This window comes from Sparus aurata, chromosome 23 (genome assembly GCF_900880675.1).
Source record: "Sparus aurata chromosome 23, fSpaAur1.1, whole genome shotgun sequence".
Taxonomy (NCBI): domain Eukaryota; kingdom Metazoa; phylum Chordata; class Actinopteri; order Spariformes; family Sparidae; genus Sparus; species Sparus aurata.
Window position 1 is genome coordinate 22,687,075 of NC_044209.1, and position 266,614 is coordinate 22,953,688.

The 266,614-nt window shown below is 42.5% G+C and overlaps 11 protein-coding genes and 13 non-coding genes across 49 annotated transcripts; 10 read left to right on the plus strand and 14 right to left on the minus strand.

Annotated features, from left to right (window-relative positions):
* Nucleotides 1-445: 445 nt before the first annotated feature.
* Nucleotides 446-7,537, plus strand: wnt9b (wingless-type MMTV integration site family, member 9B). Its single transcript, XM_030406509.1, has 4 exons — nt 446-619; nt 1,118-1,371; nt 3,216-3,481; nt 4,846-7,537. Exons 1-4 carry the CDS (start codon nt 534-536, stop codon nt 5,305-5,307), a joined length of 1,068 nt encoding a protein of 355 aa, XP_030262369.1. The 5' UTR covers nt 446-533; the 3' UTR covers nt 5,308-7,537.
* A 10,477-nt stretch (nt 7,538-18,014) lies between these two features.
* On the plus strand, nt 18,015-22,857 carry gosr2 (golgi SNAP receptor complex member 2). 4 transcript variants are annotated; one of them, XM_030406929.1, is made up of 7 exons: nt 18,015-18,214; nt 18,455-18,519; nt 19,647-19,755; nt 20,247-20,379; nt 20,871-21,011; nt 21,484-21,692; nt 22,657-22,857. In XM_030406929.1, the coding sequence occupies exons 1-6, from the start codon at nt 18,186-18,188 to the stop codon at nt 21,643-21,645; spliced, it is 639 nt and encodes a 212-aa protein (XP_030262789.1). In that variant the 5' UTR covers nt 18,015-18,185; the 3' UTR covers nt 21,646-21,692; nt 22,657-22,857. The 4 variants fall into 4 exon arrangements, with proteins under 4 accessions (XP_030262789.1, XP_030262788.1, XP_030262787.1 ...); XM_030406928.1 differs by having other exon boundaries at nt 22,660-22,857; XM_030406927.1 differs by lacking the exon at nt 22,657-22,857 and adding an exon at nt 21,938-22,364.
* Nucleotides 22,858-23,068: 211 nt separating this feature from the next.
* Nucleotides 23,069-52,612, minus strand: gpatch8 (G patch domain containing 8). Of its 15 annotated transcripts, none has more exons than XM_030406913.1 (11): nt 52,334-52,611; nt 47,939-48,016; nt 46,978-47,013; nt 43,206-43,224; nt 39,935-40,007; nt 34,514-34,555; nt 31,645-31,712; nt 29,120-29,206; nt 28,772-28,915; nt 28,490-28,620; nt 23,069-28,157 (listed from the first exon to the last, which is right to left on the minus strand). In XM_030406913.1, the coding sequence occupies exons 7-11, from the start codon at nt 31,669-31,671 to the stop codon at nt 24,290-24,292; spliced, it is 4,257 nt and encodes a 1,418-aa protein (XP_030262773.1). In that variant the 5' UTR covers nt 31,672-31,712; nt 34,514-34,555; nt 39,935-40,007; nt 43,206-43,224; nt 46,978-47,013; nt 47,939-48,016; nt 52,334-52,611; the 3' UTR covers nt 23,069-24,289. The 15 variants fall into 15 exon arrangements, with proteins under 15 accessions (XP_030262773.1, XP_030262774.1, XP_030262778.1 ...); XM_030406914.1 differs by having other exon boundaries at nt 34,514-36,068; XM_030406918.1 differs by lacking the exon at nt 46,978-47,013.
* Nucleotides 52,613-54,101: 1,489 nt separating this feature from the next.
* Nucleotides 54,102-70,646, plus strand: map3k14a (mitogen-activated protein kinase kinase kinase 14a). Of its 4 annotated transcripts, none has more exons than XM_030406924.1 (16): nt 54,102-54,120; nt 63,031-63,303; nt 63,396-63,474; nt 63,589-63,811; nt 64,158-64,547; nt 64,631-64,765; nt 64,856-64,985; nt 65,311-65,439; nt 67,822-67,926; nt 68,019-68,176; nt 68,281-68,431; nt 68,972-69,283; nt 69,368-69,477; nt 69,792-69,930; nt 70,015-70,115; nt 70,212-70,646. In XM_030406924.1, the coding sequence occupies exons 2-16, from the start codon at nt 63,045-63,047 to the stop codon at nt 70,371-70,373; spliced, it is 2,583 nt and encodes an 860-aa protein (XP_030262784.1). In that variant the 5' UTR covers nt 54,102-54,120; nt 63,031-63,044; the 3' UTR covers nt 70,374-70,646. The 4 variants fall into 4 exon arrangements, with proteins under 4 accessions (XP_030262784.1, XP_030262782.1, XP_030262781.1 ...); XM_030406922.1 differs by lacking the exon at nt 54,102-54,120 and adding an exon at nt 55,808-55,944; XM_030406921.1 differs by lacking the exon at nt 54,102-54,120 and adding an exon at nt 60,711-60,906.
* A 776-nt stretch (nt 70,647-71,422) lies between these two features.
* Nucleotides 71,423-75,175, minus strand: LOC115575848 (apoptosis regulator BAX). The gene is made up of 6 exons (XM_030408214.1): nt 74,771-75,175; nt 73,976-74,024; nt 73,722-73,880; nt 73,192-73,327; nt 72,961-73,065; nt 71,423-72,829 (listed from the first exon to the last, which is right to left on the minus strand). The coding sequence occupies exons 1-6, from the start codon at nt 74,799-74,801 to the stop codon at nt 72,731-72,733; spliced, it is 579 nt and encodes a 192-aa protein (XP_030264074.1). The 5' UTR covers nt 74,802-75,175; the 3' UTR covers nt 71,423-72,730.
* Nucleotides 75,143-77,630, plus strand: rps11 (ribosomal protein S11). The gene is made up of 5 exons (XM_030408215.1): nt 75,143-75,274; nt 75,772-75,912; nt 76,133-76,208; nt 76,882-77,011; nt 77,436-77,630. The coding sequence occupies exons 1-5, from the start codon at nt 75,260-75,262 to the stop codon at nt 77,557-77,559; spliced, it is 486 nt and encodes a 161-aa protein (XP_030264075.1). The 5' UTR covers nt 75,143-75,259; the 3' UTR covers nt 77,560-77,630.
* On the plus strand, nt 75,980-76,063 carry LOC115576461 (small nucleolar RNA SNORD35). Its single transcript, XR_003982867.1, has one exon. It is a non-coding gene; the product is annotated as a small nucleolar RNA SNORD35 (small nucleolar RNA).
* LOC115576462 (small nucleolar RNA SNORD35) lies at nt 76,677-76,759 on the plus strand. Its single transcript, XR_003982868.1, has one exon. It is a non-coding gene; the product is annotated as a small nucleolar RNA SNORD35 (small nucleolar RNA).
* On the plus strand, nt 77,250-77,330 carry LOC115576440 (small nucleolar RNA SNORD35). Its single transcript, XR_003982846.1, has one exon. It is a non-coding gene; the product is annotated as a small nucleolar RNA SNORD35 (small nucleolar RNA).
* A 21,580-nt stretch (nt 77,631-99,210) lies between the features above and the next one.
* On the minus strand, nt 99,211-99,282 carry trnac-gca (transfer RNA cysteine (anticodon GCA)). Its single transcript has one exon. It is a non-coding gene; the product is annotated as a tRNA-Cys (tRNA).
* Nucleotides 99,283-101,490: 2,208 nt separating this feature from the next.
* Nucleotides 101,491-101,562, minus strand: trnac-gca (transfer RNA cysteine (anticodon GCA)). The gene has a single exon. It is a non-coding gene; the product is annotated as a tRNA-Cys (tRNA).
* Nucleotides 101,563-101,957: 395 nt separating this feature from the next.
* trnac-gca (transfer RNA cysteine (anticodon GCA)) lies at nt 101,958-102,029 on the minus strand. Its single transcript has one exon. It is a non-coding gene; the product is annotated as a tRNA-Cys (tRNA).
* A 229-nt stretch (nt 102,030-102,258) lies between these two features.
* Nucleotides 102,259-102,330, minus strand: trnac-gca (transfer RNA cysteine (anticodon GCA)). The gene has a single exon. It is a non-coding gene; the product is annotated as a tRNA-Cys (tRNA).
* Nucleotides 102,331-102,576: 246 nt separating this feature from the next.
* Nucleotides 102,577-102,648, minus strand: trnac-gca (transfer RNA cysteine (anticodon GCA)). The gene has a single exon. It is a non-coding gene; the product is annotated as a tRNA-Cys (tRNA).
* Nucleotides 102,649-105,198: 2,550 nt separating this feature from the next.
* trnac-gca (transfer RNA cysteine (anticodon GCA)) lies at nt 105,199-105,270 on the minus strand. The gene has a single exon. It is a non-coding gene; the product is annotated as a tRNA-Cys (tRNA).
* Nucleotides 105,271-106,224: 954 nt separating this feature from the next.
* On the minus strand, nt 106,225-106,296 carry trnac-gca (transfer RNA cysteine (anticodon GCA)). Its single transcript has one exon. It is a non-coding gene; the product is annotated as a tRNA-Cys (tRNA).
* A 404-nt stretch (nt 106,297-106,700) lies between these two features.
* Nucleotides 106,701-106,772, minus strand: trnac-gca (transfer RNA cysteine (anticodon GCA)). Its single transcript has one exon. It is a non-coding gene; the product is annotated as a tRNA-Cys (tRNA).
* A 379-nt stretch (nt 106,773-107,151) lies between these two features.
* trnac-gca (transfer RNA cysteine (anticodon GCA)) lies at nt 107,152-107,223 on the minus strand. The gene has a single exon. It is a non-coding gene; the product is annotated as a tRNA-Cys (tRNA).
* Nucleotides 107,224-107,566: 343 nt separating this feature from the next.
* On the minus strand, nt 107,567-107,638 carry trnac-gca (transfer RNA cysteine (anticodon GCA)). The gene has a single exon. It is a non-coding gene; the product is annotated as a tRNA-Cys (tRNA).
* Nucleotides 107,639-113,798: 6,160 nt separating this feature from the next.
* lfng (LFNG O-fucosylpeptide 3-beta-N-acetylglucosaminyltransferase) lies at nt 113,799-120,846 on the plus strand. The gene is made up of 8 exons (XM_030408789.1): nt 113,799-114,360; nt 117,697-117,745; nt 117,922-118,024; nt 118,117-118,270; nt 118,360-118,445; nt 118,560-118,725; nt 118,831-118,916; nt 119,277-120,846. Exons 1-8 carry the CDS (start codon nt 113,953-113,955, stop codon nt 119,341-119,343), a joined length of 1,119 nt encoding a protein of 372 aa, XP_030264649.1. The 5' UTR covers nt 113,799-113,952; the 3' UTR covers nt 119,344-120,846.
* Nucleotides 120,847-129,803: 8,957 nt separating this feature from the next.
* On the minus strand, nt 129,804-155,407 carry ttyh3a (tweety family member 3a). 2 transcript variants are annotated; one of them, XM_030407148.1, is made up of 16 exons: nt 155,057-155,407; nt 154,416-154,603; nt 151,038-151,207; nt 148,936-149,047; nt 148,555-148,775; nt 147,658-147,753; nt 146,929-147,001; nt 146,267-146,342; nt 142,086-142,141; nt 141,369-141,461; nt 139,852-139,944; nt 139,071-139,207; nt 137,579-137,752; nt 136,539-136,614; nt 134,551-134,652; nt 129,804-131,986 (listed from the first exon to the last, which is right to left on the minus strand). In XM_030407148.1, exons 2-15 carry the CDS (start codon nt 154,539-154,541, stop codon nt 134,572-134,574), a joined length of 1,584 nt encoding a protein of 527 aa, XP_030263008.1. In that variant the 5' UTR covers nt 154,542-154,603; nt 155,057-155,407; the 3' UTR covers nt 129,804-131,986; nt 134,551-134,571. The 2 variants fall into 2 exon arrangements, with proteins under 2 accessions (XP_030263008.1, XP_030263009.1); XM_030407149.1 differs by lacking the exon at nt 134,551-134,652 and having other exon boundaries at nt 155,057-155,406.
* Nucleotides 155,408-156,201: 794 nt separating this feature from the next.
* Nucleotides 156,202-168,715, plus strand: snx8a (sorting nexin 8a). Of its 5 annotated transcripts, none has more exons than XM_030407151.1 (14): nt 156,202-156,290; nt 156,586-156,652; nt 157,417-157,544; nt 158,960-159,089; nt 159,862-160,052; nt 160,298-160,418; nt 161,780-161,916; nt 162,070-162,150; nt 162,241-162,401; nt 162,604-162,733; nt 162,819-162,887; nt 164,445-164,594; nt 165,228-165,377; nt 166,788-168,715. In XM_030407151.1, the coding sequence occupies exons 2-14, from the start codon at nt 156,631-156,633 to the stop codon at nt 166,866-166,868; spliced, it is 1,551 nt and encodes a 516-aa protein (XP_030263011.1). In that variant the 5' UTR covers nt 156,202-156,290; nt 156,586-156,630; the 3' UTR covers nt 166,869-168,715. The 5 variants fall into 5 exon arrangements, with proteins under 5 accessions (XP_030263011.1, XP_030263013.1, XP_030263012.1 ...); XM_030407153.1 differs by lacking the exon at nt 156,202-156,290 and adding an exon at nt 156,325-156,422; XM_030407152.1 differs by lacking the exon at nt 156,202-156,290 and having other exon boundaries at nt 156,494-156,652.
* On the minus strand, nt 168,485-173,635 carry nudt1 (nudix (nucleoside diphosphate linked moiety X)-type motif 1). The gene is made up of 4 exons (XM_030407156.1): nt 173,403-173,635; nt 173,147-173,307; nt 171,370-171,515; nt 168,485-169,086 (listed from the first exon to the last, which is right to left on the minus strand). Exons 2-4 carry the CDS (start codon nt 173,296-173,298, stop codon nt 168,914-168,916), a joined length of 471 nt encoding a protein of 156 aa, XP_030263016.1. The 5' UTR covers nt 173,299-173,307; nt 173,403-173,635; the 3' UTR covers nt 168,485-168,913.
* A 782-nt stretch (nt 173,636-174,417) lies between these two features.
* Nucleotides 174,418-177,329, plus strand: mrm2 (mitochondrial rRNA methyltransferase 2). The gene is made up of 2 exons (XM_030406591.1): nt 174,418-174,785; nt 175,999-177,329. Exons 1-2 carry the CDS (start codon nt 174,473-174,475, stop codon nt 176,430-176,432), a joined length of 747 nt encoding a protein of 248 aa, XP_030262451.1. The 5' UTR covers nt 174,418-174,472; the 3' UTR covers nt 176,433-177,329.
* Nucleotides 177,330-266,614: the final 89,285 nt, after the last annotated feature.

The following is a 266,614-nucleotide window of genomic DNA, read 5'->3' on the forward strand; positions in this document are numbered from 1 at the left end:
GACACTCCAGAGTGGATGTTTGCCGCCATTCCGGGTTAAACTTGAGGTCTGGTAGGGGGGTCACCACCACGGTGTTGACTGCTGATCAGAATGTTAGAAAATCAGTGGCTGCATAAGGAGTTGAGACAGATCATATAAAATGGGCTCCGTCTGATGTTTTGATTCCAGCCCATAACCAGGATGACTACACACCTGGACATACTGTGATGGGCATCCAGGTGCATTAGAGGTGTCTATATCACAGCAGGTACATCGAGTCATTTTGCAGCTTTGACTACCTGGGTGGCGTTGCAGTGGGAGGGAACATACAGTAACAATATTGGAGAATCCAATGAGGGTGCAGTCAGATGATGCCCCCCCCCCTCCCTCCCTTCCTCCTTTCCCAAAGGGCCCTGCCTCCCAGCTGGGCCTGGCTGCACCAGATTGAAAGTCTGTGTGCATGTGGGGCCCCTTAAAGAGGTGCGCCGACCAGACGGCACGGACTTTCTCCGTAGAAGAATCAGCGAGATGAAGAGCAGCGCCAACCCGGCACCATGCGCTCCAGGCTCCCGCGGACCGCCTGCCTACTGCGACTCATCGCGCTCTGCATCCTCCTCTCGCACTCTGCAGCTTATTTTGGGTCAGCAGATTTCATATATACGTCTCTCCAACTCATTTATTGATTGCATTAGGTGCTTTAATCCTTGGAAGGGATCGTAACTATAAGCTTTACAAACTTTAGCCAAATTACGCACGCGTAATTGGGCACAAACTATTGCGATAAATCGTTGTTGTGCTGTTAGAAACTTATTTACTTTTGCAAATTGTCATGTTGATTTTGTTGCGACATCACCAGTGGCAATTAAATGTGTATCTCAAACTAATCAATCTGAATTATTTTGACATTTTAAGGCGTTTTTACTCGATTTGTTTTCGTTTTATCCTGCATGCATATTATCACTATTCACTGTATCGGCATTAATCAGGAGAATTAAGATACAACCCCGTTTTTTAGTCAATCTACTGACAGGGAAATTAACATTTCGAGGTGGAAAGACTGAGTAAATAACGCAAAACAAACTACAACACACAAGTTCAAAATGCAACTTCATAACGTGTTTCCTCTCTCCTCTCCCAGGCTGACAGGTCGGGAGCCCTTGGTGTTTTTGCCGGGTCCGTTCTCCAATGAGCCTCCGACAGGGAAGGCCCACCTTAAGCAGTGCGAGCAGATGACTCTGACCAGGCGGCAGAAGAGGCTGTGTCGCCGGGAACCTGGTTTGGCCGAGACGCTGCGGGAGTCAGTGCGCCTCAGCCTGCTGGAGTGTCGCTATCAGTTCAGGAATGAGCGCTGGAACTGCAGTCTGGACGGCCGAGGGAGTCTTCTGAAGAGAGGTAGGTCGACCATCCAGCCTATGACTTTTTCAGTTTAGCCCTTTGTTGGGTGCTTGGTTCTGACCCGAGAACATCCAGTTACGCACTCTTTCTTATCTTTGTCTCCAACCTGAGACAGGTGCACAGCATACAACTCATCTCTGTGATGCGCAGTTTGTTTTGTATAAAGGCGTCTGTCGAGATAAGGTCTCTCTGGGCAAGACACCAAAACGGGATGATGAACAACATGAATTTAATCTTGAAACCAAGTGATTATCTACAGCAGGAGGAGTGAAGGAGGAGACATTTGTTTGTTGAAATTGTGCGTCCCTTTGGAGACAGTAATAAAACACGATTTCTTTCCAACTTTGATAAAAAAAAAAAGTAATAATAATATTGACAGTTTTCATAAAGGTTTGACACACAAGCCAAATTCAAATATATATTTTCCTTAAAAAAAATAATGTTGATTGTCATATTAAGTAGAATCAAATCAATTGTGTCAACCTCTTTTTAAAATACCATGCAGAGACTATAGTTTTTGGACTGTAAAATTTAGTTTATGATCACAAACTTTAGTGTAGTTTGGGAGATGGAGTTTTAATCAGAAGAGAAAGATCATCACTGTCTGATTATTTTTTAAATACCTTAATAAACGTCATACTGTTTTACTTTGTTTTCCTCTGAGAACAGCCTGTTCATAAAGTTTCAAAAAAATATTTCTCAGTTTATATTACTACCTCAATCACATGTAAATATTAAAATTCAGTTTTTGAATTTCTCCTCCAAAACTAGAAAGTGCCCCTTTACTTGATACCACCCTTGAGTGACCTGTTTGAATGCTTTTCCATGGCCCTAAACAACCATTGATTAGCTCCACTTGAAAAAAAAAAAAAATGTCCATACTAAATCACTAAGTCCCCTGCAGGTCTACTGTACACAGAAAACGCTTCCAGGCTTTATGCATATGGATATCAGTGTGTGGGAGAACATGAACAGGTCAGCATGGAGGTAATGAGGGAGTAGGAGAGCCCAGAAATGTGGTGCGGTGGTGAAGAGCGCTCGAGCCCTGTGGTTATTTTTATCTGGGGAAAGCGCCCATTCCCAGAGGAAAAGGGTGGCTTGATTGCCCACTTTCATCTGGGAAAATCCTTCCTAGTCAAAATAATAATTAATTGGATCAAAATATACCCTGGGTGAAGCAAATAACAGTGTGTGACCAAGAAGAAAAAAGGTCAGGAGAGGAATGATGACACGAGAAAACGTGCAGAATAATGCTGAGGTTGTGTTAAACCATGACAACGCCGTGAGCTCTTTGTAAACATCTCGGTTTTAAAGGATTACTCCGCGGCACAACGGACAGTTTGATGATTGCAAACCATCAATTAATCCCTTAAGTTATAAGTAGTTTGCACTCAGAACTCGTGTTTTTTTAATGCCACTAACAGGTCTTGCATTCAAAGCTCTTTAAAGGGGCACTACGTGGTTTTGGAGAAGATATTCTAACTCTGAATTTGAATATTTACAATATTAATGCAGTGATAATACAAACTGAGAAATATTAATATTTTCCATAACCGAAAAAAACAAGCTGTTCTCGGAGGAAAACACTGTTTGGTGCTAGAGAGGTGGCAGGGTCTGCCAAACACAACAAATTAAAACAGTATGACAGTATGAAGTATTGTGTTGTTTATTCAGTCATGAAAACAAAGAGAGTTTGTTTATTTAGATGGTTTAGGCAGAAAAAAACAATCTTCTCTTTCTGATTAGAATGTCTTCCCCAGAAACTACACACTGCCCCTTTAAATTTGTCCTCGATAAAAAACAAACCGATGTACATTTTAATCTCTCTCCACCTATCCCAGCATTCAAGGAGACTGCCTTCCTGCTGGCGGTGTCCTCTGCGGCGCTGACCCATGCGCTCGCCAAAGCGTGCAGCTCGGGCCGCATGGAGAGGTGCACGTGCGACGACTCCCCCGGCATCCAGCACCGGGAAGCGTGGCAGTGGGGGGTCTGCGGCGACAACCTGAAATACAGCACCAAGTTTCTCAAGAAGTTCCTCGGCCAGAAGAGGGTCAGCAAGGACCTGAGGGCTCAGGTCGACACCCACAACATCAACGTCGGAATTCGGGTGAGTGTGAACAAACAGACACAACAAAAGGACGGGAAGAGAAATGTGACATTGAATGTACAAAAAGCTGCCTCCCAAGCCCGGGGCGTCACAAACATCGCCTTTACCTGAGCTCAATTAGTTGGGCTGCAATTTTTTTTTTATACGACAATTACACCCCTGCCACACTCCTGCGCCATCAGACGACGCAGAATCGCAAGACAGCCAGACAAACGCCCCCTTATTTGCTGCCGTCGTCGGCCTTGGCGGATAAAACAGATGCAGAGGGTGAGGCAGTGCAGCAGGGAGACAAGACGGCTGCGGGACGGTTGGAGCCAGGTGTTCTCAGGCATGATAAAGCTTGCTGTGCGGGCCTACAGAAAATTAAAGGTCTCACGTCGGGGAGAACGATTATAACCGTGGCCTCTTTTTAATATACGAGCGAGCATTTTTTTCCACTTACTGGATCGCTGTGCTCTTCATAAATCCACCTAATGTTCATAACCGTCACTGTGGAGCTCCGAAATAGCAGGCCCCAGGGTCCTGGAGCTCACACCTAGATCGAGCCAGAGATGGTGGCGACGGGAAGGAGGGGAAAAAAAAAAAAACACAACAGGAAGAAGCGAGGGCCTTATCTCATCTCTGTTGAGCTAAATGTTTTCCTCACTTTACACCAAGAAGAGACCACGAGACGGCTCACAAAAACGTGAAGTGGTCGGACCCCCACCTCGTCTCTCAGTAATGGTGCTCTGAAGCCCCCCGAGGCGTTCATACCTGCAGAGGGAGGAACTTAGCGGAACTTTTCAACCCACAGGTCCCCTCTGGCTCCGTCTGCGTGACCTGTCTCTGGCCCCCGCCAAGACAGCGGCTCTCAGGCTGAGTGATCGCTGACCATCAAGCTCAGTGAACTATTAACCTATCACAAACAAAAAAAACACCGCTACGTATTTTTTTGGCACTTCTCGCGCCGAAAATTCTTATCAATGTTTTCCATGAGCAGGCATGTACAAAGAACAGGGTGGAGAGATTCCACTGTCTGCACCGTTTGTCACCTCCGCCTCGGGCTCTCGGAAAGGAGCAGACAGAGCTCGTTTCAACACATTGAGAAAAAAGAAAAAAAGAAAAAAAGAAATTGCAAGAGCTGTCAAAGTGAGAAATGTGAGGTAAATGAAAAACGACATGCCGAACAGTCCCCGCCAATCCATTATGTCAAAATGTTTGACTGAGGTGAGCTAAAGGCACACTCTCTGCAGACCACTACCCACCCCGCAGGAAACTGTCTCACCCTGTCCAGATAGACCTCCCAGATAAGAGGCCAGGTAATGAATCAAACTGGAAGGAACTGACATCTCTCCCTTTTTCTCTCCTCCCTCCTCTCATCCCAGGCGGTGAAGAGCGGCCTGAAAACGACCTGCAAGTGCCACGGCGTCTCCGGCTCGTGCGCCGTACGGACCTGCTGGAAGCAGCTGTCCCCCTTCCACGACACCGGGCGGCTGCTGAAGTACCGATACGACACTGCAGTGCGAGTTCTGAGCGTCACCAACGCAGCCACTGGGGAGACAGAGCTCGCCGGCCCGCGTCGACATGGCCAGAGCCTGCGCACTACTGATCTAGTCTTCCTCGAAGAGTCCCCCAGCTTCTGCAGACCCTCCCGCTACTCCCCTGGTACAGGCGGCCGGTCGTGTGCCAAAGACACCAGCTGTCAGAGTCTGTGCTGCGGACGTGGCTACAACACGGCCATGCGCCTCACCAGCCTGTCCTGCCACTGCCAGGTACGCTGGTGCTGCCACGTGGAGTGTCAGACGTGCGTGAGAGAGGAGGAGGTGTACACGTGCAAGAACGCATAACACGCGCCGAGATAGGAGAGATGTAGGCACAGACGTGACTGAACTATAAGCGCCTACAGACATTTCACTGAGGGATCCCCACATCAGAGCATGCATTCACAGATCTGAACTCTGACCCGCATGTTATCTGGACCTTCACACGGCGGCCATTTTCCTCTGACGTCACGCTCAGGGTGGGAGTCCTTGTTTGGATTAAAAGTCATTAAAAGGTAGGGAGTCTGACAGATCGTGATCATTTCACCCTCTTCCCAAAATGATCAGCGACTGGAAGCGAATAAAAAGTGTAAATCTGGAAGGCTATCGAGCCGCATTTCAAGGTTAAACAGCACACTCGGTGACATTCGCTAACCTGAGCATCAAACCACGTCCAAGGTGTCGTTATCGTTTGACTACATTCACTTCCAGGCTTAAATAAATGTTCTTAAGGTGTGATTAAGATATTTTGCGTTTTTCCTATCTTGTCGTGAATGGTGCGCTCAATGAAATATGGTCTGATTGAAATAAGGTCAATGAAATAAGTCCGTATTTCAACGTAGAACTTCGTATGTGATAACCCATTAGCTTTAGGGAGACGACAGCTAACGTTAGCATTTAACCACCTGCCAGCAAACATTGATAGTTTTACGCCATATGAGTGGAAAGGCGTAAATTAATTATAGAATGTCAACGGGCATCTTGGACACATTTATCTAAGCCTGGGAGTGAAACACACCGGATGTAATCAAACAGTGACGTTAGCGGTGGTTGGACACTGACGTTAGCGAATGGGTTATCAAACATGTTTTACCTTGAAATATGGCCCAATGCCCCTCCAGATTTAAACTAGCCATAGCCTTGTCAGATACTGATCAATTGGGAAGAGATGAAATGATAAGGAGTTGTCAGATGACCACTCCAAAACGTGGAACACATCAGCACGACATCTGAGTTTCCCATCCTGAGCGAGATGACAGGAAAATTGTCTTCCATGCCAATATGGTCTATAAACGTGTATTACATTGCTGTTTATTTGCTACTCATCGCCGATTTCATATGCAGCGGCTTACTGTAGGTGAGGCTGTTTTTCTAACTCTGCTTCTCTCTCGCTGGATGCACTGAAACGCTGCTCTTCTGGGAAGAAGGGGAAACAAGCTCTTAAAAAAAAAAAGAAAAACTGGTACTGGACCGGATATCACCAGCAGTACGACGTCTGCAGGGGAGCTCTGACAGTGACTTTGTTGTATTTATTGTATCGGTCATCTTGTCTGTTGTACTGCTGCTTCATACTTTATCTGTCTTGTAAACGAGTGTCGCCACGGAGGCTAAAAAACGGCCTTAAAAGGAATCCACCTGTCTGTCTGTCTGTCTGTCTGTCTCTCTGTCTGCTGTGTTACGGTTCATTTCTGGTTATAAAGCACTTAAGCTGCTCTTCGCTTACACACGATGCAAAGCGCATAATCCATCGTAGAAGGTAGAGGAGGTGTTCACGTTTAAATAGAATCACTGGAGGCCGCCGATATACGTCGTGACCAGACGCATTGCTGTGTAAAGACACAAGCTGGGTTTCAGTTGCTCTTATGGAAATGTCTATGGAAAACACGCAGCCTAATGTGTGCTTGACAGAACAAAGGGAAATACCCAGGGTAACAGCGAGGGAAACACCAGAACACTGTCTTTGAACAAGCAAAGAATGGAAAACACTTAATTTCTTGACATGCCAGCCCTCCTCTTGTTTTCCCTCTATTTAAAGAAGCACACACTACGCTACACTTTCATGTTTCAAATGGCCTTTGAAGTGAGCTAATCGTGCTCCTTACATCCCCCCAGATTGCTAATCAAAGAAAATCACCATGTTTAGTCTCTTATGTGTCCATGTGTGCGGGTCAAAAGTGCACAACGGGACCCAAAAGGTTCCTTTTGTTGGCCAGTTTGAGCTTTGTATATATATATATATATATATATATATATATATATATATGAATATAACTCATGTCAGGGTTCCAGCAGTGTGACAACGTGGAATCATAACTTTCTACCTCACTTCATCTTTCTGGCAAATATCCGTTTTAAGATTTGCGAGCTATGCAGAGCGACAGTAAAGATCCTATTTTAGATTTGTGTACAGTTCTTTTGAATTTGGTAATATATGTCTCCATATTTCAAAAGTTATTGTTGTTTTTTTTCCAATCTTGCTGCATTACATTCCTATTTAAAAAATAAATAAGGTTAATAAATGGAAGTACGTTTGTAATCGCTGTGTGTTTGTTGTGTCTTGTTCACTTGCCTCAGGCGGTCGCCCTCAATCTCACACACACACACACACACACACACACACACACACACACACACACACTCACTCCACACGCAACAGGGAAGGGAGTGCGATACACCTGCCTGAAGCTCCCTGCATCTATCGAGCAAAAACCACTTCCTGTTGATTCGCCCTGCCCTCCTTTTCATCTGAAAAGGACTGCGGTCTCGCTGCATCACCCTCAACCGCCAAGTTATAGGCGAGGGGCGGGTGGCTTGAGGTCACGCTTACAGGTGTTGTGCCTCCAGCCAGTGCACCAACCGCGATGACAATCATAATGACGACGATGATGATGAAGAAGATGATGACTGCTGTCTTGCACGGCATTTGACCCCTAATTCACCATCAGAAAGTAACATTTGGCCGCCCCAGGATGACGATGAGAGCCGTTTATGTGCTATTATCCATGAATCATAACTTTCTAAGTCGTTCGCGCGGCATCAGTGAGCCTACAGCGCACAGAGGGGCCATTGTACGAGGCACTTATATTGTGTGCGCCGGTGCTTTTGATGTCGCTCTCTAATTACTGTGATTACACATTATTATTCCTTATTAGAACATCAACCAGAGAGCCCAAGTATTGCAGTGAATTATGTGAGACAATTTTAAAAATTACTGAGTTTTTATGACCTTAAACATCACATTAAAGGACGAACACTGTATGGGATTATCGGGGTAAATTATCTCTCGTTGTGATGAGCACACTTGAATACCTCGGGGGGGCAAGAATCGCCAATTTGATGTAACTTATTAGAAAAAAACGGCACTCAGTGGAGCTCATACTTCTGTCGAGGCCCAACAGTCCCCCTTTTGTACTCACGCATAGATACAAGTTGTCTTAATATGATTTTTTTTTTCATCAAGATCCAGGCACATCTAAACTGAATGGGGTCTATCCTGTGCTGAGATACATCCTCCACCCAAGATTGATGGAAATCTGTTGAGTAGTTTTTTGCGTAATCATACAAACGAACGGACACAAGTGCAACTATAAGATTGTGCAAATGACCCCAAATTCTGACGACATGACGAAGAGTGCATAAGGTTTTCTCGTGTAAAAAGATAAATCATCAGCATCCGCAGCAATAAAACATGTTTGCCGAAACCCTTTTTTTCTTTCTCTCTACATCTATCCTGGGTTTGGCGATTGTGTTATTGTTTCATATTCCTAAAATGCAGCAATCATTGTTAAAAAACCATCTGGAACGTCGCTTTCATTGGTTGCTGTCGCGTTCCAGCTCAGGAAGTACGGCTGTCATCATCCAGGTTTTAAATCATGACAACATCAAACATGTTCAATATTATCGGGGCGGCCTCGACGTGTGTGTGAGCAGTCTAGGAGGCTCAAGACCAGCTCTGTAAACCCTCACTTTAACCAGACCGTCCGTGCCGAACACCATGTTTTGAATAGGCGGTAGTTTGATTAAAGGAAATAAAAAGAATTTTCAAAAAACAAGACAAAACTGTGGACTGACTGGGAAATAAATTGTCACAAAGCTGAAAACAAGGCTGTTCCTGAGATCCACGCAACAATATGTTTTTTTGTCTATCGAACAACAGCATCACGTTGCCAATATAAACCTTTGTTTGTATCCTTTGCCTCAGAATTAATTTCCCTTCTTGGACAACAAAGTCAATAACTTCACTTCAGTGACACGTAAATGCGTCAGCTGTCTCTCTGATGTCCGAGGTCAAGTAAGTTCACACGTTGCGACTACTGACTCACTATATTAACTCGTCGCATTATAATATCGCGGATCAATATTTAACCTCACTCAACATGAACGCTGTGCGTTTAAAAAAAAAGAAGCCTGGTTCGTCTCGGCAGAGCTGTGGGATGGAGGAGCGAGACAGGAGAGAGTGGAGTGTGTCGCGGGGAGCAGGGTGGACCGGGGTTGAGATATTGAGGGACATAAAGGAAAAAGATGAGGATGGAAGGATGAGAAGGGATAGTTTGTGGCCCCAGGAGGCCTATCCCCTGCTGCTGCTGTTGTTGTTTTATAATGAACTCCTAAAGCCTTCATTTCCCTCACTACCCTGAGCGGAGGGGGTGCAGCGATGGGGGCTGCTGAGTCCACAGCCGGATTCGCACGCACAAGCCCCGAGGGTGGCTGCTTTGAGCAGGGTGGGGGGTTAGCCGGAGCAGGGGTGCAGTGTGCAGTGAGCTCCTGTGTGTGTGTGTGTGTTTGTGTGTGTGAGACAGTCCTGACAGCAGACAGGTGAGGGCAGAGAGGCTTTTTTGCATATGCGTGTGTGCATACCTGCCATGTGCACACCTGTGGTCACTTCAGCAGGAGTGATATGTGAATGTTTGTAGTCAGGCTCTCCTGTGCGGGTGTGGGCTACAGTCGGCCGGCTGCGTTCTGGAGCTTCCCTCCGTCACCCTGACACACTGAATGACACAGATAATGTAGGGTGGCGCTGGCGGTAACACAATCTCTTGTGTCTGCGTCGGCCTGGTTCAGGTAAAGGTTACTACGGGCCGTGCTCTGAAAGGTGAAGATGAATTAGCGCGCCAGGGTTGAGACATTTTTTTTTTTTCCTTCAGATATGTATTATATTTGTGTTGCTTGGCAGAAAAGATATTATCCAAAGCAGCGTTCATAGCTTTCAGGTTTATACATCACTCATTTGTAAGAACAGTAGATGTTAACTGAAGCGTGGACAGCTCGGTAGCAGTTTGCTCAAGGACACAAAGTGCCGCCGCGTCCTGTAATCGGAACCTCCGAGCCCCAGGTCAAACATCTCAACCCCTGCAAGACTTCCGCCTCCGAAGAGAAGGTGCTCAGATAGCATCAGTGCTCAGCCCTAATCCCCCACACCCCGACATGGCACGGAGAGCAAATTAAATGATGAAGAGGATGAGGATGAGGGGAGCAATGGAGGAAAAAAAAAAAAAAAAGAGGGAAGAGAAAGAGAGGGAGACGGAGAGAGTTGTGAATACGGCATGGGGTAGGAATTTGGAATGTGAAATGACTAATGCAATTGCTCAACCCACAACAAGAACATGCACTGCCTAGAGCTACGACAAGGCTGAGTGCATACCTCTATGGGGGGGCCGAGCTCAGAGGTGGATGGGTGGACGGGGATGGTGGCTGATGAGACGCACGGGTGTAGAGAAGGTGTGTGTACATGTGTGACGGTCAATTGAGCAGCAGCAGCAGCAGCAGCAGCAGCAGGTTTGAAATTGCGGATTTCACACCTGAGGACAGAGGAGAAGAAGATCAGAGCATGAATAGTAATAAACTTTAGTAAAAAATCTCAACATTTAGGCCGACATTCTTCTAGAATTAAGTAAACTGTATTGGCCAGTAAAGTAGATTAAAGGATAAGTTCACCTAAAAATCGATGGAACGTAAGTTTCAACGTCCACAAAACATTTCTGGAGCTTCACAGCAAAACAGCATTCTTCTAAACAACTGAAGTAGATGGGGACTTGTTTTAAAATGTTAAAAATTCAGGGTAATCCAAGGATCCGGAAGCCCTGAGACCACCAAACTGATTTGAAAATCTTCGCCGTTGCTGCTAAGCTAAACTGTTAGCGTGCACATCGTCTGAAGTGGGTGTACGTGCTCAACTGCATGTCAAGGGTGTAAATAATATCTTTTCATAACAATTTGGGATCTTGAGGCTTCTGGAGATATGGATTACTATTATTTGGAACCATGTTGTGTTTTTGTTTTTGGTTGTTTTTTTAGTTTTTTTTAAAAATGGTTTTATGCTAACGACTGTATTTTCATAGTTTGTGTGAACTTACCACGAGGTCAAAATGTTCATTTGTCCACAACTGAAAACATCACAATATTCCTATCATCATCAGCTGTACTTTGTGCGTAGTGCTAATTAGGAAATGTTAGCATTCTAACATACTATACGAAGCTGGTGAACAGCGCAAAAGTTAGCCTCAGTGTGTTAGCATGCTGACTTTTAGTATTTAAGGCAAGGCTTTCAGTCTTCACTGTGTCTCAGTTTTACATACCAAATATACCAATATGTATGTATGTATGTTGTAGGTGGACAAACTACAAAACCTTGTGAACTGTTGATTATCAAACGTAAGCTTGCTAAGACGTAAAACTAAGATGGTGAAGATGCACCTGCTTAACATTAGCATGTTAGCTTTGTCAATGTGAACATGCTAGCATGTTGACGTTAACATTTAGCTCAAAGCACAGTTGTGCCTCAGTACAGCCTCAAATGGCTGGCAACTTATTTTTGAGTCTTTTTGACTACTTTCTGACAATTTAGGGATCATATAATGAATAAATTAATCGAAAAAGTAAAAACAGATAGGCCACCTGCAAAACCTCAGTACGTTAGCAGACTGACTCTTTAATCTTCATTGTGTCTCAGTCACACAGACTGAAAAAAATATATGTTTTTTTGTGGAAAACTATAAAACTTTCCAGAGCTGCTGACTGTTAATTAGCAAACGTTGGCAGGCGAACAGGTGAAACTGAGATGGTGAATGTGGCGATCATTACACCTGCTAAATATCATGTTAGCTTTGTCGTTGTGAGCATGCTGACATTAGCATTTAGCTCAAGTACAGCCCCAAACATGGCCCTCGACTTTCAGTCTTGTTTGTTATTTTCTAACAATTTACTATTTTATCAAATAATTCAGTTAATCAAAAAAAATTAAACGACAGACAGATGACGACCCTCGCTAGCTTGGTTTGTTAAACAGTAGTCTATAAAATGAACATGCTCGATAGTTATCTTTAACAAACAAAAGACAAAAACAGAAAATGGTTTAAACGGCTGAGTTCTTGAGGAAGTGGATCACTGCAACAGCAACACAAAGCTTATCACAGGAGACAGTGTTTGTGATTTGTGTTCACACAGCAGATACGCCCTGCAAATGTCTCCTGGTATCCCCCCTGACCAGTCCACTGTGAGTCCCCCCACTGGGAATCTCCGGGGGGGAGGTTGTTCCCATGCTGCCTCGCTGAAGCACCTGCAGTACTAACAGCGGGGTCTACGCTGCAGCGGCCGTGATAGGGCCTGATAAGATCTCATCCACCTTCATAACTGACTCCCCATGCTGGATATATAGTGCTTCTCTGCCTTTCTACCAGCTGCAAACACACCCACACTGACCTCCATTACAACCGAAACAAAACTTTCCCAGAGAAACGCCGTGCGGTGGAGAAAAACACAGATAAAGAGCAGAGCTATGTGTCCTCTCAGACAGCAACATCTCTAAGAAATAAGTCTGGAATGTCTTCTGTGATTATTTTTGTCATTTCTGCAGCTACACAATTAAACTGTCTGCTGGCTTTGTGTCCTCAAGTGCTCTCACTCATTAAATCATCACTGTCATTAAAGGATTCAAATTCACAATAACGTGCCTTCAAATCCTTTTTATTATTTGAGCACTGGGAACTGCACGCTGACTAGCTGACACGTCCGACTTGATCATGATTGGAGTGTGGTTTGAGAGTGGGTGCAGTCTGTGGGTAGGAAGCTGTCAGGCGGGGGGGAAGCCCAGCGTAGGGCTGTTTGTGTTCCCGTCATCCAACCGCAGGGGTGGACAGCATCTCTCACCTCGAGAGGTCTGGGTGTCACAGGTGGTGTGGCCACAGGGCTGAGTGCGTCTGAGTGTCTGACAGCTGTTTGATCGCTCGATGCTCTTTGAGGTCAGACAAAATAAAGCAGGGAAGCAGAACAAGAGAGTGAAACACTGAGGCCGGCTGCCTTCTCTCATTGGGAAAGGCATAAAGCAAATATGGCTGAAAAGAGCGCTGCAGGGGTGTGTTTAGAAACTTTTGATTTGGGGTAATACTGAGGCATAGACTCAATGACAAGAGGCACATTTGGGGAAACTGGAAAAAGTGTGTTCAACGCATTGTCAATGGTCTAATTATTAACATTTATGGTTTTTTAATTATTTTGAGTCTCTTTGCATCAATTTAGCTTCTTTTCAGGGCCAATTTGCATCCCTTTGTAGCTGTTTTGTGGCACACTGTGGGTGTTTTGCATCTTTCTACAAACATTTTGCGTCCATTTGTATTTCTGTTGTGTCTCTTTTTGTTGGCATCGCATCTGTTCTGGGCCAATTTGCAAATGAGGTCATTTTGAGTTTCTTTGTGTTCCTAATTCATCTTTCCACAGCCATTTTGCATCCCTTTGCAGTTGTTTTGCATCCCGTGTCATTTTGTGCCTCTTTGTGGTTTCTTTTTGAGTCTCTTTCTCTTAATTTTCATCTTTTGACGGCCATTTTGCATCACTGTGCAGTCATTTTACATCTCTTCTAGGTCATTTTGAATCTTTATACAGTCGTTTGGATTGGTTTGTGGAAATTCTGCATGCTGTGACAGCCATTTTGCATCCCTTTGTAGTTGTTTCGCAGTCATTTGCTGAGATTTTGCTACTTTTGATAGCCATGTGCATCCCTTAGTAGAGATGTTGCTTCATTTGACTGCCATTTGACTTCTCTTTGTAGTTGTTTTGTATTCATTTGTATTTATTTAACTTTTGAGTCTCTCTAGAGTTGTTTTGCATCCCTTTTTGGTCATTTTTCGAGGATCGAACACTCACAGGTCAGCTACCCCTCACCTTTTCCCTCTGGTGGGGTTGGGGCTGGGGACTGTGCCACCCCTGGCTCCGCCTCTGAACCCCTTTCCCACCAGGACCCATCGAGACACGGGGGAGGCTGTGAGTTTCTCCTGTCATCTCTGACAGGCCCTCATTTGCTTTCATTCAGCATCTCATCACTGCTTCAAAGACGAGTGGCTCATCCCCCTCAGGGGGAGTGAGAAGATCAGCGTGCCTCCAAAAAATGACTGGTATCCAAAAATTGTTGACCCAAGGCGATTTTGCTCCTCATAATTGGCTTCTTCACTCTGTCTGTCTTGGGCAATCATTGGAGAGTTATGGTGTATTATATTGCCTGGAAAACATCATTAAGTGTGTTGTGTAGAAGTGACTCAACCACATGTCATTTTCTCTTGATGAACAAAACAGTGTTGTTGAGGGTGGTGGTGGCAGAGTACACGGAGTGCTTTCTTCCTCTTCCAAACAAAAACTCTGAGGCCATGTTGTCTCACCGGGACAGGGAGACTGATCCAGTGTTGAATTGTGTTTGGTTCCAGCTGGACCCCCCAAAGGAGAAAAGGAAATAGCATTCTTCGACGATCCAGTGAAGCGGCCACACACACACACACACACACACACACACACACACACACACACACACACACACACACACACGTACACTTTCTTTTTAAAATCTCTGCTCGCATAAATCTCTTTCTAACAGTAACACAATCCTCTTGATGTCTTAAAACTCTAGTGATAAAAAAATACCTGCATTTCTTCATTTGGATCCAGGTCTACATTGAAATACATGTTAAGTCAGACAATTATGCTATACATATATATGTAAGAACCCCAGTGGTTGAATGTGATTCTGTAAATGTACTTAAGTAAAACACTTAAGTACATTGTTGAAGCGGTTGTAATTTAATTGAGTATTAAATTTAATGATCTTTTATACATCTCAGAGGAAATGTTACACTTTCTGCAATACGTTAATTCATCAGCTACATTTACTAGTTGTTCTTCAGATCAATATTTTATATATACATTCTGCATCTTTTGACAGTTATTTTGCATCCCTCCATGGTTGTTTTGTTTACGTTTGTGGTTCTTTTGATGTTCTTATCGCTCTTTGTGGTCACTTTGAGTTAATGTTGCATCTTTTCTGAGCAACTTTATGTTTCTTTTTGCATTGTTTTGTGTTACATTGTGGAAGTTTTGCAGTTTTTTGTATCTTTTGACAGATATTTTGCATCCCTATGTACTTGTTTTGTTTTTGTATATGGTTCTTTGGCAGCTCTTCTTGGTCAATTTGCACTTTGTGGTCATTTATTGTGTCCATTTTTTTCTGGGCTGTTTTATGTCACTTTTTAAGTGTTTTGTGTTACTTTGCCTTTCTTCTTGGTCTTTCGTACCAACTTTCTGATCATTTAAAGTCGTTTAAGGGCCATTTTATATCTATTTGTGTATGTTTTGCATCTCAATAAGGGAAACTCTCCCTTGACAATATTAAAATAGTGCTCAAATGGTAAATAATCAATCACAACATTCCAATAATTAAATGTAATAAGCCTACATGATAATTATAACACTGTGAATGGGGCCACCATTTACTTTTGATACCAAAGGAACATTATCCAAAGTGAGATTTTAAATAGACGACTTCTTAATAGAGTATTTTAACAGTGTGGTATCTCTACTTACTTAAAAAAAAGATCTGATTTATTTTCCACCTCTGTATAGCACTAATTCAAAATCGTTTCGAGCAGACAGATCCATAACTTTAGTTTAAAGCCTAAATGTGCATTAAACGAGAGCAGCGACTGCATCAAACTACGTGTTATCTCTGGGTCAGTCGGAGTGGCGTGATCGTGCTCCACACCTGGAGTCTGGATTCCAGTTTGTGCCCGTGGTGCTCAGGTGTGGAGGAACACCAGTAAGCTCATCTCATCCTTTCCTCAGGGCTGAAAGATAAACGACAGACAGGGAGAACCCCACGACCTTGACAAAGAAAGAGAGAGAGAGAGAGAGAAAGAGAGAGAGGTAAATGTGTCTCATGTACTGTTTAGAAATGGTCTGAGGGGGGGGCCTTATTTCTGCCTTTCCGTACATCTTCTCCATTCTGCGCAACAGTTAAAGCCGTGCACATCCAACCACTGCCCTGGGGATGTGTTATGACAACCGAGAACGGTGAACAGCGAGAGCAAGAAGTGGCATGAACAGATCTCAAGGCAACTGACACGTGGGGGTGGGTGAAAAGGACCTCTGTTGAGAAGTGTCTTGCCTGAAGATACAACCATCAACTCAAGTACCATCAGGCAGCCGCGGAAAAACTGTCTGGGCCGATTTCTGATTGCCGTGCTGAATGAGGTAAACAAACAAACGGGAGCTTGTAACAGCTCACTGCACTTATTAGGTCAAAGGATGCTCGGGCTTGCTTCGCTCGCTCTTGCTCTGATTGATTCCCATACCCCCCCCCTCCCAGTTTGGTAGACGGTGCTGGGATGGAGGGTTGGATCAAGGTGATTGAGTTGTGGTTTTGTTAAGGTGCCAGGCAGCGCCCCGGGAAGATTTCTCTAACACTAAATCACCAAGAGACTGTTGTGAAATCCTCACGGTTCGTTCTGGGAAATACAATCGAGCCACTTTCACACAGTGCTCCTTGACAGGGAACTTCACAAACAACCTGTCTCCTTCCTCAGACGTCCTCTCCGAAGAGTTTGATATCATTAGTTTTGGTGTCTCTGACTGACCCCAGGCGAGAGGGCGGCCTCTGGACGGACAGACAGGAATATTCTGACACCTATCTGTGGAAAAACAGGATAGCCTAATTAGACTGAATCAGGCTGAGCTGACAAAAGGTAGCCTCGGGACACTTTCACAGTCTTTCCTGTCACATGTCTACATGTCAACAGATTATGCTATTTGCTCTCAGAGCTCGTCCCGGTGAGGGGAAAGGATCTCTGCCGTCACACCTGTCAGCTATTAAGTTTAAGAGAATATCAAATATAATGGAAAATACAGCCTGTGGGGTAGATTTGAATGTGGGAAGTTTAGGAACAATTGAATTTCCTGAACTGAAATGATGACTTGGGATGCAGGATTCTGTGTCTGCATGCCATTTAGTGCCAACATTTAGTGTCATGTTTCATCTTAAAGGTGCAGTATATAGTTTGGGAGAAGGACTTTGTATTATTGTGTTTTCACATTTTTTGTATGCCTAAACAAACAAAATAAACAAAATATCTGTGTTTTCATGACTGAACCAGCTGAATAAACAAACTGACCTTAGAAGAGCATTTTATTCTGTTTTACTTTGTTTATATTTGGCGGACCCTGCCACCTTTCTACCTTCAAACAGTGTTCTGGGGACCTTACTTTCCTCTTTATTCCTGTATGGGCAAAAAAAATAAATACTTTTAGCATATACCTAAATAAATAAATACATAATTTCCCAGTCTGGGATCATTAAAGTAATTCTATACCTCACAGTACTGTAAATATCAAAACTCTGGGTTGTAATTTCTTATCCAAAACTACATAGTGCCCCTTTAATCATGTACAACAGGATTTAGGATTATAAAACCAAGTTAAAAGATGCATATGAGGTTTCTCACCTGCTGGTCTGCTACTTGACACTAGGTGGTGTTTCTTCAGCTTTTTGATGAAAGCTCGTTAACTGAGAAAATATTGTGATCCAACCAGAACACTGATTATGATTTTTGCCCTTATAACTGCCTTTACCTCACAAAAATTACATATAAACAGGCGTTACCGGAAATAAACCTCAAATACAGATCTCATTTATATTTTTCATTGTCGAAAAAAAGAGACGGAGTGAGCCCTCTTCCTTTTTCGCCCCTCTCACGCTGACGTCGCAGCACTTCCGCTTTCCTATTTCCGTACACAAACACTCGGCTGATGACGTGTACGCTCTACCACCGTTAGCTAGCTAGCTAGCTTAGCCAGCTGTCAGAATTAGGGTGTTGTAAAAAAGTAACGAGACAAAGCGGAGGGAGACTAAACAACCCAACAAATCGCGGAAGATGGAGACTCTTTACCATCAGACGAACAAGTGAGTGTGTCTGTTTCTACGGAAACTGTGAAGACTCTCAGCTAACGTTAGCTAACTAAGCTAATAATAGTTACCTGCGATTTAACTTTAGCTGTAACTGTAACAGCATGGTGGGATTATCGGTCATTAAAATGTCACTAAATGGTTCGTTTGTGTTTGTAGACGTCAAAAAATGCCAGGTTATATTTTAAATGATGTGTCGGTTCCTATCAATTAACGTTATGTTTGTTTCTGGATTAGACAAATCCAGGAGGTGCAGTCTCTTATGGGCAATCTGGAGAGGACGGATCGTCAGTCAGTACACTGTGAGTTTGTCATCGGTGTCTCCCACTGTTCTGTGTCGGAGTTTAACTATAAGCTCATTTTCCTTTGAATGGTTTCATTCAGTAAAGACTTGTTATGGCTGCTCGCATATAATGACAGGAGTGGGAAGGGGGGCGGTGGTGTCTCCCCGCCTGGTTGATTGTTCTCTGTGCTGGGCCAGGCTGGTGCCAGGACAGGAAGAATCAGGGTGGGTGCAGTGACAGAAGCTGGGAGGGCTTCTTCGAGATAATGGTGGGAGCCAGGCAGCAGACAACCTCCCCACCCCCAGGTTATGATGTCAGCGTGTGTTCTTACACACAGGAGGATGTAGCAAACTAAACCTTTATGTTGGTTAATGAGGGAGAGTCACTCTACTGATAAATGCTAGAGCCCAGCTCCTGCTTGATTTTTGGAGCTGATGCCCAGAAAAGATGTGATTATCAAACACTTCACATCAAAGATATGAAACGGAGGCAGGATGTTTTAGAATTTAAAAGTAAACTTTATTGTCAAAAGTAGAGCAGTGAGCTGTGATTGTAGAGTACTGTCCTCAAAACATCTTTTCTTCTTTAATCGTTAAACAGCTTTCATCTTTGGACATATCGGAAAACACATCCAGGGATGCTGACATATCTGTGATGGGCGAACATCAATTGATAAATGCCTGGGCAAAAGTGACCAGAGCAGTAACACAACATTGTCCAATGTTAGTATTAGCTGTGTGTTCCAGTGGACAGCTAACCCGGGGCTAGTAGAAGTGCCGTGTGAATGGTATCGTCCTGGGCTCAGGTTAATCCTGGGTTAACAGTCTGTGTGTGACAAGGGGCTAATTTATCCCAGGGTCAACTCTTAGCCAAGGGCCAAAGATGTGTAGTCCGAAACGCCCTTATTAAAACTTTCATCTCTGGTACCTAAAGAATTGCAGCTGTGCAGCCGATTTGGATATCTGATAATATTTGGATTAATTGTGCAGCTCCAGTAATTTCAAACAAACGTATGACATTTAAGAAGGGTAAAGTTTTACCTAATCATTTGGAATGGATCCAAAAGGAAAATCTGATGTAATGTTTTCCTACAATTATACCAATTGAATCATGTCTCGTTTGTATTCCCTCTCTCATCATTCAAGTGTTGGAGAATGAACTGCAGGCGAGAACCGACCAGATCTTCACTCATCTAGAACGTCTCGAGATCCTGGCGAGCAAGGAACCGCCAAACCGCCGGCAGAACGCCAAATTGTGAGTCTGGATTCCCCTCGTCGGACGGTGACCCTAAAGCGTGAGAGCTGGCAGGGTGAACCGTATCTCATAAAGGCTCTGGGAGGGTGGAGAAGACGAGGCAGGCAGCCGCGTCCTGCCCTGTGGCGACGCGGCTCTATGAAAACATTTCATCAGAAGCCCCGTCATCGCCTGCATTCCTGCTGCATTGGGCAAAGATTCATTTCCGAGCTGGGTAAACAGGCCTTAGGCGACACGGCAGCCATCCCATCCCACAGCACCCCTCTGATCTCTGGGGGGGGGGCTCCAGTGGGGGCTGAGTGATGTAAAGGAGATGGGGAGACTGTGAGATTTGAGGGAAAGGAAATATCTTCATCAGCCAGAACAATTATGAATAGTTAGATCTATGCGTAAGATGAGGTGAGGGAGCACCTGTAAAAATGGCGAGAGAGCGTTTGTCCACTTTTATAACGAGCTTTAATCGACTCACTGTATTCTTTGCTTTCCCTCAGGCGAGTGGATCAGCTAAAGTACGATGTCCAGCACCTTCGGACCGCCCTGCAAAACTTCCAGCACCGACGCTACGACAGAGAGGCCCAGGAGAGAGAGAGGGAGGAGCTCATGAGCCGTACCTTCACGACCAACGTATGACAGACGATATTGTATCGTTATCGCAATATGAGAATATACGACGTCTGAGATTTTTGATATCGTGGTATAGAAGAGAGGCAAAGTCCCAACCCTTCCAGTGAGCCCCTCGGGACAAAACCACTTGATGAGTTTGATGACACACTGCAACTTTCTTTATTTTAAAAATGATGTTTTTAATAGGAAAAAAACATTGTGTGTAATTCATGGCGTCCCAATCGAGGTATTTGCTCAAAAGTATAAGGATATTTGATTTTGTTGTATTATTTAAGGACCATGTCGTTGAGCCTGAAGTCAGATCTGTTGCAACCAAGCTCAGGCTGGTGTTGGTGGAGTTAGTTATTTATTTGGGTTTTAATCCAACACCAAGAGGTCCAAGTCAAGTCTCGGGTCGTTAAAAAGCTGATAGTGTTCTGCTCCCTCAGTGTTACACTCAAATGGTCTCCAGCTGAATGACCTGGATTTTAATGCTCGTTCTTGTTCGACAGGACGCAGATACCTCCATCCCCATAGATGAGACTCTTCAGTTAAACTCCAACTTGCACAACGCACACAGAGGCATGGACGACCTCCTGGGCAGCGGCAGCAGCATCCTCAACGGCCTCAGAGATCAAAGATCTACACTGAAGGTGAGAGCACGTGATTGTAGAGAAGAAAAGTCAACCACCACAGAGAAAAACCTTCACTTTGTATTTTTTTAGGATAAATTAACTAGTAAAGAATTTTCAGGTTAAAAATTAAGTTTCCTGACCCAGTTTCTGGTCTCCACAGTGATCACAATAGTCTCATTGTTAGTGTGCATATGCTCAGTTAAGAGGGTGAGTCTGTGTTTCCAGGGAGGAGATGGTCTTCCTGGTTTTGCTTCAGGCCTCCTCTTATCAGGGCGTGTCTGTTGATCGGCACATGTAGCCCGGTTGTCTAGCCATGGGAAACTTCTGACGGAGCGGCGCGTCAGGCAGGGTGTTGGCAACTCCCAAAATCAGATGAATTAGTGTGGATAATTGCATTGTTGTCATGTAATGCCCGAGTTTTCCCAAAACAATGTGCACGTGAAGGCCGCGACCAGTGCTGCTGACACGGCTCTGTTTGGGCTCCACACAGGGGACCCACAAGAAGATGCTGGACGTGGCCAACATGTTAGGGCTGTCGAACACGGTGATGAGGCTGATAGAGAGACGAGCCACCCAGGACAAGTTCATCATGATCGGAGGCATGCTGCTGACCTGCGTCTTCATGTTCCTGGTGATCAGATACCTGGGCTGACCACCTTCGATCCATCCACCCACCGACCCACCCACTCATCCACATCGGTGGGTCTCTTTGATCAGTCGCGGACATTTTTCTGCAGCACACCATCATCCCTCATGATATGAAGAGTGGCAGAATTTTTAACATCAGATTTAAGTGATTTTTCTTTTTATAAATGGTGCCATTAGTTTGTTTTCCACAGATGTAAATGGTTGAAGAAGACCTTAATTACAGACAGTATTTTATTCCACTTGAAGCTCCGACAGAGCGTTGAACTTTCTGATCGTAGGTCTGCTCCTTTCCTCAGATCGCTGCCACTCATCCGTGATCTAATCAGAACCACTCGGAAACTGTAAATCCCTCTTATGACTGTACCCAAATGGCTTTTTAAAGTACTTGTACAAACTGATCTTTGCTTTTGCCTCCAGTGAAAACCTGTTTGTTTCGCTCGTTCATCTGTCAGTAATGTGTCGTCAGCGTCATTCTGCCTTTATAAGCATTGTTTATAGAGAAATAGACAATCTACTGTGCAAATACTCATTAAAATTAGTTTAGGTTTTGCGTAGCTGATTTTACTCACCCGATACAAACAGGATGGCAATAAGGATCTGTTCAGAAAACCAACGGAAGCAGCAGTTATTTTGTAATTGTTCTTTCTCTTGGATTTATGCTTTGGTCGAGTCTCACTATGTGAGTGACTTCATTCTCTTAATAAATTAAAACATGTTCATTTCCTTGGTATATCTTCATCAAATGACTCTGCTGAGCAACAAAGTTCAGTTCTAATGTTTTGAAGAGCTTTCCCTTTCTGTTAGCAGCTAGCTCCCCTTTTGATTAATTTTTATGGATTTGCTGCTCTCACAAGTCTGTTCAAGGAAACTAGGGCACCATCTAGTGTTTGATATTCAACAGTGACCTCTGCAGGGATTGCTTGACTTTTCCCAGTCAACTGAAGTGATGCTGATGTTTATTCCCTCCGCCAAGGAGGTTATGTTTTTCATTTGTGTCTGTTGGTTGGTTTGTCAGCAGGGTTACACAAAAACAACTGAACACATTTCCACAAAACTTGGATGCAGGATGCGTCTCAGCCCAGAAGAGCGACTCGGAACTTTTGGTGCAGATTTGGATAAAGGGACGGATCAGGATGTTTTTCTCACAGTCAACATTTTTGTGAATTTCTCAGGGATCATTGCATTGGTCATTATATAAAACAAAAAGTGACACCATCTAATGGCTTCTTTTGTCCAACCAAAAGGAAAAGCAAATTCTAACATTTAAGAAGCTGGAACTGAAAATGTTTAACTTTTTCACTAGAATTAATTTTCTTTCCATCGCCATAACCGTTGCAGCTCTACTGGAGACTGCAGATTACTCAGAAGATTTTAATGTTTACATGTGAATTTCTATGACCCAACATATGAAAGGAAAAAAAAAGACATGAACTCAAGATTTTATTTGCTGAAACAGTAAGTTTTTAAAAAATACAGAGTTGCTACTGTTTGACAGATCACTATTCTTTTGCCATCCCGGCCCATCTCAGCCGGGGAATTTAGAAACAACCTTGATAAAATACATACACGTATCCACCTTCCTTCCACCCTTGTAGTTCTGCGTTTTTTCAATGCCTGTCTTAAACCTCTAGAATGTTAATAGGTTAATCTACAGCAGTTTTATTTACAAAATTACACAAAAAGCAAAAACACAGCCCTCCTTATGAAGAGCATTTTGGAAAATAATTTAAAAACAGAAAAATACAATTATTGCAGTATACTACAATCTTATTGTTACATGATGCAAGCGCATCATCTCGATGTACAGATTTCAGTGCAATTCATTCAGGCATACCCTCACCACAGGTAACATTAACTTTGCCTCAGAGCAATGGGGTGTAAAGACCCCTACATCACATCTCCCCTCGCTAACAGAGGGGGCTCCTATGTGACAATGTCATACCGATTTGGGACACCACAGCTGTAATTTTACATGGTCATCATTGGTGGGATTCTTCACATTACACACTGATATATGTACAAGGTACTGCATTACAAAATATTTGAGACCAAGGATCCAATAGAGGGTGAGTAGTCATATGAGAACATAAAGAGTATCAGTAATTATGAAACAGTTTGTCTCTGAAGGTTACTTTATGGAAACGAAGAGCGATGCCACTTTCTTTTCCAGACACGATTCTGCTTTTAGTTTCAGCCATTCTGTCTCTTTGGCTGCCAAAATGAGCAAAACATAAAAAACCGTGAGAAGAATAACATTTTTAAGTTGAAAAACAAAAAAACACCTCCAGTGGTTTCTTTGACTCATCATTCAAAAACAAATGGGCGGTGGAATATAAACCAATGTCTTGAGGAAGTCTGTAAATCTACACCCTGTTTTAAAAATTCAGGTCAAAACACAGAAAAAAAAAAAACCCTCACATGAGCCAGAACAAAATGTTAGTGTCAGATTTGACTCTCACACAGGCAGCACCACTTTGTGGCTACAACTTACTGCACTGTGTAGGCCAGTAAAATGGTGGTTTAATGACAGCTTCCCGTCTCGCTGCCTGCAAAGACGTCATCTGGAAACCCTAAACCAAGCTGGTCAGGTTAAGCCTTCCCTCCAGTGGTTGGGTGCTGAGACTTTACTCCTCCACTTGTATCATCACTCAAGAGCCGTGGTTAGGTGGGTGCTGGAGGTCCTGTCCTGAGAAGATTGGGTGTAGCAGTGGGTGGAGTTGGAGAGCTGCTGCTGTGGCAGCCTGTGACGGTCGAGGTGTAAAGAGTGTGGGGTAGAGGGCGTGTGGTACGTGGTGGAGGGCTAAGGGGGTGTGGTGAAGTGCAGAAGCTGGGATGATGTGTATAGGCTGACCAGAAAGGAAGGCTGTCGGGTGGGCAGGAATCAGCCCAGCGTGTCCGAGCGAGTGTCCCAGAGAGTGACCAAGAGAGTGGCCCAGAGGAGACAGAGAGATGGGGGTAAGGTGGTGCTGGGGAATGTGGTGTACCTGGGCCAACTGGGCATGTGCAGGGTGTGGGTGGTGTGCATGTGCTGGGTGGATGCCCATGGCTGCAGCAGCGGCAGCGTGGTGCTGCAGAATGGCGTGCTGCACTGTGGTGATGGACGTGCCGGAGGCTACAGACACAGTGGGCTGCTGAATGTGGATCTGCTGCAGTGCTGGAGGAGGTGGAGCTGGGGCCAAGTTGGCAGCTGCTGCAGCGGCGGCTGCTGCTGCAGCAGCAGAGGGAAATGTCTTCACCTGTTTGGCCAGAAGCTGCTGCTGGATGTGCTGCTGGGCAGCCTGCTGCAGTTTGCTGTATTTCTCCATCTCCTCTGGTGTGAACGTGATGGGCTGACTCTCCAGAGGAGCCAGTCCGTCCTCCTCCGCCTCCATGCCCTCTTCCTCCAGGGTGGGTGGTGGGTAAGCAGGGTAGGCATGCATCTGAGGCTGCTGCTGCTGCATTTCTGGCATGAGGGACTCCATCATGGGGTTCTGTGATGGGTCCTGTCCTGTTTCGGCTTGGTATTGGGGCAACATCATGGAAGGCTCCTGTTCAAACAAAGGCCGGGGCTCTTGGTGCACCTGGGCTTCTATGGCGGGCTGCTGAGTCTCCTCTGGCACCACTGTGCTCTGTGGGGCCTCCTCCACCTTCTGAACCGGTGGAGCTGGAGGTGGTGGTGGAGGGGGGAACTCCCTGATAGGCTCTACCAGGATAACCTCTGCCTCAGCCTCAGAGCCCTTCCCTGCTCCGGATTTCTCTCCCTCATCAGGTCTCGTTAGTGGGATCACTGGTTTCTTTCCGGCCTGCAGCTTACCAAAGAGTGGCAGCATGGCTTTGCTTCCCAGGGTTGGGGGTAGTTTGGGACCAAAGTAACCCTGTGGGGGGTCCTTAATCTTAAGCCCAGACTTTGTTCCTGTGGCAGAGTCATCAGAGCTCTTTTTAGACTGAACCTTCTCCAGCAGCTGGCGTGCAGTCAGGCTGTTTTTCTGTTCCCCTGCATCTCGGGAGCTCCCTGGTCTCAATGCCTGCGAACTGGATGAATGTGAGTTGCGGTTAAGGCCTCGTGATGAAGATGAACGTGGAGACTGGGAGCGGTAGATGCGAGAGCGGTTGAAGTCTCTGCGGCGTGTGTCACTGTCCGCTCGACTCCTGGCACCTCGTCGGCGAGGAGAGCCTTTGGTGGAGCTGGAGGAGCGGCTGGCGGAGCTGTGGCTGCGGCTGTAGCTGCGCCTCCAGGATCTGGCACTGGTGCTGCGGCTCCAGCTACTAGAGCTTCTTGAGCTGCTCCTGTGGTGCCGCCGGTGCCTCTTCCTACGACTGTAGCTGCGTGAACGTGAGCGGGAGTCTTCTGAGGAGGACGAGGAGTACTGATGTCTCCTGGATCGTCTACGACCTCGGCTTCCTCTCCGCTCATACTCTGAGTCTGATGAACGTTTACGCCTCCGTCTGCGACCCTCGGTGCTGTAATCACTGTAGCTGTCCGAGTAGCTGTGGCTGCGGTGGCTGTAGGCGCTGCTGCCTGCTGAGGAGCGCTCAGAGCTGCTGGAGTATGAGTGACTACGGGAGTTTTGGCCGCGATGGCGTCGCCGACTGCTGCCCCGTCTCTCCCCCCGTCTCGATGAACGGCTGCAGGACCGCCCTGATTCCTCACTATGGTGTCGGCGTTGTTCCCGAGGACTTGACCTATGATGACGTGACCGCTGTGTCTTAGTGCCTCCTTCGTCTTCGCTCTCACTGCTGGGAGGTCGACCAGGACCAGGACTCTTTTGGGCTGAGGTGGAGCAGGAGGCACTTTGAGGTGCACTGGAGTCAGTCTTTTGTCTCTTGGTGCCGCTGTGCTCCTCTGAGGAGTTGGTCTTGTCAGTCCCTTTTCCGGCTCCTCCTTCCTCTGCTCCTGACTTGCAAGGCACTTCCTTCGTAGCACGCTTCCTCTTGCCCGTTTCTGTTCCTGTATTTCCTGTCGCTGCTCCTCCGGAAGTTGTCAGCTGAACAGAGGAAGCAACAGTTTTATCTTCTGACTTTGGTTTTGCCTTTTCCTTCTCATCACCTGTTGCCTCGTCTTGATCCGGAGCTTTATTTTTGCTCTTCTTCCGTTTGTGTTTTTTCTTCTTTTTAGGCTTCTCTTGCGTTGCCTCAGTTTCTCCCCCTGCGTCCTCTTTTGCACCTTTTTCTTTTCCTTTGCGTTTTGAGTGCTTCGAAGACTTCTTATGCTTCTTCTTTTTCTTTTTTTTCTTGGCACTACTGCCACCAGTTGCCAGTTTTTGCTCATCACCTTCTGTTTGACCAGTCTCTCCCTTCATCACTGCCTTGTCTTTGTCAGTGCTGGTCCCAGGTTTGGTAGTTGTGTCTACTTCAGCTGTGGGGGCAGCTGCCTCTTGCCCCTTGTCATCCGACTCTTCACAGGGCTTCGGGGACTTTGTTGCTTTCCCTCCACGCACTCCTTTGTTGCGGGACAGCTTGAAGTCAAAATAGAGAGGATTACAGCTGTAAGACAGAGATGGTTGAGCTTTTGTAAATTCGAGGAGCTCAGAGGGCCACTGCAGGGTCGTGCTCTCATCTTTGCTCAGAACTGGGAAGAAGGGACCTGTGGGGATTTTAGGACCCGAGTTTGTATCTAGAGTTTCCTGTACGCTCTCTGCTTTTTGTGTAGGTGAAGTGGGTACCACGGGAGCTGAGTCAGCAGCACATGTAGGGACATCCTCCGTCTTCACTTTAGGTGATGGAGGGGTTGTCTCTGTGTCAGGGGGGGACGTGACAGTTTGTTCTTTCTCAGTCTTGCACTCTGTAACGTCGGGCTCTGTCTGTTCAGTACTATCTTCAACCTTTTCCTCCTCCTGCGCCCCTTCCCCGTCTTCCTCTTCTTTGCTCGGACACTGATCAGTGGCCTTCATAAACAGCAAAAATTGGAAATGAGGCTTTACCCGACAGTGGGCTGGAGGTATATAGTGATAATACTCAGGCTCCTGTCCAGCATATCCTTCCTCTTTTTTCATCATCATCTTCAGTTTGTTGAGAGTGGAGGCTAGAGAGGCTCCATCATCATGTTGCTGAGCCTCTTCTGTCACTGCCACAACACTTTCTACTTCACCACCTCCACCACCTCCACCTCCACCATCTCCACCTCCTCCTCCATCACCTCCCTTAGGGCTATCTGTGCTGCAGCCAGATGTCTCGTCTTGCCCTCCAACCTTCTCTCCCTCCTGGCCCTCCTCCTCCTCCATAGCTTCCTCTCCGTGATCAGCAAACACCGCTGCTGCTGTCTCAAGCTTTACTGGGGCTTTCTTGGCGAAAGAGAAGGACACGCTGACTTTGGACGCATTGCTAGCGGTCGGGGAGGAGGAGGGGTTCTTCCCCAAAGAGAAGCTGATGGTCGGGCCTGGTTTTGGGGAGCCTGGTCCTGCTCTTTCTGTAGGTGAATCTTCCTGGGTATTGTCTGTCATCATTGTGTTTTCAGGTGTTATGATGTCGCCTTCTTCTACCTTCTCTCCATCCACGGCAACTGTGGTAGGTTTGAACATTGGCCCACTTCCTGGAGTACTGAAACATAAAAGCATTATATTGTGATGTAAATGTTTCTGACAGAAGTGACAGTTGAACAGAATTATCACATGCTTGTTTTTGTTTGTCTATCATTACAAAGGGCTCGACAGGTTCCTGCAAGTCTTCAGTGTCAGGATTTAATTATATCATCTTAAAAGAGGCTGGGAAATATGCACTCCAGACAAGACAAACATGTTTTTAGGATGTGGTCTTTTTCCGGCCTAACAGGTTGCACAACAATCCCTTAACACACAGACATGCAATTGTACTAGCAACAGCATAAGTTTGAAATCCAGCCAGCAGAGGGCACTCGGGGCATAAACTCTTACCGGTCTTGTTGTTTCCTCTGCTCAGCCAGCTCATGCAATCTGCGCAGCATCTTTTCCTGCTTCTTTCCACCTTTCCGGGAACGTGAGGACACATTGCGAGCAAACTCTCTCTGCTTCAGCTCTTTAAGCCTCTGCAACACACAAAAGCAAAACGATGACACGCCAGGAAAGAACAAAACACGTCAGGATCTCCTCTCATGCAGTTAAAAAGACAGACGCTTCTCTCGTGTTTTAACACAAAACAGATCTCCATCATGAGTGCAAATTGGAAATTACAAGTACCTGCTTGTGAGCGTGGTCATAAGAGTTAATGTGGTTGTCAAACTCCTGGTGTTTGGTATACTGTTTGTCACATAGCTCACAGTAGAAATTGGCTCTCAGGTCCTCCAGAGCCTTTGCAATTGCTTTCTCCTTTTCCATCTGGTCCTGTTGTTAATGAGAAACACACGGGAGAATGAGTGACTGAATCTTAGACTGTGTTCAAGGAGTACAAGACAACACTTGATAACAGTAACTAGAGTCTTCTATTTCCCTGCAAACAAGCATTTACCACAGCAGTCCTGCTACTCGGGCTACAGGGGACAGAACCAACACAAATAATCAGAGACACACAAAACTGAAGGACATCACCTTGTATTTTTGTCGCAGTTCCTCTGTGTCCTCTTTCTCCACTTCGAGCACTCTTCTCTTCTCTGTGGCATCCTCTGCATAGTCCAGCTACGAGCACAGATGCAGCAGTTACAGTTACAGCACTCACACAAAACAAAAACACCCCTGAATCAACGAGAGCATTTCAGATTCATCTTACAGGCCACAAGCTGTTATGCTGTTGGCACATATGGGCTACCGGGGTTGTGATTGGTCAGTTTGTTATTGCTTACGTTTTCTTCTATATGATTCAGATGGTAACAGATTGTTTCAATCCAACTAAAATCTCATTAGTCAGCCCTTTATGGAGTCTAAAATAATGTCCACACAAAAAATTGTCTTTGGCGAAATATCTGAAAACTATGCGTAAACTGACTTTTTACTGGTATTCCATCGAATAGTGCAAACTTAGGAGCCACCATCGTGAAAAGTAAAAGGAATGGAATCACGTTTCACTTTTGGCTTCTGATTTTTACTCAAAAGGAGATCACAAGACACATGATTTACAGAGGAGGTATGTACACTGTAGCTGACAAGTTTAATTCAGTTATACTTTAATACTAAAGTCATCATGGATTGTACCAGCATATCCGTGTGGAGGTAACCAGCCTCCTGAAGGCAGATGTATGACATGCAGCCATAATTGTGGAGGTCAAATGCAAACTACTACAGGAGCTGACGCTTTTATGTTATCAGTGGCATTCAGCAGGCAGCAGATTTGAAGTCCAAGCGTCTCACTAACTTGTGTTACCGTCTCTTCTATCATTTTTTAAACTACAATTAAAGCGTATATGCTTTTTTTTTTTTAAAACATTGGTAACTCAGTTTATTTTCATATTGCTAGCTGACAAGTTGGCTTTTCTTTTTATTCCTTGTGTGCCTTCTTCAACATCACAAACATGCTGTACAGCAAAACAGTAAAACATTACAGTTGTTAAAAATCTTTTTTCCAACTCAACATTGACCAAATGAGGCTGGAGTGCTCCTTAAACAAAAAAAAAACAAAAAAAAAGACTTAGGATCACTCTCAGGCTAAAGCATTCACTAGAGCGAAAACAAGCCCATACCATGAGTCTTTCTTTGCTGACCGATTTGCATTGGCACCTATTCATTCATTCAGCTAATGTCCTCCTGGCATCCACTGCACTCAGATTTGCCTGTCAGACTGCCAGTTGGTAAAGCTTGATTGATAACTTTAGAGAATGTTTTCACTGCCGCTGAGCTTTACATGAGTCTTGCAGGATCTTGGCACTGTGCATGATGCTCTTTGGCTCATGTAACGATTTTCTGCCGTGGAAATGTATTTGAAGCACCCAATGATTCTTCGACAGACGCTGTGGATGTCAGCACTGAGTGTTGGACAGATTTTTAAATAAAATTCTATAAGCTTCACCCTTTTGTTATCTGTCTTTGTGCCAAGTGGCCCATAACTTTGCAGCTGAACTGCTGTTGGACAGAGTTTTTTCCCACTGAGCAAAACAAAACTCGCACTTCATCACAGGGTTTCAAAATGAGTTTACATATGACAAAATAACCTGCTCTATTTATTTGTTAGCTGATGTTATCTGTTGATATTGGCCCCAAAGATATATTGTACAGATTTATATGTTGTCAAATATGTGGCACTAAGAAACCTTTTATTAAAAGAGATTATTATGCAGAGATGCTTGGAATAATTTATAATTATTCGATTCCCAGTAAAGTTTGTTGTATTTAGTGCACTGATGTTGAAGTTTGTTAAACTGTAAAATATGCAGCTTACGTGTCTGATAACCACATTTGAGGGATCATTGCAAAAAATGATTGCCTAGTGCACTGATATTGGATTATTTCAGTCCCTAATATTGGCACTGGCACACAGAGATCCAGTATTCCCGTCAGACTCTTGGTCTATATCTGTATCATGCTGAGGGCCACTGAGATCTCGAATATTAGCTTCTTGACCACTGGCTGTTATGACATTTCATCACTTTGTTCTAAATTTATATTTAGTTATAGCAGCAATGGTTGTTGTTCAAGTTCTTTCGCTCCATTTCAGCAAAAAAATGAAACAAAATCTTACTGTCAAAATTTAGAATAACCCATGATGAAATAAAACTAAGGACAGTTTACTCAGGTTTTGTACAAAGTACTTTACTTGAATATTTCCTTTTTTTCATCTACTTGACACTTTCAATCCATTACATTTATTTGCTAACTTCTTACTAGATTTTTTGCAGACTAATATCATTCAGTGTTGATAGACACTGAGTGAGACCACAGACAGAGAGGATGCTGCACCAGAGCCAAAGCATTGCATTGTTAAATTAATGTATTTTTATCTGCAATCGGACACAAAAAGAATGCATACTGATAAAAGGAAAAAAGTGAAGCAGATAACTCATCTCTCTCTAACATGTTGGGCCACAGAACGAAACTAGAACATTTAAAAACAGCCTGAAGCTTTCCACTGTGTCCCCATTAAGACCATAAATTAGAGATAGGAATTAAAATGAACATCAGCCTACCTCCATCTCCATCCGTCCCATCCCCATGACATCATACTTGAGGATGATGGGCACAGGGTCGGTGCGTCCTGAGGGAGAAGAGACAGAGAGAGGACTCGGTGAGTTTTTGAGACTGTGACGGAGGGCCAGCTCGGAGACAGCCTGCTTTTAGAGCATAGGGTGCTGGGGTTAGAGAATTTTTGCCTTGAAGTGCAAAGAGACCAGAAAGCTACAGTGAACCAAACACCAGCCATTCTCACAGCTTACTGCAGCCACCAAGTATAGATCACTTTATCTTATCTAGCCTTCCTGTTACATTTGATCTGGCTGCTGATTTCCATTTTAAGATGAGTCAAATTAGCTGCAATTTATGTATATCTGGAGATTTATATGAAGTCAAGGGCATCAAGGTTGTTCAGCACTAAATCTTATTAGACAAAGACTGTCAGCTTTAAGCAAATCTGTTTCCATATCTTTTCAGTGTATTTGAGGCACCCACCACCCCTCCCTCCACTCGCTCTTTGCTGCAGTCCTGTTAAACCAGAATGCCAAGTTTATCAAGGACGCTACAGCTTGAGGGGATGTGTGGTGGTGTGTGTGTGAAGGGAGTTGCAACAGGCCTGCGCAGCTGCTGCCACTGCGACATCCTCCATGAGGGGAACAAAAAGCCTCCCAATATTATCTAAGGCCAATTGCATCATCAGTTTCTGAAATATCTGCAGGCTGGCTGACCCTGCAAGCCCCTTCCACTGTCCTGAGGTCCAAATCTGTTCCCTTGTCCCAGGCCCCCTTCCTCATAATGACACGGAGTTGAAAGATTATTTTCCTCTGTCTACTTAAGCTACGTTATGTAAGCTGTGAAAAGAGCTAGATCGGAAGGAAATTAACTGTAGAAAAATAAACAAACCAAAGACAACCAAAAAAAAAACAAAAAACAGAATGAAACATTAAAGATATAAAATATATAAAAATCAAAACTACTTTGGAGATTGACACAGAATTGCTTAATCCACTCATAATCAGCCAAACAAAGCAGAGAGAAAGACAAGAGTAAAAAATTAAAAAAGGACACAAGCACTGAACTACAGCAGAGTGACGTCACAGGCCAGGTATCGCCATGGTGACAGTGCAAGGGATGGGGATACTTACCTGGTGAAACATGGGTATGGGTAGGAGGAGAAGGAAGGGGAGGACAGACAGACAGATAGATAGACAGGGGAATCTCAACACAAAAGGCATAAAAAGAATTTGGACTAGTCTGCTGCTCCTGTTGCCAGCCAGATACAATAATCAATCTTACTGATAGTGATTATCAATTAAGTTTGGTTTCAGTTTTTTTCCTCCCACATATGTCAAAGTTAGTTTGTTTTCATGAATCAAGCTTTTACGTATACCATTGGGCATATGGAATAACTACAAGCACTTGGCTTGAAAATGTATAATAAATGCTTCTTTGTAGGTTCTTACAAATTTGACTAAAAATAAAAAATACTGTGCATTTTCCACTGTCCTACCAAAGTAACACTTTGAACCAGGAGGAGCCCCGAAATAACATGTGTAATGTGCTAATAATGTCATAACTTATTACTTCCAAAAGGTGTAATTTGTAGAATATGGCCAGAACTCAAGGTAGCTCCAAAAACAGCAGGAAGAGTAACCAACAAGTGCTGCTCTTTGCTGGCTATCTTTAGCTGTAGCTAGCTACAGTTGATGACTGTGCTAGCCATGAAACCAGTAGCTCTCGAGTTCGTCTAGACAGGGACCTCAGATCAAAGGGGAAGTCACAACGGGCAATTGGGCCCAAATCAACTGGATTTGGCTGCCTGACAACAAACTGGGATTGAACAGCCTCAAGAGACCGACTGAGGTCAGTTTGACAACCGGGGTAAAGTAAGGAGGTGATTTACAGTGGCTCTGACCGAAACAGGGACAACAAGACATCTTCCACAACACAGTGCATAGACATTTTTGACATAACTTCAAAACTGTTGTTTCTTCACACTAACTGTTGTTAGTTCATTAATGTTTTAAAGTAATATTCTGGCCATATCTTACACATTACTCCTTTTAACAGGGCTTCTTCCAGGCACATTCTTACTTTTCTGGACAGAGGAAGGTTTTGTTAATATCTGTTATTACTCTAGTAATTTAGTCATCACAGCCCAATGACATATTAATTCTGAAATCATAAATGCATGGGCATTGGAAAATATGAAGGCCTGCCTGGACTCTCAGTCCCACTGCAGTGTCTGGCAGCTGGGTGGGCTTTTAGCTAAAAACCCAAACTACGATTGGATGATTGTGGAAGCCTTATTCCACCAAGGCAGTGAGAGGTGAGCACTGATTGTGCGATAACTACATCATAAGACTATCTTCTGACAGACATGTGTGTTCATGTTCTTTGCCTAACAGCGGTAGAGAAGTGAAACCTAAAAAAAAAGAGAGGGAGTTCTGTTGGAGTCTGTTAGCCAGCCACTGCAGTGAAACGTCTGAATGGAGTTACAAGCAAGGCCCAGAATTAGAGATTAATGAACAATTACAATCATCCCAAACTATCACCAATCTTTAAAACACAGTGACAAAACTTCCACATTACCCATTCCAGTGGAAAAGAAAGGGACCAGACAAAAACAATGTGCATCTAAATCACGGGGTGTGAATCACAAGGTTTTAAAAAAACTGAAAACAAACAAAATGACAATGTTCTAAGAGTAATACATATGCATGATAAAATACAAGCAGCAGAATGAGGACTAATACAGAGAGAATTGAAAAGCCTATGTAGCATTGGTGCTCTGATGAGAGGAAAACAAAAAAAATGGGAGAAATCAAAACAAAGTAAAAAAAATAAAAATAAAACAATTCAATTGGGGGATAAAATAACATTTACCACTAAGTTTACCATCAGCACAACATGGGCAGGATCAAATCGCTGTAAAAAAGAAACACCAATTGGTTAAGCAGGAAGATTGAGGCACATAGAGAAGGGAGGGTGGGGTTGGGAGTGTGGTTGTGGGGTTTAGGGGGGGAAGATTACCAGAGGGGCATCGGTGTGTCACCCCCCCTCCCCAGCCCCCTCATCCCTTCACTCAGGGCTAGATGCTTACAGGGATTTATTCTCACCACGCTCTCCCAACCACTCGTCCAAGTCCCCAGGCCCCTAGCCTGGCGTCACCTTGCTCTCTCAACCAGAATATGCCCTTTAAGGTACCAACTACCACCCCTTACAAAGGACGCCAAAAGTCCCATATCCCCATAAAAACCCAGCAACCCTTCCCTCTTTACCTTCGTCAAAAACCCCATCAGGTAAGAGCTTTTGGAGGAGCTGTACTGGGTGAGGGAATGGTCAAACATCTTCTTTTGGAGCACCTATGTCTCAAATATCATGTCTGAGATGATAGATGCCTCTAGGGACGACCACCATTTTCCCCCTTTGAGCTTTTTCGCCTCGCAGACGCTTGTCAGCCCAGTTAGCAAATCTCCCCGAGATTCTCTCATTTCCTCGCTAGCTTACAGCCAGCAAGCTTTGTTTTTGGGATGTGCTTGACCCCGGAAATAAGTGAACACATGACACATGTACAAATGTACCTGAGGAAAGAGCCAGCAAGGCTTTGAGCAGTGCTTAGAGCGGGTTCTGCGTTGCTGTGTAGCAGCAGTTTTACCAAAGTACACTAAAAAATGTGAACTGTGCGCCCATCTGGAGTGTTACATTTCACTCTATCGTGTGAAAGTAGTAGTTCAGCGTGTTACCTCCAACACTGCTTAAAGCCCCAGGTGAGTGTGACAGTTTGAGGCAGGCAGGTGTGCACCTCTGGGACAAACATGCTGTGCAGGAGGGGCAAAGAAACAGGGGGAGGACGGGAGCGTGTAACCATGGGGACAGAGACATTCGGGGTATAGAAGGGTGGTGAGGTTTTCCCTGTAAGTTGACTCTATGGCCCGGTAAGTAACAGACACACTCACACATCTCAGTCCCACATAATGACCACACACATACACAAAAGTTTCACAGGTTTGGAGGTAGAAACAGGCAAACAAGCAGAGGGGGGAAAACTTGTCTACTTGGCAAGCCATTCAAATTCTGAGCCGTGGTTACAGCCAATCAGATACCCGAGAGCAGCAACGGAAACTCAAAGAGGAAAAAAAAAATCTAACATACGTGTAGATGATGATTCTAAGGGATGTGATGGAATCATGGCTTCCTAAATCTATCTTGATTTCAAATGGATTTTGGTTCTTTGTTCAAATCGAAGCACTTTACACTTGTGCAGATTGAAATAAAGGTTTAGTGATTATGAAGCAAAGAGGAGGAAGCTGACAGAGGCCATTAGCCTACGGTACACTGTAAAAGGGGTGTTACATTTAGGTCAACTGCAGAGTGGGAGAAAGAAAACACACCCACACACACACATACTGACATACAGAGGGGATCCAACAAACCTTACCTAAAAAGGGGCAAAAAGGACAAAAGAAGAATAAGAACAAAGTCAATACAGTGAAAAACTTAAAAAGGGGACACAATTCTTTCACTTCAAAAATTCAAAAACCTTCGACTCTGGCAAGGAGGACAGGACAGGAGAGGAAGATTATGATTGTCCAGCAGACTTCAATGAAATACAAGGGTGCAATTGTGCTCTCAGTCTACCCTTAAGTGCCTTAGCAAATTTCAATGGAGACGGTTGGCTCCAATGCCGGGCCATTAATTCCTACACAACAACTGGACACACTTTGCCGCAGTCTCATCTGCCCACAAAGCAGGATGCTTACATAACCACACATCAGTGATGCCAGCGGCAAAAACAAGAGCACAGTCAGCCCCTGCAACTTGTTCTCTCCTCCACACAAAGCACAAATCCTTATCACATCAAATAGATTGCTATTCAGCTGTTCAAGGCCGGATGGAAATAAACAATGATGAACACCAAACGCTACGCTCAAAAATTACTGCTGTGCTGTTGCTTTGCATTCACTTGTCAACCTGCCAAGAATGAAGTGGCTTCCTGGTCTGCTCTGGTCCCTGTCCACAGTCAGGCTGAGAATACCTATGAGACAACACGGGGGAACCAAGGCCATATATGTACATGAACAAGAGTGGCTAGAGCAGCCACAACGCAGCTCAACAGCCAGTCGTCACATCCGTGTGTTATCTAAAGCATAAATGTCAAACAATGACTTATCACGGCTATTCAATCAGATGCAAATCTATGCGTAGATGAAAATCAACAAGTGATTAACAGCAATACCTCCACACTGACGCACCTTTTAATTGTGAAAATGACTTTGATACAAACAACAAAATAGAAGATAAAGGGGATATATTTCTTCTCCCTCCAGACTGACTTTTAACACTGGTTGCACTGGAGCACTTGACTTTTAACATTTTGGAACATTTTCTACACTTTTTATTTATTTTCAAAAATAGAGCACATTGATCAAGAAAGCACATTAACCTCATGTTTAAGAAGTGCTGATGCTTGAAAAACTTGAGAAACTCACAATAAATCAAACTCTTGAAATATGTCTATTGGCTTATATTTTTTCAAAAGCAACTGTCTACACACTCAGTTTGTGTTTGTTAAAAAATATCTGTATGCATTTTTTTAAGCTGACCTGCATCAGTACAACCAATGAAAATGTTTAGTCACACCCGACAGAATTTTTTGGCACGTGTGACCAAAAAAAAGTTGCACCCCAGAGCCTAGTTTCTCTGTTGAGTCTCAGCAGGCTAAACCTTTCATTTCATCAAAGTCACCTCCAAAATGAACATGTCTACACTACTATGCATTTCAGTTTCGTCATGCACAAATTTAATTCTCTTTGTCCGATGGCAGACAACTGAAAATCTACTTTCCAGAACCTTAAACACAAGGAAGGCAATTATGTGACAATGCTGCCTACAAATTCAATAAAGCAGCAATATTCTAAACTTTTACTGCTATCGACTCACTAACTTTGTCTCTTTATGTTCACATCTAAAGCCATAACCTACATGTAGTTTGGGCGCGGGCTGGAGACTCCATTTCGCAGTCCTGTTTCTCATTAAAATGCTGACACTGAGCCCGTGTTACTGCTGAGTTTACAGGGAGAGCCACGCACTTGAGTAAGAGTTGCAACAAAGACAGATGAAGTGGACGGAAATGACTACGTGACAGTTATAGAAATGAAACTGGTAGATCTGTTTAGGATAGAGAAGAACATGGAGGAGACAAACCAAAATGCCAGAAATGATGAAAAACAAGCTCCATTCACAGCAGACTGCGAAGACTCATTGGCCTGCCAGTGATGACATCACTCACAGACAATGCTATACATCATCCTCTTTGGAGAGTGCAGAGAAGGGTGAGGCTTTGAAAGAGAGCTGAAGTTAAAAGACAGATAATAAAGATACTGATGAGGAAAAGGGGTGAAGAGACAGGAAGAGGCTCACTGGAAACATGCCAGGGCTCTGCACCACTGCCTCTCAGCCAATGAGTCCATGAGCACAGCAGGGTTGAGCTAATGAGGTGCTGATGTTAGCCAAGACCAACCCACACACTCGACTGTGTTCAGCCCGCTCCCTCTTACAGCAAGTCAATATCAACTAGGCCATCCAATTACAGATGTCTCCAGAAAGTAAACCTCCTTAATGCAGCTTTCTAGTTGAAAGCTTTCTACATCCTGCAGAATTAATTCAATGAGCTGGGCTTAAAGAGCCTCTTCGTGATACAGCTTTTCCTACACTCAAGAGACAACCATATTTAATCACAATATATATTAAAAAAAACTTGTAGCGCACATATTTTCAGAGGAGTGAATATTATGCAGACTACACACTGACATAGTAGAACCTTAAAGTGGAGTTCTAGTATTTTCTAAATCTGGGCCCTATATTTACACTTTTTGTTGTTTGAATCATTCATACCTAAAGTCTTGCAATCGATCCTTTGGGGCACCTCCAAGCTTCAAAGCTACATCCACTTAATAACATCCAAAATAACAACCTCAGCCTGCCAGTAGCAGAAACAAGTACTTTAAGTCTCTGACAACGGTACCGAAACAATTCCTGTGGAGATGGACCTTTTTGTTAAATGATGAGATCCATTATGTAACTAGAAACAAAAAGGTCTTGCTAAAGCACAGTTCATTTTGAAATCTTGCAAGGTGAGTTGTTACAGTTGTTGCCTCAACTTGATTGTCAAAATCAGTTTAGAAGTCAGAAATGATTATAAATTCCAGTAAGTAAACTTCAAACTCCTCCCCCCCAACTCTGACTCACAACTCCACCTTGTACTGCAACAACTCACGTCTCACTAGATTTCGGAACAACACTACTCCTTAAGTGAGACCTGGTTACAAAATGGATCTAATTATGTAACAACAAAGGAAAATTGTAATGGAACTGGAGAATCTGAGTTCCGCCCGCGCTAAGGCTGAGGTGATCTCTGGACAGATTTCAAAACTTTTGGTCATTATTTGTCATTTCAACACTCAAATGTGTAAATATATGGCCCATATTAATAAAAGACTCAAATACATGCCTTCTAGTGCAAACTGGTTTTGGATTCGGTCCAATTTCACTGGTACAGAGGCCTGAAACTGTAAATACAACTGGTCCAGACAAGGCCTAAGAGGGTCATTTGCCTGTTAATTCATGCACTATACATTCCAGCAAGAGGCAGCCATGTTGGATAGAGTTCTGGCTAACATGTTTGTGTTTCCAAAATCAACCATGTGCTCTTAGTTAGCACTCCTGCATCACTGCCCCGAATGAAAATAAATGTTTCAAAAGAGAAACAATATTTTGCTCCTGTAGGCAAGATATAAACCTGATCAGAAGATGTTTGTTTTTAACCAGGGGTTCAAAGAGAGATCTTACGTGCTTGCACAGCAGCAATCCAAAGACCATAACTCCTGTCTTAAACAACTGGATGTGAACAAAACTGACCAATTACACTGTAATTTTGAAAGGGAAGAACACCATTTTAATCTGAGCTGCTGTTAACTAAATGCAACACTGAAGACAAATAAACACTTCACTTCCACCTCCCAACCCCCAGAATCCCTGCCCTCATACTTTCCAAAGCCTTGGGAACATACTCCTCCCTCTTCATGCTGCGGGAACAACTGGAATTATGTTTGTTTATATAAAAATCCAATTAACCCAGCAACACACACAAAGGGAGAGATCAGCGAAAGAATGTAAAGAGAAAAGAAAATTTGCTGATAGAAAAAAAAAAAACCTGGAAAAGTGAGGGGAAAGAAAATGACAGGGTAGTGGCTCAGTACCACCAGCATACATTGAACGTAGGTGTACAGAAGAGTGAGTCCTTACCCTGCATAGTTTTGCCAAGGCCTTGCCCCAACTTCCAGCCATGTTTCTGGAGCAGCCGGTGCCCGATGTTATCCTAGCAGAGAGAAGAGAGGAGAAAAAAACCAAAAATATTCCAATAATAAGAGAAGCTTTTCCCCGTGGGCACTGGTCAAAAAACAGACAGACAAACAAACAAACAAAATAAAAATAAAACAATCAGATCACACTATCATCATCAGCACAACCACCACCACCATCACCATCATCATTTTTTGTCATCCACATCACCTACAGCGTGTAACTTCAGTGTCTTCCAGCACAAGGAGTGGTAAGGTTGGTTGGGGGGTGGGAGAAGGGGAGATAGAGGGTGGGAGACTGAGAGGAAGGGTAGGTTTTCCACTATGTTGAATACATAAGGCTATATGCAGCCCATAAACTACAGGATATCCTCCTACAGTGGGAGTTTAAAAACCTTTTTTTTTTTTTTATGATCATTTTTTTTTTTTTTTTAAAAAGGCAAAATTGGGCATGAGCATTTCTGTTTTTTTGGATGATAAAGATACACATCAAGTCACATCCACTAACTGAGAAGTTAAGAGGAGAAGGAAGGAAGGAGAGGGAAATATATGTATCACACGCATACATATATGAACCACTACAGAGCAAGATCTTAGTACACAAAGAAAAGTGACACAAAACAGGTATGGAAATCTTGCATTAACAAAACAAGACCAGAATCTCCAAGCTTGCTGTGATTCCGTAACCATGACAAAGGGGAGCACCATGAAACATATGCAGCTGTCACAAAAAAATATAGCAAGAGGAAGAGACAGAAGTGGAGCTAGTGGGCCTTGGATTACCATTACAAGGCCCAGTGTGGACAGAATATGCACGTGTGAGGGGGATATGTGGGTGTGCAGGTGAAGAGAGGGAGACATTGTGTGCATGTAGCCCCGTTAGAGACAGTAGAAATAGCTATTGTGCATGTTTTTGGACACCTCCAGCATCTCTGGTTTGTTATCAACAGTTTGGTCCGAACCACACCATTGCTTTTTAAAAACGTGGCACACATTGCAAACCTTTAATTCAATAATTCTTGGAAATATCATTAATATATCTCAATATTTTAAAAATGCCTCAAAAGCACTTCATAATTGCTATGAAAGGATGACCAGATCAAATATTACAATATTGATTAGGGCTACACAATAGAACGGTTTAGCATTGACATTGTAATGTGCGTGTGCATGATGGCTACATAGTAGTTACAGTTACGACATAATAAAGGCATTTACAGCAAGCTAAGCCAAGGCTCAACTAGTCTGCTGCTGGCCAGTTTGGGCAAAAAACTGACACCCATAGAATGGTAAATGTAGTATCATCTCGTCCTGAAGTGGAAAAGTCTGCATATTAACTTCATATTTGATTTGTTAACATCCACTGAAGTTAGACATGATTTTAGTGTTAGTTAAATAAATACCCATTTTGGTCCGGTGGGAGCCAGAAGGGTATTCAAGTGACATTCAATTCAAACCTAATATGGACAAGATCAGGCAACTGATAATGAATCATAGAGGTTTTGAGAGGAGTGCAAGAACATACACAACAGGAATTCCTAGCACACTCTAGGGCAAATGTGCATGTCTCAGACCATTATATCACTAGTATGGGTCAGCAAGAAAACAAAAACATTAAGTGAAATGCAAGACCGTCCCACCAATACACACTACAGTACATCCTCAAGCACAAATAAACAGGAGACAATGAGATTTCTTAATAAGCAGTGTTGTTCTGTTGTGATTATAACTATTCCAAGCTTGTCTAACATTCACCAGAGTGCTGCATTCTACCAAAAAAAAACATACAAACCAAACAAAAAGGATATTTATAATCACAAAGAGATTTACATCAACTTTCACAAACAGAAAGTGAAGGGGTTGGAACAAAACAGCATGCAGCTTTTTGTTAAAGAGTTTTAACAAAAAGGATCGTCGGTGTTAGTAGCGCACTGTGAATGGTACACATACAGAGGGGTGGGGCGGGCTGGGGTGGATGGCGGGGTTAACAAAACTCAAGATGTGTTAGTATCAGGTGGATCAGGCACAAAGAGGAAGGTGATGGCTCAACAGGGCTCAATTAGTTCTCTTTGACAAAAAAAGAGGAGGTCGGGGACAGAGCAGGCTGAGCCATGATGGAGGTGAATCTCTAGGGTGGTGGAGGTGAGCTTGGCTTGTATGGGTTAGTGCATGTGAAGGGGAGTGGTAATCACACACAGCACACACTGCACCTCCGCCCACGAAGGTCTTATTTGGGATAATTGGTTTTTGTTTTGTTTTGTATTTCAGAGCAAACTGTTGCCTTCCTTTGCCCTACTTAATATTTACAATTATGATGGCTGGAATAAATACTACATCCAAAACATCTGGCTGATGTTTGCCTCTAATACCCGAGGGAGAGGCTGAACCGCTTCACTTCCTGTTTCTGTTTTCCCTCCATTTCATGCATGTATGCACTGTGCTTACTCTCTGTGACTGTTGGTTACCTTCCGCTGTGGGATAAGATAAGACAGGAATTTGTGCTGGGTCTCACATGAACTGGAGACAGCCTGTACTGCTTGTATCATAACTAGAAACTATAAGGCTACATTAACATGCTATCACTGTGTATTAGATGTCCCCGCTTGGCAGCTCCTGGACATGTTATGAGATATACAGAATTAGAGGCTGTGCGTCTGATAGAGTATGTTGCCTCCTCCCCGGTGGATAAAATGTCCCCCGACTTCACTGTGCAGGAAAACACTGCAGAATTTGCTGCAGTGAGCGCCTCCCCTCCAACCGACATTGGGTATGCTTCTGTCCCTTACTGCAGTATTATGGTGCAGTAACACTCTACACGTGAACATTTATATTGATTTGGGGGATTAGCTGATCTATGAGGCTTGGAGCAGGGAGGGAAATAAGAACTAAACTCGCTGAATCCTCAGCCTCTAGACAATCCCTGTTCGCTGTATTTTTTTATCAAATAAAACAAATCTGACAATGTGCCTATCTATTTCAATAAAGCTAAATTAAAAACAAGGGCAGGTTGGATGAGGCACCAGTCGCAACTGCTGACACTGATAGAGAGATTAGTTCAAAATGGGCTCAGCAAAGGTTAGAGGGCGGAGGTGAGGCGCAGACTGCGTGTTGAACAACAGATGAGTGCACCAAAAGAATAGACAGACAGACGGATGAAAGCAACGACGGCGAGTCCAACAGCAGTGCAAGTGGAGTGAAGGCATTTCCATACGAACCTGGCTTTAAAATACTGGGCTGTCAAAAAAACAGTCACACGTGACACAACGTAAGAAACCGGCCAAACGCTTTCAACTGCAAATTCTGCTAGCTTCTCTAGTTTCTTTAAAAAATGCAAATCTCTCTCTGCTTTTAAACAAACATAATACTGTATACAAACAGAAAAGGTAGGCATGTCAATAAATCCACCAACTGACTGTTAATACAGGAGAAAGAAAAATAGAAAATGTTATCCAAACAAAAGAGATCTACAAAAGGGGGGGTGTTTTGTTTAAAAGTGTGCACTGTGCTGTCATCGGCACAGTGCATGGCAAAAGATGTGGGTCAGGGAAGTGATATGCAGGGGACCCCACCTAGAGACCTCAGAGGATTTAGGATTTTTTTTTGCTTCTGTCTATGCAGCTATTTATGTGTGTACAATATGGGAGTGTTTGCGTGCTCCTGTCTGGGCATAAGAATTTGTGTAACACAGAACAGGCATATTTGTCCATGTAAACCACATATTTTATTTAATTTTCCAAGGGATGACCGCTCTCAACAACAGATCTGAGATCTGAAAAGACAACTGAGACAGGCCCTTTAGGGATCTGTCTTCCAAAAAGTGAAGTGTGCTGTTGCAGTTACTCATCTTCCTCTCTCGTGTCCCTGCGGAATGTCTTTTGGCAAGTGCTAATAGTGGACTGACAGGACCTGCTGTCTGCTGCTCCTCATAAACTCATGCAGCTAGGTTGTATCTGGTGCTCTGTACATTCCTGGTCAGTAACAACTATTGCAGGTGTGCCTAAATGGAAACAACTGTCTCAGCGCACCAAGAGCCAAACGAATAACGCAGAAGGCTCCGACTTCCCAGTAAATGGAGGCAAGTGTGGGGATTAAAGATTTCAATCAACTAAGTGAGGGGAATATGACAGAAGCAGAGTCCAATTAAGATAAGTGTGTATATGTAATAAAACATATACTTACCGTAATTCTGAAGCCCCAGTTCATCAACTGAAAGTTTATCATCGTGCAGTTAAGTTAAAAACACTAAAGGCCAAGGTTTGAGGGCTCTCCAACGACTAAACACAGACTTAAACACTTGCATCTCACTGAGTTTGAAGTAAGGCGATGGGATTTGTTTACAGGCAAATGCTTTGGTTATTTTTTGGTTCAGTTTAATGTTTTTTCTCTTACTCTGTTGCCGACATAAAAGAAAAATATTCAGGGGGACCCCAGCAATGACCACAAACATCTCTGCTGCTCACGGATTTAAGACTGATGCTAAAAAAAGCATGTGTTGTAAAAAAAGTGGGTCAGGTTTTTAAAAGGACTGGGTTTGACCTTTTCCTTGTGCTCCTCTTTGCCACCAAATAGGTGTCAAAAGTCACACAGTTAACAGTGTCAAACACCTGTGTGAAACGTTTGGCTTTAAAGCAAAAGGTTACACAACAGCTCATACATTATACCCAAAGTTTTCTTGGCCGTTTCACTTAATGTTACCCAATTCTTTCTGAGCTCCAGTATCTGTATTACAGATTATTAGTGAAGACTAAACCTTGGATAAAAGGAAATATACAACAAACTGTTTACCAACAAATCTTCCTGTGGCCTGTGAACATGTGTTTCTTAGATTTCCAGCGTGTGTGTGTGGTTTCTGTGGCTCTGAGGCTGCCCGCTGCATATCGCTCTGGGACAGGGTCAGGTAAGGGAAGGAGGGTAGGTTTGAGGGACTGGAAGGGGGGGGGGGGGGGCAGGAGACGTGGGAGGAAATGAGTCTGGGAGGAAAATCGTAGTAGTGATTAGGACAGAGTGTTGAGAGAAAATAGTACTGAATGCTACCAAGTTAACACATGCAATGCAAAAACAATGTTAGAGAGAAAAAGAGCAAAGACCAAAGGGGGAAGACAGAAGAGAAAAAAGATCCCAATAAAGTACCACAGACCTCTAGCTGCCTATAGATCACACACAATAAGTGGCAGGGGAGGGGCTCCGAGCAGCTGGGCCGAAGCACTCAGTGAGATGTAACACAGGTGGACAACTGCCAGAAATCGTACCACCTTAGAGATTTGCACTGTGGATGCAGGGGCAGACCTGTGTGCCTAACAACAAACTGCAGGTTAGTCTATGTGTTTTAACATCTAATGTGACATTTTCGTTATCCTTCTAAGTGATCATGTCTGTCTTAGATCTGTTTTGAAGCTTCTTCTGATGCTGTGAGGCATTTAGCTCATATGTTCGTACATTTTCAAACAGGTACTGTGTCATCTGGATTATGAAAAAGCACCTGATGTAACGACAAGTGTCACCAAATCCTCTAAAATAATCTTCAGCACTTTTTATGATTACCTGTATGTGGATAAAAGAGTCTGCCACCTTCTTCTTTGGGCATGCAATTTCCAAAAGGAACATGTCAGTGTGCAAGTATAATCATAAGCGAGTAAGTGACAGGACAGCGCCACTGATGTGTGAAGAACTTTGTGATGCTGCAGCGCGGCCCTCAGCGCCCCTCCAAAAATAATAGCGCAGGAGCGAAAAAGAGCCACTCAAGCCAGGTGAGCAGGCCACCTCTCTCCCTTTGTTTTCTCCCTCTCCACCACCCACACACCGTGGGATGTTTGTGTGTGCCTGTGAGGAAGCAGGTCATACATTAAAATCTATAAAAATTAAGTAATTTTAATGCTCGTGGTTCACTCGATTACAACACACAGTGTGATTATGTAAATTATGTTTTTCCAACGAATATGACAACCGTTTCTCCTGCTGCTGCTTAAATCTTAACACAGGGCCAGGTAACATTCATTTAATGCCTACAGCTCTCTTCAATTAAAAATATAGTAGATTTTTGTTAAATGCAAGCAGTGTTTAGCCTAGAGCCTGACCGATATATGGTTGGCCGATACTGGCCTATCGTAGATGGGTATCTAAGTATATGTTTGTTGATATTAAATTATATGAAACTGTTTTTTTTTTTGTTTTTTTTAAGAGATTATAGTGCAGAAAAATAAGGCTTGGGGTCATTTTTAATGAGGAAAAGCTCAGTTCACTGATGTTATTTAAAACAAAGAAGTTTATGTTAAACTCTAATTCATCCTTTCCATGTTACAAAGGTCTGAAAACCACATTCAAGAGATCGTTGCAAAAATGTTTGAAATGCTTCGAATTCTTCTTAACAAGCTACTATTTGGGTTGTTATACTGTTAAACTTTAATAGAAGAAAAACAAGCTTTTTATTTTACAAGGTAATTATTAATTAACTAGTGACCATTTACATGCCTGACAACTAATTAAGGATGCACGTTATGCCCGTTTGTTATACACCAATGCGCGATGCATCTGTTACAGGCTGGAAAAACAACAACTGCAGCATTTTTTTGATCTCTACCTGGTTGCTGATCCTGTAAGATTGGCTCACAAAGCACATCCATAACGTGGAGGAGAGGTAACCCGACACTGTGTGTACGCAGGGGAGTTTGGGCCTGCTCACCACAGTGCTTCAGAGACAAGAAGAGGGGGATGAAGGGAGTGGGAAAGACAGAAAGAAGAGAGCTGCCTGCGCTATTATCTATGTGCCTCTTCAGCGAAAAATGCAGTCCCAGTTGCACAAGCACCATGCCAGCACAGAATGACAGAGGGTACTGTACACCGAATCACTGTGTAGTAGGGAGGGAGCGAGAGAGGTAGAGAGAGAATAGATGTAGAGTGTGACAGTAGTGAAACAGAGAGAGACAGTCAGAGAAGCGTTACAAGGACCCTAAAGATAGGAGTAAGAAAGCAGAGCGTGCAAATACAAACCGGGTCATTGCTGCTTAGCTAATAGGGGCCAATTCGCTGCAGGAGAGAAATGTCGAACACCCCAAGTTGTGTACAATAAGATAACTGTCCTATAGACACAAACACTATACACTAACACATAAATTCTAAAGCTACATAGAAACACACTCACTCAAACACAAATGTAGCCATTCACACCATCTAATGTGCACTCTCTTGCTTGCTAAATGGAGTGGAATAAGCACTGCACACTTTTAATTAACAAATGAGCCACTGCAAATGCAAAGGATAAATAAGTGATTGTCTAATCTACCTAATTTGGCCGTTTTATATCCAAGTCTGCCCTGCAACATTAGTTTATTCTGTTTTTCTCATTTCAAAAAGGCTTTCAGTTCCCTTGTGAATACATTTGAAAAAACAGGGACAGGTTGAAAAGATCACATAAATATATCAAACCTGCAGTGCTCTATAGCAACCTCACTCAAAGCAGATATATCCAGTATCCACAATAAAAAATATGGGCATAATTAAATATGGAATATGTACTGAATGACTAAAAAAAAACATAATGGCCATTAGTGGCAGTGCTTTATCCACCCCATGCTTTCAGAGTCATCTCATCTCATAGTGCGAAGATGACTAACAATGACTAATGGGATACTGATACAAAAAATCAAACGTTTATCTGTAAGCTCTACATAAAACAGGAAGATCTAGCATATACATCATCATTTTAACTGTCACACAGGAAATGGAGTAGGCAGAGGACATGGGAAGTGGGAGGGACTTAAAGGGATATTAATGGACATGAGACAAGTGACTCTACAGGTTAGGTGGCAAAAAGGGTGTTCAAGAAAACACTGGATGTATCTACATGGACAGAATGGATGGAGTAAAAAAGGTGTGGTTCTTATTTCTCCCTGGACCAATCATCCACTCTCACAGCTGGTCCAATGGTGCGGGATGATAGATGCAGCCTTACCGATTCGATGGGCTTGTCCAGGGACGCCTGCTCCAGCTCCAACTGGCCCTCTTCATACTGGTCAAAGTGATTCCCACCCTGGAGTGACACACATTTTAAAGCTCATTTTAGAAATGTATAACAGTGTAATAGACATTTCTCACCATTTCCTGACATTTTATGGAGCACACAAATGATTGAATAATTAGCAGATTAACATATGACAAACAGTTATCATTAGTCGAAGCCCTTATCAGTAGCAGTTAAATGTTTGAGGGAAAATCCATTATGAAACTCTAGTTGATTTCATGGGAACAAGAAGACAATGCATTTCCATTTCTGTTTTCAAAACAATGAGACAGTACTGTGTAAGGAGGTGCGCCTACTGCCTGCCAATCACACTGAATAATAGTCAATCACATTGAATAATATTAATAACACAATTGGAAAAACATTCCAGCAGTTATATTACCCACAGCACAATGAGCATTATCATCAAGAAGCAAACCCAGGTCTATAACGCAACCATCGCTGGGCTGACTATACTTCGCAAAAACCATTTATGATGAAAAAGTTTTTGTCGCCCAATAGATAGATACCTAGACGTGTGTTTTACCATGCCGTATTTTGACCAAAATCATTACAATACAAGCTTTCATGTTAGCACTGAAAGCCCCACTCTGGTGAACATCGGCATTTTCATTGCAAATTTTTCAGAGTCACTTCCTGACACTGTTGACAAGCCAAGCTGTTTGCGAAATATCTTCTGACAAAGCTTCATGAACCAGAGAGAGACAGGTACGCTATCATGCAGTATATGTGACTGTGTTTGCCCCTTTGTTACCCATTATCCCCTCATAACCCATCCCATTATATCTTACATCACAGCTTCAAATGTACAAGTTCATTCAACCATGATTGACTTGATTTCCGTCTCTTTATTTCTTAGTTCACTGCTGGAAAAAAATTAACAAGCCTTCCTCCTTAGGTTACTTACTGTCTGAATTTGAAGCATAGCATTTACTTACAAATTAAGTATAAAGAGTATTCATGTTTAAGTCTGTGCCCTGGTTGGGATAGACAGTGAGTAATGGGCTTGGTACCCCGACCAAAAGGATTGTGTTTATAGAGCGGTTTCTGCTCTGAGACAGATGGCTTCCTCTCTTTAGCAGCAGAGGAGAGAAGAAGGTCATGTTTGTGAGTCCGTTTTCCTCCTGACCTTCAAAGCAAGCAGAAAACTGAAAGGTCCGAAAATAGTCCATAGTATTTCATTATTTACTAGTTGCTTGCAGCTTCTAGCAACAGGACATGTGTAGACAGCGAAATCGAATGTAACTACACACAAAATATACACAACATACTCACAGGTTTTATTTCATCTTTTTATATATTGGAGGAACGGAACATGCACAGCAATATATTTACTTTCGCTTTCTATCACTGCAGACTTATTACATTGGTGAATTACTGAAAACATTCCTCAGACCACAGCTACAGAATTATGCAGCAAATGTTGCTGTGAAAAGACAATGTAAACATGGGCTGGTCCTTGCAAGAGGCTTTACCCTCCACACCCTCTAGGGGAATCTGGTTTTGCAGCGATAAGCAACTGCTCAAATCAGCCCATAATAATGAGGTGATTTGATGCCACACTGGCAGTCATTAATTCCAATGAAACAGGACCCTCATCAGCATGAGTGAAGCTGGGGATTATGAAAAGGGGAGATGCAGAGGAAGAGCAAACGACTTATTTATGAACAAATCGATGACTACTACCCCCCACTCCCATCTCTCCTCCATCCACCTGACACTCTGCTTAGACCACTTAATGTGCCATCAGCACAGCGTCTTCCCACCACAATGGCTTCTATTATTCCCTGCTGCTTGCTTCCTCATCACTCTGACTTTAGTACACAAAAACACCACAGCAATGCTGTGTAGCAATGATCTTCACTTTGTCCTCTGATGCACATTATCAGAGTAAATTTCCATTTGTTCTGCAACAGTGAAATGGATGCTTCACACGCCCTGCATCAGGAAATAAGAGAGCTTTTACAGGCTAGCTTTGTGTACATTCATAAATTGCCTGCCATGTTTCTGCGACTGAGGTTTAACCACATGCTAAAGCTTCAACAACAATGTTAATCAATGAAGCAGACAGAGCTGTTGGACTGGTTGTACTGTAGATAGAGGTAGACCATCTGTGGGTGTTTCCTGCGCTGTGTTGCTTGGCAGCAGGCTTCAGTCCATGGAGTCACAGAGAAACTTTCTGAATACTGCGCATATGAATGCCTTCAGCAGATCTCACACACAGTGCTCTACTGTGCTGAGCCAGAGCTGCTCTCAACAGACTCATTCAGACCACACAGCAATTCACCTCACTAACAAAATAGCAGAATACTGAGTTCCCACTGGACACCAACACAGTGGGCAGACGGGAAAAAAACAAGAGTAGTTTCACAAACTGTTCCTTATACACATGCTTAAACTTGTAGCCGGTTTCGAGTCACGCTTGTCTGGCAATTTACCTATTTCGCCACATCTGTGCTACAACAGAGAGCTGACTGCTTCTAAAACAAACAGCTCTGAAACCAAGCCAGATCCCCACTGGTTCTGTTGTCCTTGTTCAAAAACACTTCGATATTTTTAATGGGCCGTAACTGACGGAACAAAATGCTGTCAGCACACTGTGAGGAAGAGCTGCTGTGTTAGTTCTGTTTAGGTTATTTAACCAAGCCCTTTCTCTGACCCTGAACATCACTGTTGATACAGCAATTCTCCATTTCCTTCACAAATCACTGCAGGGAAAAAAAATAATAAAAAAATTAAAAAAATCACACAAGGTCATAAACAGGAGAAAAACCTGCAATGTGTTTCATATGGGCATGACATTTTTATACTGTACCGCAAGGATCTTCACAATCACATAATGTCAAGGTTATACGTTTGTACAGTTAAACATGTTGTGTGAAAAGAAGATTTCTGGGGTTAAGGTTTTGAAACATTTGGACAATGACACCAACGCAAAACAGCCACCGATATAATTGAAAAATTCTCGACTCAAGTTTGAGGTTAGTAAACTACTCCAAAATACTGTAATGCAACTGAGAAGGCAGTTATGCAGCCATGTCAACATGTGGCGCAGAACAACACCAAGTAACATCTTTCACTTGTTTCACAATTTGTTAGATTGGCCATTGACATTTATGTCAAAGAATTAAAAACTTGTTCAGTGGCTTAATAAGACGGATAGGGTACCACAGTATGAAAGATGCCGGATGAAGCAGGGAGATTATAATGCCATCTCAGGGATTCAATGAAAATACCGGTGATGAATGACTTATGAAAAACTACAAATATGGATTAAGAAGTGTTTGTCGTCTCGTCTGTTATGCTGTGTTTGGCTTTTACTGGGTGCGGTCTTAGATCACAGATAGACAACTGAAAAGCAAACAAGTCATACATGGGTCGTGAAATTCCGCAGCTCAGTTCAAGTATTAGTGTAAATCCACAACCTAGAAAATGTCATGTCATGCACATTAAATTATAAATGTGCAGTAAGGAGGTATTTATTAGTATAATTGATCAAATTCTTCACACAAGAAAATCAAAACAAATCCCCTTGTGTTTTCATCCTACTGTTTTCCATTACAGAATATGTTTCCACTCGCTTTATATAAACAAATATAATAAAACAAGAAAACGGCAATGAAATGGTGCCATTTTAACAAAAGCAAAAAAACACACAAGTATTGCAGTTTAATTAGAAAACAATCAGCAAAAGAGCGGACAAGGACACCTGTTTATCTTAAATCCACCCCACACGTCTTTCCCAAACGCATTAAATATGAGAGATAATTTCACGTAGTTTCATTAATAATTGGACCAACAGAAAGCTGACAAGAAGTAGGTCATTCATCTTGCTAACTAGCTGCGGTTGTTGTAGTCTAGGTGTCAAAATGATACAGCCATTTCTTGCTAACGCTAATATTGCCCAACGTGCGTACAAGTTAGCTGTCTGCTAGCTAGCTACCCATCGTTAGCATATGTCGATTAATAACCAGTCTACCCAAGGTCACTAACAAGCTAGTTGGACGTTAACATGTATTTTGTCGTAGCATAGTTAAGAAGGTCACGTATATGCATGGTGGTACAGTGCAGAGTCAACTGTAGCAGGCAGCCAAACCCCGAGACGTAGGGGAAGTTAAATTCAAAAGAGCCGCAGTGCACTAGACGTATCCACTAGCGGTAGCTTAGCTAGCTTGCAGTGCTAGCAGGCGTCATGTAGACCGAAATGCACGGCGCCGTTTCAAAGTAATTATCAGCCGCCCGTCACGTTTCCTTCCGTCTTCGTGCGCCTAAACATCCAGACGAGCTAAAATATCTGCAAAGTGACAATCGTCTGACTTGCATTACCTGGAAATCACGCTCTTCGTTGAACCTAGAAAATCTGTCGGCCATTTTCTGAACGCAGCAGCAGCTTCTGTGCTCGCTCCGTCTGTGTCCGACAGAAGCGCGCTGTAGAGACGATGTGCACTCCGCAGATCCGCTGTCTGTCAATTGACCTTTCACAACAATACCCACCAGGATGTCACTCTGGGAATGAATTGAAGCTGCATTACTACTGCGACGATGATTGTTTATTTGCATGCATTCTTTATATATATGTGCATATTTCGCTCCACACAAAGGTTTGTTTACAGAAATGGGTGTAAACATAACTGGATTACACACTGACTGGGCAGAGCAGGCTACTGCCCAGGGGCCCCAGACCCCTGGGGGGGGTTTTTTCGAGATTTGCACCAATACAGTAAAATATCTGCTGATGCTGGTCCTGCATTATGAGGTAATTGTGTGTTGTGTTTAAAATATAATTTAAAGATATTTATAATTTACTCAATGCTCCAGATTATTTTCTTTACTATGGATGCATGATGTATTTCATAGGGGTGGTTAATCGGCCCAATTTCCCGATTCGAATCCGATTATTGAAGTCTCAATTCGATTACAAATCGATTTTCGATTATTAACGATTATCGATTCGATTTTCAATTATGAAGGATTATTGATCTTTCATTTAACATCAGTCAGCTGCTGAATTATTTTACTTATCTTGGGAGTAACACCTCACAGCACCTTTAATATTGTACAGTGTAACTGTAATATCAAAATTATTATTTTTTGATTTGTTTTAAATGTAGTGTTTCACTGTTTAAAGAAAGCTGCCAAGTTCAGCAGCCGGACTCATGTTAGAAGCATTGTTTGTGACGAGAACCAGGGCGTGTTTCTCTATACCCCACTCGTCTGCCATTGCTTTGAGAAACTCACACATATTTGTGCTTGTGTGGCTATCATCCATAGCTTTCGTCTGAAGTACGTAGGACATTAGCTTCCATTAACTGCTGACATAATGAGCTGTAACGGTCACATATGAGACTGTAGCTCTGGATGTCCAGGCATTGCAGGTTATTGCTACCCTGTGAGCAGAGTTGAGGGACACTTGCACGGAAAGGTTTGTCTCCTTGTAAAGATTTGGAATCGATTTAAGCTCCGGGATGGAATAACATATCTTGGCTCCAGACTGTGGACCATGTAGCGGAAGCCAGTAAGAGGAGGACTCCAGCAAAAATATTATTTATTTTTTTTAATCGATTTTTGGAAATTTCATAATCGAATCATAATCATCAATATTATAATCGCGATTAATCAATAATCGATTTTTTTCACCACCCCTAGTATGTCATACTGATACATTATCAGTTGAATATATGGATATATATGGAATTACAGCCTGAGATACGGTAAATTGTGGTTTGCGAAAAAACTGGTTTGACAGACGAGAAGAAGGAGAAAAAGAACAGGAAGTGCAACATGCAGTTATCGCGAAGTCAAAGAGTTGCGCAGTGTAGACTAGAGAGCCAAACATGTCATAAGCGGTGTGGACGTTTTCAGAGGAAGGGAACACAACTGCAAAGGGAGTACCGAAAACCTGGGAGACAGGTAACCCATTATTCTAGTTTTTTTTTTCTTTATGTATTTGATATTATTTCTTGAGAGGACCATGTATAATAGTAAATGTTGTTTTTGATATGTGTCTGTGTCTCTGATCATGAGATGAAGCTCATGTCTGTTGTCTTCTTAAAGGGCACTTGACAGAATTCATATAATCCACAGTGGATGGAAAGTGGGCCATGGAGTTAATGGTAACTATGATACCAGTTGGGTGTCTGAGGTGGTTGGGAATGTTTTATTGATTGTTCACATGATTGCAGCACAATGAGTGAGTTTGTTGTTCATCAGGTGCTCTCACATACCTCCAGGCTAAATGAGTTCAAATGTGCCAAATCAAATCAGAGGCCACATTTTACTGTCTCGATGAGTTGGAGGGCCAGTCCATTGGCTTTGATGGTATGAGTATGATCAAATTAATCCCATTAGAATCCGATGGAGATCTATAAATAGACCTATATGTTGTATATGTCCCCACTTAGAACATGGTCATCTTCAAACTATGCATAACATTTCCACACAGCATGATTGTATGTGTAGGAGACAAAATGTTGCCTTTTATGGTATCTGCCCCGACAGTAATAAGAGTAGAACCTGTTGTTTACCATATTCCATATTGATGTCCTTTGCTCAGATGCTGTCTGTTTTGCCAAGGAGTCATTTTCAGTCTGCTGACATGAAAAAGCTCAGATTTCCTGTTTTCGTATTGTCTTGCTCCAAACAAATACTTGTCTGGAGAAGACTGCAGAGTGAAATCCGCTCATCTGCCTGTTTCGTTTAAACCAAATAGCTCCATTGTTTGCTCCGAGAGTCTCTTGGCTTTTGTTCACACATGTGTGTTGAGTCACGAGAAGAAAATATCCAGGGATTTTACTCGGTATTAAAAAGGGGAAATTAGCAGATCATCAGTATATTTTTTGGGCTCAACTGACGCATGACACACAACCTCGGCACAATTCCAGATGCTGGTGGTTGAATGGCTACAGTATGTCCAGATTGATGTAAGAAACACAGATCTATATATATATATATCCAGTGGTCTTGACACTGTGTCTTCAAAACTGATGGACGAACTGAACAAAAGCAGTTTTGCTGCCATGTTCTTTGTTTTTTGTTCAGATTTTGGACAGATCCAATAAAAAAAACTCCATAAATACTTATAATGGTAACATAATAAGCCTTCATCAAAAGTTGTACAGGAGTGAATGGGAATGCTACATGTTATTGTTCCACACCTTAACATTTCAAAATCACATGGATATGAGGACCACTGCCAATCTCAACAAATAACTGACATGTTTGTAAATGTGTGGAGTATGAAAGAAACTAATACTTCGTCTTTTTTATTGCATTTCATACCAGTATAATCATCTTAGATTGCACATTTTGCAGCCTATAAAACGATATGTAAATAAGAGTATCATAATGATAATACTGATGCTTGTATTGACGCAGAAATGCCTTAGTCAGTAGTTTATGACGCCATCTTGTGGTGAATCTTGGTTAATACAAATAACCCCGATTAAAAATAAGGTATATAACTATATAATATACATTGAATATTATATTATCTTTACAGCTTTATAAAACTTTTGGGACTGTCTAGCCTTATTGATTGTGAGGAAGTACAGGGAAGTCAACATCATTTACAGTGTTGTTGCTTGAAAAGTCATCTGAGTCTTCACAACACCATTTCCTCCTCCTCTCTGCTTCTTCAGGAACTGATCTCAGAACAGGCACATACAGGAAGTACACACGTCAGCTTCAAATTAAAAGCGTAACGGTCACTTACAAATGTAAACATATCACTAGAGCGCAAGCAGCAATAAGAAATACATTCAAAACAATCAAAGAATAATAAAAGAAATGCCAAGCCGCTTTTGTATGAGCGAATTTTGAACATAATCACTGTAAAATAAGTGAACATAACATTTGCTTTTTGAAATTAACAACCGGAAGTTAGCTAGTTAGACACCGATCTCATCGCGATCGGCCGACGCCTACTAATTGGAAGCTCGGTAAGTTAAGATTCTACTGTATAATTATCAATAAATTACATTGTTTAAATAGTGACACTGTTTTCAGACCACCGTGAGCGTATTCTTCTCTCTTTAAAGACAACGATTTTGTTCTCATAAAGTTCAGCATCTCAACGAAAGGCAGAAACATGTCGGTCTGATTTTTAGCTAATGTGAAATGTCGGTGAATGTGGCCAGAAGGAAGTTATTATTGTAACTTACAACACTGAGAGCGCGTACAGGCCCGCGAAGAACAACGCTAGCGGGAAATGTGTGCTATATTTTAACGGTTGTATACGGTCAGCTTGTGACAAAGGTTAGAATAATCCAAACTGGTCACAATAACAGGCTGCCGTTACAGTAACTTTGGCTGTACAGGTCACCAAACTTTTTCAAGACCGCACATAACGCCTGCATGAGCCAGATGTGGATGATTACAACAACTGTTGTTCTGCAGCTGCTGCATCCCTTTTAAAAAAAGAAAAAAGAATATACATACTCATAAGATCATATAAGAAGCACACAAGTGAATAAAAGTAACGTTACATTCACTGCAAATAAAAGCAAGAAAAAGGAGTGATTTATCACTTGTGTCCAATTTGGACATACTTGCTAGCATCAGCTCCATTTGGGCTGTTTGATGAATTAAACATTAAGCCGTTTGCAGCTCATATCTGTCACATTTCTTTGTTAACATTAATCACCCATGACAGGTACTATATGTTTGATCCAAGTTCTGTTGTTTCTCACATGCTGTACAAATACAAACCGGACCATTGTTGGCCCAGAGTCGCACTCCTGGCCTGCATTTAGAGCTAAACAGCACTGGCCTGGGTCCATCCACGAATGGGAAACCTATGGTGTCCTGTCAGTGCAAATTTGCTTTCCCCTCTCCTGTGCAAATAAGGAAGAACGTGCAGAGAATTAAGCACATTGTATGAAACATGTTCACTACAGACAATGTTGGGCATCGCACTTGTACACTTATACATTGTAGAGGAGATCACGACATAACTATATTAGACTACAGTACAGTTTGAAATAGCATTAGATACATAAAATTCATGCCAGATTTTTAGTTGTACATGCTCATTTTGTATTGTACTGTAGTGCTACTGCTTTGAATTTCACCATGGCCGGTCCATGTGTTCAGTTATCAACCGTTTTGATCCTTTTCTATGTGTAAAAAATGCAATTTTAGCAGAAATTGGGCATGCAGCATATGATTCTTCTCAGGCAGCAGATTATAGGTCTGCGCGAAATGGCCTCGCAATAATAACATGATATTTTTATATTATCGTGGCAATACACAATAACTAATCTCCTCAGAAGCACTTCTCAAATGCAAGGGCTGGGTGACTGACAACATCAAATATCACAATATTTTTAACCGAATACCTTGATATTGATATCTCAGCAATACTGTAGGATCGACAACTACTACAGCAACTTAGAAAAAATATTAACACAATGAGATTTTTGATAAATAATCATCAGTAATGTGGATATAATCACTGATTTGGTAAAGGCAAGTATTTAGTAGGAATATTACATCACTTTACTGCAAAGCAGCCTTTAAAACCAGGAAAAGACGTATATGCGACAATGTGTAGTGTTATATCACGATTATTAAAATTAATGGATTCTTCAAGTCATCTTTTTATCTGTAAACTGCCCCCAAAAATTACATTAAGTTGCCCAAAGTTCAAGGTGATCCCAAAGATATTCAGTTTACAATGATAAAAAACAAAAAAATGAAGCTTGAACGACAGTAATAAAACTGAGGTCATATTGACTCCTACATTTCCTTACCTAATCCACACTCGACAAGGGAAATAATCATTTTCAATTACCTACAATTAATGTATGGAAACATCCTCAGTTGAATGGAATGAAATGTGCAGAAAATGGAGGGCTCCACAAAACTGCTGCGCTTTGCTGTTTAGTGGCCTATGTTTTGTTATTTAAAAGGGAAGGGAAAAAGGGAAGTTAGAAGAGACACAGAGGTGTGACTGAACACTGTGAGTACAACTTGTAGTCATATCCTGCATATGGTTTCTGAACTGCTCTGGACACATGTTAGTCCAGGACTGAGACATTTTCCTAAGAAGCAGCGTTCCTTAAGGAATGCTTGGATGTGTGAGTGTGTGTGTATGTGCGTGTGAGTGGGTGTGCGTGTGTGTGTGTGTGTGTATATCCGTGGGAGACTTCAGGTTGAGTCCCTTTTCACTGTCCTTACTAAAGGCTTTGGAATTTCATTAATCTGTGTGGGTGTACAGCAGAAGTCGGCTCAATATAGCCACTGACTGCAGTATGTGCAGCTAAGCTCAGGATTTCTCTGCAAAAGTAGATGTGTACCAGTTCATATTTATGATGCAAGTTCTTGTGTGAAAGTTTATTACCTGTACAGTCTGATGTAATCCGGTGCAACAGCCTGTAATAACTCCTATCTCTTTGAATCTCATGTATTCAGTTCCTGTTGACACTGAGCGAGAGAGCTGTGGGTTTAGCTTGGTGGTAAAGTTGAAGGCAGTAGTTAATGGTTGCATTGTATCGCATTCAGAACTGAAACAATTAATTAATAGATCAGTAAATCAGCAGCTAATTAAATGGCTGGATTCTGATGATCAATTAAGGGTCCAATTTTTTTTTTTGGTTTCATCCATTGGTTCCAGTTTAAATTGTGAACACTTGCTACTTTGTTTTGTATCATTGTATACTGATTATCTCTTAGTTTTGGTCAGTCAGAAAAAATAAACAATTTCTAAGCATTTTTACGAGGGCATTTTTTAAAAACAAACCATTTTCTGAAATTTTATCTTCCAAGCTAGAGCTGCAATCATTATGCAAATCATTATTTCCAGTATTGGGTTAATATAACTATAATTACTTGATTAATTGGTTAGTCTCTACCTTAGAGTGACCGAAAATAATTTCCCTCAGCCTAATGTTGGTTAGACAATGTAGGTTGTCTACACGCTGCTCAAATGCTAAAGCATACTGCAGTGTTCAGGACGGAAGTAGTAGCGTAAGGGCACAAAGACTGAGACATATTTTTTTTTACTGTTTACAGACAACTTTCTATTTTGTTGTTTGAGTCGAGCAAGACAAAAGTAATTATTTATTTTCTCAACACTTTAATGGTGTCTTTAATAACTAAAGTTGAAGAAACATCCTTTTGATTGGTGATTAGAATCGGTTAATACTGCTTCCAGCAAACAGTTATCAGTGGTGGGCCCAGAAAATCCTGACTGGATAAAACATAAAATGATGAAGTGACTATCAAAATAGTTTTATTCATTTTCTGTACTGGCTAATCTTTTCAGGTTTTAACTGAGAGGATAATAAATAATGAATAGAATCGTCTCTGTTGCCTCCCTAATGGAATTATCTCAGTTTAATGTGCTGTATCTTTTGATGAAGTTAAAGATATGACGTCTTTTCATTCCTGTGTTCAGCCATGTTGAATGTTGCTGCTGATACTCCCTCTCCAGGTCTTTTTATCTGCTGATTTAAATTGAATCACTCCTGTCAGAAAATAGAAACGTATCAAACTTAGCATTTTCAGAGTTTCCTGCAATCTTAACTTGCAATGAGGAAAACTTTATAACAACATTTTAATGCACAGACCTTCATCGGGTTATTAACCTGGTTATTAACCTAATGAAGAAGTGTTGTTATTTTATTTTTCCTGACTGCAAGTGAAGATGACAGTGTGCGGGAGTTTTCTGTCTGAATTTTGTCAATCTTCAGTCTTCTCCTATGCACCTGTTGATCCACAGGTGTGCAAAAGTTTTGCTCTCTGAAACTTGCCTAAACAAATTTACGAAGTTAGAAGTTTTCAGTCAGTCAGAGGCTAAAGAAAAGCCCAAATTAAACCCTAACTGCTCATGACAATGTCCACAATCCTGATCCTAAACAGTTTCTCTTTGGTATTGTTGTCATGACTGCTAACTAAACATTTACGCTCATGAAGCATGAGCAACTTGCACTTTAGCTTTTTTTTTTTTTTTCATGGTTTATGGCGGAGCCTCTCAAGTGGTATTCTGAATTTCCTGTGTTCTGTCTTGGTTTATAAATGAGTAAGTTGTTTTGCCGCTGAAAAGAAAAGCAAGTGAGATAATTTCAGATAGAAGAGAACACCTCACAATTAAAGTGACAGCTCACGCATTTTCTCCAAATTCTCTCTGTGGCTTATATTTTCCGTGCAGCCGTCATAGTGTCAGACAGCAAACTGTCACTTTTTAACAGACTCAAGAAAACTCTGTTGTTGTTGATGTGAAGAGTGTGTGGACGGATGACATGACATGTGACTTATATATACATCAGCTGCTACAGGGTTTGTTCATCAGAGCACATGAAAGGTCACAAAACTCTTTACATTTTTATTAAGTATTGTGGTTGTGTGTAGAAGGTCAACCTCTCAGTGACATCATGCACACAGAATTGTGACTGTTCTGTAGTGTGTTTTTACTTCATTAGCAAACATCTATTCCTCCACATTCTGGTTTTAATTTGACTTTGAAGCGGTTATGGTTCGTTTAGACTATTAATTCTACTTGGAATAAAAGACAGAGAGCTCATGTTCTGCTTTTGTCAGTCCATAGTTCACGGTTGATCATCAAGAACATTGCCAAACATGTTATCCTTTAATCTAGTCAAAGGGAAGCAAGTTAGCCAGCCCTGTTGGAGGGAGAGGAGGGAGGGAGGGAGAGGAGGGAGGGGGGTGCGTATGGGGAAGTGGAGATTCATTTCCCATAAGTCATTGTCAGCCAGCTCCTCCCCCGGATGGCTGAGAGCCAGCAACAAGCAGAGCGGAGAGCCTCAGTCGAGACTTTACCGAGAATCCGATCATGAAGGACGAGGCAGGCAAACACAGCACCTTGTTTTACTAATGTAGATGTCAGGTTGTTCAGAGCGGATACACGGGAGAGAGAGAGAAGCTCAGACTGGCATCTGTCGGTACGTCTACACGCCCCTCAGCCTCTCACACACACAGAGTTGTTTTTGTGGTTGTGTTTATTGCAGTGGGTTTTTTCTCTATTTCCTTTCCACGTAAATTCATCGGGGTGTGGTGTTGCGCCGTGCTCTCAGCACCGGTGCAGCGTCTTAAGAAGGAAGTGACAGTTGAATTGCTTTGTTCTAGAAAGTCTTGCAGTGCATGAAGTCGGCACACAAGGTAAAGACGTTACTAAACTTTAACAGCTTTCATTCAAGTTTGATGTCACTTTTTTTCTGAAGTATTACTTGTGTTAAGGAGCAAGAATGCGCAAAAATAACTGGCCATATGTTTTGGCAGCTGTGCGTTTGTTTTTAAAGACTTCTGTCTAGAATGTCCATATGTAAATGTGCAGAAAGAGTCAAAAGCTAAGTGACAGGAAGAAGCTGCTGTTAACTGTAAAGGACACACTGATGCAACATGCTGCAACTGTAGTCCCAGTTCTCAAGTTGCCTTGTGCTTTTAAAACTGTTTTTAATGCAAATAATAAGTGCTGAGATGAAAGTAGTAACTCTGAGCGTGCGGATTTCACAATTATACATGTTTTGATGATCGTAACCTCCAAGCCATTGGCAGTCAGTCACGCTAATCTTTATTGGAAATTCGGCCCGACCATGCCTAATGCGCCGCAGTTGACTTCCTCTGCGTGAAAGTTCTTGCTTTTAACGACACAGTTGCAACTGCCAAAACAAGGCCAGGGTTGAGTTTCCTGTCTCATCTGCCCACCGCAAACTTTCAGAGTTTCACTTTGTTTCAGATCAAGTGATCATCATGATCCTGTTATCACAAAGACAAAGTCAAGCATATTTAACAAGCTTTAAAGAAGCAGATTAATTTGTACATAATCCCAGTACAAAGCCTGTGATTGTTGCATGTAGGTGTGCGCATATTTCTGCGGTCAAGGTTTGACAAAAGTTCTACTTCTGCTTTACTTGATTACAACTGGGGATCCTGCAAATAACAAAAGGAACAAAACAAACATGTAACCTAAGAATAAAATGGAATCACATAAGTAAAAGTTGGTTTAAATGTGAAAATAAGGAATGTATTTGTTTGACAGTCTGTCAATCTTTTTAATTATTGGAACCATCACTCACACATAGCAGATAGTAAAAAGTCCTTTGTTACATTATGGGGAAGCAAGCTCAAACTTAACATTTATAAAGGTCAGTTCCTAGTGATGATGAGCCATTCGATTTACTCGACATGATGCATTCACACCATGTTGGAGTTTGACTAAATCCAGTTTTTGATGTAATGATTAATTGAAAGAGCATTTTACATTTATCGGTTCCCGCTTCACAAGGATTTGGTGGATTTCCTGCCATATATTAGTCAGCTTAATATGTTTCGACTGATGGCTAAACCAAAACACAACATTCAAAGATGCTTTTTTAATGTCCCACTTTGGCTGTGGGCATTTTTATAGACAGAACGATTTAAGGTGGGGATGGCGATTTTGGAGCAAATGACACTCAACAGTCAACTGTCTTTTTCCAGAATCACCTCCCCCACCTTTAATTGAGAGTCGGCAGAGTAATTGTAGCCCCCTTGTAAACTGCAACAGGGTGTTGTCAGTTAATCAAATACTGGACGAAAATATTTGATCAGTTTATGGGTTTCCTGAAAAATTACCAAGATTTCATGAAATAGCCACAAAGAGGCTCTGGGGTATATGATTGGATATTATCACAGATATTACTTATTTGTAGAGCCCAACCAGGATATCAGTTGGTTGATGATAATGTCCTTTTACGGGTAAATAGGTATCGGAATATTTGTTGTCCGTTTGCGCCAATATAAGAATTAGATTATAATGCAGAAAAAGATGCCTGGTGTAATGAAATTAAATTCCTAGTGAAGTTTACCTTTTCAGTCCACCAGTCATTTCAGACAGTTAAAATATCATATCCTGCCTTCATTACATACCTTTGTCAGAGTTATTGGCTGTTTATTGGCTTATATATGAATATCAGAATTATTTCCTATCAGCCTCAAAAATCAAATATTAGTCGGGCTCTTCTATTTGACATTAATGTTAATACTGTAGAGAAATCCGTTGCTTACGATGTTCCCTCTCTCCCCAGATCCAGCAGATGAAATGGCGGTGCGGCAAAGGATCTTTAACTCAACATTACCCTTCTCCGGCTCCTCCAAGGCCGAGCTGAAGGGGTCATTGCCACCTTGCTCGACTGCGGACCAGGAGAAGGAGGAGGAGGAGGAGGAGGAGGGCAAGGATAGCAAAATGGGCTACACAGCCTGTCCCTACAACCCTACAATGATGAAGTACATGACCCATGGGACTGCAGAGCAAGTGGGAGAACTGCCACCAAAGACCTCATCAGTCATTGCCCAAGAATGTAAATATATCTTTTTGGTATATTATTTTGACAATAAATCAAATAAATGTGTGTCGACTGGGATTTTAACATTAACACTGTGCTCTCCTCAGGTGAAACCCAGGACTTACAAAAGTTTAGTCCATCTGATGTGAAGCCTTCCTTCGTCCCCTACCCTAACTGCCTCACCAGGTATGACATGGCAATAGTGCTGCTGCATTTCACACCTCATTTACATTTAGAGAGGCGTCTCATATGTTTAATCTCATATCTGGAATTAACATTGTTGCCATACATCTGCTTCAGTCTTTCCTCAGAACAAAACAACGTGGCGTGCCCGACCACAGCCTCCATCCAGGAGCCGAGCAGCTCCTCAGCTCAGCTCACCCCAAGAAAGAAGACCAGGAAGAAACAGAAGCGCAAAGGGAAGAAAAAACAGGAGAACAAGAAGGAGAAGCAGCGACAGAGACATCGAATGCCTTCTGGTGTCCCTGAACAGGAGAGTGGAAGTTCTCTGGTTCAGATCCTGGTATGAACTCTCACTATTTTTCACATCTCATTGACTTTTGAATATACAAAAGTGCCATTCAGAAGTAGGTTGGTGCATTGCATACTCTTTTACTTACAAAAGCACTCAGCATGCTTGCAGTCTTCCTTATGAATCATCTCTAAGGATAGATTGCCACATACTTTGGCAACCGGAGGCTCGACCTCTTGACTTTTCCATGCAAACATTAGCCTTCCTGTTCTGTGGAAGTGATTCACTACATTTAGACAAAGCTGCCCCTCATGGCCTTGAGCATTCAGCCACTGAGCAAACACACCTGGGAATGTAAACAAAATGTAGTCTGATGGTTTTTGTTTGTCTCCTGTAGGTGGAGTCGTCTCTTGGAGGGAGAAGCAACCTCAGCACTTCTTGCTGTAGCAGCATAGTGAGCTCAGAAGAGCGGGACAGAGGGCCTTCTCTCTACAGCCGTCCGATCTACAACACAGGCTCCAGCTGCTCTCCTCTGCCCTGGAGGGACGGCGTTTGCGAGCACCTCTCCAGTGTCTATTCCTATCAGCAGGTCAGCGACTCAGACAGCGTCAGTAGTGTGGGAGACTGTTCGCTGGCCCTCGCTGGTCTCAGTGGTAGCGTCAGTCAAGGGGACCCGTGCTTCGCAGGGCCCTTTTTTAAAGATGTGGAGAGGGAGGTCCGAGAAGAGGAAGATGAGCTCTCAGCGTCCGATTCTGACACCAACGAGGGACTATTTTTCTTCAATGAAGTACGTTGTGCTTTAGTCTACCTCCCGTCTTCTGTCTTGGTTTAACTGTGGTGCTGCTGAACTAACTGGTGTCTCTTTTTCAGAAATTCCACATTGTGGACTCCGAGTACAAGGAAGGGAGGGAGTATGTCCTCAAAGAGTTTGTCAAGGAAGGCTCCTATGGTGAAGTACACATTGCTCAAGATGTCAACACAGGCTTCAGATTTGCGGTCAAAAAGGTAAGGCAGAGCATATTGCTCTCTGTTTTTTTCCACTGCCGGGTTTCAAAGTGTGCTCTGATTGCTCACTGTTTTTTTCCATCCTCACAGATCGCCCTGAAGAGGTTCAGCAGTGAGGAGGTGGGTGCGTGGAGTACCCTCAGATCTCCTCGTGTGGTGGAACTCTTTGGAGTGGTCAGAGAGGGCCCTAACGTTGTCCTCTTCATGGACCACAAATCTGGTAAACAAGCCTCATTTCTGACTGTGGTTGGAAACTTTTGAGTGAAATGCGATGAATTAAGTGCACAGCACATGCACAGTAGGTGTAACCTGAGGATAATGAACTACAGAAATATGGATGCAATTAGTGTCAAGATGTGGAAGTGGGTGGTTAGGATGCCAGAAATTACTGCTGACCTCCAAATTACAGGTGGAGATGCCTGCCTGATAAATGTAATTACATATCTCACCGTTTGTCTTTGTCATCGCATTCCAGGCCATAATTGAAGGGATGAATGTCAACAAGATACAGTCTTATCCTGATCTGACCTTATCTATTATTTCAGGCTCTCTGGGCCAGCTAATAGCGGAGCGTGGGCGGCTGCCAGAGGACCTAAGTCTCCACTACCATTCCCAAGTCTTAGCAGCGCTGGAGTACCTAGTGAAGAAAAAAGTGGCGCATCTAGACATTAAAGGTAGGTCAAACACATTTTTTCCCCCCCATATGATTACAACAGTTAAATTAATGTTCAGGTTAAAGACTTCAAATATTGAAATGCCGTTTATTATGCTAGCTAAATCATTTAAAGGCCAGTCATTGAAAAAGGCCAACATACTACGACTATGAGATCTTCATCAGGGCTCTTAGCAACATCATGTGGCCTGACCTACATGGTAGCAACAAGGGGGAATACATGAATAAAAAAAATAAAATGATAATGATGATAGTACATTTCACCTCCCTTCCCAGAGAGCTCAATAGTATATATATTGTTTCTTTCTTTCTCCTTTTTTATTTTTTTAAAATTCATTTTTATGTATTTATTGATTGTTTGATTTCTTTTTTCGGACTCACTATAATCTATTTAACTTTTTTTTTCCATATTCCTTTTTTGGCTGCCTTTAAACTGCTCTCCCTTGTTGTTCCCCGACACACACAAATTCACACACAGGAACTCCACACAGACTGCCACAAAAATCCTCCAACTTATAGCGCCATCATCCAGTACTTGTTTCTGTTTTTCTGATGTCACCATTCTCTGTATTCAGTGTCGTTTGTCCTCCCATAATGAGCTTATTCTGTCACGTGTCCTAATACGCCGAGTTGTGTCTGGTTTTGTCTCACTTGTTAGGTCTCGCTTCACTAAATAAAGGCAAATAAAGGGAGAACCCATACAAAAAAAAAATATCTTACTACAGAAAACAGAAGTTGTTAAAAAGTCACAATGCAAATGACGATGACACGAAGAAAACTCATTTGAATGCTTGAATGTGAAACCACAAAACTACTGATTGAAAACTAAATTGAACTTTAAACTGACGTCATCACTGCAATGCATCGCTTTTTTGAAGACATACAAACATAAAAAGACACACTGGGGTATTTATCTTTAAATTGGTGCTGAACACACACACTTCAACCTCAAATGAGCTATCGTCATTAGTTTATCCACAAAAATAGAGCAGAAAAAAATGATTATGTTCCTTGTCGATTAATATGTCGATTCTTTTCATGGTTAATAATTTGGTCCACAAATGTCTTGTTTTGTCCACAGCCCAAAAATATTCCGTTTACTGTCATAGAGGAGTAAACAAACCAGAACACTTTCACATTTAAGAAACTTGATTGAGGGAATAGATAACCAAAAAAACTGAATAAATCTGTGACTAGTAATCGATTAATTGTTGCGTCTCTACAGCAGAAGCAAAGTAAGAAGCCCTTTAAACACGTAGGTGAGAACAAAATGTTCATCTCTTCGTTGTCATGTGCAGATATTCCCTCTTGTTCGTTACGTCAATATTTGTTTTATACGGTCCACTGCTTCTAGGATGACGAATTATCTAAAATATGAATGTAAATGTTCAGACTAAAAAAAGTAACTGCAGTGGGTTAGGGCTAGTTATCACACCAAACGCAGACATCATATATTGGCATCGGCCCCTAACAGCACTTTCAAGATGAATTTCAGTAGAAGTAATTGTTCAGATCAAAGTGGCTCAACACTAATATCAGTAAAACTGGATGTGTCAGCTTGACTTTTACTTGTTGTCATACCTAGTGGAAAACAAAAACACAGAGAGAGAGTAAAGGCAGATTTCTAATTAGTTCTCATCAGAGGACTTTGTGCAGCTGTTGTGTGGAACACAAGTGTCATAGATACAGTCTTGATCTGATCCTCGGCACCTGTGTTGTGAAACCAGACTACCACATAGAAGGGCTGGGAATTTCCCACAGTGTGACTCACCGCCGCTCTTTTGAAACGGCGCATGTGCACAGAATCAGGAGAGCACGAAAGAAAAAAGGAAGAACGAAACAGAGAGGGGGGGATGGGACGGACGGGGAGCAGGAAGTAGTCAGAGAGAGAAGAACAGACAGACACGTAAAGACAGAAAGCAGAAGGTGAAAATAAAGTGGAAAGAAGTGTAGAAAAGAAGAAAAGAGAAAAACAGAAAGGGAACAAAGGGTGAGGGAAAAAAAAAAAAACAGACTTAAGCTGGAGGACGGACAAACAGCTTTATTGTCCTCTTGCTGCTCAGGCGCCACCTGGTGTCTGTAATGCCTCCAGAAAAGCAAGGCAGTAACACCAAACGTCTTTATCTGTTGCCCGTTTGTAACCAGACTCCACATTCATTCCACATTAAAGTGTTTTCTACAGCAGCTGTCCCTCGGTGACCTCACATATTCCTCTTATTCTGCCCCATTTGTCTGTGTTCCGTCTGTGCAGCTGCCCTGTTTCTAATTATGTCATCCAAAAACTGAGCTACACAAGTCATGGAAACCAGCAAAGTGCCATTGAGTTCACTGAGCAGTGCCAAGATTAATGCGGCGGATTACTGACTGTGTTTGTTTCACTCAGCTGACAACGTGTTGCTGTCGGAGGACGGTAGAGACACCTTCCTGTGTGACTTCGGGCACGCAGAGAGACTTGACAGTCAGGGACAGAGTCTGAGTGGGTCCAAAGGTAAATACTGTAAAACGTTTCACTTAAGAAGATGAGTAATTTATCCACTTCCATATCTTAATTAGTTGTTTTCTCAATGTAATTTAATACAGATCTCAAGGGCTCGGAAACCCACATGGCCCCAGAGATTGTTAAAGGGGAACCCCGCGGAGCCAAAGCAGATGTGTGGAGCAGCTGCTGTATGTTACTGCACATGCTCAATGGGTGTCAACCTTGGACAAGATACTACACCTGCAGACTTTACCTGAAGGTATATTTAACAGCGACTCTTCACCTTGCTATTTCAGTGCAGATGTTCAGTACGCTTTTCACAGGACTCAAGTCAGAATTTGACTAAGTTTGTGATATTCACAGATTGCTAACGAGCGTCCGCCTCTGAGAGAGATCCCACCTGACTGCAACCCGCTCACAGCTGAAGTTATTAAGGCGGGACTTCAGAAGGATCCAGCCAAGAGAGTGTCAGCATCAGAACTCAAAGAAAAAGCTGCCAGAGCTCTGAAAGAAGGTAACTATACCGTACATTTTAACCTGTAAATGTTTTTGGTATTACCTTTTTTCAGCCCAGAGTAGAGTCTGCAGGCATTCGTTAAAGGCTGAGTAGAGTGTCACAGGAAGAGTCATTAAACCTAGAGATAGGTTAGCATTTTTGCGCTTCTGGTTCTCTCGTCTTTAAATCAATGTCTTTTAATGGGTTAGGGTTTGATGGCTTAAACAAGGTCACCAAACTCTCACAAATGTTCACGCAATTTGTTATTAAAAAAGGCGGTTGATAACAGGTAGCTAACTGAGACTAGAGAGGTTGTCGGGGACATTAAATGTAATTAAACTGAACATGGAGACTCATCTACATCTTTTAAATTCCCATAGGCTTTTTGTCAAGGTTTCCATGGCACTGCTAACTTCTAGGTTAGCCCCCAAAATACATCAGAAGTCTGTATGTGCCCTGAGAGGAAAAACTGAGGGCAAATAAACTGCTCATCTCCTTGATTGGAGATTAAGATTGATCCTTACGGTGTGTAAAGACTTCACGTTTGTCTGCTTGCAGTGGGAGGACTCACCAGCCTAGTGAAGGGACCCTACACCGAGCCCCTGTATTTTGCCGACAAACCTCCTGACTCCCCACTCATCAATAGCAGCACTGACTGTGAGGATGAGGAGGAGCATCAAGAGTCTGTGGAGAAAGTGATCACAGCCGGGAGGAAGACAAAGAAACTGGGTGATGACGATGAAGAAAAGGAGGCTGAGTCAAAGCGAGGCTCGCTTTTCTGTCCACAAACGCTGATTTCTGAGCCGAACCATAAGAGGGGCAACAAGATCACCACAGTGCCTGAACTTGAGCTACGTAAACTGGAGCGAGGTGAGGTTTCTCTCAGTTTCCTGCTTTTTTTGTGTGTGCGTAGACTATTGGAACTCTTCTCATTGTTTTCCCGCTTGTCTGTAGATTTCTACCTGAGCAGTCTGTCCCAGCTTCACTCGGCTGAGATGCAGGAGCAGCTGTTGTCTTGTCTCAGCAGTGACCCGTATACCAACTGGGAACCGTGGGACAAAAAGGTAACAGGCAGACTAGAATGTTAATTTTCTAATTTAACCTAATATAAAAGAGTTTCCCTAGACAAAAAAAAGGTTTTACTGTCAAACATTCCACTAGCAATCACACACTTTAGGTGCCTCAAAGTAATGCAATAAGAAGAGATTAATTGGGAGCGTATGGCAATATTTTTTGACAGCGTCCAGTAAAAGTTGTCCAAATACTCCAAAATTGGGTCCATTTAAACACAGTCTCATTGATGTTTACCCACCTTGGCTGTTAGCATTAACTGACCCACTGTTTGGCTTGTGTTCCTCTTTTCAACCCGTTATTCCAGGACTCTGGCCGCTGGTCCATGAGCCCAGCAGACGACTTGAGCTCTGGTGTCTTCTCCTACAACAGTCAGCCAGATGTGCAGCTTTTCAGTGTGGATTTGCTGAGTCACACACAGCTACCACCTCCCTGCTGTTTTGAAGGTGAGATAAAACATCAGCATCTCTTTTCATTTAAACGTTAAAACGTGAAACCGGCTTTTAAAATGTTAAATCATGTCGCTCCAGGGGTGGATGTCTGCATCAGAGACTTCAACAGGAGGAGCATCCGCATCAGAGAGACACGCCGGGTGAAGGTTGGCCACATCGCCACTGGAATCAGTGATCAGGTGAGGGCTAGCAGCCTCACACACATTTCATGTCAGGCTCTTTCAACATTTGTAAAGATTACATATGTTTAATGTCTCCGTGTGTCTCCTTTTTAGATCTCTGAAAGGGTTTTCACCTTGGAGACCCAGCAGGGCCAGCATGTCGCTCATGATGACGAGGTGCAGGAGTCCGGTCTGGAGCTCTGCTGTGTTCCTGCTCCTGACTACAACCAAGCCTGGAGGTGGAGGATCAGAGACGGAGTGCTGGAGACGAGATAGAGGCCCCAGCTCTCTCCTCACATCAGCCGCAGCCTCATCTTAACTGTTTTACATGTGGCCTTCTGTGGAATTGTCTCAGTGTGCTTTCATGAGGTGTTTAAAGAAATCAGATGAAACTGCCTTTTAGCCAACAGTGTTGTTGTGGTGTTGCTTCTGGTCTCTAAAGTGCTTCTTATTGTCAAAGCACTGAATTTTTGACCACTGTGATGTTTACATGTTGCACCTTTTCTTGTTGCTTGTTTACATTGAGTCATTAAATGGTTACTGAAGCTACGTGTGTGATACATTATTGATCCATAATACCATAGTGATTAAGTAGTTTACAATCCCAGAGTGACTGTGACTTCAGTTACTTATCCTGGGTTTTATTTTGTCTCTGGAATAGAAAGTTATTGGACTATAAGCTGACATTTCTGGGTTATAAATGTTGTTTTAGCACTATTGTGTGTACAACAGCCTAAAACTAAAACCACACCCACCATAAAAATACAACTTTGCATAAAAACGCACCTCCTTAAAATCCCATTTTTATACAGTAGGATTTGCTCCAATTCTTTAACAAAATGCCACATTAGCATATTAACATGCTCACAAGATGTATACTAACATGCTGATGTTTACATGCATTGTCATAAGTTTTGCAAATAAGTGAGAAATAAGGGACAAGCTGAAGTTTGGACCCGATGATGGTGCTGTTGCAAACCATAAAACAGTGGCTGAAAAGTTTCAGGAAACTAAAAAGTCAACCTCAAGGTAATGCTACCAAAAGTTTTAGAGGATCACACAAATATGGGGAACATGATATGAAAATATGTATCAAATCTTATGGCAATCTAATTAGTTAATTGTTGGGATATTCCAGTTTTTCTGAACCAAAGTGTTTCCAGCACTGGCAAAGAAATATTAGCATATAGTGAACCTTGCAACCTCTAGGGGCCTAGCAAGGTAAACGGTTTGCTTATCAGATTAATATTTCATGTTGGTAACACAGTAAGACTATTGAAACATCCTCTTTCTTACATTATATAGACACAAATCCACAGCCACAGTAAGAGGTAAAAGATTTATTCTCAATATTACAGCTTACAAAGTCACTGCAAAAAGATTTTCAGGGAGACTGGAAACTAATTTAAACTTTACAAAGGCAATAGAAAAACAGTGAAAATTTGAGATTATCAAAGTGATCCTGTAAAAAAAAAAAAAAAAAAACCACATGAAAAACCCACCAAGGCACTGACAAACGAAGGAAAATGTATAAAAAGCCATCTACTGCGTAGAGAGGATTGCAGTCTGAATTACTCACGTAGAAATACAGTACTTTGAACATGTTTGAAGTGAGGTAAGCATCTGTGAGCAATCCAGTGCTTTCTGTGTCTGCAGTGCAACACCTTCTTTTGACCACAGGGCATGTTATTTCATGACATGTGGCTCCATTACAACATATACAAAAATAGTCAGGTTTTTTTTTTTTTTTTTTTTTAATTCAGCTGGAGCCACATTATGGTCACAATGCTGGTCGAAATGCCCCCAAGGCAGCATATGATTCATTGTTGAATGAGATAAGAATTTTGATTTAGTTGCTGGGATCAGGTGATGATTCATATAGCATGTAAACATAACTTTGTACACAGGTCCCTGCTGTGGCAAGTTGATAGTCCACTGAAAAAAGGTCGAACTGTGCACTTAAGGGGAGAAAATATTTAAAATAGCTCGCGCCTAAATATAATCGGAGGTGTACTTTCTTTTAAATGCTATTTAGAAATGAAGGAATGTGACCACCCTCCAGCCCGTTCATTGCCAGCAGATCATTACAGATTTACAGCAGTGAACACTCACAAATACATATGATGATGGAATCTCTAGCATACAGACACCGTGATGAAGTGGATGGACAGAGTGGGAAGATCGGAAAAGCAGTCTGAGTGGAACAAAACATAAAAACGACAACAAAAATAATGCAGAAAAAGGAAACTTCCAAAATGTTCAGTCCATATATCTTTTTTTATGGCAGAGGACAGAATGCAGTGACTCTTTTTATATGTACCAAGTAAAAAATAAATTACTTAAAATGCATTCTCTGTTCAAGTCTAGCAAACTCTCCACCACCAGATTGCATGTTATCATGCACCGCTTACTTCCTCTCTGGCAAAGGGATCATGGGTACGGCGTTAGCGCATTCAGTCCAACTCCCAGTCTTTGAGAGCGAAAGGGAGGCAGAAACGAAGAGTGGCTCCTCGCGTCCAAATACATGTTTTCAGCTCCTTCACTGTGCACGAACTTATATCAGTTGCTCTTGTTCAAGTTTCCCTCAGGCGTAGCTCCTCCAATCTTTGATGTGTCTGCTCTTCACAAACCCCTCACAACTTGCGAATGACGAGAACAGTGGTGAGAACACCGGCCAAGAAAACACCCACCGTCTGCCACGTGGGTGTGCCAAAGTGGGAACGAATACCCTCCTAAAAAAAAAAACAAACATTAACAACAAACCATATATGAGCATGTGTCACACGAGCAATCAGCAGCAGATGCCAATAAGACAATGACTAATAAATTATGTTTGAACTGCGTTTGATAGCAAGCTCCTTACCCAACCACCTTGCTCCCTGATCCAGTTGATCAAATGTTCCCGGAGATAGTCCATGGTCCAGTTGATGATTGTTCTGATGATGTCAGGAACTTGGGTCAAAAGAGCCTGAGAAAAGAGTGAATGACAGATGATTCAGACTTTGTTAATTAATCCCAATACAGTAATAAAGCTTTGTCTCACTTTGTTTTATTTTTACAAGTCGGTGAAGTACAACAGGGGAGCCTAACTCACTTTGATGACGAGTCGGCAGGCAAAGTAGAACAGTGCCACCACCCTGCCCCAGTTGAACTTCCCATCTGAGAAGATCTCAAGGGCAACTTTCATAAACACATCTTTTGTGGGACTGAGTGCCGAGTTGTTTATCATCCTGGGGAAAACAGCAGTTAGAAATTAGGGACAAGCTAATGCTATAACGCAAAATGCAGATGGAGGGCTGACAGTGAATTATGATACAAAGTGATACAGAAGATTTTTGGTGATACATAGGAAGCTGAGATTATGCTCATTTGTGCAGTGGCTACTACTTCGCTAACAGTATCCATACTTTGTTACGTCAAAGTCAGTGTTTTTTTTTCTTCTTTCTTTTGCTTGAGCTTTTACCCTTTTAGCAACAACAATACGCAGCAATAATAACCAACTTCTCTTCATCTTATCCATTCTGCCTTTCACTTCCGTCCTCTGTTTGAATTTCACAAGTCAGCAAATAACCTAGTCATAATTCCCTGGATCTGGATTAAACTGACACATGAACAGCTACTCACCTTTGGAGCTCTACATTGCCATCCAGCTCATCTCCAATCTGCTGCAGGCACATGGCAAGCTTCTTGTGGTTCGGGTCACACAGTTCTCCTCCACCCAGCTGAGCCCTGGTCACTGTGGTTTTGCTGTCTCCATGTCGCTGAACCCGCTCGTATATGAAACTACAGGAGACATAGACAGATAACAGCGGCTGTGATCTTACTGCCGGATTCAATACTGAGTTAAACTTAAGTTGATAAGTATGGCGTGTACTCACTCTTTCAACAAAACAGCTCCTACTTCCAGTATCTGATCTTTAGAATTTCCTGAAAGACAAAGGTCAGGGTCATATTAGACCAATGGTGAAACAAAGTTTTACAACCAGTCGCCTCAGATTAGAAATAAATTGAGTGTAGGATCGAAGAGATCAGAAGTACAAGAGTTCGTGCTAGAAAAACTGTTTACTTTCACTTTAAAAACGAATCTAAAGCCTTGCTTAAATTAGGCTTAAATTAGCCAAACTCAAATGATAAAACATTATATTATTGATTATTTGTCGGTTGTTGTCTGATATGTATTCGTGTGTATTCTTAAATACGTTGTGTTTATATGTAAAGAATACCTTTTGAGAGACATTTGTGGTGTACAAAGACAGCACATAGAAAGACTGTTGTTTGTTAGCCGAGTTAATTAGGCTCAACTAATTTGCCGAAGTTAGTCAGTATTGTGTCTACATGTTACTGGACTTCTATTTTGGACCTTTTGGAGGTGAAACAATGCCCCTCTTTCTAAGTTTTGTTTTTGTTTAAACATATTTGCTAACTCATCCTTGTATCTAGGCAGCTAACCGAGCTAACGTATCTATGAAAACGCAAGTAAGTGCTAACAGCTAACGTTTAGATCAGCTATCTTGCTAACCTCAGTTCAGCTATCTTATCTTCATGCAGGCAGACCAACAAGCTGCAACCACATAACATGCGATATCGTCAGAATATACATATGTCTTCCACAGTGTTAACGACGCTGTCAAAGTCAACTTAAATGCAGCTATAACATTGCTGATGCTAGCTACCTTGGTCGCCTTCTCCCTGGTGTGATGCCATCTTGTTGTCTTGTTAAGATTGTTCGTACTTCCGCACAATCATGTGACAATTTTTTTTATTTGTTTGTGTAAACCGCAGCCGAAGGCGCCTCACGGTTTTCAGACGCGCTGCTCTTCATCAAGCCTGATGGGGCTGTTGTGCTGCTGCTGTGCTAACGTTGCGTTAAATAAGAGGAGGTGACATCATCCACTGTGCACTATATTTTATAGTTCAGCGTGACGCACACAGCGCGCACAGACCACGTTTTCAGCGCGCTCGAACTACAAATAAACAATTAAAAATGTTATATTTACGCTATTAACTGCGTATAACCATCAATAATGTTAACGAAACAATAAAAACACATGTGTTGATTTATTTTTAGAGCCTCGCCTTTTCTTTGACGTCATTTCCCGTTTCTCGCCGTCTTCCGTTCGTCGCGCGCACTATCAGGCCTCTTTACGACTCGGCTGGCAAAGATGGCGGATGCACAAGTACGTTCAGGAAAACGGCGTGGTGAATTTAAATCGATAATTTTACATTTTAACGAACACATTTACCTGATTATATTACATTTGTGCCTTCATATAGCCTTTACACACGTCCTTGTGCGATTTCAAACCACTTTCAGGCATTTATTTCTGCCATTTGTTGTTGCCGTTCTGTATACCCTCGTGCAACGTTGAGCTAGCCGGGAGGCTAACTCGGATAGCCTAGCTTGCTACCACTTAACTCTAAAGTAGCAGAGCCGTTCTTTGTACATACTGCAAGCAGCATCGATTCGCATAAAAAAAATAAATAACCCTACAATTTATCTTAACGCTATGTATTCTAAGTGTAAGGCAGCCGTAGTCCTTCATTAGAGGAAGTACATCTTAGCTCCTGAGGCCGGGCAGCGTTAACTTATGCTAGTGGTTGTAAGTGCAGGGGAAGTGTGGATGGCGAAGCCGACGTACTCGCTGTGTTAACTTGCCGATTTCTTCTTCCACAGACCGAGCGGGCTTACCAGAAACAGCCCACCATCTTCCAGAACAAGAAGCGTGTTCTGGTCGCTGATGGTGGCAAGGAGGTCAAGGAAAAGCTCCCCCGTTACCACAAAAGTGTCGGGCTGGGCTTCAAAACCCCAAGAGAGGTAACTGGAATGGGCAAATACTCCAAACTAATGTAGACAAAAATGAAGCTTCTCAGTTTTTGTTTGCTGCAAATGATGTCTTTCTCACGATGGTCTTCCAAGCCTGCTAGGTTTTGACGATAATGCCTTTTGGCAATGCTGATGCAGTCGAGTTGTAAAAATAACACGTTTTCTTAGTAAGTTATTGTATAACACTAACAATGCTTTGTGTTTTCTCCAGGCTATTGACGGCACTTACATTGACAAGAAATGCCCCTTCACTGGAAATGTCTCCATCCGTGGCCGTATCCTCTCCGGTAAGATTCACACTCAACTAAGACATCAGCCTGTCAGCTCTGGTTTGGGATGCCGAAATGGTGTTAATCTGTTGGTTTGCATTCATTTATGCATCACTTGGCTGTATCATAACAAAGACTCTCAAAGTGGTAATAAACACTCAAAAGTGCACATGGTGTGCAGTATTTGGGGTAAATATTTTACATGTAATCCAGATATATAATTTTATAGTTCAACATACAATTCTGCGTTAGTTTAAGAAAATGCAATGTTTTTATTTGGTTCAGGTAAGAGAAGTCTAGAAAATTGGTGTAAATGTGTGAGTACTGATGTCTCAGTAGTTCTGTTAAGGACAAGATAAGCAATATCTGAATGCAAATCAAAAAACCACTTAACGCAACCCAAACCAGAACAGACACTTTATAGGCTCACTTGCCACGACGTAACCACAAACTCCGTATTGACTTTATATTCTCTTGTCACTGTCCTGCAAATGATGTTTTCTCACGATGGTCTTCCAAACCCTCTGGGTTCTGACGATAATGCCTAATGGCAACACTGATGTAATGGAGTGACAATATTATTCAAAACAAAAGAACATTGCTATTTTTTAAGCTATATATTTATGTGATTGAGTCTTAATTGCATTGTTAATAGAAACGGTTGAAATTTTATTTTCTGTGCTGTCTCCAGGTGTGGTGACCAAAATGAAGATGCAGAGGACCATCGTTATCAGACGCGACTACCTGCATTATATCCGCAAGTACAACCGTTTTGAGAAGAGGCACAAGAACATCTCTGTCCACCTGTCACCCTGCTTCAGGTACTAAACCGCTCACCAGCTATCAGTTCACGGTTCCTGCAGTTGTAGCAATCATGGAAAAACATATGCAAAGTCTGAAAATGGGGCAGCAATTTGTTTCCCCCTCAGGCAAGTTTGATATCTGGTTTTATTTTAATAGTGAAATTGAAAGGCATACCCAGAATTGATGCACTTGTTCTGTTATGTCTAAATATCATGACACTTGATATGATCTCGCTAAGAAAATGTAACAATTTGCTGCAAATGATGTCTTTCTCACGATGGTCTTCCAAGCTTAAGCTCTGACGACAATGCCTTTGGCAAACACTGATGCAGCCTAGCTTTACACTCTACTCAAATGTAGTTAAAACACTTTTTTATATATTGTGGTCAAAGTTACCTCAACCACCAGTTTGATATCTGTCCTGATTGTGTTTTTTTGCAGAGATGTCACAGTTGGCGACATTGTGACCGTCGGAGAGTGCCGACCACTCAGCAAGACTGTGAGGTTCAACGTCCTCAAAGTGACAAAGGCCGCTGGAGCCAAGAAGCAGTTCCAGAAGTTTTAGATGTGACTTTGAGCAGGAAGGCTGATGTTGGCTAACTTGTGTCACTGTCAATAAAGAAAATCTTGTTTAAATTTCTGCTGTTTGTCTCATCACCCCCCTTGGATTTTTAACTAAATAATATATACAACATTTCTACTCCCTCTTTTATTTGCAGATGTATTCAGTTATACATTTTACATAGTAAAATGGATAAGGTGTCACACTGCATATGATCAGCAGGTGTGACATTGAAGGTCCCCTCCTGAAATGGAAGGAAAATCTGCCTTAAATATAATTTTTGATATCAAATTAAAATCTTACCTTAAAGGTCCTATTACAGTTTTTTTGTCATTCCCAACTTGTTAGATACAGACTCTAGTGAAGACAACTGATGGGACCCATCAATCCCAAAGTTTAAGTTGGGAATGAGAAATGAACTTTATTGCATGTGGAATCTTTTTAAAGGACAGTAATACCTGCTCTGAACAATTAAAGCTTGAAATGGCCAGCTAAGCAGGACAAAACACTTTAAATATTGCATGTTGGGCCCAACGATGATCAGTAAGGAATATGCATCTAAAGACTTTCTGGAAGGTAATGGTGTGCCATTCTCTAACTGAAAGAAATAGGCAAGCCATTCTCAACTGAAATGTATTTACTTAAAATGAAATCAACATGACAATAGTGATGTGGCAGCTGGACAGAATTACTAATGTTTTTCTGCTCCTTGAATGGCCTTGTCAGCCTCAAGCATTCACCAGACCACACTATTGAAGTGATTCCCAGTTTAACACAAAAAGTCCAAGTACAACAAGCAGGCTCAAGACATGACTGGTGGATACAGTGATGCTCGGAGAGGTTCCTCACACATCTTCCTGAAGAAATTGTTTGATCCCTCTCTCTGTTTTACACATGACACATATTGGGAAATCTGAGAGTTTTGATGTGCTTTTCAGATTAGATTAGACCAAAATATGCAGAAAATGACCAGTAACAAGGTTGTAGGGGTCTAGATTAAATCAGCAGTTCCCTCACCATATAAATCCCCAAATCATCAGGATCTGCTACTGGTCATATGACAAAGATGTGGAACTGAACATGTACAAGATATTCAGTGAACAGTGATTTAGAAATGACATTGAGGTGACTGGAGTGGACAAGAAATCTGAAAGAACCAGATGTACATACAGTGTAAGATGCCAAACTACACATACATACTTGCATACATACATACATACATATATATTTATATGTATAAATAGAGAGTCTGTGTTTGTTGAGTTCCTTGATCCTTACAACTCATCTAGCTGTTATAAAGACATTGTCACACGTACACATTTTTATGCTTTATCAGTACCACAGCGCCTCCCAGTGTTTCACAAGGTCACAATATTTTTGATCCAATAAAATAAATGTGTCCAGCAGATGGCGACAGATGACTGTTTGATGCTTGGAGACAGTTCAGGACACTGGGTCAGGTCTTAGGTTGAGTATAGTGCACTGGTTCAAAGTAACTGAGTACATCTACTTAAGTTCTGTACTTGTGTACAATTTTGAGGCACTTTTGCTTTAATTGAGTTGCTACTTTATAGTTCTCCACTACAATTCAGATACAAGTACTGTACTTTGACTCTGCTACATTTATTTGATAACCTTAGTTACTTTGTCGTTTCACATTAATAATATAAAATCTGTCAAATAAGCCCCATTTTATAATAAAATACATATTTTTCTGGAATGGGCGATTCTTCTTAATCAGCATGTTTACGGGATTGATCACTGTCATCCAATTGGCTTCAGCGTCAGTGTGATGACGCCGGAGCATTGACAAGATCTGACCTCCTTCTTTTGTACATTTCCAGCCGTGGTGATGCTCAACAGTGTCTGAGATCTGCACCCTCAACAGGCTCGGATCAGCTGAGTCATTTGCATTTGTCCTTATTTCTGCTCTAGAAGATGACAGCATCTCTGTATGGGAATCAGTAAATCTCCCCCCCCCCTTCCTCCATCCTCCATGTTGCACTCAGCCTGGCCTTCTGTCTGCTAAGTGCCACATTATTAACATAATGATGCTGGAGATGTTTATTCTCTAATGCCCCAGTGAATGTGGACCATATGGCGGTGACGTGAGGAGGGGAAAGTGCTCCGTGTGAGCTCAGCCGTGAAAGCAGTTCCATCGTGATCATTAGCAGAGTTTTGAAATAACCAAACATTTTCCTCAATTACAGTTTTCCTTTTCTGTTTCTGTTGTACTAACAACAATCCCAGCGCTCCCCCCACCATGCTACAATATTTACCTAAACAGCAGAGTCTCAGCTTCTAACCACAAATTGTCCTCTTTTGTAGCGGGGCTTTCCCAGCTCCTTCTCTCCATGGGCGCAGACACTACAGGAGGGTGGGACGGCCTCAGGATGGGCTCTGAATAACAGCCCCTCTCATGAGCAGACACCCCGGGGAGCAAGGCCTCCCAGCAGGCCACCCGGCCCACATGAGTGCGTACATGCTCCCACAGAGTGTTTGTCTGAGGGCAGAGGTTCTGATCTCTCAAAAAGTCTGAGCAACCATAATAAACCCGGAGTTGAACCGTGATGAATATGTGCTGTCAGAGAAGCATGTTAGTGTAGCTGCTGGTTATCTGTTGATCTATGTATGTTTAACTTAATCAAGATGAGAAAGTCCAGATAAACACATTTTATAGAACTGGTATACAGTCTTTAACTTTATATTTTCATTTACACACAGAGAATTATGGTGCAAAAAAGTTACGTAAGATTTAGATTTTCAGTGTGTCGACAGTGAAGAGGAACATTATAATAAAATAAATTGCTCAAGTAAATCTTCACTGTTGTGACACAGTTGGATCGTTCAGACCATCCTGCAAGCCACAGGAATTTCATTATACTGTTTATGACCCCTCCAATTTGTTCCAATTCAAATAAAAATCAGCTTCTGGGTTAAACATAGATAATATAGATAGAATATAGTTTTTTTCTCTCTTTCTTTCTTGTTTTTTGTCGACGATTTTTTGCTGGTTTTATCCAAACAGCACACTCCAGTGTTGAGGACTGAAACTGCCCAAATCAAACATAAATAAAGAAATAAATGGCTCAGGTGATAAATACATATTCCATTAAATGCATACAAAAAACCCCCCCAAAAAACCCCAAAACCCCCCCACTTGATAATCACCATATAAAATGTGACATAGATTGATATTTCTTTTTTTGATCTTAATGTCACTGTTATTTTATTTAATGCTTTTATTTATTTTTCTGTTCTTTTAAAAAATTTTTTTTTTACCATTATATGTATTAATGTAATTTATACATAAAAACATTTACATCATTTAATTTAGAAATGTATATATTTATTTAAATATTTATTATTATATTTTCTTATTATCTTGTAAAACGAAAAGGGAAATAAATAAATAAATACATGAATAAATATGCAAATAAATGCATTAAAAAATGACAAACTAATTAAATTAAATGGAAAATTTAATGAAAAAGTAAATAAACAGGTACAGTTCTTCTTCATTCTCTATGGGGGGCTGAAACTACCTAAATAAAATAAATAAATAAATGGCTCAATAATAACTTTGTTTTACCATTTTATTTACGAATTTGTTCATTTTTTAAAAATTAATTTAAGGCACGAGAATACAAAAAAGTCAATGCAGGAATAAATATGAATAAAAAAAAAAAGAATAACTTCAAACTTTGAAAGGAAAATTAAGTGACGAAGTAAATGAATAGGGTATTAATATGAAGGTCAGCAAATCAAAACAGAAATATCAATTTATGTCACATTTTATAAATTAAGTAATGCCTACATTGTCAGTAAGGTTTTTGTTGCATTTAATGGCATTTGATTTATCAGTTAAATTATTCATGTATTTGTTTTTAATTTTTGCAGATTCAGTCCTCCATATGTCAAATCTTGAAAGATGAAATCATGTCACTCTCCAGGTGGTGATGTGAGTTTCAGTGATGGAGAAGCCCTCTCATGTTTCTGCTTTATAACTCTCAATTTTCCATTTGGAGCCATCACCAAAAGGTGGAGGTGAACTAGTGATTTAACAGATTTAGTGCTCCGTCCGTCACAGGCTGACGACCGGCCCAGGTCGGCCCGGTCAGAGGTGGACCTCTGAGTCTGTAAAGAGAGTAAGAAATGCAGTAAACACATTTTTATAGAAACTCCTGGATGGATGTGTGCGCTTTGTGTGTGGCTGCAGACACACTCAGTCTTTTTGAACTGTCTCACTTCACATTCCTCCACTCTGCCAACATGTTTACCCAGTGTCACGGAGCATGCTTGCAGTCGTGCTTACTTGTGTATCTAATGGCAGGGATGTTAGCTCAGAGGGTCGACCCAATGAGGGTAATGGCCACTATGAAAACAGAGGCCTTCTGGTGGCCCAGCAGGAGGCGTGGGCATGACGGAGGAGGAGGAGGAGGATGGGGGGGGGTGGTCGTATAGTCCCATGCTGGACGGTCGTTCTGGGTCGTTTGGAGGCTGTCAGCAGCTCCCCAACTGCTCTCCAGCAGAAGCAGCGGCGGAGGACCTGATGGGCCGAACAGATGGAGGTTAAATGCAGAAGAGCCTGAGCTGTAACAGATAAAGCCCTTCATCCTCTGGTCTGTTGGAACAGATGTGTATTTTAAGACTTTTTAAAATGTGCATATGTGCATTCATTATCTACCCCATTGGTCTTTCCATTACTGTGTATCAACTTATAGTCTGAAATTAAATGAACAGACTGATGACTGACTGGTGGTGGAAGCTCTCAGTATCACAGTATGGAAAGGTAAAAAAAAACACCAGGGTTGTAAAACGAAACAGAGTTTAGTCCCTTAATGCAACACAACTGGAAAGAGAAAGGAAAACAAGTGATTTTAAATGAAGTAGACAGAAGCTTCCCTGTAGTCTGGTGCTACGACAGCGGACACTTCTGTATCTTTTGCCAGATGGCAGCAGGGTGAGCCGACTGTGGCTGGGGTGGGTGTTGACCAATCTTTAATACCTTCGAGGCGTATTCTCATGCCAAACAGACTCTCTTCTTCCTATTTTTTACCCTTCAATATGATACGCAGCCATTAAACCCATCATCACTATCCAGCGTCTCACTGCTGGGACGCACAACAGGAACACTGTGGGCTCCGCTTCGGGTCAGCGCAGGGTCACTCTCCACATCTGGACGTGTCATCATCCCCCCAGATCCGCACAAAGACAGCCAATGTCCATCCGCCAAAAGACGGACTGCAGCCAGACAACATCCTCTTATAAAATATGTGGCATTACGTTCAGTTGCAAACAAATGATGGCGTGTACGGGCCTGCAAACATGTTAAATGTGGTATTGTGGAGGCCGACTGTCGGGGTTTTCGGTGTTTGAAGAGAGTGAAAGTCGATCTGGCGGATAATAAGCGCGTCAGGATCTATTGCTGTCAGGTTAGAGGTTCTGGTCACAGTGATCAGTGTCTGGTATCTGCACCGGGAGCTTCTTAACTGATTTTAAGTGATTTACCAGATGTGGCTCTTCACTCACACACACCTTTAGTCTCATCAGAACTGCAGAGTTTGCCCCTGATGGCATGTCTATCAGCACATCGATTATTTACACTTCTGACTTTTATTTCCACCTGATTGAAAACAATCTGACGTGTGGAGTTTTGAACCTGCAGAGCTCCACGTTCAAGAGTATCAGTGACCCAACCCTGATTGATTGTCGCTCACCTGTCCCGTCTGGTAAGCCGAGAGCCACGGAACACATCCGTCGGCCCCTAATTCAATATTCTCATGTTCAGCCGTGTTCACGCCTGCCTGTCAGACAGACTGTGTGTCTGGCATGCGTGAGCATTAGTGGGCATCTCCAGTTTTACGCCACGTTGTCAGATCAAAGTGTGCTGCTGGCGCTGACGGGTCACAGGACGGCGTGTTGCGTGCAGGCAGCGCTCTCGGGTCATGTGTGAACCATCCAGCATGGCTGTCATCGGAGCATCCCTGGGGTGTGCTCTCGCTGACTGATGGCCTTCACGCTGGAGCCCCGAATCCTACAGTCCAGAAAACAGGCGGATCTGGACTGCAGTGCTGTGTGACGGTGCCAGAGGGCTTATAGGCACGCAGATGGAATATATTCATGTCCACAGAAATGCTCTGTTTTGGCTACAAAAGCATAACTTGACATTTTAAAGCGCAACAGATGAAGCAGACCCCCTCCGCACATGTAACACGGCATAAATACAAGGCTCTCTATTGTAATGACTCTAATATGCAAATATTTTAAATTTCCCCATGAACTGAGACAAGATGTCTCCTGCTTCAGTCTGTTTTCAGTGTTTGAGCACCGTAGGTTTCAAGTTTCTACATCACATTTGTTTATGCCGCATATTTGACCAGGATTAGCTTCCAAACAGGAGTCTAAGTTTCTTCACAACACAATGTCATACCGATTCTTTGGACAACAATACGATAGTTCGCCACTATTTGATTTCAAGTCAGTTCAACTCAGGGGCCTCCGAATGATATGAGACGAAATCATCTGCCAATTTAACAGTTATAGAAGATATTGTACAGTTTTTTCAGCCCACCATTGTTGAACCAGAGCTGCTAATATTATTGCTGTTGCAAGAGCAGCAAGTTAGTGACCTGCTGAATGAGATGCCGTGTTTTTCTGTTGACCGTCTTTTCTCCAAAATCCAAAATATTTCCACGCTTCTGATTTGTTTCTGAAAGGGGGAGCACAGATCGCAGATTTTTAGTGAACACTGTCAAACTCTACACATAAATCTTCTTCACACTGAAGCTAAAAAAAAAAAGTGGATTGGAACTTTAATGGAGTCAGAAAACAACAAAGAAGTACAACACAACTACCGGAAGTTTCGGTCCTTTGTCCACCAGATTTTCTTGCATTCTTTGAGCTTCTGTTTGAGACTGTAACAAAGGAACTGTAAAGTGTAACACTTCTCTCCGTGAAAGGTAACAGGAGAAACTCAAAGCAACGCCCCACAGCAACAGTTTGCGCTGCTATTGAGCGGCTCCTCTCCAGCGGGAGGAATTCACCCCGGCAGATGGCGGGGCCGAGGCCCCCGAGGCCCCAGGCAATGCTACACCCTGGGACCCGGATACCTAATCGTGCCCTGTTGAGCCTCTCACCTGCTGCTCCGCCGCTCACAATGTTATCTCATCTCCCTGACCCATTGTGGCTCCCATCAGTGATAATGACAGTGGAGAGACCCACGCAGCGCCGGAGCAGAGGCTCGCTCTCCCCGGAGAGAGGCAGGATCATGGGAAACCTCGGAGTAATCGATCTCTCCATCTCGCCTCCTCTGGTGGATCTCGTTTCTTATCACGACCTGCGGACAGCTTGTGTTTAAGGCTTTGATTTTCAGCGTGGCTATTAGAGTTTCTTTTTTTTTTTTTTTTTAAGTAGGTGGGGTTGATCACTTTAACTCTTTCATATGTTGTGCTGAGAGATGATGCAACTCTAGTGCTCTTAAGAGGGAATATTTGTCTCAGACAGCAGAGCACAGCAGCGTTATGAACAATCTGACATGATGAAAAAGACATTTCATTTGTGTTTTGATGTTCTGTTGTTAAATCTCCGAAGTGTAATTTCACAACGGGACAACATTTCCACTCTGAGCTCATAAACTATCCAGACCATGGATTTTGGTCTCGGGTAACCACGCTTGGTTGCATTTTGAAAACCCAGTTCTCGCAACCTTCCTAACCAAACCACAGTGTGGTGAGGAGTCTTGTTGTTGTTTTGTCCTCCTTTTTGTTCTTGCCCTCCACTGTTTTAATTTTCGCTCAGTCATTTTCCCTGAGAAAACACCATGCAGTTCCTGCGTGACCTCGGTTCCCAGCGTCTCAGTGAGACACTGTCACAGTGGCCCAGTTCTCACTGAGCTCCGGTGGATCCTTAATGAGACTTTCATTGCTTCAGCTCCTCATCAGGCCGCATTATGGAGTCAATGAAAATGATCTGCTTTGTCAGAAATAATTGGGATTACCCATTCTGTGAAGCATTTTCACAGCAAATTACTCTCGATACTGATGAAAACGTGAAACTACGAGATGAAATGTTCCGCTTCAGGTAAACGTTCTAGATACTGACAAAAAAATGATTTTAGTGTTGCGGCTCCCGTTGACTTTCCCAATTTTATGGGACCGAGTGGCTTATCTTATGGTAGTCAAACGAGTCACGTGGTTTGTGACACTCAAAAAAACGATCCACCGTTTTACAGCTTCTTTTTTCACATGTATGTAAGAATATAAGAATATTTTTGGGCCACATCCCCCTCTGATATGACACAACACAATTTTATAGCTGGGCAGTCGGGACATTTTTGGCCTCAGAACGCCACTGAGCAGCTTCCATAGGAATGAGCGGGGCTGCACCTCCAACGCTGTGTCCAGATTTTAATGTAATGACCTTGGCCTAGCCTTGTGGAAGACTCCAGTCATGTGCCATCTAGTTCCATTATATTCAAGACAAGGCAGAAATCTCTACGGCTGAAATCTCCAAACAAAACAATAGTGCTGCAGATAAAAGGCACAATGTGAATTCTAGCGCCCTTTATGAACAGAAGTGAAACTTAAGTTGCTGGTGCCAGTTCTCTCTGCTTGTATGCTTTAGCCCCACAGCCCTGACGATCAAGTCAAATGAGGATGCATTTCCAAATTCTTTTGAGAAGGAAGTGACGGGAGTGTCACAATGATCTGTTTCATTACCAGTTTCTTTATGAGGCGAAAAATGAGGATGTTCTGCTGCTGAAGAGAGAACAAGGGGGATCAAATGGAGTGATCACACCCGATCACTGTGTGCGCGACTCAAACTGCTCTCTCTTTGTAAGGCCACAAGCCTTACAATCAACATGTGACCAGGATAAAGGAAATTCTTTACATCTCAGACAATGCAAAGAGAAACTGTGTGTTTGGTTCTCACACAAGATTTCTCACAGATTTGACCTCGTTTAACATCAACGGTCAGGTTACTGTAACTGTTTGCTGTAAGGAGGACGCATCGAGTGAAACATGCTCAAATCTCATAGAGGTTGACAGCAGACGTTTGGTTTCGATATACATTGTGATGCAGGAAATCTGGAAGATATTTTATGTTTCTCCAGCTTGGCAGAACAACAAACTGTGAACCAAACATGCGTAATGATAAAAATCTGCCCCTAATCATGAGATTCTAGATGTTTTTCAGTTTGTACAAGGCTCAGATGTCTGTTGGACCAGATTTATAGAACAAAGACTGTTGTTGTTGGTGAATCCTGGAACTTTTTCGCTGACAGGATGAGGGGAACACCACAGACACAACGTTTGATCTTTAGCTTTATATAACAATAGTGACATGAGAAAGCTCACAATTCACCGTCCAGAGAATATTTCCCTATGATGGCATTTAAACTTTTAATTTAGATCTCTTAAATGTCAAAATAGGAGAAAGTTGCACTTTTAAAGACAGCATATGTGATTTTTCTGTTGGAGGTGTTTTCTTATCCTTAAAGCAAGAAAATGGAGAGCTCCATGCTAAGACCAAGATACTGCTACTCCCTAATGTAAAGCAGCTAATAGGACTGCTAACGTTAGCTGCATGACTAAGAGAGCAAGCGGTGAAAGTCTGACAGCAGCTAAACTCCATAAACCACCGTGGGATGGATGGATGTGATTAAAAATGATTAAAAAAAAAGCATTTATCATTTCAGCTCAACTTTTTTTTAAGGAACTGATCTCCATTAAAAGTCAGACAACAAGAACATGAGCAGACTCATCTAAATGGTGCCTTTGTGTGAAAAATGGAAATGAAGATGTCCATTCATACAGAGATCACGACCTCCGTGTCCTCGGTGGAAGTTATGGCCTGGGCTGACATACCTCCTCTGCAGGCAAAACAAATTCGGGGCAGGGACCCCCTCCCTGAGAAACGGAGGAGACGTTTCACTGCGACACAGCTGATAACCTCGTGCCGTTGTGTGCCTGGCCGCCTGAACATCTCTGTTTCACCTCCATATGTAAAACACGATGGAGATAAGAGCAATCCCAAACAATCTTCAGAAGGAAAAACAAACGGGACATTTTTCTTCCACTTAAAGCAAACAGCGAACCTCCTTATCTTAAGATAGATTGCATCTGTGAGACCACCAGAATTCAAAGAGAGGAAAGTCTGATGTTTGTGCCTCTGGGAACGAAATGGCATTTTGTAACTTGTATGAAAATATACTTTTATGTTTAAAGACTTAATGGAGCCTAAATGCAGCCATTTATAGAAAAGGCTAATGGCCAGTTTTCTACATCATGAATCAAATCATCAGTCACTTAAGGCTAATTCAAATGGAACAGCGTCATATTGTTGTGTTGTGATTTGAATCTTTTCAGTGTGACACACTGTCATTTTTATTTGCGTCCCACAAAGCAGGCATTGTCCAAATTGGGTGTCTCTGGAAAGAAAGAAAGCATCGTGACCATGGAGTGTCGGCCGAGGGCGACGGGGTGAGACGGGAAATTTATTTGGCATTTTTCCCCCTTTATTAGATTTTTACGACAAAGTGACAACTCAGATTTTTCCCTGGAGCACAAAGTGGTTTATGTTGGAACAGAGACGTTCTACTATTGTAGAGACAGATCACTCTGATCATTTTGAATGTGGAAATCTGCGACGCCAAAGATGGCGCATATCCCGCCCCTTTCACCAACAGCCAATCACCTGCGTTATCACAGCCGAACCGGGAAAATTATAGCCCAATCATGTTGTTTCACCAGCGCATGCGCACAAGTAGTTTTTACGACAGCGAGAACGTCTCTAGAAAAACGGACTTTCGGACACTACTCCGGTGCCGTGTCCGAAAGTCCGTTTTTCTTTCTGCCGTTGAGCTCATTATATAGTGCACTATGTTGGACTCACTATGTAGTGACTACGGAGTAGGGAATGAGTGGGTGATTTCAGACACAGCCCCAGAGCACAGCAGCCGGCACAGATTCAGCCGTACGATGGACGTCAGTGTCGTAAATCCGCGCGCATGCGCAGTGGAGTTCTCCCTGTAGGAAAAGCGCGTTTTAAACATCATTTCTAGGGTAAAGTCGATGTTTTTTGGTTTTTTTGTGTATCGTATTTCACTGGCGAGCATGTCTGTATGTTTTTTCCGTCCTGCTATCACGTTAAATGGTGGATTTGACCATGCCTCCATTCATTTAGATAGGGGTCTGGTCTCTTTGGGCTTTTCAGGGACTTAAAGTGTTTACTTGGAATTTTAGTTGAAAACATTAAAAACTGAACTACAATTATCAACAGAATGTGAGTAAATAGCAGTTTTGACGTTATGATGTCTTTGTAATGTGTTCTGCTGCAGTTGGCATGATAACTGGCTAGCCCCAGCCAATCCCGGTCCCAGAGCGCCCAGTTTTAAACACTAGCTTCAGGGCTAACTGGGCTAACTAGCTATAGGCAGCTACAGTTAGCAGCAGTTACTTTGGCAAGAGGGTCCTCCGTATATATTTAAATACACAGGAAGTGATTCATCGATGGAGCACAGGTGAGGAGCAAGAAAGGGCGGGGAAAACAGACAAAGGGAGGAAGTAGAGAGTGAAACATGACAAATGAGGATATAATTACAAAATAAAACAGGAAATCAATGAACCAAAAAAACCCCCCAGAACCATGACAGTGATGCCTGCTTTCATCGCCACAGGCAGAAATGTTCACGACGAGGTAATGTTCTAAAGTTTTGTTCACATTTTGTTTGCGTCGACTTCATTCCTCACTCTCTGACGTATCATCGGTCCTTTCTTGTGTTTCCTCTTAAGTTAAAGTGACAGGTGACCACATGAAACACAGTTATCTTGAGCAAAATTATGGATTTCCCTGTGTTATAACAGAAGATACAAAAGCCAACAAAGGGCCTGCGGAACATATCACTCCTTTGATTTGCTTGATTTCACAGCTGTTTGATATTCTGGCATGAACCTGTTTCAAAGTTTCGTGTTCTTTTTTGAGCAATGCTAATCGCTGTAATCGCAGCCTGACCACCGGCTCTGTTCGAGGCACAGATGTGATTTTCAGTGACAGTCCTGTTACATAATCCGACCTACTGTCCAAACAGAATTTGTGTTTCATTCCAGTAATGACAATAAATTGCCTCAGTGTCAGTCAGAGGAGGATTCCCCTTCATCAAACGCATCTTTGTGGTTAATCCAAGAGCTACATCCTGCACTTCATCAATAACAACAGAATCAATTTGTTTGCTTTCCAGTTATCAAGTGGAAAAAAGTGACTCTGTTAACGACACACACAACAAAAAAAACAGAAAAGAAAATTAGCCCTACTCCGCATCCCAACGTGGTGGCCCCAACATAAACAGAGATCTGTGGAGCTGGGGTAAACTTCCTCTGCTTGCACTGGTGCACTCACTTCCTGAGGGGACGAGCGTTGCATCAGATCGAGTGCCGATCTCCATAAAGGCTGGAAGTGTTTCGCTCTGCTGGCAAATGAGCCAACCAAGCAAATTCAAGCCACATGCTAAACTCTGGTCTCCATGCCCTCATGTTACTGTATTTAAAAAAAAAGTGAGTGTATATCAAAAAAAAAAATCTCAGAGATTTTGTTGCAGATAGCCAGTTGTCTAAATATTTACCATGCTCACAACATGCCTCTAGCTCTGTGTGTCCAGTGCTCTGAAAAGGATCGCCATGAAATTTGCAGCGGATATTCAAGGTCAATAAAAGATCAATTCTAACAACTTTGAAGGCACAGTGAGAACTATTTGGAGCTTCTAGCAGGACGAAATGTTCTCTTAAGGACCTCAATGTGTGCTAGAAGGATTGGAACAAGAATCTTGTAAAAACATTCACGGTTCCAAGACGATGTTCTGACTAATGACTTTGGAGATCTGCTGATTTTTCCACAAGCCTCAGTCATCCTTTATTCTCAGTGCTAACTAGCAAACGTTAGCATGCGAACACGCTGAACTAAGATTGTGAATGAGATAAGATGCTGCATTCAGCTCTGCACCACTGGGACAAAAATTTTTAAAAATGTGTAAAACCTGTTTGATTAGACCGGAGAGCTAAGCAGTATGGAAAAAAATTAATCAAAAATATGCATTTTTCATCTCACCTGTGGAGCTATTTATGCATGCATATTTCTTTTTGGTGTGAGTTGAAGAGTTTTGGAGATACCAGCCGTTTTCTTTTAATATAAGGGATCTAGATGGCACTCGGCTTGTGGTGCTCAAACCGCCTACAGGAAATACATTTGAAAAACTCAACAGTAAAGAATCTTTCCAGAAATCATGACCCAGTTACTCAAAATAATCCACCGAGCTTGTTGCGAGCAGTTTGGTGCTCTATATCACTGCATCTACTCGTGGACGAAAAACTTGCTGATGTGACAGTTCCGCTGGCGAGGACGATCGTGTCCACATCCTGCGCTGTCACGGGCATGACCTCCTCGTCCTGCATGTCGGTACTGTGTGCTGGTTTATTTTTGGCTGAAAGAAAATACTCAAGGTCTGTGGATTATCTTTAATAGCGGTGTCATGATATCCGGGAAGAGACTGTTGTGTTTTTAAAATGTATTTTGGCACTTTGAGCACCACAAGCAGAGTGCCATCTAGTTCCATTATAACTAAGAAAAGGCAGATGTCATCAACTCACATGAAAATCACTACAGGTAAGCGGAAAAAAATACAGATTTTTGATTTTGGGGTGAACTGTCCCTTTAAACACTGCCATCTTGGGAAATGTTCACACTATCACAAGATAAACTTTCTTTGAGTTTTGTCTGCCGCGCTGTTTGCTTAAATTAAAGCAGCCAGTGACTCGACTTCCCACAACTTTTCTGTGTTCGGACGACTTTCCTCTCCTCAGCGCTGAGATGTTTTCTGAGAAACATGCCCGTTACTTTATTGTTATGGGGAAAGTGGATTATCTAGCTGTTTTCCACTAATTCAGTGTGTTCGACAGCTTATTTTTGATTTCCTGCTCCATGACTGCAGATTAATATCTCGGGGTGGCAGCAGCCCAACTGCAACAAACCCCTCTCGACAACGAGGGTCCCTAACCTCGGCACCCTGAGAAACACTGCAGCCGGCCTGAGAAGGCATAGCGGCGCATAATTTGAGACGTGATTGTTGAACAGTAGATATGTGTGAGTTTGAGTGGCCTGAGGGGAGTCCCACCCATGGAGACTGGAGAGGAAACTGTGCAGATGGAGGTCAGAGTTGGGCTGCTCACATCCTACTCTCTGTTTGTCCTGTTATTCCAATCTCCGCCAACACGCAGGCGGGATCTGAGATAATGTTCAGGGAATCTTCTCAAAAAGCCCTTTTCTTTTTAAAGCTCCGCTCCACGGGAGGATTTTACAGCCGACACGACCGCGAACGCATGAAACGACACGGAGGAAGCCTCAGGATTTAAATAAGCAGCTGTAAAATGTGGTCGAAGGGGTAGACTCGCCTTTAAATCTCACGAAAGCCACATAAAACGGTATAATTAGACAGGATTCTTAATCTTGACTGCCATTTGTCATCTACAAAGCACCCCAGAAACAACATTACAGCACTACTTGGCAAGTGTAACGTCCTCAGAGGCTTTTGAAGAGCCTCCAAGTGACGTCCATCGCTTTCCATACACGATGTCCCTCTGTGATTTCTTCGCAGGATCTGTATTATGTTATTTCCAGGCTGCCGCTGGATTTGGCTCGCGGAAGATAAAGTTGGCCGGTGGCGTGTTTTTCATGGCATCGACCATCCGCAGATGTTATATATATCTGAGCAGATATCAAATAACGGTGCCTACATGGGAGTCAGAAGAAGAGTAGCTGAAAACTGTATATGGAGACAGGTCGCACGCTGATTGGTAGAGAACAATAACGCCATCATGTGTTATTTTGAGCCTTAGGTATTTTGGTGATGTTACAGGAAAAAAATAACCAGGACAGTGTTCGACTACAAAGGCAGCATCACAATGAGGACTCTTCCTGGAGATGTGACTGCGTCCCGGTCAGGGCGAGCCACGCCAGGCCGACTTGAGAGCGATGAAGCAGCGGCGATGACCTGGGAAATCAGGATCCTTTCCGTCAATACTGCAGAGACAAAGAGATGTCAGAGGACGATGACCCTTTCCTGCTAATCAGAGGGGAGAATCGAAGAGAGGAAAGGACTCCTCCCTGCACCTCTGCTCAGGCAGCGATGAGGTTTCCATGTTTGTGTTGGCCCGTGGAGGTACGACAGTACCTGTATCCTCTCTGGCAGAAGACAGGGGAGCTTATCTCTTGGCTTCGTGAAGAGGAAGTCAAAAAAGTCAAGTTTGTTTATCATCTCCAACATTTTGAGTGAATTTCCCTCCTATCTGTGGATTTTGTTTAGGCTCACGGTGCTCAATACCTGCCACCGTATAATGGGACATGTAATAACGTAGTTTCCTCTCACATTGTTTCGCCCACATTCCTGTCTAATATAATCCATAAACAAAGTTCTTGTAAACCACAGCTGACCGACACTAACACAGGCAGTCCAGCCCCGAGTCTACCTGTCTCCGTGTGAGTTACCCTCCTGAGTGTTGCCTTTCAAACCGTGGCAGCAGCTTGTTGGTTCGCTGGTGGAGACTGAAATATCTACAGGATACAGGATGGATTGTACAGACACTCACGCTCCCCAAAGAATGACGCCTGCTGTCTCTGTTGATCATCTGACGTCCTCTGGAGCCAGAACTTGGGTTGAAGCGACGTCTATTGACAGCTATTGGATGCATAAAGTTGCATTGTATTATTAACTTTGGATTAATGCTTTGCACCCAGTTGCATTCACAGGCGTCTCACAGGTGCGCTTTGTGTCGATTGCCAAATGGGAACTTGTTGCACCAAGATGGTAAACATTATTACTTATCAAATATGGATTCACGGGCGTACTTGAAGGGTGATCGATTAAATACGGGGGATAGAGCTGCACGTCGTCGGACAGGCATTAATTGCGTTTGCACTCACTTGTAAAAATGAGAAGCGACATTAATTGTTGAGTAAAGAATGACAAAGAATGAAGTTCAAGCCAGTAGATTTCATGGCGCATAAGGAAACAAAAAGAGCCTTAAAATGAGTGAATTCAGCATTTTCGAGAACATTCTTCCGAATCCTTTGATGGATTCGGTGACATGATGCGAAGCTCTTTGTGAAGTCCCCTTCAGATCCCCTCAACAATAGCTCCACTCTGAGGAGACCTTTTCAAACATTATGGCCGACCCATTGGCTGGAGATGCATATCTAAGTATGATCTGACCCGTGCTTTCTTCCTGCCGACTGAAGTTCAAGATTCGTCCAGAGCCCTGACTCCCTTTTTCTTTTCATCCGGCGGGATCATGTCGGCCGTGGGCTGTGACCCCGGTAATGTTATACAAATGTCATGCATCATGGGACTGGCAGCACCCCCCCTCCCCGTAAGAGGCGAGCGTTCGGCCTGCGAGCATTGTCGCAGAGAGGGGGCTCTTTGTGGAGACCTCTGGCAGGACGAACAATGGTGTTTTTACGGACGAGGTCAGCGAGAAGAAAAAACGCAATATTTTCGGCTCCTAAACTCGTGTTAAAAGCGCTCCTGCTGATCATTTTATGTAAAAGCCATTTCTTCCTTTTTAGAGGAACAGCGTTTCTGGTGTCGCAGTGTACTCTAGTTTATTAATTGTAGCTCCGTAACAGTTTGCACATTCATCACACGTCCTTTGCGGCCGTTCATTCTGTGAGCTTTGATGTTCAAGATCGGATGATGAAACGTTTTTGTGTATAAAATTTGGGCGGTAAACTTTCTTGGCGGTGATGTGTTATCATAAGGCGACATATAATCCTGCCGAGGGAGGATTCAACCTGCAGTGTACTGAATAAAAAACCTTGCTTCATGTCTGCCTGACAGTTTGTTGCAATAAGGATGTGACCAGCTATCCTTAAGCCAGCTGAATTCAAAGGTTTACTGCCCGTTTAGTGCACGCTGAGATAACCCCGACGCAGCCGGGGCTTTTTGATCAAAGACACGAGCAGAGAGTCGCGCTCCTCCGCAGTCGTCACCTCAAAGGAAATGACTCACGGTCCGGCTACGGTAAACATTCAGGACAACAAGCTGTGCTTTTTATCTCCGTCTTATTTCTGCTGCTCCCTGTGGCCTCGAAGCTCCGCGGCTGAAAAACCGTCCCCAGACATTAAAGCGTCTTATTATAGTCGTTGTTTATCGGCTGGAGATTTAGCATTGTGTTTGTGTGATCTGCAGAAAAATATGGAAAACAATGGGGAGCGAGGAATGATGGGAATGATGCACAAATATGGTTCTACAGATGTTTAAGTATAGTGTTGACCATCCATGTGTACCAGAAGTGACTCTCTGCCTTGTCAGACCATTGTGGTGGTTACATGAGAGATTTTCTGCAAAAGTAGACCTTTATGTGATTTATTAAAGATCCTCAATAACATTTTTTTTTTTTTTGTAAATGGACTTTTACATAGTGAATTTATTGTTTTCAGGGCATTTAAAGAATATTTTCAGTTTGGTTAAGTTTAGGCAGTTAAACTACCTGGTTAGATTTAGGAAAGAATCACGGTTTTAGTTTGAAATAAGTGAACATTTAGTTTTAATCTAACATGAGTCAGGAATACTAATGATGATGAAAAAAAATAAAAGTAATCATCTCTGTTTGAAGTTACAATAGAGGAGACACCCAATACGAGCAGATAACAATGCACATGAGGTACACAACACTCAGGGCGTTGGGTGCTGCCCCCAGGCAGAATCCAGGGAGTCGCACCTGGGGACAGCAACCAGGGAAAACAATGCCTCTTCCTGTTTTGGTTGTGCAATGGGGAAAACACTTCCTCCGTGCTGTAATTTGACCTTCGTTTATCTGTGAAAAATTGAGCCTGGTGCCAATTATTTTGAGAAATGTTCGATAGTTTCATTTCATTTGGCTTCAAGCCACGTTATCTCTTTGGTGCCAAGGCTAACAGCTAACAGACATCTGAAATATGACAACGAGCCCAAACAAGATTCTCTCTCTTTTTTATATATATATCTTTTTATATATATATGATATTGAGCTGAGAAATAACTAGCTGTCAAATAAATATAGTGGAGTAAAACTACAAAGTATCATTGGATGAAAAACTAGAGTACCTCAAAATAAGAGTAAATTTACTTCTATTCCACCACTGTTGCACACAAAGTAGAGTTGAATATGATATCTAGATTTCATGAAAACTAACTGCTTGTTTGTTTGTCTTCCTGTTTACCTCATTCTGATCTCATTCCCAGGTCAAATTCAGCTGTAAATGTTCTTGTTGAAACTGAACCAGATTCTGGAGTTTTCTGCTACCAGAAGCAGAATAAAGCCCTGTTCTGTCTCTGATCTCGGAGCCTAAAGTCATATTTTATGTCTTGGTGAAAGACGGCTTAGTGATGCAGCCCGCTGCCATGGAAACCAGCGCTGTCTGTTGTGTTGCCTGTGTTAGAGATCCGCCCTCATGCCCTGACCCCTTCCCTCTGTGGCGGCACACTTTCCCCGGGGGATTCCACATACAACATCTGCCCTGTCCTCCAACCCCCCGACCCACCCACTCCAAAAGGGCTTCTGGTCGGGCTTTTCTCAATAAAGGCCGTCCACACACACCTGCTGAGAGGGTCAGAGGTCAGCATCCAGGCAGGGGACACACTATCCAGCCTGAAGTGCATTCTCATACAACATGGCACAGGAGAAGATTCTCACACTTACTGGGCAACAAACAAAAAATTAAGTATTTTATTGGCTCTCCTAGAACATTACATCAGCTCCTCAGAACACTTTCCTTTTTTTTCATTTTTCCCAAGTAGGAGCGTCTGGCAGCTCCGTCACGTGACTGCCGAATGTGTGGACAGAAGGAGAGGGAGTTCCCTGCGGTGTCTGTTCGGGCTCGCAGCGCTGCCTGCTGCCTCACCAGGCCCTAAAGGAATCACCCGGCCCTCATCAATCTGCCTCCGCATTCCACAATAGCTGACAAAGGGACTCCACTCTCTCCGCGGCAGATGGCTTCGCCTCGGGCAGTCTACGCCAAGCTCCCATTGTGTAGACCCCGGGGTTTGATGCAGGGACCTTTGCTCCCCCTCCCCTCGGTGTCACATACGGATACGAGGGTGCAGAAGTTGAATTAAACCGCTCTGCGTTTGGGTGAAATCAACAAAATATTTTATATGTGTGTTGCTGGGGAAATTTAAGGTTGATGTGAAATCCAGAGTGTAGGTAGATGGAAGGAGAGGTTCGTGCTGGGACAGTTAGCCGCGATCTCCCTGGATTATCCCGATTCCCACAGGAATACAGGAGGTGAGCGTCTGTTTTCTGTGGTTGTCTGCAACCAGGAAACATTGAGGCAAAATAGAGTAAATTTGATGGAAGACAAAAAAAAAAACAACCTTTGAGGCAAGGGGTGAAGCAGTAAACCCTGAACCAGAATCACCAGCATCGTCGCCAGTTGATATGTTTCCTCATCAAAAACAGAGAAAATGCATTTAAATAACATTAACTCAGGGATAATTTTCGCTACATTTTTTCGGGAAATCTTGCACTTTTTTACTCTGCTTTTCTAGATTCACACCTTGCATACAAAACTCTGCATCTCGCCAAGTTTATTTTCTATAATTAAGTCCTAAAAGTCAAACCATTTCATACAAAGTAGTGTAAATCAGCTTAAAATGTATCAACTAATCAGCTTTTGTAAATCGAACTAATGGAAAAAATGATAAAAACCGACATTAAGACACATGAAAATGGCAATTCTCCATAATAGATACTTTTTTCATTTGATTAATTCAATACATTTGACTGATAATACTTCTACTTAAGGGGGAGAAACTACAAGAGAAAACATTATTTGAGTTAAATTTTGAGATTTGAGGCTATTTTGCTTCCAACCAGTGGCATTTCTAGGGTCTTTTGGGCCCCAGGGCAAAAATTCCCAGTGGGCCCTCCAACCACCAGCTTTCATACTCATCACATTATATTCAGGAAAATCCAGAAACCTTTTTTTATTTTATTTATTTCCACTGTTCACATTAGTAGAATTTGAAAAACAAGAAAAACAAGAACAAAACCAATTACTGAAATTCAACATTCAGCATTGACTTGGCGATTGCTCAGCTTTATCCAGCCTCCTGCTGTAGTTTCTCCCCCAGATAAAGTCGCACTGAGGAGGTTTCTGTGGGATGTAAAGGTGCACTTTGGTTAAAGGTCTTGTAACAATTTTATGGCCTCTTCTCCGCGGCACTTCCCTCCAAGAAAGAAATTGGAGGGAAGTGAAGTCGCTCTTTATGATGTGGCATTCCTCCTCGAACGTGCTCCCTAAAAGCTCGCAGCAGCTTTGACCGACTCCATTCAGCAATTAACACAAAGCTGCCTCTCCATTAGAGAGCACGCAGCCCGACTCTCCGGGCTTTTTGTGCGGGAGCGGGCTGCGTTTAACACATCTGTTGTCTCCCATGTCTGAGCAACCCACACACAGGTCCGTTCACAGTGATCCTTTTATTCGGCCCTGAAAGGACCTATAGGGGCTCCTGATAGATGGCCTTCATTCCAATGAAAATGGCAAGCCGGATAATGAGAAGAATGGCGAGCCACCACTCCAGCACACCCCCTGGTCCGAGCCCCTAAACATCCCTTTAAAAAGGCTCCTCTTAAACAGCCCGATGCTGAGTCGAATCATGTTGAAAGGAGAAACCATGTTTTATTTCCCGCTTCTTAAGCTGGTGCTGTTTCCATTAACGTCTAAACAATCTGAAATATTAAGAAAAGAAACTTATGTCTGAAACATTCCGGTCGAAGGGAGGAGGAACGGTCTCCTCATTGGTCCGCACACATCTGATGTTTTTGTTCGGTGCTATTTTTTTTTTCTCTCTCTAGTTAATGTCATGTATGATATGATTCAGTCACTAAGTCTAGCTTCATTACACCTCCATGTTTTTGTATTTGCTGTGTTTCTCCTCAGGTTTTTATGAGCAAAATGAAAATATACCTTGAAACAGGTGGATGCAAATGTAACTAGGTTAAAGATGATTTCGACTAAATCAAAATGGTCACAGGTTGATCTCAATGGTCACAAATACACAGTAGATAATGCTCCTATGACACGTTTGATGCTTTTGGTTCAAGCTTTTCATTGGACACGTCTGAAGAGTTTTTAAGCCCCAAACATCACACATAGAGGTAATAATGCTGCATTCACGTGCCTCTCAGATTGGCTCCATTTCCCGAGTTAGGAAGTCGTTCTCCAGATCTCTGTGTGTTCATGTGTCGTGTTTTTTTTTTGTATGTTAGCATTTCCAGTAGTTGCAAGTGCAAAGGAAACAATAGCATGACCACAGAATAGATTTATTTGTTATATGTTTCTTAACCCCCTTGAAAAAAGAGCGGATAAAAGCGGTAACATGCCCGCGACCCTCACGGAAAAAGCGGAAGAAAACTAAATGAAACGAGCTTCATTTTCTGAAAATGTTTTACTCCTGCACAGGCAGATTTAACCTGTGGACCTTTTTATTGTTCACTCTACTGATGGGCTTCGTACATCAGTGCAGAGTTTCAGCATGTCTTTCTTTAATTCATCCATTTTCACAGTGATACAGCTCAATGATTTATAGGCATTTCAGTAAATATTTGATCCCTGTTGAGGGTCAGGGGGCATCTGGAATTGAACCAGAGACCTCTTGATCTGCAGTCAAATGCTCTACCACTGAGCTATACCCCCTGAGAATGTTACTGAAGTAAAGGAACTTCAGGAAGTGACAAACTTTACAGAAAGTAGTATATTGCTGACATTTATTTTGATGACAATCAGAGTTGGGAAGTCGTTCTCCAGATCTCTGTCTGTTCATGTGTCATGTGTTTTTTTTTTTGGTATTTTAACATTTCCAGTAGTTTCAAGTGCAAAGGAAACAATACAGCGACCACAAAATAGATTAATTTGTTATACGTTTCGTACCATCAACACAATGTTTACTTTCGTCTACCATGTTTCATCGTCATGTGGCGTCAAACTGTCAGCGCAATCGGCAAACTAAGTGTTGAATCTTTACGTTTCTTCAGGTTCAATTTGAAATGTTCTGTTCTTTTGACCTGGTGAGGTTAACACCCAAAAAACACTTGGTTAAAGTGAGGTTAAGTTCGTGTTTGTCGTGAAATACCAGCTTGTGTCGCCACAAACATGGCTGGAAATTGTTCTGAGGTCTCCTTAAAAACATCCAGTGGTTTCACACTTACAAATGTTGAAACGCCATCTCGGACTGTGGTCGCTGGCATGGCTATTGTCTGCCATCATCACCTCCACCTCCAAGTATGGAAGTCAGGTCAGAAGCAGGTGATGCGAACATGATATTAATGATAACATGGCCTTGGCATTATAGGTTATCCCCATTCTATAGTATTTTTTTAATCCTATGTGCAAAACCCAAATTTGATCAACTCAACTCTCGTTTTTTGAACTTCTACTATCATAACTTTAAGCACGTTCCTAAAACACGGAGGCCTTTGTGTTGGCCAGGGTTTTGTGTTGGGGGGGGGGGGTCAGAGGATGTTTACCGCAGCTCTTCAGCATCAGTGATCAGGACAGCACATGGATGGAAAGACAATAGACAAAACAATGTCCTATTTAAAGATGGGTCACTGCTATTTATAAAGCCGTGAAGAGGCCAGAAGGAGGTGGGACGGAACACGGAGACAACATTTGTCTGGTTCATTCTTGTGCGTCCACTGCGACGCACAGTCTCCAGATATATTTCGAATAAATTAGATTTTCAGTTGATTTCATGACATTCATCAGCCTGTATGTCAGCCCAGTGTGTCTCTCACTAATGACCAGTAAAGCTGCTATCAGAGTGAATCCAGATACCCGGAGGTCTCGTCCATTTATCACACTAAGCTCTTATTTTGACATCTGTAAGAGGCCCAGTGGAGCTCGTTACATCAGTTGAAAACACAGATAAGTTCAGTCTGTCAAAACAGCTGCAGAGGGCATTACTCTGCAGGGTATCTCTGATATCAGCCGCGGCGGAGGCTGCGTCTGTTATCTGGAGGACGATGCCGACACACAGGAGCTTGTTAATTTTCTGGTGGTGTGCCGTCATGAGCGCATCCTGCGTGCTCTTCAGACATCTTGCCTCGTCATTGTCTATCTGCTCGTGAGATCCCCCTTTAAATCAAAATAGACACTTGTGGCCGGACACAATGGGCGGCATTGTCCCCCCCTGAAAGGAGAGCATGTGCTTTGCTAATGCCGCACTCGCAGCAGCCAACCTCCGGGACAACTTCTACATTCAGCCTTTGATTAAGGAGCACAGTTATGCATGGATGACTTCCTCCAAGGTGCCTGGAGGTTGTGGGAAAGGGCCAGTGAGTAAGTGTGGCCTCAATCGGGGGGCCGGGCCTGCCTCGCTGAAAGAACTTTACCGAGTCCAGCTGAGCGAGAGAGGGCTCACTGTAGATCACATGACCAAGACCGTCTGACTGTGATGGGACACACGTGTGTGGGCTCAGACTAAGACTTTTGGAGCATCTCAAGGCATATTAAGATTATGCTGCAGGGTTTAAAGCACATCTATAAACAAAGTGGTGGTTTGGATAAATGTAAGATCACTTTTAGTATTTTAAGCCAGCACTAGGCTTTGAAGATCGTTTTCATTGTTTGTTCAAAGTTCAAACATTCAGAAAATGGTTCTTTCTTTCTACGTTACATATGGTGATAACATGACTGCTAGGAGAGACCGTTCGTGGCGGCAATTTAACATTTGTAAGGACAGTACATGTGGATATTTTTGTAATTTTTATTTTTATCAGTTACACTACAGTGAGCAACCCATCAAGTCTTTACCAGCACATAGTTTTTTTCCTGTACACATGCACACAGATTGAGGGTCTTTTCCTGTTTCTGATGAAGTCAGTTCTGTGAAACTAAAGATTGAGGGGGCATCCGGATTTGAACCGGAGACCTCTTGATCTGCAGTCAAATGCTCTACCACTGAGCTATACCCCCTCCTTCAACACAGCAGGAAAAAGCAGTTTGCATACATCCATGATATCTATAATATGCATCAAAACACATACTCATATACATTATAAGTGTAGGTATGATGGTGGATGGCAGCTCGGTGAGACGGCTGCCGTGCAAAAGATGACGTTTCAACATTTGTAAGAATTCACAGCTTGTTGCGACAGAAGGAGATAAGCAAATAGCCTCATTTTCGGAAAATGTTTTACTCTGGCACAAAAATGCAGATTTTCCCTGTAGACCTTTTAATGGTTCACTCTACTGATGGGCTTCATACATCACTGCAGTGTTTCAACATGTCTTTCTTTAATTCATCCATTTTCACAGTGATACAATATAGTATAGTGGTTTCTGTAAATATTTGATCCCTGTTGAGGAGCAGGGGGCATCTAGAATTGAACCAGAGACCTCTTGATCTGCAGTCAAATGCTCTACCACTGAGCTATACCCCCTGTGAATAGTAAAGAAGTAAAGGAACTTAGAAATTAGTATATTGCTGAGATTTATTATGATGATTGGGTTGCATTAATATCAAAATGTAATTTTTTTTTAATTACTCATTCCTAAGACATCTCCTGTTTTTTTTTTCCAACATGTACATAATCATTTGATGACTTACTTCCTTTAGGACCTTCATGAGATTTCCTTTCAGATTATATCTTATGCATGAATGTACTGAACAGCGGGCATCTGGAATTGAACCAGAGACCTCTTGATCTGCAGTCAAATGCTCTACCACTGAGCTACAACCCCAGAGAAGCTGAAGGACTGCTGGTTGAAGAAGGATTGTTCACAGGGAGCAGGTTGAGTTGAAATGTAACTCTGGACATTTTCACTGTGGCTGTAGATTTTAGCAAATCTGTGAAGAAAGTAATGAGCTAACAGATGGCGTTGGTGTGAGAGGCCAGTGTCGCAGAAGGCCCTGGGACACTTGTAGCACGTCTTTAATGTACATTCAGGACAATTTCAGTTTTGGATATATAATACCTGCTAAAGGCAAGGGGGCATCTGGATTTGAACCGGAGAGCTCTTGATCTGCAGTCTAATGCTCTACCACTGAGCTATACCCCCACATGAAAACATGTTTTTGTTGCCTGGTCATTGTCACATGACCAACATTCTCTCCTGATAAGAAATTCACACATAATAATATATGTAATATGAAACATGAAATGTTGCCATTTAACATATCAGTGCTTTGCAGAAACGTTCAGTGCCAACATGTTATCATCTGCCAGCAGGCTTGACACTGGAGGTTAAAGTTTGATGATTGGCTGCCAGAGTTAAGAATAAACACATTCATGAATGAAGGAGGATTATGATGACCTTCTTCTTCCAAAAAAAAAACAATACAGTCATCATAAAGCTCCACACTGGGGCTGTGTCAGGGCAGGTCTGGTCCTGGAGGGTTGATCCGGGGTCAGGCCTGTTTGGGCCCAGACTGATCTCAGGACATCTGTGGAGTCTGCGTGAGCGCTCGGACACAGACGACCTCCTATTAAACAGTGTGATTAGTGTGGCGCCCGTATGGAAGCCTGGGAGGGTGACGGGTCGGCTGCCTTCTGAGGGAGATTAATACAAGAGCGCAGGCAGGGAGGAGCACCTGTCATCCGTCTACTCAAAGACAGGCCTAGCGGGAGATCTAACAAGTAACTATGTTTGAAGTGCAGGGCGACCGCAGGGACCCTCGGTTCTATCTCGTGAGGAACGGCGAAAGAAAGCAGCGGCGTTCAGCTTGAATGTGTCCGAGAGTGAATGCAGTTTGGCGCGAACCTTACACCCTTCATGTAATTTTTCCAGATATCTGTAACGTGATCTCTTCTATCCCGGGTCAGGCAAACGCAGCATTGAGGGCCTAGCCTAACCTGCTCCTGTCATGGATGTCTCCCATGGGAAATCACAAAGCTTGTAAGCAGCGCTAATGCTACAGTTTCCCACGGATACTACAGGGGCTAAACAGGGCTGATACTCTCCGAGAGGTCAGCGACGAATCATGTTTCTGACGCCGGGGTGCAGATATTCGCTCGGTGTGAACAGGCTGGAAGATTTACATTCAATGAGAGCCTGATTTTGTACATTTACAGTTTGAAATTTTGTCAAAAAAAAAAAAAAAAGCGGCAACATGCTTAATCCCTGCTCCTTTCACAAGCTCCTGACAGTAGAACAAGGCCTCCGCTAATCCATTTAATATGAGAGGATCAGACCGGTTGGACCCACCACAAGGGATAAACTGCTGCTCTGCGGGGTGGAAGCTGCTCTGGAGCCGCGCCAGAACTGGTGCCAGGAAATAATCCCGGTATCAAAATGAGCGGATTCCCTCAGCTGACCAGGTCGGACGGTCTGGGAAGAAGGTGCGTGTTTACATGCACGTCTGAAACTACGGGTTAAAATACGCCATGTGGCGACCCCTGCTTAGCCTCGATAGCCTTTAATCCCGCTATCCTTTAATATTGTCATTTAACGCCTGTTTTAATTGCAATTAACGGATCACGGAAATACATAGCAGCTTTCAGAGATAAAAAGAAATAAAAAAAAATGGCAACATCTGCATTCATAAACCAAAAAGGACAGGAAAAACATCTGCTCTGAGTTCTTTTATTCTTACTGTCGCATGTTCAATCACTTAACAGAATGTCTTTGATAATTAGTGACTGTTTACCACATTATCTCTCGCTGTTTTCAAGTAATAAACTCTCCTTCACTCACATCTGTGTTTCATTGTCATGCCTCCTTAATTCGTCAGGCCTCCCCTGTTGCTGTATATCACCCTGCTCCCCGTGGAGCTCCCTCTCAGTAAACAATAAGCTCCTATTGAACTTTGCCACAAAAACATGAACAGAAATCCAAATGAGTCACAAAAACAACAAGTAAAAGGTTGAAAAAAGAGGGCGCAATTAACCTCGATCCTCTGAAAATGATTAATCCCGCTGGTTGCTAATGGACAGACATTAAAAATCCTAAACAGATACAGATGGAGGGAGTTGCAGACATGATTGACCTTGAGTATTTTAAACCGTCCGTCATTGTTCACGGGATCAGAGGAGAACATTGTGTTAAAGCTTCTCGGAAAAATTCAGGCCTCTCCTGACGGGGGATGTCTGCAGTGGTTGTGTGTTTCGGGATGCCACAAAGCCCAGAGGAGCGGGAAGTGAGGAGGTTTCTAAACAGATCCAGTGACAGGACGCTCTGAAGTGAGAGACCCAGCTATATGCAGCAATAAATTATGCTTTTTTTATCTTTTAATGATCAAGATAGTACAAAATGCTTTAAGATTAATAAAAGTTTAAATTAACTTTCCTTGTTTGCTTTTAAAACTGCTGCTTGAATTGTGCACAACCGGAAGAACTGTAGTCGAATCTGCCACTGAGCTACATCCCGTCATGGTAGCAGTGTTTTAGCATCAGATGCACATGAGGGGAGTTGCAGGAGTTTAAACTCTGGACACTCCGACGCAGAGTTTAATAGCCTGGAAATCCCCTCCAGCTAGTTAGAACTGAAGAAGCTGCTTCAAGAACACACGTAAAGTCTGATACAGTGCTTCATTGACATGAAGTGATTATCCAGTGATGTCTGTATACTTTACAAAGATGTCAAAGTTTTGGTACAGATCAGTCTCTGTTAAGGGGGCATCCGGATTTGAACCGGAGACCTCTTGATCTGCAGTAAAATGCTCTACCACTGAGCTATACCCCCTCGTCAAAAAAAGCAAGGAAAGAAGTTTGAGTACTACCATAATTTAAAAAATGTGTCATAGCAAATACATATGTAGATATGGTTGTGGTATACAGCTTAGTGAGACGGCTGCTGAGCAAAAGATGACCGTTCAAGTTGGCGTTTCCACATTTGCGAGCACAGAGACCCTGGATGTTCTTGACCAGCCGTTGGGAGAATTCACAGCTTGCTGCGACGGAACGAGATAAAACTCTTTGCTTCTTTTCTGAAAATGTTTGACTCCTGCACAAAAAGAGGGCTTTTTTTTCCAAAGGGAGCTGCATACATCACCGCTTTTTAAGTGTTTCAGCATTTTATCAGCATGTCCATCTTTAATCCATCCATTATTTTCTTGCATATGTTCACATTAATACAGTTCACTGGTTTGTTCCCATTGTCTGCTTTCCTATTATGTGATTTCTATAAGGCTTTCGATCTTGTTGGGGGTGAGGGGGCATCGGGATTTAAACCAGGGACCTCTTTATCCGCAGTCTACCACTGAGTTATACCCCCTTAAGAGTTAAAAACACTAAGGGAAGCAAATGACCCATTGGTACATGAACACATCGGGACATTTTCCAGCTGTGTTTTTGGCACAAAAAAACACATACTTTTGTTAAGACGTTGGGACAATCGGCAGCTGAAAACTTTTTTTTTTATACATTTCTTTTTACTAATTTCAGCTGTTAATGTGTCGAACAAAAGCCGGTGAGCAAAAACTGATCTTTTCCCAGCACAAGACAAGTGGTTTCTGTGTCTAAACGTAACTAGACCACACAACTCGTCAACTGTATGAGCATAACTGGATTTATTGTAATTGAACAGTATGTGGCTCTTCATTCATTCATTCATACACATGCTTCTTGTATATTTTCACAACAATGCTGCTTCTAATTAATTTTGCTTATGGAGTTCATCCCTGTGAATCTAAAGGGAAGGGGGCATCCGGAATTGAACCAGAGACCTCTTGATCTGCAGTCAAATGCTCTACCACTGAGCTATACCCCCTCATGATATTCTACAGGAGAAGAAGAGAGAGAACTTTCATAATTTCTATAACTCACATCAGAGCACATAGTTGGATATGAGCTCGGGGGTGTTGGTGGTACACAGCTGCCAAATAAAAGACATGGTGTTTCAACATTTGTATGTTTGAGATCACTGGATATTTTTAACTTAGACTTTGGGACAATTTCCAGCTGTGTTTGTGGCGACTGATAAGGTGAGAGAACCCATGAGGTTCTTCTAACGCTGTGACTGAACGTGACCAGTACAGCATGGTTGGAGTTGGAGCATTTCAGCATGCATATTCTTAACTCATCCACTGTTTAGTTGCATATTTCACAACAGTGCAGCTCAATTATTCTGGCATATCAATAGTTTCCAATTCATGTCGGTGACTCTAAAGGTGAAGGGGGCATCCGGATTTGAACCGGAGACCTCTTGATCTGCAGTCAAATGCTCTACCACTGAGCTATACCCCCACAAAATGTGCTGATAGTAAAGGAAGTAATAATATCACCGCCAAATATGATAAGTTTGCGTCTGTCATAGATGGTGAGATGAGCTTTGTAAGCATGAAAAAACTGGATACTTTTAACATGACCTCAGGACAATTTACAGCTGTGACAGATCCAGATAAGCCAAAACATGATGTAATAACATGACGGCAACCAATTGGCATTTGTGCCTAAAGCCGGCCAGACGACACAACTTATCAACTGTACGAGCCTCAGTGGGTTTCAGTACTTTCACAGCGTGTGCATCTTTAATTCATGCACTTATTTCTTGTATATTTTCACAACAATGCAGGTTAACAACTCTTGCTTATGGATTCTTTTCATCCTTGTGGATCTAAAGGTAAGGGGGCATCCGGAATTGAACCAGAGACCTCTTGATCTGCAGTCAAATGCTCTACCACTGAGCTATACCCCCTGTACAACAGGTGACCGTACAGGAAGTTCACAACTGACTCTGTTTAGGAGAGAGAACTGATATTTAACAGAGGTCAGTTTTATCCACATGGGGAATTTAAGAAGTGGTGATCTTTATTTTATTTCAGACAGTTGGTGAATATTCAACATAATAAACTCTTGGGATTGTACATTTGATGTGTCAAATTGATTTCAGATATTTCAGCTGAAGTACGGAATAGTGTAAGAGCTGCCCAGTGAGAGAGCACTGCTCCAGAAGGGCTTCCAAGTGTGTAATGACACTGAAGGAGCAATTGTGTATTTCAGAATGAAGCATTTTTGTTCACTTCCCCCTACTAAAGGTCAGAGGGCATCTGGAATTGAACCGGAGACCTCTTGATCTGCAGTCAAATGCTCTACCACTGAGCTACACCCCCTCATTTCGACAAGCGAAAAAATTAAGTTAAATAAGGAACAGATCCTCCACAGAAACCAGTTTTATCCAAAAAGGGATGTAAAGAGCTGGTGATCGTCCTTTTGTGCTTAACTTCTTTATTTCAGACAATCATTTCCATTGCGGTTGTTACCACTAACCCCTAAAATGTCTGCAGCCATTCAGATCTCCTTCGGGACGAAAAAAAAAAAGAGAAATTACACAATGCGTGCGACACCCACATAACACTCCGTGAGTGAAACCTCAGCAGTTTCCCACCGGAGCCGGAGCTCCGCTCTGCCTGCCGTCCCGTGAGAGTCTGACACATCAGACTGCCCTGTCATTTTCACAGTATCAGATCCCACAGCCCTATTCTTCCACCATAATACACACACACAAACACAGATCATATCTCTGCACCTCTTCACGTTTCACAACATAAAGCCCGGCCTGTAACTCTGGTTAGAAAAGACACAACACGCAGCCACTCTCCCCCATCGTATGTTTGGGGTTGTGAGGCCGTAGAGACCAGACTAGACTCGAGTCCTCCTAATTTAATATGTCGATCATTTGATGTTCCCAGAACAACAAGAGCCGGCACAAAGAGAGAGTGCTGGGAAGCATTAGGCTGACGGAGTGGAAGTAGGGCAGACCAGGGGGTGACGAGCAGGTCTGAACAGTTATGCAAATGGCTTGTGTACGCCTGGTTATGGAGAAGAGAGTGAAAAAGGGGAACAATTATGACGGGAGGAGGGGGGCGCTTTAAAATAGGACATCAACCACCGAGTTTCCTGTTTTCATTGGATCTGCAGAGTCGTGTTTTTTTCTCCTCGGCAGCGGAGATTGTCCCTCGCCTCAGAGTGCCGAGCTCGTTTATTTAGCCAAGAAATTTAGAGTAAACTTCGTTGCTACTGATACATCCTCTGACAAATTCGAGAGTCGGCCGACTCCCACATGGTTGTTTTACATTTAGAACAAACTCTTTACGTGTCATGTCCTATGACAACAGAGGAAAACAAAGTCGTACTACAGTAAATGTAAAAAGTAGTTTAAAGTTATATTTGCATGTATGTATATTAACTGTATACTACAAGAATTGACCAATCCAAAGTCCCGCCCCCCCACTTAGTTACTGCTGCTGGGTTGGACAGGCCTGACAAAAAGAAACATGGCGACGCTGGTCCCGTTAAGCCTGATGCCACAGTGATTATTTGATCATTTCTAGCAGTCAGATGATATAGCATCAACCCCAACAGCACACATATACCTCGCGGACTTTGGCAAGAATCTCACGGCAAGATGTTGACCAAGTACCTCGGACTGAGTACTGATTATGCGCAGTGCCTCGCCAATGGCTCACACATTTCATGCATCTTGATGAGAAGAGGGGCACAACAAACTATTTAAAGCACCTCAATGGCTCCTGTGTCTCCTCTTTGTCTGCTTTGACCTCCCATTGTGCGTCCCAGCAAGGTATCTATGCAGCCGGCGCAGACAAAAAGACACTGTGCACTGGTCGGGCAAAAAAATGATCGTTTAACCCGACACAAGGGGCCTTTTCATAGGCTGATTTTGGGACATGCAACCATCGACCTCCTGGCCCTTAAATTTACATTCTGATATGGGAATAACTCAAAGTTGTCAACAGCTTTTAGAGGTCCCTTGAGCTCAGTGAGCGCTTGGTGGAAATATAAACCTGAGGGGTCTCCAGTGAATATCTAGTTTCCAGCAACAATATGTGGTTTTGTACAGTGTGGAGAGACGTCCGTGCTGTTGTGAAACAAAGACAAATATCCATCTGACTTAACAAGGCTGCCGTTTCTGACCCGATGATCTTTATGGCTCCAGTTATTGAATGGAGGAAAATTATGTTCGACATGTCCGGGCATGCCAGGATGCAACCTGACACTCCTAAGGCTCCTGGTTGATCATTTACAGTTGGAGATTCAGGTCTGCATTCATTCAGCTTGGAGAGTTTTTAAGCAAACCAAAAGCAGGATTTTGCTCTCAGCTTGTTTCCACGCAGCTCTGTGTGTACGTGAATCAGCCCCAAGTCCATTCAGTCATATGGGATTCCTACAGTCTCTGTCTGATGTGTTTTGGGGCATTGTTTCCTTTACCTCAGCTAAGATGATAATCGTATTCCCTGTTTTCTCGGTTTGTTGCGTTCACCTGAAGGAGCTCGATCCAGGCCGATGGGAACTCTCCCTGCAGATCAATAAGGGCGGGTCATATTTATTTGTCTCTGGAAGCAGACGAAGCGTTCTCAGCCGCGGTCCTCGGAGAGCTTCCTCTAAAGTTGCACGCGGAGGGGGAAACCGAAGCCGAGTTCTGAGGAGGACGCCCGGTTCCCCCGGCTCTCACTTCTGGTGTGACCTGTAATCCCATCAGAGCTAGTGTGTCCATACTGGGAAAATAAACAGAGCTGGAGAGTGATCCCGCCGCCCAGCTCCCACTGATCTTCACAGGGTAGAGCCATTTATACGTAATTATAGCTCTTGTTTACATGTAGGCTCAGGCATTTAATACGAGACACTCAGGAAGAATCCATCATGTTTGACTGACAACAAATAAACAAGGCGTCTGATGAGTTTTAACTCTAAAACAATGAATGCTGGGAAGTCTAACATGCTCATCTTGTTTTTTTAGAGACTTAGACCATTTTTACACCAAAAGCAGCGCATATGCGTTTTTTTTATGTGAGTAAACCAATAAAAATAGGTAATTAACTTCTTTCCCCTCGCCAGCCGTTAAGTCTGTGACAATATTTTACGGCAGTTTCTATTTTCTACTTTTTATTTCAGCCACTCTTCCAAATTCAATCCCGACTGAACAACGTCTGAGTTGCTAAAACTTCGGAAACGACCTTCAGTTCAACAATCATGAACCACCTTCACACCAAAAAGATATATTGTCATATGTACATATTTGCGAGTGCTATTAGTTTGGATAAACCTGCTATAAAAAAAAGCAATTGAGTCCTTTTGCACAGCTTTCGGAAGTTGAAGAAAACGTTATGATTTTTACATGTCAGATGTTTTTTTCTCCGGAGCGAAGGAGTGCGCAAGAAGATGTGCAGAACCCGAGGCCAGTGATAACGTTTTTGGAAGTTACTTTTTTTATATGCTGTACTTCAGTCTCTCTTTCAAACTCAACACCAAAAGACCAATGTTGCTTGAACGGGGGCGAATAGAACACGGTTTGCAGGCCAGCGTCCTTAACTTCAAAAAATGAGCGTTTCCAGCCAGATGTCACGTCTCCATCAAAGGAAAGTGACGAAGCTGGAACTGATAAACATGAAAAAAAAGTCATGTTACCCAGGAACGAATGCCGATTCTTCCATTTCCAACAGAAGACGAAAGCCATACGTCAATTAGTGTTAGTGGCTTTTTCTGACCGATGTGCCCGGGGTGTTTACTTAATGAGTTGCATGGACTCAACTCGACATTTGAAGTTGAAATGACCTACGTAGTTACATCAAGTATGTTCCTGCACTATGATTTTACAGTGCAGTTCACATGCTTTTTACATTTGGGAAGGTTGCCCTGAAACATTCATGTCACCCTACGGAGGCATGAGATATGGAAATACGTTGTCAGTTTCGATATATTCGTTTCGTTTGTTATAGTTTCGGATAATATTTTTGTCTCTGTGACACCTGTTGAACAAAAACAGCCACAACACAATGAAACAATTACGATCAAACACAGCAAAGTGCTTCAACGTCACCAACAAGTCGTCACAAGGATTAGCTGGACAGAGCTACACTTGAGTGAACACAGGATCTCTGGGCATTAGTTAAAATGAATGAGCACTGAAGAGAAAAATGTCCTTGAGAATATGATCCAAGAGAGTTTAGTTTGCGGGAGGTCTCAGACTCGTCCTCCGCAGCAGCATCTCAGATCGGAATATGACAGACTGGAATTCAGCGGACACATGTTTGAATCAGCGACTAATAAACAAGAGCTTCAAACGCTCCGAGGAACCATCCGGAGGAATGTCAGACGGACTGGAAATATAAAAATAAAAAGCCAAAGATGTGGCTTTGAGTTAATGTCTTCCATGCTGCGTTGGATCCATATGCGGGGTATCGAGTTGTAGCTGGTTGTGCACATGTGTTTCCACTCTGTCGTGTATCAAAGAACGAAGAGACACTTGATGTTTTCTTCTGGACGGTCGGGGCGCTCTTTACCTGCCATGTATCGTATATAATCAGCTTTGTATAGCTAGGATCTATAAATAGCAGATCCCCCAACATGCTGATACCATCAGCGGTGAAATCAAGCCCACTGCGGTGTTTATTTGTGGGTTTGTGGCCGCTGTGGTGAGGAAGTGGGCTTGTCTGAAGAAACTGGGTTTAATCTCACTGGTATTCAGAAGTAGTGTTTGTCGGAGGAGGAGGAGGAGGAGGAGGAGGAGGGGGGGAGCACAAGATGAAGTGGAGCTGTGTTCAAAAGGGACAAGAAAGTGTTTTTCTATCGGTGTCAGCGGAGCGAGCAAAAGGCTGAAGCGAGGGGGAGGTCGGAGCTAATACGGCTGCAGAACTTTTAACAACCAACATTGTTTCCACGAGTCCAAAGGAGCAAAAGAGAGTTTCCGAGGTGGGACGAATGCCCCGCAAGCCCGGCAGAAAGAGGCGGATGATCGGAGAAGAATGGGGGCCACAGAGACGGCCCCCTCTGCCTGGTTTCTGCTGCTTGCTTTTTAGACGCCTTTTCTGTGCACACTTTTTAAAAGGTGAATAAAAGAGCTTGTCAGGGGCGACAAAGCAGAGAGGTAACTCATGTCCCGCGTGCCAGAGCTAAAACAAAGAAACACCTGCGGTGGAAAACGAGTTTCTCTCTCGTCAAACAGCTCTCCGACTGGTCCAACTGCAAGTGAAGACAGAGGAGTTAAAGGATAAGTTCATGCAAAAATGAAAATGTCTCTCTTTATCTGCTCACTATCAAGCTGATGGAGAGTCGGTGAAGATTCAAAGTCCCCGAAACATTTCTGGAGCTTCGCAGCGATTCTCCTAAACAACCAGTGTTGGGGTACCACGCTACGAACTAAAATGTAACAGTAATATATTACTTTAAGCAGTAACAGAGTAATATAATCACATTTTTATGTAATATATTACAAGTCCCCATCTAGTTCAGTTGTTTAGGAGAACGCTGTTTTGCTGTGAAGCTCCAGGAAACGTTTTGCGTGTTATGAATCTTCACCGGACTTTCCATCAGCACGAGGGTGAGAAGACAATGATTCATTTTGAGGAAACTGCTCCTTTAACTCCTCTGTCTTTACTTGTACTTGCAATAGTCATCAAAATCTTTGATGGGAAAGGCAAACCTTATTTCCACTGCAGGTGTTTAATTCTTTCTAATCCTCGGGTTGCTTTCGTGGACTTTCGACATGAGGTGAGAAGATAAAGAATTCATTATTTGGGTGAATGTTTCCTTGAACTAGAGGCCAGACCTTGTAAATGTGGGGCGTGACTCAGACTTTGCCTCAAACAACGTTGACTTTTTTGGGAGTTTATCACAAAGGTGACCTCACACAAAATCTGGAGTGAGACTGTGTTTTCAGCTGCCTTTGTACAAAACAGAGCGATCTAACCTCACACTGTGGTTGTTGTTAAAATTCCCTCAGGTTATATTTAACCAGACATTCGTTTGATTCCCAACCGTCTAAATCTGGTAGGTTCCTGCGAGTCGGGGGGGCCCTCATTGTGGCTCCACCAGCTGCGCGTCGTCCCAGCCTGTCTTTCGGTGAGCGCCCCGGCAGCAGACGGCACTCGGTTTGCGAGAGCCAGAATTTGAATAACAAGTGTTCAGGAATGGGCCAACTGTTTAGAGTCCTCACAAGGTCAGCGAGGAACAATAGGGGCTGTTTTTTTTTTTTTTTTTTTTTCAGCTGTGTCCCAAACGGCTTCACAGGTTCCCACAGCAAACGTGGATCTCAGAGTGTGTTTGTGATGCAGGTGCGGCTTTAACACACCTTTACCTGCCGTTTTGTTTCCCTTGAGTCAATCTTTTACTCACACTATCTCTATGAGCCGAGCTGAACTAGTCACGGAGAGTTGTGACCACGCCTCTTTGCCGCGTCACTGGCCGGCATGCTGCGTTCAAGGACCTCCCATGAGGCGTGGCCAGCACGGAAGCTTATAAATGCCCCTTCTTTTCTATTCATCCATATGTGATTGAGCCATGCACCCAGACGGACGAGTCGCTTAAAAGAAAAAAAAAAAAAGCACCATATGGACTTTGCTTTGGAGTTTCGTCGCGCCGCTTCATAGTTTTTAGTCTTTTTTTTTTGTTTTTGTTTTTGGGTTTAATCATGTTGAAGAATAATGGAAAGAAGGCAGCCATCACTGTAGCCAGCACAGCCTGCGTCTGCCTGCTGCTGCTGCTGGTCGCCGTGCAGCAGCAGCAGCATCACCGCGCTCAGCTGGACGCGGAGCCGAGCGCGGAGCAGGACGCAGGGACGCGCGCTCTGCTCCGGGAGAAGGAGGAGGAGGAGGACGCGCCGGCGAAGAGCGGCTTCTCCGCCTACTTCACCAAGCTGACCCGGGGCCGCAGGGAGGTGGAGAGGCCCGCGCGCTCCCCCGCGTCCTCCGCCGACCCGCCCCCGGCCGAGGACATCGGCGCGGGTGACATCTTCATCGCCGTGAAGACCACCAAGAAGTTCCACCAGTCCAGGCTGAACCTGCTGCTGGACACGTGGATCTCCAGAAACATGCAGCAGGTAAAGGACCAGTGCAAACAATTCAATTCTTGAGATCAGTCATGCATTTGTGCGCAGGGAACCGTTGATCTGAGGGAATGGTGAGGAGGTGATGTGTGTTCCATGGCTGCATTGTTTTCCCCCCCTGACTCACTGCTGAGTTCCTCCAGCTCTGTCACTTTTTATTCTCCTCTGAGTGATGTCCCTGAGAAACGGAGGGGAGCAGTTTCAGCTCTCACTCTTCTCCCTCCCCTCTCTCTCCCCACTCTCTATTATCCCTCCTCCTCTTTGGGTGTCCCTGTGAATGCCCCCGGTGCAATGGATGCTTCACAGCACCAAGCTCCAGCGCTGTCCCCCTTCCAGGACTAACAAAGCGTCTTTCTGAAGGGGGAAGAAAAGCTTTCCCAGCCCCTTGTCTCCCCTCTCTCCATGGGAACGTGGGAGCCGAGTCTGGGTCAAGCTTTGCTGGAGGGATGGGAAAACCGGGGGGCTTCGTTAAGGGGATGCTTTGGGTGGGGACAAAGGGGTGCATCTATAGGCAAGTTTGCGCCGGGAAGCGAGCTGCACAAAGACACGCTCGGCTGTAGTCAAAGTGATTTTATCCTGCACCCAGAGGCGTCGCATGTGCTTCTTTCTGAAGTCTTTTTAATTTGCCTCGGGCGCTGTCACACACAAGGTTCCCTCTCTCTTATCTGGTGCACCTCTGAAGTTTCCTCTCTCAGGAAGGATAATCCCAGGCTGTCAGTCAGAGGCAGATCAGACAGAGTCACCTGCAACATCTGCTCACGCCGCACAGGTTGATGTTAGCTAGTTAACCCATCCCGACAGAGCCAACAGCAGGGCTCGCGGGCTGGGAGGCAGCTGGCGGGGGTGGCTGCGTGGACAAAAAAAAAAGAAGGACAGACTGAGCCCACAATGCAAGAGGGAGTTCCTGCAGGAAAGGGTGACAGGTGGTCAGGAGAGGGTAACAAAGGACGGCCTTAATGCCAGCCATATGATGCTCCCGGGTTCCCACAATGTACATATGGCGCATCCTCGGTGTTCAGGTTTGATTCTCACGCTCAGCTGACGAAACATCTGCTGAGTTTGGAGTCGCTTTTAAAAGCACAGGGGAGAAAAAAGCATTGCCCCTGCGAAGACTTTGGGATTTCTCGCCGCTGCTTGTGAGATTCCCTTCTCCCGTATGCAGATGGAGCTGCTGCTATCTGCTGCTGTTTACATCAGAAGAGGGAGGGAAGATTATCTCAGTGATAGCCGTGTTGACACAATAGTGCCTGTGGCCTTCTTAATCTTTGAGCCCATTCAGAGAGTAAACAGCATTTATATGAAAAGATCCCCTCTGTGGCGAGAACCAAACAGGCAGACCCAAGTCATTTTATAACTTTTTTTTTTTTTTTTTTTTCTAAATCCAGCACCTCTTCCCCCTACAGCAGAGCTTCAGAAAACGAAATTGTCCGCGTCGTTCCAGAGCGTCGATCGGCCACAAATTGATCTCTGAATCTGGCAAGTAGCAGCTGCTTCCACCAGAGCGTGAATTCATTTTGCAGCTGGCACCTCCATCTTCATGGTGTGCCATGCATTCCTCTCTTAAGAGTATGATAATTAGCCAGCAACCCAACAAAGAGCGCTTTTAGCGTTGTAGGAGAAAACACTTGGCCGAGTGGTCGAGTTAATCAGAAGGATTCAGGAGCCTGCTCTGTGCCTGCTCTTCATCTTTTACTGTCGGCGCTGCGGCCACTCGAGCACTCTGATGTCCAAATCATTTGTCCTGATAGAAAAATGCTTTGAATTTCTTGGACAGAAGGGGGAAGTGTTTGATGGAGGGAGGGGAGCGATGCCCTTCCTTCCCGTGGAGCTGGAGACAGCCAGCCAGGCACCACGTTCGGCTCAGACAGGGCCGTGCCAGGCCTTCCTGTGGTCAGGAGCTCAGCCCCCCCTCCACCTCCTCCACCCTGTCCCCTCTTATCTCTGCCTCCAACTCTTTCTTTCTTTTTCGGTCGGAATTAGTATTCACCGAAAGTAACTGTTCTTTTAAGTTTCAGTTAAGAAACAAAGGCGGACTTTCCCGGGAGGTTTCTCTTTAGTTAACTCCTGCAGCTGTATGCAAATGCTGGCAAACATATTTCGAATTTACCCAGTGGAGACTTTACCCAGCATGAAAACTCACAGCATTGTTCTATTCAAGAGGCTCTGGTTGGAGGGGAGGAGGGAGGAGGGGGGGGGGCAGGATAGAGGGTGAAGTGGGGGTGAATGGCCACACATGGTTTTCGATTTACTAATCAGCAGTGAGACCCCCCTCCTCCTCCACCTCCTCCACCTCCTCCTCCTCCTCTCTCCTCCCTCCCTCTGTCAGTGCCCTGGCAGCTCTGGCAGCTGCCTCGGTGATTAGGCTGTCTATTCAACGGGCTTTAAAGCAAACAGCGCCCGCCTCTGATCCCTTCACCAGCGAAAACCACCACCCTTCCTTAAACAAATACAAGCATCGAGCTACATCTGCTGGGAGTTTGCTCCACAAATAAAAAGTTAGAAAGAATGAAAAGCATAAAAAAAAAAGTGGGCCCGGGAGCAACCGTGGTGAACTTCTGTCAGTGAGGGCTGAGAGCCCACGACCTGGCGTGTAGAGACACGTGGCGCTGATAAGGTCGCGTGATGCTCGGCAGGTGCTGCCTCACCTGAGGTGAAGAGTAAACAGACCACTGGCGGTTACAAAGCTCAGCGCCGGCGGCCTTTTCATCGTCACCATTCAGCAGCTCGCACCTGCTCGCTCTAATCTGCCCCCGCTCCTTTTGAAAGTGTGTTTTCCCGTCTCTTTGTTGTTAACTCCTTTTTATGAGTAGCTGCTACATTTAACAGGCGCCTGCAGGCTCGTGGTTCAATCCTTGAGTCTGTCAGTCATACGGCAGCGAGCACACACAGAGGATTGTGTTGCTTGGTTTGTCAGACCTGTTTGCTGCTGTTGAAGCCCGGCAGCAGGTCCAGCAGAGCGATGGGGGCTCAGCCGGGGGATGGGGCGCATGAATGGGGTGTGCGTGGGGGCGGACAGTCTGCCTCCTGCTTTGTTCTATGTCTGGGATGCTTCGGGACGGCTGCATAGTTGCCATGGAGAGAGTGAAACGCGGGACAAAAGGGCTTTATTAGAGCCGGGGGTTGTTTAACTCGACGTGTTTTCCACTGCATAAAGGACACGTCGATTGATGCTAATCGCACCGGGCTGGATGCGAGGGGAGGAAGGACTTTGGACGTCACTGTTGAGTGCGATCGTGTGATCGCGCCATGTGATCGCCCAAAGTCGTCTTGATTTTATGGATTTACAGAGCAAGCGCACTCATCTGTGTTGTCTCTTTGTTTTGTCCGCAGACGTACATCTTCACAGACGGAGAGGACGAGGAGCTGAAAAAGAAAATTGGTGAGTTTCATGAGGGGGGTTTCACGTCGGGGAACAGAGAGGCGCTTTGAGAAGCCGCATCAGATGTTCCTAAAAGATGATGAAAATTCTGCTTTGAGCTTTTTTTTCCCCCTTCTGTAAAGCACACAGAGCCTCCACTGACGGTGCTAAATATATTTCTTTTATCGTCGCCACAGGGAGTCATGCAATCAACACCAACTGCTCTGCAGCTCACAGCCGACAAGCTCTGTCTTGCAAGATGGCGGTGGAATACGACAAGTTCATTGAGTCGGGGAAAAAGTAAGAATCACAGACGCTTGATTTTTATTTATTTTGAATGCTGATTTCTTCATTAGTCTGGAGCTAATGAGTCCTCTGTGTCTGCTGCGTAGGTGGTTCTGTCACGTCGACGACGACAACTACGTGAATGTTCGGACTCTGGTGAAGCTCCTGTCCCAGTACCCTCACACCCAGGACATGTACCTCGGTAAACCCAGCCTGGACCGGCCCATCGAGGCCACAGAGAGGCTGGGCGACAATAAGATGGTACGCGGAAGATTCTTACCTTTGGTGTCAGATCATTTACTCTTGTTAGATCATCTTGTGTTGACAAACTTTATTCCGTGTCCTTATAGAAACCAGTCAACTTCTGGTTCGCGACCGGAGGGGCAGGCTTCTGTGTGAGCCGGGGCCTGGCGCTGAAGATGAGCCCGTGGGCCAGGTGAGCAATGGCAGAACATGGGAGATGTACTGGTTTGCTTTTCAAAATAAAAGCGCGCTCAGTCTCAAGAATAAGCAGCTCTTAACCAGATGTGTATTATTTCGTCACCTCCAGCGGTGGTCACTTCATGAACACGGCAGAGAAGATCCGCCTGCCCGACGACTGCACCATTGGCTACATCATCGAGTCGGTTCTGGGGGTTCCTCTGACCCGCAGCAACCTGTTTCACTCCCACCTGGAGAACCTGCAACAGGTGTCAAGATCTGAGATTCACAAGCAGGTGATTGGCTCGTCTCTTTATCCACAGGATGAAGTCATGAATCGGGTGTTTTTTTTTTGTTTTTTTGCGGTGATGCTCATATCCTGTCTGTGTTTTGTCCTCCAGATCACTCTCAGTTATGGGATGTTTGAAAACAAGAGCAACATCATCAATCTGAAAGGGGCTTTTCCTGTGGAGGAGGATCCATCAAGGTGAGAGACCGCTCTGTGTTTAAAGGGCAACTCCACCAGTTTTTACACGTCAAAGTCTGTTTTACAGGCGAAGAAAAGTAGCATAAAGCATTTTGTGTCTTCCTTTTCAAAACCTGCTGCCTACGTCACCCACAATGCAACTTGGCCAATGAGTGACATCACAGGGGGGAATTTATCAGATTACATGCAGCTTCTTCTGGGGCCACAAAAGGCTTTATACTACTTTCTTCACATACTCAGCAGTTCTCCACAAGACGTGTAAACTTAAAAAATAAAATTGGCGGAGTGACCCTTTAATGAAGTCTTTATCTCAGTTTTAAGACTTTTCAGCAAATCTAACTGGAACTCTCTGTCTTCCAGGTTCAAGTCTGTGCACTGTCTCCTGTACCCAGACACCCCCTGGTGTCCCCCCCAGGTTGCCTTCTAGGGCGACCGCTCCTTTCTCATCCTCGTCCCCGTCCTGCCTCGGTATCTGAAAGGCTCGTGGGGACCAGTGTTTGGTATCAGACCGCGCCGCTGCTGTATTTGCAGTCGTCTGCGGTCTTTAATAGTTTTACTGGGCTGCTGTGCGGCCCGCCTTGGGACTATATTCCTTCCCGTTCCGGAGCCCGGACCTCGTCTCCGGCTCTTGGCAGGAAGTAGCTTTCAGCGTTAAGCTTTGCAGGCAATCAGTTGAGCTTTGCGATGTATATGTTGCTTGTAAATGTATCTGCAATTCTCATAGAATGTATTGTCATATATTCAAGCCTTTTTTGCCAGCTTTTACATTAACATTCATTTTGTTTTTCTCGCTATTTTAAAAAGACGGTCTTCGTTCGTAGGCTTTTCTCACATTATAATTGCCGATTTTTTTTTTTTCTTGTTTCCCTCCGATGACTCCGGACAAACGCTCTAATATGAAGATTGTTGTTGTGCTTTTGAGTTAACAGTGTTATTTTTCCTCCCACAAAGCTGAGCTGGCAGTAGGCAGATCTCCAAATGCATCTGAAGTATATCAGGACGAAGCACTTTTTGATCATTCTTTTAGCGAACTGACCTAATTTACGTCCTTTAATGACATGCTTCAGATTTGTGTCCAAGCTTAACGAAAAAAAAGTAATGAATAACCCCTCAAAATCTCAGTATCTATTCAAGTTTTATGTATTTAATAAGACTCCTTGCATTTGTCACAATCAGGGAAGAATAACGAGTGGAAGAGATTTTGATTTGGGGGAGGGGGTTGCAATCAGCTTTGAAAAATGTATTTTTTTTTTTTTTTTTTTTTTTATATAATTGCACAGCTGAGTTTCAAAACGAGCTGGTATTTGCTCCTGGAAAGACGCTCACCTCACGAGGCTCGACGGCCGGCGAATTTAGCGACTTTTGTCTCGGATGTAAGCCAGTTGGCATCTAAAATAATAACCACATGTGTAATCTGAGCCACAGTCTATAATAGTTTGCACAAAAAGACTGATGTGCCTCCTGTTATTATAAAAACTCATGTTCTTTATTTACACACAACACACCGGCTGCTAACTGTCGAGGCCTGTGAGGTGAGAACTTGACGAGAGCAACGTCAGTGTTTTCCACATGGAGGCGTCTATTCCCTCTGTGTCCTCTCTCACCCATATTGGGTGACGCTGTACATCTTGATGACAGTATTGTGTACTGTGTTTAAATTAGTAGCGACGGTATAATGTGTAGAATGTAATTTTGTGGTTTACATACGCTTTTAATGACCTGGACATGTTTTTTTTTGTATTGTACTGCTTTGAACTGTGTTACATGACTGTGGTGTTTTGTTATTCTCCAGTATCTGGAGGGTCTGAGCAGTTCATTCCCAATACTGGCTTCTCAGGGATTATGAGCTGATCCTGGTATTAACTACCATGGGACCCACGGTGGGACCTAAAAACTTTGAATAAAAGTGCATAACCACTGAGAAACATTACACGCTTTGTCATGTTTTTTATTTGCCTGTCTTCTGCGTACCTTTTCATACTGCAAATAAGTACTTTTTTTTAACCTATTAAGTGATAAGTGACACTGCACAACCAGATTACATGTTGTAAAAAGGTACCCAAGAGTCATACTGGAGTCAAAGTCCAATTATTGTGTTAAAAAAAAAGTATATCAAAAGTTATTTACTAGCAATAAATGTACTTTAGTACGTTAAGTACACATATAAGTTGATTATAATTATGCGTTTGTACACACTGTGTAGTATACTATGAGGAAACCAGTTATTTGATTAGATACTCAGCATTGTTTTCTGTTTTTTAACCAGTGTTGTTATTATTATTTCTAATTAATAGATTAATAAAATGATTTGGCTCTTAGGTAGCATGTAATCTGCAAAGTACTCAGTAAGTTAAGTTATGAAATACATTTAGCAGGCTGAAAAAGTACAATATTTGCCTCCGAAATGTAGTGGAATGGAAGTATACATTAGCAGAAAATGGAAACACTCAAATATTAAACTTTTTTTTTAAAGTTACTGGTAACTTACTTCACTGCATGTCAGTGGGAGTTATAGTACCTTTTACTTTGAAACTTGTACAAAGGTTTTAGTTACTACTAGTTACCTTTCCTACAATAACACAGCCACATTTGCTAAATGTGAGGCTACAGCCAGCAGCCATGGCGGCTAAGTTAGCTTAGCATGAGGACTGTAAAGAGGGGAAACAGCTTCTTCCAAAAGTGACAAAATCCATAAACAAGCACCTCTTAAGTTCAGTAATTAATACATCATATATAGTCAAAAACAGTAAAGTGTAAAATCAACAGTTAGCAGTTTACACTCTTCTGTTCTGATGCTGTAAAACACAGAATAGTTGTCATTTTTCTAATTGCTTTCCTAAATTCCATTTTAAAAGAAGATGTTATTAGTCTGAAAGCATGCTGGCTGAACTCTAACAGACCCAGAGCTGAAGATCCATCACCAAAGCCTCGCATGGGAGACAAATTACTCGGAGCAAACATCCCCACCACAAACCATAATCACAGCTTTGCCTTGCAGAGATGTATAGTGGGAAAAACGGCGAGTCTTTTATGTGTCTAAATCTCATGTTCGAAACACACATCAGTCATCTGCGCCCTCTTTCTTCCCCCGGTTCACTCGAAAAAATGTTTCCAATTAATCTGTACAGTAGTTTCAAATCACACGCGGTATGAAATAGCACGAGCGGAGCAGTTTGATTGGAAGCTTTAACCGTTTTTATTTCAGCCTCGGCCAGACTGCTAACAAGAGGAAGAGACAGATCCCTCCTTTGGCACTGCACCCATGGGAAAAGAGGGCATGTGGCTTAAGCATAAAACTCTTGTATTATTAAATTGGCAAGCTGTGAAAGTGCAAACAGTAATCGGATCAGCAGCAGTTTGATCTTCTCCTACAACGGAGGAAGGTTTTTACACAAATAAATCATTAGAGTGTTGGTGTAATCTGCCTCTTCTAGAGCTTAAACGCTCAGAACTGTCTCTCGTATGTAACATTTTTTAAAGTCGTAACCAAAGAGACACTATCGGATCATTCAAAGGTAACAGAGCATCGCAGTGAGGGGAAATAAAGGAGGCGTGTGAGATTTGAATTTGCCTATAGGCATTTCCTCCAGCTTTATTTGTAATCCTCACGCATCGGTGATTCCTTAAACATACCAGCCCGTCACATCTGTGAGGCAACGTCGAATGAATGGCAGATTTTTCCTCTGTTTATCATTCCTTAATGTTTGCTGTTGCAATTATGTCTGTTCCCATACAGCAGCTGCAGAACAATAAATACAGTCAGACAGAAGTGTACGCTGTTAGAATTTCAATTTACACCCCCGAGGCTGAGGCCAAGCATTTTTCAGAGACAGTTTGGACAGAATACAGAGAGGAGGGACCATTTGAGACACTGAGAGGGAACTCAGACCTGTTACTGACGTCCATCGTGAGTGACCGGATCATCAAAAATCACATCACTGGGACAAACGGACCTGATGTTTTTAACACAAAGAAAGAACAATCTTCAGGCATAGCATTTGCAGAATTAACAAGACAGCCAAAATAGTTACACATTTTTTGTGGGGATTTAACAGGATTTAATAAAGTTTATAAAGTTCGTCCTGATGCAACCAACCACAAGGGAGTCTGGTCTTTCTCATCTGGATGGTTGATGTTTACTGTATTCCTGAAACAAAAACAACTCAAACAACTCAACTCCTTTATAGGGAAGGTACGAATGATTTACGAATCACAAGGTTTGTTGAGTTCCTCCTCACGCAACAACTCCTAAAATCACACAGTTTGTGAGGGAGTCTGGGGATGTTGCCGTTAGTTGCTCAATGATTATATCAGTTTGAACATTGTGTTCACAAAAACATCTGTTAAAATCTTTGGCAGATGTCTTTAAATAGGAAGTCAGTAGGCCTATCATGATCGACTCAGTTGTGATGCCTGTCGCTCCGCTCGTACAGTGGAATGATGCCAGTAATGCTGTTTTGCATATGTATGCTGTGGCAACAGGTGAGAAATTACAGCAACATCAACCTCCAACTGCAGACTTCCACCACGTGTCGACCATCTAAGTGTCAGTTGTGAACTATGGCGAAATATGACTGGAGGCTGTTGCTGATTATCTTCCAGTGATAAAAGATCTCGTATCCAAAATGTCTATCATGTTCTGTTTACAAAACAGAAACGTCCCGCTTGATTTGTGTCTGTCTCAGTTTGAGTCACGCTTTACAAGAAATGCAGCCGCCTACAGATTTCCACCTCAGGGAGAAGCCAAATTAAAAACCATAGAGTGTCCTGTCTGCCATCAACATGATGACCTGACAGCCAGAACTGAAAGTTTGATGTTGTTGTGAGTCGAGCTCGCCCAGTTCTGGATAGGAAAGACGGGCGACCACCCCTGGTAGTTGTCTTATTTGTGTCATGGATGGATTACTGAACAGACCTTTCATTTATAGACCCAGAGCCCCAGGAACAGAGTCTCTGTATGTTTCTGTTGACCTTTGTTGTTGGAAAGTAAATCAAACAACCACAAAGAGACACAAAACAGCTACAAGTGACTACAAAGTGACTACAAAGAGACGCAGGCCGACTACAAAGATACACGAAACAGCTACAAACCAACTTCAAAGAGGTGCGACTCAGCTATAAACAACCACAAAACAACTTTAAAAAGACAGAAAATGACTACAGAGAAATGCACCAGACAAAATATGAAAACAAAAGGACGCCGTACAGCTGCGCAAAACAACAATATGGCGGCAAATAGACATAAAACGAAAGCAAAAAGAGAAACAAATCGATGAGACGAAATAACTAGACACAAAGTAACACAAAACAATAACAAAGAGAAACAAAACAACTGCCAGTCGAGTAAGGGATTCAGAATAAGACACACGATTTGATGCAGAATGACTAAAGATTAAGGAAAACAACTAACAAACGGTCGATGAATTACTAAAAAAGACACAAAATGATCACAGAGGCACAAAGTGACGACAAGGAGGTGCCAACTTAAATCAAAGTAACATAAAATAACTACAGAGAAATACAACATGACTACAATGATACACAGAACAACTACATGGACACCAAATCAAAATCAAAATGACAACAAAGTAACACAAATCAATTGTAAAAAGACACAAAATGACAACAGAGAGACTCATATCAGCAAAAACAACATGCAAAATAAGATACAGAACGACGACAAAGTGACACAAGATAATTATAACAATAAAAAACGACTGAAAGAAGACACAAATAAGATGCACAATGACGAAAACTGGCACAAAGTGACCACAGAGAGACACAAAGCAGTTGTGAGGAAACGCAAAATAATCCGCAATGACAACAAAGTGACACAAAACAATTACATATAGACAACAGAGACCAGATGACAAAAAATGCACAAAATATACAAAATGACTAGAGAGCGACATGAAACTTCATCAAAAAGAAACTTCAGAGACACAAAGTGACGCACAACCTCAACTAAGTTACATAAAACGACAACAGACAAAAAAACACAGAGAAACACAAAACAAGTACAAGGAGATGCAAAAAAAAGATGCAAAATGACTCAAAACTAAAAAAATACTCAAAAGAACTATCAAAGAGACACACAATGATCACAAAGAACATGCTCAATGTGTCATTTATATGTAATAAAGTATAAGAACATGTTCAAATTCTGGTGATTTGAGGCCTCACAGCTCTTGACAGTGACATCATGTGAGCCCGTCTGAAGGTGACAGGAAACACCGGTGCTTCTTATAAACTCTGTTAACAGTTGAACCCTGCTGATTGAAACACAAACACGTGGGTGTGCTTTCTTGCACCTCTCATCAGCGCTCTGGGTGGAATATGTGAAGTTTCACAGCTCTGTAAAGTCGCTCTCTTTGTGTTCGTCCGGCTTAGAAAACAAAACGGTGGCTCTGGCTGTCAGTGAAATGAAAACCCCCCCCTTTGAGTGGGAGGTGAGGAGCTTGAGTAATCTGGTGAAGTCTGGACGGCTGCCACGGAGGAACATTCCTCAGAGTGCAGAGGATTACAGAGACGCTGGCCACTCACACATTGTCTTCATGGCCGGCCTCTGCTATATCAGTCAGTCTCCAATTAACAGCCCGCATTGTCTGCAGGATTAGCAGCGGCGGGACAAGTCCCACCGGCCCGCAGAGAGATCTCACAGCAACTGGCCCAGACGTTAATCCTGCTCAACATGTGCTCTACAGGCACACCAAGTGAATGTTTACGATAATCCAGGTATCACATATCCGCGCTGGAGAGCGACTTGAACTTCATAGTAAGGAGCACTTGAGTGGAGGAGCTGAGGAATGTGGAGCCTGAGTGGCGAAAGCTGACCAGGAGGCTTTTTTTTTTTTTTTTTTTCTCTTCTCAGTTGTTTTGCAGGAAATTCATGATTTTCATATTAAAAAGTCAGTTGATCCTGTCAGACTGGGCACAAAAGTCTTTGAGTTTTTGGATTCATTTTAACCTTCAAGTGTTTGAATTTTTGGCAGAATGTCAAAATTGTAAATTCTGCTTGTTTAAATTTCTTTGTTTTAACCAGAATCATGAGATCAACCACAGATCTAACTCCTTACTGTTGTATAATGACTAAACTACATATTTTTTCACTTTTTGTGAAGATATTTCTGTTATATTGTCCTCACGCTACAACGCTGTTTTTCCGCGAAGCTCCAAAAATGTTTTGCGGAAGATGACTGAATTTTTCACTTTTGGGTGAACTGATCCTTTAAACTCGCTGCTAACTCCCTCCAAAAACACTTTAAAAGACCCCGTATCTGCTAACAGTGACATAAAGCACATTTTAAACCATTTATCAAACATTTATATGCTTCAAATGAGTGAAACATACAATGGTTTTGTACTTTCTAAGTGACACAAATGAACCTTTATTTGAACTTTTTTGTCGGTAAAAGGTCAAAGTGTCAAACTGACTGAAGTGTTTATAGTTTAGACAGCAATATAAAATGTATTAAATGAAGGTCATTTGCATCAAGGTGGAATAAATGAGTCATGATGCTTGACAGAAATGCAAATCAGGATGCAAATGCTGCTGGAGAACCTCAGGCAGCTGTCACTCATCACTGTTATCATAGCAAAGTGACCTTAAGGGACAAAAAATGAAACATGGAGGTTTTAACGCAGCCATTTGCTTTAAAATAACAGGGGCGGGGGGGAAAGTTCGTGCAGCGTCGCAGCGAGCAGGAGGATAACCGGACAGCTCCATAAATCCTCCACCGGGTCCTACGTGCTGCCTCTGACTGGTCCGGGCGACGAGCACAAAGGAGGAGGTGAGGTGTGAATAACGCGAGCAGTGACTCCCGGGACACAGCTGCCTCCCTGTGAGCACCCCGGGCCAACAAAGAAGACAAACCAGGCACCCTGTCTCCTCCACTCCCTCTCCCTCCCTCCTTCCCTCCCTCCCTCCTCAGCATGGCAGCACACAAAGCAGCAGCGTTTCCCTCCAGAAGGGAGACATGGAGCTGCTCACGTCCACACCTGCCTCACCTGACCTGTGATGAACCAGATGTGACCTATTGGGAGACGAGAGAACTAAAACAGAGCTGCTTTATACAGTGCATTCTTTTATCATGTTTTACAGTAAAAAAGACAAGAAAAGTAGGGTCATTGTGTCACTGAATATTGATTTTGGTGCCAGACTGTGGTGACAGCTGTATTGAAGTCTATGGAGGAACACACTAAAACCCAACATATCTACTTTCGTACGACTTCCGATGAAGAACTCCCTCCAGAAAATAGAAGAAAACTCTTCGCAGCGTAGAATAACCACAGGTTTTTATGACCCTTCTTTCACAGAACCAGGAGGGCCATGCGATGATCTTTTCCTAACCCCGATCAAGTGTTTTATTTTTGAGCAGACCACAAGCGCCGAACATCAATACACCTAAAGTTGCAGGCATAATGTAAACGCTCGACTGAAAGGTAAATTCCCCAGCGTTTATTCCAGTGGTTGGGTTGTGACTGTCCACTGTGAGACTCTCGTTTGTTGGTATAAACGAAACGATTGGAATCACACGGTAGTCACAAAGCCGAGAGCATCATCTAAATATTTATGGCACGCTGTTTGTGGAAAAGGCCGGTGAGTAAACCAAATGCAGATGTGATTTATATCTGCTCAGTCTGACTCATCGTTTGTTTGCGGGTACCGAGACCAAGAACTTCATCTGGACAACAAAAGTCAGAACCCGCGAGGTCTCAATTAAAAAAATGAAGAGGCAGTGACGTTTCCGGCCTCATTAAACGGACGCTTTTTTATAATGGGAGTCTGGTGCAGGCCGAGCTCCCTCGTGTCTCTCCTGGCCGTCATGCAGCTGCCTGGCAGTGAGGAGGAGGAGAGCCGTGGTCCGACCACCTGGCAGAGAGCCGGGCCAGACTCAGGAAGTGTCTGTGTGTGTGTGTGTGTGTGTGTGTGTGTGTGTGTGTGTGTGTGTGTGTGTGTCCTCCCCTCCCCTCCCTCTCCATTCAGCTCCTCACCTCAAAGCATTAGTAATGCATTCCTCCAGAGCAGCAACAAGCAGGGTAATTCAATTTCCTCGACAGTGAGACCGTGTGAAATTTCATTTGCATCTCTGGGTCTGTGTGTTAGACGGGGTTGTAAAAAAAACCAACCCCCCCCCCCAAAAAAAACCCCTCTCTTCTGCCTCCATCGCACTTTGTTTACTGCTTTGTTTAGCTCGGCCCTCACAAATAAACAGCAGGGAACCCGCCGGGATGCTGTAATCTCTGGATTCATCTTTTGAGACAGAAAATACCCTGAAAGATTAAAGAGAAAAATGTTGGATTTGGAGCCAAAAACCTGATGGATTTTGGATTTTTTAGCCCTCTGTTTGTAGGTTTTACCCAAAAGACTCAAGTTTAGTGAAACATTTAAAGCCCGAACAATAAAAACAGATCAAACTGTTAAGAGTCAGGGGATAAAAACTGCGTGTTTTTAAAGACAAAGGAAGTGGACTCCATCTATCTTATATAACGTAATCCATTTCATCCCCCAGACTTCCTCACGAGACATCAGTGTTTGGGGGGGCGACAGCAGCTGGCTGGCGGTATGAAGGAAGTTGACAGAACCAGACTGGTGGCCCGGTGCTGACACTGACCCCTCGCCTGCTGTCGGCCCAGAGAGGTCACCAACACAAAACTGCCTTTCTGCTCCGCTCAGAGTCGTCTGCACGCCCGCCTGAGGTCCGTCTGTGCACCGCAAGACCGGTAAATACCAACATACACGTCTCAGGGAGAAACAGCACCACCGCCACCAACAGGAATCCATTTCTCCTCTCTGGTCTTTGTCCTTCCATTATCTGACTTGGTTTGTGTCACATGGTCACATCTCTGACCATCAGTGCACTTGTGGATAATGTAGCCATTGTGTGGCCTGACATGTCCATGAGCACCTTTCCTGTGATCTGGTATTCTGTTTTCTATACTCAGTTATTTCTAAAATGTCCCTGTGAGTACTTGAAAAACTTGATTTTAAGCATTTTATGTACTCTAATGTTAACTTTATGTTTTATGATTTTTCATTGGATCGTATTCTTCATCTGTTGTCACCTCTCTATTTTTTCAAAGGACACATTCACCCAAAAGTGAAAATTCAGTCATTATTTACTGAGACCAATGTTGATGCTGTTGTAGTCCACAAAACATTTCTGGAGCTTCACAGCAGAAAAAACAACACAGCATTCTCCTAAACAACTGAGGTAGATGGGGACTTGGCTTAAAATGTAAAAAAAACTGAAACAATGCTGCGACAGTGAAGTTTTTGGCCTCAAAATGGTTTAAATAACATTCATTTTTAAATCAAGTTGGCGTCTCAAGGCTTCCAGAGACTTGGATGAAACCTTACGAGCTGTTTGGAGCCAATTAATGTTTTATTTCAGCTGTTTTAAACCAAGTTCTCATCCACTTCAGCTGTTTAGAAGAATGCTGCTACGCTGTAGCTCCAATATGTTTTGTGAACAATTTCACCCAACTTTCCATCTGCATGGGGTTGGGTGCAGAAGATTTTCATTTTGGGGTGAACTGCTCCTTAAACGATTACCGTCAAGTCAGTTTTCTTCTCCATCTTATTTCATATATTCATTCATTCAGTTGTTTTTTGTGAAGCACTTGGATGCAATGTCTTGGTTGCTGCATTTCTTAATTTCTTATTAATCACGTGTATTTGTTTTTATCATTTCATATTTTGTATTGTTCCATTTGTCAAGAGTTGTAGTTTCTGTGTTTTACTTGTCAACACAATCAAACAGTGTTAATAAAAGGTGAAGATGACCCGTTCAGCTCGGCATCAGCAGGCTGGTGTGAGCAGAGAGCTGCGGTGGAGTTCTGCTGCTCTCTGGTGTCTGCTGCAAGAAATCCACAGAGCAGCTGCTCTACAGTTAAGGTTGGTTTAATTTTAAAACACAGCATTCAAGCTCAATATAACCACAGGTTTAACATGTACACATTTTAGAGACTGCAAAAATGATGTAGAAAGTAAAAAAAAAATACATCTACAGTGATTTTTTCCAGAAAAGAAAAGAAAAAAAACTCAATGAAAATTTAAAATCTATTTACTGTATTCACATTAATGAAGCAACACATTGTGCTTGCTATAGATTCTAAGATGAAATAATAAAAAAAAAACAACAAAGAGCAAATCAAATAAAAAATCATTTAAAAAAAAGAAAAAAGCCTTTTAAGAAATTAAAAACGAAAGGTCAATTTCAGCCGATTTTTTTCATCTTTTTGTAAATGTTTATCATCTGTACAGCGGCCTCGCGTTACAAACAACAAAGAGAATATGACTTCTACCCTAGAACAGAAAGATTGCGTCGGCGTGATAATGTTTTACAGCGCGTAAAGGATGTGAAAAAGTCAGGCTCATTGTCTCGTTTGACTGCGCGGGCGACCAGGAGTCGTCGACTGTACAAACTGGCCTCGAGTAAAGACATTGAAAAAAAGATATTCACATAGTAAAAGAGTTGTGCTTCACTTGTTGGCACAAAAAGCACGGGGGGCTAAAAAGCACATCTAGGAGACAAACATTTCACTCCACGGTTTTGAAGGATCGTCATGCTTCAACAGGAACGTCGGCAGAATTCCTCTTTTATCACAGAGCGAGCGGAGTCGTCGCAGTCCCGTCACAGCATCCACTCACTCTTACTACCGTTGTTTAAAAATGCTAAAACACATTTGTGAGACACTGCATCGCCAATGCATCATGTTTCATATGCATACTTTTTCAACATACGCTTGTATTAAGATTTCTTGCTGGAATAATCAATCAATGGAGGAATTTCTGCTGCATTTGGTCGAGAAGATTCAAGAAAGGATGTGCGTGTGTGTGTGTGTGTGTGTGTGTGTGTGGACAATTCCCACTTCTGTTCAGGGAGATGAAGCTCTACATCTCGACGGGGAACGTGGAGAGACTAACAAGCGGTCCGGTGAAGAGGCAAATTATCGTTAAAAGCACTAGTCTGTCCTCCTCTGCCTCCACATCATCTTCAAAGAGCTGTAAAAACAACGTTTCTGCTCCAGTAGTATAAAATCTTCAAGCTCATGACGGTTCAATTCTTTTTTCGTTTCCTCTCATCCCGCTGATCTTTGTCCTCGTCAAATCCTCTGAGAGCATGTGCCTGAATTTATCTTCACAGCTTCATAAGTGTGGAATAGTGGCTCGTCAATGTTTTTTTTTTCTTTTTTAAAAAAAAGCCACAGGAAGTAAAAGTGTCCCAAGAAGGAAACAAAAAATGTAAAATAAAAATCAGTTTCAGACCTGTAAGATGTGCAACTGCGCAGGAAAACTGGTCCCAAACATTAGATAAAAAAAAAACACAACAACATCAACTGGAGTATAATGTAAATCTTAACTGGTTGCATTTCAAGTCCCACAGGCAGAAAATAAAACCTGAAGAGTTGTTTGTGCTGTGACATTAATCTATTCTACAGTTTGACACCTACGCTGACTGTGAGAAACAACGCTTCAGAAAACAGCCGATTCCTCTCGTGTTTGTATGTAAGGCATTTTCTCTGAATCTCCCACAGCGATGAGATGAGAGAGCAGTACGGTACTTTACAAAGTAAAACAACGACCAGTGGTTTTCAGTGTTAGTCTGTGAGCACTTCCGGAGTCCTCAACACTGCAATGCCTTGTTCGGTGTACATGTCGTGGGTGCGTTCGTGTGTAGAGTAACTTTAAAAAAAAACACAAAACGTGTGGAGTGTAAAAGTCAGTCCAGGCTCGAGTTTTTACATGAATCCCCAGCACCTGTGATGAATCTTGCAGTCGAGGATTGTGGGTATTTAGAGAAAAAGCATGCCCCGATGTCCGGATGAGATGAGTTGATGACCTGCGGGACGTTTTGCTTCAACCAGCCAGCGAAAGCACATTTGTTTTTGTTTTTTTTCCCATTTTAAGTCAAGTGACATGTCAGAGGAAGAGCAGAGGAAGGTGAAGAAACGACTGATGGACTGGATGAGCGCTCGGTGGGGTCCAGTGTGGTCTACTGCGCAGGAGGGTTGTTGGGATCGGGTCGGCTGTTGGCCAGGTACTTGGCCCGCATGCTGGAGGTGTACTGCGGAAGAGAAACACAGAATGACACACAGAAGAACACATGAATCCCGACTTCACTGTTCAAAGCAAAAACAACTCAACTAAAAAAAAAAAAAAAGGGTTAAAGAGCTCCCCCTCTCTTACTTCAAAACAAATTCCCTGTAGGATTCTCTCAGCATGGAATAAAAATATAAATGTTGGCATATCAAACAGATTCAAAGGCTCGGCGCTTTGTTGAGTCGGATGAAAAAAACTCCTTTTAACCAAAAACATCAAAAGCAGCTGCGCATTCAATTCAGTTCATTTATCAGATCAGAGAAAATCCTACAGATTACCTTCCAAACTATTTGCTCCAGAGTGCTGGAAAACTAAAGGGGTCGTAAATTATTTAACTACAGAGAGAACATGACAGAAACAGCTACAGAGGACGAGGACATCATGGAACAAGGAGTTGTTTAAATATACACCGATTTCAGAGGCACTTCTTTCACCATTTGCTGTTAAAGGAGCATTCTGGTATTTTTAAACCTGGGCCCTATATTTATATGTTTTGGTATGTAAATAATTCATTGTTTGGGATTTGGTGCATTAGATCACCTCAGCCAGCAGTTGGGACCGGCTGCAGTGGTTGCAATGCGATCCTTTAGGGCATCTCTGAAGTCAAATAGCTTGTAACAGTGCTTGTTCTTGCCACCGTATTTGTTTGGATATGTTCCGACTGCAGGAAAATCTGGTTTTCTTACTCAAATCAGAGTGTCTGCACTGTTATTTGTAAGTGATTAGATTGGATTACTGTGGTATTGACGTAGGAGTCAATCACTACGTACGACACATGAGATCCATCGTCTTGCTTTCCAGACAATCATGCTATCAAGTTGTTCAAAGTGTCGTCTGACTCTGGATTTCATGTCTTCCTTGTGTGTCGCATTAAAATCCAGACAACAGACACTGTTAAGAAAGTCCAGATGAAATTCTTTTTATGGGATTTCAAACAGCCTCCAAATGTGGTTTGCATCTGATTTGCAAAAATTCCATTTCATGTGCTATTTTGCTTTCCAGACTTACTAAGATAAATCTGGATGCAATCTGGATATGCCAAAGATCAAATGTTGGCTGGCAGGCTGAACATAGCCTCAGTGTCTGACAACATTACAGGAACATCAGTGACGAACCTTGTTGTAGATTCTTTTTTTAATTCCAGGGCATGTCTTGCCCTGGATTCTCAGCAGAGGTGAGCTGATGCAGAACGATGACATTGGGAATGTGAGTCAGACTTTATATCCAAAGTCAAGGCTGAATATTCAGCAAGTCTTTAGGGAGACAATCTAGACGAGGCAACAGCTGGTTTGTTTCTGGTTGTTGCCTCATTTAGCTTCTCGAAATCAGCTAAATATTCAACTGTGACTTTTGGACATGAAGTCTTGCTGGCGATTCAACTCCGAACTCCTGTCTCCAACTCTGACTCGTGTTTCCACTGTCTCCTTTCCGCAACAACTTAACTCGCAAGCTTTCAGAGCGAGACTTCTGGTTACATCATCTGACAAAAATGTCTCTCTCGGGAATCCTTTCCGTAACGTTGTCAAAGCTTTCGCACTCGGAGCTGCCCCAGTGGAGTACGTTGCAGTTGCGAGCCGAGGCGATCTAGTGGGCCGATTCAGAAACTTTTGCTGATGATCATTTACACTCCTAAATATGTAAACATGGAACCCTGGTTTAAAAATCACGTATTTTCCCTTTCACCATTGCTGCACATCGGCATATCCAATCATTCATAAACATTTAGGATGCACCCATGCATTTTGTAACACAGGCGATACAAGCACAAAAAGGCTGCAATGCAAACTCATACAGAAACATTTAGTTGATCTGGATGTTTTTCAGGCTCACTGTATATTTCTACATGTTGTGATCAACCTTCAGAGCCTCTCATACGGGCTCGACGGAACAACAGACTTACCTTGGATGTTAAAGAATAAAATGTTGCATTAGTGTATATTAGAAGGGAACAGAATGTTTGTTGGTGTGAGTTTACCGACTCCAGATTTTGAGTTTAGAAAACAAATTCAGCTAATGTGTGTTGCTCTCTTTGTAGATATATCACCTACGTGCTGCGTTTACATGTCTACATGACAAGTGGGAAAAAAAAATGTGACCTCCCTGTGCCACACACCAAATAACTGAATCCTAAACACCCCTAAATATTTGACCCCTAACCCCCCATGAGGTCAACCTCAAACCAACGAATCAAGACAAAGCAGATCTACATCATCAGTGAAAAAGTGTAACAGCTTCTTAATCTGACTCGTAGGTCCCAGTGAGCCCCCGGGTTCACATGTTCCTCCCAGTATATCTGTGGTGCAGAGGGGGTCAGGGAACATGCAGCCCAGGGCCACAGGAAACAAACATCGGGTGAGACACCAGGTGGGACACTAGCAAGAGTCAGGACACAGGGGAAGTGGTGGGGGGAGGAGGGGGTCCAGCAGCCCTGGTGGGACCTTTAATAGAGGGTGAGTAGAGCTGGGAGATTGGGAGGTGGTACAGAGGAGGAACAGGCCAGCAGGTGGAGGAGGCGGGCATGTTTTGTACCTGTTAGGATAGCAGATGAGGTTACCAAAACGATCTTGAACTCGCCGAAGGCTTTAACTGCCAGCTCTGACCGCTGTTACTGTCGGCGGCAGTCAAATACAACTGTATGGATCCGCAGAAACAAAAAAAAAACAAAAACAAAAAAACGACAAGAAGAGAGTATAGAGAAGATACACAAAGCAGCGTCTAGGTCCGGGGCAGACACACAAGACACCAGGGAGGGCAGGAGCTCTGTTAGAGGTTCAGGCTAGGGGGGCCGGAGGGAATGATGGAGGCTTGTCCCAAATACATGTAAAGTCTCAACCTCTGAAAACGTCGAAATTTCCAAAAAGTTCTCGCTCACAGCAATAAGATCAAAAACACTTTGAAAGAAAACAAAGAATCCCGCACATCATTTGTGGCCCCTTTACTAACCATTTATAGGCTCTCACCAGGGAAAAAGCACACAGACCACCAGAAACACCCAAAGTAAACATACAGTACATAATAGTTTTCAAATATGAAAATAAAGGACACTGAGCTCTTTTTCCTGGGCAAGACTCTATTATTTCTGTCTGTCTGTAAGACCTTTGCTGGCAAAAAAACATTATCAATCAAAAGAAAAAGTGATTGTCAGTGTGCAGGATTATCCATTTTCTTTCCACCTTGACCACATCTCTGCCATATAAAGATACGTTTCATGTCAGGTGAGAGCCTGACACTATTTCGATGCATGTAGGGAAATCAATTTTTGTTTTACATCCCTGTCAATAGCAAAGGTCATCAAAACTGCTGCCAAAGCTGGAAGAGATCAGCCTGTCTGTGTTTAGCTCATGGAAACAAGAGGTCTATAAGACGAATACTGGCTCTGAAGTACTTTAAAGGATAAGTTCAACCCCGAATGTAAATCCAATTTCAATTACTATCTACTTGTCCCCATGCCGATGGAAAGTCTGGTGAGGTCCACAAAGCCTTTCTGAAGCTAAGAAACGACAGAAGGAAAACATAAAATGGCTCCACACAGTTCTTCTGGTGTAACCCAAGCCTCCAGAAGCCCTGAGAAAAGTGATTTTTAAAAGATTATATTTACTCCCACGTCGAGCTTGTGCACCCACTTCAGACAGAATGCGTTATAATGCTTTTATCTTCGAAGCTGCAGTGATGTTTTTCACTTATTTTCAAACCAATTTGGGCTTTCAGGGCTTGGATAACAGCAGATGAACAGTATGGAGCCATTTTATGTTTTTTAGCAGCTGTGCCAATCTACTTCAGTTGTTCAGGAGAACGCTGTAACTCGGTTGGCTTTCAAGCTCCAGAAATGTTTGGTGGACTTTGAAACTTCTGGTTCGACGGTGAGTAGACCATGACTGAATTTTCATTTTTGGAAGGACGTATTTTTAATATGTTTGCTCTTCTTATGATTTACAGTGATACATAACAGCAAATGGGGCACGGTGTTGCTAAATAGGCTGTTACAACGCAGTGACTTTCCCTGGAAACCAAGAACCTTTGAGGAACTAAACCTGTGTTTCAACCAGACAGACAGGAGGCTACGGTGGAGTGAGCTGTGAACAAGGCGAGTGAAGGTGAGTAATAAACAATTTACAAATAACTTTCTTTGAAACAGAAACAAATTACAGCCAAACACAGCTCAGATTATTCAGAGTTTCCAGCCTCCGTTTCCTCCTCTGCCTTTCTACTTTTGATTCATTCATCACATCAAACTCAAACATTAAAGTCACTCAACAATAAACAGGACGACTGTGTGCCTGTGTTTCAAACACTGACGCCGTTCTTTAATCCGTCACGAGTCTAATTAGCCAAATTTTCACGCTTCTGCAGACGAGTTGGAAGCAGCAAAGTTGAATTCCTGAGTTTAGTTCCTCTGGTTCCTGGACCGCTTTGGTCTCGAAGGGCTAACGGCCAGTCCCCACACAAAAAGCAAATGCCGAATGAGCCAGAGGTGTTCCTATAGCGCTCGTGTTTTGTACAGGAAATGCAACACTTACCGAGGGGGGAGGAGACTCTCGTCCTATCAGAGGCGTGTTTTCACAGCGAGAGTTCTGAAAGTTGGCGTTCTGAGCCCTGGTGAGTAAAAGGCAAGGAGAGGCAAGTTTATCTATATAGCGCCATTCAGTCACCATTTAAAGTGATTTACACAGCATAGAAAATACACTGAACAATAAAACAAGAGTAAGCGAATAAAAAAGAGAGAACAAGACAGATTTAAAGGAGGTCGTGAATGTAATTATCTGAAAGCCACAGTGAACAGTAATGTTTTAAGCCCTGATTAAATGAGTTTTATTAGACCTCAGGTATTAATAAAGCTTCTGATAAGTCAGTGAGCAACCCTGGATGCTCTGTGGTATACAAGTTTACCATGAGATCTATTCAGGCCTGAGGCCATTTAGTCTTTAATATGACAAGTAGTCATCATTCTAAAGTCCATCCTTTGACACACAGGAAGCCAGTGCCGTGATTTAAACACTGGTGTAATGTGCTCCATCTTCTTGGTGTTAAACATAAAGAGGAGATCAAATGAAACAATAAACTGTATATATGAAGCCGGCTTTGGCCTTACCAACGCTTTACGAAACAAGGGGTCCCCCTCCCCCAGTGTCTCTAACATTCAGCTTCACTCATGAGGCAGAGAGCGTTGTGTTTCGTCACAGCTGGAGAGCAACAGCTGCATTTTTCTGGAAACTGCATTACTTTCTATAGGAGGGCTTAGCTCCTCTCTGAGGGAATAAAAACTGGCTCCCGAGTACATGCGGTATCTAATGTCAGGCGCGCTGTGAACAACCCAGGCCACGTTATGAGAATAAATCATCCAACACTTGTGCCTCTCACTTAGTGCAGCTTTCTTTACACATTTCAGAGGTGGGAAGTAACAAAGACAGATACTTTGTTACTGTACTTAAATAGATTGTTCAGGTATCTGTACTTTACTTGAGTTGAATTATTACTTTACTTGAGTAAAGGCATTTAATCAGTACTTCTTTCACCAGTCTTTTTTTTAGACATGTATCTGTAGGACTGAATGACTTACATGTACTCAGTGACTGGTGCGTTGCTGACGGTGTGGGCTGCAGCAGGGATGGAGGTCTCGCTGCCGTAGCTGCTGCCACAGCTGTACAGGCTGGGCATGTGGACCCGGTACAGGTTATCGTGGTTTTGCCTTCCCCCGTGGCTCAGAGACTCGTCCTCACTGTCATCATCGCTCCTGCAAACATCACATAACACTGTAACACCACCACCACCACCACCAGAGGGACCCCCCGTCCCATCTGACTGACAACAAAGCAGCAGAGAAGCTGCCATGTGGCCACATTCTGTGTTTATTCTCAGTCACATTTTGAATCACTTTCCTCACTGCCTGAGGGGGAAACAGAATTCTGATGAATTCTGCGCTGTGCGAAGAAAAGATGATGCAGTTTTTCACAAAGCCGTTAAAAATAGCCTCATGCAATCGGTTCAGTCTCTGCAGGAGATAAATAGCATAATAAAAGCATCCATTCACGCTGCCAAATAAAATCGGTAGCCTTTCTCTACACAAAGAATGCAATTCCACTTGATTCTTTTCTAACAAAGAAGCTCGAAAGTGTTAGTGGGATAACAATAATTTTCCAAACATGGTGTGTCAAAACAGCAACAGTGACATGACCTCATGGAGCTCGTCTCCCCCTAGTGTTCATCTCACAAGCTGTTTCCTGCACGTTCAATCCATGAGATCATTGAATTTCATTCAGAGCAACTTTCAAGACATGTATTTATCTCAGAATACATATCAGAGGATAGGAGGTCATATTTCTTTAATAAATTAATGATAACACTCTAGATATGCTGACCTTGAATTTTAATCATAAACTTTTTTTATTATAGATCACTATGACAGTAAAACAACATCCACGCATAGGGATCACTAGGACAACAGCCTGGTAGCGTGTAAGCCTTTGCTTTACAGCAGGAAGCTCCAGCTGAGATCAAACTGATAAACATGCCCCCCAATGGTTAGGAGGGATCAGCTAATTATGTGGTGCAGCTGAGCTGACGGCTGTGTCTGAGAAACCACTTTCCCCCGTTAGCTGTCCTGCAAACCTGATCTGCTGCCGATAGGACAAAGTAATCAGAGTAATTTCACCCGTCAGCTGCAGAAAAAGACACCAGCTCTGGCGGCAGTGGTGGTTATGATAGATTTAGGCCAACTCGGCACAATTAGGGGGGATAGCGGGAAGCAATCTATTTGAGGAAGCAGCTGGAGCCTTCTGGACAACTCCCAGTGGTAAACAGCAAGACTTTGAACTCAAACACAAAAACAATCATGTTTCCGTATCTGTGTAGATTTATCTGAAATTACTTTGTGTGCTTCCCTCCCATGTCGCGTAAAAACAAGTGCTGTAGATGCTATAAAATCATAATTAATTGATAGGCCTATCCTCGTGAATTATTTCTCACTGTATACGCACAGTCCTGCATACAAACTCGGCTTAAAAGCTTTTGGTTCCTATGTTGGGTTGATGGGTGAATATGCAGCCTCTTACCTCTTGGCGTGCCAGGTGTGAGGGACACTGCAGACGATTGAGCTGAACATGAGAGCAGTGACGAAGGAGAAGAACACGAGGTAGATGAGGCCTTCCAGTCCGTCATAACACATTCCTGTCATGGCCTGGACGTAGTCCTGCACAAAAGGGGGAGACAACATTTTATTTAGAGCAGGTAGTATTATATCAGAGTCTCAAACATTTAACAAGGAGGGAAGAGCAGAAATGTCTGAATGTGAATTTTAAGGGGCTCTTTTAAAGGCATCCGCTGCGACCCTCCATTTAATCTAGGTCAAACCAATGAGCTCAGAGTTGGCAAACTAGCAGGAAGTCGGTGTATTTTTACCCCATGTTCGCTTCGCAACATCATGATTGAAAATCTTCATTCTGTATGCTCTGCACAGCAGTAACACTGTTTGTATTCTGCTTTCATTTTCAGGAAATAATAAGCTTTGGCACAAGGGAAGCCAGAGCAGAAAGTGCTCCACTTGCACGTGTGCACTTAGAATTTGGAAGCCGCTGAGGAACAATCCTCCAAAGCGCTGCGATAGCCAAGTACTTGTCATTCAGGCAACTTCATAAATGGAGGATAGCCAGCATCAATTGGACAAGAAGTCGCATACAGGAAGACAAATGTTATTTATGGTGACAGGTGTAGTCAGCTGCACAAGCATAAAAGAGGGCTTTGCTTTATGCAACTAAGCTGCACTACAAAGATGTCACAATAAATCAGTCTCCATCAGACATGGAGCAACTCCACAGTCTTCTCCTCCCTGCTCACCATGTGCAGGCTGCGACAGTCCACCAGAGCGGTGAGCTGATGTAGACTGATCTCTGTGGTGTTCAGGATCCCCTGGATCTCTTCCAAACTTCCCTGGAAATGAAAGAGGAAAACAATGTTGAAACAGGCTTAACTTGACATCCAACTTTGGCACCCATGACCAACCACAACAAAGCCACTTGCAAACAAACTGACTATTATTTTCATTGTATACAAATGCAACTAAGTGTTTCCTATGGTTGAAGGTGTAATTAATAAAGTATTTGCCAGAATTCACGCCCTTATAATATAGGGGGCAGCATATCACCAAAGTAACCCACATGTTTACTAGCTATCCTTGGCTGTGGCTATTGACCGCTTGCTAAACAGCTCATGGCTCAGTTAGCTGTGGAGCCAGTTGTTGCCTGGACCAATTATTTGCAGCTGCTCCGACCAGAACAATGAATTCTGGGACAACGAGACACGGCAGACAGGGACGTGAGAGGTGTGTCGCTGGAGAGGAACGCAAGAGAGTCGGACATTAGCAGCGATAGAAGAGAGAAACTAAAATTGAGAACAAAGTGGTCTGGGTATTTTATTTCTCGACAATTTGTGAGTTTATTTCGTTCATTTACTATGCTAAAAACTGGCATTTGTGCCTCTTGTAGCACAAAGTGGTATAACGAGACAGGACAGGCTGGGGCTAGCTGGTTAGCTTGCAGCAATACTGTACGTACACGTCTTCGAAATGGCAACAACACTGATGTTTCTTCAAAGACAAACTAAACTAAAATTACTAAAATTCTGGCAATATCTCACAAATTGCTCCTTCAGACAGTGTAAATATTATTATTATTATTGATAACATTCGCAAAAAGGAAGCAAACTGCAGTTTTGTGATTAACTGATTAAGTCACTGATTATACATTCCATGCACACAAGGATGCATCTTTCATCAATATTCAACAGTACACAGCAGGTCCAGCTGAAAAAGCAGATTTTAATGTATGATACATTTTAATTTCCTGTTTCCCTTCTTCCTCCAGTTCTCATTACAGCTCAGACGGAAAATGCGTCTGATTGCCCGATAGAGGCGTTTCCACCACCTCAGCACATTTCTCTGTGTGGCTATGTGAAGTGAAATATGCCCCTCTCTATTCCCAATGTCAGCTCTCATTTGTGCCTCTGTCAACACAGTGTAAGGACCAGCGCCAGACAATGCCACAGTGTTGTATTGACAAGGGCCAGTGAAAGCCTAATGTGGTAAAAATGGACATAATGCAGGTCCCAGGTGGGCTGTCAGCAGATCTTTATGTGGACAGGTGCACTTCACTTCTCTGCAGGTCGGTCGTTTTGGTCCCTTTCACTGGGATATTCTGTCATCACAAATAATACAATAGTGCAGGACCGCTTGTGGCCTGGAGGTAGGGGGTGTTTATGTTAGCAGCTACCCTGTTATGTAATGTACTGTAATGTTCTGTAATGTAATGTAATGTACTGTAAAGAGTGCGTTTGTGTCGACGGGGCTGGAAACATACCTTGGTTTGTTTATACTCTCCAGTGGCAGAGCGCAGCAGTTCCGACACGTCATCCTGCATCTCCACTAATGCTTTGTGGCTCCCAGAAAGCTTCTGAAATAAAAGTATGAATACTGTAGCAGCCCAGCACATCTCAAAAGCATTTCCATTTTCTGAATCATTACAGAGGGGCTTTGGTGGCCCCCTCTTTGTATTCACGCAGACATCTGGTGCTTGCAAGCTGACAGCTTATAGATGAGAGCTAAAAGGATTACATACTTTATATAGCGTCCTTTTCTTTATAGTCGTACTAACAATAGATGCCTGGACTTCAGTAGCACTCACAAGTTTTGATTTATTCATGTGGTTGGCAGGACTACCTGCATGTAGTCCATTAAAGCAAACTATAGATTCACAATAAAAAGTGGCATTCTGCTTCTCTAAGCTTCCAGCGTGCGTGCCTTCAAAACAGACACACAGGAAAAGCCGCTCTGCATCGGTTTTCCTGCCGGCAGAAAGGGAGGTATTGTACTACTGCATGAAAAAAGTCATTCCATGAGGCAATGGGATTGACTCATTATACCCACTTAAATTCCCACCAATTACAATGTCATACATCAAACTAGTGAGCTAGAAGTCAGACATCTTTTTGGTATTCATCTCAAGGACAGATGATTTGATTTAACATGTTACAACCTCAAACATGCGAAAACAAATCTAGTTATATATGCAACAAACCTGCTGGAAGGGGTTGGTTTGTTCCACACTGCAACTAAGGTAGTACTGCAGGATGTCTGTGAAGAGAAGGACAGAATGTGTTAGCAGAGCTACATAAGTTCCCATGCAGGGCTGCAACAGGAACACACAAACTGATTCTGTTATTAGGGAGTAAAATACTGTATGTGGCTGTCAAACACTGGAGGCAGGATGTGGGAAGTTTAACTATAAACTTTGTCTAAATGACATCACTGCATCAATTACCCAAAATCCATCGCTCTATAAAAGGAGTTGCTGATTCCTTTTTTCTGTAGTGCAGCTGACTGAGACATTCTCCATGTGTGTATTCAAATGAAAGACACCCACTCAAAGAGCCGAGCTCACGAAACATGAAGTTTGTTCACCCCGCAAAATCGCAACTACATCATGATTTTGTTCGAGGCCGGGCGAGTTTTGTCTTCGCCATTTCCCTGGCAAGAAATCCTAAATTCCATGACATATATACACAGGATATGTCATTTCTATTGTGCGAGGTCTCTTTATCAAATGAAAACAAAAGACTTTGGCGTGTGAGAGTGTTGTGTGGGGGAGGGGGGCACAGCCAGACCTTCTGGCGGAATAAACACCTGAACACAGTGGATTCTGCTCTGATCTGGAGAAGTTTATGATTGGAGAAAAGTTTAGAGATTACTTCTACATTTTTGGAATTTTGGATTTATCCTGACTCCTGTTTATCAGCATGACTGCAGCAGGCGGCAGCATGTTCTGCAATGTTGACTGCTGACAGGAGCTGGAGGGAAATATACTTTACATCATGTTACAGAGAGGAGAGGGGAAAGAAAAGAGACAGAACCGTAACTCACAGATACAAACAACCTCTGTGTGTCCTTGCTGCTTGCTATTTTACGGCTAATGTGTTGTAATCTGGCTATTACATGAGTAATGCGTATAAACACAAATGATCCAGTGGTCAAACTCAACCCTCTAAAGAACCACCATTGCTGATAAAAATCTATCTTGACAGGACTCGGGCATGGTTTGTCTCTTGACGTTGGTCATCTCTTATTTCACATCGCATTGAGTGCTTTAGTCATCACTGTTTCCGTCTGGGAAAGAGCCCAAAACGCCACGCAACAAACTGATGCAGAGATATTTTCGGTTTTCTAGTTCTGTCTTGTCGTGTTCCCTGCTGCCCTGTTAAAGCTTCACTGCTTTTGTAACAGTGCACACGCTGAGCTAATCCTGAGCTCTGAGCTCGCGAAATGTTCCAAAAGAATAAAGTTCACACGTGCTGTAATAATAGTATAATGAATGTGTTTTTCCTTCGATGCAGCAGCAGCAAACTAGGGGCTTAGGTATAACCCGTCTTACTGCACAAAGACGGTTACATCATCTCCGGAGTTATTGTTAAAATAACATGACCAAACTTGTCTTCTGTTCACAGTACACCTCAAACCTAAGCAGATTGTAATTAAGATTTTGGACTTTGGCTATTACAACCCACTCTCGCTACTTTTTTCCAACTCACAGCAGTGAGTAGGAGTCGATGAGAAATCCTGAGTGACTTAAAAGCTACTGCAACATCCACAAATACAAGCTGTGAGAACACCACCGCCAACCCAACACACCGTGTAGTTAACGTCCACACTCACTGCTGTGTCAGGAGTTTGTTTCCCACACAGTTGAACAAGCTCATGGGAGGGGAGGAGGATTTCCGGTGCAGAGAAGCACATATCGAACAAGCTTCTGTCACACATACGCCCACGGACATAAATACGAGGAGGAGCAGATTTCTTAGAGTCTGACTTGTGGTAATGGAACAACGGATGCCTCATCATGGGGCTGGGTTCAGTTCTTGTGCCAAATACAGCACAAACACCTATTAATTTATCATGGATGCGCCAAGTGCAGATACTGATATTTAAAAAGGGAGAGCTCACCACAAAATCTAAAATGTATATTTTTTCTCTTACCTGCAGTAGATGGCACTTTTCTTGTGATGCTCAAAGCACCAAAAAAGAGATGACCACTATTTTCTTTCTACCTATTTACACCCACCAACTGCATCACCACACAGAAGGACACATGCATCTACTCATGGATATGAGGACTCGTGCTTGTGACAGTGCAGTAAAAAAATAATTGCCGTCCTTGCCTGACCTATAACGTTAGCTAGAAACTAGTCCATGTGTGGATGGATGCTTCCTTCTGTGCGGGGGAAGCAAAAAAAATAGTTTCTAGATGAAACTGCTCACGACAAGAGTCTGGATTATCTTGCCTTACCCCGTCATAACTTCTGTAAACTGATACTCATTGCGAGTTTTATCGCCCCATCTACTTGCCTTCGATTCTAGAGAAAACGTCTCTTCTTTAAAATAACAACATAGCCAGTTTTGATACTGCTGTCATCGTTATTGGCGTTATTTAGTTTCTGTTGTTATCTATTTCATCTTTTGTGCCAGGGAAACAAATAAATCTTAATTAAATGAAATAAGTGAACCATTCTAAAGCAGACTTGCAGACTGATGGCAGAGATGCCACGAGCCAGCAGCTCATGAATGTGCCAGCGCAAAAAAAAAAAAACATTATTGGTGAATGTGGCAGATGAATAAAGCTTCAGTTTCAATGACTTGGACGACACCAGAATATTGTTCCGTTTTACAATGAAATTGATTAACTGCGAGCCGTGGTCACAAGACTGCTTGTTTACTGGACAGAGATTTGGCAGCACATCAGCCCGCCAGGTGTAAAAAGTTTGGCAGGGTGAGGGAGGCACAACAAATCTGGTTCCAGTCCCTGCAGCTTCAGTGAAGTTACTCTCTGAGGATTTCGTTATCAAGCTGTGTCTTGTTTTCAAAGCATGAGAAACTGTGACGTCAACCAAACTGAACAAGCGAATGTTTTACAGAGACTGAGCACCTACAAACAAGCTTAGAGGAAAGAAATACTTGAATGTAGTTTTGGAAGTTTGACTTTTTTCACAGATGCAAATCATCTTTGTCACTTCTGTTATCATTTAAGTATTTTCCAAAGAAAGCGTAACAGAGAGTAACAGAGAACTGATGGCTGCAACATAACACATTTCAGACACTGACTCTCACTCTCTGTTTGGATCAACAGCATGTGTTTGATATAACTGCACAACAAGGAGAAAGCAAGGGGAGTGAAAAATGAGAACGAGGGTTGTTGAAATGATGCATGTTGGAAAAATATCTAACAGCTATCCGGGGGAGGAAAGCAATAAATCCACTGTAGTAATAACACTCTTCATTCTATCTAGAGATTTGTCTGCTGCAATCTTCAGCAGAGAGCTGGAAGAGAAAAATATACAACAACTGAGTAAGATGCTCCCTTTCCAAGGCCTACATCTGGCATCTAGCATAGACTGAATTCAATTGTCAACATATAATAAAGGCTTCTTTCATAGCTGAATAGTTAACATGTGTTAGAGGGGAAAAAATAGAACAGAAAACCCCCATACTGCATGAATCAGCCTGGAGGCAGACAGCGCTTCAGCTGCAGCATAATGCAGTTTAGTACATAGACTTTGCTCTGATAAAATCCCAGCATTTACAGCTGATGCTCTGCCTTTAGTAACTAAAATCTTGAGCAGTTCAGTAATTATCATATTTTCTAGACAACAGCAGAAAAGACAAATGGTAAAGCTGGTGTTGGGGGGAAAAAAAGCACATTTCTAAGAGTCATCTTCTATTTTTTTTTCCCCAAGGAATGAAGACAGATACAGGAAATATATGGTGCCTCTGATCCTCTTCTCCACTACTCTTATCTCCCTCATACACTCTGCTTCACACACACACACCGCACGCACACGAGGCATGATAGTTTTTTCCATTACACGCATCCCATCACGGGGACAGATTGGACAATTACCAAAAAGAGACATGTTAGAGAGGCGTCTGTCCCGCTTTAAAAGGAAACCAATTGCCCTCTTGACACTGCCACAGATGTGGCAGTAATTTTTAGAGGCTTTTTTTTTATGGTCCATGAACAAGACCAAGCCCCTGTCTTTAGAACAATGTCGTCTCACTGCTGCACTGTAATCAGCATTGAGGCCAGGAAGGGGGAGGAGGATCAGCAATTCAGTCGTCCTCTACAGATGACTAATATTCATCATTTTAAAAGGGGCAACATGTTGAAACCTCAGTACCATATGAATTGTACTCTGTGAATTTGATTCATACCTTGATTGACGACGCCATACTGGCTCGCCATTTTGGTGACATACATGTCGGGAGCAACGCAGAAGTCACTGGAAGTCTGGAAAAACAAGAAAAACAAAGCCTTTAAAATGAGTAAGAGACAGCTGAGTCTTTCAGGCGCACCACTAGATGAGAGTTATTGATCGCAGCTTTACAATGTGGCAGGCTGGCTCCATCTCAGCTGAGAGCTTTAACAGAACAACTAAATCAGCCATCGGTAAAATAGCTAATGTCCAAATTAGCCACTTTGCTCTTCTAGCCTCTGTGTTGCGTTCAATGCTTGTCATGTAAATAACAAACCCAAGCACTTAACAGGACATATAGCTCCAACACAGAAAGCAGGTTAATTCCTTAATATTTATTTTTACACTATATTTGTACTAAAAGAACGTCGGGTATCCATGATCTAATCCTTCAGGTTGTATTTCATCACACAGGTGTTCCTATTTTCCTTGTCACTCCAGGCCACTTTACAAACATCTTGACTCCTCATCTTTAATGGTTAAGAGAACTAAAATGGTTCTACAAAGGCCAAATCCTACAGTCTTTGGCTGCGCACACAGAAATCGTGTTATCCAATAATGCATAATTAACGGTGCAGTTCTACCTGGAAAACAGGATCATGCTCTGATGGAGACACTTACCGCTGAGACAGCCAACTCCAGCCCCAGGGAGAGCCAGCTGATTACCAGAGCCACCACGCCAAACAAGCACACCCTGGGGAGAGCGAGAGGTGATGAGAAAGTCAAGTACTTTTAACCTGCAGTGTTAAAGCAATACTGTATATATTCACAGCAAAAGCCCTTAATGTGTCGAGGGGGAAATGTTTAAGCTAATCAAGTTGGTCCTTTAGTGTGTGTCAAGCCTCGTCATGAATCACACTGGACCAGTTTTCTGCTCTAAGTGAAACACTGATATGATTTCCAAACACAGCTGAACTCGTTCGGAGAGAAAGATTATATACAAGCAATATTATTACAGTGATTTAACTTACTATGTCCAAATATATTAAATTAGGCTTTTATCTGCCTTTAAAAGGAAAAAAACGAGGTGGTCTGAATGAATCACTTTCTTTGGCAGACTTTATTGCATTTACTGGTATTATTCTTTGTGTCTATACCAAGCAAATTGTGTTTTCTATTACATAAGCAGAAAGCAAAAGTATGAAACCAAGTCAGTGTCATCAGGGTAAAACTGTGTGATTCTAACTGAATTGTGGGCTAATAATTAACCAGACATCAATTCATCCCGACTAAACAGTAATGACAAGGTGGTCCTGATCAGTTGAAGGCTTCATGTGCAGCTCAAATTATTTCCCCCGAGCAGCAGAGTCATTTCCCCTGAAGTGACCATGAACTCATGATGAGACTCACCCTATAAGCGTTCCCTTGGAGTTGCGAATGAGGCCGAACAGCACCAGAAGGCAGATGAGGACATCGAACAGTAGCAGGCCTATGTAGCCCAGCCACCTGTGAAGACAAATGTCATCAACAACAAATGGCCAAGAGCAGCACAGCATACCATCTCCCACAACAAAAAAGAGCCTCTTCTTAAGAGCAAGCACTAAAATACAAACTCATAAAGCAAAGGTCTTATTCTTATTCATAGGACATATGCATATTTATAATTTCAGGCATACAAGTAAGCAAACTCACTGCAGCCCAGGCAGATTTACCACGACTCTTCTACATCTTCTACCTATCAATGCAGGTCTTAGATTCTCGGAGAGCCAGCTGCCTAATGATATGCTGAACGAGTAAGACTCATTCCTTGTTGTCTGTGCTCGCATTTGCTTCCCGCTTTTAGATTCACTCAGAAAAACATTCAAAAACATTGCAGCCAACAACATCTAGGGAGTAAGCTTTCAGCTTTTGACAATGTACGAACTCAAAGATGAGTGACAGCAAACCAATGAATTCCTTTAGAGTGTGTCTACAATGAAAGTTTGTAGGCGACATTAAGGAGATGTCGCACATGAATTGTCTGAGATGCTGATATGCTCCTCACTGTGCAGCAGCAGACAATCTTTGATTATTTCATAATACTTTTTGACATGTACTCAATTCAAAACGGTGTAAAGACAACACATTTGCCGTTTTGGAAATGTATGCTTACTCTGGGTTTGATGCCAGCAACATGTTTCAAACAAGTCGGGGAACAAAAGGGGTTCATGACAGTATTCTTCACAATAATAACTATTTTGGGATTGGGGTTGGATGATTTTGTACGGCGCTCTTTTTGTTTGAATGAATGCTTGATTGCCGTCTTACCTGTACCAGTCATACAGCTCAATCGTGACGGCCAGTTCCTCCAAGGAGATGTTGGTGTTGTCCCAGAAGGGAATCTCCACCATCTGCCTGACCAGCTCATCCAGCTGGCCCTGCAGCTTTTGGACGATGGACAGGTAGTCCGCTTGCTGTGCGTACTGTCTCTCAAGCTGTTGCAGATTGTCTTCTACGGTCTGGTTCAATGAGGATGTACCGTCATATACCTAAACCGGGGTGCAAACAAGGTCATGGTGGAGTTGAGGGGAAGAAGAAGAAAGACTCACTGACTGCACAACTCTCATGGTAGGGGAAACCGGGAATGCTCATGGCAGACGGGCGATGAATTATTAAACATGCTGGTACAGTTTGTGCTCTCAGTCTTACCAGCTTCTGCACCCCAGTGATTGTGCGGTTAGCATGGCGCAGGGAATACGTCAGCCGATTCACTCCATCACAAGTCTCGCCGTTCCCATAGAAACCGACAGCAATGCCAGCGCTGAGGGGAGACAAAAGGAAGGGAGGGGAGACAGGGTGGTGAGGAGGAGGGATTAGCTAAAAAAGACACAGAGAGGAGACAGAGAAGAGAGCGAGCGAGTGGGGATAGCGAGGCGTGTGAACTCTCCATTAACCCTGTCGGTTCAGACCCCAGTCAACAGGCTCCTTTCAGCTGCGGCAGAAAGACTCCATACAGAACCATGGAAACACAGAGGAATGGACCAGCTATGCCCCAAACCCCACACTATGGCTGACAAAGGCTGTACTGAGGCAGGAGATCAGCTCTCATTTGCTCAGGTTGCAGGAAAAATGTTCTGGCAACTGCATGGGAAACAGTTGCTTTCGGATCATCGGCAAAGCCCCAATATTTATCAATTTATCAATCCTGTTTCTTTGAATATACTGGAGAGTTAAAGCTTCTCACAGGGATATTACTTTGTATTTTCTGACCTAAATAAACTCCCTTTCTGTTCTCTGAGAAGCAGTCTAAAGTAAGCACTGATATCTCCTCCGGTGTTGCAGCTGTTGGTCTTGTTGGCTGCTGACCCTCATCTGATGCCAGGGCAAATAGGATGACGATAAAGGGAATCACTCCAAGTCAAGTCAGACTAAGTCTAGCAGCCTTTAGCCAGCAGCACTCAGTGTCTCAATGAGTTTTCTCTCTTCCTGGAGGGTTGCTAATCTCTTCCTCTCACAGTCTGCAGTGTGAAAAAGGTGAACAGGGGCAGAGTCACAGCAAAAACAAAAAACAAACTCCCTGCTGAGATGTGAACCTGCGGAAACTCTTGACTGCTCTTTTAATATTGGAGGAAGCAACAAACCGCACGGAGATAAAAGACAACATAATCTCATTATCTTTAAAAGTGGTGCGGTGCAAAACAAAACAAAGCATAAATATGTATGATCTGTGCAACTGGTTCTCCTGCTTTTACTACAACCCAGTTATGCTTGGATATGAGCACACACAAATATACAGTGATTGTGATTCAGTTCTTGTACTCATCAGGTCCCTGAGCTCTTTGTGCTACTCTGAATCAGCCACGATGGCTCTCCAGTGGCCCATCACCAGGACGAGGAAAACAGGAAACAAATGCAGTGTTCAAGGATAGAAGCATGTCCAGATGGTACAGTTCTCACACAGTCTACTTCCGAAATAACAAAACATGAATTTGAAGCCAGTGTATACAGTACTCCTGTAGTCTGTGTGCTTGCAAGTACTAATGTCCTCACAGTCCCAGCAGGATTGTAGATTTTGGAGTAAGCAGAAGTTTTCATTAAAAATGACAAAAAAGCCGATAACTTACGGCTTACAAACGGCTTAACTTACAAACTCTGTTTGTTTATAAAAAATCTTTTGGGATACAGCTAAGAATGTGCTTTATTGTGATGTCTTTACAATATGATTCTGTGACTGCTCTTCACAGAATCCTCCTGGATATTGCCATGTTTATAAAAACATTAGCCACAGCCATTTTGTCTCTCTCTCTCTGTATTATCAATATCTGTTGGTGACTTTCTAAAAAAGACAATATAATACCCTTTCCATCAATGTAATAACTCAAATACTCCATAATAGCCCACACAATCCAAGTTTACATTAAGAAATAATACACAGATAAGACCCAGCTAATCTTTGTTTCTAAAAAAAGTTTCTGTCCAGACATAAAACACTGGACGGAGCTTCTGAATATCTTAACCCTGGAAAGAGTTTTCAATGACCTAAAATCACATGTATGTGCACACAAAATGTCATAACATAGAAGAGCATAACAAAACATAGAAAAACTTCCTCAGACTAGTTCTTTACCCTCTATAGATAAGAAGTGTTTTATTGTATGCAGTGCTGACAGCATAATTTACATATCTATCCAAAATTTGTAAGCTGTTCACTGTCTCTGCCCGCATGTTTATCTCTGGGTGAGTGAATGCAAAGCAGCTCACATCACCGATGTGACTGGTGAGCGCCACTCTGATCCCGTGTTTACACTGACCTGCAGACGAGTGTTGCGATGATGACACACCAGGCTGTGCAGCAGCAGTCAGCGTTGGGCTGCTCCTCATTTTTGTTCCGCCGGCAGCACAAACAAATAGAATAAATGAACAGGAACAGCAGGTCCAGGGCCAGACAGGCGAGCGCCACACCTCCCAGTAACAGGATGGACTGGTGAACAGAGAGATGGGGTTATGGAAAATTCATCGCTGATACAACTTTCACGTCAATAACAGTCGCATAATGGGCCTCCAAGTGTCCAACAGGGAGACACCACACAGTACACTGCAATCTTAATGCATGATAAATGGTGAATAAATGATTATTTAGCTGATTTGTGTGCATCAGAGGCTTTCATAAACACATTACGCTGGTTGCCGTAGGTATGTGGAAGACTTCGGTGGATACATTTTGCAGAGGTTTCCGTCAAGTAGAAGTTTTAAAATTATCATTATTATTACCATATCTGTGTAGAAAAGTTGTAAAAGCTAGAACAGTAAAAAGAAGACACAACGTGCTCGACTCACATAATGACTTGAATGTGGGGAACTGAATCCCTCTTGTAATGAGGTAGGCAAAAAGACTAATCAAGGACAGCGCTCAGATTTAACTGTTTAATACTGCCACATGGACGTTTCGGGCAAGACACCATTCATAAGCCTGTGCTGGGCAAATTCACCACCAACCTACACAGGTGTGTTAATAGGTTACCACAATCTGCACAACAGGCACATCCCAATACAGAGAGCTGCATCTTTCTCAACAAGAGCACAGGACTAACAAGATGAGAGCAGATGATGAATAAACAACACCAAAAAAGTCCACTGGGACCAATAACAACAACCGTTAGATCAGTGGAAAGCCATTTAGTGAGTTTTGATGCATCATCAAGCCTAATATTAGTATGAAAAATTATGCATTTTAGTCTTTGCTCTATAGTCTTTGCAACACAGGACATAACAACTGTCTTCATGTTTGTTCTAAATGAAAATGAAGGCTAATTTTGCGCACAGGTGGGTGGACGATGCTCTATAATCAGGAGAAAACATCTCTAAAGCAAGACGTCGCAGCTTTCTCTGCGAGTGGTAAACAAAAAGCTCTTTGATTTCAATGAAGTGCAGAACAGGCAGTTAATTTAAGCACAATAAAAAACGGCCCTAAATGTGTACTTGATCTCTTTGAGACAAATGAAAAACAACAATTTAAAGCTCTACTTTAAGCAATTAAGTACTACAATTTCAGAGTAAAAGAAGAATGACTCGATAAATACTTCCTGAAAAACTAAATAAAGCTGGTAATATGTGCTACATATTACAACTACCAACATTACACACTGGCAGAAATTCAAAGCTAGCAATAGAGGAATATACCGCCACAGTCAAACCGCTCCGCCAACAGCAGCCCTTTCCTATGTAGGTCAGACAGACGGCCTCTGTGTTCACTGTATACTCCTGAGGATTCGCGGCTGGGACAGATTTCTATCCTGCCACTTTTGTTTAGGAAGAACACGAGGTCGTTCTATTTGTTTCGGTCTCCTCAACGATGCATCACAGTGACTGACACGCCCTGATGTAGTGGTTGTCTGTCTGTTCATGGCAGCGAGAGAACTCACTTATAGAACAATTGCAGGCTCAAAGCACCGGTCTTCTTGACAACATAATATATAGTTAAACACCATTTAGTGACTGATGTTAGGAGTACAAAAAAAAAACACTGTACTGCTACTGCGTTTCACTTTAAGGGCATTTTGTGCATATCAACTGCACAAGAGGAAAGAGTGACAAATCAAAAGGCCCAGAAGGCTGCATCATCCTGACGTAGACCTGTAGTGAGACAGCTCAGCCACCTGGACAAGTTGAGTCCTCTCCTAAAGCCTGAGTGAGAGCTTTTCATTGACAATAATTACCAGCCTGTCATCATCACAGTGGGTTAATAATTACGGTTTAGTGAGTCAGCCTAATGATTACCTCTCATGTTTTGTGCGTGCTATGACACGCGTGTAAAGGGAGCGATATCATGTGCTCCAACAGTAGTATAACCTATGGATTTGAATAAAAATGTGCTTTATTCTATATATTCTATTTCCAGTGAGTATCCTTTGAAGAATGATGCCGTTTGCACTGAATTTCTTGGCTGTACACACTTGGCCCAAACACATACAGCTGCAACCATTACCCAGCCAATGAACCCTTCCTGTATCCTCCCAGGAAACGGCCCAATAATACGTCAGAGAGCTGGACAATAACAACTGTGTGTGGTACAATGATGATGCTTTTCAGCTAATGGGTTCCAGTGTAACCTCAGGTAAACAATGTATTCCTTAAAGTCCTCTTTTCCTCTTAACTAGAGAAGTCATGGATGAACTAAAGGAACCGAAAAAAACAAACACCAGGCAACATTTGACCCGTCTCATCAGGTTCATTTTTGAGCTGCTGCTGCTGATGCGTGTCTGGAACGCATCTTCCCGTTTCTTAGGAATCAAGATTCACTTCTTGATTTTTCTGAATCATCCTTCCACGGAAAAAGAGAAGCGCTGTTATCTCATGACTCCCACCCATGTCTGCCACTGCCAAATTTTACTTTTGTTAAAATTAGCCCAGTCTCTGTGAACCTTTTAAAGGAAAACCACAGCACCATAGAAGATTTGGAGGTGACACATGAATAAAATAATAAAAAAGACTTGTTTGAATTGTCTTGTTTTTAGGGGGGTGAAATTCTATCAGGACATTTGACTCGTCACACCCATGACATCATAAAATAACCCCAAAAACAGGTCAACCTCCCTCAACTTTGGACAGCGTGACATTTCCAGATGTTGGAATATCTTTGTTGAATGTTAAACCAAAAAGGTGATCACATATCCCATTTTTCTGTTATTCAAAAACACAAAAAGAAGCAAAACTTGGACCAACTGAATGGGGCTATCAGAAACCAGTAGCATCTGAATAAATGAGAGCATAGCGAAGGAAAGCTAAGAAAACCAAGTATCACTTAACCTAAATTCAGAGATTCTCTTTAATACTTCTTGTGTGTCAAATCCCCTGAGGTCAACTTAGGTGGCTTGGATCGCACAACACAAAGCCAGCTGGTTGCAGTCTGACAAAGTTCAAGCACTGGATGTAACAGCCAGACACAGGTGGTGACATGGATCCTGAGAACAGGTGCAAATAGGTCATCTGTCAATGAGAACAACTCTTAATTTGTACCTTAAATCTAAGACTGCAGAGTTTGAGAAGCACTGAAAACAATCATATGTTCCTTATTATTCTGCTCCTGAAACAAACATTATCTGTGAACGCATCTTTTTGATGCCTGGGGAATCACAACTTCTTTGGTAATGTGACACGATGCAAAAGGAGGTCAGTGGGGTATTTGTTACCTGTTGATATGTCCAGTCCTCTGGTTGGAAATCACTGCTCGTTTGCTCGAACTGAAGGTTGAAATGTGGAAGTCTGTGCAGGAGGTTCACCCACCACGGTGGAGAGTAGCTAACCACAGCTGCCATGGCGAGTAAATGTCAATGAGATCCACTCACCGGGCAGGGAAGCAAAGCGAGGATGCTCGAAACTGTAAACACAGAGCGGAGCCCACTTCAGAAAGTCTCACCGTTTCCGGGATGAAAGTGAAAAACAGAAGCGCATCTCGCAGGGTGTGAAGTTAGCGAGCTAGCCAGACATACTAGTAAAGCTGAATTATTATTATGATAAAGCCAATTAAAGTGATTCCATTCAACTTAACCAATCAATACATAATTTAAAAGCGTTTGAGACTTTATCTTTTCGCTTAAGTGTGACCACAACAACAGCTTGCTAAACTAACAACAAATTAAGCTAGTAGCTTGCTAACGTTAACTAGTAGCTGTAACCTCTGCGACCTGACGGCTTAGTTAGCTTTGTTAGCCTGTTAACCTCCCAACTTAAAGTCAACGATGCGTCTCTAGCCGGTAGCCTCCTATTCTGTCACCGTGCTCCAATTACATTTTGTTAAAATAAACAGTCGAGTTTTTAAAGCTGGTTATACCCGTGAAGTAGCTAGCGTTAACTCAGCTAGCGTTAGCCGGTTTAGCTGCTGGTTAGTTCAGTCCGCTGAGACTCTGGCAGGGAGGCGAATAACAAGAAGAAGTCTCTTTTGTTCCACTTGACATTCTGGTCTGCGGTTAGTTACATCCTGTTTTCGCTCGTCTGGTACTTCCTCACTTCATCTCCCCGCAGTCTTCCTCCACAGCATCGGCTTAAAAAACAAGCTCTTCCGAGCAAAAAGATCCATCCAGTTATCAGCGGAGTGTTGGGAGACTGGAGCCAACTAGGCGGCCGTCCACGACATCCACTCAGCTGGCAGTTTACCCGGCCCCGGCCCGCACACAGCCCACCTCGCCTCACCGGCGGAAACATGGCCCGGTAGCGCCATCCAGAGGCGCCATGTTGTAGGGCTGTGGGAGGTTCAGGGAGTGTCGGAAATATAAAAGTTAGATAGATAGTTAGATAGATAGATAGATAGATAGATAGATAGATACTTACTTTATTAATATACGACACATACAGAACCCAAATGAAGGAGTATATATAAATATAATATGTTATTAAGATAGATAGATAGATAGATAGATAGATACTTACTTCATTAATATACGACACATACAGAACACAAATGAAGGAGTATAAACAAACAAAATGTTAACAAGATTTTAAGACCAGCATACACAATATAAGGAATAAATGAAGTGAGAAGCATTGAAGTGAAAGTTGGGCCACCACAACTATCACCTCACATGCTACAGTATGTGTGAACTGAGGTAGAGTAACAGTACGGGGGTCCAATAGTGCAATAATAATCTTATACTGTTGATGATGTAAATTAAAACGCAAATTGAGATATGAATATTAGTAGAAACAAAGCAATGGTGCGTGTGCTGCATATAGAAATGAACAGGAACATTCAATATTAATAGGAGTAGAATAAGAATGCTCAAACAAAGCGATTCCCTGTCCGATCAGACAGTGCATGATACATTAAAGTGTCTGTCGAATGAGGTGATTGTTACAGCAAATTAAAAATTCCTTTACTTCACATATCTCACAGCTTGATTTCTAATCAGCATGCTCTTATTGTGGAAAGGAATGTCTTTAAGACTTGAGCAACACAAGAACATGGAATTTACGAGGGGTCCCTGGAGGCAGCGTTTGCTCGGTTAAGAAGAATGAGGAACAAAATCAAGTGAAGTTAACTTTCACAAGTGAAACAAGGAAACAAACAGGTATAAAAATAAAAAACATGTGTCTGAATATTCGGTGAAATCCAGACCTCATGATCTGGAAAAAAAAAACCCCACTAGCGCTTCTTTTCCTCTCGACACCTTTGAAAGATTTTAAAGTTTGTGCTACTTCAGGTACTGACAGTCACTTTGCTCGCAGGGCGTCTGAGGTGTCAGGTTTTTCTTTCTTTTTCTTTTTTCTTTTTTTTATGGCTCTCTCTCTCTTCATGACTTGGACTTTACCCAGCAGCTCGCTACAACTTTAAGAAATAAATGACTTGTTTTTTCTTTTCTGCAGGAAATCACATGGAGGTGCTCTTGCGCTCACATGACAGTCTGAACCATGGCTGGAGAGATCAATGAAGGTACAGTACGACAAACTTCTCACACTCCTCTCCACACAACGCGGAGGGATCGTTTCGTTATTGCTTTGCTTTTTGTGTCTTGTTTGGCGTCGCGGTGTCAAACCCGGAGAAAACTACAGCGGCGAGACGTTTTTTTATTTTTTTTATTTTTTATGAATGTGGATGTGTTTGCGTGGTGAAGTCCCGATGGGAGCTGACCAGTGAGAACTTTTTGGGTACATGAAGATCTCGTGAAGTCGCTCCATCTAAAAACCCTCCATAAGTGATTTATATTGACCGGATCTCCTGTTTTTGCCTCCCTGTGCTACAGTAACAGTGAATGTTGTTGTCAGAGATGATGCAAACCGGTTATAAAAGTTTTGATGGTTTTTTTTTTTCCACCTGCCACGTGATAAGCTGTCACTTGTGCATCGCAGTATATAGGCTATATCTATATATTATTATGACTTGATAAGCTGTACTCCTCATACTGTGAATCTCTGATAATGCTACTGAATGTTTAGTGTTGTCTTGGAAGATCTAAACTATTTTAGTACCTTTTTTTTTTTTTTTTAATGATCTGATTTGTGAGGGACAATTTGAAGTCACATGATTGGAATGAAATGAGTGACTAAGTCCCATAAAAAGGTGATAAGATCATCTAACTCAGCTGTTCGCTCTGCTCGCTGACCTGGCCTCCCTCATTGTGTGATGAAGGGGGGATGCTGCTCTTGTGGGCTGCTTGTGGACGCTGTGATGCCATGTAGGTGTTGTTCCTCTTTCAGGCTCAGTTCCTGCCTATTACAGGGAAGTGTATGAGGCCGTCCGCTGTAGGACAGATGAGAGGGTGCAGGTCGAAGTCTTCCAGCGGTTGCTCCAACGGACTGATCTCTCCAAGGCGGTTTTAGGCCAGGTGAGGGGTTCGTACTCGTACTCTTTACCTGTGCTGTGGGGAGCAGTTTGATTCAAACTCAAATTAAAAACAACATTAATTAACACTTTCACTGTTTCAGATTAAGGCTAACTGGGGGCTGAGACTTCTTCTAATCAAGTCAATAATTGACTATGTGGTATCTTTTGTGCAAATAAGTGTTCAATTCTGATAAGACAGTATGTGTTGTGACTTAATATCAGGGGGCTGCAGATAACGTAAGCCAAGATATGGCTGTGATATCAACAGGATGTCGGAAAGCTCTGTGTGGGTTTAGCAGATTGTTAAAGGGGGCTCTGTGGACCTGGAACATTTGATTATGTTAACGGACTCCATTTCTATTGTTGATATCTGTTACTGGAGCGGAGAGAAGCGCCGAGACAAACACGCGAGGACGCGCTTAAAGTCACGTCCATTGGACTGTCACGGAAAACCAGACCCGAGTCCGTCAACAAATCACCCACAGGCTTTGTTCAGGCAACTTGCAAGGGCTCAATTTTCATGTCACGTTACAATCCGCTCTCATATCGGCAATACAAAAGTGAATCATACATCAAAACTGTTACATAGAGCCCCTTTAAAGACATGTGCTTTAAAGGGTGAGTTCATCTGAAAATAAACATTCCGTCAGTATCTGTGCTGATGGAAAGTCGGGTGAAGTTTCATGGTCCGCAAAACTTTCCTGGAGCTTCGCAGCAAAACAGCGTCGCAGCTTTCTCCCAATCAGCTGAAGGAGACGGAGAAACGATCTACAAAAATGAAACAAAATGGCTGCCTATGCTCCGCCGGCTTAATCCAAGTGTCCAGAGGCCCCAAGATCCCAATTTGATTTCGAAAAGACAATATTTATGCACATACAACCACTTTGGATGGGGTGTTGTTTTAGCTTAGCAGCTACCTAAAGATTTCAGCTCTAAAGGGGAGTATTAATGACGTCTTTTCAACCAATTGGGGATCTCGGAGTCCCCATCTCCTTCAGTTGTTACAAGAATTAAAAGAATTTCAAGAATGTTGTGACACTGTTTTGCTTTGAAGGTCCATAAATGTTTAGTGGACTACGAATCTTCGCCAGACTTCCTATTGGCACGAGGGTGAAGTAGATAATGACTGATTTCTCATTTTTGGGTGAACTTTTCCTTTAAAAAAAATTTCCGTCTGTCAGATTTTCTGCCCGTACTGCCGAGGTATAGTCATATGTTACAACACATGTCTTGGGAGTATTTGAGAGCCAGCTCATAGTTCAGCAGAATGTCCCGTTTCCTGACTCTTCGGCGTATCACCGCCTTTGTGTCGAGCGAGCACTTTTCGCACAAAGGAATGCAAACCACAGTTGAAATTTAGATGCTGGACCGAGAAGCGGTGACCTTCTGACGTCATGCTGTCTCTGTCCCTCTCAGATTGCCGAGCATGTTGACTCCACAGATGGATTCCTGAGCAAGTTGTCCCTCTATAAAGCGCTCGCTCTGATCGCTCTCGCTCAGCAAGGGAAGCAGCCCAGCCCCAAACTGTTGGAGAACTGCATACAGGGTAGGTGACAGCAGAGCAGTAAAGCTTTCTGCTTAATGAGTAGCTTGATCGTAACCTCCAAATCCCAGTCATCCCTCTACTGCCGTGACGTGTCATCTGTTCAGGGCAAGTGTCACTCTTTTATTGGCTCATGTATACAAGGTTTCTCTATGACCGGTTACGACCAGGATACACCCACCTATTGTTATAAAGTGACAGTCTCTTGGGAGCATTTATATAAAAATAATTGGCACAAAATATACATTTTCTCCCATACTCTTTGTTTCTTTTACAATACAGTAAAAACCTACAATTTGATATAATTAAGCTTCATTGTTTTATTTTATTCTGGTAGAGAGGTCCGCTATGTTTCAGTGTTGCATTCTTTCACTTGTTCAACAGTGGGAAGATGATAGAGGGGAATTTTATGGTTTTCATAGAGGTAGCCATTATGCTGGCTTGACTCCATTCCCAACCTTCTGTGATTATTTAAGGCTCTCTCTGTTATTTCAGGTGTGGCCAGTACGGCAGCTTGCTGCATGCCACTTCCTCATCTGTGCAAGAACAAGTTTTCTGCGTTTGTCGCAGTGCATTACATTCAGATTCATGACCTTCTTGGAATGAACACCAGGCACAATACTGAGCCGGCTAGAGACAAATAGAGCCGGACACGTAGTAATCTGTGGTTTTAACAGCCAGCATTCCTCACTGTTAGGAAATTCATTTCAATCTAGATTTATCATTAACAAAACAAATATTAGAAGATATTCAGTGCCGGTTTTGTGCTTGACAGAGTTTCCAAAACCTCAGCTCGGGGAGCCGAGGGACTTGAGTGCGCTGAGGATGCAGCCGGCTCAGGAGGACGTACTGACGGTGTCCCAGACGCTGGACAAACTGCTGGCCCAGGACACAGTCCAGGTGGAGCTCATACCCGAGAAGAAGGGCCTGTTCCTCAAACATGTGGAGTACCAGGTCACCAGCCAGGCAAGGCACCCAATACATTGTACTCCTTTCCGATTGTTCTGTTAGAATAATTGTGTTGCAGTATTATTGTTTTACCTTTATCATATCTATACCTTTATCTATAGATCAGATTTAGATTGAACTGGATTTTAGTCACACCATGGCCTCTCCATCCATCCGCCACGACACTACATTTGGAACAGAAAACTTAATCGTGCACTCGCCCAATTTCTGATCATTTCCTTCCTCTGCTTTATGTTTTCTAGCGGTATAAAATATCCGTTTACCGACGCTACAGCGATTTTGATGTCTTCCACGAGGTTCTGATCCAGAGATATGCCTACAGAATGGTGCCGGCGCTGCCACCTAAAAGAATGTTAAAGGGAGGTGCGTTGACTCTGAACTCTGACATCCAAACAGTTCCGATTGTATTTCTTTGTTCTCTGCATTTCCTCCATCTTAGATCCACTACTATGTGCCCGTCATTTTGAGTTTATATACTTAACTGAAAGGTCGGCTGTAAATATCCAAGGGGTTCAGGTAGCTCGGGAGTTTTTACGGCTGATAAATAATAAATGTTCAATTTTAATAGAAACTGGTATTTCTGCAGGTTCTTTTGTTTCAAACACAGCCGTCCCCATTCATCAAAGTTATTGCCTGAAAGAAACAGCGAAACTAGTGATGTGTAAAATGAGGCTGTTTCAGTGCACAAGGACTTATTGTTGCTTTGGAATGATAATTAAGTCAACACACACACACACACACACACACACACACGTAGACAGTGAGGGATCCTGGCAAAACACTTGATAAGACAGTCTCTCAGTTAGAATCAAAGTACAGACTATATCGAAAAAGTTACCACACATATAAATCCAACATCCTTCCATCTGTGCTCATTTCCTCTGATATGAGTTGCACAAGATCTACTTCAATATGTGCATATGTAAGATTATTTGTTGTTTCACTAATTGGCGCTGTCAGCGAGTCTTTGCATGCTGATCTTTGAAAGCTTACTCGACCAGTTTTGGTATCGTTCTCCCGCAAAATCGCTGGAATCACAAGTTTTTGGAAAATGAAATGAAAATAGATGATGCAGAAACATCAAGAGGTATCACTTAAAGAAAATTCCATAGATTTCTTTTTCCTTGTCAAAAACCTGGTGCCTACATTACCCACAATGCAACTCAAGCACCAACGGTTCTGTCGCAGTTTCGGGTGTAATCTACCTGGAGTTGACTCAAGTGACGTCACTGGAGGCAGTTTATCTGATCTCACAGTACAGTAAGTGGGCGGAGCTTCATTGTCGATGCAGAAGTGCCTTGAACCTGCATTCTTTCTACCGACCAGCGGAGTACACCTCGACTGGTTGCAAAAAGAGGACCAATTGTATATAAGCTTATGTGAAAATGACCCCACTTCTTGAATGGGATACTATTAAAGTCTTGCCTCTTGGCAACCATCTTGGAAAACGCGCAAATCTGATAAAAAAATGCTTAAAACGTTCAGTGACTTCGCCCCAAAATAAAGTTTAAAATGCTCAGTGCAGCAATACAATTGGCCGACATATTTCCTGGTTCAGCAGACAATCGGCTTTTGGGGGGAAGAGGGCAGGATATGTGTCATAAAACCGCCAACTCGGGCATCACTGAGTTTTCTATTCATGAAGCTTTCAGTGGTTTGTCTCCCCTCTTATAACGTCTCTGATGCCATCCAATGGCTTTTGTCTCTCTGGTGTCCGTCCACAGTCTTGACCAACGTCTCTGAGCGCGAGTTCATCGAGGGCAGGAGACGCGCCCTCGGCAGATTCATCAACCTGGTGGCGCGACATCCCTTCTTCTCAGAGGACGAGCTGGTCAAGACCTTCCTCACCTTCAGCGGCTCGGTACGTGGTGCTTTCGTGACTCGCTGCTGCCTCGCTCTGTGGCTGTTGCACAATAAGCATTATCGTCATGATGACTGACAGTGAAATGCTTCCTGTTCCAGCGACTCAGTGTCTTTTTCCACTCACACACACCTCACCCCTCTTCCCACACAGGATGTCCAGACTAAGCTGCGTGACACTTACAAGAAAACGGGGGATGAGTTCATGACCAACAGAATCGCAACCCTGGCAAAGGTTTGTCACGTGAACAACGGGAAGAAAAAGCCCAAAGTATAACCACTTAACCAGGTGTTTTTTAAGAGCTGTGTTGTCTCTGTTGTGTAGGAATATCTCCCCGCCGACATCCAGGCTCAGTTCTCAACAAGCAGAGAGCTGATTAGAAATATTCACAACAGCTTCCAAAAGCTTCGGGACAGAGCCGAGAAAATGGCGGAGCGCTCGAAGGAGAATGCAACTGATCTCCTCATGTTTGGCAAAGAGCTCAGGTATTTCATTATTATGGATATAGCGTTGAAGTCCGTCCCCAGTTTCCAGAGCTTTTGGACTTCGGGAAAAAACAAATGTTAATAAGTCTCCAAATCCTCGGTGTTGTTGTGTCTCTTCATGGTTGTTACCTTGAAATGAGTTTGGCAGCTCAGACACCACAATGTTCCATCCCGCCCCTGTAATAACGCTGTTTTTCTTCAGTACGCTGGGCTCAGATGCTTCGTCTCTTCCCTCCTTGGCCTCCTCACAAAGCACCTGGGGGACCCTGCGTCAGTCTCTGAAGAGTCTGTCCGTGGAGTTCGCCGTGCTGTCTGACAAAGCTGCTCAGCAGGTACGGCCGTCAGTCCTTCATCCCCACCACCTGCTGTCCAAAAGCTGGCACCGGGTAGTGAATGTTGTTGTGCTAATGTCCTCAGGGCCGACGGGAAGAGGACGATGTTGTGGAAAAACTGAATCTTTTCCTGGATTTGCTGCAGTCGTACAGAGTGAGTCAGTTACACCTTTTGAGTTTTTCTTGAGTCCACCTTCAGGGGTCAACAACCTTTCATGACAGGTGATCTTGTTTTGCTGTTTGCATGTTTTCACGTCCAAGGCCTAATGTCACTGTGAGTGGTCTGGAGTCTTTTCTTTTCATGCTACTCTCTACTTCCACACCACAACATTTCAGGGGGAAATATTGTGCTTTATAAGTTTCTGGTTACTTTACAAATTCATTCTTGCACACAAAACACATTAGTCATTAGTCTCAATTAGTAGATTGACAGGAACTTATTTGCAACTATTTGGATAATAGTAGATAATAACAGATATTTTTCCTTTCACTTATAATAATTTGAACATATTTCTAATTATTTTGAGATTTTAGACTGTTAATGGCCTGTAATTCTGACAGCATTTCTCACCATTTTCAGAACTTTTAAACCAAACAATCAGTTGATTAGTGGAGAAAATACTCAGCAGATTAATCCACAATGAAAAAACTAATGAGTCACAGTCGCATACACAAAAAGCCCAATTGAGCTCCAATTAAATCCTCCTTTTTACATTAATGTAGAGTGTTAATAATCTTCGAAACACTTTTTTCTTGTACGTTTAGTGCATTTTCCTGATTATACTTACCTACTCTAACTAAACTAAAATTTTCAATGACAGAATTGTTGCGTTAGGATGTAAATGATCCACCTCCCTTATTAATGAATCTAACTTTATGCAGCGCTGCAAAGCAGCTTTCATCCAACAAGGCATAAAATAGAAATCTCCTGTTTTCGTCTGGAGAGACAGAATAAGATGCTGTGTGTTCAAGTTCGCACCACAAGATTTTATCCCTGATCTTCCACTCTGCTGAAGATTTTTTTGGAGATCGCTGACAAAAGGCCTCAGTTCAGAGGGAGATTGTTGGCGCTCCAGTGAATGACGGTCGTTATGTCTGAACTGTTCAGATGAGCGATGTTCTGCTGGATATCCAGCAGGATGAATATCTGGTTAAATCGCTGATGGGTCGAGCATCAAGGAGCGAGCTCCAGCCAATGACACTCCTCTCCTTTCTCCCTCTCTCTCCTCTGCTCCTCTGCCATCCACAGCAGCTCTCTGAACTCGGTCTAACCAAGCATCCATTTGTATGGAACGAGCACATAAAAGCTTTTACTGAAGTCTGTACCAGAATGTATACAGACAAACTGTGTCGACCCTGCTGAACCACAACACCAGCAGGCAGTTTTTCAGTTCAGTTCGTTTTCAGTGTATAAATAACTCTGACTGTCTTGTGTGACCTTCCGTTGCTGATCAGTCATGCAAGTCTCATGATTACAAGGCAGGAAGTACTTAGTAACTATGTTCAGGATGATGTAATAATCCATTTTGCAGTGACTAAACAAGTGGACTGGGGACTTACCACAAAATGTTAACTTCGATATATATGGTCATTTCCCGTTTTGCACAAACACCTCTCCTATCAAAGCTGTTGTGCACCACTGTTGTGTCTATAATCCGTGCCATTTTCGAGGTAATTGAGGAGAACTGCATGTGACTGCGTTTGTCTCCAGGATCTCTGCGAGCGCCACGAGAAGGGCGTCCTCCACGAGCACCAGAGAGCTCTGCACAAGTACAGCGTGATGAAGAGGCAGATGATGAGCGCCACAGTGCAGCCCAAAGAGCAGGCGTCTGTGGAGCAGCTGGAGTCACGGATTGTTCAGGTGATCCGACAGTTTCAACATCTTTAAGGCTTCAGGACTGTTTTAAGTAATTCAGTGCTCGATAAATAAAATGTTACACACTCACAACATCCACCGGGTGTGATTTAGTACCAAAATATTCTCACACTATTTCATGTTCTCCAGTTTTGAGGAGTTAGATCAGTATCCATAAGGTCTCTTTTAATTGAATTCAGACCGTTTTGCATTTTCAAGCTCTAATGCTTCAGCGCACTTCCTGTGGCAGCAACCGTCTATTGAAACACCCGCCGACGCGGGGGGCCGGCTACGATAATGTAACTGAATGAATAAGAGCAACTCTGAATGGAGCAAATCACAGTTTCAAACACGGGTGGAAACATGAGTCACGCCAGGTTCCATATCAATTAACAGCTTTTGTCGACTTGCTGTCTCCCTGCTGGTTTCATCTTGTGACCGTGGTTACTCTCAGTCAGTGTGGTGTTTGGAGTGTGTGGTTAGAAACTGAGTGAAATTGATTTCTGATCAGTTCAGCTTCAGTTTTTTGATTTTGACTGTTTAGTCAGTTGACCCCCCGTGTTACGTTATGTCAGTCGCATTATTTGTTTTTCACATTATGATCGTTTTATGATGCATTTTTTATTTTTCTGCCAACAGCAAGAAAACGCCATTCAGACGATGGAGCTGCGTAACTACTTCTCCCTGTTCTGCCTCCACCAAGAGACGCAGCTCATCTTCATCTACCTTCCCATCACATCCCACATCCTCGGGGCTTTCGTTAACTCCCAGGTCCAAGGACACCGAGAGGTGAGGGAATCATCCTTTCTGCAGTTTTTCCCCTTTGTCGCTCCGAGAGGTCAAATCAGTTTTTAAATTGGCTTCCGATGAAAGGACTAATAATGATGGATGGTATCACCGGAGGAATAATCTCCCTCACGGGAGATCGGAGCTTGTTTACAGTTCACATGAATAGATGAATCTCCCGCACAAGCCTTCGCCTATTCATTTGTTTGTACTGAAATATTTATTTTGAAAATCAAATGAAGCGAACAGGTCAGACGCCTCGATCTGAATTTAATCTTTTTCACTCAACCGCCAGTATGGAAAGGCTGGGAAATATATTCATATGTCATTATCGCGAAAATGAGACTTAGATTTAGGATATCATCATATCATGGTATGACACGAGTGTTGTCTGTGTTTTTAAAGGCTGCGTTACAGTGCAGTGATGTCATTTTCTGACTTGTTCTAATACTTTTTAGTCATTACATCCACATGTGTGATGACTATTTATCCAAAAATCCCATTGTGTTAATATTTTAAGAAAGTACAGTCATCGCAACAATATTGTGTCATTATTCATATCGAGGCATTCGCTCACAAATAAGGTGATATTTGATTTTGTCTCCCAGTCCTTACATCTCCACAGTGATTTGAAGAAGATTTCAAATATATTTAAGTTAAAATATAGCCTGAAAATATTGAGGTATTATTTCCAGGCCTTACTGCACAGCCCAACAATATGGCAACATTTCTGTGGAGCTTGATGTGATTTAACTTGAACGTTTTCTGAAAATGATTGCCTGGAAATCATAAACAATATATAGGTTTCATACGGGTGCTGAGGAGCCTTAAAAGTGCTTGGAGTTTAGTGAAAGTGCGTACTTAACCTTGTCTGAAAGTGGTCATTTCAAAGGTGAATGCAGGATTTAAATGTTTAACAACACAGAATGGCACAAGATTAGAGGTAAAAGTGGCCCATTTTATATAAGCTTCTAAATCATCAAGCTTTAATCTTTATTCCCAACATCTCGTCATATTATGTCCAGTAAGGGAGCCGGTGTCCTCAGCTCAATGTGTGTCAGTAGGTGGTAGCGAGTAAAACTTTTTAACATGTACATTTTCTTTAAAATCAAGTCTCTACATCATTTTCCTACACACTGTAACCGCATAGTTACAATTCTTTAACAACAGGCCTATTATATAGAATGCCATGTCTTCTTACAGACAGGTGACACATTTTGAAATGTTCAACTTTTTTGTTGCTTTCCTCCGGTCTGTTGCACATCTGTAGCTCCGCACAATAACATCTGATTTCATGTGGTGAAATGATCATTTTGAACAGTTCATGTATATAAATATGTCATTCTGTCAACTGCTGCTGGCAAAGCTTTAAAATGCTTACATTTGACTACGGACTTTTTGCTTCGTCACCAGATGGGGGAGGTGTGGAACGAACTCCAGCCAAAGCTCGGCTGTCTCTTCGGTGGTAATAACGGATTGAAACGTCCCATCTGAAACCTGAAAAACACAGAAGTGGAAGGGGGGGGGGAACACGGCAGCGGACGAGGATCACAAACTGGAAAAGAACTTTAAAAAATTAAGAATGCACAACCTTTCTTCATCCTATTACACAGTATACATTCCACTCAATAAGAGGATTGTTAACGTAAACGGATTCTCAACTTCTCGACTTATTTCGGGGGTTTGATCATCGACCATGTAAGTGGAAAACACGGTGGGCTCATAAATCTGCCATTTCATGCTCCGCTTGATGAGCAAATTATTTCCTTTTTTCCAAACGAAGGAGGGAAAATCTTCTAACTGTTATTTTATAAGGGAGCAGTCGGCACGTCGGCCTTGACGGATGACGGTAAACTCATGCATTCCCACTCATTTCCTGAAGCACCTGTTTATAACTTTTAACTTTTTAAGAGGTTTTATACACTAAGATAGCTGAGGAAGAGTAGCGCTGGTCAGACAGTTTGAGTTTATTAAAGGATGGGATTATTTTAAATCTCCAGTCATGACGTTTTTTTTTTGCTGAATAACTTTAGACGAATGGATTTTTGATACAGATTTGTAGTTCATAAGGACGTGTAGCAGCATACTTTACATGTTTATGGACACTTGTGCTCCTTCTCTCACTGTTATAGTATTTGCTTCTTTGCTTTTTTTCCCGCTTAAATTGTTTGAAGACTCTGTTGTATTTCATAAGCTACTTTGAAAGGCTTACACTCAGAGTACAAATACTACAAAGGGCAGAGATTTGAGATTTATTGATAAAAAACAACAACCTCTGGCACTAGTGTCAAAAATAACACTATAAGCTATTGATTTACTACCAAAGATCTATTATATAAATTCACTAAAAATACACAGCTGTGCAATAAGTCATGTAACAAGATTCCTTAGCAGTTAAAATTTAATAATCACTTACTTGGCCAAATCACCTTATAGAGTATTTTTTCACAGTTGTAGATTTAAATTTGTTTAATGATGTGTATCAGGGCGAAGAGACGGAAGCCCTGAACGGCCATGACTAAAACATAAATAAATAATGAATGATCTTGTTATTTCGAGCATTGACTTATCACAGGAAAACTGAGAAAGTAATATGTTTGACTTATGTCCCTTTTGGGCTTCCGTACATACACTTAACAGTCAAGATTCAAACATTTTCTCTGTTTTTCTCTCATAACAACTTAAAGTTGTTTTAACGTGATAATGGCATATAAAAGATGTTTTTTGAAACCTTGAGAAAATGATCTCATTATCTCAGAGAAACATTTTATTCGGTGATAATAACACAAGCTACTCATGATCTTGAGAAACCAGTAATACATTTAACACGTTATGTAAAAGCGGAGGAAAAAATATGTCTGACCCATGGCTGTTTAGGGCTTCCACGCAAAGATCGACAATATTACTACTTTTTTGATATTTGGCATGAAAACCATGATCTATATTTGTGACTGTACACATGTAGTTTATCAGAGCATAATATATAAACGGATACATATATTTTTAAAGTAAAAAAAAGGGACACTTTGCCACAGACGGGCTCATGTTTTTAAAGTTACCTCACAAATGCACCGAGCTGACTGACCGGAAAGTAAATCAGGACGTGTGCGCGTAGTTCAACTTTTATTTTACAAAGAAACTGAAACATTTGTGCATACAGTATGAACACATTTGAAAAGAAAAACAGTATCAGGAACCAGGTTGACTTGCACAGAATATGAACCCAATAAAATTATGACTGTAGATATTGTAAATATTTTATCTAAGAAATCCTTGCAGAATTGTGTAAAATCAATTATACTGAAAAATAAAAAGACAGAATGGTTTTTTCTTTCACTGTATTGATGCTGTGATTGTATCTTTTTTTAAAATCAACGTAACAGTTGTTTTAAATGTAAACAATACAGTGTACTGTACAGTTAAAAAAAGGACAAACAACAATCACTGGACACCATATAAAGATAACTTCAGCATTTAAAGAAGAAACCTGGAAGGCCGATGCTTTTAATAAATGTCCTCAGAAGCGCAGTTCCTCCCGCTCACAGTTGCTCCACTTCTTCCAGTTTGTGGCTGAGGATCACATCGTGACCCTGAAACTTAAAGTAGCCAACGAATTTCTTCTTCTGGAGCATCAGCGGGAACCAAATGATGTCATCTGCCCACATTTGGCTGAAGGGGATCTGGTGACATTCAAACCACTGAGGCCTCATTTCTAGAAAACAACAGGACATAGTTAGCAGACCTCCTGAAAAGCACACACATTTAATATCGAGACATAATAAAAGATTCCCGTTTAGATTGTGCTTTCAGAAGTCCGTCTCAAAACAGTACTCACATGTCAATATGTGCGAGTTATTGTTGGCTGCCCTGTTTTCTTTAAGCTCAACACTAATGCTGGAGATGGAGGGACAAACATTATGGCCTACAGAGTTCATCTGTGAGGCTTCAAAAGAATAAATCATAGTGTCAATCTTTTAACGTTACATCATTTTGGTGCAAAATCCCTCTTTGCTTTTTCCTACTGAGCTGCGTAACAAAAAAGAGCCAATGTCACGCTAAAAACTTGGAAAGACCTCAACGTGAAACGTCTACCTCAGACTGAAGAAGCCTCATTTTAACAAAGTAAGTGTTGCACGGCGGCACCGAAGATTACGAGCATTCTTTTCAGACCGATTAAAAAAAATGTGAACCTACCCTTTAAGTTCACTATATTGACGTGTAATTCTTTTCTGTCGAAGTAGATAAACAACTGAGAAGACTCAAGATTTTAAAAACGTATGAAAGACGTCGACCTTTCACTTCTTTTTCAAACTAAAGAGAGAACTTTGGCACAGCGGCTGGACTTCTGTCACTAAACTGTGTTTCAAAACATGTAGCGAACTTTCCTCTCCCGTGGGTGAAGTAGAAAATGTCATTTCTTAAACATCAGCGCTTGCTGAGACAGCGTGTAGAACTTTAAAGCCATACTAGTGCTGACAGCAAGTTTCAGCACCAACTTTGGCACATTTCATTCAAGCGTCTCCTCCGTTTCTCTCTCTCTCTTCCCGCCGGCTGTTTGACTCCTCTTGCCCTCCCTCAGGTCCGGTGTTAATGTCTGACTCCTCGACGAGCTGCACTTTGCTGTGCCTCCACTTCACCCTGTTGACCTTGACTAAATTCTCAGGAAGTGCAGATCACTGCAGGCCTCTGCATTCCTTCCTTTGAGGGCCTCTTCTTCCCTTTGTGAATTTACAGTCTTTTAAACTTAACTGCTGAGAGCATATTCATCGATCCCTGCCCTGAACTCCAGAGCTCTCTTTGCTCTCAGCCATGTCTGTGAAAAAGTTCCCTTATAAATGTTTCAATTATTCACTCAGTGGGATCATTATGGTCTGTTTTGTTTCATAGGTGATTTCCAAAAACATGAAGTAGACACACTGTGAACCAAAACTATTGATTTTCAGAAGGCATCGTTATCTCAGACTAGAACTCCCACACAGCCTGGACTGGCATGGAGATAAACGTGATAGGAGGTTCAAGATTTAAGGGGAACCAAAAGTAAAAAAGGGAATTTTTTTTTGCGGGATTACAGTCTGTTTTGTTCGTCAGTTAGTTGGAATCATGTACAACAAAAATAGACGTTTCTGTGAACTGCGAACAATCATAGTTCTTAGAACGCCGTTTTTTTAGGCTCCAACTAGAGAGCAGGTTCCTCTGCAGCACCACAGAACTGTGAGTTAAGTAAGTGTAGAGTGACTTGTGCATGTCAGGAGCAAGTGCTGGCAAAAACCATTTTTTTTTTTTTTTTAATTCTGCCAGCTGTGCGAACAAGTGAAAACAGAAAACAAGAGCTCGTAGAGAAAAAAGCTGGCTGGCTTACACATCTCATGGGTCCGATTTACCGCATAAAACAAAATCCAAAACAAACATCCTTAAAAAGGTGTATTGTTCCTCACTGGGCAGTTCCTCTTGGGGAGTCCCAAGAACTGCTTTATCTGAGAATGCCTTCTACTTTACTCCTTTGCTTGTGGGATGGTACTTTCCAAAAGCACAGGAAATTGTTGTAGTGGTAAAAGTCTGCAGCTGCAAACTAATCTGCTTCCCCCCCCCTCCACATCAACATGAAGCTACAGAAAAAAAAGCACATGACTGATGACTTTTTTCACGGATCTTTGACCACGACGGAAACTGAGACAACAATGGACCCAATGAAGCTTTTAGTGTCTCTGAAAAGTAGTTCTGGGTACTTTTGGTGGAAATGCAGCTTCAGTTGTTCCTCTTCACCCCCCACGTTTTTTTTGTTTTTTTTAATATCATGGTAACAAGAGACACTTCTATTTCCTAAGTCATTGTTTTAAAGCTATTTCAAGATTACGAGTTATTCACACTAAAAGATGATAGTAAATAGATAATAATAGGGTAGCTGTGTCATCCCACAGCTGTTTCACTATTAACCTATTCACATAACACCAAGGTAGAAATACGCTGGGATCAGTGTGTTGCCGTGGTAACATACCCTCTGATTCGGTCGGCTCTCCGTTATAATCGTCGGCTCTGAAAATGTGGACGTCCAGCAGCTGTGGCTCCCCGACAAACTCAAATTTGATATTTCCGACCTTCTCCAGGGCGTCCACCGTGAGGCCGCTCTCTTCCAGCAGTTCTCTGAGGAGGACATCGTCACGTGAATATTTGATAATGTGTCTTTTTAGAAATGAACTCAGAGGGCACTTCACACAGACGCTGACAGCAGGTTAAGATTGTAAAGTGTTGACACAAAGTGAGTCGACCACTTTCACCGACCGAGGCCGCTGGTAAGAGAAATATCTCCACAGATATGCAGTTTAAAGAAGCTGGAATCAGAATTTTGACTATAAATCAATTATCAAAAAAAGTATTATCAAAACTAGTTTACAGCTAGTTGATTAACTGTCGCAGCTCCACTGTCTGTAACAAGACTGATACGGCAGAACTCAATATATTTATCAGTAACACTAGAATTCAATACATGATACGATAACTGTCAATTTTCATATCACAGCATTCAATGAGGCGTATTTGTTGAAAAACTTTTGAGATTTCCAGAACTCTTTACACACACAGCAGGTCTATGCCCGACCCCGAGAGAAAACTGTCTGAGACTCGGCCTGATTGCTTTCAGAACTTCCTTCCTTTAGCTTTTAGAACAAACATCCTGCTGGTGACTGATGGTCACCCTGCTGGGAAAAACAGCATTATTTGTCGGCTTGGAAAAAATCAGCATAGACCAGCACCAAAACACAACATATGTGCTTGGAAAAAACAGCATAGACCAGCACCAAAACACAACATATGTTGTCAGTCATCAGTCATCAGCAGGATGACAAATAACATTTTTAAAAAAAGCTAATATTTAATCTTTCTTCCATCCTGAAGTACACATGTGGATTGATTTTAAATGCACAGATCTCTATCTTGTTTGAATGAATGTGTTAGAGGTGTAATGATGTCGACCATGGCATGATACTATGCAATGCAAAGCTGCGATGAGGGCTGCAGTGGTAAGCCACAGTATAACACCAAGTCATTTCAACTACAATCTGTCCATTCAGGAAGCACCAGTGATTGTGAATCAGTTTCACCTGCTTTGGTGCAAATTAAAGTAAGCAATATATGTGAAACAGTAGCAGTTTGGTACCTGAGAAATTTTAAATGGCACAGATGGTGCCAAAATGTTCCAAAAAAGGCACATTTGGAGGTTCTGCTTGAGTGCTCTGGACTAAAGCCTCTTTAATTTAGTTCTGATTCACTGTATTAGCATAACGGTTGCCAGATGTAAATTTCAGATGTTTTGCAATTGTTTGCTAGAGATTTGGAGCTGCAGCTGCATCGTTCCTCGGGGAAATTTATTCTAAAACAAAACAAAAAATCTTTCATTTATGCTGTGTGCCAATTTAAATCACTCTGACCCAGTGACATATCTACCTATACTTACACATCTGAACACATGTTTCCAGTGTTCCCTTTGTTATGAGGCCCTGAGTATTCAAATAGACCTTGTAGTTGCAGAGATGCACTCTGCTCATTACCGAGCAGAGACACAAAATAGAGGCTAATTTTGAAAAGTATTAAAATTCTGAATTTGAATTTCTCTAAAAACTACATGGTTGATGGAGAGCTTTGTTTGACATAATATTAAATTTAAAATTCCAGCTTTATTGCTTGTTTCCCTTCAGACTCTGTCAGATGTGTTGTGAACCACACACACCCCCTCAGGGCAGTGCAGCTTCACGGAGACAGCCAGGTGATGACTTTACCTCCGTGCACCTTCCTCAATTGTTTCCCCTTGTTGAACTTTGCCCCCGAAGCCGTTCCACTTCCCTGCCCCGAACCCTCTCTTCTTCATGCCGAGCAGCACTCTGCCGGGCCGGACCACCAGCACCAGGGTCAGCAGCTTGGGGCTAATCATGTCAGCGGCCTGACAGGAAGAGATGAGATACAACTTTACAAACACAATGTCAACACCGACCCGACCGAACTTTAGAAACACAGCACCGTGAGCGACTACCTCACCTGTTCAGCGTCTGCTCTGTTACTGTGCCTGCACGTGACCCGGTAAAAACCGCGAAAACGGATATTAAAAAAATAAACTGAGGGAAGTGATTAATAAGACACTTTGAAGGACTCCCGCGTGCAGCGCCACAGACGTGATCACATGACGCACTGACGTATGAGAGCCCGGATCGGTCTGACCAACATCAGCCCGGACAGAAGGGTCCCATCATGTGTTTGGAGGATCTTTTGACTGTGTTACCTTCAAATATGTTCGACTAGAAACTGCAGGCTTCATATATTTGGACTTTTCTTATTTTATAGTTATGACCTTGTAATGCATCATTTCACCTTTTCATAATATGATTTATTACGGGAATGTATTTTTTCTTTCACAGAAATGGAAACCCTCGACAACCACATCGTAACCATTTGTTCTATAATTAAACTGTACTTTATTTTATTCCCCCTCCTATAGAGGTATAGAGGCCTTATAGGTACACTGTGTAGTTTGGGGAAATAAGGTTCAAGGTTCAAGGTTCAAGAGTCTTTATTATCCCCTAGGGGCAATTTGTTTCACAGCAAGTAGCAAACATACAACAAACACATCCAAAAAGAAAAAAAACATTCAACATATGTCATAAGAATGATTTTCAATGACTTTTTAAATGTTATTCATTTATTTTATACCTAAACAAACTATAAACAAACTCTCTTCATTTTCATGACTGAATAAACTAAATAAACAACGTGACCTCAAAGGACAACACCATTTAATACTGTTTTGCTTCAGTGTTCTGGGGACTTTATTTTCCCTTGAGAACAGCTTGTTTATTCAGTTATGGAAAAGATGCATATTTCTGACTTTGTGTTTTTACTTCATTGATGTAATGATGTGATTAATGCATGAAAACAATTTCCATATATCTATATATATATTACAATGCGCAGGAACAAGCTTGACTTTCTGAGGTAGGAACTATTGTCAGTCTTCACAGTGAGGGGACATATACATGTGTTACGCACAGAGTTTGTCTTTGACCAATCGCGGGTTGTCGTTCCACGCAGGCGCAGTTGGCTGTACGCTACACATGACCTCTCTCTCAGTCAAAACAATGTGGTGGTCGCGCCTCCAGAGCAGGGGGCTCCACTCCTCGTGCTGTCTGATGAAGAAGTTAAGCAGTAAGACTCCCGCCGGGCAGCGCTGGGTGCTGCGGCAGCTCAGAGACCCGTACGTCAAGGCTGCTCACCAACAGAACTTCCGGTGCCGGAGCGCCTTCAAGCTGCTGGAGATGGACGACAAGTTCCGGCTCTTACAGCCCGGACACAGCGTGGTGGACTGCGGGGCTGCACCTGGAGCCTGGAGCCAGGTGGCGGTGCACAGGGTCAACTCTGCCGGGACAGGTGAGACAGGAAGAATATCAGGGGTGGACAAAATAACAGAGACCCCTGACAGAGCGCGAGACACAACCAATGCAGTATTGCTCTCTTTAAAATATGTATTTAAAAAAATCCCCCATGCAGTCACATGTAGATGAAGAAATAATACTGAAGAATCCATTTTAAAGTAAAAAAAATAAAATAAATAATAATAATCAAGTGATCAGTTTGTCCTTTTATTACTCACTGACAAAGATTATAAGCCAGTGATATTGTAGGTACGGGTATTTTGTTTGGAAACAACAATACAACCTCAGTCTAAAAGGTGGCATTGAGATTTACAATAGTATTTTATCAATGCCATCTCTAATGATATATACAGCAGTGAGTGTATTTGACCAAACTTATTTTTTTTAAAACAACTTTATTCAAACAGTGTTTCCTCTTATATCATCAGATACATACATACACAGACAGTGGCCCCTGTCAAATGGATTCAGATTCAATATTTTACATACAAAATTGTTACTCGGGCTGTGTGGGACATGTAGGGAAATAGTTTGGAGGGAAAGCTGCGGACTTGCAAATATCTAAAGAAATGCAATTTGGGAATTTCACCTTTAGTAAACATTCAAAAGACCAGAATGAATCATCGTCAGACAAGTCTTAAAAAAAAAAAAAAAAGTCTAGTCCGTTTCGATGCCAACCAGTGAAAGTAGAGTGGATATGTGAGGGTGTGAAGAGCTGTTTCGGAGACAGAGCTGATTAAACTTTTTAATTGCAGGGGACAACTCAGAAAGCCACATCGCTGTGCTGCAGTTTTAAATAATGACATGTCAAAGTTGTATTAATGTTGCTTAGTAACGTAGGTGTATGTGCAGAGTGTTAATGTGATGGATTATCAAGGCCTCTGAACTTCTTTACAAACTGTTTTTCATACTAATTAGCGCTACAACGACTGGTCGATTCATCAATTGGTGAATGAGTTAGCTATGAGCTATTTTCCAGCCAACCTTGAACTTTTTTCCCAGGATTTATTTATTTGTTTAGAAGGGGAAAGAAGAAAAAGTTAACAGACTATCAAGTCGTACAACGGGACCCCATTGTGCTCATATTTGTGTGTTAATACCTGCAATTCATCACCTGTGGATTTGGGTCATATACCCATATTGCTATGTAAGTAACATGTCCACTGAAAAATCTCCTTATTGATTACGAAATGTTTCCTGCATCCTAGATCCAGAGGTGCCGTGCGGCACAGTTGTTGGCATTGATCTGCTGCACATACCACCTCTGGACGGTGCCCACTTCCTGTCCTGTCATGACGTCACTGATCCTACCACGCAAGCCAAGCTGCTGGAGCTGCTCCCAGACGGCCAGGCTCACGTCATCCTGAGCGACATGGCGCCAAATGCCAGCGGTTTCCGAGAGATGGACCACGAGAGACTCATCACAATGTGTTTGTCTTTGGTGGACTTGGCTGCGAAGATTTTACGGCCGCGGGGCTCTCTGCTCTGTAAATACTGGGACGGGATCCTCGCTCATAAACTCCAGGAGAAACTCTCAAGTGTATTCGGCAGTGTTCAGACTTTAAAGCCAAACTCCAGCAGGAAGGATTCAGCTGAGAGATATTTCTTTGCTAAAATGTACCGAAAGACAGTTAAAAGATAATAGTTCTCTTTTATTTTTCTACAATGTGTCCTAAAATGAAGAATTTGTCCAATTGAGATGTTTTCTGGAGTTTTGTGAGGTGCACACACACAATGTTTGATGAGTGAACATGAAGAGGAGGCATACTTAATGACTTTGATCAAAAGGTGGCACTGTTGAGGCATCAGTAAGGCTCCCAGCTGCAGACACAGACACATTACATACTGCTGCTGCTGATTTTCATCCCTTCAAACTTAACACAGCAGCAGCAGTGAATGTGTAATATGTAAACCTATGCAAGAATCATCAGTGTGGTGTTCCTCAAGAGCCCAGTTCTGCTGTGTTCTCTCTCAACTTATTGTTTGCCCCTCAGTGTTTGTTCTACACAGTCAGTTTGGTGTTTGCTCTGTCACGGAAAGTCATTTACCAGTGCTGCTTATGCTAATAATTTGCACTGGCAGCCATGTAGAAATATGTAATCATTCTCTCAATGAGAGGTTATGAAGGGAAAACCTAACACATAAGAGTCACATACAGCATGACTAATGGGAAGTGGGATGATACTGCAGCTTGGCACGCAGTGAGTGTTGCCGGGGCTCTGCTCTCTGACAGCGGAGAGATGTCCATTTCCTGGGAAAATGTTTTCAGCCCAGTTGACAGATTTTCTTTAAAGATTCTTCTGTAAATTACAGTGTGAACACTGTGGAGAGTGTTGTCATGCTGATTATGGTCTTGTCAGAATTTTGAAACATTGGCAATGAAATGAAAGGATGTTTCTGTCAGATTTACATTATAAAACACACAAGTTGTATTTCTGCCAATATAGGGAACCACGGTATATAGTTCCTGCTACATAACATTAAAACCCTTACTCCAAAAAAGTTAGGATTATGTTAATAAAATTGGAATGCAATCATTTGGAAGTGAGATGTGTTGACACAACGGTTTGATGAAGCGTTTAATCATCATGCATTCCACAGTGTGGTGAACCTCACCCCACCCTTGCATTTGAATGCCACAGCCTTTTAAGGACGCCCTTTTTGTACCCAATCATGATACTTTCACCTGTGGAAAAAAAGGTGTTTTCATTAGCATTCCACAACTCTCCCAGCCTTTTGTTGCTCCAGTCCAATCTTGCTTGAAATATGTTTCTGGCATCAAATTCAGAATGAGTGTGTATTTACGAAAAAACAATGAAGTTGATGAGGTGGAACATTAGATGTATTATGTTTGTACGGTTTTCAGTTGAGTATACGTCAAAATTCCAAATGAGAGTCGGACATTATTTCAGATTGTTGACTCAGTTATGATTTAAAAAGTAACTAAGTAGATTACATGGTGTAATGCATACTTAAGTATTGTCAAATTACAGTCTTGAACAAATACTTAGTTCCTTTCTATACTTACTTCCACCCCTAGTTGTGACATTGCTTACAAGGTGATGTACGTATTTGTTCATGAAAATCTGGGCCCTGTCCATATGTAGTCGTAGTTGGCCAACTTCTCTTCTTGGGACATCATTTCTTGCGCATGTTTTGAAGAGCTATATGCTATATATCAGAATTCTGACTTTTTTTTCAGAATTCTGAGATTAAAGTCAGAATTCTGAGAAAAAAGTCAGAATTCTGAGATTAAAGTCAGAATTCTGACTTTTTTCTCAGAATTCTGAGATTAAAGTCAGAATTCTGACTTTTTTCTCAGAATTCTGAGATTAAAGCTAGGGTCTACAATCCTGGAGAGCTAGCAAGAGAGCTAGCAAGATTTGAAAGTGGCACCTCCTCTAAGTTACAGGAAAGGCGGGGTGTAACTGCCAAGTTGGCAAACCTCACATATTTCATGAAAATAACAAATCCCCCTGAAACAAAACAAATAATTACCTGTCCAACAGAAAGAGAGCAACCTCTGCATCACTATTCAAGCCCTTCACATGCCCCAGTTGTCTCCACCGCTCAAATGCTGCACCGATGTTGACTCGGTCCGACTTCTTTCTTTATCTAGAGCCTTTTTCGTAGCAGCGTTTTCTGCCTCAGACTTTCTTTTCCTTGCCTTTTTAGCGGGGTGAGCTGTTACAAGTAACGCTGGCTGCATTTTCTCTGCCATTGTAACCAAATGAACGTCTTCTCCTGCAACTCGTATTTCTGCAGAGGAGTGTGCTGAATATTTCCGGCATCAGTGAAACTTAACGTGTGCGCGCGGAGGAGGGAGGGACAGACGACGAGACATGAAGGCATCTGACCAGTCCGTGCATCTGACCAATCCGTGCTGTCTGGGCCGGACGGCATGGATTTGTCAGATTTTTCTCAGTCCTACAGCTGCCACAGAGGTCCGATTATTTTCATTCCTTTTTCTGAATACATAATGTATTGACTACTCTCAGGATAGCAGGATCATTTCACCCAGTATAACAAAATGTGTTTCTGAACAACATTACAGACCCTAGCTTTAAAGTCAGAATTCTGAGAATAAAGTCAGAATTCTGAGAATCTAGAACTAAGAAAAAAATTCACATGTGGCCCTAATCCTCTTCCGTAGAAATGACAGGAGGGAGGCCTCCATGTACAAATATCTATAATAACAACCGAACACATTCTTAGTGGTTATCAGTATAACCACCTATTTTGCACCACTTTATGGTTAATATTGCTTAAATAAAACTGAAACTTTAACTTTGGTTTGACTGGGAACATAAAAAAAAATACATTTTCTGGCTTCTACCCTGAGCTAGCACCACTGCATTTCAAAATAAAAGACAATATTTGACTGTAGTCCTGTTGACAATGGTAGTTCACAGTGTTCACTCTTTTGCTGTAAATCTTTCTCTGTAAAGTGAAACAAATGTTATCTGACCCCGCTGACTTTACGAGCTCCCTTTTGTCTCAGTAACGTGGGAGTATGGAACGAAGGGGAAGCGAAGCTAAGCTAAGCTAACGCTAGGTAGCTAGGTTCAAGCCTCATGCTCAAACAGGTGCAAGCAAGTTGTGTCCACTCACCTGTCTGTGGAGAGGTTCTTTCAAAAGACAGACACATAATTTGGAGTAGTTTCCCCTCAAATTATCATGAATGTCTTGTTTTTTCTTTGCTAGCCTACTTTAGCTGTTTGAATGACAGATTGCTTGAGGGTGGCGGCGGCGAGAGAATCAAACTTTGTTTGATAATGATAAAAAAAAAAAAAAAAAAAAAATCTGACACTCAGACTCACACATGATAAATACTAAAGAGGCAAACCACGTCAAAGTGTCAAAATGGTAGACGCAGACAAAACCAGAGTGTTCGGTCGTTTCACTACCCTCCTTCTTCCATTCACAGATCAATAACAAGCCCGATGAGAACAGTGAGGATGTCTTGTTTTATGGATGCTGTGTATAAATGGAAACCTTTTCGAGAAGAGGTGAATGTAAATGTGTGTCAGTCTTCTCTTTAAGAAGTAAAAGGTGGAATCGTTAAATATTGAACTTTAATTCAATAAGCATTTGTGTTACATTTCAGAGTTGCCCACGAGCAAATAAAGTTCCTTCTACATTTCCAGCTGCTTTGTGTAACTGGAAAATCTCCTTTTCTTACAAACAACAAACAAATTAATGATAAATGATCATCGTTATTGAAATCAATTTACCTTAATTGGTTCTTAAAGTTTGATCAATCCACAAAATGAAAATTGAAAGCCTAATCAAGACTGAATTTGCATGTATGGGAGCGAAGGAAGAGATGGCTCACATGAATAAATTAAACAGGCTGCTATTTAGCCTTTCTGTCTCAGGAGTGATGAGCAACACAGTATGAACTGAGACATTCATGCCTCTTGGTGAAATTAACTCCATTGAAGGGGGACTGACCTCCAAAGATGATTGTTTGGAATGAATGGGAGACGGCCATGCCTGTTTGATGAAGCTGATAGTGAAAGATGTGAACAGATGACCAATTTTACTTCTCATTACTTGTTGATTATTCAGCCCTTTGCTATTTAGATTTAAATTATTCTAAAATTACTGCAGGAGTTATGTAAATTCCACTGTGGCTGAGCACCCGGGCTCGGGATGAATGATGATTCATTCACAGGTTAATTCATTCTTCACCGGCCAGCTGCAGGTTCAGATGTAAATACTAGTAAATTAAGAGAGAGAACCTGATGGAGAGCAGCAGATATTAAATTCAGAGTTGATGGTTCTATTATCGTCTGTGTTTGGAAAACAATCTGCTGCGGAGAAACCTCTTTTAAATGCTTTTTTTTTTGGTATGGATTGAAAAGATGACACAGTTGTATACTTTCGTTTAAGAGCATATATGTCATATCTCAACATATTTCAATATTTGCTTAAAATGTCACAAGGCTCCCTCCCCGTTTTTTTGTCAGTTTATGTGTAAGAAATCATTAATGATCAAATTATGAGGAGGAAGATGAGTATAATCAGCCACCACTTAGTGTCATCTTAATCAAGTGTTACCTGGGAAAGTCTGAGTGTTTACTTGAGTGAATCCTTATTTGTCCTGTGTGCTCTGATCTGACGTTATTTGCTGCGGTGCCACAGGTCTGCAGAAGACATAAAATTCGAAAAGGGTTTGAAATCCCAATTGATTTGTTCCACCGCATGCGGGCTTTTATGAAAGCTGCACGCACGCTGGCCTTTGGAGTGATTTTGCAAATGTCATCGTAGTAAAATGATGTTTATGTGATGCAACAGGACTCTTAAACGGGGGGAACATTTTGTGAGGAAGGAATGTTTCCTTGTTCAAATTTCGCTCGGTGTCAATAATAAAAACAAACCGACTCTCTAATATTAAGTCGCAAATTGACAGGAAATTAAAGAAATGCTAATATCATTCCTCACCATCGTCCCATTCATTCCCTTGGCTGACCTGAGCTGCCAAAATGAATTGCTCGTCTGACAGCATTCATTACTCCCCGAGCCCGTCTCTGAATGTCAGCAGGCCAGGCCAAGCAGCCATTCACAGACACAAAGTAATGACTACTATTATGATGATAATTTCATACCATCCACACAAATAAATGAATCTGAAATCTCAGGGTAGTATGACGACTGCTGCTCTGTTTTTATCGGCACCACTCTCGGTTTATGATGTGGATGTTTTGGGGAGCCATTTGACATAATGGAACGGCTGGAAATTTCCCTGTAAACAACCGAGTTTCTCCGAAAATGTGGGAGTTTAAAAATGAAGCGTGCAATTAAAATATTCATGCCTGTTCAAACATGATATTGGAGGTGCAGCGCTTCAGTGCTTCTCCCTCCATGATGTGCTAAAGTCTGCCAAAAACTTCCAGGTGTTTTGTTTCTGCCTCTCCGGCGCTATCATACAAAAGGACACATGTCAGTGAATAATCAAGCAATCTCACCACGATCTTCGCTGTTTTTTTTTGTTTTTTTTCCTTTCTCAACTTGACAAAATGTCAGGAACATTACTGCAAACAAAGTGAAGGATGGCTGTGGGAGGAGGGTTACAAAAGAGACAAGGGTAGAATAATAAAAAAGCAGCAGCTACGGGGAATAAACAAAGCACATGTTGCACCCAGTGGCACCATTTTCCATCCGCACATTAGCCGAACCTGACATTTATTCGAAAGTATGGAAAATGACTGCAGACGGGAACTGAAAGAAAATGACCTGACGTTAACATTTGGAGTTGTTGACCTTCAGGTGGTTTTTAAGTTGAGAAGGATTCAGCACAGAAAAGTGTCTTTAAATCGACGCGTGGTAGAAGCGGAGGACGAGGAAGACGGGGATTTTCCTCCCGTTGATAGATTAACTAGTCACTACTCTTAATTAGTAATTGCAGTACATACCAGGGGAGGTATAATCTGATGAAACTTGATGTCTAAAAGTGTCAGCTCCCTTTATCAGACCCTTCAAACATGAGTATAGCTTTAAACCCCTCTGCGGCTCATGAATACTAATTCTTCATTACCATCGTCAGCTATCCTTTGAAGACCAGAAAGACCACTTATCGGTCGTTGTAAACACCCCGAGCATCTATAATTGTTAGATCTTAATATCGTGTTTCCGATGAATCAGCTAATGAGCTGATTCATCGGAAACACGAAACAATTTGAATTTGATTTTCTCCCTCTTTCGCTACACTCACTTTTTTTTTTTTTCCTGTGAAGGCATCGTCCGTGCCAAATCTGTGTAACACCAGATGACTTGTCCTTTTCGCGATGCTGAATTTTAAATTTCTGCGCATCATTTACAACGGCACGCAGGAGGGCGGTCAAGAAGTCAACTCGACGATCAAAAAACAGAACGAGAAATGCTTATCTAGACTGTGCCTGTGTTTACCGACATCAAACAGCCAAGCGCTGCCATTTTAGGTCGCGCAACTTCCATCTCACTGCGTGGGGCTACATTTTTAATCAGCTCAGAGCAAACAGGTCACTGATACAACTGACGCGCCAGTCCCACTCCCTTTTTTGCTGTGCTTACTACTATGTTTTATTAAAGCCAAGCCAATTTCATACACACGGCCTTAAATCACGTACCACAATGCCTCAGGGGGCTGTAGAGTGTGAGACACCCTCTGTCCTTAGATTCTTTTCCGTTTTCTGTCGCTGTTTTGTTTGGTTTAGGCAACAGAAAGTGATTAGGTTTAGGAAAATATGGTTTGGGTTAAAATAGACCCTGTCGCGACACTAAATACTTGTTCGAAAGGATAACATCTCTTTTTTTCTGAGTTGCGAAGCTATGACATTACAAAAAATGTATTGGTCGGTTTTTAATGAGCAACATTGATTACGATGATCCAGGAACAACACCAGCATCAGCGTTATCAGAGGAGAAGCCGAGCAGCTCGAGGTGTCGCCTGGCGGAACCTGCGCCACATGGCCTCCTCGCCACCACGGTGACCTAGATGAGGACAGGCCGCACAAGTGAACAAGCATCCGATAGGATCACACTATCCATGTTTCCTGTCAGCATGTTCACCTTGTGACCCATGAGTCCTCAGTAGTAATTACTACATAATTACATGGTGATTGAGGCAATAGTCTGCCAAGCCAGTGAGCGCAGTTCCAAACTGAGTCTCAACATTTGGAAGTGAGATGCGATCGGATATTTCTAAGGTGACCTCGCAACAATTTCCAGCCATTTTTTTGTTGACAGAACCAGGTATTTTTGAGGAGACCTTGAGACATCTCCAGCAGTGTTGGTGGTGTCTGAAACAGGTATTTTAAACTAAACACCAAGCTTTCCTAACACTACCCAAGTGGTTTTTGTGCATAAACAATTTTTTCTGGTGATTTGGTTGCATATAAACACCTGGTTACGTGCTCAAAACTGCCTCTGTGGTAGTACTTCCATTGCAAAGGCTGTTTCCACATTTTGACAGTAGCACAAACACACACACAACGCCAGCTGAAACTGTTGTGGCTGTAACAAATGTTGGTGAGAAAAAACATATTTTTTGACTGTAAAACACAAGTGAGCGATGATCCGTAACAGGGCTCCAAGGGGGGCGACAATCCAGATCCAACATCTGTACGAGGCACCGACATCCAGGAGAGAGAGAATGGTTCCTGGGCAGCCTGTCGTCCCGCAGAGAAGAGCCAGAGGGAAAACGGGGGAGAAGAAGAAGGACCCCGGGTACAGTGGAGCTACAAATCTTTCAGGTGTAGCTGTGACATGTTTTTTAAATAGAAAGATGAAAACACTAACAGTATTACTGATTTAGATTTGTCATTTGCAGATTGTCATTTTGTTAATATGTTCCTATCATTGAGACTTTAATTTGAATCTGGAGATAAAAAGGTATGTGATCCTAAAAATGAGCACATAAAGGAAGTGACAAACAGTGGAGACTAACATTAAAACTTTAATTATTTTATAGACCTGTAAAGCTTTGTTTTATTACTTTCCTTTCCTTCAGGGCGCTGTATTTGTTCTCGTGCATGTAAAAGATCCCAATAGTTAAAAAGGCTGAAGTCCGTTTCAACAGAAGCTCCCCTCTCCCACAGAAAACACCGCTCCTGAAATGCCTTGTCAGTAGCCCCGCCTTTAACTCTGTGACTCGTTGACATCACACCACATCACCATGTCGCACATTTGCATAATATACGCCTAGCGGCCTTTGAGACAGAGGGGGGAGATGTTGAGGATGATGTTTATTGTCGATCTGTGTACCAAGACAGTCATTAAATCTGTATGGATTGTATATTCACTGATAGAATACGAATACAACTGAAATTATAAACAACATTAATAACATTTTTGACAGAAGTAATAGAATATTGTGTTCATGTGAAGTATTGCAATACTCTGGCAAGATTGGCTTTCAGGATCTCTTCCCGTCTGTTTATTCAACTCTGTTCCATCTGTGGTTTTGGTCACTGGGTCAGAAACCACAGATGTTGTGACTTTTTAAAGACTATTTTTGCCTTCATTGTGACCGTGGGTAGCAGTGAGGTGACAGGGACTGAGAAAAAAACAGAGAGAAGGGATGTCATGCAACAAAGATTGGAGATGGGGATGTTGCGATCTCATAGTTAGCGAATCTTTAAAGCCCAGAGCTATCGTGACACTCCAGTGTTGTTGCTCCGCTGAGACATTGTTTATGATTTTGGGCTATACAAATAAACTTGACTTGAGTTGACATGGCTGCGGCGATTGCAGTTTCATCTTTATTTTTACATCTCCGCAGATCCCACTCTGTTTAGTGGCTGTGGGGCATTTTTCTTACCTCGCCGTGTAAGAAACGGATAGCTTGTTTGTGCTGGTTCTGAGCGAGCGACGTGCCCGGCGATGAATCATCGCGGTCTCAGCGGAACGCAACAGTAGAACTACACGCATGCAGTGCTCCTGCTTAAGTGCTCTGTAAACAAGACGAGCAGAAATCTAAGTTTTAATTGGATTTTTTTCTTTTTTTTGTTTTCTTTTCCGTTTAATTAACTTGTCACGGGACACATGGGGAGCGGTCTTGCGGGAATCGTTCGGCCGATCTGCTTTTCTGCTGGATAGAAGAATGAGAGAGATGCGACTGGGAGCGAAGGCTGGGCAGAAGACAGATGGTGCAAGGGCTAATTGTGTGACATCTCACTTCATGTATCTGTTTACATATTGGAGGGAGGAGCTTACATCATCTGTGGTAACACTCGAGTGGCTGATTTGGGGAAAAAATACTGAAAATTTCCCTCAGCCGGATTTAATGTTGAAAAATGTTTTAGTGTTTTGGGCCAAAATACACTCGTGTTTGCTCTATTTAGACTTTAATTATATAAATTAAGATCAAATCCAAGACTTTGAAGTCAAATTCACCCACTTAGTGTCTCAGGTGATGACTGAAACCCCCCCCTTGATTACTTAGAGAGCGGGCGAGGAGGCAGGGGAGCTTTTGGTCTTTTGCTCATTAATCTTTCTGAAGATGCTGAAGGCTCACGTTGACATGGTTGTGCGGCGGCAACCCCTTGGGTTCATGTCAGCACTGTGTAGAGAGCCGCTTGTACAGCCAGAGGCGCTGCGTTGGGTTTTTTGTTTTTCTCAAGCAGAATTGGAGACGGATGGGGGGCGAGCTGTCTGCGCGCTCCCACAGTGCTCCGCTGGCTGTTATGGTCGACTTGTCTCGTTCCTGGAAGGTGCAAAACTTCACCTATTGGGGGAGTTGTCATTCTACCAGCGGGAGAGGAACACAACACTTTTGGCAAAGCATCCAAAACGCTCCCTGAGACTTGAAGAGCAGCGGGAGGTTGATGAATGCGAAAGAAAAACATCTTCGTTGTTATGCAAGAAGACTGAAATTAAACGTGTTACTATTTCAGAGTTTTTGGTCGATTCAAGCTGTGATTTGAAATATTCATATGATTTGCGAAGAATGTGTGTTAACATGGAAGACCTTTCCCTTTCAGGATTATCACTATCTGTGTTGACATTCAATAATCCACCAAAACAAACACAGATAAGACAAAAAAGAAAATCCAGCTCGTTGAATGACTTTGTGCATTTTCTCTACAAATAAATAAAAAAAGTCTCCGGGAAAATAGTCAACTGGTTGGCCTATTTAAAGCCCTGTTCCCATGGCACTACTATCACCAGGGGACCTCATGTGAGTTAGGTATTACACCCCCCCGCCAGGATTGTATTTCATGTGGCTCATTAACACAGTATTTATTCATATTTACTGACATTATCTCCTGGAGATGCTGTCAAGGCTCCACGTAACATCAACTTTCAGAAGCACCGCACCTGTTCTACAGCAACCACCTGATTAAAGAAGACAAACTATTTTCATGTTCAGAATTTTATTTTGTGTTACTATTAGCAAAGGTTTACCTGCTTTAAAGCTCAAAGAACACATCGGTTTCCCCATACTGTACCGTACGTACTCCCGTCTCTTTAAGGCCCTCCCTCCTGAATACCCAGTCTGCTCTGATTGGTCAGCTCATACACGCCTGAGCCTGCATCGCTCTCAGTGTCTCCGTCCGCTCCGTTGTGTTTTCAGCTTTCAGTTTGCTTCATATCTACCGTTGATATAGGCATTAATTTTTTTAATTTAATGTATTTATTTTGTTCTATTTTTAATTTTTTTTATTTATTAAGATCACAGATGTCTGCCACAGCTATTACAAATTACTAAAGGTTCCCAGGTAATACCAGTCCCACCCAAACAGGACTTTAGAAAGTAAAAAATAGAACCAGTAGCTACAAAACCCCCCAATATCTGCTAATAAGTGCTTAATAAAGTAAGTATTAAACTTATTAAAGCAACACAGAAGCTTAGTAAAGGTAAAAAAATCACATTTCAAGTTAGTTCAACTCAATAAATGTGTTCATAAGCAGTCCTTCACCAGTGAACTTACTCATAAGTTCTTAAAAATGTTGTATAATAAGACAATAAACCTGTTAATGATGGGATGAAGATGCTAACATACTTATATTAATGTTAATAAGCATCTTTACAAGACTTATAAGGGCCTTTTTTATTGCAGATTTTCAAACACATCAATGTGAAAGGAGTGAAAATGAGACAGCAGAAAGATGGATGTGTGTGGCGAGCAGGCCGAGCTGTGTTGTCGGTCAGGAGGCAGGCAGAGGTGAGGGGCGGCCTGATGAGACAACGAGCAGCACCTGAGTCCCATTAAGTCTCTATATCTGTCGCCGTCCTCCTGCACAGTCACAACCTGTCGCCACTGCTTCGCCATATGGTGGCTTCACCTTTCGCTGTACCGGCTTCATGTAGTGAAAATAGTCTTTTACTGCGGCCCTCTGGTCTGCAGGTGCAGGAGAGCCTCAGCGGGACCCACTGTTTGGAAAAACTTCTCCCTTTGTGACAGAAGTCGCCTCCAGGACGAGCAGTCGCTTTGTTTCCGGGTTTATTGTTCTGATTTGGTTTCAGAATGGCTCTATCATCCATTTTCCTCAGCCTGCTGTTGAATGAATTAACATTTCCTGCCACGGTCCTTTGGTTTTGTGAAATAAAAGAGGAAAGAAAGAGCAAAGCTCCGGCAAAAACAAACAAACATGTTGCCGGGAAAACAACTCTGTGGTACTTTGAGCTTATTGCTCTGTGTCTCTGCACCCAGGGGCATCGTTGTAGTTTTACTGGGCTTAGTCAAGGTTGCTGAGATGGTGGAATAGGAGGGAGGGAGATGCCAGGAGTAAGGTGTTTACTATCAGGAGAGTTGTAATATGAGAAGCCGTATAGGAGATAATTAAGCGATTGTCATTTTTTAATCGGGAAGAAGCTAACCTACCAAACATTAAAATGTCTGCATCGCCTCTCCCTCTCCTCTAACCTGTGGCAGTGACAGATCATGGCTGAGGACCTGCCGTATTATTACCAGCGTCATGCTTGGTTGCATGAACTTCACAGCCGGAATGTGCTGCAGAACATCTCATCCACCCCAAAGCCAAAACACTGTTAAACACTTTTTATATTTTACCATTAGAATATTCGTGTTTTTTGGTGGCAGCTTTTAAAGACTAGCAAATAAAATCATCCTAGCTGGTTTGTTGACAGGAAAGAGCACGGTGGGTGATTTAAATTATTATTATTATTATTATTATTATTGTTATTTCTTCTTATGTTGCATGAAGGGACATCACCTCACATTTCTCTCTCCAACCCCGCTGTTGTAAAATGACTATTAAATTAAATAATACATTTTGACCCATTTTTATCCCGTCTCTTGTTAATTCCTATGTGTATATTATTATTTTCCAGCAGATTGGTTTGTCAGGTTATTCGCCCATTTTTTTGGTTTGTTTGTCATTTCATCGGTTCTCCCTCCGCTTCTGGAACAACCTCTGTTGTGAAACCGCCTCACCGCCATTTTTCACATGCTGAGATAGAAATGATGCAGTATAATTTTCATGATTAAGTCTTAAACTAAAGCTAATGGAGCCTAATGGTGAAAAATCACCATTGTCAAGCCAGCCAAAATGAATCGATCTCTAATCAACACAATAACTGTACAGGTCGCTTTGTCCTTGCCTTCTTCTGCCATCACTCTCCTTCCAGATAAAAACTGGGCCTTCTGTATTTGCAAGATTATCTTTCAGTATTATGTGCTTGTATTTCATATTTCATCAGTTTGAAATGCCTTTTTTCTGTGTATAGTTTTCTACCAACTGCTTTATTTTAATGTCTGCTTTTGAAGCTTAGTTTTTTTTTTCTTTTTATGTAACATAATTGTGTTGCAATTTTCCCATGAATCCTCTAAAAGATGACTTTAATCTCAAAAAACCTGGGCAAGATAACAAAGAATGTGTCCATAAAGACAGCAGAGATCTGTCTGCACCAACGCAGTCAGACACCTCGGGCGGAGGTTTGTCGCATGAGTTGCGGCAGCGTAACGCTTCATATCCCCATTTCATAATCGATATTGTAATTTGCAGTGTGACCACAAATGATTCTTCCCACTTTGACAGTAATATGGAACAGGATTTGATGCATAGAAGTGTCTTATCTTCTGGTTGAAAATGATCCCAGACCGGCTGAATAACAAACTCCCTCGCAGATTGAATTTCCTGTTCTTTTATGCAGCAGGTGCAGGAAGCGGAAGATGGGTCCTGTCTAAGGTTTAGTGTCCATACTGCTTATTAAGAGAGGTGTGATTTAATATTCATATGAGTGTACGGCTGTGACACTATGGCCACTACATGTGATGCATCACAATTCCTTAATTATCATCGTAATCAATTCAGAATTCCTCCACCACCTACTCGACCGTATATATTATGCAATGAATATTAATACTTAAATCAACCTTCATAACTTCAGCCAGATACCTTTGCTGCTAGAGCCGTGGCATTCAACATTCAGGCCCAGACTGAAACATATCACCAACTATTTTAATGATATATGTGAAATTCTGTACTTGGAGTACCCGAGATCGGTCTTTGTCTGAGGGTCACAGTCTCGCCTCCGACTCTCGGACAAAGAGGACTCTGGATTTTATTTCAAGGACCAGTCAGGACCACAACTGCTGGGATGTCACTGCATTATATCAGTGTTTGACACCATACCTACTTAATGACGGTTTGTACGAGACAAGAGTCGCCTGAAACGCTTGCAGAAAAGACTGTATTGTGTTAGGGTGTTGAATAAAAATGGTTCAGTTAACATTCGTTTAGTTTTATTCAAACAAAGCTGAATGAAACACAGAAACCAGGAGTCCAGGCAAGCCAAAAAAGAATCACGAGGACAAAACCAGTGTGTAGGATGTAGCAGCATCTGGCAGTGACGTTGTAGCTTGAAACCAACTAAATATCCCTCGTCTGAGTGGCTGCTAAAACATGGCAGAGTCTGAAGAGGACCGCCTCCCTGTGTAGATGTAAAGACTCATTCAAAGGTAACTCATGAAAACATAATTATGAATATTATATCCCATTTTTGTCCCTAAATGATACTAAATCCACACACCGGACCTTTTTAAACAATAATTATTGCAGAGCCACGACAGCAATATCTTCTAAATCACTTGTTGTAGTTGTAGTGTATCTGAAAGGAATACATACAAACTGTAAATCAGCCATCATAAATGTGTGCAGTCGTCTGCTGACTTTCCTGAAAATAATTCTCATCTTAAATCGACCGTGTCAGGAATAAAGCCTTTCCTGCATTTTGTCGGTGTTCATGTGGAACAATTGGCTGTTTTTCTCAACGGGAGATGCGGTCTGATTGTGATTTAATGAAAACAAAAAGTGACTAATGAAGCAAAAATGTTGACCTCCGCTGAGAAGGGCCCCGCGTTTGTCTGGCTGGATAAATGATCGACGCAGGCCTGTTGTCAAATTGCGCCGGCAGACTTGATGGCCACGCTGCTGGAGACCGGAACTCTGACGTCTGGCGAGACTGTTGAGAAGTTTAATCAAATTCCACTGCCTGTAAGATCGGTATCTAATGCCATGTGTGGACTAATTCATCTTAACATTTCCATTACTGTGGAGCCACAGCGTCGGATTACGGGCTACCTTGAAAACCATCATAGTTATTGTCGGAAGAAAAGTCCTCTCTCAACCACAGTGACCATTCCTACCAGGCTCTCAGGCAGCTCTTCCATCAATCACATTAACTGGGGCTGACATTCACTGTCAATGCCGCAGCTTTCTGGTCCAAGTGAGATTTGTGTTGTTAAGAGAGAGGAGCGGTCCACATTCCCTCAAAAGAACTACATAATTTTGAAGTGGGAGCTCTGCCTTGAAGTCATGGGAATAACATGTCTCAGTTATTTTAATGAAGGGGGCTTGTCTCAGTAATTGGCCAGCTTTATTTCGTCTCTATTACAAAGACGTGTAGTTCATCAGCCGACTACAAAGAGCCAAAACTTGAGATTCCAAAAGCATTAAGAGCTTAGAAAGGGGAGCTTGAATACAATGGTAATGCTTTGAATTAAATTAAGTGATACTGATGCAATTTAAGAAGATCATGAGGGCACTTTTGGTTGCGTAACGTTGGAAAATATAGTCTCGCAGTAGGAAAAAGCACGACAAGACCTCGCCACAAGCCATCTTATAATGTATACCAATATGTTTTATAGCAGACATGCGGAATTTACCACATAATCTGGAATTCTGCAGGGGCCCTGCCCCTGCAATAAACGATCATGTTTGCCGATGCTAAAAATAAAACCCCGGGATCATGTGACTGTTTAACAAACAGAGGGGGTCATCGATCGAGGCCAGGACGGAAACAAGCCCGTGAGAGTAGATCCAAATGAAGTGAGTTAATCAAAGGAGCAAGTTGCGGATAGAACGTCCATACTATTGACGTCCCATAAATAAGAGGCATATATCTTAAGCTTCTGACAGGCTTCCTAGTTACTGAGCCCTTTCGGATCAGAACATCATTAGGGCTGGACAGAAAAATATGACGTTATTGCTACTTGCGGACACGAGTTTTAATACCGATGGTTTTCTCTACATTGTTTCGAGGAATCTTTGGGTTAGGACTCGGTGCGGTGTGAGACAGTGGGCCCCTGGGACAGACGTGTAAAAAAAAAAAAGCTGCTTCTACGTTGGGGAAGAGGTGCAGTTGCTTTGCTTGTAGCCATTATACGTTCCTTCGTAGTTGCATGGCATCTCTTTGTGATTCTTTGTGGTTATTAGCAGCCACAACAGCGTTGGCTGCTAATACTTTCACTGTGTGTGTGTCTCATCATAGCAAAATGTGGTCCTGGAGACGCCTATTGGAGTGGGAACTACCCCATCAACAGTTTTGAGTACTTTGCTTACTCAGGAAACATTACAGCTGCGTAGCTGAGATTGAAATGGAGGCCGAGTTCAAAGCACTCATGGGTTGGATGGTCAACATGTTGATCATTACAAGATGGCCTCTAGTTGCGCTTGTCTTATCTTTGTAGTTGTTTGTGACTCTTTTTTGTATCTCTTTGTAGTTTGTATCTTCGTATTTTTTGTAGTTTTGAGTGTCTTTGTTTTTGTTTTGGGTATCTTGTTTACTTGTTGCGTCTCTTTGTAGTTTGTGCCTTCTTGGGGTCATTTTGTGTATCTTGTAGTTTTGCATCTTTGTGGCAGTTTCACATCTCTGCAGTTGTTTGTGTCTCTTTGTAGTTATATCTTTGTGGCTGTTTCATGTCTCTTTGTAGTAGTTCTGTGTTTTCTGCTTTTTTTTTTTGGTGCATCTTCGTAGCTGTTTGTGTTTTGGCAGAACCACAGGAGGCATAGGCAAAAGTCTCATGAGGCTCAAACTGGAACAGTAAACAAAAGTGTGTTAAATAAATCATTTTTGAGGAGGGGGTCGAACTGGAACTGATGATTCCTCCCATCCAGGACCGCTGGGTGCTGAGCCTTCACCTAACAAAGGGCTGCTCCACTGTTCTGCCGGCAGAGCAGAGCGAGAGCGATGAGCCTTTCTAATCACGTTGTAGCAGCTCCAGCCTCTCCCTCGGGTTAATGGTCAGTTTTCCTATGTGGGAGAGGAGAAGAGGGAGAAAGTCTAGGTGAGCCGCAGTAAATCTGGGGATGTCCAGCATTGTTCGAAGATTGCGTTTAGTTCAGCCAGAAAAGGACTCACTCGAACGGACAAGCTTCTTACAAGCCTCTGGGTAGAAATCCAAGCGATGCTGGTTGCTTGCTGCTCACTTAACGGCTAATTCAACGGCCTGCTTGTAAGCCTGGTGAGTGAATCTCTCCCCTGATTACCTGATGGGCTGCTGGCACGACCACTGCCATGTGCTTAGTGGCTCCAGTAGCTCTGCTGGATAAAACACTGCCTCCATCAGCTCCCCCAATCTGCGTTAGGGGCTCCGGCTACAGTAATGGCTGGACTGTTTCCTCCAGTTTTCTGGTCATTTTGTGTATCTTTTTCTTTGCTTTGCATGTCTTTGTGGTTGTTTTGGATCAACTATCTAACAAAAATTGTTAGAAATATTAACAAATGTCACTTTAAGGAGCAGCTCTGGTTCCACGGGCCCCCTGACTCATTTGGCCCCCGGACACGTGGCTGTTACAGATGGTGTTGGTGTGGAGCATTTATTTACTATCATCTTTTTTTTTTTTTTTTTGGAGCTGTTGGGTCTTATTTTGCTGTGGCCAGAAGCTTTACCAAAAGAAGTTAATAGATTCTGGCAAACAATACAGGATATCTACTATACGGAAACCAGAACTAGCAATTTTCAGTTTCACAGATTTATGTATTTTAGTGTTTCCTCGTGCATAGAGCTGTGGACAGTGATGCACCTTCAGTCTGATAGTCTGTTTAAGGAATGGCCTCGACTCTTTTCATTCAATGTGACCAATTGAGGCGAGAATGAGGAAGCCAGAATCCTCTGGGGGCCCGCAGCCTCAATTTATGTTACATTGTTGAGAACTGTTCAATCCCTCATTCAGGACACGAGGAGACTGTTTCCAAACGGCGGCTGTGCTTCTCTGGAAAGAAGCAGGCGCTGGCTCGCTGCGCGCTGATGAAACATTGCAGCCTGGGCCGGTGATAGCAAACGCGACAACACGATTTGCCTGATTAATTTGAAGCTTTATTACTCAAGAGTGAAAGTTTATATTGCTTGCAGTCATGGTGATAACACAATTGCTCTGCCGCCGCGTGTTAAAAATACGGCTTTTCGGTCAATAATGCCGCGTTTGCCCCACATTTACATCACAGAGACTCAGTCAATACCAGTAGGGAAACACTGATGAGAAAACAAAAGTAAAAAACAGTGTTGAGTATGAAGCGAAATTGGTCTGTATCAGCGACCTTATTGAACCAACCACACACACACACACACACACACCTGAGCCAGTCCTTGCAGGCCAAGATTCACGGCCCAGTCGAACAAAACGGTAAACAACTACAGGTTGTTTGTGCGTGGCTGGTTTGAAAAGCCATTACTGTTTTGAAGTAAAGCCATTCAAGCAATATTGACACATTTTAATATCGAACAATAATTCAACTTCAAGCTTGCAAGCCCCCATTGGAGAAAAAAAAAAAAAAACACGCTGCTGTTGACTGACAGTTTGAGGATAAGGTGACTAAAACGTTTGGTAAAGAACCGAGCAAAAAAGCAAAAGACATGCACACTTACTTACTCAAGTGAGGATCTGGCTCACAGGTAGACGCAAGAAGAGGGTGAGAGCTGTTCATAATTCAACTTAAAGTTACCAGTGAGACAGTGAAATATGATCCAGGAAGTCTAGTTGGAGTAACAGAGAACTGGTAACTGTTTCAGTTAATTGTCATGATTATTAGGAAGTAAACACGGCAACATGAAATTTGCGGTTGCAGGTATGTTTTTGGCCGGTGCAGTGTTTTTCTGGTTGATGTTACTTTCAGTGCATTAAAGGTTGAGCCTGCTCTTTTGTTAAACAACCCTGCATTTTTTTTTTTTTTTGGCAGAGCCCTCTGTGTTGGCACCGTGAATATCTGCACAGATCCGTCCAGTATTTGATGAGATATTTCAGTTTTGGATCTGCATCCCACATTGATTTGTGGACTGTGGTTATGCAGCTTCGAGTTTATCATTACAGCCATCCCCATCTTTTTGGAGCCAGGAGTGAAGAGATTAAAACACGGACAATTTCCAGCTGCGTTTGAGGGGATAGATATTTTTGACAAGAAGCTGGGAGTTCTCGAGCTGCATTTGTGCCGACAAGAGACATCGGGACAATGTCCAACCATATTTGTGCCGACCACAAGTATTTTAAGCTAAAACACGATCTTTTCCCAAACCCCAACCAAGTGTTTTTTGTGCCTCAGCCTATCCAGAGCATAAGTACAGGGCTGTCACAAGCCAAAATTGATTCTAAAGAAACAAACGTTTAAAGAAATCTAAAATTTTACACATATTTGTGATTTTCAGACTTGATTTGCCAGCGTTTCTTTTTGGCAATTGCGTTGCCACTGTTAAGTTTCCACCATGCTACATGAATGGCCCATTATTTTCACATTAGCTCTAGATGTTGGCATCAGAGATAGGTCGTTCTGTGCCGACTCACCCAGAGTTAACAAATCATTTCTGAGGTGACTGGACTGGCTTGTCCCATATTTCCCTCAGTGACAGACTTGAGACTGACAAATAACTTCTCATCATGGAAAGTGTCTGTTGAGCATTCTGACTGTCTTAGTGGCACATAGCAATATAACAATCAGGTCGACCGCAGGGGCGGACTTGAAAAGAGCTGCATCTCTCTCAGCAGGAGTGCGGGCGGATATTACTGGTTATCCACGGGCAAAATGAAATGAAAATAAGTGCAACGAGCACTGCTTCTTCCCCCTGCAGGATACCCGCCCGTTTTCAAGACACTCAACTTGATTCGGGGCTGTAGTGGCGGAGCAAACTCATTGATTATTCTCCGCCCAAAGTCTTGTGTGTTTTCGTGAAGCAGGAAATCTGTCTCCAGCCCAGCGGTGCATCAGCGTTCAATGAAATCCTAAGGCTGTGTGTTCATCCAAATATGCCAGTCATGTAGCTGAAAGTTGTTTCTCATCACCGGGCCCGCAACGACCCGCCGACACACGAGCGCAGACACGATCCCGCTGTCCGTCTCGTTTCGTGCACTGCTGTTTATTGTCTACATGTTTACACTGCGGCACGGAAGGCAATTGGAAGTTATGGGAGAAAAAAAAAAACTGAAATGAAGTGTCACTATCAATCAGTGTAATTGTGGACACTGATGGAAACAGAAGAAGAAGAAGAAGATAAAACCAATGATCTGGTGTCAAAACGTGGGTGCACTGGTGCTGAGCTCGAGTCGGTACGCAGCCGTGACACCGCGTGACTCCGCATTCATGACTTCAGTGTGTATTTGTTTTTAAATACCCTGTCAGGGATGATTTATCTGTGGATACTTTGATAGATGTTTTGTTGAGATCCAGCAGCAGAAAATCAGGTGGCATTACCCACGTCGAAACTTTAAATTAGCTTACTCTCGATCTTCATACTTGATGTGCAATCACGACGACAATGGATGAGTAACCTATCATCAGGAGGCCCGTCTTAAACTGGGGAGACAAAAACAAATCTACTCTGAACGAGCACTTTTGTGTATCAGCTTAATTGCATTCCTAAACCTTGCGAGAAGTCTGCGGTCTAGTCGCTCCTGCCAATCGTTAAAGACTGATTATTATATAAAACGTTGAAAATGAAAATGATTAATATAAACCCACTTTCAGTTTCGAGAATGTTAAATCATGTTTAGACTGATGACTTGAGGGTGATGAATGTTCGACAGTGATTGTGTGATTGTTCTTTTAAAGCTGAAACACAAAGTGCAACTTTTTGTATCAGGGGCCTTATTCAGAAAACAGACTTCCGATCAGTTGTGATCTTAAAGTGGGAATAGACAACTTTTCAAATCCCCACTCCTGTTGTATCCCTCTTGTATTAATGTTGCAAAGACAGCATTAGCAACATGGCTAACGTTAGCAGCCTGGCTGCTGTCCAAAGCAAAAGTGAAACATCCAGTTGCAGGTATCTTTTGTTACGTACTGATCTGGTCGAAAAACATGTTGGTTTTGAATTATCTCAGGCCCACTGATGAGAGGAAACACATATCAGCAGGGGAACAGACCTTGACACAACACCGGCCCTCTTTACTGAGTGAATGCCTGTCCGTTCTCCTCTGCGCCTCCTTCATCAGCAGAGTTCTTTGTCTTTTCCAGTGTAGAGTTTCCACAGTTATGCCAGTTCCTTCTACCACTACCTGGAGATAGCAACCACAGAAAACAATGCCTCTTCCTTCCTTTGTGCCAATGTACGACCATCATTTCTTTTTACGGGCAAAATCCAGCCCGATGGCGGACTGAATAGCTCAGTGAAAGCGCGTTGCGGAAACGTCTGCTTCTGCTGACACTCCCGCAACTTCAAGAGCTTAATTGTTGCCACTTCCCCAGTGTCTCCCTCCATCATCCACGCTGCCTGATGGAAGCCACTGCTCAGTCATTAAGCGGCCTACGCTACCGGCCATATTATACTGTTTCCTGTTGCCTGTGAACGTGACGTTAACGCAGATTTCCTCTGCCTAGCCCCTGCTGAACCCGAAAAATAAACACGGCATTAAACAATTTAGACAAATGGTCCACAGACTTGTAAAGGCAAGCCAGAGAAGGTGTCAGTCTTCAAGTCACGTTACAATCTGCACATGTGGCCAATACAAAGAAAGATTAACACATGAAATATGCTAGCTTGAGCCCCTTTAAGTCTATTCACGTCTGCCACTCGATTTCAGCCTCCTGGACTGTATTCATCCATTCTGCTGCTCCAGATTCTTCAGTCTTAAAAGGCTCTCCATTTTTTTATTTTCAATATTCTGCCTGAAGCAGTGCGAATCTGACAGTAAATCCTCAAAAGTACAGACGGTCCTTTTTCCCACAGCACAGCCAAATTCATCACACGGCTAATTCAGGTCAGCAGTCAGGCACCCATGTAGCTTTGGCAGCAACTATAAACGAGTGGAGCTTTAGCTTGTTTAAAACCTCTGCAGGTAGGTTACACCTGCAGGTGACCTACTAGCTGCAGACCGTCCGTTAGACTTTCACCTAAGCATTTGTCTCGTCTCTGCAATGCTCTAACTATTTTCACTTGTGTGTGAAATGTTCTCCCAACTTTACCAATTTAATTCATTCTCTGCCTCATTTTTGACGGGAAGCAGGCAAGCTGTTTTCAGTTAGAGTGCCTCTAAAGAGCCCACTGTCCAGCACCAGACAGCAGATCAACACAGTTAGTGACTAAATGGTAAAAAGTGGAGCATTTAGCAGCCATATTGCCAGATGTTTCCCTCAAGGATTGCGCATACTCAAGTTATATTTGTGGGATGGAAGCACGCGCTAACATGTGCAGATAAGCCACCGTTCGTCGACAAGCTCGCCATATGGACTTCATGAAACGGTAATGTTCCGTTTAAAGCTTGTTGGACCGCTAAGTGACCCAATACATCAGTTAATGCAAGTCTGATTGTTTTGGTACAGGATAACCACAGAGCCAATATTATATCAAAAGAGTTTAATTCAACATGTTCGACTAAATATGCAAATTATAATGTGGCGAGGAAAGGCACATTTATTTATATCTCAGAGTTCATACACAAGGCAGCTGCAAAACAAGTGTGAACAGACAAACTGGGAGAGATTACTGAAATAAAGACATAAAAAACAAATAAAGGTGATGAACAGCATTAGAAGGCAGCAATAAATAACACGTTTTTTTTTCAAGTGAGCTGAAAACCCTGAGATTCTCTGGTAATTTAATTTAAAAGTTCCATCTTCGTGCTAATCCAAAACAAGAAGTCGTCATTACACGAGCAAGAGACGTTATCTACACTGGGATGTCTTGCCATGTAAATGAACCAGTACTCATGGTGCTCTGCTTGAGGCGTTATCAATAACTGCATTCATTTCCCTGATTGCATATTTGTGGGTTTAAAATAATCTTGGATCATCTGTAATGTTGTATTGGTATTAATTTGGGTTTGACGCCCTTGTACCTTAACAGTTTCTGAATTTAGAGGATACTAGTGCAGTGCCTGCCCAAAAATGCGCTGTTTGGCCCAGATTAGCCAGTTATGTGAGGGGTTCACAGATCCAGTGCTTACGGACTCATCGGCTCCACCGGGATGATATCTAACACGATGGATCATTACATCGGACAATTACTGCTTTCTTAGAGGCATCTCCTGGCAGCTGTAAACGGAAAACATTAGCTAGCATACTAGAGTTGATGGAAATCTAAAATCTCACCTCTAGTTCTCACTGAAGAATTACTCGTTGAACTTTCTGCTTTTTTTTCTGACAGCAATGTGTTTCTACAAAAAGGCTGTCCCCAATCTACATTTTGTTTAGGTCTGCAGAGCCGTGAAGGCATTGAAGTGCTGCAGCTGATACTTAGCAGCGTTGAGACCTCAAGAACAGGGTGAATTTAGCAACCGAGGTGGTGTTCTGGAAACCTTGAGATTCAAGAAATGTGTTTCCTGCATTCTGGTGACATTTAAAGACAGAATATAACAGCAGCATGAGTCAAATGCAGCAGCGTTTTTTATGTCAAACTTAGATTTACTTTGAATTCTCAGAAAACGCTGCAGAATAATTTGCCCTGTGGCGTAAACTTGTGTAAAGCTTTGGCATGAAGTAATATTTATCACTTTTCATTCAGTTTTGCCCCTGCCCTTTATAGAGCCTGCCCTGTGTTTGTCAGCCTCTCGACAAGGATTGATAGCGCATCAGAAATCTGTTTGAATATTCAGTCTCGTCTTTCTTCTCAGTCCGTCTCTTGCTCACTGAGGGGGACGAGGTGCAACAGTAAAGCAGCGTGCACGCTGAGCAGTGCCAGAAACTGGTTGCGGTGACTAAGAGGGCAAAAAGGTGTGCAAAATCTTCATACATCAGGGGACATACGGGAGAATTGTGAAATGAAAAATGCAAAACAGGAGTCTGCTGGGAAAATCGGGAGGGATGGCAAGTCTGCTGGAGCCGTGCCCCCGCTGCTGCACGGAGAAGTGTTCGCCGTCAATTCAAAATCTATTAATATTGAATGTGTCATGTGTCCAAATTGCTCCGAATCTGTCACTGTGCTTGCCTGGATCCTCAGCAACACACCTGCCGAGTGTGAAGTAGATCAGGTGAACGGTTCTTGAGATAAGCGGATAACATCCAGACAGACGGACAGAGATTCCTTCCTTCGGTTAGATTTGGGAGTTCAGAGAGTCGGTGCTGAACCCACACATCAACCTCACGAGTTGCAAAACGCTGAAAGACAGAATGCATCTCATTATTACTTACCATTTTTTTTCCCCAACCTACACTGTGGGCCGGCACCAATTCTGAGCTTGTTCAATAAAGTCGTGGAACCTGTAACTCATCTGGAGGGCAATCGTCTCATTATATGAAAGTTCACAAAATAGTATTTCCCCTCCTTCTTTATGTGATTTCCGCCGAGGTTTATGACTGGAAGAGGCGCTGATCCCCATATTACAGAGATAGATTTGAATAACTGCCATGTGCAGTCATTACAATGAACCTAATGGTCGTGTTATCTCTTATTGTAAAAACCGGAGGAGGATGCATTTTGAGCACTCGCGGTCTGAAGCTCCTTTTTGGTTCTGGCAATTTATGACTTTCATGTTTTACACCGAAATCCAATAATGCCAGAGATTTATACCTGCAATAACAAGTGGTGCACAGAATGCTGCACCTTCACAAGCGTCTATGAAACACTTAGCTATTGGGCTAATTTGGACGATAATTAAAATGATACAAAATAAAACAGTCATCCACTCGATATACAGCCCGTAATAGTTTTATTAAGCTCGTCACAAGTTAGTAGAACGGCACTACTTTCACCAATTATCCCCGCAAACCGAACAAATAAAGGCTAATGTATGTCATAATTGGTTTGAATTCACCAATAAATATGCTGCCTAAAAGAGAGAAAACAGAAACTCAACAGGAAAGGGGAAAACAATTATCTTCGGGTTGAGTTTAAATGCTGAAGAGAAATAATGAACCAGACTTGCTGCACTTGAGCGGGAGCCGTGGTTAGAGCGGTTTTGTGCCTGAATGTCTCGCAGGTTTCTCCCGCGTTACATAATCCTTTATCTATATTAGAAGTGACATGATAATCTGCTGTTCATTAAACCTCAGCAGGGTAGTTAGGGATTATTCCTCGGTTGTTTTCGCTGTGTTTTCATGATGTAGCAGCAAACTGCAGAGGGAGTCTTAAGTGGATTTAAGTTAATTAAAGTGATAGATAAAGTGATACCTACCATGTTCCTGTCTTTTTTTTTTTTAAAACCTAACTTTTTTTGTGTTTGATTTGATTTAAACCATCAATCACAGATTCAGGAGAACATTTTGTTGTGGTAGCTGAGATTATTTCTGTGTTTGTGTCTGTTCGCAGTGCTGATTGAATGTTGAGGTGAAGATTTTGGTGCCTAGCAGAGGAAATGTTGGCTTTAAGGATATAAAAGCAGTCTCTTGACGTGCACATAATTATTTCCTTATCTTAGGCGCTCAAATTTACTTTTTTTTTTTTCTCCGCGCACGTCATACTCAGCTGAGCTCGAGACGAACATTTCACTTACTTTCGGAGGGTTTATCTGACAGTTTCTTTACTCCACCTCGTATCGTAGTCGCATCTGAACCGAGCTCCTATTTTTATGGTCCGCGGTACACGCAGTACAAGCCGCGCTCTTCACAACCTTAATCTTAAGTCATGTGCTGATGGTCATCTGCAGCTTATCATCGCTTCATAACATTTCAGGAGAGAAGAGAAGACTATCTGCTATAAGACATGAATATTGAGATACAAATACCTGCTGCTGGTGCTGCGTATCAGTCAGAATCTGGTGTTTAGATTTGCCACAGAATGGCTGTTTATCTCCGATTTTAGGGGCAGAATTGTAACTAATGCGGTATTGGTGGGAAGTTTATTATGGATATTCTAATCGCTCTGCTATGCTATGCTGTGTGTGTGAGGTGAATGAAGATATATAATATCAGTACAGTACTCTGTATTCACATAGCAAATCCAGCCTATATGAGCTGGCTAATGCTGTTAGCTACCAATGTTTTATAAAACTTTTTGCCATCTTTTTTCTGTCATTGATATGTGTGTTATGCCGCTATATCTATGAATACATTGTTCCTATTTCTCTACAAACACAGGTGTAAGTATTAATGTGTAAGTTAATCGTGGGTGTGTGACTATTTCGTGTGTGTGTGTGTGTGTGTGTACAGTAAATGTCACACATTAGTGCGCAGTTCATTTCTCATTACCGGCAACCCAAATGCAGCTTCCACTGCAAAAACAAAAACAAAAAAAATTAACGCCACGGGAGAACTTTAAAAAATGTATTACAAGCAATAAAATCCAGTAAGAAATGCTCCTGAGAGAAGTTTAAAAACAGCCACTTAAAGATACCGAAATAAAAATACAGCCAGAAGCATCAGAATGTAGATAAACAGGTTAGAAATGGTTGAATTGTATCCAAATGTACCCAGGATGAAAAAGAGTAAACGCACTAAACCGTTTCAATCAGGAGAGACGTAATTATTTTGAGCGAGCATGAAGATTTATTGCCATGTGTGCAAAGAAGAAATAGAAAGCTTGGCAGTTAGTCTCCATCGTGATGAAGTAACATTTGGGGAGATGATGAAGCTTGGAATAGGAACCCCCCCCCCCGATGGAGTCTAGACACTGGTGGTGGCGGTGGTGACAGAGGAAGAAGGATCCTGGAGATCAGACGACGGGGGAGTTGATTCTGGCATCCACTAGATGAAGAGCCGGAGGAGGACGAGGTGGAGGAGGGTCGCTTGAATGCCTGAAATGACAGCTGACAGCAGCAGGGAGGAGAGCTGTTTTAGGTTTGACAGCAGAGACGGGATTGGCTGATGGTGTTCGTGGCAGAATCTGGTTGGTTAAATGGAGGGGGAAGGAGCGATATTATCAAACTAGTAAAACCAATCTGGAACAAACTGTAATTCCTCCCATTCCTGTGTTGCTGCAGTGGCAAAGTTTGCTCGGATCTGCGACGAGGATACTCTGTAAGTGTGGTTTTATGTAGAACTTTGGTTTCGTAAGTGTTCAATGAAGCCGTCGTTACGCTTTCATCATCGGCTCCTGATGGACTACCGAGGGCTGAAAGCGAAATTGCTCCAGTCGTCGCTTTGAAGAGCAACAATGACTCATGAAATGTGACAGAAACAACTTAAAAGTCTCCTCGACGTTATGAAAGTACACTTGGAGAATTTTCTGCGAGAAAGATCCCAGCAGCGCCGATGATGTGGGATATCACACAGAAGTGTCAGACATTACTGCCTCACTTTCATCTCTAAGTCGGTTTGTGGGGGATGTCTCACATTCATTTGTCGGAATGAAACGCTCGTATGTATGAAAAGTGGAAAATGACAACAACCACATTATCTCTGACTCATAATTGTCCAATTCTATTTTCACCACCGCTGGAAAACTACTTTGTCCTGTTGCTCATAAACTTATTATGATGACACGTTGACAGCGCGAAGGAAATATTGTGGACCTGAAAAAAGGAACATTTTAATGAGCTGGATTTTTTTACAGTCTCAGGACATTTCCCTTGAAACTGGACAGAGGAGGCTATCACTAATGGATCCAAGAGCAAAATATGCAGTATTCAGTAGAAAACAGAGAACAGCCGGAAGGATTTGTTTCCTTAATTGCCACCCAATTAATGAGCTAACTAAAACAGTGTGTCCTGCAGCAGTTCCCTCTGCTTTGTCCTCAAATTCGAGCCCTATTAAATTGCGTCTAAATTCAAATGACACATGTCCTTTGAAAGATAAACATTCCCTTTATTAGTCGACGCTCCTGGCCCATTAATTCCTGCTTGCTGTTGTGTGAAGCAATCCCCCAATGTGTTTCTCCGGCGTATCAGACGGCACCCATTTCATATTTTCAATTAGAGAATATGCAAACTGTATTTTTAATAACACATTTGTAGTTTAATCAAATGGTTCAGCACATAAATTCCTCTTCTGTATTTGTTTAACTCCACATTAAAGGCCTAAATGTTAGAGAAGTGACGACAGAGGTGCTGGTTCAAATCAGCGGACAAGCTTGGAAGATGTGGGCCGGGGATTGAATGACCAACACTCGTTGGCTATACGCAACACGTCCTCGTACCTGAACAGATAACAGGTTGATTGCCAGTGACTCCAGAAATGCCACACATCGATCGGCCACAGCAATTAAACCATCTGCTTTATATTTTGAAGGTTACCTGTGTGCAGGCGAAACGGCTCCGATCTATCAGGCATGGATGCGAGACTTCTTGGGTTGTACTGAGGTGTCTGGCATTGGGAGGTTGGCAGTGGATCCTTGGGGGTCCAGTGGGTTTTTGGGGGTTGTGGCCTCCATGGATCGGACTTTTTCTGGCATGTCCCAAAGATTGGGAACTGGGGAATTTGCAGGCCAGGTTAACGCTTTGAGCTGTGCACACTGGCATTGGGGAATGCCGCTGACAGGAGGTTTACTTCTTGGTCCACAGCATTGTTTTGGTTGGTTGTGTGTGTCAATTGTCAAAATGCAGCATCCGCATGAATGTCAGGACCCGGGATTTCCCAGCAGAATATTGACATTGCACTGGATGATCTGTGTTTTACTTTGTCTGTTATGGGTTTTAATGTTCCTGCTGATCGCTGTATATCACGTTCCCCAAACTACAGCGTGTTTGCAGCACACCAGTGACAGGAGTACCTGATCTTTGTCGTACAGTTACAGTTGGTTGGGTTTAGGAACTGAAACTACTTGGTTGAGTTTAGGAACATTTTGTGGTTTGGGTTTAAAATACTTCACCTGACGTCCTCCTTTGCCGCCATGATACTTACTCCGGTCACTAGAGGTCACCCTGGGCTCGTAATAAGCTGCTTTCACAGTTGACCTATAATGTTCTCCTGATGAGGACGGACTACAACGGAGCCTTGCCCGGCCTCTACTCAGGCATCCGTTCATATAGTGAGACTTTTTTTTTTCACTTAACAGCTGTCTTGCTGTCTTTGTCTCCTCCAGCAGTCATGCACCATTTTCGGTTCGGTCCGTCCCAGAAATTTCACAAAGTTTATAGTCATCTTTGTAAAGACTCCCTCAGTATGAGTGATTGTTTTAGTTTCTGCTCGAGAAAAAGTTTGTACCCCAGGGATGATACTTTAGAAGAACAAACTGCATCTGCAGTGTACCACAAAATTTGGTAACCCAGCGAGTTTTCAGCCAGAAATTAAACCTCATGTGTAGGTAATGAGGAGGACAAATAAATAATGCAGCAGTCCCAAGATATTACCATTTCTGCTTGAAACCACACAAGTGCCGGTTGTACATACATCTGTGCTGACAGGTGAACTGGAAGCTCTGGAATGATGTCAAAAAATTCTTATGCAACAAACGAAGACATCACTTTCGGCACTGGGAAATTACGCTGAGCATTTTTTTTCACTCATTTTAAAGACAGTTAATTGTGAACACATCACATCGGTTGCGGTGGAACATTTGTCGCAGGACGATGCTTCTTTTACCGCACAAACCATTTTTTGCTGAGCAGAAACTAGATTGCAGAGAGCGAAAATACTCGGCAGCAGCCAAGTCATTCACAGAAATATTCTTAATTAGCAAACAGCTAATATGACCTGCTGCATCATCTTAACCGGTGAGAGCGGCAGTCGGTGTTGTCTAATGACGAGAGTCCGTGGCTGAATGTGTTGGACTCTGCTCTAATGAAAGAGAAGGGCGATAACAGCTTTGTTATCACTGGGGCTTGTAGCGAATCCATATATTTCGCCAGCCCGGGTGTCAGAACAGAGTCAGTCACCAGTGTGTCCAAATCATTTTACACATTCACACACACGCTCTAATTTTCACTCATGTATGCAGCCAAATGCTCGCAGTGTCAAGCCTGGCTCCTTTAACGGAGAGAAGTGCCGCAACAGGCTGAGGTGACTAAACACAGAAGAGCTCAGTAAGGAACGGATAACATTTTGATTGGCTTTTTCTTTTCTTTTTTTCTATCCACTTTAATTTGCCTGGAACGGCAACAATCGGTCCGGAGGGACTGGCAGTTGCGACAAATCAGATATTGTTAGCCTGCCTACAGGAAAAGTGTGGCGTCTGGGTCACACAAAGCAAGAAATTACTCATAAATGTTTTTTTTTTTTTTTTTTTTGCTTGTTATCTACTTTTTAATGAGAGTACACGATTCCATATATAGTCAGGCAAGGATTCCGGCGTTACACAACAGATGTTTGTCTTGATGTGTCAACGTATATTTTTCTGTCATTTAGAGCAGGTCAGTTTATCTACAGCGTTCTGCTCCGTATGATTAGGAACCCCTCAGCCACGCTATGCACCTCAAGTATCTCAACAGATGCATGAAAGACAGAGGTGACAGATCTCTGTCTGCTCTTTACGCCTGGCTGCAGATAAAACCAGGCAATTTTCTGCCTTATGGAAATTCAGCGTTGGAAAGTTGGCTTAATGACATGCTGCACAATGTTTTTATTATGTAAAGGGCTTTTACAGTCCAGGGTTATTTTATTAAAATGTCATCGTTATAGAACTTCATTGTTCCCCCACTAGATCGATGACAAACGCAGGTGGAGGTGGATGAAAAAGGGAACCCACCTGTTGCGTGACATTTAGCAGTTAACATTTTCGCCTGTTTTGTGAGGAAAAATGTTTAATTTCTAACTCGTCTTTTAATTTCTCCCACAAAGCTGAGTAAGCACCGAGCTCCCCCGGGTGGGGAAAAAAAAGACGTCTTCCAGGCATTCCCCCACTCGGAGCGAGCATCCACAGTAATCTCACGAGGTTGCTGCCTGTCATATTTCTGTAATTCCTTGATGGGATTCGCGCTCGCTGTTAACTATTCAGATGGAGCGAGGCAGCTCCCAAAAAACTGCGACATCAAAGCTAAACGCCTCGGCTCCAGCGCACCCAGCGAATTGAGGTTCGCACCGTCCCTCTGAGATGCTGAGCGTTTCTCTTTGAGCTGACTGAAACAGGCCCGCATCACCTTTTTCACTCGTGAAGATGACAAAAGGAAAATCATTAATTTTAGAAGAGCTTCACTGATCTTTAATAAAACATATTCAGTTGTGCCTAAATATGCTTCTGTCACTCATATGACACCTTAAAACGGGGTTTGCTGCGGGAGCTCAGAGGTCAGTCTACGCCACCATTTACTCTGATAACACGCTGATGAAACTTCTATCTACTTGTTATTTTAATTCTGAGAATATGTTTCACTGTGCTGCAAACTTGAACACCAACAGACTGTAGGTCAAAGCAGCCACACTATCTTCTCCCCCAGAGTCTGTCATGAAATCATTGTTGTGTTTGAAGAAACTTAACAAACTTAGAGTTAAAAGCTCTCTCTGACAATTTTCTGAATTATTTGGGGCTCCTTGTAAATTCAGCTCATGTCGCACATTAAAGTGCAGCAGCCTATTTTAGGGAATTTCCAAATGTTATGTCTTATAGGTTCCTAGTCTTGAATTTGTCTATATACTCAGCTCACCCGGGTGGTAGAGCTGACCCGAGGTGACGCTCTGGGTCGTGCTCCTCTGCACAGTGGAGGACTGCTTTGTGCAGATGTGGAGATAGGATGCTGCCTCTCAGGCAACAAAGGTCGCATTCTGTTCCTCCGGCATCTTAACCTTCACTATACACTCAGGAGTACGCCACTTGCACCATGATTCAACAGGCTCCATATTCTCCCATCAAATGCAACGAGACTTGGGTAAGCATGTTTTCACAGAGTAGTCAGTAGCGGGTTACGGCCGGAAAGTGTCCTTCAGAACTGGCCGCATTGGATTGCGTCACTTCATCTACTGACGAGCTACGTTTTCCTCGATCGAGCTGCGATAAACACTTCAACGTAATGCCTCACGTCTCCTGAATCTCCTTTTTCACCTGAGTTAATCAGATCAACGAAAATGTGAAAATGTTAAATGTTAAACGCACGTTTTTACACGTTTTACTGGGCGTCTTTGTTTCTTTTGTAAAAAGTTCTGTCTGTCCCAGTCATGGATGAGTTTATTGGAAGTGAGATCTGCATGTTAACGCCAGCCTCATAGTTCATAATAATACAGTGTGGTGAAGATTAGGCATGGAACTAAATGAAAATGTTATTATCTTGGCTAAATACAAACGTATTTAACGTGGATCTACCTGATTGTCTCTGAGACTCCAGTCTGCAGCGCGGCTCATAGGCCCGACTGATAAACCACAGAATTGAAGAGTAACGCCAAGGAAGTTCTGCGGGCACTTCATATTCTCACAAACTCTCTTTCTTCGATTCGAGTGTGCACCACACTTCTCCTGCAATCAATTGAGGGTTATTTTAATGTCTCGGTTTTTAGGGGGTGCTACAGACCCCCTCAGCACCCACACTCCCCTGCCTTGAAGTGCAACTCAGAAACACAAAAGTGATCAGATGAGGGAAAAAGTTTTGCCTGATATAGAGCCCTGGGATGTAAATGACTTTGGCTAATTGCTGCATTTAGACACCCAGTGTGGCTTAAAAGGGGGGAGAGTAATTGGAAGGAAGGCATGAGCTGCAGGTGCAAAGGAAAAAGGATGAACTGTGACGTCTTCTACTTTTGTAAGAAAAGTGCAATGCATGATTTGTATTTTAGATGAGGTGATGTCCATATCATCAGATATACACCGCAAACGACAAGCTGTTACTCCCGTTAAACCTTCGCGCTTTAAAAAAAAAAAAAAAGAAGTCTTCTTGCTGCTTGAATTGGACGTGATTTGTCAGAGATGGCGCAGAGTGTTTGACAGTGTTGTAAATGTCAGCTCTGTGTTTGTCTGAGGATAATGTGAGCGCCGGAGAAAATCCCCTCTGCCGGGTTTTGGTGCTCGAAAATGTTTACAGAACGCGACCGGCGCAGATGTTGGAAAAACACACAGTCTCAACAAAACGGTTATTTATATTCACACAATCTTCGTGGCACATTGACTGGCTAATGGTAGCCTATTTGCTGTGAGCAGGAAAATAAGAGAGGAAACACAGGCCCCGCGGTGGAGAGCGGGGTTTTTTCATTTCCAGCTTCTAATGTTTTTCGGCTCACTGCAGCGGCTCTGACAAAATTAAAACAGGTATCAGTGAGCAGTTTAGCCATTTAGATAAATGATTGAGTCCCACCTAGTGGACCCTCGAGGTTCAATTACGTAAAGCTATTAAAAGTCTAAATGAAAAAGTATTGATTGAATTGACGTTAATATAGGGATGTGAGGATGTCCTCCGGAAAGATGCTTGCCGAGAGAAATGAGTCTTTCGGCCGTACGTGGAGTGGATCGCTTAAGTGTGGAAGTTTTCTTTCCACAACTTGGTAAACAGGAAGTGAAAGAATTGAACTACTTTTCCACTTGGACACGCACAAGTCAGGAAATTTGAATATCCCTCATTATTGTTTCTGCTGGCTCTTGTCGAACGCGAGGATGAGCTGCCGATCCTGTGTTTTAAATTGAGGCTTTTGAGGGTGTACATGCTGCCTAATCTTCTTCTTGTTTGTTAGATTCCTAGACATGAAAGGGGAAAAAAAGCACTTTGTTAGACGGAGGGAATACGCTCCGTCTCTTACAGGCGGGCTGTTCGCTGGCCTGACAAACTGTTGGTTTAATGAAATGTACTTCTCGCTGAAGGCATTGGTTAGGAGAAAATGAGAAAAACACGTTTTCACCACCTCAAGTCATCAGATTATTAGGGAGCCAAAAACGGTAGAGCTATAAACACAGAAACAGAAGCCTTTCGAGGTCGTATTATCGCCTTTTTTAATCTGAATAAAGCCTGCGTGCTTCAGATATATCCGCCTCTGATGCCGACGTAATTGGAATGAACTTGGCTCATTAAAGACACGAGCAGTCACTAAGTGCTACTCAAAAAATGGCACATTTTACAAGGTTAAAATCAGAAAAGGCCTGGAGCCTGGAGAGTGTCAGAAAGGAAGCGATCAAGGGGTTGTGGCATACTTTTTTTTTCCCCACGTAACTCGGTTAGCTAGCAGAAGCATCGCTAGCGCAGGTCCTTTTAACTGCTGGGAGAAAGAGGTTATCAGGCCTCGGGCTAGCTGGTTACCCTGCTGGAAAAACCAGCATAGCTGGTGACCAGCAAGACCAGCATATGTTGTGTTTTGGTGCTGGTCTATGCTGGTTTTTCCAGCAGGGTAGCATGCTAACTTCAGTATATACCTCAGCAACACAATACATCACAATTACACCTTTGATTGGCATTTCTTCATTTCTTTCAGATATAACAGCTTGAAAGCATTTAACATCACCATGAGATGATTCTGAATAAAAACAATGTTTGTGTTTTCGTCTCCACGAAACCTCTTAGGTGTTAAAACGATTCTTCATTATATGACACACTGAGAGAGCGAGTTGCATAACCTGCAGCGATGTCTGTTCCCGTTATTGTTCCGAGGATGTGTAGGTAGAGATGCTTTTGTTGAAGGACAAAAAGACCCATTTGAAATAAACAAAGCCAGATTTCACATAAAGTTCCAGGGACTCCTTCTGTGTGAACTGTATCTAAAGCATGTCGATATGGGATATTAGTACACAACGCCTCAATGGCAAGCATGTGCGGCGGGTGCTGTGGGGATACAGGAGTAAAAGACACTGTGTTCATGGATAAACTGGAGAGTAAAATTTCAGACTGTTCCAGACTCAAATAGGCATTTTTTTTCCCGTGTCTGCAAACCTTTTATACACAGAATCACAAGTGTATCATTAAGTGGCAGGTCCCTCCAATATATCATCACACTGGTAGAGTGCTCTGAATAGATTATTCATAGTGCCTGATAACTGTGTGGGATGTCTGCGTAGGAGTGGGGATAGGAGCAGGATCCGCTGAATTACCTCGACGACTGGCAGCAGCTGATGTCTCCATCACATTTACAATAGAGCTTTATTTTAGCAATAAACAGTTACTTCATGTTCCACAGCGGCGCAGGGTTTAACGGCGGAAAAGTAAAACGATAGAAGGTCCTTCGCCGAGGTCAGGGTGAAGTGAGCAAACTGGAGAGGTCTGAATCATTCGTCCCTGCGGATAATCAACCGTCGTGTTGTCGAGAAATCTGTACGCATCAGTTATATTTGGATAAATCTATGATTTTTTTCATTTATAAATGTCAGAGCTCAAAGACATTCCCTTTGCAATTGTATGAAAACGAAAAAAAATAAAAACTGAAAAGAAAACACAAAAGAAAACAGCTAAAGGTTGTCTTTAAAAGAGTTGTGACCGAGACACGAGAGTCTCAATAGTTCAACAGCAAAGCAACAGCAAAGCAACAAAGAAAAAACCCTCTTCATCCCTCCTGAAATACAAAAACCATCTGTTAAGACTACAAGCTACAAGTCTACCGTCACACCAACAGCTCTGTGACACTGTTGACATGATGATATCAGGCAGACATGACCATTTTCACCGTTTTAGTTTAGCATGTGAGTGTGCAAGCTTTTGCTAATCACCACTAAACTTAAAGTGGAAATCTCTTCACTCTTTTTTTTCGACAAATTATAAATGTTGACCCGACGATGGCGCCAGAAGAAACACAAGCTCATCACCAAACTCACTGGGTTTATCAACCAGAAACCAGATATTTTTTATCATCATCAAAGGAGAAGTTTACATTGGTTTTGGTTTATTAAAATGTCAACAATATGGACAACTGACCAAAAAGTTTAAAACTATTTCATATCACATCATTCATTTTTTGCCATGTAAATATTTTAAAGGATGTAACAGATGAATTCTAATATTAGAAATAAACTGTACCTTTAATGACGACACTTGCTCCCTCAACATCTGTATTTACTGCTCATTAGTATTCCTGCAGCATCACGCTGAGGCTAAAGTCTCAGTCTGAGATGTAATCACGTCTTGAAATTAACACAACAAAAGATTTAAGTATGACTCTCATCCGAGGGTCAAATGGAGAACACCCCCTGGAGATGAAACAGGCAGGTGAAAGCGCCGGGTGACACCGGGACGACCATGTAGGTGCATTGAGCCGTATATCAGGAATGCTAATGCTAAACAGCGCCCTGAAATTCTAATTGCGTTCCTGTTAATCAACGAGACTGACAACAGGCCGGGGCGAGCTCCGGAGGCCCGGGAGGAAATCTATTAACATACAATATGTTGTTGTGCTTGTTAAAATAATGGGAAAGCTTTGGGGTGGGGGCGGGCTCGGGCAGATGCATTGTTCTCCCCGCCGTCGCTTTAGTTAATTGCAAATCCGAAACCCTTTAAAGCCTCGTGGAAGTTTGTGCAGTCTGACAAGCTTCACGAAGACTTGAACTCCACACTCCCAATGAATTGTGTCTCTGGATAATCCTAATTGAACATATATTGGCCGTGCAGCTTACGTTGTTTTGGCACTTATTAATAGCACGCTGAAGGAGAATTCTAATGTGGTTTCTACATTTGAAATAAGAGATAAACAAGAGTCCAGATCTCTTTGGCCTGCCGAGACCAGTAAATGCTTGACTTGTCACCACGGCTGCTCTAATTGGGCCCTAGGTGAAGACAGGACGGGGCTTTAGGGACCGGCTGGCTTTATTTTTTTCAGATCTATTCTTATAAAGCAATCGTGGTTGAGATTTGAATGTCTTTGCTCTCTAATAAAAACGACACTATGGATTGCAGTGTGGTCTTGGAAATTAGTTTCACCAGATAACAGGGTATCTGCAAGTCTTAACAGACTGAACCAATTCCTCAACAAAAGGCCTGGGAAGGAATGAAAAAGTCTGGAATTGAATTTACAAATGTGTCGAATATGTTTTCATTTCATGTGTTTTCCTTTCTCTTTCTTAACTGATTAATTACACTGTTTGGAATTATTGTCCTGTACACCTGGGAAGTTCTGACAGATGTAATATAATGTCAGTAATTAAGGCATGTGCAATGCAAACTGATCATTTCACATTTTTATATTTATGAAGTTCATAATTTGAAGTTAATGCACACCTGCTAGTAAGAAAGGCTCAGATGCAATGAGCAAAGATGGATGATGTAATATTCCGCAGCTTCAATTAGATCTGCTCCATTAAAACCTCTGGACTTGTCCCTCTTCTCTGAACCCTCATGGAACATGAGTTGCAAATTGCAGTCGTGTGGTCTTCTTAAGAAACTGCAGAAACGTCCACTCTGACGGGGAGGTTTTTTGGTCCTCCGTGTTCTCTCTTTATTGGTGTATCACAAACCAACTTTCAAGGTGCAAACAGCCTCCGACTGAATCATTGTTCGGTCAATGAAACCAATCTGGCTTCATATTATCCGCTAGAATTTCAGCGATACCAATAAATACCCAGTAACACATATTTCCCAATATTTAACTGAGCAGTGTATTGATATTATAATACTGTGATATGAGATTTTGAATCATCTTAGACTTGGGATATCATTAAAATCGTGATCCTGGTTTTAAAGTCTGAATAACGGTAAAGTGACGTAATTTTTCTGAACCAGCCAGATGGCTCTGATAGTCATCCCTGCAACATTGGTGCAGTATCAATATTGAGGTATTTCTGAGGAGATTTCAAAATATGTACATATACAGTATACAGTATAAGTCCATATCGCCATGCACATGTTGGATTTTATGTACCTACCACCGACGGCCTCTCAACAGTTAGTGGCCATGTTAGTTGATTTCAGCTGAAGCTACCGTCTAACCATACGGGCATACAGCGTTATTCAACTTGCGTACAGCCCGTCTGGAAGCTGCTACGTGAAAATAATATTTGCAACCTTTAGAGGACACTTGTAATTCACTCTGCAGAGGGATTTCTGTTTTGTTTTTCTAATCTTTATGTGCCGAGGTAAGACAGCTACCGGTATTGAAAAAAGACTTTTTTTTATATATTGTAGACTGCTGTAGTCTCGTACTTGAAATGACATTCTAAATAAAAAAGGGAATTGAGATTTAACTTGCTGCCTGTATCTAATCATAAAAAGTTTGCAGAAATATAGAAAATTGATCATCGAGATGCATCGAGAATTGCGCATTTCAGTTCCTGACAGCTGACTTGTTATTGAATCGTGAGGCCAGTGAAGGTTCACTCTGTTAAATGGCGTGCCATGTGGTATTAAAAAGGTCTCGAAAAGTCTTACGTTTAATTTTGTGAATTAAAGGATGATTAAGGGGAATTTGCCACACATTCCGATTTCGTCCACCAGTTGCGGCCCGTTTCCTCTGAAACACCGAGTGGGAGATTTCCGAACCTAGGAGGCGAACTTTAATTAATTTACGTCTGATAAAAGGGAAACACACAGCCTCATTAAAGCCTCTGCTGGATTATATGTAACAGAGCAAACTAAGCCTGACGTGGGCGCTCCCTGCTTGTGACAGAACGTTCACAAGCCTCGGTCCCAGGGGTGCAGCGCGGAGCGGCTTCAGCGCCGTGCCTCATCCTCTCAGTAGACACGGACAGCAGAGAGTGGCAGCCCCGAGGGAGGGCCACTCAGTCCTCTCTGCTCACCGGCCGAGGCTCAGACATGTGCTGTCAGATATGTCTTTCCACTGGGTAGCCAAACTTTTGTGGTTACATGAAACTACATGACCTTTTTCTTTACCCTTTTCTCTGTGGAGTTTTTGGAAGGTTTTTGACGTTTTTGCACCCTCAGGTTCACGTGTGGACGAGAGGAAGTGTGAAAACTGTCACAAAGGTCAGTCTGAGGCCAAGTAAAAAAAGGTGTGTCGATGTCCTCTTTTTACCCCTTTTAGTCCACCAAAAATAGCTCTATATTTATGACAGAACAACATCCAATTACTAAAAAACATGCAACCATCTGCTTTGGTGTGGGCGTGTTGCTACAGGTACAGGGTGAGAAGATGAAAATCAATCCAGGAGGGCCAGTTTGGGAAATGGAACGAAAATGGATATTAAAGTTGAACAGATGCCCAAAACAGCAGCTCGTAACACAATGAGACAGGGTTTTAAAACTCTGGAAAGAACACTTGAACGGGAATACAGCCCTCAACGATACTTACGGTGTAGATACACACAATACATAGTTTGGATTAGTTTTGTAAATCTGAACCAACACCAAATCCTCTTGTATCCTTTCGAATCCCTCATCATATTTACCGTATGTAAGCCTATCGGAAACCTCACAAATATGAAAAGTGCATGTTGACACTGAAATTCAAATAACCCATGTTTGGCAAGATAGAATAATATTCTCTGATACATATTTCAGCAGCAGAACACAGATTTGTTAGCTTCACCAAGATTTCACCAAGCTAGTGAGCGCTGTGTCTCCCCCATGCCTTACATTTTGGGCCACCACCCTGGACAGTTGAAGCCGTGCGTTTTCCTCTATCCCATGCATTTCATTAATGTCACTCTGGTTGACTGAACTGCTCCGCTGTCAGGTAAAAGTAGTACATGGTTCCTGGTGTGTCTGTCTGAAGTGCTGTGAAAGTAGGGCAAAGGCCTGAGGAGGCTAAGTGTTTCATTAGGGTTGTAAAGTTGGCGCCTCCGTTCAGAGCTGGTTCACTGACTCGGGGCCCACAAGCCTCCTGGAGGCTCAGCATTTAATTCTGCCACGTTCATACCCGCTCTGGGTGCTCGTTTGAGTTGTAGTGTGCTCACTGCAGTGTTTGTACCTTAAGAATCAGCCCACAGTGTCGAAATCTAATAATCCCCAAACTCAGCATCATTGTCAGCAACAGTAGGCCGATGGGTAATGGGGCTAATGGCCTTGCTGTTGGAAAGGCTCCAGCTGTGACTGTTGATATTCCGCTTGAAAGTGGTTGCTTCAGCTGTAATTGGAGTGGTGGTTTATGTTTTTATAGGTTGAAATAGCTCATCTGGCGGGTCAGAAATTGCTTATTATGAGCAAGCAGTTGGCGGCTGGAAGATGGAGGGCGGTCTACACCTTTCAGTTTCTGCCAACACAACCGCAGCGACAACCCGAAAGCCAGATTACATGTTAGACAAGTACGTTTCTGCAACACCACGTCTGAGTTAAAAGCTTCTCCTTGACTTTCCCTTTCTTTACAAAAAGCACTTGGTTACTTGGTCATGGTTTCGCTTTAAACGCGCCACAAATATGGATAGGGATTGTCTGACTTCCCGTGAAAAATAGCAGGTTTTGACGCCACAGAAACAGATAGAAATGTCTCCACAGCTCCTTAAAAAAGAACACCCGTTTGATCAGCTGGAAATGTCTCCAGATGTCACGATGAATATCGAGTGGTGTAATTCGAGTGGTGTGACTCAAAGTCCTGTCCCCCATTTAGCTGCCTTGTTGGCTTGCAACAACACTGCTTCTGTCGCCGCCACTTCCTGCTGCGTCAGGTGGCTAATAAGCATATAATTAAAACGGGATATGACACGTCTGCTACACATGTCAACCTCAGACTTATCTGGGGTTTTCAGAAACATTAACTGCTAACACAACATCCTGGTGACTTGGCATGGTAATCAAAGAGACTCAACTCCAAGAAGAGCAAGTTTACAGATCCCATGTTACAAAGTCCTCCAGTCGAAGTCCATGTGAATTATGACGGGAGCAAAAGAGAAAGTCAGGACTCAGAGGAGGTCTGACTTTAATGACTGAACAGATGGATAAAATAACTCGCTGTTGACTTTTGGTTTTGCGTGGGACATGATCGCTGGTCTCCTGGGGGAACGTCCTGTGCTTGTTTAACCCAACCATCCGTCCCTTCCCTACCTTCGCCCTCAGCTGACTTTTCTGCTCTTTATAATACTTAACATCACTTCCTCCTTGTAAAAATTTAAGAATTACTGCAGTCACGAGAGGTGGCCGACTAGCATCCCATACCGTTTTTTTCTGACGAGGAGGGACTTGGATGGGGTCAACAAAACATCAGACTTCAACACAGGAAACAGCTGTTATTTTCCGTTTACAGCCAGTGTTCATTCCCAGACCTTAACCACTTTCTGTATTATTGCAGCCATGACAACGAAGCTCCCCTGACCTAAATAAAGTTGTAGTTTTAACTGAAAGCATAATGTCTCCCTAAACTTGACTAAACCTTAAATCTGTCGCTCATCTTGTGCATTAACGTAGAAGATAACCTCATCTATTGATTGTGACTTGCATTTCCACAATTTGGGCCCCGAACTGCGCTCTCTATTCACTTTTGGGTCCAGACACGCAAAGCAGGCCTCGGTTAAAACTTTGAGGTAGCGTTTATTAGGATGTGTACTCACGACTGTCCAAGCAATTTCTGAGAATCTACTGCTCATTCATGCACGCGCTGAATGGCAGGTTCGTAGCCCACGCAGAGCGATGTCGGAGCGCAGAGTGCGGTTTCAGCGTTTTTTTTAGCCTTTCAGAATTTTTGTTTCTCTGGTTGTCAGTTAGAAATCTCTGATATGTAATCTTGCCAAAACCAATTAGGCTTCAGTAAATCTGTGTCTAGAATTCCCGCATCAAAATGGAAGCACTCTTCCGAGACACATGCCAGGAACACAGAGTTAATTAATCCCTGCAATCAGAGGTCTGATGAAATAAGAGCTGAATGTTGCCCCTCCCAAGACAACTGTTAACAGAGCTGTTCCGCTCTTATTAGTTCTGCAAACTGCAGATCAGACAGCTCCGAATCGAAAGCCCAGCACGCCATTTTCAATCAAGTGTTATTGCTCTTAGGAATTGAAGTGTGAAAGTGTGATCGTGACCCAACGTGTTCACCTCAGGGCCGCTGAAGTGCAGCCCTCGGGGAAGTGCATTGATCAAGGCAGAACACGAAGTACAAGTAGCACTAGAAAGAGATGTTAATTAGAGGCCACCTGGAGTCCGTGGTGTTGTTACCAAACAACGCTTTATTTGGAAATTCTCTTTAACCAGAACTGTTTTCACGACTTCACTGTTACTGCGACGGGGACCGCATTAAGATCTCTGAATGTTTAATCGAGTCGACGAAAAGCTCGATGTCGCCACGTTGGCCCCCTGAACCTCGATCAACATCAACTCCAAGCGAGTCTGAACAAAGATTGAAAGCTGTATGATCAACGGAAAAACAGCAGCTCAAAGGTTTTATCGATACCAATGCCATTATTGATTCTAGTTATCGGCCCAAGTCTTTTTGAGTCTGGATCACTCTCTGTCGAGCGAACTGTAGCAGCAGTCTGTCAGCTTAAATGGATCAAATTGGATATTTGTAGAGCCTTCATGAATCAGCTGTACGTACAAAAACGTATTTTTTTTTTAGAGAAGGACTTGAAATAGCCAATAACTCCAATCATATTCCATCATGAGTTTTATATTCATGCAAGGGATCATCTTTTGTCACACAAAGAAAGGTGCCAATTTTCACAAATGGTCGATCTCTCTTTTTGAACAAAACTGTTCGCGGTTTGATATCACCAGTTTATGGACTCGCACTTTATTTCAGATAATTTGGCAGCAATAGTGTTTCTGCATTCAGCTGTGTATTTATTTTGCAAAGCAAAAAACAGTCATGAATTTTGATTGCGGGTTTTTCTTTCATATTGCACTGCAATGGCCTGTTTAAAGGGATCATATACCAGACAACCAATCAGTGCTGATAATATTCTATGCTAATAGATAAAGGAGTGATGGTGATACTGTACATGCTTTGAATTCCTCGGATATAACTATGCAGTGATCTACAGGGTTCGTACACTTTTTTCAAGGTCAAATTCAAGCACTTTTCAAGCACTTTTAAGGGTCATTTTTAAGATTTTCCAGCACCTTATTGCTGGGGTGAAATACGTATCTAAGGGAATGTATATACTTGTGATTTTTTTTCTTCACTTTTTATCACAGTTATGTACATTGTATCATGCTGTAAACATCTAAAATTATATTTTATAATAGCAAAAACTTCAGAAATTAATTATCCAGTCTGATCCCAATTTTGTGAAAGACACAGAGTTATAATGTCAAGCACTTTCAAGCACTTAAACTAAAATCCAAGCACTTTTCGGACCTTGAAAACACAACATTGAAATTCAAGCACTTTCAAGGATTTCAAGCACCCGTACGAACCCTGGATCTAAGCAGACCGCATTGCATCTCATTACAGCCTAAAGAGACTTGAGACTTGACTTGGACTTGGAAAAAATGACTTGTGAGCAATTCTGCAGTGTTTCCAGAGACTTTGCTTTTTGCTTAGCAGCTACAGTGAAGATTTTTGTCTGTCAACATGATGTAAATAGTGTCTTTTCAATCAGTCAAATCAATTTGGGTTATCCAGAGACTTTGATCACACCAGCTGGGCTGTAAGGAGCCATTTTATGTTATTTTTAATGGTTTAAAACACGTCCCCAGCTGCTTTAGTTGTTGCTGTGAAGCTTCGGAAATGTTTTGTGGACTATTAAACATCACCTGACCTGGATAATGACTTATCTTAAGCACAGAGAAAATAAAATGTAGTTGAATAAGACATGAAACCCTATGAAAGAGCCAGTTTCTAGATTTCGAGGAGATCCTTCAAAAGTCACATCAGTCCGTTGTATTTAAACTACTCTCCCCTCACAGTGTGACGGGGGCAAAAGAGGTGAACACAGCCAGGTGAGAGTGCCAACTTAACATCCTATCATTCAAATCATGCGCGCCGTCGGGTGTTATAAATCAAGCAGCAGATTTGCTCTCATATATCGTTAAATGATGAAATTGATGCCAACGTATTTGTGCGCTCGCTGTGAGAAGCGCGGCCAAGCGTCGCTCATGCTCGCGACGGTCATTAATTAATGCTTCGACAGCAACATAAAAGTCTGTCAGAGATGCGGCCTGTGAAAGGAGTCTTCTTCTTCGTCGTCGTCTTCGCATTAACTCCACTCTCTCGCCTCAGAACGGGGTTGCGAATATCACAAACTCTTTACTGCCGTTACTGTAACAGATAGACGACTCCAGCCATGCTACGTACTCTTACGTAAGGCAACTCATTTGCGGGGAAGACAACGTTCTGAAGGGCGGCCCGTTTGAAAGCCACCTTTTAGAAGCTGCCTGTGTTTTTCTGTCGGGTTTCGGTCGGATTTTCGTTTTGAAATTTTGCCTTCAATCCCTCTTTTCAGCAGCAAACCCCTGCACATCAAACTAATAAAATGAGTACAGCGTGGCCACAATGAGACTATTCATACTGAGACAGAGAGAGAGGGTGGGGGTGGGGGTACTACCTTTAATAAATGACTGTTTTACATCAGTATTAAACAAACTGGGAGGCAGCGTTAATGTGGTCGTAACTGCGGTGAATTTAGTGGTAGCTTGTAAACTTAATTGATGACATTTTTGAAGTTAGTGCTCCCCGACGTTTAGTGTCATGCGATTAAATTCACTGTATACCCGTAGCAAAAAGAGGCCGCTGTGCCACTCACACCATTCAGTCGTCTACGTACAGATAAAACACATGAGAGATGATGGACTGCTGGTTCCGTTTTTCTACCAACGAAGCCAATCTGCTCCTCTGGACATCAACACAACTCAACACAAAAACTCCTGGACCAAAAAGAAACTATTTCAATTACAGACAAGTCAACAAATGTGTGTCCTAATAGGCAATTAACATCATTCCTCAGCTGTAAAGTCTGCCGATTAGCACTTTGATATGACTCTTCAAAGCATGATGAGCTGACTAACCATGCTTCAAAGAGGCCAAATCCTCTGTGTCAATCGCAGGTGCATCTGCTAAAATCCTGCTAAATTATTTAATGTGTCAAGGGGGGAAAGTTTCAAAAATGAGGACGAAACTAAGCCGAGAAAATCAGCGTCCCCGAAGAGGGACAGGATGTTACAAAACACTGTCAGAGACGATGATAATATCAAATAATGCTAATTGGTAGGTCGCCTGAAGGCAGACACAAACAGGATGGATTCAGCAGAGAGGGGCTTATTGTTGGATCTACCAAAGCTAGATTTCAGAACAAGCAACGTTGAAGATAAACGTCTCTATTCAGCACAAAAAAGACGTCTTGCAACATCTGAGTCAAATAAAAAACGGCAAAAAAAGCAAACGCATTTCTTCCAGTGAAGCTTGTTACATAAATTATATTTTTCAAGTTGTTTATTTTTTTTCATCCCGCCCTTTTCCCTGCTCACCTGGGTTCACAGTGTTCTGTTTCCAACCTGTTTTCTTGTGTTCCTGTGCTCCTCCCCAGCCCGACTCTGTGTGTTATGTGGATTCTCTCAGTTCCACTTGATCTTTGCAGAGAAACACCACATAAATTGCTGCAGTTGACTGATCCCATAATAGCCTAGAATTAAAATGTCTTACAAATATTTCAAAGTTCTTTTTTCCTGATCTCAGTAATGAAACTTTAACCTGTTTTTATTTTCCATCCTCACTGCAAAGAGCACTATATTTTCTTTTACTGCATTAACTTTGAGTGAGACAATTACACATTATATTTTGTACTTGTGGTTGCGGAGACTTTTTTTCACCTAAGTATTGTCTTCCTCACAAGCTGCATACAGCCCCAACTAGCCAAAATAGATGATGACAAGAATAAATGTTTGCAGTGAATGTTTCTAAAGACGGCAGATATTACAGATATCTTCAGGTTCGGCACAACAACCATTTGGTTAGAAAAACAGAATGTTTTGGCATACAGTGCCTGTTTTGGTCGGCACAAACACGGCTGGAGATGTCCCGAATTCTCATGAAAATCACCTGTTTTCTGTTGCCATAAAGATGTCCTAACTCTGCGTCAAATATACCTGTTTTTGTTGATACGACCATGGCTGAACGTTGCCCTGATTTCTCCTTTACAAATATTGCGCACAGTGTTTCACATGAAGAAATGTTGAAACGCAGTCTTGAACTGTGGTCACTGGCTTGGCAGCCTTCATGCCCGTAGCTCCATCGCCAACATTTTTCATCTCCTGATACGAAAGTCAGGTCATAAACACGTCCTGTGGAGGTGATATGACATGATTTTCTAGAAATATCAATATGATACGTAGCCTGTGACAATGTCGATGTATCAGTGGTTTGCAGAATCATTAACTGCCAACCTGGCGACCGTGCTGCCCCGACAGCCTCCACAAACAAGGTTGGCCTGCTTGTATGTTGCCTGAGAGACATAATCCAGAGCAAAATAAAGGTTTGAAAATAATTTGCAGCTCAGATGAGTGTATTAACATGTTGCTCAATTCAGAAGTTTTCCCATCTGGCCTTTGGCATTTGCATGCTTCAGTTTAATTTCTCCGATGCGCTCGTACCAGTATGACCACAGTGCTTGCAGGCTACAGAGCAGCTGTAGGTCTGTGTGTGTCGCTTAGAGGCACCTGACTAAAAAAAGAAGGAGCTGGTGTCCCTTTCACTTTCATCACCTACATTTCCCATTAGAGATCTGTTGCCAAAGCGCAAATAAAAAAAAAATATCGCTAAAGCAAATTGCTGCCAGCGGTATATTTAAAAAAAGGCTGTGTGTTTTGTAAATGACTGTGCACTTCTGTCTCCTTGAACAGCAGTACAAATCTTAGTTGTAAATTACAGGCTCCCAGAAGATCATAATGAAAGCTTGTGAAGACTATGTTTAGTCTCGTGCTCTCACGAGGCCACGCTTTTCACATGTCAGCAAGCTATTATTCTGAGCGTAATTAGGATAAAGGTGGATAGAGACATCAATATTGGGGCGTGCACGCTGAGAGGCAACAATAAAGCTCAATGAGCAACATGACAATGATAATTGCTTCTTTTATCACTCTGCCACCGTAACGTGTTTTGATGTATTAAGCCATATTCCCCGCTCTATTGTTATTTTAGTGTGATTATGGGACCGATGCGAGGAAATGTAGCTTAAAACAATGTTCCAGTCAGACTTTCCAAGAAAACTTTGGAAAGTGAAACCACAACATTTCAAAGAGTCTCTTGTTTCTGCCCGGGTCCCCTCTGGTGGATCGGTGTGTTGTACTTGTTATGTGCTTCCCCCCACAGAATTTCATTGTTCATGACATGAAACACCTGGGGCTAAAGACAGGTATTTTTGTGTCCTGTACGCTTCGACAAGGGAAAAGTTTCTGAGCTGCGATACAGGAGCAGACGAGAGTGGGTGTTGTATTTTACAGAACTGTTGAATCTGCCCGAGATGAAACACTTCAGAGCGAGGAAAAGTGTTCTTTGATCTGGAGCGCAGCGGCACAACAAAATGTAATAAACATCAGACTACTTACAGCGTGTGTGCTGTGTTTTATAGCACACAGAAAGCACCTCACATAAAAAATGTGGCTACAAAATGAAGGCGACTGAAGAAATTCAGGTTAGTGTTGTCAATCAATTCCCGATTGGATGCGACTGAGAACCTGAGGACACACTGTGGTTGTCTCTCGTTAATCACGAGCTGGCCATACCCAGCTTTATCGTCTATTTTATTGTAAATGTGACCATCATTTTGTGGTTGTTGCTGAAGAGGACTTGAAACTGTCCTAGTCCTGGGTTATGTTTTGTTATTTCCTGTTTTAAGTTGAAAAGGACCTTCCTACACTTCCTGTCTTTATCCTTTTCCTGCCTGTTTGGTGTGCTCACCTGTGTTTCATTAGATAAACCGTCCCTGTGCTTTTGGTCCTGGTCTGTCCTGCAGTCTTGCACGTATTGCTCATTCCTCATCCGTATTCCTGCTTTGCCTTTCTGTTTTTTTTCTCCTCTTTTTCTCTCATTTAAGTTTTTGTATTTGTCTTTAGTTTTTTGGCTCTGCCCCAACCTTCTGCCTTTGTTCGCTCTGCCAGTTTCTGTTCGTTGGATACCAGCTTTGTTGTATCAAAGCTCACTTTTTGTTTGTTCATTCTGCCTTCGTCTGGCATTTGGGTCCTTTTCGCTAAACGGAGCAGAAACCAGCGTTTAAGACAATAAACTTACTGGGAAACTATTTACTGAGGCAATAAATCAAGTGAGAAGTAGGGTGTTAGGTTTAAGGAACTTCTGCATTGGCTTCACTTTTCAGACGAGGATTAAACACAAAGTACAGCTGATGTTAATGATAACGACTGTAATGTTGCAGGTGTCTGGCCACTTCCTGTGCTCAAACTCATGTTAATGTCCTTCACCACACCTGGGTGTGAGTGAGTGTTTGTTCGCTTGTCCTTTGCTCAGTCGTGGATCCATTTATTCTGCCGTTGATTTAACCACCGACTCGGCTGCTCCATCATGTTGGCAGGAACCTGTCGCTGAGGAGGTGCTCGGACCCTCATCCCTCCAAGTATGGCGCGTGCATTAAATTATCTTGATCCCGACAGCTCGTTTGTCATCTCCATTTAGTTTTGACGCGGCATGACAGCCATGACAAAACATTGTCTGTCATGTAAATTAGCAGGCAGTGCTCTTGGATCAGCAACAGTTTGAGGGCAGAGCGGTAAGACTAATCAAGGAGCAATTTGTCCAGAAAGAGATCAGGATTATAAATCAGACGTAGCTTTTTGGTTGGACAAAGTAAATTAGAATTAGGTCACGGTTAAATTGGTTCAATGACAACTTTTTCCGCAGCATGTGAAGAATTTTGATGTCTATTTTCACTGAGTATAGCCCTTTCCTTTAATTATCTTCATCAAATATTTATACATATCCTCATCTATGAATTTTAAGCCTGCCACATTGCTGTTCATTTTGTCTTGTCATTTTCTTGCCGCTGGCAGCATGAGGCCTCAGTAAGGGGAGAAGAAGCAAATCCTGCAGTCGCTGCCTACGCTTCAAGGATGAAAATCAGCCACTAAAGGCTCCCTCCAATGCTTATCCTGTTTATTCAATCATCATCCATTTACACCAGTGTGTTTAAGTGTTTGCGGTTCGACTTAAGCTTACTATAATATCATCAAGGGTATTCTAAGCTTTTTTTTTTTGTATATGATCATCCATTGATTTGCTCCAGTATATGCAGAAGAGCATGAGGAGCTTTTTCTGGTCTGTGAACACTGTGTGCCTTTCCCTATTTAGGTCTCTGTGGTTTGGAAAGTGTTTATCATAGTCAAACTTGGTTTGCTTCACCATGACATGCCTAAAAACACCACAAACTGAGCAATAATGGCTGATGTCAAAGAGGAAATAGACGACTGTTCGACTTTCCTCCCTCCCAGTGGATCCATGTGGTATGTACTGTCGGCGCTAGCAACATGGCTGCCACCAGCAGCATGGCTACTGTCCAAGCACAAAACAACCATAAGAGATCACACAAAACCCCCGACTAAAGTGCTCTCTAATTTGCCCTTCCAGTGGACAAAACATTGTGAAGAGACGTCTCTTCACTTTAAATATATCACCAGTTTGTGCGCCCTAGTTCCCTTTTTATCTTTTTCTTCCCCCTCCCCTGAAGCATCCTGAGTCGACCGCTGACTAGAAATGTCTTCATCTCATGTTTTTTGGTACCAATCCCAATTCTAATCCATTAATGTCGGAGATCTGATGATGGTAAGAGCAAACCAACACAGCTGTAGCTACTTAAAGCTGCAGCTTTTGTCTCAAGCTGCTTCAGCCAACAATAAGGATCCAGATCCAAAACTATAAAGTTGATGAATGGATCAGAGTGACTCCTGAAACTAATACGGAGCAGTCGGACAGCTTGAGAGAAAATGACAACAGTTTTATTTTGGCCTGTCAGGTTACTCGCAGAATTAACTTAATTAGCGACAGCTGACAGGACCTGCCACCTGAGACGTTCGTCATTTTTACAGATAAAAGAGACGGCTATTACAGAGGAGCTGAGAGGAGGAGTAAGCTTTGCTGACAAGAGGGAAGAGACAACAGATTTATTATCTCAGCTAATAGCAAGTGCACTCAGGTGTCAGAACAGTCGATCACCAGTGAGACCAAATCATTTCTCACATTTACACATTAAAATTTTCATCTGCATGCGGAGTGAATTGCTTTCAGAGTGAAACCCAGCTCAATCTATTGGGTCTCTTGTGGTACAAAGTGGTTAGCATGCTAAGTTTGATAATGTTAGTTCATTTTTGTATGTTTTAAAGTAAAATTCTGGCCTTATCTTACAAAATGCACGTTTTGAAAACAGTTGATTGAGGTAATAATTTCTGCTTTCTGGGAACGGAAACTGAGCTGCGTGTTTTTAAATGCCATGGGAAATAAAGTGGCACAGGTGACGCAAGAATAGACGGGGTGTAAAAGAACAAAGTGTGACATAGTGATGAACTGAGAGTGATTTTTTTAGCATAAACTACATTCAGAAAGCTGAATTAACATGTGGAGTAGGCGTGATATACATTATTAGAGAGCCGCGTCCTGTCAGCGAGTGAGCTTTGACCAGATAAATACAGGGTTTCTGATTACAGCTACAATTTCTGGTACTTGAACGCGTCTTTGAATGAACTGTCGATGGAGGAGTGCCGGATTTTCAGACCAAGGATCTGAAACGAGCGCGGCCTCCAGGAAATGTGCAAAATATAACGGAGCATCGCTGTTACCTTGAAAGATTGCGGCTTGATTAAGTATAAATGATCATTAAACATGTTTGATTTCAGTTTTTATTTCTTTGCCATTTCATTTTTCAGTGTTTGCACTTTTTCACTCTCTCCAAATGACTTCACCTTAGTTTCCCCGGCAGCCTGTGTATTCTTTCCAAATTACAAGGAGTAACAGTCACAGGTTAAGACGTACGTTGACTCTGAAAGCCTCGTGAGTCACGATTTCTGCTCTGACATGATAACCAGCAGAGCTGATTGAGGGGGGTGACCTTCACAAATGCTTATCCAGGGCTGCTGCTCGGGGCAACCTAATATTGGCATTGGATTATTCCTACTTTCCTAATTAGTGCGCTTGGGCTTTGGATCGAGCAACCTCCATCAAGGAGCATCCAAGCAATTATATTTATCACACATCTAAATCTAAACTGGCTGGTGGACATAAAGGTTGTTTGTTAAGCGAGCATTTGGAAAAGGTATTGATCTTCCCACTGAAAATCTTTCCAGAGCGGCGAGTGCCGTCCGTTTTTTGAGGCATAATTCGCTTTCTGATCTGGACCCTTCACCCCCCCTTTATTTCCTATCATCATTCAAGTCCAGTATTTTGTCTAAGGTTTTATTTTAGAGCTGCTGCACTTTTGAATTTCCTTCAGAGAGAGTGCAGCTTTCAGTGGTCCTCTCTAGGGCCGGCATCTTGGAAAGCAAAAGACAAAGAGCTCTGCTGTGGAGTGATTGTGAATCTCAGACCACAAACGGAACATCATCCCGGATCTTCTGTATTTCTGCGTTATGAAATAAAACAGGGAATTACATTGATGAGATATCAATAAACGTATTCGGCAGCCATCCTTAAAGGATTAAAACAGGATTTCCTTCAATAAAAAGCAGAGCTCCTGCCATGTGAACACCACCATGCAGTGAGTTTGAGGGCTAAATCTGACAGGAGTCCTCCCTGTGGAAAAGATGTCTAATGAGAGAGGCCTAAGTCAAACAGTGAACAGAGCAGAATCACATATACTTGACAATGTGGGGCCATTCTAATGAGAGGAACCTTTGGAGAAGTGGACCAGCACTCCAGTATTTCATTAAACTTAATGATTTCCTTTAATTGTGCCTAAAGGTTGAGCAATAACACACCGAATCAATAGGATATCTTACCAACTATTAACACTGATGCCGGGAAAACATGTTTAATCCACCGCTTAAAAAAGACAAACACAAAAGCTCAACTGGATGATAGTGATGGTGAACAAATAGAATGATGTCCGCCGAGGCACACGAGGTGCAAGACGGGCTTAAATTGATCAGCTCGCTTTAAATGACTTATCTTCATTCTTCTTCTAAAGGTATAATAGGAAGGAATAATGCATTAAAATGTCTAAAAAACAACTAGACTGTTGTTATATTTTAGAGTTGTGTACTTTGAGTATCCTCAACAAACGATGTTCAGATCCAGAGAAATCCACCAGTTTGCTTAACGTAACGGTGCTTTTCATTTGGTCGCTGATGTCGGGTTTGGGAAGGACAAGGACGACTCTCACTGAGCTCGGCACTCACCAGATACCCCAGTTCTCTCTTCTTTCCTCCTCTCTGTGATGCAGTTCGCGTTGCCCTTGCGACAGATGTTACAGCATTTTCCCCTTAAATTTGCGAGACAATAATATGGATGTTGATGAAAAAAAATCAGCTATATTGAGGTGGCTGGTATCTATGAGTGAGCACAGTTTGACACGATTCCATATGAAAACATAAATCAGACATAGCAATATTGTATTTGTTTCAATTTATATAGGAAACCGGGCATGTTGGCCGTTCGTATGTGCTTCACTGAGTGCCAATTTGGTTTTGAAATTGTCCTGCAGTTTTGGTCTTCTTTCCGTACTTTGGTCCACAACACTGAGCAGCCATTTTAAAAAATATAATCCTCACCAGCGTTTGCATTTGACAGGGAATTTGTCAATATGCCAGGGCTCCCAACAGGTCTTTGACGGCGCGTTCCGGTGTGAAAGTGTTATGTCGGATGTAAAAAAAAAAGCAATATTGGTTTCTTACTCGGCTTCATTTTCAGCAGGCTTCTCACTTGGTTAAACTTCTGACAGATAACCCTTTGCATCCTAGCGGGAGCGGCGTTGCATAGGATCCGTGCTTCTCTTCACCGAGCCTCGTGGACCTTTAGATCGATGTTTGTCAGATCGACTGAGTTAAAAGTGGCCTGCAGTGTGCACCTGCGACCTGACTGCAGAGATGATTCTGCGTTACTGTTCATTAAGCCAGAACCGTTCAAAACCAGCAGGACTTGTGTCATGCGACTCCGTCTGCTCTAAACGTGTCGCTTCCCTCGCGCATTTAACCGCGCGCCACACGTGAACATCGCATTTAAAACAACACTGTCCAGCAGTGACTCTAATGAGTTCAGATGAGAGGTGCAGATCACATGGGAAGCTTCTGCAATCTGCTAATCAATCCTTTTATGATCTCGCCATGCCTGAAGGAGTTTCATGTGGGTGCTCCGGTCTTCTTTCACCTTTTACCGTGCATCCTTTGGTATCAGGTCTATTCCTGCTGTAGATCTTTGACCGAGGCGCTGGTAACAGAAATGTGCTGTGGGTGCTCGCTGCTGCTGAACAGTCGGGTGGGTGAACTGAAATGATGCAGGGAGGGCTTTGCATTTCGGAGAAATATGAATAAATGTCTTGTTCAAAATGGAGCTTGAATGATACAATATTCTCTAAGGAGGCCTCGTTCAAAATCAAAATGCATCATCTACAGACCGTTTGGTAGATACGATCAGTCGGCTTGAAGAGCAGTAATCGTTAGCTTTAGTATCTCCAAGTGTAACTCACTGTTTAATGATCAGTGTACAACATGATCACATACAATTATTTTTAACAATATTCGCCACAGTCTTTTTTTTTTTTTTTTTACCATTAATCCCTTGGTTGGAAAGCAGTTTGGTCATGCATGTTATAAATCACAAACTATACACAAGTCAGACTGAACACAAATGACGACGTCTGAGTCATGTCCCGTTGGCCTTGTGACAGCAGCGTCCACAGTCCCACCGGGGACCTTTGTTGCATGTTATCAATCCCCGTCCGCTTAAAGTGACCGAGATTAATTTTAACTGTATCGATTTATTCATCTGACATCCGCAATAAATGTTCATTGCCCCGATGTGAAAGTGGAACTCCACTGGCCAACCACTTCAGCCTGGACGACACCTTTACTGCAGAATATTTCACAAAGTCAGATTATAGGAAAACTAACACAGTCAAAGCTAAAGGAGTGTTGGTATATTTCTAGAAAAACATCCCGACGACGATCGATAATTCAAACACTGTGACATTTAAAAAATGTTGTTGTTGATCGATTGGTTGGTTGGTTGACCTTAATTCGAGGTTTTAGGACTCATTCCTGTGGCATGCTATGCCAACAGCATACTTTCCTCGCGGCTAACGTTAGCATAAAAGCACACACCTGCAGTAGTGAGGAGCAACTGCTGGGCCAAGTAGCCTTTTAGGACTGAGATATGTTCACAATGGTGATTTTGCTTGTGGTTATATGATTGCAAAGTTTAACGGAGTTGCTTATTTATGTATTTATTAGACTAGAGAAAGCCAAGAGAGTTTGTGGGACGTAGAGAATGTCTTGTTCAAGCTGTCAGCGTGCATTCATGTGTTTTGGAGGCGTGGCTTTGGGAGGGAATGGGATTTTCTTTCCGGTTAAATGCTTTCAAAATCCTGCTTGCCCCTCGCTGGTTTCTCCGATGCAACTCCAGCTTCCTTTATTTATGCAGGACACGAAGAATTAAACATTCAACTATGTCTACACACCTACTGGACTCATGGTTTATCTCTGGAGGGCACTGTATAAATTTGCATCAATTATTGAGTCAAAAACAAGCGTCAAAAAAGAAAAAGAATGAACTCCGGCCGGTGCAGCAGCAAAAATCTATGGAGCTGCACCGCTGTTCAGCTCTCTGATGAGGCTTCTGTGTAACTTTGCTCTCGGAGTGGTGTCTATTTGTCCGTCCTCTACATCACACTTGTTATTTCACTTGAGGACCGTGCGCTGCCTTTAATTTGTAAAACTCCACCACGCTGTCAAACACATCTCGGCGTTATCTTTTTCCATTTCAGAGCGCTCCCTCCTATTGTGCCCGTTGCAGTAAACATCTCTGAGCTGTAACTTGGAGTCTGTGCTCTCCTAATGTGCAACCAGGGAGCAACTGCAAATTGCACAGCACACAGTTGTTTCCGCTGTTTTAATGTGATGTTGAGCCATTCTTTACCAAGGATACGACCAATAAATGCAACGCCAACAAGAGTAATAGTGTTATTAAAAGCTTATAAATATATAAAGAGATGTTTGCCTTTGATTTATTCAATTAATTGACTTGAGCAGATCTATATTCAACTTCAGATTCCACGTGAGGGGTATAAAAGCCTGGGCTCGGAGAGGTCTCGGCTCCCAAAGGAGGGGAACAGTTGGTCTATAGCTTGAATGCACCACAGAGGATTAGATAAATATTGGTTCCCCTGGAGCTAACACCTCCTCTGCCCTGTTAGAAATATATATCATAAGCCATATATTGCGTGACAGTAAACCTGTTGAGGATGCTGTACAATGAAGACCATCGCTGCTTAGCATATGTTGTTTTGCTCATGCTCTGGACTCTGATGTCCAGAGGCCGTGTTCCAAAAGATTCGAGTACCAGACAGCCGTAGCCCCTCCGGGCGTGTTTGCTTTTGGATCTAACTCATGTGAAATTGATGTGTGGGGGACACTGATCCATGCTGAAATGGGACAACACCCGAAACGAATGTCAAAAACATTCTCATCCATGCCTCCCTCGAAGGGCCACAGTTGCCCCGTCCACATCTCTGGCAGCTATGAGAGGTCAGGCATTCAAATTAAAGGGGCACATAAAGAGTAAAGGGCCCAGTTGTAACCAGCGTGGCATGCTTCATGGAGCCCGGGTAAGCCAAGCACATAGATGAAAGAGGTTAGCTCCCTCCCTTCAGGGGCATCTGGCACAGAGAGGAATGTGCAGCCGTATCATTCTTCCCAGAGGAGCCTCTCAGCTCCGACATGAGGATTACAGTACAACTCAACAACAACATGACATGTTGTTTCTTCATCATGTCTGTCCTTACGTGATTTCTCTTTTCACAGTCGAGGGGTGGGCAAAACAGCCCAAATCTTACAGTATATGATATTTAATATGGATCATTTTATATAGACAATATATAGATCGATGATATGTGGATAATTGTTGTATATACATGTAAATAAAATATATAACAAATATGTCTTTGTTAAATATTTTGCTGAGTTGCTACTTACCCGACCTGTCGTCCTGGCTCCTCCTTGCAGTAGCATGTTTGTTTTACCTCGTCGATCTCTAGTTGTGAAAGCAGTTTCCTATTGCAGATGCTGAATGTGCTAAAATACCTGATTAACATCAGGATTATTAATGAGCATCGTGGGTTGCTGACTTTGGCATTAAGCTCAAACTCATCCTCTCAGAGCCCCTGGCACGGCTGCTTTTCTTCTTTTTTCACTGAAGCTTAACCTTTTCACCATCCGAGCTCATGTTGACCAAACACCTCTGTGTTTTGAATATGTCAGTGTCCTTTATGTAAGCTCTATCAAAATGATATTCTATCCCCCCCCCCCCCCCCCCACAGTCTCCTTGTGCTTTATTGTCTAACTTTTCACTCTCCACCTTTTGTACCACTGTTGGCACTCAGTGACCCGTACAGAGACCCTCATCTCTGCGTCTGAACCGACTCTTTTACCACCTGACCGCTATTGTTTAGCCCTGTCTCAATTTCATCAGTGCAAGTAATTGATACCCAGTCTGCGAGCGGCCAGTGGATCAAAGCATATAGCGAAAAGAAATGACTCACATTAACAGCCGCTGGAAGATGTTTTGTTTTGCCCCTTTAGAGGTCAGAGGTCATGATCCGTGCCGGTCCAGAAATCCTGGTCCTGCTCAATAACACTTCAGCAGGTAAAACTCGCCCACATGGCAACCTGGGCTGTATGGTTGATGACCTGTATCGCACTTATTTTACCTCATGGAAATTCCTCAAATGCCATTTTTTTTTTGCCTTGAAAGAAAACATCACGTACATGAAAACACAGCAGTCGTATTGGTAAAGGGTTTTCCTTTCTAACCCACCTCATGAATGCATAATTAATTGTATGTTAATGAAAATAATGACAGGCTGCGAGAAGCCACGGCCACTGCTAGTCGAGAGAGAGAGAAAGGGAGAGGGAGAGGGAGAGGGAGAGAGAGACGTCTTTCCAAGATGTGGCCTGCTGTGTGGAAGCATTATCACCAGCTATCTCAGTGCATGGCTGAGTTTCCTGATGAAGCTGCCATTGCCTGAGAGCAATGATGCAGTTTGCCGGAAGCAAGCTTTGATGTGATGGCCGCTGTATCAGCGGGCAGCAGATGATAATCTTGCCGAGGCGACGCTGAAAAGGATAATCAACTCGCTTATGGCCGTCGCGAGGGGGAAACAATACAAGCGGAGAGACGCTGGGCCTCTTTAATTATTAATTCTGTGGCAGCAGCCTCTTCCACGTGGGCAGCGTTAACCTGCTGCTCGTCCACTCGCGGACAGAAAGGCACCACAGGAGGCTCTCGTGGCCTAATGTGCTCTGTAAAGTGCGACTGCTCAGACCACGGAGAAAACCCATTTTCATCATCATTTCAGAATTCTAGCTGCCCCAGACACTTGTAAACTGCCATCTGGCCTAGTTGTCATCGACTCAATGCATAAATAAAGAATTCATTCTGATTTCCTGTTTTTCTTTGTTGTGCTCTCTTTGTTTCATTTTGTTTTGAAGCCTGTGACATGTCATCTTTGCAAGTAGATGTATTTACATAATAATCACAATATTAACATAACCAAGCTTTGGTGAGATCCACACTATCTGAGTTCTTGTCCTACCAAAAAGTGGTGCTCCAGTAAAGGAGCAACATAAACAAGTTTCCATGAATAAGAAAAAAACACAAATTGGAGAGAAGAGAAACCATTTCGCTCGCCAATCCTTTCGCCCAGTTTTACTATCTTTTAATGAAGGGAAAGAATCTGCAATTCCAATAAACACAACATAACATTAGGCTTGTGCTGTGGTCTACTGAAGCTTGGAGGAAATTAGAGAGCAGAAGTCCACCAGAGGTCATGCAGAACAGAGGAAACTGAGGAAACATCACCAGCCAGCTACGCACTTAAACATCCATTGAACAGAGTGGGCCGCGATAGGTCCCTCCCTGATAGGACTGTCTGAGAACAGAGAGGAGAGGAAGCAGGTTTTACAGATGGCTGGGTCTGCACACGAAATGCGATGTCAGCAAAAACAAGGGAAAAGTCCCTAAAACCAGGGAAAAGCTAAAGGTGATCATGGAAATAAAACAGCCCGAGGCATAACAGCAGTCGGTGCTCAAGGAAGAAAAGAAGTGAGGTAAAAGGGTACGAGCCGACCGAAATGGCTGCTGTGGAGTGAAGTGTGTAGAGTTGGTCTCAGTAACCAGTGTTGGGAATAACGGCGTTACAATAAACGGCGCCACTAACGGCGTTACTTTTTTCAGTAACGGGTAATCTAACGAATTACTATTGCCATCGTTACAACGCCGTTACCGACTATTAAATGTGGCGCGTTACAAACTGAAGCTGCTCATTGAAGCTGTTGTCATCCGACTCGGCTCTCAGCCACCGGAGCTGCAAAGTTGTTTAAATGTATTAGCTTGGCGAGGGAGGAGGGAGGGGGCGGGACAACCGCATAAGTGATGGTGATTGACTCTCTAAGGTAGAGTGAGAGTTGGTAAGCCAATCAGAGGCAGTGTTCAGTTTACACACAAACCACACACACAACACACACAGCAGCCTCGCACACACAAACTAGTGATGGGAACGGCACGGCAGTTCTTTTTACTGTACTGAATCTATAGAATCCGTTCATTAAAATGATTCGTTCAAAAGATTTGTTCACCGAATTGTTGAGTACTCTCCAACTCCCTGAACTGATAAGCAGCCAAACGATCTGTCATTCAGTTCATGATTCAGCCCTGAGGTTCACGTTCACTTACTGAGGGACGGTACGTTCATGGACTATGGTACACAATCATTCGCGGGAGACGCAGCGCTGCTTTGAGTGGTATACATGCACTAAAATTATTACACGGTTAAAGTGTCCTCTGTGCACAGTAAAATCAGTTAACATGATGCTACATGGATGTTAGCAACACAGCGCTAATTTTAGCAGTACGGTTACTGAACGTGAATCAACTCCTCTGCCCTGAGTTAGTGAGTGACACAGCACCACCTTCAGCACAGTACGTGAACGAGAATCACGTCCTCAGCGACGCGAATCATGAGTGAGTGACAGCGTGAACGTGATTCACGTCCTGGCGTCCCTCGTTCGCGAACGACCTGTTGAGGACGTGAATCACGTTCGCGCTGTCACTGAATCAGCGTGAACGTGACTGGCAGCCTGAACAGCCTGAAAATCACAGGACTTCAGAAGAAGTCAGAAGTATGAATTTGAAAGATGTATGAGCCTCCTTTCATACTGAACAGAGAGGGAACAGTATCTGACTGTAATATTCCAAGCTGTCAGGATGCGTTCCCCCTGTTTAAATGGTCAAATTTAATGATATCAGAATGAAAATCACAGGACTTATCTGTTGGGGGGAAAGAAGTCTGGAGTATGAATTTGAAAGATGTGCGAGCCTCCTTTCATACTGAACAGAGGGGGAACAGTATCTGACAGTAATATTCCAAGCTGTCAGGATGCGTTCCCCCTGTTTAAATGGTCAAATTTAATGATATCAGAATGAAAATCACAGGACTTTTCTGTTGTGGGGAAAGAAGTCAGAAGTATGAATTTGAAAGATTAGTGAGCCTCCTTTCATACTGAACAGAGGGGGAACAGTATCTGACAGTAATATTCCAAGCTGTCAGGATGCGTTCCCCCTGTTTAAATGGTCAAATTTAATGATATCAGAATGAAAATCACAGGACTTATCTGTTGTGGGGAAAGAAGTCTGGAGTATGAATTTGAAAGATGTGCGAGCCTCCTTTCATACTGAACAGAGGGGGAACAGTATCTGACAGTAATATTCTAAGCTGTCAGGATGCGTTCCCCCTGTTTAAATGGTCAAATTTAATGATATCAGAATGAAAATCACAGGACTTATCTGTTGTGGGGAAAGAAGTCAGGAGTATGAATTTGAAAGATTGTGTGAGCCTCCTTTCATACTGAACAGAGGGGGAACAGTATCTGACAGTAATATTCCAAGCTGTCAGGATGCGTTCCCCCTGTTTAAATGGTCAAATTTAATGATATCAGAATGAAAATCACAGGACTTATCTGTTGTGGGGAAAGAAGTCAGGAGTATGAATTTGAAAGTTGTGTGAGCCTCCTTTCATACTGAACAGAGGGGGAACAGTATCTGACAGTAATATTCCAAGCTGTCAGGATGCGTTCCCCCTGTTTAAATGGTCAAATTTAATGATATCAGCCTGAAAATCACAGGACTTATCTGTTGTGGGGAAAGAAGTCAGGAGTATGAATTTGAAAGATGTGTGAGCCTCCTTTCATACTGAACAGAGGGGGAACAGTATCTGACAGTAATATTCCAAGCTGTCAGGATGCGTTCCCCCTGTTTAAATGGTCAAATTTAATGATATCAGCATGAAAATCACAGGACTTATCTGTTGTGGGGAAAGAAGTCAGGAGTATGAATTTGAAAGTTGTGTGAGCCTCCTTTCATACTGAACAGAGGGGGAACAGTATCTGACAGTAATATTCCAAGCTGTCAGGATGCGTTCCCCCTGTTTAAATGGTCAAATTTAATGATATCAGAATGAAAATCACAGGACTTATCTGTTGTGGGGAAAGAAGTCAGGAGTATGAATTTGAAAGATGTGTGAGCCTCCTTTCATACTGAACAGAGGGGGAACAGTATCTGACAGTAATATTCCAAGCTGTCAGGATGCGTTCCCCCTGTTTAAATGGTCAAATTTATGATATCAGCCTGAAAATCACAGGGCTTATCTGTTGTGGGGAAAGAAGTTAGGAGTATGAATTTGAAAGATGTGCGAGCCTCCTTTCATACTGAACAGAGGGGGAACAGTATCTGACAGTAATATTCCAAGCTGTCAGGATGCGTTCCCCCTGTTTAAATGGTCAAATTTAATGATATCAGCCTGAAAATCACAGGACTTATCTGTTTTGGGGAAAGAAGTCAGAAGTATGAATTTGAAAGCTGTGCGAGCCTCCTTTCATGCTGAACAGAGGGGGAACAGTCTCTGACAGTAATATTCCAAGCTGTCAGGATGCGTCCCCCCTGTTTAAATGGTCAAATTTAATGATATCAGCCTGAAAATCACAGGACTTATCTGTTGGGGGGCAAGAAATCAGGAGTATGAATTTGAAAGATTTGTGAGCCTCCTTTCATACTGAACAGAGGGGGAACAGTATCTGACAGTAATATTCCAAGCTGTCAGGATGCGTTCCCCCTGTTTAAATGGTCAAATTTAATGATATCAGAATGAAAATCACAGGACTTATCTGTTGTGGGGAACGAAGTCAGGAGTATGAATTTGAAAGATGTGTGAGCCTCTTTTTATACTGAACAGAGGGGGAACAGTATCTGACAGTAATATTCCAAGCTGTCAGGATGCGTTCCCCCTGTTTAAATGGTCAAATGTTATGATATCAGCCTGAAAATCACAGGACTTATCTGTTTTGGGGAAAGAAGTCAGGAGTATGAATTTGAAAGATGTGTGAGCCTCCTTTCATACTGAACAGAGGGGGAACAGTATCTGACAGTAATATGCCAAGGTGTCAGGATGGGTGCTTTACCTGCTATATTGGAACTGGATTTAAGAAAAATATGATAAAATAGCGATTTATATTCGACTATAAATGAATGAGCACATTTTGTTCCAAAAGTTCATAACATTCTAAATGAAAAGTCTCTCACAAATATCATATTTTTTATCAATAGAAATAACAGTCGTTGGTTGTGTTAATAAAGACATAAAAACACAAACATATAATTTAACATTGTCCCAGTTTAAAAATATAACTTGACAGTCATGAAATTCTGATTTCATGTCTACAATATAACATGCTCAGATAAAACTCGCTAAAAAAAGTAAGTTTTGAACCTTAGCTCTCTCCGCAGTGCCTCTGTGGTACGAGCACAACAGCTCGGGGGCGAGCTTTTTGTGAACGCGCGCTTCCTTCGTCCTTCGGGGCATTTCGGATGGGGGCGGAACCAGGGGAAACAAACCTTGACAAGGAAACAGAGCTCGATGCAACACCGGTCCGCCATGCAGAAAAACATTTTCTAAATACATGGAAGCCGAGTATGCTAAAATGAATGCCGAGCTCAAAAGGGGGAATAATTAAAAAACGCAATAGTTACTTTTCCTTGTAACTAGTTACTTTTATAGTGGAGTAATTCTGTTAATAATTCAGTTACTTTTCGGAAGAAGTAACTAGTAACTATAACTAATTACTTTTTTAAAGTGACGTGCCCAACACTGTCAGTAACATACAATCACATCTGCTGTGTAACATATCAAATCCTTTTGGCTCTGAATGCAGCCATATTACCATATTTTATTCACCTTCTGACAAATTGAAACCATTCAAACAATGCTGTACCATTCAGAAGTTGTGAATATACTCTGAGAAATAATCCCTACAACACTTCAGAAGCTCTGACATGTATTGAGGGCCTGACAATGTATGAATATTTTACCGTCTTCTAGGTACGAAACTATACGTCGTCTTGGACTTTGGTTATCATTATAACAGGATATGGCAGAACCAACAGATTCCACCAGAGGTCTCCTCCGTTCTGTTCCGCAGAGAACACGAGCTGGCCTTAAAATAAAATCATGGCATTTTAAGATTTTATCACGATACACGATATATATCACGATATTTCAAAATGCTCCAAAAGCACTCGATGCATGCTGTTATTAATCGTCAATTACCAAAAACCTCGATATTAATATTGTGACCGCATTGTAGAGATGACGGTCTGTTCTTTCACAAAACATTAGCACAATGCAACTTCTTATGAGTATAAACAGTAATATGGGGATATAATGACTAAGAGTGAGTAAGTCAAGTATTATAACAGTTTGAACAGTCTGATAAGTTCAGAAAGTCGGACACATGACTGGCAAGGAGCATCTGGACAGCTAAACACTTAACAACTCACTTATGGTAGAGGAACCAAAATCAAGGAAAAATGACAAAATAAACAATAGTCCACAATATTATGCAGGGCATGACTCTCCTGCTTGGACGACATTGTGCATGACATACGGCAGGTTACAGACGTGCACAGAGAAGTCAATCCGCATGTGTTGTCTTGTCCTGTTTTCAAAGGCTGTCAGGATAACATGTGGGCACATAATGTTTCTGCAAACCATCTCATTTGTATGAGTCATACGTGCCATATTCTCATTTCCACAATACATGTCATATCACGCAGACAAGACATGTTTCCGACCTGACTTCATGTCGGGAGGTGGAGGGGATGGTGGTGGTGTTGGAGGCGAGAAAATCTTTTTTTTTTTTTTTTTATTTTAACCCTAAACCAGAAAGTAAAGAAACGTAAGGTTGCAACATAAATAAATGTAGAGCTTGAGCACATCTGTGGTTTGGTAAAAAAACTGTGATATATGATTTTGATATTGAGATATCATGTATCGCAATTTAACCTAAGAACATTATCATTTTAAGGCCCAGCCCCTAACTTAATTATTGTTTTCTTTTATTTCTATCTTATATGAAAACAGAACCAGTCCATCCTTAATTAAAGTGCTCGTTACAGAAACACAAACATTTGACTACTATAAAATCTATAGTAGTGAGACAGAAACAGATAGGAGCCCGAGACTTTGAGCAGTGAGGATGAAGCAGCTGTCACACCGGCTGACCCTGCAGGGTAGCAGGAGGCCCGGCCCCTGAGGTTAATTAGCCTGGACAGGCTAGTGGTCTATCACAGGAGTTAGCATCTCTCTGTCTCCCTGACAGCAGTCTGGCAGGATATTGACATAAATACACATCAGGATGTCCTTTGTTGTAAATGGTGTTAAAGTAAAATACAATACAATAACTAAAGTCTAAAGGGGGCTGGAGGAGAAACATGAAAACCTTCGCGACAGCTCAATTATCCGCACATCAATCAGCAGGGGATGTGATTGGTTGTGTAAATGGAGCTGGAGTGATGTGTTGTGGTAGATCGATGGCCCAGCGGTCCGCTTCACAGACAAGTCCACCGCCATCACCATCACCTCCACCCCCCTCAGAGCTGCTTGCATCCTGATTCTTAACATGCTGATGACTTAAAAATAATGCAGATTGTGCAGAGTGAGACGCTTTGATCGCATCGCTTTCTGTCAAAATAACGGATGTGTACACAGATTTTTTTTTTGGGAGCATGTGCAGATCTGACCATCATGCTGACATTTAAGGTAAAGGGCCAATCGGCTGCACAATTTACATGCAGGAGAGTTGATGTGTGCTGAATGTGTGCTTTTGCACATTCAGCAGTCGGAAGCAGCGTTATCACTCATACGCAGTCGTGTTTTAGGACACCTACACGCATTTGACGGCTTGAGAATGAGACTAAAAAATCGCCTTGCTTTGGAATCGCTTTAAGAGTTGCCTAGAGCGTTGCTTTAATTGTCCTTCTTATAATGCACACACACTGGCTTGCCTCGCCCTTCTGTTTCTCTCTACCGGTAACATTATTTGCATTCTCGTCAGTGGTAGGCTTTCTGAAGTCAAACCAAAAAACACACCTCGCGTTTAGGAGCTGTCATAACAGCAGGTGAGCCGCATGCGGACAATCAAACCGACGTGCATCGAACGAAGTTGCACTAACAAGCTTGTACTAATCAGCGATATATAAGTAGGCCTGTAGAAGAGGTCACATCACAATCAGTGTGTTTACAGGAGGGATGTAATACCAGAGAGCATCTCTCTCTGCCTGCGGAGCACGTGTGATTGACAGGAGGGAAAGAGCGAGGGCAGATTGTCACCTAATGAACTGATTGCGGAAGGCTATGAAATACTTAAATTGGCCCATCGTCGTACACTGTGTGTGTGTGACGCACTGCACAGTTTGGTTAGGTTGAGGATGACATCATGGTCTGAAGGGAAAATAACTATGTACTTCGTAAATTCAGTTACGAACACAGTTACATTACGGACATGACGCAACTTCACCTTAGTATTTTCAAATAAATCACCACTGACTTCTGACCTTCCTTCCCGTATTTTCTCTATGTGGACGATTCATATGGTTGTTTTTCCTGATGAGGATGGGAGCAACATTATCATTTAATTAAAAAGCGTTTATGAACATGTCATAAGCTCATGTCATTAAAATGAAGTCTACACGATACAAATAACTTTCTTGTGCGTGTTATAACAACAATGGTCGCGATGCTCACCTCTGCTCCTACATCTCACCTGGCCTGGAAGCTGTTAGAGGAACTTTTCTTCAACTTTTCTTGATCCGTCGCGGAGTTTTTCTTCTTCGCGTGTTTGCTGCTCTGTTGAGAGGTTGTCGAGCAGCATAAATGTGATGTTTACTCGTCGTATGAAAGCCATAAATACCCAGAAGGGCACCCTTGATGGAGACGATGAGGACGATGTAATGGCATAGGTAAGAGGCAGAGCCATACGTACTAATGATGGCAGGTTGGTTGAAACGCCATTAGGCTGAAAATGGAGAGCTCTCACTTTCTAATTGTCTGCTCTGAGTTCTCTCAACATCACTCTGATGTCCTCTCCTTCTGCACATCACAGACAAGACAAGGGTACTTTTAAGGAGTAATTTTCTGTTTTCTGTTATTTCGTCCCGGACTCGGCCTGCTGCTGCTGCTGTCATCCAAATTGTCTTCCCGCTCACGATGATCTCTGATAATGGGGTTTTTAATCAGAAATTGGACAAATAACTCACGTCTCCCCACATTAGTCATCACACTCTTTTGCTTTGAATGCGGCTCCTCCCTGTTAATCAACCCTGTTCATGCATGACGCTCCGTCGCTCAGCTGCTGCAATAAGATTGGATGTGTAGAAAAATGGCCTCATTACATTTTTACAAAAGTCTCCATCACTGGCAAAACAAAACATCCACAGCCAATTTGGAAACTTTGTTCACGCTCCTTTCTCGGGGGGGGGGAAAAAAAAACAGCAAACCTCCGCCTCGCGTAAAAGAAAGTGTTTGGACATAAAGTGCGGCGGCATTACGGCGTTGTCGTACCTGTTTGGAAAGTTCTGGGACGAGGATTCTGATTTATCTGGATGGTGTTTCCGCCTTTTTGTCAGTGATTATCAAATGCAGCAGGTGGTGAGGAAATGTGCATCTCAGCAATCATCTCCATTGACATGTGTTAATAGCTCATCAGACTAAATTGTACTAATAACTGCTTTCAGGAATCATGATTGCACATACTTCAAGGTTGTGATGCTTAATGTGGCTGTGTTTAATTCCCGAGCCGTCCGTGTATAAAATGTTTGAACTGAAATATAATCATTTGCAGCCAAAGTGTGAGAATTGGGGCTGTTTTTGGGGTGAATGGATATAAATCCTGGCTCACAATAGCACTGTAGCAGATGTAGATTAAATTCCTCTCTGTTCCAAACAGCTGTCTACTGTATTTTCACTCAATTTAGTGGCTGCAGCACCTGAATCTGAATTCGGCCTCCGGCTGCCGGTCCGTGCTGGAGTCGCTGGCTGCTTCCTCGTGGCTGCGAGCTTCACACGCCTGTTTTTCGGATGGACCCGAGCTGAGGGAACCGCCACGTCCTGTCATTCAGAGCTTCCCTTTGGCTCTTTTGGCTGTTTTCCACAGTCAAAATAGAGAGTTGGAGAGCGAGTTCAATGCAGGCTGCACTACGGTTTGATGGAAGGCTTTATTTAGCGATCCGTGGGTGTCACAAGCACAGAGATCTTCGTGGCAAGACGCAACGTCTGAGCGAGGAAAGAGGCCGTCACTGCAAATCCTGGATGAATATAAAGAATTCCTGCGGGCACGCTCTAAGACGTTTAAAATTATATTGTTACCGTATGCTTTTATTCTACAAAAAAATGCCATCTCAAACATTCTTAAACCTGCTATGATTTTTTTGGCCACGTTGGAGGAGCAGACACAAGTTGTGAACTGGTAGCATTCATTCATCAGCGGTAGAGTGGAAGCTACCAACATAGATGCTGCTCTAGCTTCAGTTATATCAGAGAACTTGGGGGCATTTCTTTATTGAAAGAAGGGCATATAAAATGGAAGGCCTTTTTCTTGATTGAATATGTTGATATCTCACACAGTGTCTTCATAGCTCGAACATCTCAATGTCTCCTCTTTTTTACCTTTGAAATTAGGAATAAAACATTTATCAACAGCGCACCGGATACCCCAGAAACACAGAATTAACTGAATAATAGAGAATATGTCAGAATAACTTGATCAAATCCCAAATTTAATATTGCGCAGTCATATATATTAAATGTTGTATTTTTTCCTTCTACATATCGCCTTCAGCCCTAACATTTTGAAATTTAAATCAGACGAACGCGCTTTCTGTTGCCGCCGTGATCACGTTGCATCACAGTCGGGTCTGCCGCAGTAGAGAAGCTGCGTGCAGTTTCCACAACAAGCCAGTTTCTCACTTCCTCAACACATCCCTTTATATCTGCAACAGAGGCAAACTGTGCAACTCCTCAGCCCATCTGCTTTCATTAAGACCGAGTGGTGCTCTCCCCTTTCCACGGTAATTGACATGTGGGTGAGCAATGACTTACAGTGGAGAGTTTCGCAGACAGGCCAGCTGAAGGGAATATCAAGAGCGAATCAATATCGATAGCAAACAGCCCAAATTAGAAGAGCAGACGGTGGGGGGGGTGGGGGGGGGGGTCCTGCTTAACAGTCTGCAGGCGAGGGCTCAGAGACTTACTGGGGAGCACTGGGAGTTTTAATAACACGGGATCAATGAGCGCTGCCCGCAAACCTTTCACACTGAAGTTATTAATTGGAGAAAGAGCAATACAAAACTGTCACAGCAGAGTTGTGGCCTTCCAGCGATTTAAACAGGCTCCATTCGCCGAGGCAGGAAGGGTTCCCCGCCCGCTTGGTGGTCATGTTTTGTCTCACCCAGCCGAGCTACCCCCCAATCCACGCTCCCCGCTCTGTCTCCTCATAGATTTCGGAAGCAACATCCAGCGGCGTCTCGTTCGCGCTTCAGACGAGACGGAGGTTTACGGAGTACATATATATACGGGAGCTTTGTCCTCCGTCGACGCGGCATTAGTCACCAAACAAAGCTGCGTGATTTATCGCAAAATCTATTATCAAAATGAGTAGGCAGAAACCAGGCCTCGTAATTCAATTGACACTTTATGGTGTTTGTTATTGGGAGCAGAGGGGTGGGAACACATACGGATGCTGAAATATGGCTGCTGACAGAGCCGCTAATAGAGCTACTGCCCTGCAAAGTTAAAACACACACACACACACACAGACACACACACACACGGGCAGGCCGAGCACGCCCTCACTGTGAAAGTAGCCAGCTGAGCGCGGATGAAGGTGACAAGGTTAAAGATCTGCTGCGCCGTGTGTTTAACAATGCACAGCGCACGCACACGTCTTGATGGACGGGCACTCGCAGATCCAAATGAGGGGGAGATGATATTTTCCGAGCCCCACCTTCACTCGCGCAACGCAGCCCAAAGTGAAATGATTATCCCCCCGGCATCTTATCATTTTTATAGTCTGGTGATCTGAAATCCTTTTAACAGTTGACCATCTTTGAACCGCCATTATTTCCCTCGTCTCGTTTGTCACGCCGGATTTAAGGGGTCTCTCCGGAGGTCTGCGGGGTGGAACACGTCCACTGTAAAACATCCGCCGAGTGTCCCTCCAAGGTGAGGCTCCATTTAAATCCTTCCTCGCTGAGGACGGAGCGGGATGATTGACTTTGTGCTCGAGGTGCTGTTGACAGCACGCAGAAGAGGAAGAGGTTAAGTGGAATATTTTGGGATCTCGTGTGCAACCTTCTGCTGAATTCGTTGTCAATGTGCGCTTAAGTAACAAAACAACCAAACACATTAAATACCTGTTGAATAAAAGTGGTGGGCAGGTTACTACAGGTCGAACAAGTGGAGCTACATTAAACTGTGTGCCGCCGGTTCCTTCTGCTTTTCGTGCCACTTTCACTCGACGTGAGTCAGGCACCATCTCTACCTATTATGCTGCGGACCTGCAGCATAATAGGTAGCCTACTGAATGGGCTGCGTGCGTTCGTGCATCGCTACCGCCGCGTCTCCCTCCATTAATCACAGCAGATTTGGTCCAGACTGTGAAAAGCGAGCCACCGGGTGTGAGACGGGCTGAAGTCGCATTAGCCAACAACCAGGCAGTCTCCTAATTAGAGTTCACAGCCAAATATCCGCAAATGTACTCTAGCTGTGAAGGACAAGAGCGGGACTGTGTGTACAACCGGGTGATCAAATCTAATGAATCTTAAAAAAAAAGGGATGCGACTCTGTGCTTTGAGCTGAAAGAGTTGAGAATATTTCAACTTCTGATGGACGCAAGCAAAAATGAAGTATGATGCAAGAAGAAGAAGAAGAAGAAGAAGAAGAGCTGTAAAACAGGAAACTGTCTGACTACCTGCGTGTACTTTATTTCCTGATGTGATTTTATTTCACTTAGCTCCGCACGCCATGACGTCCTCTAACACTACCTACACTTCCTGACCTCCAGTGTTTAACCCAAGTCCGGCCTCACCACACTGAGCCTGAGCTCTTCTCTCTTCTGAAGTGGCCGATGCCTGTGTGTGAAAATGTGATGTCACAGACTTCTATCAACTTTCGAATCAGACTCATTTTAGGTGGCGGGGGGGGGGGAGTCTGTCAATATGTGATCAGATCACCTTCACACCACATGAGCCAGCCACCATCTCTTCAGGGCCACTGGGCTTTACGCCTCAGTGGGTGATTTTTTGATCAGTGAAGCAGAGGAAGTATTTGAGAGTTATTAAGAAATAATGCCTTTTCAACTTTGAAGTGGTCTTTCAAGTAAAGGATAGATGTGAAGATAGAAGTTTTCCACGTCATTTAAATTAAGAAAATACCAAATGCAAATGAACACATACATTATTTTCATTCAGAGGTACTCCTTTGCACTTTATGATTACTGGCACACCTCAACATAAAGTGCACAGTTTTATGAGGTGAACTTCAGTGCTGCAATGGTTATTTTCATTATTGATTAACCTGCTTGATTAATTCATGTTTGTCAATAAATTGCAAGGAAAAGTGGGGAGAGGTCCATCGCAATTTCCTCCTTGTTTTGTTCACTGAGCCCTTTTCTAAACGCAGACATATTTCATTGTACAATCCCATAAGACAAAGAAGAGCAGCATATGAGCACGTTGGAGGAGCTGGAGCCAGAATATGTTGCGGCATTTTAACTCGAAATAACTTAAAATAATATTGACTTATTGTTACATCTCCAACCAACTTCATCCCAAAAATTTTAAAAGGTCGCAAGAAAACATCACCATGTAGTTGAGGGGCAGGAACGTCACTGCTGAAGATATCACAAGGCCAATAAGCTGATGGCCACGTGCAGCCTGTTCTGACATATCTGTCTTGTTTGGCCGCAGCATGTAAAAAGAATAGACGCCGCTGTAAATGGAGCAGACGCTCCCATCTCAGTAGTTTCAAAGACTGATTAGAGATCTGTTATCTCATGTGAATCGTCCATTAACATTAAAGATGTCCTGCGACATAAATCACTTTGCAGACGCTCTCCCGACGACCCGATCTCTTCAAAGAGGCCTCGAGATCATTATGGGGAGCCGTGTCATTGTGTTTATGTTGTTGCGCGTTGCTTTGTTTCCTGACTGAGGTGGCGTGCACCATCACGGCTGAACCCATTAATCTTCCTGAGTGCGGTAATGAATGCAGCCTCGCCCGTCTTTACTGTTTGATGTTCAAATAATTAGTGGGAGACAACGAGTGAAGTTCATGAGGCTTATTAGAATCACAGAATCGAGTATATATCCGATGCGCTTCAGGTTTCACGAACGCTGACACTTGGCATTTTGTCAGAGCCCGATCTGGTGTGAGCGCAGGTGCAACGGCGGCCGTCTCGCCCGTGTCAGCTGCTGCGGAAAGCCCGGTGAACTAACTAAGCTTCAGGCTTCTGTCACTGCTGCTGAGAGAGAGAACCAGCAGAGGTGAGACGGGTTACAACGAGTGCAACCGAGTTCAAATCCAGAGCTTGGAGTAGAGTTTGAGCATGAATTAATGCCACTGTGCTTGAGGGAATATAATATAAATGGTTTTCATGAGGGCTGAAAAGGTCATTGTGCAAAAAAAAAAAAAAAAAAGTGGGCCAGCTGTGTGATGCTGAAACAACCTACAGTGGTAATTTCCTGAGAGACATTGTACTTAAATGCAATGTGAATGTTCCGATAGTAAACATAATCGTATTGGCAGATTTGAAATGACTCTTGTGTAACTCAGAAGGCTTAAAGGTCCCAGGAAATGAAAAATGTCTTTTGTGCCGTGTGACCCTGTGGGCCTATAGCTGTATTGTTCTGCTGCCCATCACTATAAACCAGAAACGTGAAGAAAAAATAAAAAAATGCATGTTTGGGTTTTTTCCTCTTAATCAAACCTTCTTTCTTTCCCACGCCGAGTATTTTTGATTCCAGTGACTCGAGGACATACATATAAATACCCAGCAAATCGATTTAATTATAGATTGTCAGCTGCACCAGATGGCTGTTTTTTTTTTTTCTTTTAAAACACCAAACTGCACCAGTTAGCGACTAGCTCAAAGTAAAAAAGAGACTGCTTGCTTCGTCCGACACATCTACTTCAAATGTGATGATTGAGTTCACAACTTGTTTTCACCGCCCGCTAGTGGCCAGAAAAATCAGTCGTTGGAGGTTCAAACCTCACAGCAAAAAACAGAAATCATGTTAGATTTACCGAGAGAAACCAAATATCACACCGAAAGACCAAATCAAAGAAAATGATTAGTAAGAGGAGGAGGCACATGTCCAACATGTACAGACATGCCGTCCACCTCGGGTGTGACATAGTGGATTTGGCTGCCGGATGTCTGGAAGTGGAATCTGGGAATGGTGGGAAAACCTGCTGCGCTCAAGTCCACCAGAAGCAACAGAGCTGCTTTATTCTGTGGCTGGCTGTAGTTCTTAAAGGGCTGCAACCGACGGTAATTTTACAGTCCCTAATGTATACTTGTGTGATCATTTATGTTCATTTATAGAAAAAGACGATAAGTTGTTTTGGTTTTTCCTTTAAACCAAAGTTTTTGAGCCCTTTCCTTAAACAGCGCTGAGGTTAATAATCGACATTTTACAAACAGTCACATCTGGGATCCGCCCAAGAGAACCGTCGCTTTCTTGTGTCTACTTTAGACCAATTAGCAGCTCTACTGGAGCAGTTAGGGAGGTTCACGCTTTGCTCAAGGGCACTTTGACAGTCATCACCGGCGAAGAGGAGAGGAGAGCACGCCTCACCCGTTTTTTGTTTTTTTTCTGGCTGTGTGTGGATTCAAATGTGTCACCTCCTCTGTAGCCTGTAGCCTCATGCTGCCTCCAAATGTATTGCAGAGCATTAGGGACGACTGGGGAAAATGAAAAATTCTTATTATTACGCTCGAAGACACAGAGTCTTTCACAGCTAAACAAACACACTAAAACCTCGAAACAATGATATTATTTTAGGGCTGCGGTGGAAATAACACACAGCATAAATTCAGACTTCCCTCTTACATTTTGCATCACACGCGGTTCTGTTATGATTTTAATGAAAACAAACAAACTGAATAAGGTTGAGAGCTGAATGTCGAGGCTTCTTTTGCATCTCGTCCTGGTGGGTCTTGATTGTCACATCTCCCATCGAGTCAGTCAGGTTTACAGCTCTGCAGCTCACACTGAGAGTAAGCGATGCCAGTCAAGCTGTCATTTCAGCGAGAGGAGTAAGTCCAGTCTGCCAGTCACTCTGTCGAGTGTTGGAACTACTCCGCTCTTTATTTTTTCCATATAACGTGTTGCTGTGGTTTTTGTCTTTATTTGATTGTGCCTTACAGAAAGAAAAATAACAGCTCTTCACGGTAAATAAACAAGAAAGTCAAAGAAGCAACAGGCTTATTGAAAGGTTATTGTGACAAAGAGAAATTATTTAGACAAACTACTGTACATTAGCACATGCTGTAATATTACGGTTTGATCCAGGCACCCACTGACTGCAGACACTAACGGAGGAGAGGATCATTCATTTTGTGCGTTGAAGTATGGAGAAATATATGTGTTTAAAAATATTCCTGACCTGCCACCCACATGAAACAAAAAGCCTGTATCTGCTTAATTCTGGATTACATGCTGCATTGTTTTTCGGTGGTGGGCAATTTTTATCCGCTGCAGGATTTGTGGACTCTACCACCAATAATTACAAACTATTTAGAAAGCTAATAACTGAATTAAAAGACAGCGAATAGTTAATGCCAGAACATGTAGGCAATAGATGAGATCAAAAACAGGTGTTGATTTAATGAGAATCTCAAGGATTGTAACGATATGATGGATCGTATCTGATAAAGTAAAGAGGATACAAAATATTTAACTCAAAGTCAAAGCCATATACAGTAAGTTCTGACTTTGGTTTACTTTAGGTTCAAGGTATTTCTTTTCTTGTACTCTGCTTGGGTTTAGGCACAAAACTCACCTGGTTAAGTTTAGGAGAAGATCATGTTTTGGCTTGAAATACAGCTTCGGGTCACAACAAACACGGCTGGATATTGTCCCCATGTCTCCTTCAAAGTATCCAGTGTTGTCACATTTCAAAAGTTTGGAACACCTAGGTCCCTCATCAAATGTATCCGGCGGTGTCACACTTACATGTTTAAATGCAGCCTCCAACTGAAGTCACCGCCTTGGCAGCTTTCTCGCACAGCAGGACCTCCTCCTTTGCTGCCATAATTATTACTACAAACATTAGAGGTCACTGCCTCACAACAAACATTCATATGGATCATAATATGATGATTTCACACTCGACTGATATGGTTGTTCTGAAGAGGACAAGCTGCTCTAGCAGACCGCCTCATGTTGGCTTCAGGAGGTGCAAACTTCCATTCATCATGTCAAAAATTTAAGTGTATTGAGTGTTTGGAATCAGGACCATCAAAATTGGATCAAGTAGCTCGTGAATAATAGTGTGAGTCAGATATTAATCAACATTCACAAGTGCTGGATCGGCAGATCAATATTAAAGGGCTCAGACTGAGATGAGAGCCAATACAACTTGATTGGGAAGTCCTGAATTATAACTTTAAGACTTCTTGTTGTGGACAGGGAACTTTTATTTTACAGTGAAAACAAACCAGTTTTTCAGACCTGTAGGAGACAGAAACAGCGCTGCCTCCAGCTTCAAAGCCCCATGTTTTCATCAATCATTCACCGACCCTCAGCTGTTACTGTGGTGGTGTATCAACGTCAAGCCTTTCCGTCCACCTTTGCCCCCCCCAAAACATCTGGGGCTTTAAGAAACGATCAATACTGTTGTTTCTCCGGAGAAGACAGACATTCACTACACAGTAAGCATTAAAGAATGGCAAGATGTAATTTTGTATGTGCACGCTGCTAAGTTAAATCACAGCCGAGTTGAGTGAGTCTTCGGCCTTGCATTCTTCGGCTCTCTACAGTGTTGACCCGAGGTCGTCTGCTCAAATATAAGAAGCAGACAACCTTGTAATTTTAACTCCCCAGTCAGTTTTTGTTCTGTAAGCACAAGCTGCCAAGCCAGACTTTACAGCATAGAGGTTAAAAACTGATTCAGTCAAACAAGGTCATCTTTCCACCACATGCGCTTAAGCAGTTTATTTTACGCAGGGTAAAATAAACACCGCTGTGCCTTATTGCAGATCTGAGAGTCAGAGTCCCATCCACCAGCGCTCGCATACATCCTACAATTCAATATCCTGGCCTTTTATTATAGTGGGTGTTAGATCATGGTAAGAGAGCCACGAGGGAGATGTGGGAAGTGACCATGAAGCAAAAGAAGAGAGGCTGTAAAAAGACAAGCGAGCACTGTCCGTAGCCTCGACTGGTTCGTGTCCGACCGTCAGATAACGACTATGAATCTTCACAGCGTTAAATGTCACGGAGAGAAGAGAAATATGATTCCTCTGCCCTGAACCACAGCCACATGTGTTAGCAAACATCTGGGCAAGACAACGACTCTGTCAAAGGTCACCCGACTTATTGACAGTCTGTAATCACCCCACGAGAAACAATCTCACAAGTCGATCTTTCGGAGAGTGGGTGGACTTGCTGTTGCACTTTTATGCCTTTATGCCTCTAATGGCCTTATATTATAAAGCCATGAGTACTCTGACCATCTTGTTAGGCAACATGCTGTGTGACACCACACTGTGCATGAACCCCCTGTAGATCGGAGCCGAATGAAGCGATGCATGTTAATTTAATTGCATTCATATCTGCAATAAAACTTGCTCTTTTGTTCTCAAGCGCTCCGATCACTAAGCCCTTCACCGGTCATCTGTCAGACATTCAACTCGTAAGGTGTTATTGTGAAAGCATGAACACGAGATTTCTGTATTAGTTTTGCAACTTATGAAGACGATTTCTCTGTTTAAAGAATATTTCACATATTGAAGCCACTTTCTGGTACATCTAAGTGCTCGAGCCAGTGGCGGACTCAGGATTTTTGAGGGGCAGGGCTGAAAAAACATAAAAATGGCACCAGCACGCAGAAAGTCGTGATACATTTAAAGTGCAGAGAGAGCACTTCACCACATTCTCTCCACTGAAGGTCAGTTTTTTTGTAGATTGTCTCAGTATTTTAAGTATTTGTAGGTGCCTCATCGTGTGAATGATGTTCACATTCATGCCAAACACATAGTTCAAGTAACTGTTCTGCCAGTAACTGTTCTCTCTCGCAACACATCAAATACAGCAGCCTGGTCAGTGGCCACTACCTTTTAAGTTTGACTCTGAAGTTACTCCTCTAGCATCATTTCCTGAAGTTCTCCTCTAGTGCGCTAATAAAAAGAGCGAGACAGTCTGAACTTGGGGTGACTGGACGGGTCATAAATAGAACCTCCCCCCTGGGAGAACTGGGTTCGTCTCCTGTGTGTGACCAGGAGTCAGGATTGATTTTTACAAGTCACCATGTTATGTAAGAGGAAGAGAGGAATCTCTATTTTTATCACATATACAATGTACAACGTGGTGAAACTGGTTCTTTCCGCATTTAACCCATCCTGAGGGAGCAGCGTGCAGCCCGCATACAGCACCCGGGGAACCAACTCCAGATCGAAGTCAGGGGCACTGACGGGAGAATTAGTGTGCATGTTTTTGAAGTAAGTCACCACACACGAATAATGCCTCATTCTCCCAAACAAAGCCTTACGAACTGAGAAAGAACCACAGTACGTAACAACTGCAAGCTCCAAATTACACAAAACCTTTGATAGAAAAATAACAGCACTTTCTCACTCCCAATGCATCAAATACAAAGTATGATGTCTCCTAAACCTCACCATGAAGTTTTTATGCCTGAACCTGACATGACCATCAAGCAAAACAAGATAAAACAATTGTCATGATACCCCCCCCCCCGGTTCCTGTGAGCTTCGTTTCAAGCTATATGAGACAGTGTTTATGGGTGCCCATCAAGGCTTGAAATTAGCACCAGCCCACCCTCTAAAACATGTTTAAAAATTAATTGCAGCGAGTAGAGTCATCAGGTTACCAGCCAACTTGGCAGCAGGTGAATAGACTGCTGAACAATGTCCACGACGAAGCGCACGATGCACTGAAATGAAGAAGTGAGGCATGTACAAAAGAAATTAGTTCAAGGTGACATCGTTAAATGACGCCAAGTTTTTTGTCGCACATTTTTATCACCAGAATCCCTTAAAAAAAATGCTCAATTTTGAGAGTTGTTGCATCAGGAGGACCTTTATAAACTTTGTGAAACTCTGTCCATAACAAAGTCTTAACTTTATGGGTCCTCTTGTTAATTCTGCAAATGTTATACATTAACATGTTCCAGAAAAAAAGAAAAGGAATCTTGTTATACCAGCGATGTATTTGCACACTGAGCAGGGAATTGAGATCAGATCATAAGTGGTCACTCGAGACGTATGTTAATATCAGCTGTCTACTCATGATCCGATTACTCTGGGCGGATAACAAGTCTGAATCGCTCCAATTCTGTGTTGATCCACGAAAATATTACTTTCTTATGTGCAAACAGGATTTTAAGTGGGCCTGTCAGTTTATGTAAGGTTGTAAATGATTTAAAAGGTCTCTTTTACTCAGTATCTGCAACGTCATTACTGAGAGCAGTTAAATGTACTGAATGCCTCCAAACTTACGCAAATGTTGCAAACAGTCCTAATAGGAGAAGGCAGTTGTTATTTATATATATATCTATATATCAATACAACCTGGGCAGATCCTGTGATCATGTCTTACTGTAAGAAATATAGATTCATACATGTTGCTCCACAGGCCTTTGCATCAGCCCGGTGGCTTTACAGCATACTCACATCACCAGTTATATGAAGCAGTGATAAGACCACTCCATCAAAGCTATATGCTGCTATCTGAAATTAATCAACATCCCTGGAGTCATTCAGAATTGAGTATTCATGGCGGCCATGGTATTAAAGTGTAATGAAATTTATTAGATCTAAAATGGGATGTGACCCTATAAGAATAATACCAGAGTTTTCTGCACATTTCTGAAGATAGTAATAGCTTTTCATTCGCCGCAGACATTTTTTAAGTTTCATTCACTGCGGCGCCAGAGGCTTTGATCTGAGATGTATTTACCTAATATCTTTTCCACGGTGCATTTGCAACATTTAGGAAGTGTGGGTTTCTCAGAAGTTGCTGCTCTGTTCTGCAAACACACTTACGAATTCAAATGCGCCGCCGGTGAAGGTGAAAAATCTATTCTGATGTCTGCATTTCACCTGCTTAAGACTGGGGAATACAGAGTGCATTAGACGGAGGGACGGTCTTCTTTCCTGCAGTTACATTTCAAAAGACGCAGAGGCTGGACACATTGTTAAAAGTGTCACACAGTCACCGCATTCCGCACTTCGAGTCCACCTACACTTTTTTTTTTTTAAAAGACTGAGCCAAAATATGAAAGTGTTCTGCGGCGAGTGCTGACAGGGGCGACAAAGCTGTCAGAGCTCCTCGGTGACTCACACCCTGACCCAAACAATGAATTAAAAGCAAATTAGCCGTCCACGGTTGTGTTTTGGAGGCAGCTGACGTTAATAAGGAAGACTTAGTCAATAACTGCACATCATATTAGCAGAAGTCCAGAGTCTCGGTGTCATTGCTGTTAATTAGTGCGACCGGTATTGACCAGGGCTGTGCTTGAGTATTCCTGCTGTTATTATGATGCACCGTGTGATGCGTCTCGTTAAAATGCAGCACAGCGTGTTGATCTGTAACTTTGCTTAATGGGTTTTGATTTTAGATATTACTGCACACGCATATCATTCCCCATGCCAGTTACTCCCAGTAATTGCTGTAAACAGTCAGGGTAAGAAATGTGATATTTAATTAGGTTGAACGCAAAAAAAAAAAAAAAAAGAGTCCACGAAAGTTCCTGTGTGAAGTTTTGCAATCTGTGCTCATGTTTTCCTCTCAGCACAAAGACCTGCAAGTCAGAGGTGCTCCTGTAATCCATCTTCTGGCTCTCAGACGTGAAGGTGAGGTATTTGTCTTTGTTAGCTCTGTCACTGACTGGACACGTGTGAAGAGTGTTTCCGTCCTGTTGCCCACTTTGTATCAGTAGTAGGTACAGACCGCTGTGAGTCTGAAAACAACATTTTTTTCCAACCTCTGAATTGGATTTCTGACTTTATTTTAAGGCTAAACTGGTGGATTCCTTCTGCCTTGAATGCAGGAGGCCACAAGCTAAAAAAAAAAAAAGCAAAAGCTGAATCTATCTCAGTATTGTACAAGAAAGTTATATCCATCATCTTTTCTTTCTGTATGACTCCTTTTGCGAAGATTAATTATGTACTTTGTGTTAAAGAGGATATTCTTGAGCAAAGTCAAGGTTAGAGCATCTTCAGATTGCTGCTAAGAATCACTTCTGTTTATTTTGGACGGTACAACTGTTTGAACAAGCATCTTCCATGATGTTACATCTTTTAGCAGGTACTCTCCGGGGAGAGCAGAGTGGCCTTGACTGTAATGCCTCCTGACAATTTATCCACTGCTCTTCGTTTGCTTTACTAATGAGCATATGTCAGCTGCTTGAGAGTCTCATAATGAGCAAAAACTCCAGCGAGGGCAATGTTCCTTTGAGCCTTATCGTTTAGAAATCCATTAATTGATAAGTCGATCAAAAGAAAAGTAACAAACCCGCTCTTTGATGCTTGATTTATCGTTCCAGTCACTCTTTAAGTAAACATGTCAGACATACACTGGTTCCAGTTCCTTAAAGGTAAGGATTTGCTGCTTTTTATGTCTTAATGATAATAAATGAAGCGTTTTGGGGTTTTTTGCCGTTTGGTTAGAATAAAGGAGGACTTCAGAGATGTCTCTTTGGGCTCTGGGAAATCATGACGAGCATTCTTGACATCTTATCGACTGATTAAAAAGAAAAAAACGGAAAATGTTCTTTGGCCCACCTAAACTTTTAATCACAACTGTGATCCCATCATTGATACGATGTATCAGATGTGTGCCGATGTTGGGTTGAAGCCTGTTGAATATCCAGTATCTTGTGTTTCCTGCATATCAATGGGGAAAAAAATTACTTTTTTTCATTTACCTGTTTAATCGACTGTCATGAATGATTTAATGACAACATTAAATCATAAATGTTTTATCTAATTTTAGAAAAATACTAACTTTAAAACTTTTTATTTACTTAGTCTGAATGACCTGTCACCGCCCACATGCAGTACCTTCCTTGCCCACCATGGCACCACAGCCCACACTGTGGGAATCACAGGACCAAATGATTAACTGTTTTAATATAAAAATAATGAGCAGATTCATCGATAAATCAAAGTGGTTGTTAGTAGGAGCCCTATTATTAATACATATTTAAAACACATAATGAATCAATGTACATTCAATATTCAATCTGATCTTACTGCTGTTTCTTACTGTAGCAGACAACTCGCACACTGAGACCGTGAGGTAAAGGGGAAGATTCATGTTGATCTTCAGCACCGACACTCCGATTTTCATACGGGGATTTTGGTATTCAAGGAATGTTCCTAACATTTGATGTGTTATTTAGAATGATGGATTTTGACAGCCAATGTCACCGAGATTTTAAATAAATGTGAAAACAATGGGACCTTCTTTCCCTCTGGAGGAGATGAGACACTCCCTTCTTACTGTGACATTTACAGACGTACAGTACGCACAGTACAGTACACTGCCGGTTTAACAAACAGGGAGAAATTCTTGCCTACACTGCCTGATGTGCTGCTTCTGCACAGGAAGTCAGTGTGCGACTCCGTGTTCTGCAACGTTAAAAGCTCGACTGACACATTTCGAATGACCCAGCACAAAGTGAGGTCTGGCTGAGCGAGAACAAATTAGCCACTGGAAAATATGTAAAAACCCTCGAGTCACTGAAACATTTGGGAACCTGCCACTCACTATCTGGAGTACAGTGGTAGAAGAAGAGAGGTGGACAGTGACGACGGCTGCGTCAGTGGTTTTTTTTATTCTGCTCACTACGCCCCTCTGGCTCCGTCTCCAGCCTCTTTTCACTTTTCCCAAACGGCCCGTTAAATTCTGAGGAACCTTCACAGGCTGCCTTCTCATGCCTGACTGTAAGCCTGTTAATTTGACGACTGATTTTGTAATTTTTTCTTCATCCTGTTCTGGCTCGCTCTATGCATGAGGTCCTCTATTCTGCTGCTTTGAAACACATGCCTCAATTGAAAATGTAAATAATATTGCTCGAGGCTGTAACAGCTTCACAGTGTTCTTACGTCTGGTTGTGTAATGTGAGCAATATGTGTACTTGTGCTGCTCTGTTTACATGTTGTTGATTTTTTTTTTTATTATTACTACTGTAAAGGCAGCTATTTTTTGTGCAGCATTTGACAGATTTCTCTATGAGGACAATAGAATATATCATATTGTATTGAATGCACACACATCCTTGACATATACTGTGCCTAAAGAGAGGTACGTAACAAGTAAAGGTACAGTCAGAGATTTGCAGATTACTTTATTGATTGTGGCTTTGAAATTACATTGTTTAGGATTAGAAACTATATTAAAGCTGGGAATAAGATAGCTATAACATGGCTTACAAGATCGACGATGAGCAAACTTGCAAAGGTCCAAAATTGAGTTTACAGGTTTGCAGGGTTTGATTAACCTGTAGATTACTGTATCAGTTGATCGACTCATTTAAAATACCCGTCACGTTTTCTCAGAGATCAAGGTTATATGTTCAAACAAAAGTATAAAGATCAAAAATATACAGTTTGATTTGATATGGAATAAAATTAAGGAGAAAAGCAAACCATTGCTTGTGGGAGAATGGAATCAGCATTTGTATGGTATTATACATTTCTCAGAAAATATCACAGTTTCATGGTAGCACGGTATATTACACTGTTAATATCGTAATGATTATCAGTTTCAGTGAATCAAACAGAAGCGTTTTCTTCTTCTTCTTCTTCTTCTTATTCTAATTTAACAAAATATTATATTTCTTTAATATAATTTTTTTTCAAACTACAATTATACCACAGATTTCATACCCAGAGAAGGGTATCTCGATCATTGTCAGTTTTCATACCACAGTGTATCTTAAACTCTGTACCCTGCCTCACTTCTATGCAGGTTTCTGTTGCGTAATCACTTAATCCTTTTAGTACTACATTAATGTGCCATGAAACTGAATGAGATTCTGCTCATAATGGTAGTGCTAGAGGGTGATCTCATTCCAAACTGTAGCTTCAATGTGCTCAGTACGTTTCATGACAAGTGTTTTGGATGGAAGTGCTGCTGGAAAGGTCGTTGGATGACCAGAAAAATTAGGAGACATCACCTGGGGACCGTGAATGTCCCCCAGCTGATCCAGCTGTTTGTTTGCAGGGCAAAAACTGGAACCTGGTCCTCCTTCCTGCAGCTCTCCCCTGACCGGTCTCTCTGCTCTGTCCATCTGTTTCTGATAAGTAGCCAAATCAAGATCAATCAGCCGAGTCGGACACACTACTGTCTGCACTTCTTCAGTATAAAGTAATTCTGGCACGCTTTCACTGAATATATCCTCCTGCAGCTCGATATCTGACCCACTCTCTCAGCTAGCCCATCTCGGGCAAATTGGCTTGAAAACAGAGAGGAAAATAAAGGAGGGATAATTCAGGAGAACAGGGATCAATCACCTGGACTGGACAAACACATACAGGAGCTGGAGGGTGTACGCTCCTCAAATGAAAGTCAGGTAGAGACTGTTTTGCCTGCAGCCTCTAATCAGTGAGTGGTTGCGTACGGGATCATTGGGGACAGCCGAGAACAGGTGGATCTAATTGTCTTAATCACATCCTGCGCCACCCTGGCACCAGTGACATTGAATAGTTTTAGTGTTTAGATTGCCATTCTCACTTTCTTACGTACGTGACATAACTGCAGAAAGGAGTGATGGTTGTCATTAACTCAATTTATTTTCATAGAGGTTTCCGTCATAGGTGTAACCGACAGTATTGGCAGTGATGGTTTTTGGTGGCGTTACATTCAGGTGTCTCAGTATTATATGTTTATGTACCAGTAAGGAAATTAAGAATCCAAATATAACAAAAGGCATGAGTCATGCTATCAACCACCATCTACAAATGTAAGGAAAAATGACTTTTGGGCAGTATTCACTGTGTGTGTATTGCACTTGGAATTGTTATATAAGTACTAAATGTATGGTGGCCCTTATGTACCGAACACAATATAATGATAATGATAAAAAAAATAGAATATGGAGGGCTTTAAGGGCCAAAATTAATACACAGATAAATATACACATACTTTAATACAAAACAAATTGTATAACTTAATATAATAAGTCTGAACAATTACAAACATTAATAATAAAAGGGTTTGGATTAATGAATACATAAAATACATAATTATAGAACTTAATACTCAAATGCACAAATAAATAATCTTGCTACAGGAGATCAGTTGTTCTAATCCCAACCAGGTGGATTTCAGCAAACATGCCACAGCAAGGGAGAGCCAGTGCCACTTAGCTCCATGGCTGAAAGAGCTAAATGTTACATCAAAGGTGGTTACAGTATAGTAACTAGTATATAGTGAGCAGCTATAGAGGTTTTGGTGCCACTGGAAGTTTAAGAGCTACCTTAAAATTAAACTTTTTAAATCAAGGTTGATGCTCTATAACTACAATATTAATAAACATGAATCTTTCCCCTCTGCCGATCGCACAGCCACTTGTAACACTCAAAGTATCTGGAAGACTCCATTTAAGTAAGTAAGTGTTCCCATCAAGGTTGACCAGGTACTCATGATTTATTTACACAAAGCGTTACCTTCTGTCTGGAGGAGCTTTTTTTGTTGGTTAAATGGCCTCTAAAGGAGCATTTACCATCATTACACAATCTCAAAGGTACGGATAAGTCTATTTAGATGGTTACAACAATATGGCCGTAATCAACATCCTCCTTTAGAATATGAAAGGGACTTTTCACTTGCAGAACCTCACTGTTGAGCTCTATATCTGCAGCGGTGATTCAATAATGTGCTGCATATGTTTACAGAGATTTTAATAAGTTCCTGTCTCATTAGCATTACACAGTCCCAAGAAAATGTTTGGCCTGCAGCTGTTACAACTTACAATATTATAATATATTTACATGAATCTGATACAACTCTATAACTACAATATTAGCACATGCAAGTCTTTCCCCTCTGCAGATGGCACAGCCACCTCTAACACTGAAAGTATCTGGAAGACTCCACTAACTAAGTGTTCCCATCAAGGTTGACCATGTTCTCATGATTTATTTACACACAATGTTACCTACTGTCTTGAGTTGCTTTTTTTGGTTTTGGGCTAAATGGGGAGAGCGTTCACAAACATAAACAAACACAAAGACGCAGAGGTTTTGAAGGTAAATGGAAGGTGATGGTTTCTTGTCAGCTGCAGACTTCGACAGCTGCCACAGGCATCTGAAAACTGGACAAATGCATGAGTGTTTTCTGGATAGGGTGTAATTTGAAAGGTTTTCCATGACATCTTATAGATAATTCTCTGTGGACTTTAAGGGAGACACATTATGAGAATTTTCAGGTTTATAATTCTACTTCGGGTTACTACTAGAACAGGTTCACACGCATTAATGCTCAAAAAACTCATAGCACTGTATTCCCTCTCACGTTTGAGCTCCTGTCTCTTTAAGGCCTCCCCTCCTGAAAAACCCAGTCTGCTCTGATTGGTCCGCTCACACACGCCTGAGCCAACATTGCTCAATGTGTCTCCAGTCAGCTACGTCAGGTTGTCAGCTTCCTGTTAGATTCACTTCTACCTTTAATATAGATAACTGTCACAAAGTCATGGAATTAAAGGCGCGACTACTGACGAGGCGTTTCAGGAGCAGTGTTTTCTGTGGGAGATAGGAGCTCCCGTTGGTGCAGACTTCAGTGTTTCTTTTCAAGACCTTTTACTTGCACAAGAACCCACATAATAAGTCATGAAATTAAACAATCCATTGTGAAATGTTGAAACCTTCTTTGTCCTCCGTGTAGGACGTTTATGATAAAACAACAAATTAATCTTGACAGCTCATCTGTGTTTGATGCACCCACTGTAGACGAGGCATTTGCAGATATCATAGATGGCTCACACCCTCCCTCGGTCCAAACCCACTGATTTTGCTCATGTTGGGGGTCGGAGTCTATCCCAGCATGCATTTGGTGAGAGGTGGGGGAACGCTGCTGGAGAGGTCGCCAATCTATCACACGGGCCAATACGTACAGACAGACAAACAAACACATTCCCACTCACGTTCACACCCACAGGCGATTTAGAGTTACTTTCCCCTGACCTGCATGTCTTTAGTCTGTGGGAGGAGACCAGAGCAGCCACAGAAAACCCATTCAGACATGCTGAGAACATACAAGCACTCAGGCTCACAGCGAAGGAGACAAAATAAAACAAATTGTCTGACTGTGAAACTTGACTTTTGTCCCACGATCAATCAAAGAAAAGGGTGAAAAGCTGGAGGCCCTTTGTCCCCCTTTGATACCACATCAGCACCATTTATTTCTGATCTCCTCCGTTGGATAGAGCCCTCCGTTCCTCTCACATAGCATCATGTGATCGGATCGCTGTCACTGCTTTTACTAGAAGTAATGAATTTATGCACAGCCACCTACAGGAGCTATTTCCGTAGAATTCAGGTTTCTCTGCATGCCAAGGATGTAAAATGAAGAACAAAGCTTGATTTCAGTCACAATGCATACTAACGCGCTATTCCCCGGTCTGATGCTTCTCATTCTCTATTCAGCAGAGAGTGTGGTTGTTAAGGGGAATGCAGAGGAGGTTCAGTCCAAATTATCACTTGTCTTTTTCACTCTTTATCCTTCAAAAGAAGTTTCTCTTGCAGAGACAAGAAACATTCTTTGGTAATCAAATGCAAATATGCGTAAAAGTGCAGTGTCTTAAATGTTGTAATTGACTTGCATATTTCATAGGCTGTAATAGCATATGAATTACAGCGTGAAGGCTATGAAGGCCATACATTTTTGCATGCAGTTTTACATGTTGTACACTCTGAGGTCCCATAGGAATGAATGCTGGCAGAGGCGGGGTCAGAGCGACCGCTGAACGATGGAAAACGACCACAAAGACACACATAACAACCGCGAAGAGATGCAAAAGCTAACAAAGACATGCAAATTGACTACAAAGTGGTGCTTAAACGACTGCGAAGATATACAAAACGATTAGAAAGACGTGAAAATGGATCTCAAAGGGGTGCAATATGACCACAAACACATGCTAAACAACTACGTAGAGATGCAAAAGAAGTGCAAAGAGGGGCAAAAAGACCAAAGGGACATGCAAATCGACTACCAGAGACAGAAAAATGACAGCAAAGGGACAAAATAGTCATGGAGGAACACAAAACAAACAAAAAGACAAACAGAACAACAACAAAACTTGTGCTTGTCGAGCCTTGGTCTTGTTGCTGTGTAGAGAGGGGGGCGCTTCATCTGGCTTATTATTGCTCAACTGGTCCGTGGCTCCAGGCTATCTGGAATTATTAATATCAGTTCACTTTAGAGGATTACTTAGAGCAAGTTCTTTCTCAAAATTTGGCATTCATTTATTACTGAATAAATATGGGCGGTATTAATAATGTACATTTTATTATCACCAAGAACCAGGGCTTTGATTTAGAGTCTTAACACATGTTCAGTAATTTCCCAAACACACAAACACACACACACACACACACACACACACACACACACACACACACACACACACACTTTGACACACATCTCTGTGTGGGATTGTCTGGCCTGTGATGGACCTGAAACCTTTCCAGGCTGTTTCTGGGCCTCTCGCCTGATGCATGCTGGGAAATACTCTGACCTCTATTTGAACCGTGGGCATGGAAAATTAATGAGTGACTTGAAACGTGTTAATATGAATTCAGTTCCCAAACAGTTCTGCATCGTATCTGATACAGGCAGTCGAGTCTCCTTCATTTGGGTGCGGTGCAGATGTTCCATTCATGTTCATCAGCTTCTTCACTTCCTGATGTCTCCGTACTTGTTGCCACCGCACTCTGATTAATGCTAGGATTCATACGCAGAATATGAGAACTATCACGTCGCTTCCTTCCCTTTTCTGTGTGATTAAACAGTCAATAGAATTTAGATAATGGCGAATTGTTTCTCACTAAAGGGAGACAATAATGCAAAGGGTGAACGTATTCAGAGAATTCCTGAAATACTTTTTAGTCTATAATGGATTGCAATCTAGGCTATTTGAAATCATGAAGCCACTGACTAATTGCATTCTCCTCTGCACCACAAAGTCATTTCACAAGTCAAAGGCAGCACATTTCGAAGCTGATAATTTAAAAAAACATCCTTCGCAACTGCTTCTAACTCACGCAGATAAAGGCTGACCCGCTACGCTGTAAAGAAATGTAATTACTGCAAACAAAATGTTCTTAAATTGATGGCTTGAGTGTTTTTTTTTTTTGTTTTTTTTTTCATCTTTGTCCTCAAGAGCATTGAAAATCTATTTGTACAGTAATATTTTAGTGTTTACAAATACTACTATGGGAGCTGTGGACATAAATTGATGGTGGTAATAAAAAAGGGCCTTTCATTCACAGGAAATAATTTTTACGCATCCTCAGAAATGATGTCACTATCAGGCCAATCAGTGACAGCTTCCCGAGACTTTATGATTGCTGGACAGATTAGAGAGCTGTAGTATGCACCAGAGCCTCTTCAAGGAAATAACAAGTGCCTCAGCAATCAGAAACACGTCCCCCAGGAAAAGGGAAAGAAAAAAAAAAAAGCTCCTGTGATTGCAGCGTTTTGAGATTAAGAGACATCACACTGAGGACGACGGTGAATTCCCAGCTGGGACAAAAGCGCCGACAAAGTGTGACAGAAAGAAATCTCATTGTGTGACGTCATTGCTCGGGATCTTGTACTGACACACACACACACACACACACACACACACACACACACACACACACACACACACACACACACACACGCACACACACACACACAAAACCAGAGAACACAGCAGCTTGACATCATTTCACTCAACACAGCGAGTTCCTCCTCTAAAATGAATCTCAACTGCTGCTCAGCTCGCACAAAGTGACGTCGTCCCTCAGTGCGATTCAGAATTCTTCCTCACCGGGGTTGTAGTGGAATCTTTGATGCATTTTTCATAAATCTATTCTGCTGTAACACTATTTTTAACACTCTAGTTTTGTGTCAAGCTCAATGAAAATGGCATTATATCACTGGCAGCTTTGCCACAAGATGGGACTTCAAATAAATTCTGATGTTCCTTCAGCACCCTGCGCCTGTTTTTGTGTGTCAAAAAAGGACCCAAACGCATATCAGCGAGGCAGGCAGGTAGAAAAACAAAAAGCGAGCTTTAATAAAGAAAGCTGTAATCAAAAGAACAAAACTGGCAGGCAACAAAAAAAAAAAAAAAAAAAGCAGGCGGGGGCAAATCAGAGGACTAATGAAGTACAAAAAATACAAGAACTAAACAAAGCACAAGCCAGTGAAGCACTGGGAACACAGGCAGGAAACACAAAGGGAACACAAGGAGCCAAACATGACTGAGGAACAGACACAGAAGAATCAGACCAACCAACAAAGAGTGGTGGAAAAACAAAGACTTGAATACACAGGAGCTGATTAACCAACCAAACACAGGCGAACAGGAAAGAGACAAAGACAGGAAGTGGAAAGTAAAACATGGCACGCAAGGATATTATCTACAAAATTAAACAAAAAAACCCCCAAAAAACCACAAAAGTGCCAGGCTGTTTGAAAGTGGAACTTTAGACCAAATTTACTTAATTACCTTCCCTCATAAAACTGTGCGTGATGATGACTTTTGAAACATTTTAAATCCTGCATTGTTCACATAAATGTTTTCTTGGATTGGTGGAAAAGTTTGAAACCATTTGACAGGATCGTGTACAGCATCAGTCCTCTGCCTGTGCACACGCATGTTCGTCCTCACGTGCATTCAGATAAACCATCAGTACAGGGAGCAGCTCGAAAGGTTGCTGCTCCACAGCGCTCCCTGTGGTCAGAAACTACAGAGGACACCTTTAATAGGAGGTGCTGTAAACAACTACTGGTGCTGAACTGAAGTTTAAGGTGTTAGACTTTGACATAGATGGATAATTCTTAAAACAAAACTTTTTCTATGAGATTTGGCTTTTTCAAACACTATTTCAGGTCATTGAAAACTGACCCTTCAAACTTGTCGGGGAAAAAAAAAAAGTTTTTTAGAAACAACACTCCAGGCACTCCACTCACCTTGTCAAATACTGCTGCCTGGTCAGTGGCCTGACACCTCTAAGTTTGACACTGTGAATACCCATCTAGTTACTTCCTGAAGAGAAAAGCCCTAGCCCGGGTGTGTCTGGGGGGACAACATGGATCATACACTTTTCCCATGGAGACCAGTTATCATCCTGTGATTTATTTTAAAGTCAAATTACGTAATTGCACATATGGAATTGATAACTTTTGTCATGCAAGTACGAAATGTAGTTCCATTCCGTTCCGTGAGGGTCGCAGGGATGTTTTATCCCCCCTTTTTCTGGGGGGTTACTGGGGCCAAATCCAGTTTTACTCAATGGGCGAAGGCCAGGGTTCACCCTGGATGAGTCGCCAGCTCATCGCAGGACCCTTACTGATGGCAGAGGCTGCCAGACAAGGTGCCAACTGCACATCAGGAGCAATTTTGGGGTTCAGTATTCAGGATTCAAACCAGCGACCTTCCGATCACTAGTCCACCAGCTCTACCCACTGAGCTACAGCCGAAATGTAGTTATTTTAACAAAATAATTTTAAGACACAATTTGGTATAAAACAAGAGACAATAAAATAATGAATACAGTGATGCAGGTTTTACTTTTACAGATCTCCTCTTCATCAAACAACCTTTGCACAAACATGAAATACACGTGATGTTTGTTACAAAGAGACCTCGACCTGCCATAAGTTTGTGTAGAACCAATGAGAGTCCAGCTTACAGTGACAGTCTGGTATTCACCAGTATCCATTACCTTCATAGTAGCCTATGACAAATAATAAAGAAAAATAGGTTGTTTGGGGAAAAAATACATCTGTTGTTTATTTGTTCAGCAGACCATTTGACTTGTCAAAACAGGAAAAGCTCAGGTGCTACTAACGTCATTAACAACGGCTCAGTTCTGTTTAAACGTCCCATTACGCTGTGACAGCTTGACAGTGATGCACAGACTCTGGGCCTGGTAACTGAATCAAATGTCGCCTTCATTGATTTCAATATTTACAGCTTTTCGTAGTGTGACATCCAAAATGTCTTGCATGAAATGGGCCTATTGTTCATTTGGTATGTGTACAATACAAAAACAAACAAGTGCACTTGCTTTGATTTTGCTCGCTGGCCTTATGTTCTGTTAAAATGTTAATTTCATTGACTTACTAATCGATTTCAGGCAAAACAAGAGAAAATGAAGGGACAAATTCTTTCTATTAATGTTGAAATATAAGTTTGTGTCTGAGTGAGTGGAGGCTTTGATACAGGCTAATAATTATCTTGCTACTTTAACTGTGGTGGCAGGAAAATTAACCGATTCTGCCTATTGTGCTCGAGGAAGTCCTCACCTCTGAATTGAGTGGTGCTGTAAGCAAATTCATAGAGCTACAAGGGGGAAATAATTAAAGCCTAAAAGCTTTTTATCTTCCCCAAGAATGGAACCATTGATTTTTTCCTTTTTTGTGCTCAGCCTCTTCTCGTTTGTAGTCGGCCATGATCAGAGGAGTCTTTGTTTTGCTGGAAAAAAAAGAAAGGAGAAGAAGAAGAGGACCAAAGATGTGGGGAAGAGACAGGCAGGCTCATTATCGCCAGAAGCAAAAGTTCCGGGAACCAAAGTCATGTGACCTGTGTGGGCTCACGTCTCATATTTTCCACTGTGAGAAGTCTCTTTGATTTGCTCTCACTTTCATATCGTAATGAGCCGTACGGTCTCTCCTGCTCCAACATGGGTATGTGCTCAGCAGTTCTTCTTCTCTTCTCCGCCAGTAGTGTTGAGTGGTGGTCTCTGTGACCTGCCTCTGCACAGCGCTCATTTGAAGGATCATTCACTCGTTCTGCCTACCGATCACTGCCGCTGCTGCGCCATGTATTAATGAGCGGGGTCCTGGGTCTTTTTCGGCTCGTTGGTACCATCCATCAGCATAAATCTCCTTTAACAAGAGTGAAGAGTTTCAGCCCATCAACATGAAGGTGCTCATAGATCACAGGCTTCTACGCCTCCTGGTAAAAAAACATTAAAGATTCATTCATAATGCTCTTTCTGGAGGGATAAGTCACAGTGGTAGGCACATAACACATTTAGCTCTATGTGGAGAACGTTACTGCTTAATGTAAATACTTCTAATATCAAATAAACTGTAACTTTTCAAGTTAAATACATTTTAAATTAAAGGGGACATAATGAACATGTGGAGTACCGACCAACCCAGAAACTGTCAAAGGGCTACCCGGGTCTAGAAAGCTACCTTTCATG

Bases quoted from the DNA above. Each gene is read 5' to 3' on its own strand.
- map3k14a (XM_030406924.1), top strand. From the start codon at position 63,045: ATGGCGGTGCGGCAAAGGATCTTTAACTCAACATTACCCTTCTCCGGC. The intron at 63,812-64,157 runs GTATGAACTCTC...TGTCTCCTGTAG, and splicing joins GTTCTCTGGTTCAGATCCTG to GTGGAGTCGTCTCTTGGAGG. The intron at 67,927-68,018 runs GTAAATACTGTA...AATTTAATACAG, and splicing joins GAGTCTGAGTGGGTCCAAAG to ATCTCAAGGGCTCGGAAACC.
- nudt1 (XM_030407156.1), bottom strand. From the start codon at position 173,298: ATGATTAGCCCCAAGCTGCTGACCCTGGTGCTGGTGGTCCGGCCCGGC. The intron at 171,516-173,146 runs GTAAAGTCATCA...TGTCCTCCTCAG, and splicing joins ATTGAGGAAGGTGCACGGAG to AGAACTGCTGGAAGAGAGCG. The intron at 169,087-171,369 runs GTATGTTACCAC...GTTGTTTTCTAG, and splicing joins AGAGCCGACCGAATCAGAGG to AAATGAGGCCTCAGTGGTTT.
- mrm2 (XM_030406591.1), top strand. From the start codon at position 174,473: ATGACCTCTCTCTCAGTCAAAACAATGTGGTGGTCGCGCCTCCAGAGC. The intron at 174,786-175,998 runs GTGAGACAGGAA...CCTGCATCCTAG, and splicing joins GGTCAACTCTGCCGGGACAG to ATCCAGAGGTGCCGTGCGGC.
- gpatch8 (XM_030406904.1), bottom strand. From the start codon at position 52,567: ATGCAAATAAACAATCATCGTCGCAGTAGTAATGCAGCTTCAATTCAT. The intron at 48,017-52,333 runs GTAATGCAAGTC...GTGTCACTCCAG, and splicing joins ACGAAGAGCGTGATTTCCAG to GGTGGGAATCACTTTGACCA. The intron at 29,207-31,644 runs GTAGGCTGATGT...CTGTGCTCGTAG, and splicing joins TGGGACGGATGGAGATGGAG to CTGGACTATGCAGAGGATGC.
- ttyh3a (XM_030407148.1), bottom strand. From the start codon at position 154,541: ATGGCAGCTGTGGTTAGCTACTCTCCACCGTGGTGGGTGAACCTCCTG. The intron at 146,343-146,928 runs GTAAGTGTCTCC...TTGTTTTTCCAG, and splicing joins TGGAGTTGGCTGTCTCAGCG to ACTTCCAGTGACTTCTGCGT. The intron at 134,653-136,538 runs GTAAGTGTTGCA...GGATCCATACAG, and splicing joins GAGAGTCTCCTCCCCCCTCG to TTGTATTTGACTGCCGCCGA.
- LOC115575848 (XM_030408214.1), bottom strand. From the start codon at position 74,801: ATGGCATCACACCAGGGAGAAGGCGACCAAG. The intron at 74,025-74,770 runs GTAGCTAGCATC...TTTGTCTTTCAG, and splicing joins CCAGGGAGAAGGCGACCAAG to GAAATTCTAAAGATCAGATA. The intron at 73,328-73,721 runs GTGAGTAGCTGT...TGTTTTCCCCAG, and splicing joins GGCAATGTAGAGCTCCAAAG to GATGATAAACAACTCGGCAC.
- snx8a (XM_030407151.1), top strand. From the start codon at position 156,631: ATGGCTGGAGAGATCAATGAAG. The intron at 157,545-158,959 runs GTGAGGGGTTCG...TGTCCCTCTCAG, and splicing joins CCAAGGCGGTTTTAGGCCAG to ATTGCCGAGCATGTTGACTC. The intron at 165,378-166,787 runs GTGAGGGAATCA...CTTCGTCACCAG, and splicing joins AGGTCCAAGGACACCGAGAG to ATGGGGGAGGTGTGGAACGA.
- rps11 (XM_030408215.1), top strand. The intron at 75,913-76,132 runs GTAACTGGAATG...TGTTTTCTCCAG, and splicing joins GCTTCAAAACCCCAAGAGAG to GCTATTGACGGCACTTACAT. The intron at 77,012-77,435 runs GTACTAAACCGC...GTTTTTTTGCAG, and splicing joins CACCTGTCACCCTGCTTCAG to AGATGTCACAGTTGGCGACA.
- lfng (XM_030408789.1), top strand. From the start codon at position 113,953: ATGTTGAAGAATAATGGAAAGAAGGCAGCCATCACTGTAGCCAGCACA. The intron at 114,361-117,696 runs GTAAAGGACCAG...TTTTGTCCGCAG, and splicing joins TCTCCAGAAACATGCAGCAG to ACGTACATCTTCACAGACGG. The intron at 118,446-118,559 runs GTGAGCAATGGC...CGTCACCTCCAG, and splicing joins AAGATGAGCCCGTGGGCCAG to CGGTGGTCACTTCATGAACA.
- wnt9b (XM_030406509.1), top strand. From the start codon at position 534: ATGCGCTCCAGGCTCCCGCGGACCGCCTGCCTACTGCGACTCATCGCG. The intron at 1,372-3,215 runs GTAGGTCGACCA...CACCTATCCCAG, and splicing joins AGGGAGTCTTCTGAAGAGAG to CATTCAAGGAGACTGCCTTC. The intron at 3,482-4,845 runs GTGAGTGTGAAC...CTCTCATCCCAG, and splicing joins ACATCAACGTCGGAATTCGG to GCGGTGAAGAGCGGCCTGAA.
- gosr2 (XM_030406929.1), top strand. From the start codon at position 18,186: ATGGAGACTCTTTACCATCAGACGAACAA. The intron at 19,756-20,246 runs GTGAGTCTGGAT...GCTTTCCCTCAG, and splicing joins CGCCGGCAGAACGCCAAATT to GCGAGTGGATCAGCTAAAGT. The intron at 20,380-20,870 runs GTATGACAGACG...CTTGTTCGACAG, and splicing joins GCCGTACCTTCACGACCAAC to GACGCAGATACCTCCATCCC.